Below are 288,358 nucleotides of genomic sequence, written 5' to 3'. Positions count from 1 at the left end.
AGCGGAGAAGGAAAAGCCAAAGAAGCTGTCAGAAGTTGGTAGAAGGAAAATATAAAATTTTGTTTTGATTGCAGTATGAGTTGTGCTCAGAGCAATCCATAGTTCTAATTGTCAAAACATAAAAATCACCACCTAGAGTCACACAGAGTGAAATGCCTCTGAAAGTGAGGCTCTGGCGGACAAAGGAAGGGAGAAAACAAAGGCTCTGAACCGAGTGGCTTCATCTTACTGCATGATCAAATTTAAAGAAAAAAATTCACAGACTTAGGGATTTAAATTCTCACTTCAAAATATGCTCAGTGAATAAGGAGATTTCTGTGACTTCCCTAAAATAACTTCTTATCTCATGCAGGTACAAGGTTAACGAAGCCAAAAATCAGAGACAGAGATGGATGCTGAAGATTGGCAAATAATAAAATAGACACAATTCACTCTCACTAGGTCTTGCAGGGCATTTGTAGGGCAAAAAAAAAAAAAAAAAAGGTTTTTCCCCTGAATACAGGAATGGAGATATTTTGGAGATGTTAACCCCAAGAATCTAAAACCCCAGAACTCAGAGAGCTTCCTTGACCAACAGAAGTAACCCTCCCTCCCTCCCATTTTGATGAGGCTGGCTCTGCCTGTTCAAAGACACTGTAAGGAGTTCACTTGCAAGGGATTTACAAGTGGCCCTCCCCACCTCTGCTCATTGACTCCAGATCACAGTAGGTCCCCAAATCAAAGTCAATCTTAAGAGAAAGCTTACAACCAAAAACATCACAACATTATGAGAAAGAATTCTGAGTGTTATAAAGAGAAGAGCAAATTTTATTTTGGATCAAATTCATCTTGTAGATGTGCACTCCAAAAACGCTAGATGAAATAGCTGGAAGAAATTTAAACTTCTTATTTGATTGTCTGAAATGGTCCCTCAATATTGGCCTGTGCAGTTGAAGTTCAGATGTGATATGGACAAGGAAATCCGAAGACTTAAGGAGACAGGGACATTAGAGTGGATCTGTAATACCTAGTCTACTCACCCAGTTTCAGGAAAATAACATGTCAGCAAGAGGAATAGTAATATTCTTGGAAAGTGGATGCCCTCTGGTAGGTCAAGGACGATGCTAGGAGATACTTCCATGGTAAATGGTGCAAATTTCAACTTTAACCTCCAGGTCCTGGTTCCTGAAAGAAGCAGAAGGTTTGGGTGTGATTCTCATAAGGACTACTTGAGGGTCCCTAATAAACCCTTGAGGATCTAAGGTTAAAATACATGGTCAGTAGCTCATTACTTTACATAATAACAAGGAAAAAACTAAGTCTGGAGACCAAAGGACTGATTTCAGTCTTGATGATGCCTTGTGAATATGAACAGCCACCATGATCCTAAAATTGCTCTGCTGAAAAAACATGACTGGGGGATGTTCAGTAAAATTCATCTGTAGTTTCTAACTAGCTGTGTTACTGGTTACTGATGATAAAGTGCAGAGTTCATAAACATTGTTTAATGTCACTCTGCTGTATTCTTTCCAACACAACCAAGTAATTCTTCAATTCTCAGCAGACACTGACTGGATCTTCCACAAACTGAACTCAATTCTGACATGATCTGCAGATAGTATCATATCCCACAGGTATGGGGTCAGTCCCATAAGAGTGCCCCACCTCAGATACCAAACAAAAGTTTAGGTTGTCATCTATGCTTCTGATTGAGAAGCTATGAATTTGGAGGTTCCCACTCCCCCCTTTTCAAGTTCAGCAAATTTTCTAGAGCAGCTCAGAGAACTCATAGAGACATTTGTTTTACATTTACCAGCTTAATATAAAGGACACAGATGAATAGCCAGATGAAGAGGTACATTGGGTAAAATTCGGGAAGGTTACAGGAACAAATTAAATGCTCAGGAGATTTTGTCTCTGTGACATTGCCCTCCAGGCATGTGATTGCATTCACCAACCCAAAAGCTTATCCAATTGTGTTGTGCATCAGTTTTTATACAGCTTAACCTGCATCTCCCTTTCCATTTTCCTGAGGCTATCTGGGGGCCTACCTTAAGTCACCTCACAAGTGCTCAAAAAGGGCTCCATATGAATAACAAAAGATGTTCCTATCACTCAGGAAATTCCAGCAGTTTTAGGAATGTTGTGCTAGGAACCAGGGATGAAGTCCAAACATAAATTTTTTAATATAAATAACAATGTCACAGTCATCCATTTCACTAGATGGAAGCTCTATGAAGATCCATTTTCTGCCGTGTGCACCATGGTATCCTCTGCGATAGGTCAAAGTTCTGCACATTGGATTCTTTCAATAACTATTGGAACAAATAACCAGTTGTTTTTTAATATGATAATAGTATGAATATGAATAGTATACTGGATAACAAATTTATACAATTAGCAGCTTAGAACAGCAGACATTATCTCATGGTTCCTGTGGATCAGGAGTTGAGACATGGCTTTGTTGGGTCCTCTAGTTCATGACCTATCTGAAAGCTGCAATTAGGTCATGGCCAGAGCTGCAGTCTTAGCTCAAGGTGTAACTGGGGAAGGATCCACTTATAAACTCAAGTGATTGGCACAATTCACTCCGTGTGGGGTGTCACGTGTTGGGGCCTAGTTTCTTGCTGTCAGTTGGAATGTATACTCTATGCCCGCCATGTGGACATCTCCATAGGGCAGCTCACAAAAGTCACTTGCTTCATCAAAACCAGCAAGGAAGAAAGTCTATTAGTGAGATGGACATTATATCCTCATGTAACATACCAATGTACAGGTATTTACATACATCTCATTACCTTTCATTAAAGGCAAGTCACAGGACCCACCCACACTCAAGGGGAAAGAATTACACATGAGTATGGATACCAGGAGGCAGAGATCATGGCAGGCCATCTGTCTGCCTCAATAATTCATCATATACTCTGATCAAATCAGCTCAGCTACAGCCAATCTCCAAAGAAGGCAAGATAGTTAATATCTGTGAAATGCCAGAGAATCCTCATTAGCGCAGTTTTCATTATCTAGTCCCTGCTACTGCCAGTTGCATAGGGAAGCAAAGGTCATCTTAAGAAGAAAATATTCACTAATATTAATTAGGACTCATTCAAACAAACATTTCTCCTCTTAATGTTAGTATTTTTCTTGCGCCTCTCATTTTGCGATACTTGTATGAGTGTGCAATGCAAATACAATTGAACCAATTGTAGAGGACTTCAAAAGAAAATTATTTGAATATCAGAGGTTTTGGAAAGGCTCTTGGGAAGACATATGAAGCCCTCAAATCATTTTGCAAAAATGATTCTTTTTTGATCATGTTGAAAATTTGAGTATGAAAGATTCTGTGTCCTGCTAGCAAACCATTTGTAGAGAAATATTATAAAAGAACATCATCAAATTATATCTTTTTTTCATCCTAATAATGCAAAATAGCCTAAATAACCTAACCTTTAATACAAAAAACAAATAAACAAACAAAAAGCCAACATAGTCCTGGAATTTTATTTTTATTATTTAGAGTTGGTTCTCTTGTGTGTGGTGTCTGGGTTCAAATCCTAGCTATGTTAATTATGAGCTGCTTGATTGGTGCCTCAGTTCACATCTGGGACATGGAAATGTTGGTAATAATAGTACTTACAATGCCCACTATGCCATTATATCACCAACAACCCCATGACATCAGTGTTGGGGCAGGTGCCTTTGGCAGAGTGAGTTTCTTGTGATTAGAGTAAGATGACCAAATGTTCCTTTCTTGCCTCCAAAATGCTGGGCCTCAGTAGCATTAATCAGTAGCCAAGTAATTAAGGTCAAGGTTTTCTACAAGCTTAGGATAACTTCTTCAACTGCATCTAACTGGAAAAGTCCATCTAACAGGAACCCACCTAAAACACAGACTAAATAATATAATGTACCTCACAGGTTATAAGAACATTTAAGTTACTTTGTGAAGGCCAACAGATGGGAAATGGTGTATTCAAAGCCAGGGATAACTAATTCCAAAACCCGATTGGATGCTTGTTTCATATTCTTCTCTTTGCATAGCCCAATGGAGTGAGGGGTAAGCGCAGGGAAGAGAGACCTCATTTGGGAGAAATGCAAAACCCTCAGGAAAATAAGGGCTCAGGTGAATAGCCAACCCCAGAAAAGCATTAGCCTTGCTTTCCTCTCTTATTCCTTCTCCTTCAACTAACCATTTCATTTTTTAGCTCGCTCTGCTTCCAACTCCAGTTCTCATGATCCTCCAGTGTGCTGCCTAGGATAGTTTTTTAAATAGTACACTTGAGATCTTAGGGACAGAGAAGCAACCTGAATCAAAAAAGCAAATAAATCAATATTAAGCTTATCTTCAACTGTTCTGTTTGAACAGAGAGAAGTACCTGAAGCAAGTCCCAGGAATGTTAAAGTTCATTTTAAAAACATGGAGTGTACAGTGTTCATTCTTAATAAGTCAATGGATTAGATGGAATTTAAAGGAAAGACCCTTGCTGGACAGATCAATGACACAAACATAAGTGGCTGAATCCACACACATGCAAACACAGGAGACTGAGGTGCTTGGGGCTAGGAAGAATCAACAGTCCCCTGGAATTTGAGATTCTGAGCATCAAACTTGACCCTCCCACTCCAAGTAAGACCCAGCATCTCTGCTCCCCCTCAGCACATCATCTGAAGGCAGAGAGAGCAGCAGGAGTTCTAGGGGGTCATGGGCTCAGAGAGTATGGTCATCCTCCGGCCAAGGATGCTGGTGTGTGCCAAGTCCAAGAGGCTGTGAAGATGACAGTGAATCTCCTGCAGTGCACAGGATATTGATTGTCCTTGAGAGTTCAACTCTGAGCCATCATAGGCAGAGCCCAGGGCATGCTTGGTCACAACAGTCAAGTTCTAGACCCTAGAAGTGGACATTATTGTGCAGTATGAGTGGTAAACAATGGACACTATGGAGAACAAAAGATTCCCAATAAAATGGAATCTAATGAGAAGAACACTTTCATAGGATGAGAACAGAAATGTTTCTTTTAACCACTGTGGTTTCTACCACTCTAGAGAGTGAGAATGAATTGAAGGCCAGTGTCAGGACCCACTGAATGACACAGAACATCATCTGACTAAGTCTTATTGATATTGGGACTAGTCAACGCTGCCCATGGTTCCACTGCACTTTGTTGACATTCATACTTTTGCATGAAATCACTTGTTAGGGAAATAAGCAAGCGAATGACTTCCCAAGCCAGAAGAAAAGTGGTCCAAATGAATAAATTTTGTAGGAGAAAGAGATAGTGATTGGGAAGAAGCAAAGGGTAGGGCCAAAGTGGACAGAATTGGAGAAAAGCCCAAGAATCTTGGATGCTAGGGAAAGAGAAGACCTGAAATAAAAGGAATCTGAAAGAAAGCTCAGAGGTATAAAAGATTAGATCTCAATTCTTTCCGACTTAAATGCTGTTCATGAAATTCAGTTGTTCCAACTCCATGGAGCAGAGTCTGCCCATTCCTACCTAAACCAGGGGCCTTTAGAATGGGCCTGGAGCCATTGGTCCATGTGGTAAATATCCCTCTCATTTTTAAGTCTCACAAATATATACAGGTAGCATATGTGATGGTTAGAGAAGGACATTGAGTCTTGGGGGTCAGTCTTGGAGACAGGTACTGCCTAAGTAACTTACTGGCTTAGTAGTTCCTTAACTTCCTAAGAGTCAATTTATTCATCCATAGACTAGGTTCATATCAACTTATAAGGGTAGCACTATATGTCTTGCAAAACCTATTGGGTAAGCAGGCAATACCCATTATATCAGTATGAGGCATTATTAAGGCAATACCTCTTACTACACCCAGTACATAGCTACATGTTCCATAGGTGTTTATTCCTTGTCTCATTCATCACTCCAGCCCTGTACTCTGCCTAATTTGAAGAGAGCAGAAATTGTGGTATTTCATTCCAGACCTCAGAGGTCAGCACCTCTCTTTTCTTTTGCTAGCACAGTAACAAGTTATATCCTCTATTTTCATACTGTTCCTCCTCTGAGGATCTCTAAAGTCTTGGCAGACTCCTGGGGAAACATAAATCATTTTTATTTTACTGAGAGGGAAGTTGAGACACAATGCAACATCAGTGGTGTTTTGGAGAAAAATTACAGTGAAATCCTAGATTTTCTTCCTTTTTCACAATTCATCCCACTGTTTGAATTCCCCTGGAAATCAAACACAGGCAGCTGGCAATCAGGGATCATAGTCCCCAAGGAATGTTTAGGTGGGGCTTGCTGGGGCAGATTTTCAGTCTTCACATCTTCTGCCTCTTTTGAATGAGGGTAGATTTGGCTCAAGAGTCGTGAAATTTCTACCTGAAACAATTGCCAAGCATGAGGCGTACCTGCCTTTGTGGCTTTGGAGCACAGTGAGTGATGTGCTTCCTCTGATTTATGGCCATTCCTTTGAGAAAACGCTCATTGCTAGGTGATGTTAACCTCCTGTATCACCCTCTATTCTTAGCCTCTGAGTGAGTGATGAATCAGGTTATAATCTGACAGTGTGCTTAAAGACATATTAGAGACAAATTAAGTTACAGTGCCTCAGACATCACACACATTTCTAAAGAACAGAGCCAGAAAGCATTATCCCTGCCCAGTTTCAATCCACACCCATTATAACCTAATTTCCTTTCAAAAGAAAAAAGGACCCATTATATATCATAAGGTTGAATATGACTTTAAGATTAACTAGTTTCCCCCAATTTTAATCAAGCCTTATATATCCAAGCAGCTCATTTCTAAGGCCAGAGATAGATGTGATTTCTCTTGAATAGTATCATTATACTGTGAGCTCAGACACTGTTGGCAGAAACATTCACTCACGGCTCAATCATTCAGATCTCTAGGAGCACCTATTACATGACAGGCACTGCCTTGGGCACTGGGAGAAACAGTGGTGAGCAAAAGCAGGACATAATTCGTACCCACATGGAGCTAGTTTAGTGAGGTGATAGGTGTTAACCAAATAATCAAATAAATAAATTAATGGTTAGGTTTGAATGCTGAAATTATTTATTTGGGTTTCTGATTCTCTCTCCATCGCTTAGTTCTTCTGCCTTCTATTTGGCTTCGTTTTCCAACATCCTCTATGAGACTAAGACTGTCATTTGCAGCTTCTCACTATTGTGAAATAAATGAATGATGATCCCAGTGAAACAACTGCCCCTAGAGCTCAGCAAAGTCCCAGAAATGATGCTGATTGGTCTGGTTCAGATTACATGCTCTTTCCTATACTGGTGTGGGGACCTGGGAAAGGAATATTTTGATTGGCCAACCCAGGTCAGATGGACACTATCAGAATGGGGAAAGGAAGGGTTGTGATTAGTCTTCCTGGCACCATATTGCTAAGCAGGAGCCCTATGACTTGAGAGAGAATAGTTTTCCAAAAGAAAGGATGATGAACCAATGAAATTGTCAGAAGGCTGATGTTTAAAATCAACCAAGTAAAATAAATAGCAACAAAAGTTATGTGTTTTCTGTGTTCCTTTCATTCGTCTAAGGCCTAGGGACTGGGAACACAGCATGGTGGAGAAAGGCTTCAAAACCAGATAGAACTGGGTTCGAATCCTGCCCCCATCACTTCTTAGTGGCTATGTGGCCTTGGCCTTCACTGAACCGTCTTCTCAAAGAGTTTCCTCACTGGGAGCATGAGGATAATTACACCTCCATAGACTTTGGGGAGATGAAATTCTATGATGTAAACAAAGACGTTACAGTGCTGGGAGCACTGGGGATGATTTATGGATGGTGAGTAGAAATGTCCCCACAGTACCATGTTGTGAGACAAACATTAAAGGCAGGCTCCTAACTTGTGGAATAGAGAGAAGGCATGTCTTTGGAGACCAGAGAAGAAACAAAATATAAGTGAATAAATAAACGAGCATAATTCATAGTCTGAAAAGTGATTTCATAGAAAAAACAAGGTGACAAAAAAAACCAAATCTGGTTGAATAATAAAGGTGGTGGCTTCCCTTAGATAGGGCAGGTCAGGAAGACCTCGCTGACAAAGTGACAGGTGAAAGACATAAAAGAGATTGCTGTGCAGAGTTCAGGGACAGGGTTCTAGACAGAAGGAACAGTAAGTACAAATGCCTCAAGTCAGGAAAGGGATGGGTGTGTTGAAGAAACAGAAGGAAAGACAGTGGTTGCAATGATGAGATTAAAGAGAGATAGGAAGGAGGTCATTAAAAGGCCTCCAGGCCATAGTATAAAGTTCCACACTGAAAGATGTATCTGGCTGAAATTCTAACAAGAAAATTATGGTGGTTGGGTGAGGGATGGAATGAATAGGATATGTGTGGGAAGACCAATTAGAAGACCACTGCAATCACCTAAGAAGTAGCCAGTGAGGCTCTAGCCTATGATGGTGTTAGTGGGAAGGGGAGAAATGACTGGATTAGAGATGTGTTTTGGTTGTAGGACCAAGTAAAACCGGAGATGGGTTTATATGTGGAAGAAGAGGAAACTAAAGATAGTTTTTGACTCTGAGGTTTGAGCAACTATTTGGGTGAATGTGGGGTCATTCACTGAGATGGGGGAAGCCTTGGGAAGAAATAGATTTAAGATATTTATTCTGAGGTGCCTATAGGAACCCAGATGGCAAATATGGTTGAGGCAGTTAGATGGGCAAGTCTGGGTCTCAAGGGAGAGACCACAGCTGGGAAGTCATGGGACTGATGAGATCATACAGGAAAGAAGGGAGAAGAACAGAGAAGAAAAAGGAAAGTTACCAGTCTTGAGGCCCTCAACACTTGAGTCGTGAGACTCATAGAGGAAGAGCGAGCCAGGGAGAGAAGCTGTGACCCAGGAGGGAAACCAAAAGAGTCAGAGTGATAGAGATCAACAGAGGAAACTATTTCAAGAAAAAGGAAGTGGTATCTTGAGATGAAAGCCATTTTGAGATTTAAAAAATGAAGATAAGTAAATAAGCTTTACATTTAGAAAAAAAATAAATGTATCCTTTTTAGCAGTGCTCTCAGATTGATCTTTCTAAAAACAAATCTGATAATGTTATTCCCTTCATTACAAAATTCGGTGACTTGCTACCAAAAACTTAGCGGGGCCTACTGACCTGCTTCTTCCCAATTTGGCCTCCATCTGCTTTCATTTTATTCCCTATTCCTTTGCCTTCATACTCACAACAATCACACATGGTCCTGCCAGTTACCACACCCTAATCTCTGGCCCTGTGTACTCAGTTTCTAGGACTTGTGTTGCTTTTCCCTTGCTCCCTGTGGATGCTGCAACCTGACACAGTCCTGATTCCACTTCCAGAGGTGGTGTTTGAACCATTCTCTAGGATCTCACAAATTCCCTATTTGACGCTCCAGTGCTTTCCAGGTGCATTAGAATTGTTTTCCTATTCACATCACCCATTAGACTCTGAACTCCTTTATAGCTGGGACAGCATTTTGTTTGTCTTAAGTGCCCAGCACTATCCCTAATCTACAGTAAATGTCTGCTAGATATTTGTTGAATAAGTTCCCTAGAGACCAAAATTTCAAAAAGAACTTCTAACTATTCTTAAAGGGAAAATGAAGTTAAAATATATCTTTTGAACCTGAATACACAATAAAAGTTCCTCCTCACTCAAAAAATCCCAGTGGGTACAAAAATATTAACACTCCCAGTGATAGGTTGAATTGCATCTCCTGCTGACCCACACCTCCAAAAAGTTATGTCAAACTTCTAACTCTCAGTGCCTAAAAATGGAACCGAATTTGGAAATGGGGTTGTCACAGAGATAACCAAGTTAAAATGGCCAGTTGGGTGGGCTCTAGCACTATATAACTGGTGTCCTCACAGAGAGGGAAATTTGGACACAGAGACAGATGCCTGAGAGGACACACAGCAGATGCATGTGAAGGAGGATTGGAGCGAAGCATCTGCAAGCCCAGGAAAGCCTGAGGCTCCCAAGGCGAGGAGGGAGGCCTGGAGTGGTTCCTTCTCTAGGAGCTGCAGAGGGAGAATGTGCTACTGACACCTTGATTTTGAGCTTCTAGCCTCCAGAACTGAGAAAATCAGGTTCTGTCACTTTATACCACTTAGTTTTTGGTATTTTGTTATGACAGTTCTAGGAAATGAATACATCCCCTGACCTGGAAGAAGTCCAAAATGTAATTTTCTTTTGCTTTGTCACGCTATAAATTTAACTCAACTCATTATGCTGAAGAATGAAAAAACACAGGGAAAAAACCCACAAATAGCACACTTCTCAATTGTGTCTAACAGAAATTAAGAACAATCACCAAAGACCTTACTTCAATCAGGTATAAATTAATCTACATTTTGTTATTTATAATGATATTTAATTAACCAAATGCATTTTTATGATAAAAGTGAATAGTATTCTGAAGGGTGGAAATTGGATTATATTAATTTGAGTGCTCTATTTTTATTTAGTGAAAGAAACTTATGCCTTTTATGCATTCTAAAAACTTGTTTTATTATTATAAAATCAAAAATCCATTAATTAAAGTACTCTATGAAAATTATTATAAAGTTCTGGACTGCAATGGTACAATAATGTGATGGCTAGTTTTATGTGCCAACTGAATTGGACTGAGAGAGGCCCACATAGCTGGTAAAACATTATGTCTGGGTGTACCAGTGAGTATGCTTTAGAAAAGATTAGCATTTGAGTTGGTAGACTGAGTAAGGCAAATGGCCCTCACCAGAGCAGGTGGACATCATTCAATCTGTTGAGAGCATAAATAGGACAAAAAGGCAGGGGAAGGACAAATTTACCCTTTGCCTGAACGGGACATCTATCTTCTCCCGCCCTCTGACATGATGCTCCTGGTTCTTTGGATTCAGATTGAATTACACCACTGACTCTCTTGGTTCTCCAGCTTGCAGACAGAAGATTGGGGAACATCTAGACCTCCGTGAAATAATTCCTATAATAAATCTCCATATGCATACATTTTTCTATTGGTTCTTTTTTCTGGAAAACTCTAACTGATACAGATGAGGAGGTAATTTCCAGAATCCATTGAGAATTTGAGTAGAGAAGGAAAAGAACCTGACATTTTGGTGAGGCATGAGTCAATCTAACTAAGAAAACAGAAGGCACTTCAGGTATTTAAATAGAAGGGATTTACAATAAGGAATTAAATATATAATTTCCTCATAATGGGAGCACCAAGCATGGCAATGAGGCAAGCCTGAGATTAACAACTGAAGGAGTCACAACTACCTTCAGGCTACATCAAGTTTCCCAATGGAGACTATCAATATTTTGGGGCAGATAATCCTTTGTTGCTGGGGGCTACCTGTGCATCTGGCCTTTATTCACTAGATGCCAGTAGCATTCCCCATCCAAGTTGTTACAAACAAATCTGTTTCCAGATATTGATAAACATCCCTTGAAAGGAGAGGAGAGGTAGAAATGTCCCTTGTTGACAAGCACTGAGAAAGCAGAAAGAGGAGGTGGTGTTACGGGAACCTAGGATGAGGGACACCCAAGAAAAGCTGGAACCATAAAGCAAAAAGACCTGTCCAGTGAGGGCTAAAAACATGGAGAAGAGGGCCTCCCCTGGTGGCGCAGTGGTTGAGCACTGGGCTGCGAAGCTGTCCGCAGCCTCTGCAGCGCTGGTTCAATCCCTGGCCACCAGTGAGTGTCCCACATGGCGCAACAGACCTCTTCTGTCACGCCTGCTGCTCCCCTCAGCAGTGCATTTTGTCAGTCTGCCTGTTCTGCTCCCTGCTCTGGCTCTGGTGAATTCTCTCACCCTCCTGGGCTTTTGACTGTATCCAGTGTGTGTATAAATAAATAAATAAATAAACAAATAAATAAATAAATCTTTTTTTTTAAAAAAAAAAAAGGACATGGAGAAGAGGCCTTAAGCAGGCAGGGAAAGGAAGAAATACCCTGGCCTCCCCTAGACTCCATTAATCTCCTGCAGGTTGATGTTGGTCTCCTGATAGAGTGGAGCAGGGGTAGGCAAGGAATGGTTCTGAGAACACAAACCCAGGGTTAGTAAAGGGATCTAATTGCTTAAGATTTTGGTCTTGACTGAGAGTGAAAATTTAAATCTGAGGCCCAATTTTGAGACTGGTGCCCACTAAACATGCCAGGTCACCAGCTATTGCTACACATTACACAAAGGCAACTTTCTGTGAAGCAGAGAAACCCCTCACGTGCACAAGTGCACAAGATAATAAAGATATCTGGAAGGAGATTAGTAATGTGTTCATTACTAGTTCATTCTGCGTATAGTACTAGTTCAGTTATCTCATGGTTTAGTAGAATTTGCATCATCCTTCCCCTTATGTTTGGTGGAACTGGAGCAGGTGTGAGCATTTTGGAGATTGACTAAACAGAAGTTGAGGTGCGTATGAGCTCTGCCTTTGGACCTGAGCAACCGGGGCTCCTTCTCTGGGCCCCATACTTTAGAGGACCTCACTCTGGGTCTCTTCCTGCTGCCCCCCTCTCCCCCTGTTTCCACAAGATGAGAAGTTCACAGGGTCAAAGAGTATGCCCAGAAGTTATACCCTCCCCTTCTTCGCCATACCTTGAGTACCTAGGACCACAGAATTCCCTACTCAAGCCTGGGAGTATGTTTCCAAGATCCACATGGGCCAGGCCTCCCTGGTGGCTCAACAGGTTAAGATGCAACCTATGAAGCTCGCCGCAGCCACTGCAGCACGAGTTCGATCCCCGGCCAGGGAGCTACCCACATGGTACAGCAGACCTCTCCTTACTGACCCGCTGCTCCCCTCAGCAGTGTATTTCAGTAGATCCATGTTCTGCTCCCTGCTCTGTCTCTGGTGAGTCCTCTCATCCCCCACACCTCTGGCCTATACCCCAGCTCTTGTATGCATAAATAAATAAATCTTTAAATAAAAATAGATCCACATGGGCCTTTCCATTGAATTCAATCTTCCAAGAGTGGACCATGCTGGGGGAGGGCACCCATAAGCCCAAGAGGTGGCCAAGACATGGCTGGTTGCTGGAGGTTACAGTTAAAGCATGAATGTGTGGACTAAAGTGTCCACATATGTTGGTGAGAGGCCCCTCGTGGTGTGGAATGGAGCAAGGGATAGGAAGAGATGGGGGATATAAATATCAAATCAATAGAAATTATTCTGACACTCGGAAGTAAATTGTAAGCCAAATTTTTTTTTCACATTATACCCCAAGTAATAATTCATTAAGAGGATGAAACATGATATTAATAGAACAGGCTTTCATATTATATGAGAATCAATTTCTTCTTCTTCTTTTTTTTTTAAAGATTTATTTATCTATACAAGAACCGGGGTACAGTCCAGATGTGCTGGAGGGTGAGAGGATTCACCAGAGACAGAGCGGGGAACAGAACAGGCAGACTGACGAAATACACTGCTGAGGGGAGCAGCAGGAGAGACAGGAGAGTCTGCCGCGCCATGAGGGACCCTAGCCGGCCGGGATTGAACCTGCTCTGCAGAGGCCGCCAACAGCTTCACAGCACGGCGCTCAACGGCCTGCCACCAGGGAGGCCCAGAATCAATTTCTTCTTGATCTAACATAAATATTGATATTAAAATTCACCAGTATAGTGAGGTTACCAGAGACAAACTACTTAATGAAGGTCATCAATTTAGAAAATATTTAAGATCGGTTCCTGTGCCCACCCCCCCAAAAAAAAAATCGAAATGTGCATGAAAGCTTACAGCTTCTATATAAAAATAAATTTGATGTCAGAGCTCCCAAATTGACAACAATTTAAAAGATTTATATGACTTACTAATAACCAGTTCTGGGACTGAAAAACCTCTGTAATTTATTGAAAATAAAAAAAATTGATCATGCTAGAGGAAAGACCGAATTACCCTTCTATAGAACATTACATTACAAAATTCTTATCACGAAGATATGAGTAAAGGCATGTGACCAAACATATATATTGAGGTATCAAAGAAATGTGCCAAGCAACCAAATAAAGATGGCATTTTTCTAGATATATGTAGTATTTGTCAGTTTTCTAAATTCTGTAAATCACTGTGATTTCTTTTTTTTTTTTGTTTAAAGTATCAATTTCAAACTTAATATTATATTAATAACTTTGCATTTTTATTCTTAAGGAAGGAGCTCACCTTCCCCCAAATTGAAAAAGCTTTAGTTCCCCCAAATCCTGTATCTTTCCCTGGCATCATAATTTACTGTGTGAGTTGTATGAGTATGGAGGGGTGAAGTGAGAGAACTTGGGTGTTTTATCTGGCAAAAGCTACTGAACATTATTTGAAAGAATAGAAAAGTAGCTGACAGGGTAGTTCATCCTGACCCACAAGATGTCAAGATTTATTATTTCAAGGTAAACATGTCTGCAACTGTCACCTCCTGAATGACATTTCAGATGACTGAATTATGGCTCATTTTTCCTTATTTCTGTTCTGTAGTCCTGGTGGCAGCTGATAATATGAGCAAGAACTGGGAAAGGGACAGACAACTATGGAACTGTGACTCCCTGGCCTCTCACTTAGTGGAGAGCAAAGAAAGACAATGATTAAAAAGGAAAAAGAAAAAAACAACAAAAACACAAAGCCAGCAGCTCATCAGAACACAACAGGAGGGCCTGCAAAGCCAGGGATCCATTTGGGCGCCCCAAGGGCAATCCCTGAAGCAGGCAGAGCGGAGATCAGGTATAGGGTGAAGAGGAGGTGGAGTGAGCTCCCTTCACTTATGAGACTGCAGCTGTGGCTCCAAAGTTTTGCTTCTCACTGAACAAAACACAAGGATTAATGCTTAAAATGCGATTTATAATTTCTTTTAGAATTAGGCATTAGCTTTCTGAGTGCTTGTATTTCCTCAAAAATAGTTACTGGGGTTCGTAGATGTGATTTCTGTGACAGGGTAGAGTTTGGGGACTGTAAAATGGGCTGCAGGGCAAGGCAGCCTGTCCATTTTCCAGCAAAGCTGCTTTGATTCCTCAGAGAACTTCAGGGTCAACAATGTGGGTAGAGACACTCTTTTAGGAAGTGGCACTTATGAGGACAGAGAGAAATACTTGGTCTCTATCATTTTAGGGAAAATCAGATGGTTTTCACAAAGCAATTTTGAATGTATATAGTATAGGGTTGTTTTCTTTTATAATACGAATCTATGATAATAAAATGAACTTTTATTTCTCTAAGTAGGGGGAGTCAATCGGGAGAAAGTCCATTATTACGTAGATCCATCTCCACCCCTGGCCAAAAAGTTCTCTTTCTATAGAGACTAGCAGTAAAACCCTGGAGGATGACTTGGTTGAGATAATCACACTGTGAGCAGAGGTGGAATCAGCTTTCTCTGAAATACACAGACTGAAGAAAGAGAATAGAGGTATTAACAACAACAGCTCTTCCATAAACCATGCACATCACAGTGTACAAAACGATTTATTCACGTTATTTCAATTAACTGTCACAACAACTGTGTGCTTGAGGTACAATTATCATCCTAGTTTATATCAATATATAAAGTACTCAACTAACTCGTTGAGTTAGTGCAGATTAAAGTGAATTTCCCAAAGCAACATAACGAGTTAGTTGGCAGTGCTGGAAATGAACCCAGACGGTCTACACTGAGAGGGGGACCTGGATCCAGGATGATATAACCCCAAAAGGTTTACCACAGGGAGAACTGTGACTTATGTTCCAAATTTTTCATTAAATTGTGTGGAGCACATGCAGTTTTATCTTGTTTCCAAAAGTTAGAATGTGAGCCCAGCAACGGAAATAATGTTCCTTTGAAGCAGACCCTTTCCGCAGCAGCAGCGCCCTCTGTAGATGCAGGTCCTTAGTGGCCTCCCAAAGATACTGTATTTCCATCCCCAGGACCTGTTACCTCACATGGTCAAATCGATTCTGCAGGTATGATTAGATTAAGGATCTTGCAGCAGGGGAGGAGGGCCTCCCATTTTCCCATCTCGAGGAAGGGACCCCTTGTTCTTTCATGCCTCAGTCATGAAGGGAGGGGCTCACAAACTAGACAACTCCCTGCAAATTCCACACACATGCCTGTTCCAATCCCTGGTAAAAGCCTGGGGACAAAGTTGAGAGAGACCTCAGACAGACCTCTCTCTGAGCTGTAGAGAGTTAATTGAATGCTGGGGCTGATTACATCCTGAATTGAATACCCATATGAGAAATGGTTTATAGTCATAGAACAGAACATTCTTCCATTTGAAAGAGGATAAATGTACCGAGATATTTGTAGGGCTCCAAGGTCAATACAAATGGATTTTGTTCAGGTATTATAAAGTCTGGAGCACTGAAAACTTTGCTGTGGTTTCAAAGAAAGAATCATACATAAAACACGCTTTAGTTATGGCTATAAAAAAGGTGAAACTTATTAGTTATGGGTGGGCCTAGTATGTGAACAGTTGCCTACCTGTGGGCCTCCCTGGTGGCGCAGGGGTTAAGACAGTGCTATCAAGCTACTTAGCCAGTCACTACAGCATGAGTTCGATCCCTGCCAGAAAGGAGCAACCCACATGGTGCAACAGATCTCTCCTGTCTCATCTGCTGCTCCCTTCAGCAGTGAATTTCAGTGGCTCTGCCTGTTCTGCTCCCCACTCTCTCTGTTGAATTCTCTCACCCCCCTCACCTCTGGCTTACACACCAGTTCTTATGTGCATAAATAAATCTTTAGAAAAAATAGCCCACTTGTTTTCTTGATGGAAATCAAGTCTGTTCATGTGTAGGCTATTTTTATATTATAAGCCTATAATCCTAAAAATGATCTTTGTAGCTGGAAGGAGGGAAGATCCACTGGGAGATCTGCATGAACCACCATGGCTTGAGCAGATGAAGAAGCAAATAAGATAAGCTAGGAAAGCCCTCAAGCTAGTCATTCATCTTAGAGTATGTCAGTCATTTCAGGGCAGCAAGGGCACTGTGAGCTCACGGCATGCCTAAGACAAGGAGCATAATTTATTGGGTGTACCCGTAAGAATGATGAACTAGGAAAAGGTTCTTTCATCCAGGAGTTGTAGGCAGGCACCTGGGGGCCTTGTGACTGCTCTAGGAGCAAGGCTCAGACCTTGACTTAGAACAGTGATATCAAAAACATGAAGTACACAGTCACTCTCTATGCCATGCCCATGGCTGACATTCCTAAGTGATCACTGCACACTTTTTGCTCAATCCAAAGGCAACCTCAGAATCTTTCTGGGCACAGACATCAGAGAGTCACAAGATAAAACCTACGTGCTATCTCTAGTTTAGAGTATGAGGTAAAGGAACCAAATGTTAATTAGAACAGAACCTATATGTCTTGAGAAAGCACTAAAAACAAAGATCTAGGTCAGAATAGAAGGGCAAACTTGTAGGGACTGAAACCAACGAGGCATTCAGGAAGTGGCAGTAGAGGACACTAGCCAGGCTGAGTCTCATGAACAACTTAAGCAAATATTTCCTCAAGTCTCTTTGGCCTTAACGGGGCTGTGTGCCCATCCTGAACTAAGCACTGCAGGCAGATGTGTGGGTTGTGCTGATTGGTTTAATGAAATCAGAGCCCAGCTGTGGAACTAAACCACGTGTCTCCCTATGGGCGCTGGGGTACTCTTACCATGGAGAGACGAGCCTTGATGCTGAGAAATAAACAGCAGGTGTTAGTTATACTAGAGTAGAATGTATAAGAATTAGAATCAGAGAGCACTCCTAGAAGGACAGGTGAGGTATCTATAAAGGTGCACAGTGACATCAAGGAAATTATTTTCAAGGAAATTATTTCTGGGGACAAGGCAGGAAGTGCTTTCCTTCTCTAAGGAGACCTAGGAATCCACACCTGCCACAAAAAACGAGGAAGCAAGTTTAGGTTGAAACTCAGCATATCTCCAATCCTTGGAAAGGCACCTGCTGGAGTTTTCCTGGGCTTAGCATTTTAGACTGACTTTCCAACATGATAGCAGTGTGACAACCTGAAAGCAGTTAGGAACTAGGTCCTAGAGCCCAAAGACAGTAATATTATAGTAAGATATATCTGCCATGTGTGCAAACACTCTATGTTCATAATTTTGTTCCTATGAATATTTCCTCAAAGTGCTTAGCAACAAATTCCTGAAGTCAGAAAGGTCCTAAATGCTTGTTTTCTAGGAAAGCAGAGGAGGCAGCTGGGGCATTGATTGCGTCCCATTTCTTGTCACTCCTGGAGAGAGAAAATCTCCAATGGACAGAGAAGGAACAGCAGCTTTGAAAGTCAGGGCATCTGGATGTCTGGTACCTGCAGAAAAGAGGCCAGGTGATGAGAGGACAGGTGATAGAGGCAGCAATGAGAAACAGTGGAGTGGGCTTAAATGGGTTATAGAGGAAGAAGAATTCATTAATAAGAAGGCCTTCAAAGGAAAAAGATGGAAGTCTGTTACAGTTTTTGCAGTTAGGTTCGGTATCTTTTAGCTACAAACTCATGTATTTGAAAGTGACAAACGTAGAATAGACTTTGAGTAAGATTTGATCCAGCAACTCAAAGGATTCAGTTATTTCCCATCCCCACTCTCTTCATCCTAAACTGGCTCTCTTCGTTGTTGCAAGATGTTCATCAGTAGCTACTGGGGGACCTCTGAAAGGACCTCTAATTGGACTGCCTGAAGTCTTGTGACACTACCTTTAAGCCAATTGTTGTATAGGGGGGAGGGCTATCAGGTTCTCACCAGAGGTGGCTGTTTTACGGACACATTTCCATAAAAGGGGGAGATACCCTTTCCCCTGCCCTCACATGTGGCCTCCTTGGACTAGGAACTGGGAACTATATAAAATATATAGCTCAGAAGGCATGTGAGCTAAAGAGAAGAGAGCTCTTGTTCCTGTCGCCCAACTTCCTGCTGTGAAGAAGACATGGAAGGAGACACTTGGAGAGACATGAAGAGATACTCGGAAGAGGCACATGGGTGAGAGATAAGAGGGGAGGCTGACATGGCAGCAGTTATCTTGATGGAGTATCTCTTTTTGTCCCACATTTATAGGACTTACTTCACAACCCCTTTCCCCCGGTTCCCCCGCCAGAAGGTGACTTAGACTTGTGGCAAGTTTTTGAGTCTCAGCTGCCTAGCTGTGGGCTGACCCTGTTTGGCTGGGCATTTGGATATTTCATTGGGAAACTATTATCCTTTCTCCTCCTCTCCCTCTATGCACACTAATTCTTTTAAACTTCTTTTATATCAAGCGTCTACTTTGCCTTTATGCACAAGGATGGCTGGACACCTTTAGACCATGCAAATTTGGGGGTCCCCAGGTCCCCTTTGGTCACATGCTAAGAGCATGTTAGCATACATTTCACATACATCTCAGACTTGCATGATTTAGAATGGTGAGAGTAAATAGGAGAGTAAATAAGAAAATAGGAGACTGCCATTATAAAGGAAGTGGATAGAGACAGGGCAGCCAACATTAGGCCTTCTATTATCAAATACAAGGAAAGGCAGAAGGTGTATAATAGATGTTCTAAATCAAAGACAAATGTATATATAGCAAAATCCTCTCTTCTTCAAAATGACTAATGCTTATTAAATAAAAGAGATGTCTGGGAGAAAACTCTCCCATGGTATGATTGTGGTCATGCCCAACTGGTTAGCAGCTGCTCCACCAAGTGAAATGAGACACAGAATAACAACCCACATGAATAATCTCTCAAGATGGGTCCTGATACATATATTTCACCAATGTTCTGGGCACACCCCAAAGAGCGACTTAATGTTCCATTAAGTTCTTGCTTTATTTATTTAAAAGGGTGTTTTCTCCCACTATATTAACGTTCCGCATGTCACTTTGGTTCAAGCACACTTTGGAAGATGGATCACTACTCGTTCACTGAAGAATTTCCCAAGTTAAAGAAGAGATATAATTAATGATGTGAAAGTAGCCCAGTTAGAAACCCTAACAAGTTATATAAGTGGAAGACAGAGAATAATGAGAACAGTCAGTCCTCTGTGTTTAGAAGAGAACAGTAAAGTAGGCTCAGTAGTATGAAAAGTGTTCAGTAGACACTCACCTCCCCAGGACTCTTTGCCCTTGATTCATGCCAGAGGTCTATGATGCTGAGAAAGCTGATGTATTTATCTGAAACAAATCTCTCCAGCGGTATGTCAAAAGACAGCAGATTTAGCAGATAACAGATTTCAAAAATCTTGCCTGGTAATGAGGTGATTTTTTTAAACAAATTGGGATACATCCTTATAGTAGAATTCTATTTACTGAAAATGATGCTATTGAGGAAAATGTATTATCTTTGCATGATGTTCACAGTAGATTATTGAATAAAAAAAAAGGTTAGGAGCCAACATGCAGGGTGTAAGCACACTTCTATAAAATATTAAAATATTTATATTATTCTATAGAAGAAACGAGAAGATGCAAAACTACCCAGAAAATGGTTTTTTCTAGGTGATAGAAACATAAATATTCTTTTGAATCTTTCTTTCTTGTTATTATTTTCTAAAATTCCAGTGTTTATTGCTTTTATAATAAGAAAATATAGCAGAGGCTTATTTCCTTTTATTGAGGTAACATTGGTTTATAATACTGTACATAGTTTAGGGAAATAGGTTTATACCTTCTCAGATGTATGTCATCACAAGCAGAGCTTTTTTTTTTGATGATTTATTTATTTATTTGTTTGTTTGTTTATTTATTTATTTATGCATACAAGCACTGGGTACAGTCAGAAGTGCGGGAGGGTGAGAGAATTCACCAGAACCAGAGCGGGGAGCAGAGCAAGCAGAAAGACCGAAGTACACTGCTGAGGGGTGCAGTGGGTGGCAAGAGAGGTCTGCGCGCCAAGCAGATATATTTTTAATTAAAAAAATTTTGGTATTGTTCTTGTAAGCAGATACAAGTCCTTTATAGAATGAGGTAAAGGAAGAAATACACACACATTCATGTATAAATATGTGGATGAATAAACACAGCACCAACTACAGCAGTAAAGAAAGCCCTGGGGAATCCCAAGGCAACATAGGTTCTCTTACTTCCATTTTGTTAACATGTAAATGAGATCCGATTCCAGGAGACTAGTCCCCATTCCAGCCACATGGGGAATTTAAGTGCTTCTAGGCTTGGAGATGAGGCTTTCGAGAGTTGCATCTTAGAACCTAGATTCTCTAACTGTAGTAATGAGCCAGTCAACTTCCCCCTGGAAGAAGGGAATTTTTCTTCTCATGCTCTCTAGATCCTTCCAGCCTCCGCATGTGGGTTCATATTTGGTCTTGGAGGGAATGCCATCAGGGATGAACTTCAGGGGCTCCTAGACCTTCACAATCACATCGGGATTTCAGGTGACGTCCACTGCTCCAACCATCAATGCCGCCGCCCCGCCAGTTCTCATTAGCGACCACTTTACTGCTGCCACCATGTTCCAGATATGTCCGACCCCTCCCCTCCCTTCCAGTCTTCAAGAAAGAGACAGAGAGCTCCTCCTCAACAGGTTCCCAAGTCTAAAAATGGAAAGGTCCCATCACAGAGCTGTTCCCAGGTGGGGAAGAAGATGAACCCATCATCCTTCCATCTGAGCAGCCACGTCTCTCGGTACCCTTCTCGTCTGTTCACCAGCCTGATAGATTGGGGGATACAAATTGACAAATGGAGGTGAAAGAAATTCAAAAGCTGCAAGTAACATGAATAAATTATCCACTAGTTGTGGCAAGGATAAGAAAAGTGCAGTATTGATAGATTCATTTTTCAGGAGAAAGCAGAAATCTAGATGATTATGTGTAATCTTCCAACTTTTAAACATTGGCAGCCAGTTCTGTTATTTTAAACCCCAGTATAGGTCTTTCTTGATTAGGAATTCTATTCATTTTCTAGCAACAGAGATAAAATAATACTGCTTAAGGGAGAGACTAGTTCTCTCTCAACCAAAAGAAGTTCAAAGATGAGTAGTCCAGGGCTGTGTGCAGCATTGTGAGGTTATCATATTTGAATTACCTGGCTTGGGTTTCTTTGTAGCAGTTGCTAGAATATACTGGTACTTGAATTCAAGATCAGCTAGCTGAGCGCCTCTGGGTACTTTCATTTATCTTTCAATGCCTCTATTTCACTATTTGCAAAATGAACAATAGCACTTGCTTCACAAGGTGGTTGTGAGAGTTAAATGAGATAATACAAGAAATGTACTTAGCACATAGTCAGGAGTACAGTGAGTCCCATAAATGTTGGTGTAAAACAGAATGAACTTCATCCCCATATTTTGATAACCTGGACACTTATACTCTGTAATGACAAAGCAAAATCCTTAAATATCAAAGAGAGTTGCAAAGAGATATGGAAAAATCCTTAGATATGCAGAAAGAATAGACTGAGCTAAATTATTCTGTATTGAACCATCAGAACTCATTTTTCTATTTTTTTTTCTCTCTCAGAGCAAGAAATAACAGAAAAGGGAAGAGCAGAGAAGCAGGCAACATTTACAAATATCTGATATTAATTTTGAGATTGATAATCTTTTTGAAATGTAAGACCATCTGTTGCCATAAATCTTCAGTTCAAAGTCTGCTAGGCACCAAAATATCTATGGTGAATAGTTTTTTATGGAAATTATGAGAAGGGGCTGTGTTCTACGTGTGTATTGGTAAGGAATAAAAATGGGTGGCATATATAGGACTATATATTCTATTGAATGGACTAATTAAACAGTAATCTGGAGCCAGATGTTAATTTGTAAGAACACAAACTGCACCCTTTCTCAAATCTTGAATAGAACATTAGACTTAAAAGGAGGGGAGGAGAGTGTGGGTCTATTTTATCTAGATCCAAAGGCACAGAAATACCCTAACTGACCTTTGAGTTGAATAGTTGATGCCCACCCTCCCCCAGGCACCCACAACACTCCTATTGACCTTTCACAAAGCTGAATGGGAATCTTCTGACATTGCCTCTGCTTTTGCAGTACTGAGAAGTCAGGAAGAGCTTGAGTTGGCTGTAATTCTAAAGGATGAATGGATGCCCCTAGTATCCTAGCAACCGCTGAAAAGAAATCAACTCCAGTGATACAGCTTCATGAGGCAAAGCTAAAGACCCATTGAAACACGGTCAGAAGTAACACGGCCTGGACCATGGACTGTCAGACCCCAAGTGGCCAGTGTAAGCTGACCTTCTGTTAGGATTCTGCAAAGATGAAGCAAGAGCAAAAAACTGGCTTAGGCTAAAGGAGGTCTCATAAAAATGCCCCCAAATCACTATGCTAAAAGCCCAGGTTTAGAGTGAAAGCTTTAGCCCAAGAAGACCTTTCCATCTCCATAACAATGGAGGTCATAGAAGCCTGTCAAATAAATCCCTTCAATGTAATTACAAATGACATTTATTCCTATAAATAAATTCCAAATACTATTCATATAGTACTACACAAGACACTAATAATCACTTCTCACAAGAACAAAACAAAAGGATTTGGGGCGAAAGAGTAAGTCATAGAATCAAAAGAAACATCCTGGAATCAGGGCAGTTCTGAGGACCTCTAGGACCAGAAAATAGGAATGTAACATGCTGGTGCTCTTTCTTTCTCTGCTTCTCCATGGCTGTTGCCCAATTATTTCCTTAGGTTTTTTTCTCTGAGGCTAAAATCATGGCTACCAATACCCCTGAGGTTGTACATAGTTTTGTGATTTGGGGAGAAAAGAGTACTTTCTCTACTAGTTTCACTCAAAACATCCTAGGGAGGAGTCCTTAGCCTCCTATGGGCCACATGCTCCTCCTGGGTGGCTTACTGGAGCCTGAAAGGTGGTGCTAGGATTGGCTGCGCCTGGTCATATCCTCAATCCCATGTGAGGGCAGGCAGTGGGGCACTCTGGTTGGCAGGGCTGGGATGGGAAGGAAAATTCCTCAAAGGAAGAGGATGTTAATTTTAAAAAGAGAGAGAGAGAGAGAGAGGGAAAAAAAAAACAAAAAAAAACCAAAAACAAAACAAACAGCCCTTAGCAGACAAGTAACAAATATTTACCACATTTATCAAATCAGTGATGAGAGTGATTCTTATAACCTACTACTATCCTTACTTAGTTTGTCTAAGTTATCTTGGCAAAAGCAAAACATGACAGAATCTGCAGCTGTCTAGAATGTACTGTGGATTTGGTTTGATCTTCCTGAATCATTTGCAATTAGCCACCACATGAAGTGGTACTTTAGCTGTATGTCTCTAAAAATATCAAATCTATTTTTTCATAAATAAAGGTATTATAGTGATAAAAGCCAACCATAGTTATAATTTAACTTTTTTCAAATATAAAATTTAAACTTATTAAGGATGTTTTAATTAGTAAAATAATTCAAAATTGAGTTATTAAGACAGAGTAATATTGTATAAAACAACTTTAAAATATCTTTAAGCTAAAGCAGATGTGATATATACACACACTAGAATACCAGTTAGCTCTTAAAAAAAAAAAAAAGATGAGCTCTTGCCATTTGCAACATAGATGGAACTGGAAGGGATTATGCTAAGTGAAATAAGTCAGAGGAGAAAGACAAATACTGGATGACTTTCCTTATATGTGGCATGTAAAGAAACAAAACAATGGAACAAACAAAACTAAATCAAAACAAGCCCTTGAAATAAGACTGCAGAACTGAGGCTACCAGAGGCAGCCTGGAAGGTGGAACCAAAGGAGGGAAGTGTGAGACTATTCCCCTAAATCATATACAGTGCTGTAAACTAATGTTACCCCAATAAAATAAATGTTATAGGGGAAAAAAAGTTCTGAATCATTCTTATTTTTCCTAATCAAAATGTAATTTATGATAAAGGAGCCACACACCTACACAGTGTAGACCACATGTAACACAATGAAGTTGGATCACTATTTTTTTGTTAGGACTTTGGATCTTTTTTCTATGAGTCTACCAAGATAATTAAAGTATGATGATGGTAATAGTAATAATAACAATTATAATAATGGCTACAATATGTCAGATGCTTTACCTAATGACTTGATGAGGAGGGTTTAAATCATCTGTGTGTCACAAACAAGGAAACTGAGTTCCTAGAAGTTGTTAGTGGCTCAAATCTATAAGGCTAGTAAGCTCTAAGCACTAAGGTGGACCTAGTCAATTTAAGGGCCAGTTATCTTTTCAGTCTGCCATATTGTTTCCCTAACTCAGCAATGCTGGCGAGAACAAAATGGTGGGGGGGTGCGTGTGTGGGGGGTATTTGTTAAATAGGAATCTAACAACTGAATGTTCTAAAGTTATTGTAGAATCATAAATTGTATACATTTATCAGAAAGAAGTTAACTTCTTAGACTTCAAAATATTCTCCAAAACCAGAGTAGACACAATAGCAGTGTGAAAACGAAAAAGGTGCTAACCCTAAAAGCAATTTCAAGATCAAACTCAATGAGTAAACACATACGAGCCAGAAAGGAAGGCAAGCAGTCCTTACTCAGTCAACAGTGCCTCAAGACACCCCACGGCAAAATGTGAGGATGAGATCTCAGCTCTTCACCAATTTAAAATGTTAAGGGTTTTAATTTAGGATGTGGGGACAGTGAGGGAACTGGATCAAGAACAACTGTATGACAAATATTAATGGTCAACTCTCTCAAGCTGAAAAAGACAGCTTGTAGAACTGTCTCCAAATGTAACAACCTTTTTTTTGAGATTCTCTGGTAAAGCCTTCTAAGAGAGGGCGCTCGTTTGAGATCAGAGAGTAGTATATATTTTGAAATATTGAGGGATTTGTGAAAAGGTCTCTACCCAGTAGTACAGCATTTTTTTCTGTGGACAAGGCTACTTTTTGCCACTGGAGAGTATTAATCATAATAGCACTAGAGAAGGTTGGGCACCATCAAGCCCAGAGTAGGGTTCTCTAAGATATATATCACTAATGATAAGCAAGAGTGACTCCTCCAGCCTTTGCTAACAGACGATTCATTTTATTCACTGCCTCTCTCCTTGCCCCATGTCTTTCGACAAGGCTGAGTCCTTGTCCAGCCTCTGGAGATGACCAATAAACCAAACAAGGTTTAATGATCATGGCAAACATGACCCTTGTCAAGTGACTGGTTTAAGACATGGGCATGAGATGCAATTCTGGCGAAGGAGATTGCCAAAAGTTTCCATGCAAAAGTTTCTAATGCTCTCTGAGAACTAGAAAGTGAGTGCAAATCCACTGGCCCGTATGAACTGTAAGTAAGGAAAGAATGGTGCCCAAGAGAAGTTAGGATTGTGTGACAGAAGAAGGGAAAGGAATGATGCGGGATCAGCACTAACAGACAACTAGACATATGCTTTCTAGGAACTGAATTCTCTCCTTGACATACCTTGGGGGGTAACCCAGGACTAAAATGTTGACAACTCCAGGGGATACCATTCACATCAGTGAAATTTACGACATAGTGGCCTTATACATCCCCTTTGCTCTAGGACATGAGTGCCCCACCAATACCAGACATGAGGCTGGAAAACTTTTTCAGCATCAGTTCTGTCCCTATGCATTGGTTAAACAATCTACCACAATTTGTAATTCCATTGTTCTCACAAGTCTTTGAACATACACAAATATTACCCTCCTGGAGCCAGAGCTGATAAGCATGGCTTGATTATTGTGTACTTAGGGAACAACTGCATTTCATCTTGTAGCTACTTGGCACCAGCGTATGAACTGACTTATATTTGAGGAGAATGTTATAAATAGAATTTTTCTGCATGTAGGTGCATGATTTAAAGCAGGAAGGCAGGCCGAAAGGCCTTTGCAAGGCGATCATAGAAGTGATTACAAACTCTTGAAATAATCATCGATCTTTCTGGAAACACATAACAACATCACGGCAATTAGTATACTTTTTCTTTCTCCTAGAAAAACTGCTCAACTTAACATTTCAGTGTCCTATTTATAACTATTTTGCCTGATTTAATGTTACTCCCCATCCAGATTTTTACTTTCTGAGATTTCAGAATCTGCTGTTCAGGGCTGCTGCTGTTTAATTTCAGTCATTATCTCTAGCAAAATTATGAATTCTAAATTGTTTTACTTGATTATATCTACATGTAGTACCTTAGTAGGTGCATAGTAGGTGTTCATTTTTTGCTGAACACATGGATTACTTACTGGATTAATTTTGTACCAGGAAGGAATAAGTACTAGGAAGAAAATTAATTTATATAAATAAAAAATTTAAAACTTCCAGGTTTAAAATAAATAAGTCATGGGAATGTCATGTATAAATAATGTGGCGACTATAATTAATGATACTACTGTATTGCATATTTGAAGGTTGCTAAAGAGTAGATCTTAAAAGTTCACAAAAAAAGTTTGTAACTATGAATGGTGATGGATGTTAATGAGACTTATGGTGGTGACAATTTTACAATATATACAAATATTGAATCATTTTGTATATCAGAAACCAGTATGTTATATTTCAATTATACCTCTATTAAAAAAAGTTACTGCCCTTTCCTGGGCCCTGGAAACTGAATGGATTGGGCTAGTAAACCTTCAACGTGTACCTGGCTCTGGCATCTTATGACTATTTTAACACAGGCTAGTGCTAACTCAGGAGGCCATAGGAAATGGTATCTTGTTATCAGTTCCTCAATTTATAAATGATTCAGAGGACACATCTCACATTCCCTGTAGTTGCCTTCCTCCTCCTTTTCTTCCTTAAGATTTGTGTCTTCCATTTAAGATCAAAGAGGTTACAGAGGGCAGCGGCATGCTGTTTGGTTAAGGTTGGATGTGATTACATGTTCCTGTGACTGCAGAGACTCAGTGAGGAATGTGGTGGGAAGAATTCTGGTCTCTGAGAGCACATGCTTAGGTACCTGCCCTGCCCAAAGCACACACACAAAATGATGACTTGAGGGAGCTTCGTCCGATTAGCGGCATACAGAACATCTTGCTGAGGAGGTAATATTGGTAAAGTGATACCAAAGAGGGAACAACACAAGAAATGTCACTCTTCCAGGCAGAAGGAACAGCAAGCGCTAAGGCCCAAGACAAGGAAGAAACTGGCTCTCTAAAAAAATAGGAAGGATCTCTCTAAAAAATGTGACAGATAAGCAGTTGATGACAAAGGGAGAAGTAAGAAAGATGAGGTCTGAAAGGGAGATGGGCATGTCCTGACTCAAGCAAGGACTCTTACAGACACGATTTCATTGTCCAGGCACACTATCCTGTATAGAACAAAGCAGAAAGTAGTCTAAGCCCATCAAGGAAAGCAGATTCAAACTCAGAATAACTGCTATTTATATGGAAACAATCAAGCTTCCTTTAAGATGGAAGTTTAATGAAATGAACTTGCCACCATCAGGCTCTGCTGATCTTAGATGCGTGTTTTATGTTGGGCATTTCCAGAAGCTGACAATGGATTCTAGATCTAATCTTCAAGGTTCATTCCTGAAACTTTGATACCAATTTTTTTTTAATATATATTTTATGATTTATTTATTCATGCATACAAGAACTGGGGAACAGGCCAGATGTGTGGGAGGGTGAGAGGATTAAACAGAGGCAGAGCAGAGAACAGAACAGGCAAACTGACTGAAATACACTGCTGAGGGGAGCAGCGGGCGAGACAGGAGAGGTCTGCCACACCATGTGGGTTTCTCCCCGGCCGGCCGGGATCCAACCCGCGCTGTAGAGGCTGCAGACAGCTTCACAGCGCTAAGCTCAAGCGCCTGTGCCACCAGGGAGGCCCATCAATTTTTTTTTTACATTCTGTCAAAGGGCACTTAGGTTGTGTCCAACTCTTGATTATTGTAAATAGTGTTGCAATGTACATGGTGTTAATGTATTCTGAGTAAATACCAGAAATGGGATAGATGAATCATATGGAATTTCTATTTTCAATTATTTGAGTGGTTTGAATCTTCAAACCACTTTCCACAATGGCTACACCAATTTACATTCCCACCAACAATGTACAAGGTCTCCCTTCTCTCCACACCCTCTCCAACTTGCTGTTTCTTGCGCTTTGGATAATAGACATTCTCGCAGGTGTGAGGTGATACCTCCTTGTTGTTTGATTTGCATTTCTTACATAATAAGAGGGTGAACATCTTTTCATGTGCCTGTTGACCTTCTTTATGTCTCTGGAGAAGTGTCTATTCAGAGTATCTTCTCATTGTTTTTGTTGTTGTAGCTTAATTGTATGAATTCTTTATATTTGGGATATTAACCCCATGTTGGATGTGTGTTTTACAAATATCTTCTCCCACTCATCAGGATGTCTTTTCATTTTGATGAGTTTTTTTTTTCACTGTTTTAGTTTGTTGTAGTACCACTTATCTATTTTTGCATTTATCTTCCTTGAGGTTGGAGTCAAATTCCTAAAGATATCTCTTAGGGCTGATGTCAAATAGTATGTTGCCTGTTTTCTACTGTGTAATTTATGATTTCAGATCTTATATCCAAGTCTTTAATCCATTTTGAATTTTTTATGTATTGTGTTAGTGGTTGTTTCATTCATTTGCACATGGCTGTTCAGTTTTCCCAACACCATTTATTGAAGACTTCCCTTGCTCCACTGTAAGTTCTTTACTCCTTTGTTGTAAATTAGTTGTCCTGTATATGTCAATTCTGCTCCATTGATCACCATGTCTATTTTTATTCCAATACCATACTGTTTTAGTTAATATCATTTTGCAGTGTAGTTTGAAGTTGAAGAGTGTGATACCTACATTTTTGTTCTTTTTCCTCTGGATCATTTTAGCTATTTGGCAGGGGGGGTCTTTCATATAAATTTTGTGATTTTTTTGTTGTTGTTCTATTTCTGCACCACACCAATTATCAAGGTTGTTCTTTTCAAGTCTCTGACCATCTAGCCAGTGACTGGTTATAGAGACTGACACAGATCATGTTTCCTTCAAGTTGAAGTATATGATAAAAGGCATTGCCTGAAATCCTACCTACTGAGATTTGCCCTCTGCTCTCCTTCAAGACAATTGCTCATAGGGGCTGTGGTGTGCAAAAGTACTCATCCAGCTGGTAGTGCATACTTTCGACAGCTACAAGCTAATTGGCCAATAACGCTATGAAGGCAAGGGACAGACTGGTGACAGCAAAGTTCAGAAATAGGGTAGTTAAGAGCACAGAATGGGGAGAAATCTCACACAAATTTAACATGCCTCCTTAGTCTGCACTGGTCCTATCTACTAGGTCTAGGTGACCTACTAGATGAAGTAGTGCTACATAAAGGAGTGCTACTGAAATGCTACTTTATGAGTAGGTAGCTAGCACCTGACATCCCATGGTCTCCTAATGCTAGTAGGAAGTGGAACTGTTTTCTCAAAAGGAAAATAGCAATCTCCTTAAAGGGGGCATGGCCTTACTGCAAAATCCTGTGGGCATCTTTTGTGACTCTCCTGGTGAGACTTGATTCTGATTTTGGTAAGCATCACGATCTTCCAGATACTTTGAGAGGGCTGAGAAGCAGAACTGCTTAGACTGTAGCCTGGGTCACCTAGAGACTGTTTTTGCACTGCCATCTTTTCAGGTCACCTAGAAAGTAAGTGCAAAACACCTACATGTTATATGCTGGGTCTAATATCCTAGACACCACAAGGTACTGTACCCATCTTAGTTGAATAGGCAAGGTGTAGAAGGGCTATTTCAACATGGGGAGACCACTGAATCCCTGGGAATTTTACTAAGGACTCAAGTCCCTATATTCCCATGAGATCCAGACTATCTTTAGCATACAGTATCTTTACCAAGGCACTAGCCAATTTGGTATTTCCTGCTCTGCATCAATAGTGGACTAATGCAGAAAATGTCCTCATGTAGCAAATCACTAGAGTTGATATCCATGGGACATAGTTATAAAACTATTTCTGTCTCTACCAAGTAAAAGAAAACAATCGCTAGTGGGCTCCACAAACAAAATGGGTAAAAATACAGTGCTAGACCAAATATAAATCAATGGCAGAAGCGAAACAAAGTTGCTCCAATAAGGGTATTATTTCATATACAGCAATTATAATTCAGACCACAAGATTTAAGTTTTATTATAGAATTCACTGTCATTCTCCAGAACCATTCATCTTTTTCACTGGTCAAATGGAAGACTATTTGGTGAGATGACAGAAATGACCACATTTGTAGTTTTCGACTCTTTGGTGGTTGCATTAACCTCTGTAATTACTCCAGAGATATGTTACGTTTTCACTAATTATTTTGGTAGGGAGAGAAGGCTCTAATGATCTCCCCTTGGCTCTTCCACCACAGGGAAAATTATTCCTTCGGGCAGGAAACCAATGTTGAGATTCTGTAAAGGATATCTGTCCCACCTACACTTAGGATATGAACTGTGAAATGGGGGTTTTGGGGTGGGGGAATGTTTCAGTGCTCCAGTGGGATTACAGTGTACAGTGAAATGGGGTCCATTCTGGCTCTCAAGCCTCTATTCTAACCAATGGGTCACAGTATACTCAATCCCTCCAAAGCTGGTGCTAACTTGGAGCAAGTATCCAGAGATTCCTAAAAACTCTGGATATTTCTAATTCATATCATTTGAAGAAGCAGCGGGGTAGAAGATGTATAGTACACTTATATTATTATAGCACAGCACTTAATTCAAGACATTTGGTCCTGAGAATTAACTTAGGTCTAAGAATTAAGAAACTGATACTCTAGTTTGAATCAAGTGTCTTTGTTACCTACACCTGTAAAGTTGAGTTTGTTTTTTGTTATTTTTTTTAATCAGGTTAAAACTGAAAACCCATTGCTTTCATTCCTAGAGGCCCTAAGATTACTTAATCACAGTGAGATATTGCTGCGGGTCAGATCATTTCCTCATTACCATCTCTTTCTACCTTCTTCCTCTGGACAATCTAATTCAGGCTAGCTTTTAGTGTTTGGTCCTGTTCCATACTCATCAAACAGCAAACTCCAGACAGCTGCCCCAAATAGCACACTGAATATTGCATTTCCTGAGGGCAACAAATTCAACCTGATCCAGCTAAGGCATACTCAGCAGTTAGGTTATGACAAAACTTAGTTTCTTATGAATGAGAAAGAGTTTCAAAAGAAATAGTTTGGTGCACTGATTTTTTTTTTTAGCTGAATAGTTCACAATTCTCAGCTAAAATGGGATTACCAGTTGAGGGGAGGAGAGGGAGGTTTTTAAAAAAATGCCCTGGATGACTCAAATGTACAGCCAAGGGCATCCTAGTTCCTTCCAGATTATCCTATACTAAGCTACTCTATCCCTTAATTCCCATATAAGAAATCTGAAGAGGTTAACTAAGTTATCTAGCTGCCCTGAGTTTCACTCATTATCTTGTATTAAGATTTGAAATCAAGGTTCATTCTTGCACTTATGTTGTCTAGTAGCCTTGAAAGCAACCATTAGACTCTGTTTCCTAGTTTTTGTTTTGAAATCACTTATTCTGTGGTGACTACTAAACAGTATCCAATAGACTTATTCTCACAGGGCTCATGGATCCTGGTGACCAAGGGCATTATCTAGACGCAGTTTGATCACTGAAGCTGCTAATCTTCCATCCAGAATACAGATGGTTGAACACTGCCTTTTATCTTACCCAGACACAACTGATTTCTAAGATCCCACATTTCTTTGATAGTCTTTTGCCTACAACTCATTCTCTGGAACCAATCTGGATATTAGCTGAAGTTCTTTTGTTTGTGAACAACAACAAATCAATAACCCTAGTCAGCTTAAAGAAATAAAAATATATTGGAATGGATCCTGGGATAGTTCACAGATCCAAATAAACCATCAAAGAACCAAAACTCAGGAAATAATAAATCTCTGATAACCTTCCTAGAGAGCTACCACAAAAGCCATCCAGTTCTGATTACTCTTAGCTTCTGAGTCTCCAAGTTTCATATGCCCATAAGAAAACACCTGTTAAACTCAGAGCAGTTTGAGGTCTTCCTCTATCAATCAGCTGTGATAGTGAGGTAGATGGCAAAGCATAGACACCACGAGGAGCAACTGTGGACCAGGCAGCCTTCTTGGTTTAGAAGGTGACTTCAATTACCATGTTTTTAAGATTCCATTTGTAGCTGATGAATGATAAGGTAAGGGCAAAAAGGCAACGGTCACACTGCATAATCAAACAATTTTAATTGACTTAATAATCAGTAAAAGTGTAGTTACATGAAAAGTCCCATATTTTGCATGTTTATATTGTTTCTGCCATTATTTGTAAGGTGTTGAAGGTGGGACCCACTCATGAATCTTCTTTCTAGTGGTCGAATAAGGTACATATTGTTGTGGAGTGCCACTCACGTTGAATTTATGGTTTGTCCAGATGAATTTACGAGGAGTAGGTGGTTTTGTTGTTGGAGGATCATCAGTCATACAGTGAAGCCAACGGTGCCTTAAAGGGGGGAAAAAAAAGACCATTATGAAGAGGAAGCATAGCACTGTGGGGGAAGGGTGGCAAGGGCAACTCTGGAAGTATTTTGTTGCTTGAACTCTCATCTCAGCTCCATGACTTATTAGCTAAACTTTTCTATGCCTGAGCTTTTTCATTATCTTACTTCCTAAGGATGCTTAAGGATTGAATATAAAGCACCTAGAAAAACTGCCACAAATACTAGGTATTCAACAGATGATAGTTAAGGATATTATTAGTACCATATTTCATCAAATCCAGGGCACCATCAATTTTAAGATATGCCATTGCTTTATGTGTCTCTAGGAAAGAAAAAGTGCCAATCAAATTATGACACTGTTTAGACAATATTCATTCTAATTTTAGATGTAAAAGCAGATTTCAGAATTGATGAATACAGTATTACTATTACATGCTAGAGCCTGATTCTGGATTTTTAGTATGCTCGGCTTGCTCTGGCTGATGAAACTAGTTTGAAACCCAGTCAGGCTCCTGCTGAGAAGAGGGTCTCTGCACGCATCTTACATTCAAGCTTAGGCCTAACACTTTGAAATTTACTTATATGAAAAATACTAAATCACAGCCCAAAGTTTACAGGTGTTTCAGTTTTACATCTTTAATAATTTAATTTCAATGGACACTTGCTGGAAGGTGCCAGAAATCTGGTCTGAAGAAGGAAGCTGGGTGTAGCATAAGAAGGGAAGAGATAGGGATTCTGCTGTGAATGACAGAGAAAGGCAAAATCAAAGTCCAAAAGATAAAAGTGGAACAGAGCAGGAAGCCAAGCTTCCTCAAAATAGCTTAAGACTCAAAGCTCGCAAGACAGAGATGACCCTATGAGGAAGTGGAAGGAGGGGGAAAAAAGCAATTGCCTTGCTACAAGAAAAAGGGCAAGTGGACATACCTGTAAAATAACTAAGACTAAAGTGAATGAGGAAAATGTATTACACTCTTTAAGAATATTTGCTAGCAGTAACTGACAGATACAGCTAGGGAACTGGCTTAAACCTGTAACACAAAATATTATTACTGTTGCTGTATTTGTGCCTAAGAACAGGGCCTCCCCGGTGGCGCAGCGGTTGAACGCTGGGTTGCGAGGCTGCCCGCTGCCTCTGCAGCGCCGGTTTGATCCCCGGCTGCTCCCCGGCCACCAGAGGAGGGTCCCACATGGAGCGCAGACCTCTCCTGCCGCCCGCTGCTCCCCTCAGCAGTGTACTTTGGTCCTTCTGCCTGCTCTGCTCCCCGCTCTGGCTCTGGTGAATTCTCTCACCCTCCCGTGCTTCTGACTGTACCCAGTGCTTGTATAAATAAATAAATAAATAAATAAATAAATAAATAAATAAATAAATAAATAAATAAAAATAAATCTTAAAAAAAAAAAAAAAAAAAACAACTGTATCATGAACAGCTAACACAATGAAGAAGTCTGTATACATTGGGCTGGTGTCTTTCTTACATCCTCCAAAGGAAACCAGGGGTTGGCAATGTGATCTGGAACAATAAACCACAACTATTAACATGAAACAGCTCTGAAACCTGTGAGAGGCTGGTGGCCAGACAGACTCTATTAGCCACACAAAGGAGGGATTTAGCTTTCAAATCTAAGGCTGTTATATAAAGCTTAAGGCACAGCAGAAATATTTAACTTTTATCTATTGAATCAGCTTAAGTAACTAAAGAAAAATTTATTCAAATAAGTGCTGTCAAGGCTACTAAAGGTTAAAATGGTATTTAAGGAACCACACTCTAGAGCTTACATATGCCTGTTCAGATACTTCAGTGAGGAAATGAAGAAATAGTAAATGCTCATGAAAAAAAAAAAAAGGAAACCTGAAAATATTTATCTAGCAAGGTTACCAACAAGAGTCAAGGATACTTTATTCTCATTATGGCAATACAAAGAACAACTAGGAAACAGGAAAATGTTTATACTGATCTAGGCTAATACAACCCTTCTGTTATTAGTATTAAATAAAAGCTAAAGAAACCATACTGTGTAGATTTCTACACTAAAGAGTTGTTGCAAAATTTTCAGCTTGGCTACTTTTATTCTAATCAATTAAAGATGTCAATAAGACAGCAATGCCTAGAAAACTGTAGTTGGCAACAGACCCACTTCAATCAGTTATTATTTTAAACAACAATATATAAATTTTCTTAAACCTGATGGCAAATAAAAGGAGACTGACAGATAAAAAGTTATAAATACATAAGAAAAGAATAATTATAATAAAAATATACTACAGTTTTGGAAAAATACAGCATTCAAATATATTGAAATTGGAAAAAAGATATTAAATCAAAATAATTGGAAAAAAGATATTAAATCAGAATTACAACCCAACTCATGGAAATAAATCTCATAAGAGGTCTCTCCTATTTTCAATTTTTTAAAAGGAAAAAGTGCGTCAAAGAACAGGAAGGAAGACGTGTGGACAAATGCTTACATAAAAGGGACTGACTACAGATTTATTTCTATCAGTAAAAAGCACGAAAGAACAAAACCAAGAATAATAGGGAATATTTAAATAAATCATGGCATATCCAAATGACAGAAGACTAAAGCATCCTTAAAAATTGCACTATGGAGTGTATCTTATGACTTGTGAAAATGTTCATTATTTGTTATTGTAAAAAGCTAGTTAATTTATTCACAAATACTTGGATAGCATTTATAAGTCACTGTTCTGAACATTTCACAAATATTAAACTCATTTAATCTTTATAAGATTATTTTATGAAATAGACGCTGTTTTAATTTAATAAAGGAGGAAAAATAGGGCACCATGAGTTTAAATAATTTGCCCAAGTTGCTGGAGGTAAGATTCAAACCCAGGATGCCCTTTCAAAAAGCCCACTCGCATTAAACAAAAACAGGCTATACATGCATACAGAAAAGGGGTATCAGAAGTCTATCAAATTTGTCTCTGTAGTAGTAATAGATTACTTTTATTTCCTTAAGTTTTTATTATTTTTAAAGATTTATTTATTCATGCATACAAGTGCTGCAGTATATGTGGTGAGAGGATTCACCAGAGACAGACTGGGGAAAAGAACAGGCAGACTGAATGAAATACACTGCTGAGGGGGGCAGCAGGAGAGTCAGAAGAGGTCCGCTGCACCATGTGGGTCAACTCCCTGGCTGGGGACTGAACTCAGGCTAAAGCAATGATAGCACTGAGCTTTAACCCCTGGTCACCAGGGGAACCCTAATTCCTTAAGTTTTTATAATGAACTTGTACTGTTTTATAAAAGAAAGCTAGCAGAGACTTCCTCCTGGGCCTTGCATGTCTGCTCTCTCCTTCCCGGCCCAAGGCCTCTCCTGGAACCATGCTGCCAGCTCCTTAAGTCAGGTCAAGGAGCATCTGAGTTTGACCCTCTGTGTAGATTGGAGCCTGAGGTACAGAGGCCACGCTGTAGGTCAAGTGTTTGGATTAATTCAATTCTGATGCCAGTTGGGACAGAAAGAGTAATCCAGAGCATAGGAACAAACTGCGTCTCATGAGCAACACAAGTTCTAGTCAGTGAACATAGATGACAGCAAACTGAAGAAAGAAGGTCCAGACTCCCAAGGGAAATATTTCACTATAAAGCTGCTTAAAATAATGTCTTCCAAAAGCCATTCAAACAATTTTCAACGTAACCAGGAAATATTTCTCCTCTATATGCATGAAATCAAGTTGGTGTATTGTGTTGGGATTTATACCAATAGATATCTAAAACTTAAAGGGAAAAAAACTGTTGAAAAGAAAAATCTTTCTTCTAACCCAAACCAGTGAGAGATGATTTTTAAATTCTGCCCATCACCTTTCATCTACTTTGAAACTATAAATAGGTTCTCTCTACTTCTAACCCCAGGTTATCATATGTAAGCCACCATTAAAAAAAAAAAATCACTCTCTAAAGTACTCAAATGTTTTAGGGGCATATAGTTTCTTGCAGTCCATCTGAACGATTTTTTTTTTCTATGTCAATTCCAAATGCAATGTCTCTCACTAAAGTTACACAGAAGAGAGTCAAACTGCCATTTTTATCTAAAAACTTCAAAAATTCTACAAATGACTATGTCTACCATGTTCTATGCCCTGACATCTGGGCACAAAAGGATTTATTCTGGAATCAAGAGCAATAGTAAATGAAACACATTAAACAACAGTTTAATTAAAATAATCAAAACAATCTGTTCTGCTTATAATACACATTAACAGAAAAAAGGTTATAATGTAACATTCTGGAACACAGGCAATCTGACTAAACATGTAGTTTTGTAGTATTTTAAAAGTCTTTGGCTATTCTGATTTTCTAGAGCGAAACATAAAGCCAACATTAGTTAGAATCTTTTTTTGTAAAGAATCTTGCAACCTACTGTACCAGGTAGCATTCATTTCAATTCAATTCAAGGATATTTAAATAAAAAACAATACAATTAGAAAAGAAAGAATGCATGGGGGGGAAGGGGTATGGGAACCAAAAGGTGTTTTACAGAACAGCTACCCACTGCCTGCAAAAGCAAACACACCAAAAGAGAGAAGACAATATTCTCTGCCTTTGACAGGTAGCAATTTATTTAGGGGAATATTTTTAAAAACTGCAACAAGTAATTCAGTATGACAAAGTATTAAAAAGGACAGTTTCAAGTAAGAATAGAATTCAGAGATAAATCGCTTTAAATTTATACAAAAACTACAAAAGGAGTGACAAACATAAGATTTTCATATTATAAAGTATTTTATATTGTATCTAAATAAGTAAAATAACAGCTGTTTGAAGTAAAATAATTCATCTACATCCATTCAACAAGTATTTATTGAGTAACTAATATGTCCTAGACTGTTTTAGGCACTTGCAACAGTGAACAAAGTTCTTATCAACAACAATCATGGTAGTTGGGGAAATAATAGATTAAATTATATATAATAAAACACCAGGCAGAGATTAAATGCTAACAAGGGAAAAACTGGAGCAGGGAAAAGGGACAGAGTGAGAGAGAACAGGGCTCTTTTAGGTGGCGGAGTTTGAGGAGCCGCTGTAGCAGGCACTTGAATAAACCAAACGTGAAAGCCAGGCCTCATCTAGGAAAATAGCTACTGCAGAGCGCTGAGGTGTGAGAGTGCTCACAGTCCAAGGAAAAGCAAGGCTAATGTCCCTAATTCAAGAGTCAGAAGTCCTGTGAACAGGGCCTGGCAGGGTTGAGATGATCCCATAAAGCTGTGCAGATTGTATGTTGTTGAGGATGGGATTTTAATTCTTACTATGAGGAGAAACCAATGGATAGCTCTGAGAAGAGATTTTTGAGACCTGCTTCATACTTTAAAAGAATCATTCTAGATTATGGGTGCCTTGGTGGTGTGTGTGTGTGTGGTAACATACATCTAAAGAGGTGTGAACCTATACTCCTGAATCATATGGTGGTGTATACCAACATTACCTAAAAAAAAATATGATGCCCTCCCTGGTGGTGCGAGGGGTTAAGCACCACACTATGAAGCAAACAAAAGCCTTTGCAGCATGAGTTCAATCCCTGGCCGGCCAGGGAGAAACCCACATGGTGAGGCTGACCTCTCCTGTCTTGCCCGCTGCTCCCCTCAGCAGCATATTTCACTCAGTCTGCCTGTTCTGCTCTCCACCCTGTCTCGGTGGATCTTCTTACCCCGCGTCTCTGGCCTGTACCCCAGCTCTTGTATGCATAAATAAAAAAATATATTTTATATATATATATATGATTTAAAAAATAAAGCAGATGTGTCAAAGAATTGTGGCAAAAAAGTAACTAATCACTTAGTATGTGGAGAATACCAGTGTGCTGCTAGTTACTGTAATCAGACAACTGGGAGGCAATTACAGAAATCCAGGTAAGAGATGATTGTGGTTTGGAATAGGGTAACATTATAGAGGTAGTGATCAGATGTGGGATGTTTAGAAAATAAAGCAACAGGGCCTCCCTGGTGGCGCAGGCAGTTGAGCGCTGCACTGTGAAGCTGTCCGCAGCCTCTGCAGCGCGGATTCCATCCTGGCTGGCCTGCGAGAATCCCACATGGCGCAGCAGACCTCTCCTGTCTTGCCCGCTGCTCCTCTCAGCAGTGTATTTCAGTCAGTCTGCCTGTTCTGTTCCCCGCTCTGTCTCTGGTGAATTCTCTCACCCTCCAGCGCATCTGGCCTGTACCCCAGTTCTTGTATAAAAATAAATAATAAATCTTTAAAAAAAAAAAAAGAAGAAAAGAAAGCAAAAAGAACCTTCTGGTGGACAGGATATTAGAGAAAGAATAGTTGTAAAGATTACCCTTACATTTTCTGGCTTGAGCGAGTCTTTAAGCGCTTTGGAACATTTCACTTGATAGGTCTGTTTCTCTACGCACATTGCACATTTAAAGATACTGAGAAGAAATCCAATAATTTACATTTATAAATGTCACCTAAAATGCTTAAAGTGATATAATTAACAAAACTTGCAAATGGAGATAATTGTTTAGGAGAATTTAATCCTTTCCATTAGAGTTTATCAAACATTCATCAAAGAACAAAAGAAAATTATTGTTCTCTATTTCTCTGAAAAAAAAAAAAAATTCAGTTTACTAATATTATTATCCTATTTACAAATGAACCCCAGGGCTTAAGAACACATCCAGTTTTTAAAAATTGCAGCTGCAGACCTCCCAGTGGAATAGGGGTTAAGTCTCAGAGTGATCACCACTATGGACAGAGTTTGAGCCCCAGCCAAGGAGCTGACTCACATGACGCAGCAGACCTCTCCTGTGTTGCCCACTGCTCCCCTTAGCAGTATATTTCAGTAAATCCACCTATTCTGTTCCCCACTCTGTCTCTGGTGAATCCTTTCACCTCTCGCCCGCACCTCTGGACTGTATCCCAGTTCTTTTACACACACACACACACACACACACACACACAAATTGTGGCTGCAATAAATAGAATATTAATTTTAAATCCAAACTGCCATTAAGCTCTTCTACACAAATAAAGCCCTTAAGAAACTGAAAACCTCAAACTGACAAATAGAATTTATTTAGTGCAAATGGAAAATGTTTATGATATACTGAATCAAGGTAATGGGAAAACAAACAAAATATTGTGTATAATCAATATATATATATATCCATAGATGGAAGTATACACACATATATAGCTATATCTGTTGTTATTTATTTTAAATAATGCATGACCAATAAACAATCTCTTTTCACATTGTGATCCCCTAAAAATATTCCTTCTCTACTAGAAAGTATAGCCTCAAATGTTCATTCAGTCAGTGAATGAAATGTTAACAATGCTTGTTTCTGGGCCAAGGAATTAGCTTGTTTCTACTTGGTATTTTTCTGGATTTCCCATGTTTTCTTGTAACAATTGTATAGTTTTATAATCAGTAAAAAAATATAATGGTGACTGCATTGATTATTTTGTAAGTTAGAAAGCTGCTTATAACACAGAAAAAAAGCAAAATAAAACCAAGTATTATGAACAGAATTACATAAAAAACTATTTAAAAGAATTAAAGGAAATATGCCAAATGTTAAGCATGGTTGTGTCTTAAAAGGCTAGATTAGTGATGGTGCATGGGTGCAACTGGTGAAGGAAACTATGGGGACTACACCTGAGGGGGTGGGGGGACGAAAATATTGTTTTAAAATGAACAATGATGTAAAAAAATAAAAATAAATAAAATTCTTGATTCTTAAAAAAAAGGGGGGCTATGTGATTTGTCCCCATCCTTGCTAGATCCTTTTCTGATCTCTCCACATTTTTTTAAAGAACAGATTCTATTTAGATTCAAAGAAGCTCATATTGTCAAATCAACAGGGATACCTCTCTGTCCTAATCTTACTCAATAACAATCAACACTGGGAGTCTTCCCACATTTGTTGAAAAGCTAATTTCTCTTGCTTTTCCTCTTACTTTGCTATTTATTTCTCATTCTTTTTACCTCTGTGTTAAGTTCCAGACTCACATCTACACAATATTGTTTCTCTTGGATTTCTGATCATTACTACATCCAAAGAGATGGTTCTAAATTCCAAGCGCTCTCTCTCTCTCTCTCTCTCTCTCACTCACACACACACACACACACACACACACACACACGTGCGTGCACGTCCCTTCACCCAGTCTTCCCATATCAATGAACAGTGCTACCATCCATCTAATCTTTCAAACCCAAACCTCTATATCACATTGGAGTCTATACTATCACCTTAAGTAATCCCTCCACCACCTGCCATCCTACTCTACAATGTCTTCCCAAAGAGCTGACTATAATGATGTTAATTGTCCTAAAGGAATCAATCTTATAAGGGCAAAGCAATTTGCCATTTTCATCATGACCCTGAAAAAACCTTCAATGATAAAATTATTATTTTTTTTAGAAAAGAAACTTTTCAACATGATATTGTTTTTAAAAGAATGTATTTATGTATTAGTTGAGGGGGAAAAAATCAATACATGAGGAGAGATTAGTGTGCTACACTAAGCGAGAAAAGACATGTTACTTAGAAATGAACAAAAGGTGCCACCAAGTGGGAAAAAAGTATATACACAGTAGAGAAAAATCTAGGCAAGCCATTTTTTTTTTAACACTTGAGTCAAAGGATTTCAGGGTTATATTTCAAACCACAAAAAGTATCTTTGCTTCTTCTGATGTAAGTAAAAACAGTAATTTTATATTATTGTGCATAAAATAGCCCAAACTTTCAACCTTTGACCGCAACAACATTTTGTCTCGTCAAATTTCATGTAGATACGAATTACTTACTTGATTTATCTGCCACTAATTCTATGCAAAAGCTAACTGCCACAAAATTGAAAAAAAAACTTTTGTGTGTTACTGTATATTAATAGATGGTAGCAATTGCTAACTTGAAACAAAGACAAAGGGCAATCAAAAGTGTTGTAAAAACAACCTTTATAGTTTCTTTGGTAACTGACTGATATATTGAGTATAATTCAATCAAGTTAAACTAATGAATTCCTAAAGAAATTAAAATCTTATTTCTGATCCTATAAGAGAATAAACTACAAGAAAATTAAAATATTACAACAAAGAAAGACAACAAACTCTAAGTTATAGTACAGTATAATGACTATACACTTCAAAAGAACAAGGACCATAGTTTTTGTTTACCATGTGAATGTATAAATCCATCAATGTTGTAAATCCATCACACAGAATGTATAAATCCATCACACAGAATGAGCTCAATAACTAGTTGTTGAATGAATGAACTGTCAGTAAGCTGAGTAGAGTGCTAGGTTCTAGGCAGTACGTTTTTTATTTAAGGCATCTGAAGCTCCACTACCTACTCCAAACATTCTCACCAGCACTTCACCTCTTGTTTATCTACTGGTAGACCTAGCAGCCTTATTGGCTGCTGAGAGACTTAAAGAAATGAAGACTTTCAGACAAGACAAAATGAAATAATTTTCCCACAAGAATTCTCATTTTCCCACAAGATGAAAGAACATTTAGCCACAGAAGTCCACCAAAGATATCCCTTGACTCAATTAAAACCACTGATGCTTCTGAAGGGAAACACTTCTCTGGAGGAGATTAAGCAGTTACTGAACAGACCCATAGATTACCAAAAGTCAGACGCAGCACCAGCTGACTCAGAGGTCAGTAGACAGGAAACACCTGCCAACTGGGCATCATGTGTTCCTCTTGCTGGCATCTAGGAGCTATTTTCTCTGACTTCCTAGGTAACAAAGGACAGGTTCAAGGCAGATGAGAGCCACAACAGGCAGGAGTAGGAGCGGCCCTATTTAAAAGCTTCATATGCCACAAAAGCTAACATTTCTAACAACTCCACAAGCATACCTTCAGGATTCCCATTCTCACGAGGAACATGCAGGCCCCTAAAAGCAGCAACACTCAGAGAACCCCAAACACAGCTAGTTAACTTATCAGGTATTTATCCTTCCTCTCAATCCAGATGCAGTTCACCATTCAAGGATCACTTTTACCTAGCAATATAGCTGGTGCAATCTAATCTGGTTTCTAGGGTAACAGTGCTAGGCATTTAACTGAAGATCAGACTCTCTTAACCCTTTCACCCATAATTTATGAAGTTAAATTGTATTCTGTACTAGGTAAAAATCACACTGATGTCCTATTTCTAGCACTAACCTTTATCCTGACCTGAAGGCTAGTGCTTTCAACTGTCTAGCTGCCATACCCACTTGGTTGTCTAACAGGCACCTCAAATTTAACAAGGACAAAGTACAACTCTTTTTTAAAAAAAGATTTATTTATTTATGCATACAAGAACTGGGGTACAGGCCAGATGCAGGGGTTGAGAGGATTCACCAGAGAAAGAGTGGGGAGAAGAACAGGCAGATCTACCGAAATGCACTGTAGTGGGTGAGACAGTCTAGAGGTCTGCTGCGCCAAGTGGGTCAGCAACCCGGCCGGAGATTGAACTTGTGCTTCAGTGACTAAAGATAACTTCATAGTGGGCCTCCCTGGTGGTGCAAGGGGTTAAGCACAGCACAGCACAGCACAGCACTGTGAAGCTATCCGCAGCCTCTGCAGCACGAGTTCGATCCCCGCCGGCACGAGAACTATCCACATGGCGCAGCAGACCTCTCCTGTCTCACCCTCTGCTCCCCTCAGCAGTATATTTCAGTCAGTCTGCCTGTTCTGTTCCTTACTCTGTCTCTGGCGAATTCTCTCACCACCTCTCCCACGCCTCTGGCCTGTACCCCAGTTCTTGTATGCATAAATAAATAAACCTTAAAAAAAAAACAAACAGAAAGCTTCATAGTGCTGCGACTTAACCCCTTGCACCACCAGAGAGGCCCACAACTCTTGATTACCTCTTCCAATTTTGCTTCCCCCTCCTCCCCTGTCTCCCTCATGTCAGTAAAGGTACCACTAGTAGTTTAGACCAAAAATCTTAACATCATCATGTACTCGTTTCTCTCTAAAAATCTAACCCATCAGCAAATCCCGTTGACTCTATATTACTTTAAAATATATCCCTGCGGCAGGCAGCTTCTAAGATGGTCTCCATGACAACATCCTTCTGGTATTCAAGCATCCTTGGTTAAGGCTAGAGTTAATGACTACTGAAGGGGCTACACTTACTGACTTGTTTCTAGTAAAGAGAAGACAGCAGAAATGTGGGATGCCACATCTGAGAATAGGTTTAAAAAGACTGGCATCCACCTCACATATTCTCTTTTGCTCATTCCCAGATCATTTGCTCAGCCATCTCCTGTATCATGAGGTGGTCCTGTGAAGAAGCCCAGAAGAAAGAACTTGGAAATAAAACTTTTGAGGTCTATAGCCACGTGGATGACTTTGACAGCGGGTCCTTCGAAGTCATACCTTGAGATGCCTGCAGCCATAGACAGTATCTGGTAAGTCCCTTGAAAGTCCCTAAACCACACGTATCCAGCTAAGTTGCTCTAAAATTCCTTACCCATCGAAATAATAAGAAAATGTTTGTTGATTTAAACTAAATTTGAGATAATCTCTTACACATGTACACCTAACTGACACAATCCCAAATCTCATAAACTGCATCACTAGCACTCAAGTCCAGTCTTTATCATCTCCTGCCCAAACATCTACATACGATAGTTTCCTGAATGGTGAGCTTGCATCCACACTGTCCCCTTCCGCTATTCTTCACAACAACCATAGTGATACTGAAAAAATGTAAACCAGAATCCAAAAGTAATTAGCTGAGGCTGACCAAAGTAGGCATCTATGCTTGGCATGAAGTGTGGGAAGGAACACTGCAATAGTCCGTTCGGAGTGTCAGAGCCTGCACCAGGAAAGGGTCTCCACACAGGCAGGGGAAGACGGTAGCAACCTGGTGTGTGGTGCTGAAGACAAAGTGAGGTAAGGAGGGAGTCCAATGGGGAAGGGGAGTAGCAGCAATAGAATCTTAATCACATACAGAGGAACTGATCAAGTAAGTAACTATATTCAGAAACAACATAAATATGGAAACGGAGAAAATCAGAACATAAACTGTGGTTTGGAATGGAATCCATAGCACTGCTGAGGATTCGTGGTTTTTCAATATATACAGACAAAATGATAAAGATACAGAAACAAATATGCAGGTGCTCATGCACACACACACAGACACACACACACACACACACACTCTCTCTCTCCATATAGTCTCTACCATGTTTACTAAGAAGGCCTGAGAGCACGGATCCCCCAACAATGAACGTGCCTTGCATTCAGATCTTAGTTTCCAAATATTACTCATCACTGAAAAATAGCAAGCAAGAAAACAAAACAAACACACAGGGCCTCTCAGACAAATGGTTGTTTTCATGGGGAAGACAGGGAAAATATATGATGAACCTGGTACACCTGCTGTCAGCAAGCAAGAATGTGCTTCAAGAATGATGGGGACATTTCGAAAGGGCCCCAAAGGCATCTTGAATAGGTGACTATTAGTCAAATTGAGTTCAATTTGAGCAATACAAGGACCAATTATAGTAATGGATTATATATAACCCACTGACTAAAATAGGAATTGATACTGATATATAAGCATATATACAAGTGAGATGATTGAAAGTCTGTTACAGGGCAGAAGGCACCTCGGGACCCCCAAACCTGCCTGCTCTAAATGGGTTCTGCCATCCACTGCATCAAGACAAAACATATTCTAGTGGGTAAGACTTAATGGAAAATAACTTTAATTCAAGTAGTGTGCAATATAGAGAAGAGAAAGAGAAAAAAATATATAGTTTCCAAATCAAGCACCCAAAGTTACCCATCCCTTCGTGGAAAAATGCCCAGCCAAACAGGGTTGGCCCAAAGCAGTACCACTGAGGCCCAAAGGCTTGCTAGAAGTCTAAGGCACCTTCTGGCGAGAACCTCTAGAAAAGGGGTAAAAGGGACCAGGCAAGTCTGGAAGGAAAGGAGCAAAGTCAAAACCCAAGTCAAGATTAAGGCAGCTATTGTCACCTCGCTACGGGTCTCTCGCCCACGTCTCGGTCACTTTCAAATGTCTCTTTCTATGTCCCCCAAGTTCCTGGTACAAGTCCAAGGCCAGGGAGCAAGCGCTGCTTCTTCACTTGTCTCTCTGTTCCAATTGCGTCCTCCAGGTCTCCTCCTCGATCCCCTTCCCTCCCCTTCACTGTCTTCTCTAATTTCTCCTCCCTGCTCAGCTCTACCCTTCCTTGGGTGGGGCAGGGAACCTGGAACCTCCCCTTTCCCTGGGGATTTACCCTGTTACATGATGAGTGATGGGATAATCTCAAAGTATCTCCCCACAAAATGCAAATTAACTAGCATGTAAAGGCAAAATGAGTATCTTTAGAGTGGAGAAACCTAGCTAATACAGAGACAGAAGTTACCAGTAATGGGCCAAATCAAAACTGTGTGCCACTTAATATAAAGCAAGAAGAGGAGCATGACATTGCTTCTGTTGCATTTCTGCCAAAGAGGCAGAGCCAGAACTTAGTCATGAGGAAACACTGGACAAACCCAAAATGAGAGACCTTCTTCAACATAACCAGCCTGTAATTTTCAAAAGTACTATGGTCATGAAAATAAAAGTTCAGGAACCAGTTCAGCGTGAAAGAGATTAAAGATAGAAGTGAAGCCCGTATGAAATGTGTGTTTAGAACACAAATCATGACACTTGAATAGGATGTGAAAATTAGCTGGTAGAGGTGTATCACTCATTTCCTCACTTTGAAGGTTAATGTAGCACAATACCCTTGTTTGTAAAACTACACCCTGAGGTGCTCGGGAGTGATAGGACATCAATTCGGCAACTTCTTTGAAATCATCCAAATATTTTTAACTTTTCAGAAAGTTTGAGATGTTCCCAATTTTAAAAAATTATGAAGTAGGTCATCTCCCACCTTACCTTCCCATACCTTTCAAAGAAATTTACAAAAGAAGTTAGTGTTTATCAAGGCTTACAAGACCTATATGATCTGGGCCTTAGTTATTTCTCCTACCTCATTTCTTAACATCTTTCCCATACTCACTCCATTCCAGGCAAACTGGCTGAATTGCTATTCTTTGAACACAAGCAGTACATCTCAAATACACAGGGCTGGGGACTTGGGGTTCCCGATGTCTAAAGCTCTTTCCACCTTCCCCTGGCTTGCTGCCTTCCCTCTTCAAAAGTCACTTTCTCAAAGAAGTCTTGGCTAACCCCTATAGAAAAGTCACCGGACCCTTCTATTGCTCCTTTACAAATGCCAGCTTCATATTATCTTTTTTGCATTTATTGTTGTCTAAGATACATCAGACATTTGTTTTTCTGACTCAGCAAGAATTAGCTTTATTCATTGTTGTACAATAGTTCTCGGCACTTGGTAGGTGTGCAGTAGTTATTTGAATAAATAAAGTTGATAAATTGTATGTGTTATTCATTATATGTAAACTAATTAAAGATAAAACAACCCGATTTCAAATTTATTCATGGGTCAAATCAAAGGCAAAAATATGCAGATTCAGAATTCTACAATGAATTATACCCAGTAAGGGGGGTGGGGGAGGTATGGGAGAAACAACAACTGAGCTTGTCCAACACTACTTTCTCCACAAAGACTCATCATACACCTTTGTTTCCCTTAGAAACAAGGGCTATCAAAGATATTTAGCCCTTAGAAGGCTCCACTCCACAGAGAAATTCAGCTTTGTATCCTCACTTGCCCTCAGGCACCTACCAGAGTCATGTTATCCTCTACAGCTTTTAACTTCTTTTTCATGTGATCTTAGATCATATAAAAGGACTTGCTTAGATGACTAATACTTTTATCTTTTCAGATTTTTTTCACCATTTTATTATTTAAATGTGTTTCATTTCACATAATTTAAATCAGTTTCCTAATCAAGTGATAGAGGTGATCTACGCTCTCATCCCATGCCATCTCCCAAAATATAGATCCAAGGCATAACGCTGGATGAATGCTTTGAAGAAGACAGTCATCAATCCCAAGAAGCCAGTCCACAGCCTCCCACATCGCCCACCAACCCCACCCAAAAAACAACCAAGCAAACAAAACTAGAAGGGCATCTCACCTTCTAAAGTCAACAGTCCACTTTAAGACAATGGTTTCAAATAGTGCTCCTGACACACAGAATGTCCTTTTGGAAAAGGGACACCTCAGTCATACCTCTTCAGAATTTAACCGCCATAGGTTACTATTCCCCATTAAAAAGAGGGCAAAATCCAGCCACAAATGTAGCATCAGTGCTGCTTTCTCATGTTAAGAGCAAAAGTAGACCAGAGGTTGAAAACTGGTTGTAGATGAAATCTTACAAACATGTTTTGTTTACCTCATGAAAAGTTTAAAAAAAAAAATTCTGTCCAATCAAGTGGTGTATTTAAATAAAATAAAAAGAATGCCTCCTTAGTCACATTCAAAGTGCTCTGCACCTCATATGGTTGGTAGATGCACCACCAGCAGAGATAAGGATTTCCATCATTGCAGAAAGTTCCACTGGATAGTGCTACATTTAAAGTCACAAATATTTAAAAAATTTTACACTTAAAAAACAAGAGATTTCGCAAGAAGATACAAATTTCCACTTTCTTTCGAAAAATCCTATCTAGAGAAAGCCTTGGTTGAGTTCTCACCTAATGGAATTGGTAACAGATGAATAAGGCTGTTGCCCTCTTTGAAGCAAGATGTGTTTTTCAGTTTATTACAGGTTCCACTACTCATTTTCTCACATCTGCATTTCACTCATTTGTGTTCCATGCCTGGGTTTTTAATTGAATCCTTAGAAGGGAAGTGAGGGCCTCCCCAGTGGCGCAGTGGTTGAGCGCTGGGTTGCGAAGCTGCCCGCAGCCTCTGCGGCGCCGGTTTGATCCCCGGCTGCTCCCCGGCCACCGGAGGAGGGTCCCACATGGTGCGCAGACCTCTCCTGCCGCCCGCTGCTCCCCTCAGCAGTGTACTTCGGTCCTTCTGCCTGCTCTGCTCCCCGCTCTGGCTCTGGTGAATTCTCTCACCCTCCTGTGCTTCTGACTGTACCCAGTGCATGTATAAACAAACAAACAAATAAATAAATAAAGCATGCCTCTATTTAAAAAAAAAAAAAAAAAAGAAGGGAAGTGAATATTCAGATTATTCCAGTTTCTATTAATAGGGCCCAAAACTTGTGATGACCAAGTTCAACCAAAATAAAATGTCAGTTAACTTATTTTTAGGTTTTTGGTGAAATTTTCTACACTAGACCAACCAAAAAGGAGCTACAGAGTTAACTCTGTATCAAGTACAGAGTTTTAGTTCAGCAATTTATGAAATAGATATAATAAATTTATTTTGAAACATTTTATACAAAATTTGGTCATTCAAGAGCACTTAGAATTTCACTACAATATAGGTATGTTACAAAATCATAGTTTTATACATCTAAGGAATTTTGCAGTTCTCATCTTTCAAGAGGCAGTCCCAGACAGTTTGAGTAAAACTCTCCACACCATTACATATCCAACATAAAATATGATGTTGATACATGTCTATGAAGACACAGGGTCTATGTTCTCTCCTGTTGAACTTGGGCAGTTTTCTAATTGCCTTAATCAATGGAATGAGGAACTGATGTTGGATGATTTCCAAGAATAAGTCAAATAAAGCAATATGGCTTCTGTCTGGTGCCTTCTCAGAGTACAAGTACTTGCCTCAGGAATCTCAAACTGTGTGAAAATAATCCAGCCCAAAGTCCCAGCTGACAGCCAGGACTAAATACCATGCACTGACTGAACCAATCTTCAGATAATTCCAGTATCTTGCTTTTGACCCTTCTATCTGAGGCTTCAGGTATCCTGAAACAGAGATAAGCCATTTTGGCAACCTTGTCTGAACTCCTAGCCCACAAAAATGATGAGAGATACTTTTTATTGTTTTCAGGTTCTAAGTTTTAGGATAACTTATCGCATAGCTATTGAAGCTGGGACAAGAGATGTTTCCAGAACACCAAGGACAGCTTTATAAATAAATATTCAATAAGTATTTGTTTAATGAAACATATTGCCAAATAAAATAAAATGTTGGCTTGGCTTACCATTCAGGGGGCACCATGCTTCCATCCACATCCCAGAATGTGTTTTTGCCATTCATTTCAGTAGTATATATAACCCATCGGTGACGGCCTGGGTAGAAAGATAAACATTTAGAAAGATGTAAGGAAATACAGAAAACCTTAAGTTAAAAAAAAGCATAAATGCATAACATTAAAGAAGACGATCTTAATAAGACTTTTATATGCTCTTACATCAGAGAAATTTAATAGTTCCATCTGCATATTAGTGAAGGTGAGCTCCAGGAAGTCTGTGACAAGCCATCAACAACCTGATGGCTGCCATAACAAAGTCCCTGTGCACAGACTGAGACTCACTCTTTGGGAGTTAGCAGGCTTTTCCCAGAGTGGTGAACCCTTGCTTCTCCCCTAGCTACCCCACCAAAAGAGTAACAGAGAAGGCAGGTAACGTGTTCCTGGCAATTCAAGCTATTCATTAGAGAAAGTGCGCCTCCTGTGACTCAGACAAGAAAAATGTATCCACAGCAATCATACTTGAATTATGTTTCCATATAAATATTATAAAATGACCATTAGAGATGCTTTCAGAAATGATGAATATATAAAATATAAATGAATATATGATGATTATAAGAGACAGCTCATGTCATCAAAATAGTATAGCCACACTAATTATTTAACAAATTTACATGGAAGAATTAGGGGCCTAATACAACACTGTTTCTATTTGGTCCTTAACTTGGGCAGAATAGATTAAAATAAGACTTTGTCGCTTATTATCAGTTGATTAAAGCAAATTATTTAAGTCTCTTTTTTAAAAAATCTATTTAAATAGATGTTTATACTGACATTTTTAGATTGGCATGAAAATTAAATATCATACGCATATACCTAATTCAATATTGGGTATATAAGTACACAATAAAAATAAATTCCTTCTACCCCTCTTCACTGCCCCTGACCACCAAAAAGAGAATATTAAATTCACCCTTATAATAAATTTTAAACCAAAAAGCAAAAGGTAATCTGAATTTACAATTTTCCTACATAAACGTACAGTCAATGTTTAACAACTAATGGTATTTAAACATGATCTTACTAAAGAAAAAAAATATTCCAGTCAGGATTTGTTTCTTCTGTTAGAGAAATCAATAGTGAAAATAATCAACAGAAGGAAAACATAATCCAATGAGGCAGGGGAATGTGAAGGTAAATGAAAGAAACTATGGGAAAGGTTTCATAGGTCACAAAGTTATAAAGTGTGAGAATGTTGAATACTGTACGTGACCTAATTGTACTTGTTTATTGTGTTACCTTCCAAAATTAAATGTGCATACAAAAAGTATATATTTGCTCCCTTTGAGGGTATCAAACATTACTCTGCAACTGGAGTTTTTCACGTTACACACATCTATGACATCCATCTATATAGAATTTAAAGGTTGATGCCATTCTTAATAGCAACAAACTAACCCAAAAAAACTCCCATGTAGGGCCTCCCCGGTGGCACAGTGGTTGGGCCCTGGGTTGCGAGGCTGCCCGCGGCCTCAGTGGTGCCGGTTTGATCCCCGGCTGCTCCCTGGCCACCAGAGGAGGGTCCCACATGGCGCGCAGACCTCTCCTGCCGCCCGCTGCTCCCCTCAGCAGTGTGCTTCCGTCCTTCTGCCTGCTCTGCTCCCCGCTCTGGCGAGTTCTCTCGCCCTCCCGCGCTTCTGACTGTACCCGGTGCATGTGTAAGCAGGACAAGCAAACAAACAAATAAATGAATAAAAGCATGCCTCTGTGGGAGAAAAGAAAAGGAAGGAAAAAAAAAAAAAACTCCCATGTAATTCATTAGTATAAAATTGATAAACATTAATGGTGATTTTATTTGTGTATTTTTTTAACTGAGATAACATTAAATTAGAATATTATGAGTTTCAGGTGTGCATTCTTGAATATACTACTAAAACAACACTGCAATAGATGTCTGTGTTTTGCAAGATTATTTGCAGAATAAATTCTCAGTAGAAATACTAGGACAAAGGACATGTGCAGTGTAAATTTTGACAAATATTAACAATTGTCTTCTAAAAAGACTGCATTATCTTATAAAGTCCCATAGCCCTTCTCTACATCAGGATTTATTAGATTGGTAAGAACTTCAAAATTGTATAGATGAAAAAAGGCCAAGTTTTTTTGTCTTTGTTTTTTAAAAGATTTATTTATTTATTTATACAAGCACTGGGTACAGTCAGAAGCACGGGAGGGTGAGAGAATTCATCAGAGCCAGAGGGGAAAGCAGAGCAGGCAGACCAAGGAAGTACACTGCTGAGGGGAGCAGTGGGCGCGGCAGGAGAGGTCTGTGCGCCATATGGGACCCTCGCCTGGTGGCCGGGGATCGAACCTGCACTGCAGAGGATGCTGGCAGCTTTGCAACCCAGTGCTCAACCACTGCGCCACCAGGGAGGCCCAAAGGCCAAGTTTTTTAACTGCAATTCTGTAATTACAAATGAGGGTAAGTGTCTTTTCATGCCTTTGTCAAGTAATTTTGTTTTCCAGGGAATTATCTTTTTCCTTTTTTCTACTGAGTTTCTCATTTTTTTTTTTTTTAATAGAGGCATGTTTTATTTATTTGCTTGTTTTGTTTTATACATGCACTGGGTACAGTCAGAAGCGCGGGAGGGTGAGAGAATTCACCAGAGCCAGAGCGGGGAGCAGAGGGCGGCAGGAGAGGTCTGCAGGCCATGTGGGACCCTCCTCTGGTGGCCGGGGAGCAGCCGGGGATCGAACCGGCGCCGCAGAGGCCGCGGGCAGCTTTGCAACCCAGCGCTCAACCGCTGCGCCACCGGGGAGGCCCAAGTTTCTCATTTTTTTACAAGTGCTCTGTAAAAGCTCCTTGTATGTTATGGAAAACAGAGTCAAATCAAATCCCAATCTCAATATTCATACCAAAAAAAAAAAGGTACTCACCAAAGAATTGCTTGTTGTCTTCATAGTACTTGTTTCCATATTTATCTTCACCCACTAGTGTGCCGACCCTCACATCATTTGCCCTGTGAATGCCGAAAAGAGATTTAAAAAATGGCTTTTTGTTCAAAACACAAGTGTAAATAAAGTATGAGGGCAACCTTCCAAAACAAAAGCTGAATTGACCCAAATCACGCTCAAAATATATAAGCAATGTCGTCAAATAACAAGACTCTTGTCTACTATCCCAGGCCATGAGACACTAAGTTAGCAAAAAACTTCAGGCTATCAGGGAGTCAAGGTTTTCATCTTAAGATGGTTTAAATGTCCCCTGGCTCTTGCATGCGACTCTGATTTGCTTATCCTAGTCAACGAAAGTCAGAACTAATAGGGACAATTTTATGACTTGGTTCAAAGCTTTACTGTACAGAAAAGGAAACCGAGGGCGAGTGAAGGGGAAATAAAACTTTCCCAAGGTCACACAACGCTTCGCAATCTTGACTATTCTCCAAGAAACAAGGCAAGGATGTAGCCCAGGTCCCCTGTCTCCAGGTCACGGCTGTGTCTTCAGAGCGGGTTTTGGGGCTGCCCCCGGGACCCCCCCCCTCCCGGCCGGGGCCGGGTCAGGCACAGCCAAGGCCGGCTGCCCTTGACGAGAGCTGTGGGCTCTCAGGGTGACCCAGGCCGGCTCCTTTCCAAGAAACTAGCCGGCGCAAGGCCAGCTCCGACGCGAGAGCAAGGACGCTTACCTGAAGAAAATGCGAAGATAGCCGCTGAGACCGCCGTGGCCGGAAACCTGCTGCAGCCCGCGCTTTAGGACCTGCACTAACTCCATCTTGCCCGCAGGCCCAGCCTCGCAGGTGCGCCGCAAAAAATGCTCCGGCGGGAAGCGAACGCTCGAGCCGCAGGGAGCCGACCGCGGAAGGGTCTCACGCACGCGCTTCCGGGGGGGGGGGGGGGGGGCTCTGCGCATGCGCGGAGGTGGCGCTCCGCAGAGCTGGCTACTTCACATTGTCTGAAAATGTGCGGTAGGTTTCTATGGGAAGCATAGACCTGATAAATTACGAATGTTGAGGAGGTTGCATTTAGAAAGCTGGGAATGTGGTGGGCAATTCACCTGAACTAGGCTTCCCCAAGTAGAGATTTCTTTGGGGTTTTCTGTTAATTCATCTAAAATGATCGATTCCGAAAATCCTTTCCAGCGCCAAGATTCTTTAGAAACAAGACACCACTTAAGAACTCAATATTGGGCATATGATGATTTTGCGTATTCTAAGTACGTGTAAGTAAGCGAACCGTATAGGTAGGTGAGCAAGGAGGAGGAATAGCAAAGTGTAAGATTATCTGCTCTCAAGAATTTACTGAATTAGCGCCAAAGCTAAAATTCAAAAATTAAGTATTTAAAATTAGAAAAGTAATCCGTGCGTGATACTAAAAAAATAATAAAGGATATTAGTGTGTGCTATTATTTCTAATTTCCTATGGCCACTTTATAATTTTAAATATACTTCATATTCCTTGTCCCCGTGATTTGGAACAGTCTATGTTCTCAACTAAAGATGATAAAACTTTTAGCTCACAAAATTTCTAATGTTATCAATTTATAAACCCCGTTAAATAAGACACTCCAGCAAATCTTGTCACATGAAGCTGCCGATAGGTCATTTCCGCCAAATGGGGCAACATTTCTGGTTCCACACGCCCTTCCAGAAGCTTGCCACTTCTGCACAGGCCTTTGTGATTTCTTATGATCAAGTCAAACGCAGGGAATATGTAAAGATACATATTCGGCCTCATCTTAAGTCCATATTCTAACATTCAGCTGAGACCCAGCAGTGATTGCATGGGCGACAAATGTCCTCATTGTAGCTTCATTAACTCAGTAACTTGTTTTAAATCACTAAGTTTTAGGGTTGCTTATTAGAAAGAGAATCGTAATACTATTAGTACTTTGGAAGTAACTTGCATATCCCTGTTTACATCCTACCCCAGAAGTTAACTAGTGTTCTAAATTTATTAAGATTTCCCTTGTTTTTTAATAGTTTTACCACATATAGAAATACTTCTCAAAATTATATCGAATTTGCCTGTAACCGCCAGCATTCTGGGAACACCGCTAGCCTACATTCAGAAAGCAGATTTCATTTATCATTACATCCAATCCTGTATCTAAAATCATGTTATCCCTGGTTTCCTTAAGTGCTGTGATTGTCAAGTTTCTCAAAAGAATTAACTTATTAACTCTGGCCTTCTGTTTGAAGAATGGGAGGTGGCCACTTGACCTGAGTGAATCAGTATAGATTTGTAACTATTTCTTTACTATACAAATATGAGCACCTAGTTCCTAAGCCTCTTTCCTGGATGCTTCAAAGAGTACTGGCTTCTTTCTTCAATTGCCTTTTGTAGGTATTCAGATGAGAACTTGCTTGGGTCTGGCTCTGCTAAGTCACTCTCCACCTGCACATTGTTTTCTAAAAAATTATTAAACTCTTATCCTGGTATTTTCAGTCCTATTTTATTTGTCATTGTGTGGTTACACTTTATGTCATGTTACTGAGGTTTCCGTTAAGAAAATAGTCATTCCCCAATATTTAGCTGGAATTCTTCAAACTGAATTGTAAAAAATTCTAAAATACTGCATATGGAAATGTCTGCCATGTTTTCCCCCTCCTGGAAGTACTTTAATCTTTAACTAGAGTTTTCTTAATAACAGACCAGACAGAAAAAAGGATGACCAAACACTGGACAAATATGACTCTGAATCAAATATACTGGCAGGAAACAGAAATTTGTAGTGCAGGTCATATTTTAATATAGTTTAAAAAAACACTTCCAAATAGAACTACAAATTTAATCAGGAAAAATACCTGAAGGAAACATGTATCTTAATTAACCATTAGTACATTATTTTAAAGTTATTTTTCTGAATCTTTGGCTTATTTCATTGGATTTATACAGGTATAAACCTACTGATTTTTCCATTTGAGTATTCTGTATTAAATGTAGTTTTTCCCTGCTGATAATTATAAATAAACTTGTTGGCAAAATGTTTTAAAAGGAAAAAAAATTCCCTTAATAAGTTGGTAAAGATTGATAAATTGTTAAACTTTTGATTTACTATAAAGTAGCAAGTAGTAAAAATCCACATCCTCCCCCTCGAAATTCAGCTTCTCTTCTGTTGCAAAAAATCTTTATAAAAACTGTACTGAGTGTAGTATCTCTACATTTGCTTTAAAAAAAAAAAAATGCCATACCAAAATAACTCATCATGAAATCAAAGAAATGTTTTAAAGTATCAGGTTTGCTAAGGAAAACATTACTGTGGAAGACATCCAAGGAGTCTAAAATGTTTTTGTAGCAATAATAAAGCTTCAGGCTGATACTTACATAGTTGTTAAAGCAGTCCTCCCCCCTTTAAAAATTCAGTGCATATTCCTGCATATATTAAAAAGTTAAATTTAAAAAAATTATCAATTTGCTTTAAAATAACTGTTAAACTCACCTTGAAAACAGATCACCTGTGATAAATCCATTATTTAACAAATAGAGTTTTTCTAATGACCTAAAAAGAAATTGGCTAAAAACCCAGGAAGGGTCAGGAACCATATAATATAGGCAGGTGAGAAAAGAGGAAGATGCTTTTTGTGGAATGGAAGAGCAACAATTTTAATGTCTATTTTGAAATACTGAAACATATTGGGTTCAATTAATCTCTACTACTTTTAAAACACAGTAGTAAACCAAAAATATTGAAACATGACTCCTTATTCTCAAAAACAATTTTTAGCTACATACATAAATAAAAAGTGCTTATAACTAATAATACAACACTAAAAAAGTCAATTCTAAGATCATGAATGGCCAATGTCTCATTGCCAGCAATGAGAGTGGTATAAGCTAAAGGATGACATGATATTTACAAAAGACAAAAAATATATATATTTGATTATTTGCTATAGTTCTAATATTATCATTATACCATTGAGCATAAAATAATCTTTTTTTTTGACATGGTAATTAAAACAAACAGTTTATCTTATGGAACAGTAAAATACAAGGAAATCCCCCTTAGAGATTTCTAACGAGTGTTTGAACTAGTTCATAATGAAGTTAAACATGAATAGAACACAATTCTGGGAGGGAAAAAAAAGACTAATTTATTTTTTTATAAAATAAAATATAATGAGAGATCTTAGTTTAGATAGTGGAGTGATGGCTTTAGATGTCATCTTAACCAAGAATAAGTTCATAGTATTTCTTATTCACTTAAATAAGACAGGAAGGGAAATTCTAATTCCTGCCACCTGCCTAGTCACTTAGAAAATTCTTCATAAGGAAGTTAAAACACACACACACACAAAACCCTTAGATTTTGGTTATTCTTTAAAGTTAAAATTTCCAGATTCCCTGGAAGTAACAAGTTCAATTTGGTGTCTTCTTGTATTCTGGGAAAGAACACTAAGTTTACACTGAGATCTCTGGTTTTCAAATGCTATGACCAATTATTTGTGAGTTATAGTCTGCAGGTTCCATTTTTAAGATATGTGGGATTACACTGTCAATTCGTACATTGCCAATGAGACCTTTGAAAAATAATTCTTCAGTGATGGTAGCATTCATCAGTCTCAAAGCTGGCAATCTGAGTAGTAGCCTAGACAACCTAAAAAGAAAAAAAAGGAGGGAGAAAACAAGGCTGTAATTAAAAATAAATTTAGTAGAAAAATGAGTAATTTCTGCATGCATATTGTTTGTGGGATAATATAATGAAGACTTTATTTCTAAAAGTTAAAATAAAAACTTCAGCATTCTCAAGCCACAGAATGCGCGACAATCACCAGGATACAAAATGCAGCTGAACAGATTTTATGGGAAAGTCTTGCTCTTAACTGTTATACTGTGCTGACTCCACCTGGCTATAAGAACTATGAATCGAAGTTATTAAATGGATCAGGTGATAAATTTAAGACTCGCTTAGAATCTCAATAGAGGCTTTAAGAATAGCAATGTTTTGTGCTACTAGAACACATGAGGCACAATTCTTGGTTTTACTTTGCAAAAATCTACTGAAAATGATTTCAAGAGGCAATAGTTGTTATCACTGGGAAAAGATTCTAGAATCAAGTCCCTTGGGTGCAAATCTTGAGTCAGTTGTTCCCTAGCTATGTGAATGTGTGTAAAAGTCACTCTCTGCCTCTCTCACATAGTTGTTGGGGAGATTAACAAAATGATCACTGACAGTTGCTGTGTAGGTACTTAAAGGTAGGATCATACCTTCTATGAAAGTATATTGTAAAACTGCTATCCAAAGGCAATTTATTAAATAACTACGATTATTAGAAACAATTTTTAAAAAGCTTGTGTTAATTTATACATCATCAATTCTAAAGTCTTGCACTCTTAACACCTCAAACACGAAACCTGCAGTCCCGGGATTAAGGGACCTTCCTCATAAATCACTCAATTCCTGTCTATTCCCACCACCTGAACTGCATCGATGTATACGGAACTGGTATCAAACAGGGTAGGAAAACTGGTTAAAGTCGATTTCATTATGAAATTGACATGTCTTAATATATGTAAAGAATTAATACATGCAAAATGTTCTTATATTAGTTTGAAGAATATTAAAGTAATAATATTGGTATATATGGCCATTAGACTGCTTTAATTTTGATATTTGGTTTATTATATTTCTACCCAGGTATTCCTTATGAAGATCCTTTTCAAGGGCTTTTTTTTTTTTTTAATAAGATCAACTTAACTTTTGAAGAGGGGCAGTATTACAGAGTAGTTAATTATATGTCTACCAAAGAGAATACCTGGGTTTGACTACTGACTCTGCTACATAATAATTATATGACCATGGGCAAGTTGTTTAACTTACCTGATTCAGTTTCTTTATCTGTAAAATGGAAATAGTAAGAGTACCCATGTTTCACAATTAGTCTAAGAAGTAAATTATTTAATATATGTAAAGACCTTAGGACAGTGCCTGTTACATTATAAAGGCTATATAAGTGGTTACTAATATTATTAATTTAATATTCTTCAAACTAACATAAGAACATTTTGCATTAATTTTTTTCCATTAATTTTTAATACATGCAAAATGTTCTTATGTTAGTTTGAAGAATATTAAATTAATAATATTAGTAACCACTTATATAGCCTTTATAATGTAACAGGCACTGTCCTAAGGTCTTTACATATATTAAATAATTTACTTCTTAGACTAATTGTGAAACATGGGTACTCTTACTATTTCCATTTTACAGATAAAGAAACTGAATCAGGTAAGTTAAACAACTTGCCCATGGTCATATAATTATTATGTAGCAGAGTCAGTAGTCAAACCCAGGTATTCTCTTTGGTAGACATATAGTTAACTACTCTGTAATACTGCCCCTCTTCAAAAGTTAAGTTGATCTTATTAAAAAAAAAAAAAAAGCCCTTGAAAAGGATCTTCATAAGGAATACCTGGGTAGAAATATAATAAACCAAATATCAAAATTATTTATAAAGCAGTCTAATGGTATTTTAAAAAATAATCACTCTCCCCCCTCCACTTTACTAATAAAAATTCAGGGTTTCATCTTAAGAAAATAGTTTAGATACTAGAGTGACCCCACCTGGGGTGACAGGATCTGCCGCATGCTGTGTACCTTTGAGCATGTGATTCAACCTGTCTGTGGTGAAGCCTCCTCTTACATAAAATGTAAGGCCTCGATGAAATATTACATTAAAGCACTTACAACAATACATAGCTGCCTTTATCAGCACTAGCTATTTCGAAGGTAAAAGCTAGCCACATATTTATTCACACTTGAAATGGAAAATAGTGAGAAATAATAGATTCATAAAAAAGTTTTAAGATAAATCTAATTATCTAATTAAATAGTACTGAAGTTCTAGATACCTGTAGGTGTCGTCTGGATATGTTTTGGTTATATAATCTTGGAATTCCACATAAGCCTTTTCCTGAAATTTCTCAATCTGTTCCATGTTTTCTAGTCCTGGATGATCTAAAACATTGAAGAATGTATTATTACCGTAATTCTGAATGCTCATTTAATAAGGTACCAAGAGTGGAGACTGAAAGGGGGAAGAATAGTTGAGTGAAAAACAAAACAAGAAAAGCCCATCTTATATGTGGCACTTAGTCCCCGAATTTTATATTTAGTAGCCCCCCTACTAAATCCTAGGCACTGTACTTGAACCCCCAAAATAATTTGGTCTCATGTATATATTCTAGTATCTAATAAAATAAGACCAGAGCTCTACTGCCCACCTCTGACTCTGCAGGTGCTTCTCTTTTTTCTTAATAAACCTGTACTTTTAAAATGTTAAAAAAAAAAAAAAAAAAAAAAAGGAGAGAGAAGGAACTATTTCAAAAGTGGTAGAAAGGAGTTGGTCATTTTGATTTCTACAGGAACAAAAACTAAAATGATTCCATTTACTTAAAAAAAAAAACACTTTTTAATGTAATATTTTATTAGCATCGCCCCCACCATTGTTAGGTAGAAAGGTATTTATGAAATCATGTAACTGTGAACATCATTTCTAATGCCTAGTTTAAGAAATACTGAAAATATGGAAAGTACTGTCCAGATGAAAGAAAATAAAAAATGAACAGAAAATATGGGAAGTATTTAATAAAATTACATTATAATTCTAATTTCAAATCTATGTTTCTTCAATTTTCAGGAAAATGAATGTGGCAAATTGGCTGTGATAAAAATGAAGATACATGTTATTAACTGAAGCTATTAGAAAACCTTTAGTTATCTTATTGTTATCATTGAGGGTAAGAACCAAGTTTCCTTAGATCCTTCTCTTATGATACACAGGAACAGAAATACACACCAAAATGAATAAAACAGAAACTATGAGACAACGTATTCTTCTTATTCTGAAATTAACTGTTGAGTCTACTATACTTTTTACTGTATGTGAAAACTAAAAGAAAGTTGTAGAAAATTAAGAGATTTATTTTTTGATTTGGTGGTAACTCCAAGAGGTTACTTAAAATTTAATCCATTAGGGCCTCCCTGGTGGCGCAGCGGTTGAGCGCTGGGTTGCGAAGCTGCCCGCAGCCTCCGCGGCGCCGGTTCGATCCCCGGCTGCTCCCCGGCCACCGGAGGAGGGTCCCACATGGCGCAGACCTCTCCTGCCGCCCACTGCTCCCCTCAGCAGTGTACTTCGGTCCTCCTGCCTGCTCTGCTCCCCGCTCTGGCTCTGGTGAATTCTCTCACCCTCCCACGCTTCTGACTGTACCCAGTGCATGTATAAACAAAAACAAACAAACAATCAAACAAATAAATAAAACATGCCACTATTTAAAAAAAAAAAATTTAATCCATTAAAACAAACATACACTAAAGTGGGCCTCCCTTGGTGGCGCAGAGGTTGAGCGCTGGGCTGTGAAGCTGCTCGCAGCCTCTGCAGAGCCGGTTCAATCCCGGGCCACTGGTGAGGGTCCCACATGGCGTGCAGACCTCTCCTGCCACACCTGCTGCTCCCCTCAGCAGTGTATTTCGTCAGTCTGCCTGTTCTTTTCCCTGATCTGGCTCTGGTGAATTCTCTCACCCTCCCACGCTTCTGACTGTACCCAGTGCTTGTATAAATGAATAAATAAATCTTTTAAAAAAAATACACTAAAGAATTCAAATGTTAATGTTATCACAAAACTAGAGGCCCATGATGTCATTTCACTAACTTTAACTTTCCTTTTCATAGCCATAAGAAGTTTAACGTTCATAATATTTCACTGATTAAAATGCGGAATTCAATAGATTTAAACACTAATATCTTCAGAGTTGTGCAACCATCACCATATTCTAATTTTAGAACATTTTTGTCACCCCACCAAAAAAATCTGTACCTATTAACCAGTAGTCTCTCTTCTCCCTTTTCCTAGTTCCTGGTAACCACTAACCTACTTTAAGTCTACAGAGTTGCCTGTTCTAGACCTTTAATAAAATGAAATCATGTAACATATTATCTTTAATGTCTAGCTTCTTTCACTTAGCATACTGTTTTCAAGGGTCATTCATATTGTAACATGCATCAGAATTTCATTCCGTTTTATGGCTGAATGATATGTGGAGTAATCATGAATCGTGAATTTTTAAAAATCCATTCATTTGTTGGGCCTCCCCAGTGGCGCAACAGTTGAGCGCTGGGTTGCAAAGCTGCCCGCAGCTCTGCAGCACCAGTTCGATTCCCGGCCACTGGGTGAGGGTCCCACATGGCGCCAGGCCTCTCCGGCCACCCGCTGCTCCCCTCAGCAGTATACTTCCTCAGTCTGCCTGCTCTGCTCCCCGCTCTGACTCTTGTGAATTCTCTCACCCTCCCGCGCTTCTGATTGTTCCCAGTGCTTGTGTAAATAAATAAATCTTTAAAAAAAAAAATCCATTCATTTGTTAATAGACACTTAGGTTATTTCTATTTTATTCCATTTAACATTCATACCAGCAATGTACGAAGGTTCCAATTTCTCCCTACCTTCAAACATTGTATTTTAGATAACAAGTAAATGTTTATATACCTGGACTGAAGAGTACTATTGCCTTCAGATAGGCATATTCATATCCATCAATGCAGAGTTTAACCATGCTGTTACAAAACTCCTGTAGTTTGAAGATGTGTTCCATCAATAATTTTCTTCTTTCTGTTGACATTTTATCTTTAATTAAAAACAAAAGAAACAAAAGTTTCTAGCTTTCTGTGAAAATGCATGACCTTTTAACCAGTATATTTCCTTCTCACTAGTTTTTGGGCTTAAATATAATCAATCATTAAATACTTAAAATTCTTATCTCTGAAAGTATAGATGAAACTAATGAATTTTCTTCAGATACTATTTATTCAAGAAAAAAAGAAACCAAGATGTTATCATATAAATTCCTAAGTATAATGTTTTCTTTCAAACACACCTCTGAGAAGATATGCTGTAAAGATAACCTCCTGGAAAAACTGGCAAACCAAAGTACAAAAGACTCAAATTTTGGTAACAAAATTTTATTTAATCCTATATTACATTGGTTGAAAAATCTGAGCAAAATCAACTAGATTTTTAAACTTATCAGCACTAAGTTAAAAACAAGTATTTAGCAAAAACACTACCAACACCAAAGAAAAGTTGAGCAAAACAAAGTTTAATGATAAATATTTGTATTTATTGTGTAGTGATATATTTAATGCACATCTTACTGATCACACATAATTTGTTGTATACAACACATTACAAATTTATGAGAAATAAATCAAGACTGGGAGTCCCTAATACGAAATGTAGTGCTGACTTCTAACAGATCTGTTGATAAGACTTAAAGGTGACTTCTCTATCCATAAACAGGAGGAGGAAGCAGATTATTTAAAAATAACACAATGAGAAATGAAATGTACCAAGATAACAAAACATAATTCCCAATTTATATAAATTATTTCTGAATTTAAAGGGCAATTCTTCCCATTTGAGGATGGGTGCCCTATATGTAGTCATTGTAAAGTCAAATATTTACAAATCAATGATTGTCTCCTCAAATCAGAATTGTAAGCACCTTCACATCACAAAAAGGAAAAAGGATAAGGATTGCTCTGTGACTCTTTAGTACTATTTAAGGGAGAGAATATATCCTGATGGTAAAAAGAAAATCAACCTATCTTGACAGTCAAAGCAGCTTAAAAATTCATGGGAAACATGCATTTATAAATATATTTGATCACCTTTGTGTAAATTAATCCTGGATTATTTGGTACCTATAATGAAGTATGAAAATGTACAAGGTCTAGTCAGAAATAGCCAACCAGAATTAAATACACTGTTTCAATTTTGTTGTGCTCTCATTTAAAAATATATCAGGATGCTTAATGAGCAAATCATTCAAAATTTTAAAATTATCTAAAATAAAAAGGGTATTGGCATCTAGAACAATCACCAAGTAACACATGTCAATCACAATACTTATAAAACTGATGGACCCTCTACTGGAAAAGGAAAGTGTTTTGTTAGGTTTTTTTTTTTACCTTGTTGAAGACTACTGTGAAGACAATTGACAAATGTTGCTAATATAGTGGCCACATTCATCACTTGCCAGCACTGTGCAAGACCAAGAGTAAAAAGTTCATTCCAATAAGCTTTCACCAATGATATGCTGTTCTCTTGCCTATTAAAAAAAATACATAAAAATCAGGTATTATTAAAACATGTTATAAACTTTATAACTGATTTATAAAATACTCCTGAACTGAAATTACTTTATATTAACTGGGCTTGAACTTGATCAATTCTGCATCCCATAGAGCTAATAGCAATTAATAAGTAAGGCTTAGAAATGAAAATATGAGTTGGCTCAGTAATCAGTCAGTTGATACAAACAATTGTAGGTAATATTTCAAACTACAAACTAAAAATATTGAGGCTTTAACCTGTTTCAAGAAAACAGGGAACAAAGAATTGTTCTAAAAAAAAAAAAAAAGGTATACATTTTAAAAATCTTTCCCAAGTATTCCTTTGTTCTAAATGCAGGCACTGCTTTTTTAAGGTGGGAAATTAGAATTATTTGATGGTAGGGGAAGCAACCAGTTTCCTGGGAGAAATGGTCTATGCCTTTAGCATGTTTCAGATGAGCTATCAGTTTGACACACCAAGGATTTTATGAGTGACCCATTGATAAGAATGGTCAAAATTCCTTTCCTGAATTTTTTTGAGTTATTTATTTGTTTGTTTGTTTGTTTGTTTATACAAGCACTGGGTACAGTCAGAAACGCGGGAGGGTGAGAGAATTCACCAGAGCCAGAGCGGGGAGCAGAGCAGGCAGAAGGACCGAAGTACACTGCTGAAGGGAGCAGTGGGCGGCAGAAGAGGTCTGCGCGCCATGCGGGAGCCTCCTCCGGTGGCCGGGGAGCAGCCGGGGATCGAAACGGCCCTGTAGAGGCTGCCGGAAGCTTCGCAACCCAGCGCTCAACCGCTGCGCCACCGGGGAGGCCCTCCTGAATTTCTTGAATAAAACATCTCAGTAGCATGAGAGAATAGAAAAAATATTAAGATTCAAGACACCAAGGTTTTTAAACATAGATTAGGTAAACCACAGGGCTCATGCTGCTTAGCTATAAAAAATGCAGAGACAATTTAAGTCTTATATCTTGCTTGGAGTTACTATGAGATGCAAACATAGTAACTATGTAAACAGGCTATGCACTGGAGAAACAGCAACAAACAAGATGGATCAAGTCTGTCTTCATGAAACAGAAGGGAAATCTAATAAACATTTATTTCAAATATTTTAATTAAACACTGCATACATATATGCATTTGGCTACATGTACATTAAATTGGTTTCACGTAATAAAAATTGTGCAATACTATAAAGCATGATAATGCACTGGAAATTGGGGCTGGTGTGGTTCAGTTAAGGTGGAAGAGAAAGTCTTCCTTAAAGACTAATAACTTAATAGACAAAGACAAGGAAGAACTTAAAAAAAAAAAAAAAGAAAGAAATCTAGGAGCATAATATTCCAGAAAGAATAAGAGCAAATCTTCCATTAAATACTTAGGTCTAAAAATTGATCTTTTAAAATTCCACTAAAACAAGGTAATGTTTATTATATGTGTGTTCTGGAAACCAGCTCTGTTGCTTTATCACTGACACTTGTCCTAAGGACTGTGCCTTCATTTGAAATAGTTGCTACAGGTGAAATAAAGTATTTTGTTGTTTTTTTTAACGTGGAAGCTAAATGGTTCGGTTATCCCCTAGTATGGATGACTTCAAAAGTTGTATTCCTTTATCAAAATAGTATAAACAAAGATCTGATTGTTAATTATGAGTACTATGCACATGCATTAGTGAATATTAACAATATAGTAGAGAAAAAATACATATACCTATTTCTAAGAAAACTGACATATTTAGTGTTACACAATTAATGCTTTGTTTTTTTAAAGATTTATTTATTTATACAAGGTCAGAGGTGTGGGAGAGTAAGAGAATTCACCAGACACAGCGGGGAGCAGAAGAGGCAGATGGACTAAGACACTGCTGAGGGGAGCAGCGGGCAAGGCAGAAGAGGTCTGCCATGCCATGTGGGTATGTCCCTGGCCAGCGGGAATAGAACCTGCACTGCAGAGACTGTGGACAGCTTCACAGCACAGGCGCTCAACCTGCTGCACCATGGGGGAGGCCCAACTTAATGTCTTTTTAAGTTACTGTTTGTGTTACAACTACCTCCTCTATCCCGTTCTTGTTGCCTCTCAAATTGTTTTGAAAATAGATAGCATAAAGTGACTACAATATTTGTTCCATCATTTTCCTTCACAAGAAAAAAGCTGTTAGCAAGCATTCCCTTACCATCACAAAATATTATTCTTCAAAAGGAAATCTCTATTGAGAAATTTGACTTTAGCATTTTACTTGCTAAAATTTATAATTATTTATAAAAGAGCACAGAACAACAGGGTTCAACTCTTGATTTATTTGTTATTTAACTCAGGCTCCATTTCTACATTAGGAGCAGAAATGCTTTCTTGTGAGCTGTGTAATTTAGGTGAGATGATGAATGTAAATTTACTAATCCAATGCTGCTAAAAAATAGATTATTAATGCCCATTTTCCTTCATTCTTTTAGGAACTTTCTTTACATTGTGAATTTACCGGGTTTTTTCCTATTGAACTTAAAAAAATTACTTGAACAAGGTAGCTACCTAAATTGCAAGAATCTTCCTATAATTGATCTCTATATTTAGCACTTTCATTTTTCTTTTGGAAACAAAATCGTCTGGTTGTTTATTTTTCAATTGCTACTTTTTTCCCCATAGGGGTTCTCATAACAATTTTGATATTTTTCATCCTCTGCACTGATACTCCTTAACTTTTGCTCTGAGTCTCTTCCTGAACTGTCAGGAAGAGACAAAGTACTTTCTTACTACAAGATATTGCACAGCTCAATAAGTGCTCTGTTTTTTGTTTTTTTTTGGGTCAACTCACTGTTTTTTTTCCTATTCTGTGTTTCACTAATTACCTTGTTTAGCCAGTTTTTAGAGTCAGAATAGTTTTTATTACCACAAAATAATCTTCCATCATTAGCACTTAGTTCTCATCTATCCCATTACTTCAAGCTATAAAATATTTAGAAAGGGATAATAATGTAGTTAATTTTAATTGCAAAGAATTTTTTGGCTATTACATTGAAACTGATTTTCATACAGAGCACAGGGAAATGTGGTTGCCATTATAAAATTATTTTTGGTTTGTTCGATACATGGATTATTTCCATAGGATAATCACACTAAATTTAGCAGAAGAACTTTAGATTAATAATGTTATAAATAATTCAAGGAGTTCAAATCACTCCCCTAAAATCTTTCCTTTTGCCATTTCACTGTAACAGCCTACTATTATTAAAAGTAACAGTAGGTTACTTTTCAAGGCAGAATTGTGTGGGACACTTAGGCAACTACACTTAATGTTTTAAAATAAATAAAGTATTAATATGGAAACTTACATTGTATTTTATTTTATTTTTTTCTAAAAAAAAAAAACAAAACAGACCAGTGACATTCTGGAAGTTGTCAGATAGACATATATGTATTTTAAAGATTTATTTATTTATATAAGCACTGGGTGCAGTCACAAGCATGGGAGGGTGAGAGAATTCACCAGAGCCAGAGCGGGGAACAGAACAGGAAGATTGACAGAGTACACTGCTGAGGAGCAGCGGGTGTGGCAAGAGAGGTCTGCATGCCATGTGGGACCCTCGCCAGCGGCCGGGGATCGAACCGAACCGGTGCTGCAGAGGCTGCGGGCAGCTTCGCAGCCCAACACTTAACAGCTGCACCACCAGGGGAGGCCTGTCAGATATTATTTTTAAGAGAAAGGGCTAACAGTCATTTTAAATATTAACAATCTGAATCAGGCTTCTGGTCAATGCAATTGTATAATTTAAATACATGATTTAATGCATGATATAGTCAATAATGATTAATAAACAAAATTATAATGGGGTTTTATGCATGCCTTTTAGTTTCTTAGTTATATCCAAAATATTCTCTAAGGATAGTGTAGCAAATTATTAATCCTATTTAACAAAAATGAAAAGAGATGCATAGTACATGAAAGAGAACTATTCATAAAATCATACTGGTGAACAGGGTCCTGTAACCAGAATAATTTTCTAGCTACTGGCTTAACTTTTTCTACAGGCTCATTACTTCTTCATAAACCAGTTACTTTAAAGCAATCTCAGTAAACCTGGCAAACTTTAGGTAAAGCATGGGTTTCCCATAACAGACGATTACCTTAGAGCAGAACAGAGATGTGCTCTATAGGGTAGGACCAAATTTCTAAATTATTGTGGTGATACTATGGGTTTTACATCCATACCTTTTTGTAACTACACAATGGAAAAACAATTATTTGTATTTTTAATCGTGTTTACTCTATGCAAGCTTATTTTCAGCTCATATTACTAACATGCCTTAGATGACACTGAAACGGTAGTGGAAGAGAACCAACAACCCCAAGATATTCCTCTCTCTCTTCCATCAAAGATAATCTATGACAAATACTGGCCATGATTTATTAGCTCCACTTCACGTATTTCATGTGAATTATGTTATATTATAAAATAAGAATATTCTTTTATAAAATAAATACAAAATACCAGCTGTCATGATTTGTCATGTAAATAACAAAACTTTAGCTATCATGTTATACTAATTTTTTCCTTTAATGCGAATTCTTCCAAAATAAAAGCTCTTGTTTAAAATGCGTATGTGCTACAAAATCACATTTATCTTTAAGGACTTCAGAATACTTACCCTAGAGCCTGGAAGGAAGGAATTGAAAGTGCCCAATGCATTGATAAGAACAGCAGTCTGGATGCAGACTCCCCAATGTAGTGCACATTCAGGTACTCAGGCATAGGAGAAGGCATGGTGAGCTAGTGCGAACAGGATTGGGGTAAATTATCTTCTGACATAAAGTTCTAAATTATTGTCTTTGAAAAAGGTAACATAAACATAACACATCAAATATGAATAACATATACACCATAAAAGGCAAATCTTGAAGCAATCTAAGTCACTGGATTTTACAGCTAATAAAAGGATTTACAATAATTGACAGACTACCTAGTTTCCAACAAAACAACACTCAAACAATTCCATTAATAGGTACCAACCATAATATTATCTGGTTGTGTTTTTTTATATTAATTTTTTTTATTTTTTACATCATTGTTCATTTTTAAGTAATATTTGCTTCCCCCACCCCCTCAGGTGTAGTCCCCAGTTTCCTTCACCAATGCACCTGTGCACCATCACCTTAGTCCCGTGCTCCTCCCTCCCTCTAATCCCTCTCCCTCCTACTCCCCTGCAGGATGTCTCTGACTTATAATTGTCCATTTTTGCTTTGTTGTGTTTTGTACTTTTTTTTTTTAATACTGATGTCTTATTTGGTTCCCCTATATTCCTGCTATAAGTGAAACCATCCGATATTTTTCTTTTTCCTCCTGGCTTATTTCACTGAGCCTAATTCCTTCTAATTCCATCCACGCTGCTGTGAATGGCATGAGTTTATCTTTTTTGATTGCTGAATAACATTCCATTGTGTATATATGCCACATCTTCTTGATCCAGTCATCTATTTTTGAGCATTTGGGTTGTTTCCAGGTAGTGTTTTTACGTTGCTTTCTATTTTGGTCTAAGGGGTTTTTTCTTCCCTCCTTTCCTCTATTAACAAGAGTATAGGGCCTCCCTGGTGGCACAGGTGGTTAAGCGCAGTGCTGTGAAGCTGTCTACACCCTCTGCAGTGTCGGTTCAATCCCCGCCAGCCACAGAGCAACCCATATGGTGTGGCAAACCTCTCCTGTCTCGCCCGCTGCTAATCTCAGCAGTGTATTTCGGTCAGTTTCCTGTTCTGTTCCCTTCTCTGTCTCTGGTGAATCCTCTTGCCCTCCCGCACATCTGGCCTGTACCCCGGTTCTTGTATAAATAAATAAATCTTTAAAAAAAAAAAAGTATACAAGAAATTTAGTTTAAGAAGCAACCCTGATGTTAAATGCTCCTTTCATACAAATTGGGGTAACAATTTCAGATGCTGCGTAGGGTCAGGAGAATAAAGAGTGAAGCTGCCAGTGAAGCTGTCATTCGGGGAGAACAAATTCCCAGATAAAGGGCACTGCTGTGTTTTTAATTCAATGTATTGAAAATGTGGGAATTCAGATGCAGTACTGTCAGCTTGTTCAATTTTTCAAAGAGCATATTCTGCATGAACTCTCCTTATTTAATATGCAGGTAAAACAAAATATTTCTGTGGCCATACTACTCATAGAATGTTTGAGCACTGTTGAAAATTAACATTCCACATCAAACACTACGAAAAGAATTTTGAGGCTCTTGCTAAACAGAACTTCTATTACTTTAAGTAAAAATGTAATTTCACCCATTAGAATTTTGTTTTCTATTTTAAAATTATTGAAGTAATACTAAGAGTAGGTAGGTGATGATGAAGGAAAACAAGTACTCACATACTACGAAAGGTAGGTTAAGTAGGGGGGCAATTTAGCTATATCTATCAAAATTTTAAAAACAAGTACATCCTGTGACCTATTAATGCTACCTCTAAATACCTAGTCCATAATAAACAAATGAACAAACAATCTGTATTCCAGGAAAAGATTCACATACATGCACAAAAATACATGTATGATGGTGTATTCTTAATGAAATTAAATGCTGATAATAACCTACATATCTATCACTATGGAAAAGAATAATCTATGCTATAGAGTACTTAGAGGTATTAAAATAAGTAAGATAAACTGAAATGACGTAAGGAAAACAGACATCTAAATGGGAGAAACTGCAAAACAAACAGATATGTTTAAGAGTGAAAGAATGAATTCGCCAGGGAGTGTGTGCATGCGTGCGTGTTTTATGACTAGGACAGGAGATATATTACATAGCTAACAGTGGCTATCTCTGGGGCATAACTGAGAAATGAAGGGCAAGTAGATCCGAACATGGAGAGTCCCAAGTGGTCATGTTATAGACTGGGCATTATCTCATAAGGCAATACATATGGAAATACAGCTTTCACCAGATCTCACAGGTGTCTATCAAAAAATCATCATCAAAATGATATATAAGTTCTCTAAATATGTAAGAAATATCAACTGGGGCCTCCCCGGTGGTGCAGCGGTTGAATGCTGGGTTGCGAAGCTGCCTGCAGCCTCTGCAGTGCTGGTTTGATCCCTGGTCGCCAGGTGAGGGTCCCACATGGTGCGCAGACCTCTCCTGCCGCCCGCTGCTCCCCTCAGCAGTGTATCATCACTCTGCCTGTTCTGTTCCCCACTCTGGCTCTGGTGAATTCTCTCACCCTCCTGCACTTCTGACTGTACCCAGTGCTTGTATAAATAAATAAATAAATCTTTAAAAAAAGAAAAAAAAGAAATATCAACTGCCTTTGTTCAATGTTAGTCACAAATGGCTTACCTATTTATAATAGTGCCAAGTAATAAAATAAAGCAATTAACAGTTAAAGTTCCATGTATGAAAAAGGAATTTCTTAAATGTCTTGAGAAGTATTTATTGGAGCAACAAATTAAGATACCATCACCTAAGACACTTCTTAAGGGAATTGTAGGCAAATAGATATCAAACATTTTAAATTTTATTATTAGGATGCAACTCTTTTATAAGGGAATAAAAAAATAAACTGGGAACTATTATACCTTTTCAGAATTGCCCAAGATGAGTAGAGAAAAAAGCTTGAAAAATTAGGGGAATTACTAACAACAAAGAATACCTTTTGCTAACCAGTTTAAAATCATTTTTAAATAAAATACTGTGGTGTGTCAAAATTGGATATAAGAGCTAAAAGACACAAATGCACCTTGATTTATACAATAGTGATGGAAATGTTGAAAACTGCTGCTTTAACCATAAGGCTGAAATAAATGCTCGAGGAACTCATTACTTAATGTATAATTTTATAAAGAGACAAATGACTCAATCTGTCTTACATACTTAATTTTTTAAAAGACAGATCTCTAATATCATGAATGAGAAAGCTAATGCTGGCTGAAAATATGGTAATTCACAAACAAGTCCTTAAGATTGACAAAGACTTCTTGCTCTAAAAAAAATTTAACTATAAAGATGTTCAAAGGCTTCTAGAACGAAACTTGGCTACCTGTTTTAGAAGTTAGTACTCTGCAAGTGCCTTTCTAACAGTTTCTGTATATAATTCTGTTCACAGCTTCAATGATACATAGCTTTGAAAAAAATCATTTAATTTGAGTTAGGGGATCTGGATTTTACCACCCATTTGTCTTTAATTAGTTGTGTGACCTTAATTCAGCAAGTATTTACTGAAACTTCACTGTGAGTCGCTAAACTAAGTACTGCAGTCTCAACAGAGGAATAAAAAAGAAAACTGAATCAGTTATAGGAAGAACTAAGGAAGGTAAAAGGCATAGCAGAACAATGAAGGGCAACTGGATCTGAATGTGGAGAGTCCTAAAAGGTCATGTTATAGACCGGATTTTATCTCATAGGGCAATGGGATAATATTGAAGGCTTTTAAGTAGTAGGGTAATATAAACGGATTATTTTTAACAAATATAACTTGTTATCAGCACAGAGGACAAGATGGAGTCAACAGGTATTACTTTATCAGTTAAAGTAAGAAATTTCAGAAAGTCTCAAACATGGGGATGAAAATGACGAGAAAAGGAAGAATTCAAACATAGTATGGTTAGGATTCAGTGATGTGACAAAAGGGAGTGAAGTGAGGAGAAAATGACAATGACTGCCAAGTTGCAAATACAGGTGACTACAAAGACTGTGATTCTAAAACTGAGATACTACACATCAAAGAAACTGCAAAATCAATCTATATCATGTACCAAACTAATTTAAAACAAATCTACATATTTATTGAAACAGGAAAACAAAAACCAAAATAAAATCCAGTGCATTCAACAGACCACGAATATTAATCCTTAGAAACTAATTTTTTAGAGACCTAAACACATCAATTAGTATTATAACTATGATTTATAAAGAGGATGCTTTAGGGAGTCATTTTATTTAGGTGGTGTTTTGAAATTCTGTCGGGATATATAGGGGTATTTCCAACTTTAAGAGCACACAAATATACTTTGAGTTTTGCAAAAAAAGATTAAAATCAAAATGGAGAACACAAGAATTTAAAAAAAAAAAAGGGAAATACCCTGAAAGCTACATGTGAATCGCTGAGAAGCGGCCCCTCCTTTTCGATGTAATTTATGCTTGAATCACCAGCAATTAGGTTTACGCTTCCCTCTATGCTCTCTACTGAGCTCTGACAGGCTGTGCTCTCTCCAGGATTCAACGCTTTTGCAAGAGTGTCAAATGCCCTACAAGAGACATCAGAAATTTTTAACTTGACCATCTCCACAATAAAATAAAGTCTATATAAAATTCTAGAATTAAGATTGTAATATATTTAGGGAAAAAAACAAACATGGTGTATTAGAGTGGTATCTTTGTTTCTCTTCAAAAGCAACAAATTAAACTTCATATGTATAGCTTGAAAAACTATTATTAATATATTATCAGAGAATTAGTCTTTTAAAATAATCTGAGAGAAAAATCCTTGTACTTTGGCATGAAAACGTATTTTTAAAAGTTATACATTTGATGCAAGATAGCAGTTCATACATTTCACATGTAGAAGTTATTTAGAAAGAACAAGGCAGGAATTTATGTTGCCTTTACTATATTCTACACAATAAAAAGCTAGCTATAAGTTTTATATAAATATGCAAGAATAAAAATCCAAGAATATTTAAAACCCATGGTCACAGAGCTTATACTTAAACTGATAGAATATGATATTAGGAAGGCATATAATTAACTAATGTGAGAGCAAATATTATTTAAAACAGCTCCCCATATTTTTTAATAAGATGCCCTCTAGAGTTCCTTAAACTCTAATGTTCAACAAAGCACTTAAGATTCTTAAATGTTTTAGGACAATGAACAAAGTATGAAAAAAGTACAAGGAAATCGAGTTTCTATATCCTAAGTATTACTACTGAGAGAAGGAAAACTAGAAATCTGATATGAGTTTCCTCAAGTGTAATTTCAAAATGTAGTTGATTCAACAAAATCTCTTAAACTTATTTTCATCATTGGAATTTGGTGACTGCCTAGTAATACATATTTCACTTAAAATACACAGACGATAAAATATGGCAACTAAAATATTTCAAAGGTCAGACCCAAATTATCTTCTTCAGAGGGGAAAAAATTCCTAAATTTTATGACATTTGAAATTTCATAAAATTCACTTTTTATATGATGCACTCATTTAGAATGTAACCTGCACACACATTTTATTGAATGTAGTTTTTCAGTTAACGCTTAATATCTTAAATTTTCTAAGTCTAATAGAAATATCTGCTTCTAAAACTTGTTAGTATTCAATATAGAAATATTTTAAGAAACACTAAATACACTTATGTAAAAGGACATTTTAGCTCAAAATAGATCTTACCTTGAAACATCACCGTTGGTCTGCATTTCTTGATGAAATTCACACAAAGAAGTATCACCATTGCTTAAGTTTTCAACCACAGCCATCTCACTACTACTTTGAGAAAGGTCTTTAGTTTTTCCAAGATTTGCTAATGATGTAACCACACTGGCCAATGTACTTAAATCTCCCTGACATGACTCAGCCTTAAAAAAAAAAAAAGTATTAAAATTCTGCAAGTTGGTATCCATAAAATTTAAATCTGAAATATTCAATACTATATTATGAAATGTCATAAGAAAAAGCAATCTGATCAAGATAAATGAAACAGAGAAAGTAAAACACAAAAGGCCCTAAATTTTTTAGATATTTCTGGAGGAAATACAAGTTGAAAAACATCAAGTACATTTCCTAAGAAATGTTTATGCAAAAGTGACTTAAACTCCAAACTTCACTTAAGGGCTATTCTATCCACATCACAATTGCTTCCTCTGTAAAGGATATTAAATTAGATGATCTTTTAAGTTCTTTTTTAGCACTGAAATTCTCTCAGTGTTAATGACAATTTCCAAAACAGATTATAAAAACTAGGAGGTTGCACACAACGCACTAAAATTTGTATTAATGAAAAGAGGGGGGAAATGTATTATTCAACAGAGTCCCTAGGGTAACAATTTTTACCAGTCACTTACTGTCAATGTGTTAAATACCAGGCACTGTGCAGCCGAAAAACCACTTTACAAATTGAAGATTCTGAGCTTTTGTTATATATTGTATATTTTTTCATTTGTCTTCAGTGTTTTTTAAAAGATGTATATATTCTTTTCAATTAGCTACAATTCCTTTAAATAGAAATTTCTTGGGCATGATGTGGTAACATACATTTGAAGAGGTGTTAACCTATACCCACAACTATATACAGTGTTGTAAACCAATGTTAACTCAAAAAATATTTTAATTAAAAAATAAACAACTTTCCTTAACTCTTTGACTATCTAGAAATATAATTTGCCCTTATCGGCAGCCACTGCAGCAGGAGTTCGATCCCCTGCCAGGGAGCTAACCCACATGGTGCAGCAGACCTCTCCTGTCTCGCCACCCACTGCTCCCCTCAGCAGTGTATTTCAGTACATCTGCCTGCTCTGCTCCCCACTTTGTTTCTGGTGAATCCTCTCACCTCTCTGCACCTCTGGCTTACACCCCAGCTCTTGTATGCATAAATAAATAAACCTCAAAATATATATATATATGTATATATAATTTACAGAGTAAAGGCAGGTCAGTGCTTGATTTTTTTCTTCCTTTTATCAACTTTCAGAGCAATGAGTCAAAGCCCTAGTAAATTTTAATGGTGACAGGTGAGTTCTGATCTTTTTAAATTCATAGATTTTATATAATTGATGTTTCAAACCATTAGTCAAATTATCCCATCCTAATCTAATGAGAGGTTCTTCAGTTGCCTTCTGTGACTTATTGTCAAGTTCTCTTGACAGCATTTTTAATTTTTCCTGTATTGCTTTTAATATCATAGTTCTTTTTATTTTTTAAAAAAGATTTATTTATTTTTATACGAGAACCAGGGTACAGGACAGATGTGCGGGAGAGTGAGAGGATTCACTGGAGACAGAATGGGGAACAGAACAGGCAGTCTGATGAAATACACTGCTGAGGGGAGCAGCGGGTGAGACAGGAGAGGTCTGCTGCACCATGTGGGATTCTCGCCGGCCGCCAGGATCAAACCCATGCTCCAGAGGCTGCGGACAGCCTCACGGTGTGGCGCTCAACCAGGGAGGCCCAGTATCATAATTCTGAAAAGAATTGTTCCTTGATACTTCATTTGTTTTATCAATTCTTCAGTTTATTTGAAATTGATTTTGCAAATAAGTAGAATATTTTTGTTCCCTCCCTAATTAAATATTTCAGAATCATTTGTTAAGTAACTCAGATAACTCAATTCTTATGTAATTACTACTGTGGGGTCAGTCCTACCAAAAAAAGACAGAGAGGCTATTTTCAGTAGGCTCAGAATAGGCCTCTAGTCACCATGACATAGAGACTAAGGGTCAGTCATGGCCCTGCGAGCTACAGGAATTCTATTACCACTCTCCAAAGAATGCAAATTGTTTTGGGCTGAGAACACTGAGAGACTACAAGGCTAGAAGCAAAGCGTCCATCCTTGCCTAAGTCTTTTGCCCATCCTTAATTGAAGGAAAGATTTTAAGGTCTTGCCTTTTTCCTAAATGAAGAAACCATCACTACTCCTCCTTTTAAATGACCTAGAGGGATGTCATCTAGTTCTAGGTTATCAGTTAACACTTCTATCTAAGAGAGTAAGGATTAGGTCACTCCCCTTATCTGTCACGTGATGTCTCCCCTAGACACTCTAAGTCCCAAAATGGTGGATAATTACTCCTGATCTGCTCCACTGTTTTTCAGAATATACAACCATGCAAATTCTCCACATTATTAAACTGATTGTTTTGCCTTTGCTGCTTTGATTATTTGTCCAGACCAAGAGAACCCAGAGGGATACAGGATAAAATCTGATTCTAGCACACAAATATTAGGAGTTTCTTAAAGTATCAAGCAAGAAACAGATAACAAATCTGGCCCTAACAAATCTTATAGGTGATGTAAAACGAGATCACATTATAGAGTGAGGGAAACACTAGTCAAAGGCAAACTGAAAACTGCTTTTAGTTAAATCTTTTGGAGATTTTTTTGCTTTTCTCATAAGGGGCTTCTGAAAACTACATATATCCTCAACATACACTTAAAAATTTGCCCATAAGCAAATAATTCCTCTTTTTTTTTTTTTTTAAAGATTTATTTATTTATTTATACAAGCACTGGGTACAGCCAGAAGTGCGGGAGGGTGAGAGAATCCACCAGAGCCAGAGCAGGGAGCAGAGCAGGCAGAAGGACCGAAGTACACTGCCGAGGGGAGCCACAGGCGGCAGGAGAGGTCTGCGCGCCATGTGGGACCCTCCTCCGGTGGCCGGGGAGCAGCCGGGGATCGAACGGTGGCCGGGGAGCAGCCAGGGATCGAACCGGCGCTGCAGAGGCCGCGGGCAGCCTCGCAACCCAGCGCCCAACCGCTGCGCCACCGGGGAGGCCCGCAAATAATTCCTCTTTAGACCAAAAGTCTAAGAGAACTCTGATTAATTAGATACTTAACTGGGATACTTATTAGCTTTTACAATGCTAGTCCTACTTGATTCAAGTCAACGTCTGAGTGAAGCGTGCTAGGAATTTCTCTTCACTTGAAATGTGACACATTATAAAATTTGCAGGGGAACATAATGGAAAACTATATTTGTTATAAATTCTCTGAGAATTTTTAATTCAAGATGAGAGAAACCTGGAAGACTTTTATAAACATTTGCCACTTTCACACTGAATTGTCCTACTAGAAAAACGTATCTACCAAAGAGCTGACAATTTTTTTTTTAAAAGAAACCTTGTAATGAGGAATATTTAAGACCAAATCCATTGACCAAATTGATGGAAAATATACAGGAAAATAATTTTTTTTTTTAACTTTCAATTAATTGCACTAAACATACCTTATCTGGTGTCATCAGTACAGTTGACTCAGTTTTCATTCCAGACTGATGAATATTCACAAACATTCCTGAGTCTAGCAATCCTGCAGACCTGTTACAAAAAGTACAAATTTTACCCATAGTTTCTCTGGGAAGGGAAACAAATAATCAGCTACATGATGTATTTTGTTGGCTGTTTTTACTATACCTTGCAGTTTCACTATCTGTTACAAAAGTGGGAGTTGCAGCTAATGGACTTCGAAGATCTTTTCTGATATAGATTTTTTCTGTTGAAGCGGCACAGTTGGAAGATTTTTCTCTTGATACTTCAATGGGTTTTCTTTCACACTGAACAGCTACAAAATGTGTTAAACTAATTACAACACAATGCAGAACTTATAGGTAATGATAAATATTATGTTGCTTATGGAAGACAGGGTTACCGAACTCCAAAGACAACCGTCAATTTTTAGAAATTCTTATTTGCAAGTGCAATAAAGTTGCTTTAGAATAGTAAAACTGGCCACTGCATTTCCTTCTCTTTTCTCTCCCTGCTCCAGATGTGGCAGAAATTTTATTTTTTAAAAGTTTACTGATGAAAATGAAAAACTGAAGTTAGGAGTCCCTTTATCTAAATAAATTTTTTTTTTAAAAAAATGAAGTATTTAACCAATTGAAAATGATACTAATAAAGAGTCACAAAAAGACCAAAGTTATATCTCTTTTTAAGCCAAGGACAAGTCAATTTTTTGAGAAGTAATTCAACTGCTTAGTCTTAATTTATAAAATGTAGTTAACATATTTCACTTTTTAAAATAGACTGATTTATTTATACATACAAGAGCTGGGGTAGAGACCAGAGGTGTGGGGGGTGAGAAGAGTCACCAGAGACAGAGTGGGGAGCAAAACAGGCAAATTGACTGGAATATATTGCTGAGGGGAATAGCAGGCGAGACAGAAGAGGTCTGCTGTGCCATGTGAGTCACCTCCCTGGCTGGGGATGGAACTTGTGCTGCGTTAGCTGTGGACTGCTTCATAGTGCTGATGCTTAACCCCTTGCGCCAGCAGGGAGGCCCCTATTTTATAGGAATTTTATTTTCTGATACTTAGGATATTATTATACAGTAATTATTAAAGGTACATTTTCTGAGAAGAAAAAAAAAACCCCAAGTTTCAAATCCAAATTCTGCCAATTATTGTGTGACCTGTGTTGGGCAAGTTACTCAATTTATTCAAATATAAATGACCGAACAGTAGTAAACTAATGAACAGAATTTTGCTTTAGGGTAAATAAATTCATACACATAGTTAGGCACAGTGAGTGCTCAATCAATATTAGCTATTCTCATTATCTTACTAGTTGCTTTTGCAGTTTAATCAGAAGATAAACTGGTATATGGTTAGCTGTTTTTTTTTTTTTCTTTTACCATATTCAAACTACAAATACATGTGTGGCACACAGGCAATAATAAATACTATATGAATAAAACATAGTATATGCATACTTATTTCTATATTTTTAGTTAGAAAGCTGTAAATTAAAAAGTATATATACTTAAGATGTGTTAATGTGTTAACTTTAATATGCTTCTAGAGTTTGCCTGAATCCTTAAAAGTACTTTCTCCTTTAAGGTTAATACATACAGTCTTGTTTCATTCCAAACGCAATACATCTCTGTAACCTGCAGTATTGACAGCGGTTTCGATGGTGTTTATTGATAATACAGTCCTTTGATCCGCGGCATGAATAAACTAAGTTTTTTCGGATGCTTCTTTTAAAAAATCCTTTGCAGCCTTCACAAGTTACTGCTCCATAATGACGCCCTAGAGACAAAATTTTTAAGAAAACATAAAAGTCACATATTTTAGAACAAAAGTGAAACAAGCCCATTAAACAATATGTGAGATGAAACAGATTTGTGAGTATATCACATAATAAAAATTGGGGGGAGTTATTAGAGAGAGACTGTAATAACCATATTCTTTGACAAACTAAACAATGAGTTTCTTAAATTTTACAAAGTAACCTTAGCAGTGCTATGGGAAATTAAGAGAAGAAACAAAACCACCCATAGTCCAATTATTTACTATAAAAACCACTTATACTTCTGAGATCACCTACAAATTGTAATTGTTACATATTGTATAAATCTGTCTCATTCTGAAAACTATGCCTCAGAAAAAAGAATATTAATGTTGAATTACTTCTCAGTATTAACTTAAATAGTATCTCTGCATTGTGGGTTCATCTTTGATTAATCATTTCACAAACCATTTCTTTGGTACACATCTATTAACAATGAACATATTCTGGGAAAAGCTCTAGTGAAGGTTTCTGTACTGAAGCTATTGGGAAGATAGGCCCCTCCAAGATGTTCAGAACAGGGCTCCCTAAAACATGTCACTTTGGAATGTGAATTATTTTGAGCTAAGGTCATTTGAGGCCCTGCAGCTTCACGAGAAACAATTTCCCACTCCCCTAGCTACCTATAAGATGAAAATTGGGGATATTATCCAGACTTAGGATTTTTACCAGAAATAAACTTTTGTCAGAGAAACCTATCAATATAGCAGGAAGACATCTAAATAGAGAGCACCTAAATAGAGAGCATATTATCTTTGTCATACAGCCATGTGTCTCTTTGTCACAGCAGTCCCCCTGCTATACCCTTAAGTCCCAGGCTCGTATTCTATCTCTTAGCTCTGGATGTAAACAACCTCATTTTGCCTCACTAACTTTAGAATCTGTATCTATGTAGATTCTCCATTAATATGTAATTGCATTTGTTCTTTTCTCCCACTTATCTGACTGAAGTTAATTTGTTTTTTTTTTTAAAGACTTATTTTATTTATGCATACAAGAATTGGGGTGTAGGCCTTGTGCCACCAGGGAGGTCTGTCAGAAGTTAATTTGACTGCTTGATCAGTCTGAGAATAACCCTGAGTGGTAGTGAGAAATTTCCTTTTCACCCCTACACTAGGGAAAAGATAAACTGAATTTCATTGGCACTTGTGAATATATATGAATGAATATGGCTGTGTATTTCTGACAGGAAATAATGGTCCCAACTAAAATGATTCAACCCTGAGTACTACTTGTAATAAGCTTGGAGACAAGCCTGCTCATCTATGCAGAGTATTAAATTAAACAGGGCTTTTTCTACTTCAGTAACTTGTATTACTCTGTATTCCTGGAATGACAACAGGTCTCAATAGGTTAACAAGTTACTGTTATATATTAAGGATCACAACTAATTTTTAAACAATTTCTTTGACAAAGCTGGTTTCTCATTCAAGTGTTCCACATGTTCAGTTTACTTTCGTAATTTTTTGAAGTATACATTTTATGTCATTGCAATATCAAATTAAACGGTACCAATGAGAAAAATGTTTATTTTTAAATAAAAAGCTTTAAAGGAAAAATCACTTAAATTCCATAGACTATAAATAAGAAACACAAAAATGACAAGCTCCATTGCTTTTATTTTTACTTCTAGTTGAAGAAACATGGTAGTATGGTAGTTATTTGAACAACACAACACAACACACAGGTAGGGTTTTTTTTTTTTTAATGTTACCTGATGCTTTGTCTCCACATACTACGCAAAGATCAAAAACCTTATTTGGTCCTTGGTCCGGGGAAGAATTATCTGTTAAGAGCTAAAGAAAATCCCCCAAAACAAACAAACAGAAACAATTTATTGTTACTCAATAATGCTCGTATTCCATAAAAAGCTAAAAGAACATTCAGTCTTGCTTTTTTTTAATAACTTACTCTAAAACACTGAAATCAATTACTATGCATATATTAAACTAGTCTCAATTTTCTACCTATGTAGGTTAAAATTTCAATGTTACAACCAAGAATAGTATCTAAAATTTTTCCATAAAAATTTAATTAATATAAACACACAAATATGGAGTTTTAAAAAGGCATATCATTCATTAAACAATTATTCATATGAAACATGTCAAATTGTGGTAGCAGTTATCAGTCTTATCATGGCATTTTCTTTGAAGAGCTCAGAACCTTTCCAGACAGAATAACATGACTAAAATAAGCTATCATAAAATAAAAAGATATGAATTTTTCAAATGGTGAAGGAATTATAAAGAAAAAGCCATATTGGTAAATTTAATTATAATCATGGATATATGATTGATATACAAAGGTATAAACTTTTCATTACGGAGTTGTTCAAGATTTGGGTTAGATGTAGTGGTTAAGAGCATGAACTCTGGAGTTTGATAAATGGCAGCAAGTCAGAGAAACTTGGTGGAATGGCCTTGGTCAAATTACTAACCCTCCATAATGAAGTCATCACTAAAGTAATATAATACTGGTAAATACTGGTTTCTTCTTTTAAGGTTATCCTTCAACCATAACATCATTTTTTCAAAATTTTAAAACAAATTAATTTAATCCCAAAAATGTGATACGGCATTTAATAAACATGTACATGCCTACCCTCTTGCCCTCAGTTTTAAAACAACCCACATAGTAATCCTCTACTTTGATTCTTTTTCTTAGACGTGTAAATGCTTCCAGAAGTAATTCTGACTTAAAAAACTGTAAACATTTCTTAGAACAACTGCCTCTTACTACATGATAGTGGCACTCCTTCTTACCACAAAAATCAGTCTTTAATACAAATGTAAAAACAACTTCTAATATTAGATGTCCTCTGAAAGCATCTATAACAAATATCACTCTTTTCCTTAATAGCGTTTCTATGGAAAGTGGTGTCAATCTTTTATCTACTATTATTCCTGAGAGTAGGAGAGATATTGAGAGGTTAAAGGACTTGCCCACACTATCACAGATCACTAGTATGGAAATCAAATCTTGGACCAGGGGAATTCCCTTTCATTAAAAATGATCCATAAGATAGAAAAAGTATCAAAATAATCTTTACCTCAAAAATTGAGAAATTGAAAAAAAAGTAACTTTACAGTACAGAAATGTGACACACATTACTTTAGCCAAGTGATCCAGGTCAACATCACCAGTCATAAAACATGATGGCAAGTACCTCTGACACAATGTGCTGAAAGAGTCACTTAACCTCTGCAGTTCTCAAACCCACAACCCCAGTCTAACCATGAGGAAAATGTCAGCCAAAGTCCCACAGTGAGGCAACCTCTATCTGTCAAAGCTAAGAAAAGCTAAGGAAATTAAGTGTTTAAGGAGATATGACAATTAAACATAATATGGTATCATGGAAGAATAAAAGATCAGGTTAAAAGTATCAAATTAGGTTAAAATGTATCAAAATTAATGATAACAAATGTATTATATTAATGTAAAATGTTAATAGCAAAAACTGTGTTGGGAAGCTGTATGGAACTTTCTGTACTAACTGCTCAATATTTCTGTAAATGCAAAACTATTATTAAAAAATCAATTCTAACTGGTAATTAGGTATGCATAATATTATAAAATTTTTAGTGACTTCTATTTGGTGTAAAATAACATTGATAAATCCTATCAATTTTCTAGCTTAACAGTTTCTAAACATAATACAAAAAATACAAATGGAAGAATAACGGGATCTATCAAATAGGTAATTTTGTATTCTATTAGTTTTTCAATTCTGAAAGAACTTTCTTTGATTCATTGTTCATCATAAAATATGGAATTCAATTTCAAGTGGACACTCCTTAAAAAAGTCTCTGAAGGCAAACTTAAGGACTCATTGTATTTGTATTCGAACATAGTAACCAGCAGTAAAGATGTCTACATAACCATAGGCATTTAGTGTGTAAAGCCTTCACCAGCACTTCAAAAAACGATGTATAATTAGCAAAAATTAAAATGATATAAATTTACACTGCCGAGTTCCAGAGTAAAGAGTCTACCATGGGGTAGACTGCATGTCACACCAGTGAAGATGATACACCAAAGAAGAAGCTATAGCAAGAATTGCTAAGATTTGGCAATTTCTTGGGCCTCCCTGGTGGCGCAGCGGTTGAGCGCTGGGTTGCGAAGCTGCCTGCAGCCTCTGCAGCATGGGTTCGATCCCTGACCACTGGGTGAGGGTACCACATGGCTCGCAGACCTGCCACCCACTGCTCCTGCCGCCCGCTGCTCCCCTCAGCAGTGTACTTTGTCAATCTGCCTGCTCTGCTCTCCCCTCTGGCTCTGGTGAATTCTCTCACCCTCCCGCACTTCTGACTGTACCCAGTGCTTGCATAAATAAATAAATCTTTAAAAAAAAAAAGATTTGGCAATTTCTTGTTTGAGGCACAAGCAGCCTGTTCCCAGGAAACCCCCAAGATACTTATGTGTGAAGAAAAGTACAGTGCCCATAGAAGAGGGCAGTCACCAGATACTCTGCACAGCACCTAACTTTATGCAAGACTTTTTCCCCTACTAAAAAAATGCATATATGTAAAGTCATAAACAGCAGGTCTTAAGTGTTATGACATGCTTTTTTATTTTTTCAAGTGTAAGATGAAAAGACACTTCCACAGTTACATACCTGAAGGTGTTGTGCAGACAGATCAGGAGTTGCAAAAAATAATTGGTTCACACCTGCTGCATCTGGAGTTGTGAGGTAAACTTTCCCTGGAGTAGAATCTTGTCTCGCCAGAATGACTTTGCTTGGAGTAGAGCCATCATGATTTGTCAAAATGAACTGCTTGCCTGGTGTATTGTGATCAAGTGCTGTCACTATCTGGATTTTTTGGCCAGTCTGTTGTTCTGTAACAATCTAGCACAATTGTGTCAAATCAGTAATCAATTTTCCCCCAACACACAAATTTCTCATATCTTCAGAAAAAGTACACCTTACTCATTACATATATATTCAATATACACACATATACCTTTTAAATTAGCAATTCTACTTACACAATATGCTATCCTACAGAAATAAACAAATATGCAAATACATAAAAGCACAATAGTAAGAATATCTGGACCTCACTATTTTGTTTCCTTCCTTCCCCTTCCCTTCGACCTTCTGTATAGAGAAACATACTGGGTGCATTCTATCTGCTAAGAACAATTTATCCTGGGCCCCAGGATAGAGCAAAAAACAAGACAAAATTTTTATTCTTATAAAGCTTTTATTTTATTTTTAAGATTCATTTTTCTATGCATACAAGAACTGGGTGTCCATGCCAGGGGTGCGGGGGGTGAAAGGATTCACTGGGGAACAGAACAGGCAGACTGACTGAAACACACTGCTGAGGGGAGCAGTGGGTGAGACAGGGGAGGTCTGCGCCATGTGGGTTGCTCCCTGGCCGGTCCGGGGATCGAACTAGCACTGCAGAGGCTGTGAATAGCCTCATAGTGCTGTGCTTAACCTCTTGCTCCACCGGGGAGGCCCTAAAACTTTTAGTTTAGTGATGACAGATTGAAAAACAAAAAAGCAAATGATACAGCTTCATGGTATTAAGTACCAAGAAGAAAAACAAAGCAGGGTAAGCTGAGAGTCACTGATGGAATGAATCAAGAGTGATGATGTTCTCTGGGTTGAGAACATTTTTGCACATACCTGAGTGAAGTAACAGGTCAAGGTTTGGCAGTGGGTAAGGGAAGTGCATCCCAAGGTAGAGGAAATAGAATATAAAGAAGGCCATAGGGCAGGAAGGATGTGCTCAACACCTTGCAGACACGAGGCACACCTTGCAGATATGAGGGGAACAGAGTGGCAGAAAGGGCCTATAGTAAAGATGGGATCTAAGTGACAATTGAAGCCAGATTATATAGGGCTTGATAGGCCATACAAAAGCCTGGACTTTCTACTATGTGAAATGGAGATCAACTGAAAGATTTACACAACAGAGGAGTGGTAGGAGCTTCTTCAAAAACCATCAGTCTAGAATTTACTGTAAAGACAAGACTGTGAATGTTCATGAGTAAAATTATGGGAGACTAGGACTATCTGGGCATTATTTATAGGCAAAGATTACAGATATCTCGGATACCTGATAGGGTAGTGGCTATGCTGGAGATGAAAAAAGTCAAGGATTACTACAGAATTTTGGCCTAAGCAGCCAGGAAGACAAAAATGCTTTCTGCTGAGATGAAATGGTCTGGGGAAGAGGAAGTTCATAAATAAAGAGAAACAGCCCAGCTTTGAGAGGTTTTATTGTTACAGAGCAAATATTTTACAGCATAAACTCATTAAACCAACTTAATTCCTTGGTTTAAGGGCTTGTTTCCATTTTCCTTAAGTTATTTTCACCAAAATTCTTTTCTATGCAAAATTTACAACAAAGTTCATTAGTTTTTGGCTACAGCAAACTGTATCAATTATAGCTGCTGTCAATTTCAGTTCTTTGTGGACCATTATTTTTACTATGTCCTAGTAGAGTGAATTTTTAACTATTGACAATTTAATTTTTATACAATTTTTATTTTTATACAATTTTATTTTTATTGACAATTTTATTTTTATACAAGTTATTTCTACCAAGTCTCACCTTCATCCTTTCTAATGATTTTCTGCAATTTCCAATAATAAACGTAAGCTGTGACATCAAATCAATTGATCTGTAGCAAATTTACCAAGTAAAGATTGAGCTGTCAGTTTTACTGTGGATTAATTCTATCAGTAATATTCAAAGTGAAATGAATAAAATATGGGCCTTACATCTTACAGAAAAGAGCATTAGGAACATGTGGGGTGCAACTGCCATGGACTGAAGTATTTTGCTTAAGTGATTAAAAGAATGTTTACTACAGCATAATAATTACAACTGGAAATGTAATACAATCCAAATGACCTTCAATAAAAAAGAGAAAATAGATTATGGGAACAGTTCTGAGGTATCAGGATCCCTTTACACTCTAAAAAAATTACTGAGAGTTCCAAACGGCTTTTGGTTATACCTACTGATATTTACCACACTAAAGATACAAACAGAAATTTTTAAATCTTAAAATAACTCATTAAATGTTAACATAAGTAACATATTTTATATGAAAAATTAATATATTTTCCAGACAAAAATCTAGTGGGAATAGTGCCATTGTTTTACATTTTTTGCAAATGGCTCTAATGTTTGGTTAGTATAATAATTAGCTGTACCCTGTCTGCCTCTGCATTCAATCTATTGCAATCTATGTTGTTTTGGTTAAAATATACAAAGAAAATACAGCCTTACATTTATCGGATGAAAGTGGGAAGCTTATCTTAATAGCCCCTTTGAACTGTGGAAACTGTTCTTTTATACTACACCAAAACTCAAAAACTAGTAGTTTTTTTAAAGATTAGTTGCAATGTGAAGTCAGAAACTCTATTAAAATCTATAGCTCTATCCTGTAATTTGAGGGGACCCATTACTCATGGTGATTTGTAACATCAAGCATTGGTCATTTGGAAAACACTGGTTCACTGAGTTGCATTCATCTTATGTTAACACATTTCATCATACAATATCATGTCATGTAATCTTTGCAAAATTCTACTATGTACATATGAATGATAATTATAAGGCAAATAATGTTTCAAGTATTATGATGAAAATGGCTTTGACCTTGCTGTGAGTCTTTCAGAGGCCCTAAATGATACTTTCAAAACCTCTGGACGCCGGTACCTTTTACTAAGGAATAGCACATAACTATTTTAAAAGTGAAACTCTACTGTTTATTGACATGCTCTCCTTCCACTGTTCCACTGACCAAGACTCAGATTTTGCACTCTCCAAAAAACATTCTTTAACTAGGTTTCTATAACCCTCTACAACTTGTCATTAGCTGTTTTTCTTCTGTGTTCCCATAGCACCCATGCAATTATCCACAAAGTTCGGGGTATCTTTTATTCTGTACCTCCAAAACCTAGTTGGTGAATCACTGAATTAACACTAAACATACCTCTCCCATCTGTTGTTCAATAATTTGGTGTGCAATTTCTTCTATAGTAGCCATGATCTAACTGCCAAAATGTCCTGCCAAAAATAAAGAGATGTTTTTTACACAATTATACCCATAAAATGAGATTCATTGAAGATTTACACATGAAGTTATATGCTAGTATTTGCTTTAAAATAATACAGCTGGGGTGAGGGAATAAGCAAAACAAGATTGGCCTTGGGATGACAATTACTGAAGACTGATGAAGCATATACAAGGGATCATAAAACTATTCTATTGCTATATATTTTGAAAATGTCTACTAGGAAAAAACTATTGACCATCAAACATTTTCACTTTTCAGAGTTACAGAAGCCTAAACAGAAGTCCAGTATAAGTCAAGAGTATCCATTTGTTAATTTAAATAAGAGCAACTAGGGCCTCCCCGGTGGCGCAGCAGTTGAGCGCTGGGTTGGGAAGCTGCCCGCGGCCTCTGCAGTGCCGGTTCGATTCCCGGCTGCTCCCCGGCCACCGGAGGAGGGTCCCACATGGCGCGCAGACCTCTCCTGCCGCCCGCTGCTCCCCTCAGCAGTGTACTTCGGTCCTTCTGCCTGCTCTGCCCCTCGCTCTGGCTCTGGTGAATTCTCTCACCCTCCTGTGCTTCTGACTGTACCCAGTGCATGTATAAAAACAAAACAAACAAACTAACTAAATAAATAAAACATGCTTCTATTAAAAAAAAAATAAGGGCAACTCTTATCTGTAAATAAATACATCACTACAGCTATTAAACACACTCCCACCAAGACACCATAAAATTGACAATTGTGTTCCTTCAGGACAGATTTCTCTAAAATTTTGTGATTAGTCTGCATTAGGGGCAATTTCTGACATATTAAAGTCAATCTGAATTTAATGTAAAACTGTTACCAAGTAAATTTTAGAGCTGTAAGATTAATGGCATGACTTTGACTTTTGCTTTATCTCTATATCAAGTTGTCAAGAGCATACAAATTATGTTGTTCTATCATATTGCATTAATGTCTGTCATAAATTCGCTAATATTCTGTGATTAATTATAATATTGTAATATTAATTATAATTAATCCTAACTGTAAAGTTGGATTTACTTTTCTTTCAATTACTTTTAAAATGTTTCCGTGAGTTGTGCTAAAAACAATATTCAATATTTAGCTTGATTATTTAACTCTCTCTCTCTCCTGGAAAAGCAATGGATTTAACCTCACTGAAACCAACAGAACAGAGAGTATTGCTTCCTGGGCCTGTGGTAGCAGGGATAACCCTTTAAACCTCTGACACATCTTCAGTTCGTTTTTCTTTTCTTGAAGGATAACATGTTTGAACCTTAACAGTTGTACTGGGTGATTCCACAGAATCCCAGAAGTCCAAAAGTCTTCCTTCATTTCTCCCCATCTCTCTTCTTTTCAGTACAAGCCAGCAGCATTTTTGCTAGTATAAAATTCTCAAAAATCTAGTTGTCAGCCATGTAGATCACGGGCGTGGGGGGGAGGGGGCGCGCGCGCAGGCTGTTGGGGGGGGGTGTTGGGGGGGGGTGTCCCTCCTAAGCCATCAGGTTAAGAGTTCTGTACAGATCTTTCCTGGATAACCCACCTCTATTTCTAACCTCCGTTGAGATGGTTGATTGGATCCATAAACAACATGCCAGTAATCTCTTTAGCAAATGGTTGTCCAGTCACTGGATTGTCAGAACACAGTTTTCTTTCTTTTGCAATATGGATTATGAATTTTCCAAATCTTCTAGTTCTGGTTCCATTTTTCTTATCAATTCCTTCTTCAAATACCTCTATTCTCACATTTTACTATATGGACTAAGGAAAACCCAGGCCATGTCTCCAATAATTTACTTAGAAATCCTAATCTAAGGGCCTCCCCTGGTGGTGCAGCAGTTGAGCACTGGGCTGTGAAGCTGCCCGCAGCATCTGCAGCGCCGGTTTGATGCCTGGTTCGATCCCTGGCCACCAGCGAGGGTCCCATTTGGCGCACAGACCTCTCCTGCTGTGCCCGCTGCTCCCCTCAGCAGTGTCGTCGGTCTGCCTGTTCTGTTCCCTGCTCTGGTGAATTCTCTCACTCTCCCGCGCTTCTGACTGTACCCAGTACTTGCATAAATAAATAAATCTTTAAAAAAAAAAAAGCCTAATCTAAGATGGCAGGGGCATAGGCAATATAAAGTCCAATCTATAATTTTATTTTCATCATTCTTATTTCCCTCATTAGCTATCCAAGAATATAATAAATATTTCTATGTAAGTAGTTAAAATACATCATATAATTGAGCTTATTTCAAAAGACTTCCACCATTTAAAAAAAAAGGCAGGCTACCTAAATTATAAATGCTATCCAAATATATTAAGTTCTACTAAAATCAAGAAATTCATAGCATAGTATTATTCACTTTGATTAAAAAAATTAGCACGGGGCAAATGATAAAAATTGATGAGAAGGGACACAGGATTTTAGCAGGAAACATTTGGATATTCATTGAGTGTGCATTAATTACTTTGTGATAAAAGCTCAATTTCTGCTAGTTTTAGCAAAAAGTAACAACAAAGTGGTCGGGAGGGGGATTAAAGCCCACTAGTAGAGCACACCTTGGGAAACACTGGAGTTGTTGGTTGAGCAGCCTTCCTGTCTCTGTTCTCAGACATCCCCTATGTGACTTCTTATTTTTGACAGTGGGAAGCACCAGGGAAGGAAAAGTAATCTCTAATTCCAATTTGAAGATCTTGATAATGGATTCTGAGCTGCCCAGCTGAGGGCCTCATATTATCCTATTCAACAAATTCTTGCTGAGTGCTGATTATGGGTCAAGAAGTTTTCTGTGTGTTAAGGATGAAGTAGGCAATATTAAAACAAATAAACCTCTTCTGCTTTTGTGAAGTTTGTATTTGATGGAATGAAACAAACAAATACACAATATTGACAAATGATGAAAGAGCAGAACAGAGAAAAACAGAGCAAGGACTACTGACAGAAAATGCCTGGGAGTTGGGGAGCAAGTCGCGATTTTTAATAAGTGGTCAGAGATAGCCTTACAGAGACGATGACATTTTAGTAAAGACAAAGATTTCTGCAGAAGCACATTCTTGTTAGCATCATGTATAATGAAAATGTTTGATGATGAAAATGCTCATGAGAAACTAAGTTCAAAGATCAAGAAACCAAAATTTACACTTGATTTTAACTATCCAGAACAGGCAAGGATGAAAAATAGACATTCTCAAGTAGTAACAGTTATTTTTCTAGGTGGAGTTTCATGGCCATTTATTCTCTCCGGTAGGCTTTCTGAATGTGTATCTGAGAAAAGCAAGCAGTCCCTCAGTGGTAACATACTCTATCTTCTGTCCATGTATCTTCTGAAGCATCCTGCACTCATTTGCATAAATGACCATCTCCAATAAAAAGAACTGTGTGATTTTTCAACAAATGCTTTTGCTTTTTTATTTTCCCAACAAACTTGTTTCATAGCACCTAGCATTCACATCTTAACTCAGCACACACTTACTGAAACTAATCAGGCACTATTAGTTTAGTGAACAAGACAGAAGAGATCTCTGCCCTATGATGAGAAAAGGGATTTTCAATTACTACTATGCTATGATGCAAACTAGGAAGGAGTGATAAGGAGCGAAATAGAGAGAGACAGGGAATTTATACAGGTAGATGTGTCCTAGACCTTAAGCCAAAAAACTAGACTTCCAACCCCATTTTTACAACTTACTAAAATGAATGACTACTCGCTAGTCACTTAACCTAAGCCTCAGTTTTCTCATAAAGAGGGATTAAATAAAGTTGCTGTAAAGATTCGAGAGAAGTGAAAATATCAACTATACCAATGATTAACAGCTCCTGATAAGTAAAAGATCCTGAAAGATGAATGAATAAAAAACTCAGTAAATTAACAAGAACTCAGAAGAACTACCACATGGAGTATCTGAGAAACCTTTTTATAAGCCTAAGAGACAAAGCAAAAAACACCAAGATTCTGCCATCATCACTCTAAAACTAAGTAATAAACACAGGACACACAATCCTATATTTTTTACCTTGTTTCCCTATTTGCTCCAATTTCACTTCCACATGTTCCCTACTGGAAAAGAAAAAACAGGCAGTGCAAAAAAGGGCTATTCTAAAATTTTAAGTCTGTGCTCTTTGACTCATTCTCTATCTCAAATACAGTTCATTTTCTTTTCACAGCATCCACTCTCCCCATATTCTTTTCCCATCACACTCACTCTCATCAACTGAATGTAGGCTGTCTGTTATCATCCAAAGTAATATTTTGCAAACATTGTTTTGTGAGTCAATTATAGAGGTGGAAATTTAGTAGGCCAGAATCTTTTTTTAAAGGAAAACAGTATAGAAATTAGTGCACTGGGTGTAATGAGGTTATGAATAGCCTAAGAAAGCTTTAACTGTGTAAGTGTGCTTAAAGGGCAAAACATTTCTTTCCATGGCATGTACTAAAAAAAAGGTTGAAAATACAGACAATGCTTCTCCTTTTTTCTTTTCCATTGGAATGGGTCAAATGTCTCTTTGAAAAATCTGATGGAAAGTAAGGTTTCCCTCACCAGAAAACACAAGCTCATGTTCATTCACACTACAGTGCATATGCTGAAGGTCAGGAGGCTCATAGACTCTTCTGTTGCCAGTCCAAGGTCTTCAAGTTAAGAACCCTGAGGGTAAAATTTCAGCTACTACCAGAATTGTTCCCCGAACTATATTTAATATATGCAACTTTATATATATGAAAAACCCATAGACGGCAAGAACCATTTTTTGTAATTTTAAACTCCCAAAAAGGCAAAAATTATCTATGTGTCAGCACCTTTGATAAAGAGCAAGTTCTCAGAATGCTTACACAATTGAAACATATCTTTATTATCTTGCTTCAGAATTACCAGCGTCCCTTTAAAGGTTGAAGAATACAGATTCCGCCTTCTGGTAATTTTTCAGTATTTATCCCTACAATATGCCTGGCACTATGGCCACAAAGGTGAGTTCCTTTATAATGCGACTTTCTTGTCTTATTTTCTGTTCTATCACTCCCTAAAGGGGCAACTGTCAGGTCAAACCCTCAATAAACTATTCCTCAATAAACTATTCCAAGTTCCTCCTTCCTCATTTAAATTCCACCTGACCTTTAGGACTCTGTTCAAAAAAATTTTTATTCAATTTTTTTGGATTAGTCCAGCATATATCACGTATGCTGAGAATGTTAAGGAGGACTTACAGATACCCGTTTACTTCTAGTATTGCATGCAAAATTTTATGCAAAGGTTCGTTTTTTTTTTTCTGGAGAGGCAGTCCATGCTTTCACAAAAGATTTTAAGAGGTTGCAGATGGTCTGATGACTCAAAAAAAAAAGCAAACAATTGCATTTACAGTACACTATTAATTATTTATGGTGTGTTTTGTCTTTTCTACTCCCCAAGGGTAGGAATTACGCGGTTATGTGGCAGACACACAGACAGCAGTAGGTATTCTGGGAATGTTTGCTGCCTGACTTATGTCTCCCTCAAAACTCTTCCTAAAAGACGACGTAAATGCCCCTACCAAAAAAAAAAACAAATGATAGTTGTATCTCAAAGAGCCACATTTCTTATGGAAATACAATTATCACTCTTAAACCTACCAACTGTACAAATGAAAATTTAAAAACAATCATCGGGCGCGAACTAACCCAACATGGCTCAAAGACCTCCAAATCGAAGGCCTATTTACAACTTCCAGAGGCACAAAAAACCACCCCTAAAAGCCTGAATTTTAGCGCTCTGCTTTCCCCTTGCAGCTCTTTATTCAAACCACCAGCCACCAAGCTGATGGACTCAGTGACGGTTCTGAAGTGACCTGACAATCTTTGCAATTCATAAAACGGTGTCTGCGGGAGCTGGCGGCGGGGTGTGCTAACAAAAGAGCTTCTGGAAGCTGAGCCCTGCCTAATGCAGCGAGCACCCCGGGCCGCCCCCCGCCTCAAAAAGACACGCGTCCTACTGCAGCGGCGGCTCAGGCCCCACTGGAAGAGAAAGTTAAAGGAGGTGCCAGCAGTTCCCGTGTTAGCACGAGAACGAGCAAGAGGCCCGGGGGTGGGGGGCGGGATTCCGGCCTCGGCTCGCGGCCCCTCGCGGCGGGAGCCGGCCTCGCCCGCAGCCCACGGGGCGCCCCAGCCCACGGGCCCGGCGGCGGCGCGCGGCTCCCTGGGGCGGGGGAAGCGGCGGCGGAGCCAAGACGGAAGCTTTTCCTGCAGGTGAAAGGTCAGAGGCGCCGCGGGAGGCGCCGCAGGAGAGGCTGCTGCGCGCGCCCCGAGCGCCCCGCGAAGACCCTCCCGCGCCCCGGCCGGTCTCCAAACGCCGGGCCCGCGCCCCGACGACGGCCTCGGTCTCTCCGACCCCCCTCGGCGCCCCCCACCCGTTCGGGCAGCCGGTCGTGGCACAGCCCGACGGGCGGGCCCGCCGGGCCGCAGACCGCAAGTTGTGGGGGTGGGTCGAGGGGCGCGCCCGTTGGCCCCCGCGAAGAAGGGACACCTCCCACCCCGCCCCCGACGGGCCGCTTTCCTGCCCGCCCGGCGCTGCTTACCGGCGCGTCTCTGCCGCGCAAGGTCCTGCGCCGGGCGGAGACCGGACAGTCCGGTGGCGGCGGCGGCTGCTGTGTGGGAGTGGGGGGGCCTGGGAGGAGACAGGCCCCAGAAAACGGAGGGAGGGGGAAGGGTAAAGGAAAGTGGGGGGGAAGGGAGCGCTCCGGGTTTGTGTATTTGGGGGGGGGTCAGAGTTCGTGACCCCTCCCTCAGATCCGCGGTGCGTGTTCCCGGCCGCGCCTGCGCAGTAGTGGTGAGGAGCAGCGGCGCGGGCGTGACGTTCCCTCGGTGGAGGGATCCGGGAACTGAGGCGCTGGCAGCAGACTGCCCCCTGTCGGTGTGGAGGAGACGCGCCAGCGGCCCGAGGCCGTGCTTGCAGGAGCCAGGTGCGTTTGTTTAGCATCCTGTTTGCCCAATGCCGTCGTTAGAGGAAGTTTTGGGACAAGAGTTTCAGATTTGAGGGATAATAGGTATTATTTCTGACTTGTGGAAAACTGACTTCGTACAGGCTGTCTTGCCTTATTAAAGGTTTATTAGAGGACAGATGGATAGAGCCCAGTTCTTGTGAGCAAATAGGTATAATGGCTAAATGGAACAAGAATAAAATCACTGTAGAATTTAAGCTTCCCCTGGGCCTCCCCGGTGGTGCAGCGGTTGAGCGCTGGGCTGCGAAGCTGCCCGTCAGCCTCTGCAGCGCCGGTTCGATCCCCGGCCGACCCCGAGAGGGTCCCACATGGCGCGCAGACCTCTCCTGACACCCACTGCTCCCCTCAGCAGTGTACTTCGGTCCTTCTGCCTGTTCTGTTCCCCACTCTGGCTGTGGTGAATTCTCTCATCCTCACGCGCTTCTGACTGTACCCAGTGCTTGTATAAAAAAATAATTAAATCCTTAAAAAAAAAATTTAAGCAGCCGTAAGGTCGCTTTTTGTCTGTTTTGCTCAGCGGTGTGTTCCCAAACAACATAGGATGCCTGATGGTCAGTAAGGATGTGTAGAGAATTGCAGGAACACATTCCAGCGGTAGCCACCTGTAGTGCAAGGTGTGGCAGTAAGAGCTGCCCTGTGGACATAGTACTGTGTGGTGTGGTTTTCGAGAAGGGCCCTTTTACTTTTTTTAGTATTGATTAGCACCTGAAAATTAGTCACAAATTCAAGCCAGAAATCCAAGTCCGGAAAAACAAATGTGCACCAGGAATGGAACCATTTTTCTGTCCTTTCCCACTGGATCTAGGCAGCTGGACGCTGAAAAGGGAATGCAGCAGTCCCTAACAAGTAGAAATATGCTTTAGGTTTCATTCTCTAAAATTTGCCCTTTTCCTGTTAGTATTATTTGCTGTGTATTAGATGATTTTCAGGTCGTCTCTTTCCTCCCCGTCCCCAAATGGCCCCAGTGGTGAAAGCTAAGAAAGTACACTGAAGGTGCAATGGGAAAAGGCAGTCTAAGACCTTTTCTTTGTTCCTAATCTTAATATACATGTCTACAGTGGTGCTTGTAACCACATTAATTGCTTATGCAATGAATTCATTTAAGTCATGAACAATTCACTTATTAAAACTTGGAAGTAGATGTTATTTTAGGAATATGATTTTGTGCGTGAATAAGCTTTTCCTAATTATGCTTAGGAAACCATATCAGTGAAGTTCATCCTGAAATGTGAGACTCTAAAGAAAATAATGGCTTAAAAGACATCATCACACCAAAAATGGATATAAGTACATTTATTCTTTATGAATATCATACATATTAACATTATTTACAAAGCTAATATTTTATTTATAAAGGACCTCTATTTCTATATGAACAACAAGATACAAACTAGTATCACTTGAAGTAAGAAGTGCTTCTAGAAATATATTTTAAGTCATTTAAAAAACAGTATTTCAAGATTGGCTTTTTAACATACTATGACCAACTTACATAAAAGAGAAAGTTGCTTCTTTTCATCTATTCCCTCTCATGCCCCCCCAAAGGGACTTTGACACTGAGGCTTTTTGAAAATTTCCTACACCTTTATTAAACAACAACAAAAAATACCCCTACAAGTAGTTATTTCTTTTCTTAGAGGAGTAAGTCACAGGTAAGATTTTCCTTGAGAAACTAACATGAAAAGTGGCACAGGCTCCAGAATGATATTAGAGGCACTTAAAGGGACCAACAGGAAGAAATTTAATTAATAAAAAAATACTGAGTGTCTACTGCCTGCAAGGCACTCTTCCAGATGCTGAGGGGCAGTCTCACTAGAGTAAGATAGAGTTGTTGTTCTCAAGGTTAGAATGTGTTAAGTACATAAGAAAGATTGTTTATGAGCTAAAGGCTCTAGAAATATAGTGGAAGAATAGACTAGATTTAGAGTGGAGGAATAGCGGAGAGGACTGGGATGGACTGTCACAGAGAACTTTCACATACATAGAGTCTGAAAAGAAAGATTGGACTGGGATTAGCTGAAGTGCATGATCCCTGAGGAAAAGTGTTCCATGTCAAGCTACTGAGCAAAGAGCAGGGTTGAAACTGGATGAAAGCAGTGCTTTAAAAGAGGACTCTGGCAGGGTTTACAATGAGACCATGCACAGAAGGCATTGGACTGAGAGGGAAAGTTATCCCAATCATTGGGGAGAGGTAAGGAGGACTTGAGCCAGGCCTATGTAATAACAGTAGGACAATGAAGATGGAAAGGAAACAGTAACTGCAAGTCGTGTTGCCATTTAGAGGTAGATTCTGGAGCCCATTATGGTGTTTCTCCATTACTAAAGAAAATAAACAGTTTTGAATGAAAAGAAAGTTAGCTGTGTTTTAGTCACCTAAAGTTTAAAATGCTTAAGCAGGTCTTGTGTAGATATCCAACAGGTAGTTATAACTGTGACCTTGCAGAATGATGAAAAGAATGTCTCTAAGTTATTTATAACAAGGGCCTTTGGGGGACAAGGATATGTCCTCACTTAATTCAACTGAACACATATTGTCTCTTAAAAATAATGTAAATATTTTGTGAGAAACTGCTACTCAGTAAGTGTTTGTTTACCATTGTTACAGATTCTTGGAAACTGAGACTATAAGCCAAGTGACCTGTAAGGAAACCAGGTTGTTAGGATTGTTTTTTTTCTTCAAAAGTGATGTTGTTTCAATGTTATTTGAAGATGTGCTGCATTAAGTGTAGTACCTGCCTTCAAGGAGGGGACAGTATAGTAAGAGATATAGGATTTACTGCTGGAAATCCAGGTGACTACAGATGAATACAATGGATTTCATACTTAAACACAGTACAACTGTTGTACTCATCCCCAAGACCTAAAAAAGTACATTTACATCTTAATGAAGTTACTAAATAGCAGGCTTTCCCTATTTCTAGATATATTCTACCATATAAATATAAAACAAAGACTACACTTTAAATTTGTCCTCTTCATTTGGTTGTTTCATTACAGTATTATATTAAACAAGGGTTGCTCTGATAATTTTATTTTTAAAAATGCTCCTGTACTCTCAAAGATGGAAGCTTTTATTTGAAGAAGAGATAAGTGTTACTAGTAAAGGATAATAGGAGGATGCCATCTACATCAGGGAACAAAAAGAGGCTGTAGAGAGAGATGTAGGTGACACCAAAGATAACCCTTTTCATTTTCCTTAGACCTTGGTGGATCCTCTACATTTACAGGTGCCACAGATAAAGGAGAAACACAGGTTGGAGAACTCACTAAAAATACCAGTCTTTCCAGTTTAACCCGGCCTCTTTTGTTTCGGTTACTTTCATCATTCTTTTTATTAGCTTAGCTTTATGACTGCTCTTCTTGCTCCTTAAAATGAAAAGGATTAGATGGAAGCACATGGATCAGTGAAATAAACATAGTACCCTTGGAATTTAAGTGACATTTATACTTTCTCCTCATTTATAGAATGCACCAAATACTATTTTTTTCTTCAAAAAGGTTAGCTTTCAAGATACACACACACACACACACACACACACACACACACTAAAGAATCTATACAACTACATGGATGTTAGTATAGGTTTCTTGGTTGACACTGAATAAGTCAGGTTAAATAAATGACAATTGATCGGCTTTAATAAGTTATGAAGGACTGATAAAGAGGAAAGAGATTATAATACTATTCCACATTTAAAACTTCTTTATGGGGGAGTATAATTGATACCCTCCTCAAACAGCTGTATTTTACATTTTTTGTTAGGGGGAAAAGGATGTCCTAAAGCTAATTCCTTACAGGCTTTGTGGACTCCACCCCCACCCCAGGCCAAAGCCAAAAGACACTGGGAACTCCAAATCCCATCACCACCAAAGGGAAGGTGGCTGGGACCTGAGGGTGGGGTTAAGCAGCCAGGTTGGTATAAAGCCAGACACGTGGGCTTTGGAGGGGTTCCCCCCATTTTGGCTCTCCGCCAGCTCGCAGCCAGCTCTGAGAGTGCTTTTTGGGTTTCCAGGTCGTCGGATCGGGTAGGACACATTAAAGACTTTATTTCCCTATTTTCTCCCTGAGTTGTACATTTTCCTAATTCCTTTTCCCTTGTAAATAAACCTTTTATTAACCTTTTGTGTGTGCCTGTAGTGGAGTATTAATAAGTCCCTTTTAAGCGTGCGGGTGAGGCCCCACAGCCAGGCAACCCGTTCAATATCGGGGCTGCTCTATAACATTTTCAGTAACTTCCACAGGGTCAAGTCAATAGCTAATATGATCATACAGGTGTTTTGCATAGAAGAATTACTAGCAGTTTGTGTTTCTTTAAGATTTAAAACTGGTTCTTGATTCAGTCAGCTGTTGGAATATAGATTATCCTGGCTGATATTTTTTAGATTCTGATGTTTAATCCAAATCTTGTGGTTAAGAAGAGCTCAAGAAGAGCGAGGAAGAACTCCAAAAAACTTGTCTTGTGAATAATGCTGGATCCAGTGAAGCAGACTGAAACACTAAAAGGTATAACCTTGGTCTCCAGAAAGGATACAATAAAAAACGTGGGTATTGTAACATGTAAGTTAGAAATTATTTATGCCATCTTAATTAAAATCAGTGAGCAGTAAAGATGTATTAGTTTCTCTACTGTGGCATAAAGACTTCGGAGATAATGTGAGGATTGTGGATGAGAGTGAAACAGGGTCTAATAGAAATATATAGTCGAAAAACCTGCAGCAGCCAACTCTAGATTTGGTAGGTACCTGTGCTGAACAAAGCGCATTTAAAAGGCTTTAGAAAGACACTCAGTAATTCTCATGGCAATCACAAGTATCACGCTGAATTAGAAATCTTTTATGTAAAAGGAGAAAGGAAAATTCTCTCCACTACTGATATGTGCTAAGAACAACCTTGCCTTTTAAGATACTTTATACTTAGTTTAAGCTCAGTCCATAAATATATATTATGAACATTAGGAATAATGTTAATCATAGTTTTAACTTCATTGTTCTTCTGCTAATCAATAATTTTATATACAAAATAGCTCATGGTAAAATAAATGCACCAAATTTATGAATATAAATCTTTCCTGATGAGATGCACTGACAATTGGCCAAAGAAATAATTTTTTTAAACAAAACTCTTTAAAAAATTAACACAAAATGGTATTTGAAACCTTTAAGAGAGAGTATATAATTTCAGTTAATAACTGGCTTAGAATTTGTGCTTCTCTGATATGGTAGTTCCAGTTTATTTTTGAAAGCACAATGTTGTAGGAAATGTAACATTCATTTTAGATACAAATACAATATTGACTTGGACTCAGAACTTTTACAATAGCAACAGACATTATGTAATATAATGCTTAGCCATATTTAGCTTTTTAAAAAAGTACATTTATGCTGTGTTGCATTGCTAACAAGAAGACTGAATTTAATGTACAGTCCCTAAAATTGATTATCTATGTTCCTTTGCAAGTGAAAATATCCTCTATCATATTCATAGTTCGTTAAGTAAAAATTCAGATTCTGTCCCTTTGCTGTGATTCCTTGATGATGTCACATTATCCCATGCCAAAGGGTATGTAACAGTAGAAATACTTATATAAGTTCACTGGAATTTCACTCATAGTTACTGAGGTAGAAGTTATGTGTTTTTTTCATTAAAAGATATAAAAATTCAGTTAAGTTTGATTCAAAAACTTAAATTTCTTTCATCATCAGTTGTATAATAAACAATTTCTAAACCAAACACTGCATGGAAATTTGTTCCTTGATGTTATGTGTGTTTTTATTTACCAAACTTACCACTAGTGAGAATGTCACAATATAACACTGTAAAACACATTGAGAAAACAGTGTAGACCTTGTGGCAAACAACTATAGTATAAAGTAATAAGTTTTGTGGACTCTAAAAAAAAGTACTTTAGAATTCAGTGTGAGTCTCAGAAATAATTCTGACCATTAAGTAAACATCAAAATTTTAATAAATAACATACATGAAAAAAATAACATTAAAAAATTACCTTATACTTAACAAAATAATTTCCTATAATTGATGAAGATTTGGGTTGGATATATCTTGGCAGTGTCCATTTTTTAAAGTTTTGTATTGCATTTACTCCATTCTGATGAAATTCCATCCTTCTTTAGAATCACAGAAGAGATGAAACCAATATTGCTACAATATTGTGCCTTCCTGAAACGCTTCTATCCACCTAATGATAAGGGAAATTCATTAGATTTGTAAAATGCAGTCTTCCAATATATATAACAGTGTACCTGTGGATAAAATTAATTTAACACTGTATTTAAGATCTTTTCTATAACAAACTAGAATTCTGAAAATATGGAAAGTATCTTTATTTGGTATTTTGGCCCAAATTTTGGCCTAAAAATTGCATTTCGGTTCTATGAGACATGACGAAGGAGCTATCTCATGCAAAAGCTCTAAGTCCTAATGATACCATTCAATTGTTTTGGAAGTGTCTATGTCTGCAAAGGCCTTTATTTCAACTCCCTTTCTGTTTTTAGGAGCACTAGCTATGCTCCTGCCTCCTTTAACTGTACTAATGAGAGTTTCTTGGGGCAACCAAAGTCTAGATCTATTCCATTATTTTCAATAGAAGGGAATCTAATATATAGTCTATTCCCAGTTGGTCAAAATTTTGCATGCAATATAAAAATGTCTTACAGTTTCATAGAAGTATTTGCAAAATTCTTTTGTTTCAAAATTTATCTAACAATGCACACAGCTGCAATTATTCAGGAGACATTCTGGTAGTCTCTTTGTACATCCCTAGTAATGTAATTGCTTTTGAACTTACTATGAATGTTTGAAATCATTCAATTTAATTAGTAAATGCAGCCTATGACAAATTCTGCTCAAACTTGAAGGATATAATTTTTAATTTAAATATTTTAAATGTAAAGGCATACAATTATAGCATAAAAGGCTTTTCAAAGGCCCCAACATTTCCATTAAAATCAATAAATACATCTTAATATTCTATTATATGCAAAAAAGCAACCCATATGATATTAATGACCTCAAAGAGAAATTTATTACTTCTTTGTTATCCTAAAGTACAAGTAAGCTGATTTCATTACCCAAATAAATTCAGTCTTGGAGGGATTTCTACCTTGTCAACAATATCAGCAAAAGATGTATATTCAAAAGCAGTAACTTTATCAACACAATGATAAAATCCAGGTGAAAATTACAAGAAATAATACCTACCAGAAACTGAGGCCAATTATTTTATCTAAGTACTTTTTACAGAAAAAATAGTGACCTTTTTTTCAGTAACATAATTTAAAAATATACCTAAAAGGAATTATGTGGAGGAACAGCTTTACACAGCTGGATAAAACATAAATTGAGTGTGTGTGTGTGGGTGGGATCTTGTAGACTATTAGTAACATTGTACCTGATTAATACTCAGAAATATGTAATCCTGGTACATTGATTTTGTTTTAAGAAATTGCAAGCCTTCCTTAAAGCATTCTTTTCATTCTGCATGTGTTTTTGAAAACTATTGACAAAATAATGAGGACATCTTAGTGCAAATAAAAGTGTGAGGCCTAAATAAAAATTAAATGAAAGGTGAACTGTTTTGTTCAGAAAGGGTCCAGATTTCCAGATTTCTCTGTGTTAAGCAATCTCATGACATCTAAATAAATATTCTTCATGGAATTTTGAAGAGACTGTTTCAGCCTGTTCCATCTACAGTGATAACCATTTCCTTCTACTCAGTCATTCGTAACAGCATGGGAGCTGTTTAATGTGTTTGACCTTTTTCCCAAAGAAGTAAGTTAGCAGGCAGCTGTTTAAACTCCTGCTGTTCCATGGGACAATTGAATCATTGGATTGCCAAAGTCCTGGAATGTTTGAAGGAAAGATTTTTACTCTCACTGAAGCAGGTCAAATGCCTCAGCTTCCTTTTCCCTCCCTTTCAGCTGAGCAGCAGTATGCTGCCTCCTCAGAGGTCATGCCTGGACAAAATATTTTGGACAAAACTACCTATGTTCTTTGCTCCTCTGTCACCTAAAAATATTTCATATACTCATGCCTTGTTTTTAAAATACTTCTGAAGAATTTGCATAATGTTAAATCTTTCTAATTTGAATCTCTGATTGAAATTCTGAGTTTCCTCATGCATGAAAATAAGTCATTTTAAAACCAATCATTTAAAGTAACAACTTGACTTCTCATTTGTAAAAGAAAAATAAGTCTAAATTACTTACTTCTGAGCTGAGTGAGCATCATCTGCTTTGAATACATAAAATAACATGCTTTTGTGCAATAACTGAAATACTCTAGACTCTGAATTCGCATCTTTGACTTGAGTGACAGTGAATCCTAATAAAGGTTGACTCTCCAAAGCTGCCACGTCCTAATTTTAAAAAATACAAATGGTGATGCATTTTCTAATTGATGTCAACTTCAGATTTGCAAATTCTTGATCTATATAGTGCTAGTTTTATACACACATACATAAAACAATAACTATTACTTTTTCATTTTTCATTTATCCAACAATATTTACTGAGCCCCCACCCCACCTACCTTATGAATCAGATACTATGCTAGACAGTGTTTTTAACATGTTCACATTATACTATATTCCACGACCACCATGGGATGTAGATAATTATATTACTTTCATTTTATGGATGGAGAAAACAGCTCAGAAAGGTAAGTAATTTACCCCATCCCACTAAGAAAAAGCTCAAACACTAGAGCAGCGGTTTCCATAGGATGCTGGCACAAAGGGTGATCAGATAGAAGATAGCATTACAAAGAACAAACAAATAATTTATAACCCAAACAAAGCCTATGTTATTTAGGCTGATGGCCTGATCAACACAATCTGGGAACAGTCTAGGGAGTGTCACCCAAGACAACTTTGCAGAAAGGTTAAGGACCTCTGCCTTTAGTGAAGCGGTATAGTCACATACATCAAATATAACTGCATTTTAATTCTATGGAAAATTCCTCACACTTTTGTGTATGTACTTTCTATGTACAATGCAAGAACACACTTCACAAACACAGTAGCACCATCCACTCTCCAAAAGCAAACAAAACAAAAAGCATACCTAAAACAAATGGAATAATTAAATACTTTAAATATTTCCATTTGGCATTACAAAATAAGACCCAAAACTACTCTTACCTCACTCGCAGCATATGTATATAGCACTTTATTTTTTATGACAAACCAGAAGTGTTTCCAAGGTTTTTTATTGCCCTTTGATCTGTACAAGTAGCCACTCATAGAAGAATCTTCTGTGTTTGCTGATACCTAGGTAAACAAAGCCCATACACGACTTAATGATTTTTATACAAATGTTTAAAGTAAAAAAAATCACTTTTAATCATTAGGTGCTAAAAGCAATAATCATAATAATACATTTCACAATAAAATTGTATACTTTCAAAATCTGCTGCTATACAAATTGAATATTACTATTAACAAGCATTCTAAAATTTTACCTGGTTTAACTGTGCTTGCATGTGTTTATGTATGTATTTCTTTGTGGTTTTACCTACATGCTGTGTTGTCAGGAGATGAAAAATAATTCCGAGGGTCAACAATACTTTTTTAAGCTGCACTTCTGGAACTGTGTATGTTGTTGATTGTTCCTCTTTTTTTGGCTGTTAGGGAAAATTACTTAAACCTTTTAACTCCATCTTAAAATAATGTCTCAGACTTCTAAAATAGCATCAACAGAAAGGTAAAGAGAAAATGGAGATGATTTACAGATCATTCTTTGGTCCAAAAGAAGCCTATTTTTGCTTTAAAAAAGGCTGATTTTTTAAAGCAGGTAAAAAATAGTGTTCTTTTTTTTTTTTAAAGATTTATTTTTTTACTTATACAAGCACTGGGTACAGTCAGAAGCACAGGAGGGTGAGAGAATTCACCAGAGCCAGAGCAGGGAACAGAACAGGCAGACTGAGGAAATACACTGCTGAGGGGAGCAGCGGGCATGGTAGGAGAGGTCTGTCAAGCCATGTGGGACCCTTGCCGGTGGCAGGGATCAAAACTGCGAAGCAGAGGCTGCGGGCAGCTTCGCAGCCCAGCACTCAACCACTGCGCCACCAGGGGAGCCCCAAGATAGTACTCTTTTAATGATTATAATCTGGCAATTGAAATGTATCCCTGCCTTGGACAATCATACTGCTGTACAATCACCTCCCCTTTGAGTGTGGGCAGCTTGTGACTTGTGCCCTGTGACTTGCTCCTAATCAATAAAATGTAATGGAGGCGATGCCATGGCATCCCCATGATTTTGTTATATCAAGTAAGACTCCATATCTTGCTAGCAGTGTAGCTCTAGAGACCTTCTCCCATGCTGACTTTAAAGAAGTTAGCAGTCATAGTGGTAGGTCCACGTGGCAAGGAGCTGAGGTGATCTCCAGCCAAAAGTCAGTTAAGAAACTGGGCCCTCAAGTCTTACAACTACAAAGACATGAATTCTGCCAGCAACTTGAATGAACTTGGACCCTTCTGTAGCCAGCTTCTAGATAAGAACTTTACACTGGTCAACACCTTGATTGCAGTACTGCAGTGGCCCCTGCTAAGTGGTGCTTAGACTCCTGAGAGAAAAAATATGGAGTTTTAAGTCAATATGTTAAGTTCTAATTAGCCTTTTTTTTTTTAATTTGTGCTAATTTGTTACATAGCAGTAGAAAACAAATACAGGTGGGGTCTATTTATATTTTTATTCATGTATTATTTGATGAATTCTATGAATTTCTTACACATTTCTTGAAAGGGATTATATATTTTTATTGGAAAATTTAATACATAATGTTATGTTAGGAATATGTACAAGTAAATTTGTATATAAAGAAATACATCTGTATAAAACTACCAACTAATCAGAAAAAAAACTATAATGTTAATATTTCAGTGACATTTTGCTTAAAATGTAGTTATGCTGGGATACTACTATGTACATATGTTGGTATATGCATGTATATGCATGCATGTACACATATACATACATAGGTACTTATATAAAGTGTTACTATTCTTGCTCAGTATAGTACTGTCCTTGTACTATTCATACAAGTAGATCAATTAAAATACTGAACAGTCATCCAGAGTCCTCTACTATCTTTTTTAAAAATATAAATTGGTGCTAACAGCTTAATCACCTGACTCAAAACTTTCTTCCAGTGATTGGATCGTTTAAAAAAGTCAAGGGGTCTCCCTAGTGGCACAAGGGGTTTAAGTCTCAGCACTATCAAGCCATCAGCAGCCACTGCAACACAAGTTCAATTCCTGGCCAGGAAGCTAACCCACATGGCATAGCAGACCTCTCCTGTCTTGCCCACTGCTTCCCTCAGCAGTGTATTTCAGTCAATCTGCCTCTTCTGCTCCCCACTGTCTCTAGTGAATCTTTTCATACCACCCCCCCCCACACCTCTGGCCTACACCCCAGCTCTTGTAATGCATTAATGAATAAAATAAAAATAAATCTTTAAAAATAAAAAAGTCAAACCCAACTCAAGCAATATAGTCTGCCATTACTGAGGGTAATGAATATAAGTCTCTGAATATAATTCTAAAAATGAAGAATTTCTAAAAGTACTGAACATTACTGGAATAAACATATAATGCCCATTTCTCAAAAAGTTAAACAATAGAAATATTTTATGACCAAGTAATTTTATTCCTAAGTATATACCCAAACCTATGTCCATGTAGAAATTTGTGTACAGTGTATATAGTAGCACTTTTTCATAATAACCTAACATGAAAATAACTCAAATGTCCATCAAGAGATGAATGGGCAAATTGTGGTATATACATATAATGGAATATTATTCAAGACAAAAAGAAACAACATATCATGAGCCTTGAAAACACTGTGTGCGATGAAAGAAGCCAGACACAGAAGGTCACATATTGCATGATTCTTTTTCTATGCTCTATTCAGACAGACAAAAACTTAAAGATTAATGGCTTTTAGGGAGTGAGGGGAAAAAGAAATAGAACTGATTACTTCATGGTCCAGGGTGATTTTATGAAGTAATGAATATTTTGAAATTAGAGTAATGTGGCAATTGTACAATATTGAGTACACTAAATACCACTGAATTATATATATTAAAGTGGTTAACTGTACCTCATTTAAATTTCACCTCAACTGAAATTCAACAACAACAAAAAGAACACAGCTTTCCAAAGAACATGTTGACTTTTTAACTAGATACATTAACTGCCCCAGACTGAAGGCAAAGGGTATAGCAGTGATTCTCAAATGTCAACATACACTTAAATCACCCAGAGTGCTGGTTAATGTTTCTGATTCTGTGGACCTCAGGAAGGCCCAAGAAATTGCATTCTTCGTAAGATAATGCCAATGCTGCTAGTCTAGAGGATGCTTTGAGAACCAGCGGAGTAATGGAAGGAATGGCCACAGTCAAAGGAAATAGAAGCTGGAAAGCCTGATTATCTGGCTTGGTGAAAACTGCAATTAGAATCTAGGCTGAGTCTAGTCTAGTCTATAAAGAGTTTTGTAATCAATGTTGTGGAGCTTACAGGGGAGTAAGTATAAGAATTGTCTTCATAAACTGTAGCATCAGCCTGGAGAGACAAAAATCACAGGGACTACTTCAACTCATTAAGAACTTTAACTTTCTGCATGTAGATTTAGATTCAGAAAATGAGTGATAGAAGAGGTAGTTCAGTGGTACTCACTGAACTGGCTTAACTAGTTTCATATGAAACTTGGAAAATAGAAATTTAAGTCTAATAAGAGCTATTTCATGACATTGGCTATAAATCACTTCCTATAATTTCAATTGCTATGTTGGAATACACTCAACTTTACATAAGAAATGTAGTCTTGTTCAAATTGTTAGAGTGTCTGTTTCTACTCTCTGTGATAGAACACCACCATAGTACCAAGAGAACAAAAATTAAAACTACTCTGCTGGCCCCAAACTAGCAGAGGTGGAATTGACTTGTAAATTAATCAGAATGGGACTGGCCAGAAAAACCACAAAAGGTCAGTTGCATGATTCCGCTTAGATGATATATCCAGAATAGGCAAAGACATGGAATGCTCTCAGATCTCTGACACTGGTTGATGAAACACCTTAATTTGAGGAATGGGGATATCAGTGAGGTCTGTGGATTATGCCACTGGCATATCTTAGTGTGCAAGCTATTACCACTTTTTAAATTTTTCCTTTAAATTTAAAGGGAAGAAAACCTATTATCAGTGACACCAGCTATATATAACCAACAAATGTCTGCAAATAAGGAATTGTGCAGACCAGTAAATGCTAATAAAGTACCCAAAATATTCTATTAACTTCTTCCCTTTGGTAAGGAGGGTTCCTCAAATAATTAAAAAAAAATTCACATGTGTCCAAGTTATCTTTCTATCATTGTGAGAAAATGGTCTCCAAACATTTCATCAACACCCATTTCTAAATGACTCAGGTCATAAGGGAGATCAAGCAATATTGTAAGGCATCAGCCACATCTATCACTACCATGTCTTAATAGCAGTGGGAAATAACATCTTGCTCTATGAAAGAAAAATAATGTATTATATGCATATAAATAATTTAGTTTCTATCAGGTTGCAAGTTTAATAGAATCAGTTACCTCTTTGAGAGCTGCTGGAATTTTTTTCTGTTTCCTCCCTGATGGAATACTATGTAAGACTGATGATAAGGCACTTGAAGGAGATTTGTGATTTCCGGGAGAGCCAATCTTAGGAGATTTGTGATTTCTGGGAGATCCAATCTTAGGGGAGTGCTGGTGATCTAAAAAAAAATAAAGTACACTTATAGAGCCAATGATAAGCATTCTGCAATTCAATTCAATTCAAATCAATGAAGATTGTTGCATAAAATATCTATGGGAGGATACTGAAGAAACTGATGGCACTGGGGCCTCTGGGAAAGGAAGATGGATGACCAAAAATGAAAGGGAGCAAGACTTTCTATGACCTATATTTTATACTTTTTATATGTAAAACATATGAAAGAGTTATGCTTTTATGCCTTCAGAATTGTGAAAAATGCTAACATCATGCCAATTAAAAAAAATTTCCCTCCTGGGACTCCCTGGTGGCGCAAGGGGTTAAGCACCACACTATGAAGCTATCTGCAGCCTCTGCAGCACGAGTTCCATGCCTGCTCGGCCAGGGAGCAACCCACATGGTGAAGCAGACCTCTCCTGTCTTACCCGCTGCTCCCCTCAGCAGTGTATTTCAGTCAGTCTGCCTATTCTGCTCCTGGCTTTGTCCCTAGTGAATCCTCTCAACCCCCGCATCTCTGACCTGTACCCCTGCTCTTGTATGCATAAATATTTTTTAAAAAAATAAATAGTTTAAAAGAAAAACTTCCCTCCTGACTTAAAAAACAATCTAATAACATTGTTTATTTTGAAGATACCAGACCAAGTAATAACAAGCGCTAGAAAGGGGGTTATGGGACAAAATGAGGAAGCAATTGTTGGGACTGCAAAGTTCAGAGAAAGTTGGGAAGATGATGAGATGTTTGAGTTCACCAATAAGATAAAGTAGGAGTGTCCAGGCAAAAAGAGAGGAAAAACACCCCACAGAGAGATGTCAACTTAAGCAAAAGCAAAAACAAATCATTTACTAGGAGAATAACAAGGCTGGGAGAAGAAAAGACTGGCTCCAAGGGCTTTTGTTTAGAGATGGAAATCGAAGACTTTTTGGGCTAGGAATGAAATGAGCAGAATGAATTTAGAAAAATAAATGTGGCAGTAGCAAGAAGGAAAGACTTGTGCAGAAAATAAAGTTAGGAAATTATAAAATGTTAGGCTATGAAGGACTGAATAAGTCAGAGATAAAGAAATCAGGAAAAGGACAGACTTTCAAAGATAAATTTGACAAGATTTAAAGAGCAAGTGGTGTGGATGAAGAGTAAGGAGGCCAGAAAGATGAATTGTGAGTGTTGCAGCTACATTATATAACCTTAGAACAGAGGGAGCAACATAAAGGCTGGCAAAGGATGTATTTTCCTGGGAAATGTATAGCCAATAACAAACGGCTAATCTTTTAAAAATTTATATCCGGATGGCCTTCAGAAATTTAATTAATCTTATCCCAAAATACAGACCTGAGCAGCCCAGCTAGCTGCATTCCTCTAAACTATAAGGATGAATATCTTTGAGTGATAAGTAGGCAGATACATTATTTTCTATTTTCTTGTACATAAATTAGTTTAGTTGTATAATAAAACCTCACTTAATAAGTCCAACTGGGGCCTCCCTGGTAGCACAGGGGTTAGAGACACGGTGCTATCAAGCCATCACCAGCCACGGCAACATTAGTTCAATCCCCAGCCAGGGAGCTAACCCATATGGCGCAGCAGACCTCTCCTGTCTCGCCCGCTGCTCCCCTCAGCAGTGTATGTCAGTGGATCCGCCTGTTCTGCTCCCCACTCTGTTGCTGGTGAATCCTCTCACCCCCCGCCCCTCACTGCTGGCCTATATCCCAGTTCTTATATGCATAAATAAATAAATAAATAAATAAATAAATAAATAAATAAATAAATATTTAAAAAAAAAGTCCAACTGACCAAAATTATAATTATAAACCACCACCTAGATTTTCAAAGAGAATAATTTTTCAGATACATAAAAATAATTTGTTGTGAGCACACTGCTGTGAAAATAGAAAACTTTAAATCATTGAAAATTAAAATTCCCTTGTAACTGTTTTAAGCACTTCACCCTGTGATTACAGTTCTACATTTAGCATGTAGAGAATAAAGGGATTTTCAGTTAAATATTTACTGATATATTACCTAATTTCTGCAGTTCTTGGTAACAATGTTCACACACTCTTGCTGGTTGATTTTTCAGGTAATCTAAGCCATACTTATTTGATGAACAAGCTTGACATACAATCTGAAAACACATTGGGATTATTTCATTTAGAATAACCTTGGTATCCAAAACATAAGCTATATTACAAGTATAGAGCTGTCTCTATTTCAAACCTTTTTTCAGTCACTGAATTTCAGTAAAAGCCATGGAGTTTAGGCAGGAAGTGAATTCACAAAACTACACTTGAAGATGAAAAGGTCACAGATTATTACTGAGTGCTTATTACATAAAATAATATATAAAAGGAGTTAAAATGTGCAAATGTTTGGAACAGTGTCTGGCATGCAGTAAGTCCTCTATATTTATCATCAAGGTCATCGCTGGTATCCTCACAACTGAGGCGACCAGGCAGCTGGTCTAGATGAGGTGTGTGGCCCTGTGCTGACCACTCTCTACATGCACTAGTTTAATCTTTACCATAACTCTCATGTCATTGTCACGATGCTCACTTTACTAATGAGGTGATTAGACTTAGAAACATCACTAGGGAGAACTTCCACTCTGAATGTCCTGCTTATGAAATACTCAGCATTTAGATAGAGTTTAAATAATTAGCTATGAATGTGGGGGTCTGGTTATTGTGAATTTCTTGGGTATTTTAAAAATGAAAAGTGTCTATTACTGGCATTCTAAAGTAGCCCAGAGGTAGGAGAGGGTAACTTCCCTAACAAGATTGCTGCCTCATATTAAAAAAACTAGCAACAACAAATGTTGATGAGGGTGTGGAGAAAAAGGAACTCTTCTGCATGTTGGTGGGAGTGCAAACTGGTCCAACCACTATGGAGAGCTGTGTGGAGATTTCTGGACCTACTAAACATAGAGCTTCCATAGGATCCAGCAATTCCACTCCTAGGTATTTACCCAAAGGACACAGAAACATCAATTCCAAAGAGCACCTGCACCCCTATGTTTATAGCAGCACTATTTACAATAGCTAAGCTTTGGAAACAACCCAGATGCCCAAAAATAGATGACTGGATCAAGAAGATATGGTACCTATATACCATGGAATATAACTCAGCATTCAAAAAAGATAAACACATGCAATTTGCAGCAACATGGATGGCGCTGGAAGGGATCATGCTCAGCGAAATAAGCCAGAAAGAAAAAGAAAAATACCGGATGGTCTCACTCATAGCAGGAATCTAGAAAACTTAAGTGAGGGACCAGGAAAATGAATAACTATAAGAAAGTGAAAATCAAAATCAACGGAAAACTATGAACCAGAGACACTTTTTTGGGGGGTGGGGGGCGGGAGGGGAGGGATTGGGGTCAGAATGGGGGGGTTGCAATTATATGGGGAATATAAAAATAAAATTTATTATTAAAAAAAAAAAGATTGCTGCCTAAATATTTAGAGAAAACACCACTAAGCCTCAGTATCTTGGTTTGTTTTCCTACAATGGTTTAAGAGATGCTACAAAAGGTGCAGCCGGGTATTTTTAATATCGCAATGGAGATGGGTGTTATCTCCTCCAACCTTTCCACAGGCCCGGCAGTGATGTCGCCTCCAGGTCAGAGTAAATTCACTTGTGCAGATCATACACATTGTGGCTCTGGTATCAGGAATCCAGATGGGAGCCTTTGATCCAAGAGGACTAACTTCCTCTTTATTTTCTGAGTCTGCCTGTGGAAGAAGAAGGGCTTCTGATTATCTCCATGCACACTGACACACTCCATGCACACATCCTCATTAGTTTCTTCGTTAAGCTATATTGTATTTTCTAATTTCTAAATTTTCTACAATGAGGTTTTTATGACTAGAAAAAATATGATACACTCTATGCTACCCTAGAATTATAGTTAGACCTTAATAAGATATTTAGTTCTGAAATTATGTACTTACCTTCAGTCCTTTGTGAAACATATATTGCTTTCCTAAACCCCTGGGAAAAGTCTCCTAAAGGTAAAAACTGAAGCACTCTGAAAATGAAATCAGGAAAAGACAATACCTCCTCAAGACTCCGAGTAGGACAGAATGTGATTCTTTTCTTGGCATACTCTTCTATTGATCTGGAGATTGCTTCCAGCCATTCATCCCTCTCTGTGGCAGAACTGTTGGGGGCAAAAGAAGGTTCCATCAACCAGATGTCAGCTTTTATTCCATATCTTTTCTTTTCTTTCTTCCATGGCAACAGAGTCCCCCACCCTCCAAGAAGGCTGGCCACAGGCAGCCAGTCTGAGGTTTATGTGCGCAAACAATCAGAGGGACATTAGAGAACACATGTCATTGTATCACTAGCAACCACAGTGCTTTTTTCCTTTCCTGAAGTGCTGCTTTACATCGGATGGCTTTCAGAGTCTCCTATATATGAAAGTATTTTGGTTTGGTTGAAATGCTATACACTCAATTAATTATGATTATTTATGTAACCAAGGAGATTCCAGGGACATAACCCCAGAGTTTAAAAATATTCCAAGGAATGAAGTTTCAAATACACATTAATATTACTGAAATGTAATTATTTTCAGATGACTAAAAGGGTAAAGGAATATATTTTTGGTGTCATAACAGATGTATAAGGAGTGGTTGATAAGAGAAATAGTCTGCAATTATCACCACAACTCTTCCACCTATTTATTTACCACATTCTGTTTCTACCCTCAGTTCATTAAGAGCTATCTGATTCAAACCTAGATGGAAAAGGGCCAAACAGGTGAACAGCCTGTATAGAAAAAGGCATTCTCGTTCTGCTTTGTTGAAACACACCTCCCCCCAAATCCCAACATCACCACTAACCATCAGCGCTTACAGATAAGGAAACTAAGGATTTGAAATGTTAGATAATTTGCAGTAGATACTAAATGATGAATTGGTATCAAACCAAAGTGGGGAGAAAGACTGAACCCTTCACCACCCTGTCATCTCTGACCTCTATTCATGTTCTCTGAAGAAGTATACTATAAGAACATATGTTCAGGCACCCACTAAACACTCATAAAGCACAACACTCTCCTCTCCCCACTTTTCACAAGAAGAGGTAACAGAAAGCATAGAGGCAGATGGCTAATTTGAGAATTACTGATTTTTCTGGAGCCCTGGGAGCACATGGAATGTGATTTGACTGTGCAAATCATGTCACATAAGCTGTTCTTCCATTTAATCATTCCTGGCTCTCTTATGTGGGATTCTGCCAAACAATGTTTGCCAGCTCTTGATAAAGCATTTCTCCCAGACCACACACATCTGCCTGCAGCATTGAGTGGAGACTTCCTAGATCTCCTTTTCTAACATGGTTAGCAGAAAAATTAGCAGCTACCTCAGATCAAAAAAACAGTTAAACCAAGTATTTCTTTTTCCTTTATGGAAAATAACTTGTAGACTAACTTTATGAAAAGCAAGCTTGTATAAAATAAGCACCACTTTCCCATTGAGTGGGACACATCTTGAAGGGGAAAGGCCTTCCAATAGAAGGTATTTCTGGTGTGTCACCATTGGCACACCACTTGCTATTTGTGTTTGCTGTCAGATGCTGCTCCCTTTCACAGGTCACTTTAATTCAAATGATTTAAGTAACATTTACTGGGAGCCCTCTAAAGCCCATTCAGCTATGAGCACAATAAAATCTCACTTGTAAGAGCTCACAGCTAATTGAGGTAAAGCACAAAAACAAGTAATTGCACATGATATAATAAAGGCTAGTAAATAACATTAGGTAGCAGAGATGGCTTTGCACAGATTATGACTAAGAATCTAAAGAACAATAGGAGTTTGAAAGGTGACTCTGCAGGCTATCTGTGCACACTCATTCAGTCCCCTGGCTTTTGTTACATCTAGGCTGGTGACTCCCAAATATATGTTCTAGTCCAAGATTGCTTCTGATATCCAGATCCTTACACAAGCTACCTCTTTGATGGCTCCATTTTGATGATTCATAGATATCTCACATTCAGTATTGTGGCATTCAGAAACTAAATTCTTGTTTTTTCTGCCAAAGCTGCTCCTTACCTAGTGTTCCTGAACATGGTGGTGCTATTCATCATGTGTTAGGTGGTATTAGGTAAGCTGCTCCTTTCCTAGTGAACCACCATGATCAGGAACACTAGGTAAGGAGCAGCTTACCTAATAGCACCACCACCTAACACATTGCATAAGAAGAGGGCTTTTTCTTAATGCCCCCTCTCTCATCCCCTATTTTCAATGAGTCAACTCCTTTACTTCCCCTTGCAAATCATTCTTCACACAGCAACCAGATGTTCTTTGAAAAGTGCCAATCTGGGCCTCCCTGGTGGCACAAGGGTTTAAGCACAGCAGTGATATCAGACCTCAGCATAACAAGGGAAGACAAATCCCCATGTTCAGGACTTGTCAGGAGATTTACTTGCTGGAAAGTATCTGACAAGTCCTGAACATGGGGATTTGTCTTCCCCTGTTATGCTGAGATCTGGTATCAGGTAACAGTGGCTATTTCATTTCAGAGACCATTCCAGCTAGCTGCTCTTGTGGTCCCCTAATCTTGGGAAGCCAGACATTTATCCATGAACAAATACAACATTATAATGGTTAAAAACAAGAATTCCAGTGCCAGATGTGCTACTAATAGTCATGTAACCTTGGACATAGTGTTATACTACTCGGTGTCTCCATTTTTCTTACCTGGAAGGTCAAGATAATACTTATCCCACAAGTCAGGATGGGAATTAAAAGAGTACAGAAGCATAAGTATTTAGTGCTGTACCTTACACAGAGGTCTGTTATGAATCCAGAATTACTAAGATCCTAGTTGATTTTAGTGATTATGGACACAGCTGGAAGTAGCCTGGGTTCAAATCCCAACTCTGCTACTTAATAGCTGGGTGGCTTTACTTACCATAAAATGGTAGCTTAACTTAAAAGGTTGCTGGGAGCATTTACTGGGACAAGCATGGCAATGAAAAGTATTTGCTACTATCTTTGTTACAACAAAGGTTAGATGTGAAAGCTCCCCAGACTCACAGTCCAGATCCAGAAGGGGCACATACTATGGCTGTTGGTGTCTCCCTTCACCAGTCAATTCTGATCAGATATCTATTTCTGTCACTGGGCCAAGATCTCACTAATGTGTGTCTATGAGCCCTCCACAACCAGCTTTCCTTAACACTTAATTTACATGATACAATATACTTTGTGTTTTATTTTATTTTATTTTTATTTATTTATACAAGAACTGGGGTAGAGGCAAGAGGTGTGGTTGGGGGCGGGGGGGTGGGGGAGAGGAGTCATCAGGGATAGAAGTGAGGAAAAGAAGAGGCAGATTGACTGAAATACATTGCTGAGGGGGGCAGCGAGTGAGACAGGAGAGGTCTGCTGTGCCATGTGGGTTAGGTCCCTGGATGGGGATCGAACTCGTGCTGCAGTGGCTGTGGATAGCTTCACAGTGCTGAGATTTAACACCTTGGGCCACCAGGGAGGCCCTACGTAACATGCTTTTATTTATTTATTTACTTGTTTGTTTGTTTTTGAAGATTTATTTATTTATTTATACAAGCACTGGGTACAGTCAGAAGCGTGCGAGGGTGAGAGAATTCACCAGAGCCAGAGTGGGGAACAGAACAGGCAGACTGATGAAATACACTGCTGAGGGGAGCAGCGGGTGGCAGGAGAGGTCTGCGCACCATGTGGGACCCTCGCCGGCAGCCGGGGATTGAACCAGCACTGCAGAGGCTGTGGGCAGCTTTGCAGCCCAGCGCCCAACCAGTGCGCCACCAGGGGAGGCCCAACCTGCTTTGATTTAAACATAAGTCACTGCAGGTTCTAGTTTGAGGCAACACGGTATCATAATAGATACCATAATAGATACCATTTAACAGCAAAAAATTCTATTAATTTCCTGGCTTTGCCAGTTATGTATCCTTATGATGGCAACTCAATTTTTCTGCAACTTAATTAACTTCTTCAATATTAATATCATGTGACACCTACCTTGCAGATTGTTATGACCTTTCAAAGTTATGTATAAACTTCCCAATAAACTATAAGGCACTGGGTCTTTTTAAAAATATTATGTGCCAGTATAAAAATATTTGAAACATTCACTTAAAAAATGATCAGTAAAGAGGGGGCTTCCCTAGTGGCACGGGGTTAAGACGCAACCTATGAAGCTATCCACAGCCACCACAGCATGAGTTCGATCTCTGGCCAAGGAGCAACCCACATGGCGCAGCAGACCTCTCCTGTCTCACCCGCTGCTCCCCTCAGCAGTGTATTTCAGTCTGCCTGTTCTGCTCCCCGCTGTCTCTGGTGAATCCTCACCTCTGGCCTGTACACCCGTTCTTGTATGCATAAATAAATAAATCTTTTAAAAAAAAAAGATCAGTAAAGTACTTTTCAGCATTATTATTCAAAGGAACATCTTTATCTTTGTGCTTCTAACATGCTATTATATTAGCTCTCAGCTATTCTCCCTGCATGGTAAAGCAAAAGTAAACTGAATGGTCTTGGGAAGAAAATAAGTGTGTGTGCGTGGGGAGAGAGGGGTGTGGTAGGGAGGAGAGAGTGAGGAAATCTAGTAATTAACCAAATATGAAAAATACTAGTGACGTCTGCCTTGGTACTTTTAGTAAACATTCATTCATATATATTTTTAACGATTACCTAGCAGAGAGGATGAAGGATCGTTCTACACTTTCAATCTTTAGTTCATTCTGATATGCTTCTTGGGTGGGTTTTCTGACCTGAAAGAAAGCAAAACAATTTGAGCAAATTCATCCTTTTGAAAATCTCATCTCTGAAGCATAGTTGAAAGTGCTCTATGACCCCAGTTAACATTCACAACCAACCTCTCTATCCAGCTTTATCTACCTCTAGTCTCCCTGATCTCCTCTGAGCTCCTAAGGAATTTAAATACCCAAATACAGGTCCAATTTTCCTACCTTTGCTTAAGTTCTCTAACTTAAGTGCCTTGCCGCCTGTGACCATGGCCAGATGTGGCCCACCTATGACCATGGCCAGATGTGGCCCGCCTATGAAAGCTCTTGGTTCTTCCTCCAAAAAGACTTTCACAATTCTCTTTCCCAGCTGCCAGCAATCCCTCTACCATGTCCCATGAAAGTTACACATTCTTTATTTTACAAACTCTCCCAAACTTATTCCTTTATAGTGATACAGCTGTCTAATTTTTTTAAGATTTATTTATTTATTTATACAAGAACTGGGGTACAAGCCAGATGTGCGGGAGAGTGAGAGGATTCACCAGAGACAGAGTGGGGAACAGAACAGGCAGACTGACGAAATACACTCTGAGGGGGAGCAGCGGGCGTGACAGGAGAGGTCTGCTGTGCCATGTGGGACCCTCGCCAGCCAGCTGGGATCGAACCGGCACTGCAGAGGCTGCGGACAGCTTCACAGCGCAGCGCTCAACTGCCTGCGCCACCAGGGGAGGCCCCACTACTGTCTATTTTATAGGTATTCATAGTATAGGTATTTATAGTATATTATAGGTATAGGTATTTATAGTATATAGTATATTTATAGTATGTTATCTTATAGGTATTTATAGTATATTATCTTTCATAGTATAGGTATTTATAGTATATAGTATATTTATAGTATATTATCTTATAGGTATTTATAGTATATTATCTTTCAAACTAATTGCTAAGTTCCTAGGGGGATTGGGAAAGAGTAGGCACACAAAAAAATCATACTTTAATGCATCAGTGTATTTTTCAAGCCTACTAATATGCTTTGTTTATAGTAGTTCTCAATAAATATCCTATGAATAAATTATGAATCTGTGAGCAAATGACTACATGAATGAATAAACTATCACATCAACAGTAACATACGGGAGAGAGAAAAGTTAAGAATGTGAGAAAGATAATTATCATGGAGATTTTTCTCTAAATATAGTTGGGCTAAAAAAATCTTCTGACAGATGCACAGACCTTCATTCCAGCCAATGAGAGCATGTTGTTCAGTTTATACATCCCAGACTGCACCGGTGTTGTATATAATAGGGCATCATTAAACTGAAAGTAGAAACATTTCCCAATAAAGAAACAAAGATCAGCTACAGAGACATTGATGAGATACAAGAATAAAAGAAACATTACCTCTTTGTTAATAACTGTCTGAATAAAATATTTATGTTGTTTATATAAACTAGAACCACCTAGAATATTTTATTAGATTATTAAAACGGCAATTTCTAGAAAATGTGCTTCCTTTCACGTTCTGTAAACAGAACTTAAGTTTTCTGAAATCTAAGTCTCACACACAACACACCACAATCTGCCTGTTTGATTGAATTAATTCTTGCAATTAATTTTTCATCTAGAAGTGAAATAAATTAAACTCAAAAAGGAAATAATTTTCTGATTAAGTATCAGAGAAGGCTTTTTCCTATACTAGCAATGCAAATAGGCGATACAGCCAGTCAAAAATCCCACTAAAACTGCTATTTGAACGTGCTAAGCTTGTGTTATTAACAAATGTCTTCTTCTATTAAGCAATTACCCCTGCCTTGGGTACATCACAATCTTACATCACCACTTACCAGGAAAAACATTCCAGGCTGCATGACTTTCCGAGAAAGCTTCATCAGAGTTCCTTCTTTGATAAAAACCTGATTAACCCAAGCAAATGCCCATTTAGTCCTACTATCATAACACAATTGCAATATGCATTTTCATATAATTTCCTTTCCCCAGAATATTTTTATGGGGGGCTGGGTGGTGGATTTGTGACCTTTTTTATAATCATGGTTTCTTTTTAAAGCCTGTAAGTCATTTCAGAATTGGACAAGCCAGAGAGTTTCATAAATCCAATACTGGCCCCAGGGGTGCAATGTGGTCTGAAATGTAATTAACCAAGCGTGTACTTGATCCTGAAGCACAGCCAACATCCTGACAACTGCGTTTTATAATTTTCCTGAAGTCATTCCATAGGCCACTATAGTGCTCTCTGAGGAGCACCGAAATACCAATTTTCTCCTTCCCTTCACAATTCCCTATTACATTAAAGATTTTAAATGAAACTGTCTTTAAAGCTGTGCGAGGTCAGCTAGTATGACACAATAAAATGATCCTATTTAATCAGATACTTTGTGGAATCCCTTGCAATTCTCCTAATTGAGCTGGACTTCTTGTCAGAGTAACTTAAATCATGAATGATTTGAATGGATAGAATCAACTTCTTTGAGCTAAACTGGGTAAGTGAAGAGTAACAATAACAAATAAGCCTATTTTCATAAATGAGATGAAAAATAGTTACAAATGGTGCTTAAACACATAGTATTAAATTTGCAAAAGACAGTCTAAAGCACTTACCCTTCCAGGCTGCACTATTTCATGGTGTCCATTTAAGCTATACTGGATTTGCATAAGCTTCTGGAAGTTGTCCTACAAAAAGAGATGTAGAGCACATGAAATCTCACACTCCCAGGTCCAACAGTACACCATCCACCAAAATCAAGACACTCACCCCTTGCTTCATGGTGTCATTGGCGTGGTTGGCCACCTCTATAACAACTGCAAGAGCATCTAAAACATACAGGAACAGAAGGAGCAGTTGGTCTATATCACTGAAGCAAAGGTTTGTAACATTTACAACACCTTATTCATAAAAAGCAATCTTTGGAGGATCCTGGTTAACTGTGAATATGTAGCTCTGAGGCTCGATGATATAGATGAAGAGGTTGGATGAGGTCAAACTCATAGAAAAAAAGGCAAAAACAGTACTTTCGTAAAAGAAAGACTCTAAAGAGACTCTGTGTTTTAACAATATAAATATCAGGGTAGTTTTGTGCTAAGATTTAATACAAGAATAATGACTGATTTAACCTGGCAGCTAAGGCTTCCTGGGGTACAGTTGCCTTGGGAGAGAGAGATCCTGGGTTAGGAAACCAGAACTATAACAAGCTATTATTTAAGAGTCAAGACTTACCTGCCTTCACTTAGTCTGCTCCCAACAGGGAAGAAATGCCATGTGGAAGCATACTAGACCATAGGAAATTACAAGCATTCTTTTTTAAGTTGGGATATTTAGCCTCATCTATGTTTTACTCTTTTTATTTACCCCTTGCTTTTTTATTACCAAGGTGTTTTCTGAATGGCCCAGTCTGGATAAATCTGTTCTGATCCCAAAAAAAAAAAAAAAAAAAAAAAAAAACAATGCTCCCCGAGTGACATTTAGACACACCTAGGGACAAATTTTGGTTGACACAATGACTAGAAAGGTCCACTGGCCTTCAGTGGGTATGAGTCAGAGATGCAGGGAAGCAGTGACAATAATCCTCAATGAAAAGACAATTAAAAGAAAAGAAAAAGAGATCAATTTCTGGAAAGGGATTTAGGTTTTTTGGACCAGCTACTATAACCTACCAAGAAATTCTCTTTCTGGTACCAACCCTGATGGTTTCTATATTCTTTTAACATGTATGATTGTCCCTAGTATTAAAGGAAAGTAGTATTTCATCACAGACTCCAACCAAAGATGAGAATTTGCTGCACCTGGTACTTTCCTCATGGCAGATATTCAAGAATTTACTCTGGACACAAGTCCTGCTTTCTGCCGGCTTGAGGTCCCAGTAGGCAGGGGGAATAGCTTTAGGATTTCAATGAATATATTGCACTGGTAAGGTGCTATTTGGTCACAGGGCTTCCAAGTTCTCCTAGTTCTATCCACTCTGCAATTCTACTTTCCCATGCCATCCCTTTAAAAGGCTCTGCTGACTGTTCCTTTAACCCTTCTGCCTCCCTTTTAAAGGTATATTTGTCTCATTTTTCCTCCCTCTTGGGCAATTTCATCAACTGCTCACCACCTTATGCTATGCCTCTTGCCAGACAATGCGCCTCACTGTTCACCATTTACTCGAATCCATGTCTTTGCAGAGTTGTGTAATTTCAATGAGCCTTTTAATCTCTTACATTATATTTGTTTTATCTGTAAACAGAGCTAACAACTCACTTTTCTTGAAGGGAAAACCTTGGGACAGATACTTCTTGAGATCCCATTTGCTAAGATCTGTCTACAATTTTTATCCTCAAGAGACAGACTCGGGCTAGCAATGCCTACTCTCTTTCTTGCCACTCTTAGCTCATCTCCAGTTCCTTTGCTCTGAACAAAACTCTGCCTCTTCAACCTCTACACTTTTCTCCCTTTTTGAAGTGACTTTGTATTGCTCAGTGTGTCCTTACTTCAAAGCCATCTGCTTTAGAAAAGACTCTCTAGAAAATGAATTAAAAACCTTCTTAGTGTTGTAACCTGAAAATGTAAAGAATCATAAGAACATGATCAAACTGATAAAATTCATGGGAGTGGCCATGGACTTGCTTAATGTGTTTTTGCAGGAATACAATGTGTTTTTGCAGGAATATACAAGAATATACAAGACATTTGAAAGAAGTGGTTTGGATGTAAATATGGAAAGAAATACTAGTAGCCTGACTACAGAACTTTTTCTCTCTCTCTGGATTATCCCATGAACATCAATGACAGCTTTGCACTGTAATGGACTATAAACAAACAGTGTCAGAATAATGTGCTATTTTAGATGTTATCCTTGATTTGTATGGTTTGGTCACTTCAAGGATTCATGATTATAAAGCCTAAAATAAGCTTGCTAGTCAACTTGTTCAAGCCTTGCTTTAGAAAACACTGGACATCTAGAGAAGGTGAATTTACATGGGCACAAAGTGACCAAGCATGGGGAAATAAAGCTTCCTAACCCCAGGACATATTGGATCCACTCTCTTAGGAGAATGGCACTCATGGTAGGCTGGCCATGTGCCTCCCATGTCCCTATAAACTCACCTGAATCCACCAACATATGCCACTTTAGTACTATTTAAATCCACCCAAAATAGAATTTTAAAAAAGTTTCTAATGAAAGGGTTTTGTATATGGGTTTAGTTATTGGTTTACATTCATATTCAGGGTGCACAGAAACAAAATATAAAAACTTCTATAACATATGAGACCACAAAAGTCATTTACCTTGAGTGTCTCTATAATCTCCAGAATCTTCTAAGAGATTTTTCAAATAATCTGAAAAAGGAGAAAAATGATAGCATTTAGTATAATTAAAGCACTAAGGAAAAATATTTATCATTGAATACTTCAATAATTTTTGCTGGTTAATATACACACTGGTCGAATTTTGTGTTAACTTCTTAAAAATTTGAAATAAGCCCTGGTCAATTTGAAATCAGGACATTGGAAAAAGCATTAGCAACCACACTGGTCATTTCACTGATAAGGAATCAGGTTAATAAGTACAAATTCTTGCTCAAGTCACAAAACTGCTTTGTGGCAGACAGGACTAGAATCAGCTCTCCTGGTGCCCAGTCTAGCTGTCTTACTCCAAAACACACAAAATACTGTAAGCCTATTTGATAGGTAATGGGAAGCCATTTCTCAACAGAGAAGGAAGTGTTACCTTGAAATCCTATGACATTCCTCGGTGTTAAAGATTTACTAAATATAATAATCAATTGAACCTGCCTTTTTTCAACATTATAAGAACCACGGTACCACACTTCTCTTATAGAGTATCTTCATATAGACCTTGGCCCTATTGACATTTTGGGTCAAATAATTCTATGTTGTAGGATTTTCCTGTGTATTATAGGATGTTTAGCAGCACCCCTGGTTAGAACCATTAGATTCTGTAAGCCTGTAAGCCTAAGGGATGCTTAGACTTGTTGCTCTAAGTATTTAATAATGCTCAGAACATCAAGGAGTTTAAGACATGTGTCTAGTCCATTGGTTCTCAAATGGGGATGAATTTGTCCCTCAGGGGACATTTGGATATGTCTAGAGACAATTCTGATGGTCATGCTGGAGGAAAGGAGGCATCATTAGGGAAGAATCTAATGGTTCTAACCAGGGGTGCTGACAAGAAATAATGAATAAAAATGTTTTATTTTTGGCAAGATTGTGTCTTAGTTTAGATAAAAGACAATAAAAAACTGAAAAAAATCCCAATGCCAGTGGGAGTTGAGAAAATAGAAGGAGGAAAGGCATATTAAGAGAAGAATTCATTTTTATTAAATTCACCCTCTATTTGCCAATATTATAGACAGATACAATCTCATCCCATGGATTTATGAAGTCATACTCACCGGGAAACTTGGATGCTAGTGCTAGCTTTCCAATCTTTTTTTTTTTAAAATATCTTAAGCAGGTTTTTTTTTTTTTTTTAGATTTATTTATTTATACAAGCGCTGGGTATATAGTCAGAAGCGCGGGAGGGTGAGAGAGTTCACCAGAGAGAGAGAGAGAGTGGAGAGCAGAACAGGCAGAAGGACCAAAGTACACTGCTGAGGGGAGCAGCGGGTGCAGCAGGAGAGGTCTGCGGGCCATGTGGGACCCTCACCAGCGGCAGGGGATCGAACCAGCATTACAGATGCTGCTGGCAGCCTCGCAGCCCAGCGCTCAACCGCTGCACCACCAGGGGAGGCCCGATACTGCCTTTTTTTAAAACTAATTGAAAGCTTGTGGCAAAAAGATTATGATTTGCTAAAGACTAAGATGATCTCATCACTTTTCAGCAACAAAGTATTTTTAAATTATGTGCATTTATTTTAGACAAAATGCTTTTATATGCTTTACAAAGTATAGTATAGTATAAACATAACTTTCTATGCACTGTGAAACCAGCAGTCTGGAATTGAATCCACAGTATCTCCAAGGTTAGCCTGCAATTTTTTTTTTTAAGATTTATTTATATATGCATACAAGAGCTGGGGTACAGGCCAGAGATGTGGTGGGTGAGAGGATTCACCAGAGACAGAGTGGGGAACAGAACAGGCAGACTGCCTGAAGTACACTGCTGAGGGGAGCGGCGGGCGAGTCAGGGGAGGTCTATTGCACATGTGGGTAGCTCCCTGGCTGGCCGGGGATCGAACTCATGCTGTAGAGGCTGTGGATATCTTCATAGGTTGTGTCTTAACCCCTTGCGCCACCAGGGAGGCCCAGCCTGCAATTTTTAATTCCCAAGTTGGAGAACATGCTTCTCACCAAATAGATAATAAACTACAAAAACTGGGCCTCCCTGGTGGTGCAAAGGGTTAAGACCCAGCACTATCAAGCTATCCACAGCCACTGCAGCACGTGTTCAATCCCCGGCCAGGGAGGTGACCCACATAGTACACCTCTCCTGTCTCACCTGCTGCTCCCCTCAGCAGTGTATTTCAGTCTATCCACCTGTTTTGCTCCCCACTCCCTCTGGTGAATCCTCTCATCCTCTGCATCTCTGGCCTGCACCCCAGTTCTTGTATGCATAAATAAATACATCTTTTAAAAACTACAAAAATTAATAAAATATATTAGTTACATATTACATTTAGCCTCATCTAGAGATAAAAAATTAATCTCACTGACCCTACCCAGAATGTAGTCTATATATATATATATATATATATACATACACACACATATATGTTATATAATATATTATTACATTATATTATATATTATATTATATGTAATATATTATATATATTATATATATATAATATATATAATGTTTGATGAGTCCAAATAATTTAACTTTTCTTTGAGAGTGATAAGGTTCGGTAGAAAAACATACTATATGTTCTCAATGCCTAGGATAACCTTACTAATCAAAAGTGATGTTCATAAAAGCCCCTAGTTACTAAGAGTGTGGAAAGGAAAGCAGGTTAACCTAAGCATCAGATTCATGGCAATTTGCTATTTTGTCCTCAATTCTTGGCCTTTAAAATAGATGTCTACAAAAGCAAACCAAGATAGTCCTCTAAACCAACAGAGATCATTAGAAAATGCCTGTAGGAAGTTCTGACCTCACAATCACCATGCTAATCCTGATAAGCTTCTGAGTTAACTTTTCTTGGCTTGTACTCAAGTTCAGCTGCTCTGACTATCTGAATTTTGAGGAAGGGGGGGCTGGAGATGGGGCTGGGGAGAGAAGTATACAAATTGGCTGGACAGAAAACGTACCATTAAGATGTTACAAAATAGGGCCTCCCCAGTGGCGCAGTGGTTGAGCACTGGGTTGCGAAGCTGTCCGCGGCCTCTGCGCCGCCAGTTTGATCCCTGGCTGCTCCCCGGCCACCAGAGGAGGGTCCCACATGGCGCAGACCTCTCCTGCCGCCCGCTGCTCCCCTCAGCAGTGTACTTCCGTCCTTCTGCCTGCTCTGTTCCCTGCTCTGGCTCTGGTGAATTCTCTCACCCTCCCGTGCTTCTGACTGTACCCAGTGCATGTATAAACAAACCATCAAACAAACAAATAAATAAATAAATAAAACATGCCTCTATTTAAAAAAAAGTTACAAAATAATGCTATTAATCAAGGGGGCAATGATTTATTCTCCATACAAATTATAAAAAATATCTTGACTTCAACATTCCAAAACTGAATTTTTTAAATGCAATTTTGCAATATTTCAATGTGTCCATCCATCCTCCCATGTTCTCAGGACATCTGTTGCAGTACATTCTTTGAGAACTTTCACTTTTTCAAAGAAAACAAGATCACCATGTCTTCAGTTATGACTCACCCAGTTCCTTAACTACAGAAGGAGATTACAGGTGACTGATCAGACTATGAGTCAGATGGGAGGAACACTAACATCACCAGATACCCCAGTGACTGTTATGACGCAGGTGAAACCCAGGAAAAGACACCAGACAGACACACCTGTGTTGGTCACAGGAAATTGTTCGCAATGTACTATTTAATATCCTGCAGAAGTTTTCATTACAATAAGAGCAGTCATTTCAACCTGCCATGTTAGACTTATAGTATTCTGTGACTTCCCTGCTTTTGCAAAACCAAAATGTCTGAAATGCTGCTGAAGGTATTGATCCAAATTTTTTTAAAACCCAAACAAAAAGACCCACAATGGTCAGTACAGCTTACGTGGGCACCATAAAGTGCACTTTCTGGCCACCAGGTGGCATCATTGGTTAAGAGACTTTAATTAACCCCATCATGACCATTATCCAAAAAGCAGCAAAAAATTAACAGTTTATGTAGCCTTTAGGGATATACAAGGTAACCTTTTTCTCATATATAAGACTTAAAGTAAAAGTCTGAAGAACCAACAAATATGTATCTTGATAGAGGTCTAAGTTTTCTGTTACCCTTTGATTACATAAGTAACAAATAATCAACTTATAGTAGAAACTATTCAGAAGTGCACCTGACCTTTTCTAAAATGAGTCATCTGTGGGAATCTGAGACCATGTACACTTAATAACACCCAGTCAGATTCCTGGACTGTGTGCTGAAAAGCAGTTAATGACAGAGTACAAAGGAAAAGATAATATAAGACAGTATCATTCCAAAGTCAAGTGTTCCAAGCCTGAGGACATGCTTGTTTTGTATTTTCCAGGTTACTTCCTTCTTCTCTAAAATAAATAATGAGACCACCAGTACATTTAGAATTATCTAATGCAGAGAAAAGTAAGATTAGCCAAAAACCTGTTATCCAAAGTTTCAAATTTTGAAAGTAGCAACCTAAAATTATCCTGACTTAAGAAACAAAGTACAGGTTATTTTAAATACCAAAAATAAAGATCATGTGTCAAATTAAAAGATGTATCATCAGTTATAAGGCAGCCTGGTGAAGAGGTCAAGAGTCCTACTGGAAGGGAGAAGATTAATTCTTACTCTCCTCATCCAGCCATGTCTATCAGAGGACATGCAGCATTTCTATGTGTCAGTGTCCCCATACATACAATAAGAGGGTTGGAACACGTTGAAATGATGATTTCAGTGCAATGATTCTCCTTCTAAATATTATATTTTTTAATTCTAAAATGCTCTATAGACAATATGGAAGATTAAATAATAGAAAGCAAATCATGAATTCTCTTAAAATAACTATTAAGATTACTTTCTGTTGGGGCATAACTGGTGTTGCAAGGGCTTAAGTCTCAGTGCTATGAAGCTATCTGTAGCCACTGCAGCATGAGTTCCATCCTGGCCAGGGAGCTAACTGACATGGCACAGTAGACCTCTCCTTCCTCTCCCGCTGCTCCCCTCAGCAGTATACTTCAGTCAATCCGTCTGTTCTGTTCCTCACTCTGCCTCTGGTCAATCTTCTTACCCTGCACACCTCTGGCCTATACCCCAGTTCTTGAATGCATAAATAAATCTTTTTTTAAAAAAGTAAACATGCGCTATTTTGACTTGGCTGAGACTCCTTTTCTTTATGGCTACATTTTCCAATCATTAAGGCTGTCAGTTTATCAAATGAGAATCTCTAAGGTACAGAAACAGTGTTGGTATAGTCATGCCCCACTTAAAAGCTAAGTGAAGATTGAAGCAATATAAACACCAAAGCAAATTCAAGTTCTTTAGCTGGAAAAATATCTGATATAAGAAACTCTTAGCAACAAAGTCAGCTTTCTAGATATTTAGTTAGGCAAGTCTTAGCAACAGAGGCATCTGGCTACTTGCAGAGAATCTGGGTCAAATCTATACTTAGAATTGGAAAAGGGATGGCATTGTAGTAATGTCTATGGGTAGAATTGGGTGTGATCTGCAACCTTGGATGAACAAAACAAATGAACAAACTGTATTTTTACTAATTTCTAAGCAACTTCCTTCCATTATAAATGTAGGCACCAAACTACAGTCTCATTAATGAGACCAGTGACTTTATCACCACAGGAATCATGTATTTTTTAATATCACAGTGTGGTTACTGAAAACATCTCAAATTATTGTTTAATTCTCATCACCACTTCAAAAAAAAAAGGGATTTACTAGATCTGCAAGATCTTCTTATTAAATGTATTTCTAAAGAAGTACATAGAATACTAAGTCACTCTTTAAAAATATTTTAGTAACTATTTCAGTCCCAGTGGTTTCCTTTTAATCACCTATATTTTATTATAGCCCAAAAAAAAAAAAAATTCTAAGAAGGAGCCATAAGCACAAAAAAGGTTAAGATCTTCTTTTCTATTAAAAAAAGTTATGACTGGATCATAAAATAAAAAAATAGATGACTGGATCAAGAAGATGTGGTACATATATACCATGGAATATTACTCAGCATTCAAAAAAGATAAACACATGCAATTTGCAGCAACATGGATGGCGCTGGAAGGGATCATGCTCAGCGAAATAAGCCAAAAAGAAAAAGAAAAATACCGGATGGTCTCACTCATAGCAGGAATCTAGGAAACTTAAATAAGGGATCAGGAAAAAGAATAACTATAAGAAAGTGAAAATCAAAATCAACAAAAAACTATGAACCAGAGACACTTTTTGGGGGGTGGGGGCCGGGAGGGGAGGGAGTGGGGTCAGAATGGGGCATGTGCAGTTGTATGGGGGAATATAAAAATAAAATTTATTATTTAATTAAAAAAATTAAAAATAAATAAAAATAAAAAATAAATTAAAAAGCTTCAAGCTAGGGTCTCCCCAGTGGCGCAGAGGTTGAGCGCTGGGTTGCAAAGCTGCCCACAGCCTCTGCAGGGCCGGTTTGATCCCCGGCTGCTCCCCAGCCACTGGAGGAGGGTCCTGCATGGTGCGCAGACCTCTCCTGCCGCCCACTGCTCCCCTCAGCAGTGTACTTCGGTCCTTCTGCCTGCTCTGCTCCCCGGCTCTGGTGAATTCTCTCACCCTCCCGTGCTTCTGACTGTACCCAGTGCTTGTATAAATAAATAAATAAATAAATAAATCTTTAAAAAAAAAAAAAAAGCTTCAAGCTAATAGGACAGGTAAAATGAGCAGATCCCTCTTATATCCTAAAATCTTATTAGAATATTGATATGTTTCATGGATAATCATTTATTCAATACTATCTCCCAAAATATGATGTTCATATCTATAATTAAAAACAAATTGCAACAGAAAAAGAGCTGAGTTAATTACAATAAGATAATATAAGAATATTATCATCTTCCCGTGGAAGACGCCTTATACCAGGGACTTTGGTTCCTCAGAAACTAAAACTTGGCTACTATCCAAGGACAGCCCCATCCTTCATCAAGTTCTGCCCTAGACAAAGTGTCAGAGTGACTTTTGATGCAGACAATAAGCTCTGGATTCTGAAACAAATACTTACTGAGCCAAGTTTCATTTTTCACCAAGGTTTATAAGAGTCATGCATTAATTCTATTTTCAGCATAAGATTATGCTGAAATCTGCTGAATCTGCTTATTAACTTATTAACTTATGCTGCTTATGCTGAATCTGCTTATTAACTTATTCATAGCTCAAATTTATAGCTTCAGGGTCTCCCTGGTGGCCTAGGGGTTAATTCTCAGTGCTATCACAACTATGGCCTAAATTCAATCTCCTCTCCCCTGGGCGCCCTCCCCTCCCCTGCCCCAGCCACAGGGAGCTAACCCACATATGGTGCAGCAGACCTCTCCTGTCTCACCTGCTGCTCCCCTCAGCAATGTATTTCAGTCAATCTGCCTGTTCTGCTACTCTGTGTCTCTGGTGAATCCTCTCACCACCACCCCCCAACACATACACCTCTGTTTTACACCCCTATTCTTCTAAGTAAAAATAAATAAAAATTTAAAAAAAATTATGGCTTCAAAACACCATAGCAGATGTTTTTAATACCCATAGTCCATTTTTACCCAGCATGGGAAATCCTGGATTTCTAAAACCTAGAGGGAGTTAATACTATTGCAGACTAAAGGCAAAAACTACAGGAAAAAATAATGTAATATGTTGTTAAAGTAACTTTTAATGTACCATAAATATTTTGAACAAGATCAAAGAGAATACCTGATGCAAATTTAATCAAAGTTCAAAGGACCGATTTTCCCCCTCTAAATATAAAAGTGGAAAAGATACTTCAGATGGATTTTTAAATTATATTTTTCATTATATTTTTCTCCACCATGATCCTCACTGAATCAACTTGGTTCAACATTAGTAACTTTCCATAAATAAAAGATTTTTTATTGAAAAAAAACTAAACATATAAACACAGATAGAAACAAAAAATGTCAAAAGAAACAAGCTAGCCATCCCTGAATGGTATATAACATATAGACTGACACTTTATATTACTTACATATATTATTATATGCAAAAAAGATTAGTCAAAGAAAAAAAGGAACTCTTACAAATACAATAAATCTTCAGAATATACTCTCAAAATGAATGAATATTTGTTGTGACTACAACTTGCATTAAATTCAGCCTCTGTCTTTAAAGGGTTTACAGTCTAGTTGAGAAGATCTGACAGAGACTGGTAGAATAATTAAACAACTAAAAAGATTTAAGTCAGAAAACAAATGGTAAGATCAACACAATTCTTAGGAATTAAGAGGAAGCGCTTACTGGGATGCTGAGTGGATGCTCATGGCCCCAAAGAGGATATATGTGAGTTCCATCAGGACAGGGACCACCAAGGCACTATCTGCCAGCATGTACAGGTGTCCAGCTCAGGATCAGGCCATACAAAACTTCCTTGAGTAAGCTGGTGAATGATTAATGGAGGAGATTCTGCCTTAAAGGCCAGGTATCAGGAGACACTAAGAAACCTATTGCAGCTAGAGCAAAGGAACATAAGGTTTCGGCGAGTCTGAGTTATATATTGTAGTCTTTATACTGTAGATAAATTGGTTATTTTCTAAAAAATAAGACATAATTTTTAGAGCAATTTTAGATAGTAGCAAAATTGAGAGGAAGGTACACAGATTTTCCACATGTCCCCTGCCTCCTTAGAAGCATAGTCTTCTCCATCATTAACATCCCTCACCAGAGTAACACATCCCACAGAACAGACAAACCCAAACTGATACATCATTGTCACCTGGTTTCTGGCACAGGGCACCTAAAATCCTTGTCATTTTCTAAATAGGAGCAGTAGGGGTGGCTTTTGTTCTCAAATATTGTCTTTGACCTTAGTATGTACACAGTCCCTAAATCACTTGGAATTTCCTGGGTGATAGAGGTGTCTTTTGATCTAATGAGGTGACTCTGGGTGGGTTCCTGAATAGCTCCTGAATAGCACCAGGAAAACCCAGTCATGGTTAGAAGTTTAGAATTTTCAACTCCAGTGTCCACCCTTTAGGAAGGGGAAAGGAGCTAGCAGTTGAATTAAGTGATTGATCCTACTTACCTATGAAGCTGCCTTGAAAATTCCATGAGTGTGAGGTCTGGAGAATGTCTGGTTGTTAAACACATGGAGATTCTGGGAGAGCCGTGTGCTTGGAGCCAGCACAGACATCCTGCACCCCTTCCCATGTGCCCTAGCCAACACACCCCTTCCATCTGGATGGTCCTCTATGTCACTTATTATAGATACCCTTTTACCATACAGTGGTTTAAGTAGTAAGTAAACTGATTTCCTGAGTTCTTCAGGTGGCTCTAGCAAATGAATTGAATGAAAGAAAGGGGTTGTGGAACTTTGATTTATTGGTGATTTGTCAGGATAGGTGCCAAACTGAAACTCACAATTGGCAAATGACAGTGGAGGGCAGTGGGCCAGTTTTGCGGGATTGAACTCTGTGGGATGTGGCACTATCTCCAGGTGGATAGTATCAGGTTTGGACTGAATTACAGGACACCTTATATGTTGTATATAATTGCTGATGTTGCAGAGAGCCTGGCGTTGGGAGCGGAGCCCACATATCTGGTATCAGAAGTGTTGTAAATGTTATGGTAATGTGAGAATAGAGAGGACACACCGGAGAAGTGTATTTAGCTGTGTGTTTTTCCTTTAGGGTGTTCTTAGAAGAGAAATCAAGCAATGATGGGCCACCTACACAAGGGAGCAGTAAGACAAAGCATGGAGCAGGAAGATATTCCACAATTTGGCCAGAGTTTAGAAAGGCCTGGAGTACAAGGGAAATGGAAAGAGCAGGTAGCAGAGGAAAATGGGTCAACAGATCCTATGAGGAGGAAAGGGAAGTATTTCAGAGTCCTTTCCATAACTTTGTGCTTGGGTGACAAGAGTGTTTTTACTCTTAAAGGTAATTTATTGATCCATTTATCTATCGGACATTATAAGCATCACGACGTATGGATTCTTAACCTCATAAAAAGGAGCAATGCTCCCTTTGCTTAAGCCTTTCAGTTTACTGAGCTCTGTTTTGTGCCCGAATCAATGGCAGACATTGAGTTAGAATAATAAAAATTGTCTCTACCTGGAAGAGATGAGGAGGAAGGAACTATGCAGTGGTAAAAAGTTAATGTTGTTCCTATAGCAGTGTTTCTGTTTTCTCTTACTGTTTCCTCACTGCAGCCTTAAGATTTCCATTTCTCCTAACTCCAAATAGGTTCTGGGTCCCTTATGGATTTATTTATTTATTTTTAAAGACTTATTTATTTATTTAGACAAGCACTAGGTACAGTCAGAAGCGCAGGAGGGTGAGAGAATTCACCAGAGCCAGAACGGGGAACAGAACAGGCAGAAGGACAAAGTACACTGCTGAGGGGAGCAGCGGGCATGGCAGGAGAGGTCTGTGTGCCATGTGGGACCCTCGCCCGTGGCTGGGGATCGAACCGGCATTGCGGAGGCTACGGGCAGCTTTGCAGCCCAGCACTCAACTGCTGCGCCACCAGGGAGGCCCCCCTTATGGATTTAAACATCTAGCTAGATCTATTGATGGTGACTAGTTAAAACAAAGGGAAAATCTGTAAGTTTTCCTCCTTAAGTATATTACTCACTTTGTTTAATAATTTTAATGTCATGATTCTAATTGTAAAATCATAAACATTTCATTATTTTATAACAGATACTTTCTTTGAGCAGAATTTAAGAAAATACTACCAAAAATTTAACTTAAATTTTTTTTACTACAATGAAGGAAGAGATAGACTAAGCAGTAAACCCATTAGAAATCCTAATTCTGACCTGAATAATACACTGCCAGTCAGGAAGATGGTTGTTTGAATAGTAGGGGCAGGACTGCTGTATCTGGGAATTTCTACTCACCTTTCTTTAAAGGAATTCCAAAATAAACTATAAACTATGCTATCTTATCTTTACTTCATCTCTGCATTTCTCAATCTTCTCCTCCAAGAAACCTCCTCCTAGGCGTGTGCAGATCTACTTATACTGAGTCAGACAAGAATCCATCCCCCTCTCTGTCTGAAATACATTAATAAATCAAAGTTGTCAAGAGTTGCTTCATAGAGTCGCTCTGCTCCTGTATTTTCTGTGCATTAGGAATTACCCCAAATTCTAAAATGAAAATAAAAGTATTTATCTCACAAGGTTATGGAGAGGATTAAACTATTGAGCTTCTCTAGTCCAAAGATTGGGACCCAGCTAATCAACATAAGTTTGAAAAAATGCAATTTAAGACAAAGTCTAACTTCAAAAAATCTAAGTGCATGGACAGGAGTAACTTGATAGCAACAACAGAAATACCTTGCAAAGTAGGGAGTAATCTAAATGTCACAAAAATGTTTACTGAGAAATAAGGCTTTAAAATAAAAATATAAAACCTCTTGGTATCAACCCCCATTTGTCCTTAGCATATAACCATGTGTGCTTCAACTAATATGACCATGTAGCCTCAGGCAAGACATTTCATCTCTCTGGGTGTGTCCTCTACTTTAGGGAAGACTTCATCTCTAAAATTCTCTTTCAATGATGTCTTTAGGCTAAAGATATTTTGGCTGAGGGAGTATTTTAAGCCTCACTAAAAGACAACCATAAATATTTCCTGAACAGGCTTCACGGTACCCAAAACCGACCAGAAATTTTAGGCACACATGGGGTTTGTAAAAAAATTAAGGAATCAATATTGAAATTGCATAAGTACTAGCATATTCAGATGGCATCAAATAAATATTACTTGGTAACTGAGTCACATGCCACTGATAATAAGTGTTCAAGAATTAGAGTGTTCTGGGGAAATGGAGGACTTCTGGTCAGGTTTGAAGGGAAGAAAAAATTTAAATCAATGGAAGAAATGCCAAAGGATGAAGAATATAAATTACTGTTTACTATGTGGATGGTCTTGTATATCACTTAACGATGGTGAAGATTTTCCAATTCAGAAAAGGGGTAAATGGCTTTAGATTAAATAAGAAGCAGTTCAAAACTGAAAATAACCACAGGATCACATTATGTTGATATTATAAAACAAATCAAAGCTATCCTCTTAAAGAAAATTGTTGTAATTTGCATTTATTATTTCACCATTTCTAAATGAAAAACTGAATTTAACTTTTCAATTAAAATTAAACACACGTAAAAACTATGAACCAGAGACACTTTTAGGGGGGCGGGGGCGGGAGGGGAGGGATTGGGGTCAGAATGGGGGGCTGCAATTGTATGGGGAATATAACAATAAAATTTATTAAAAAAAATAAAAATAAAAATTAAAAAAAAAAAATTAAACACACGTAACTTTTTAAATAGTTCACCCATAGTGTGGGTAAAAAATATTTTGTGCCTTCTTTCTTGCAATTAAAGCCACAGTTGTCTTTTGCCACTAAAAACAGTACCTCATTTGACAGCTGTGGAAATAGCCAAAGCCATGCAATAGTTCATTTCTGATACAGCATTGAATTTATCTTGCAAAAACACAACACATACATGGTACTTCCTTTTGTCCTGTGTATTCTAAATCTCTGCCAAAAGCAGAGGAAAGAAAGTACAGATGGACAGGATATCCTCGAATTATTTAGTTTACCTTATATCATTCCAGACAGAAATCGAGTGCCTGATTCACAGTTAGAAATTCAAATTAAGTCTTGAAACTCCTAGGGTAACCGGCTCTTGGGACTGAAAGGAAGACCTTTCCCATCAGCAGTCTATCTTCAGTAGGCAAGCTTGGAAAGCCTGAAGTCTCTGTCTAAAGGAAATTTGGAAATCCTAGCCTCTTAGAGTTTACCTACTATACTCTATATAGTTCTTGGCTTAAGAGAAAATGATTAAGGATAAAAGTATACAAGCATTCTTTTAAGAGGAAACAAATACCGCAAAATCAATTTAAATGAAATAATAACAGACTTAATTTAGAGTTGTGGTAGCACTGACATTCTTGTCCATTCTCACACAATTCCTAGTGCATGTAATATGTGTGTATATTTAGCCACTGCACATCCAATGCATTTCAGCAAATACTCCAGAGAACGCAGTAGTATGTGTTGGATAGTACTCTTTGTGCTAAAACTGTATTAGCTTAATGCCAAACCACTTAATCTCTATAAGCCTGTTATCCCAGCTGTTAAATAATATTATGATACATATATGCATGGCTATGATAAAAATTTAGAGTCAATGAATATATAGCCCTGAGTATAGGTTATAGCTTCGCTCAAATAATAGCTGGTTTCTGTTTCCCTTTCTTTTCTCTTCCTGTCCCCTTTTTTTTAAACTTTAATGGTGGTAAACTAGACAGCCTTGTGATCTTGAAGCTTACAGTCTAGTAGAAAATAAAGACAATGGCCATGACAACATGACAGTGATGAGGATACTGCTGCTACTACTACTAGTAGCAAATAATACATATTTATAACCGACTACGACCAAAGCACTACTCTAAGCACATAGTCCGTTAATCAATCCTGATAACAACTCTCTGAAATAACTGGCTGGTCCCATGATAGCTGCTATACAAAAATGTGGGAGTGATCCTCTCCACCTCATGCCTGAGTGGCTGGGAAAGAATCTTCTTGGGATGAAGAATATTATCCAGAAAAAACAATTGGGGTTGGGATAGTTAAAGATGTTCTGAGCAAAAGGATTTACATGCATGAATGCCCAGAATCACTACTGCACACAGGGCTAATCAAAGAACTGAGTGAAGTTCAGTTTAGACAATAGATGTTAATGTGAACTTATAAGCAACCTATAAATCCATGGATTAGGGGTGGTCACAGGCATGTTGTAAAGAGAAAGGTATTCTTAGGAAAGGTAGAATTTCACTGAAGCAACATGAGTCAGTTGGGAGGTAAACCAAGTGGTTGGTTGGTTGGTTAAAGCCTGGAGAAGCCCACCTGTTAACAGCAGCCTGTATTGGGGGATCCTCTGAACCGGCTTGAGCAGGTAGTGCTTGAGGGCCAGATTAGCACAGCGTGGGCTCATCTGAAAGGAAAAGGCATCCTATATAAACACAGGATTTTCTAAGGAGCAAGTGCTCAGGAAGCCAAACTTCAAATAATCAGCTACTCTGGAAAGATTCAGTGACAGGCTTCCTTTATTTTAAGGGGCAATTGCCATGCTGTGAATGAAACCACCTAGTGCCCTCTCTCCTGTAGGTGGGTCTCTGAAATTACTGACTCATTGGGAAAACTTGGTCACAGCCCTTCCACAGACAGCAGTGGGTGGGTGCCATCCAGTTCAATTAGAGCCCACCCCACTTAGTAAACCACAGTGTAAATGGCAACACTTCATTTGGGAACAATTTTGACTTGACCACAATGACATTTCACTGTCTTTAAAGTTTTTTTCCCTATAAGTACAAAAGACACTTTTGCCCAGTCCTGATCCTCACCCCCATTCTCCAACATAGGAATTTACTGTGAGGTGGCACTAAACACCTAGTGAAAATGTCCTTGTATCCTAAGATGTCCTGTGCTTCTTACATGCCTCAGGTGGGAGGGGATGATTTCTCATCTTTGCTCAAACTGCTTTATATTTTTCTAAAGATATACCTCCAGGGTCAGGGAAATAGAATAATTACAAAATTATAATAATAATGCATATTAAGAAGATATCTGACATCAAGCATCCTTTAACCAAGACAACTAGCTTTCCTGTTTTATTATCTTTTGCTGCTAAGGCAACAGAACAACTCACTGAACACATGAAAACCAGGGTCAATTATCAGCTGCCATAGCTATTTATATTACACTTCCTTTCTTAATAACATGAAGATATGAGAGAAAAGGGGGAAAAAGATTACAAATGATCTTCAGTTTGTCGACTATACAAATTAGAAATCAGCATTAGCTTAATATGCCTAAAATTTTTCTAACACCACGTGACAGAAATTCACTTACATTTTTAGTTTCGAAGCTAACATTTTATCCGCAATTAAATCGGGTTTTATCTTTGAATCAAAACCCAAAGCTATGGCTGTATACATGTTAGTAATTTTTCTTAACTTGGACACTAAAACTGCTACTTATTTATCTAAAGGGAAAACATCATATTTCTCACGCATTGTTGTAGTTTAGTTGTTGACAGAATAAAGAAAGTTGAGTTAAAAAAAGTAAGATGTATTCCTTAGTGACATCAAATTTATAGAAACAGAAAATAGAAAGGCTACTGCCAGTGACATGGGAAGAATAGGGAGTTAGGATTTAAGGGGGAGTTTCAGTTTTTCAAGATAAGAGTTACGGAGATTGATTACACAACAATGTGAATGTACGTTAACACTACTGAACTATGCACTTAAAAATGTCTAAGGCAATTTTTATCTTATGAGTATTTTGCTACAATAAAAATATTCCAATGTGCAATAATACATTTCAAAATTAAATCTTGTTCACACTATTTGAGTTCTCACCATTTAATCTGTTCAATTCCCTCTTTAATTTTGCAGGGATTACATTGTAAATAACTTTTTGTCCTCAAACTCTGTTTTCAATGACTAAAAATTATTAAAGCTTTAAAAATAAAAGAAAAATGTTCAACATTAGATGGTGGCAAAAATACCTCAAATTCTCTGACTACAGCAGCAAAACCTGGGTTTTTCTTGCATTGTTCATCCAGCAAAGCGATATTCTTATCAAATTCTTTGATATATGTGGAATACATCTTTAGATATGGTCCCTTCTTTACAAAGATATCAGCAATTCTTTGCTGTTCAGTCCTAGGGATAGAGAAACACAAAAACATCGAGAGTCATGGATATATTAAACATACCCATAATCAGCCGGGTCTTACATTCAAGGAATCAGCTTATCTTTTTTTTCCTTCTTGTAAGAAAGATCCCCAAATCTCAGCAACTTCATGGCCACCGTCAGGACTTGCCTGGACTCTGCCAAACCTGTGACTGGTCTTCCTGCTTCCACTCTGTCCCCTAGTCTCATTCTTATGTGCAGCCAGAGCCTAAGAATGTATATCATATCATATGACTTTCTCCTTACTGGGGCTTACAAAGTCGTAGAGGTCCTGCTACTGCCAATCTTTCTGACCCTTCTCATACTTCTTTCTCTTGTTACTTGCCAACAACAATGGTCTTCTTTATAGTCTTTGACATACAGAGTTCATTTCTACTTTGCAAACTTTTACTCCACATGCCTGAAGATATGGAACCCTGGCTAGCTCTTGTTTTTCGTTCAGATGTCATTTTTTTTAAAAATAAAAGACTTCATATATTATTCTAGAGTCTGTTATAGACAAATTATAATCTTGCTATAATTCCAGAATGATAGTTTAAAATCTCTACCTTATTAGAGGGCCTTTTTTTGGCCATTCTTGCTAGCACATCATTCTGTTTATGTCAGATCAGACACTACTTCTATATAACATGTTTCTTGCCTAATAGTTTCATTCTCCCCCCCCCACCTCCCACTTTAAAATGAGGCCCAGGGCCTCCCTGGTGGCGCAAGAGGTTAAGACGCAGCACTATGAAGCTATCTGCAGCCACTGCGGCATGTGTTCGATCCCCAGCCAGGGAGCTACCCACAGCATACCTCTCCTGTCTCTCCCACTGCTCCCTCAGCAGTATATTTCAGTCAGTCTGCCTGTTCTATTCCCCACTCTGTGTCTGGTGAATCCTCTCACCCCCCATAACTCTGGCCTATACCTCAGTTCTTGTATGCATATATCAATCAATCAATCTTTATAAATAAATAAATAAAATGCGGCTCCAGGAGAGCAAGAACACTGCATGTTTTATGCAATGATATTCTCAGAATGCTTAGAGCATGGACTAGCACACAGTTGATATTCAAAACCTTGGTGAGTTTGGAAATGAAGTATTTCATCAGTTTTTATTAAAAGTTGATGTAAAGCTCAATGTTAGTTCAGAAAGCCTACTAAAACCAAAAAATATGTCTTGACACAAAGACCCCTGAGAGAAAATTATTTTCCTAAGTAGAAAATATCTTATCCAAAGATTAGAAGAATTTTATACCAGTAACAAATGGAGGTCTTTTCATCATTGTGGCTTTTAGTTATTCCTTTCATCAACTTAGTCTGTCTAGGAACATGAACATCTATAGAGCTAAACTAAGAAAATGTTTAGCACAAAATACATTTAAGCCTCTTCATAACACTTGCATAAATATGCACATCTAAAAGTGAGTCAGATTAATGTTTAAGAAAACTTATAAAAATGTACAGGAAGATAATTTGTAATTATATTTTTTTCTATCATGATTTTTAAAAATAGCTTTTTGTTTTCCCTCAGTCCTTAACTCTATGAGATTTTATACTTAATCTGTAGCTAAGTATTAAACACTTATCTAGTATATTTTCCCAAGCAAGCTGAGGCACGCTATTTCCAAAACTGGCAGTGGTATTTTGGGGATTATATATAAAGAAAGCTTAGAGGCAAATTTTAATGATGAAAGTAGGTGAAACTACTTGTTATTCTATTCATTTTGGCTCCCCATGAACTTCAACAATAAATTCAATCCATCAGATTAAACTTTCTACAAATTACAAAGATATCATCAAAGTTTCTACTTATTTTCAACAGTCCAGTGGAAGTACAGTAGTGGTCCCTTATTCATGGGGGATGCATTGCAAGTGAATGCCTGATGCCATGGATACAAACAAACCCTACTATAATGTGCTTTTCCTATATATACAAACTGTGATATTTTAATTTATAAATTTGGCACATTAAGAGATAAACAACAATAACTAATAATAAAATAGAAAAATTATAGCAATTGTTATGCTGCAATTAGAGTTATAAGAATATGGGCTCTCTCTCCTGCTCTCATTCTTTCAAAAAAGTCTTAATGCATTTAATATTTTCAGATCCAGTTAACCCAGGGGAAATGAAACCAAAGAAAGTGAAACTTGGATAAGGTGAGACTAGTTAATCTTTTAGTATTCTTTTCCTGTTCTGAAATTTATAGTATCTGCAATGATGTCATATGTACATAAATTTTCAAAACCAAGTAAATGATCCTATTTTATCAGTGAATGGATTTAAAAAAAACAAGATTAAAAAACCAAAAATGCAAAGGGAGTTTCACAACTTAAAGCTCCAGAAAAGATACACAAAACATTTAACATTCCCCCCCATGTGATCAATCAATTAAATTCCTTCAATTTCAAAAATATTGATTATCTTTGACAAAAGTTAATCATAAAATTTAAATTGACTGAATGTGAGCCCTTCTTACTTCTGTGGTAACATTTAAAAGAGTATCAGATTAATGTTTAAGATAATTTTTATAAAAATGTACAGGAAGATGATTTGTAATTACATTTAAAAAAATGTATAGCACTGAGTTCAATGCACCTAAGTTATAAATTTTGTAGATAATCAATCTACAAGCAACTGCCAAGGAAATTCAATGTACTGAAACAACACAATGTAAGGAATAACCCTCTCTGTAAATGCAGAATTCTCATGACTTCATCTAAAATTGGAAACTGTGGAGAAGTTCACTTTTACCAGCTCAACATTCTTTCCTCCAGTTCCTTTAGGAGATCCCGGTTGAGCTCATATAGCTGAGGCAAGTAGTACAGAATCTGATTTAAAATCCGTTCTTCAATCACTGGTTTCCCAAACTGCCTGGAAGCATGGGCTACTGCATCCCGGAAATCCTATTACAGAAGAGAAGGACAAACAAAATACATTCACAAATAATTTGATAAAAAGTTTTCTTTTGGGGGCATCCCTGGTGGCGCAAGGGGTTACATCTAAGCACTATCGAGCTATTGCCAGCCACTGCAACACGAGTTTAATTTCCGATCCCCGGCCAGAGAGCTAATACACATGGAGAAGCAGACCTCTCCTGTCTCACCTGCTGCTCCCCTCAGTAGTGTATTTCAATCAATCCACCTGTTCTGCTCCCCACTCTGTCTTGGTGAATCCTCTCATACCCCCATCCCCCTACACCTCTGGCCTACACTCCAGTTCTTGTATGCATAAATAAATAAAATAAATCTTAAAAAAACCCAAAAACCTTAAAGCAAAGGTTGGGTAAAACAAATTCTACAAGGCTTTCTGTTCTTTTATCTTTATTTTCAACTTCTTTCCCTTCAAGAATTCACTAGGCAAAAGGAGATACAGTTTTCTTCCCTGACCCCTTCAATATCTGCTTCCAACATGCATATATTAACCATTAGTATTTATTATGCTTTTTGTGAAGGACAAAAATCAATAAATAATTTAAAAGTATATGAAAGAATTCCTTTTCTCAGGTACTCTATCTTAAATAAGTCAAAACCCTTTATATTCAACAAATGCTAATAAACTCTTCACTTTGGTCTCAGTTTCTGGACTAAGTTTATTGGTATAATAGTCACATTAGCCCAAAGGAACCAACCAATTATAAAAGTGGCTAAAGAATTACTTTCATAACTAATTGTTGTCCTATAAAATAAGAGTTAATAACTTGTATAAACTCCAATCCACAAACTGACACAAAACATCTTTAGAAACCAAGTGAATACTGGCCAAATTCCACCTCCCAACAGCTTGTTTCTATCAACACTCACATTCACAAAGAAAATAGAGCTACTTAACACTTTGGAAAGTCATTAGATTTTTCTATATAGCAGAGCTATAGAATACATTTACATTCCCTGAATAACTTTCTCAATTGTTAATATATTCAAAGTACAACAGCTAAACATCATCTGTATTTTCTTCATTCACGAGTTAAATGATTAATATAATTGAGATCCAAAAGCCACTTGCTTAGCAAAGCAATTAAGCACTGCCTTTTCTTAGGGGAGACTAAGTGATGATGTTTGTCCCTTGGCAGGAGGGTAATTTTTATTTTCCAATTGGAAGGTATTTCCTAAGTCATGACAATGAAACTAGACATTAACTGTTGTTTAAGGACCCTGTCTGACACAGCTTTTGCCAGATTCTGCATTCCATATGCCTGCCACCAATGCCAAAAAGAAAACTTGTTTATTTGAAACACTTTCAACAGAGACCAGTCAAATCTACTCTGGGCTGACCAGTGAGATGTCGGTTCTAATTGGAGTCTCCCCTAAATAACAAAGCTTTGCTTTTTCTACTGCTACTGATGGTATAGCAGCTGTAGATGAACAAATAGTCCATGATGTCTTTTTAAAATAATGAGTAGCATGTCACAGTACAATAGAAATTTAATAACTTTTAAAAAAGAACATTAATAAATATTATAGGAATTTTAGAAGTTCATATCCAATTATCAATAGATTATTACTAAAACCCTGAAAGTGACATATTCTAAATAGGCATTATCAGTGCCATTGCTGGTGTTCATGGTGCCTTTTTCAAAATAGAAAAGGGCACACATTTTTCCAGACATGCAATCCACACTGTTACAAATACACCTCTGTAAAGAGGAGGTGCCATTTTCCTCACCCACCTTAGAAGAAGCCACCTTGCACGACAAGTCTCAGTATGCCATGAATTGGAATTCAAGAGTATGGAAGCTACTAGAAATTAGGGGCAGAGCTGAGTGGTCAGGTGGGCCCATATAATATGGAAAGTAGGTTGTACCCTTTCTTGCTTCTGTGGCCTGATCTGCACCCTGGTACTGCTGGAAAGAAGACTTGAAGGACACAAGTGAAGGGGAGACATGTAAAAAACTGGAAGAGGTATCTGGAAAAGACAACTGGGTGAGAGAGATGTGGGGAAGCAGTTTCTGGCCCTTCACAGAAACAGTGGCAGACCTTATCTTGACTTCATGTTGGATTATGTGGCATATTTTGAATTTCGAGTCTCTCCTTTCTCAACTCTCTGAGAATTGCCTAATCCCATTCCTGTGGTTCCCCAACAGCAAGCACCTTAGATATGTCATAAGCCTGCAGACCTCAGTTGTCCTGCTTCAGGCTGAGCCTGTCTGACTGGGTATTTGCCCACAAGGGGATTGGTAATTTTCAGTTTTGGGGGAATATCCTTTCTTTTCTTCCCTCTCTGTGCATGCTAATTCTATTAAAAATCTTTTACTCTAACAGTCTGTGTCCTTTGTCTGTTTGCATGTGGATAGCTGAATCCCTTTCTGAGGGTTTCTTATCAGTCTGGGGTGCCTGGGTTCTTCTTGGTCATGTGCCAACAACACCCAGTGGTCCTACCAGCACTTCAAGGTTTTCATAATCACACATGGCAGCCCTTGTGCTGATCTCACTCCCTTACCTCTTGGTTCATCATCCCCTAAAGCAATGTGCATTGGCCCCAGTAGCACATGTAACCAATTCACACAGGAACTCTACACAGAATCTTTAACTTCTCAGTTATTCATGAACTCCAACCATTTCTAGAAGTAATGCCACTGCAAAGAAGAACCATCTTTTTCCCCTTTTTAATGAACAGGATGATTACCATACATGTCCTTTCATTTTTCAAAATAACACACAAGATAATTTAGGAAAGTATGATGACACTTAGGACCCAGAGATAAAGCTATTTTAGGGCAGAATAATATAAATTCACCAACACCTCCTTGATTAAATGACTGAGGATGAAAGACCACAAGACTGGCACTTCAAACATTAGAGCAAGAGTGTACATACTTCAACTGGAAAAGCTGGGTAATTAAAAAGGGTGAGGGGGATCTAGAGTGTAAAAATGTAGTCTATTCTTACAAAACCCACCAAAGATTCTGTGTATGCAAAACCTGAACCGCCTACAATCAAGCTTCTGCTAATAATAACCAAATATTTGTTCAAATTGGAAATTTCAGAAAAAAAGGGGGGCTTCTGAATTATAAAGCCTATCATAATACTATTCTTAATAATTCCCAGAAAACTGACAAAACTAGATCAAAACTTTGAAAAAACTTCAGTTTGAGTATTAAGACACTAGCCTTACCAGCTATATTACTAGGGCACAACCTAACCAAAAATCAATGCAATACAATCAAGCATGAACATCTAAGGCAATGAAGCATGAAACAGATGGCCTTGTTGTTTGAGTTGGGCTTTATATTTCCAGTGCCAAAGAGAAGTAAGTTGACTTAATTACCAGCTGTCCTGACCTGGCTTCCTGACCTCACAGCATTACTTAACCACTGCTATGACACAGTGAATTGCAAGGATCATATGGACAGAAAAGGAGCTCTCTGCTGGGCTCCCTGCCTTCATAAAGGGCACTTAGAATCACTTCATATTAAGCAAAAGGAAAGCAACTGTTAAGGTCAAAGAGCTTTAATATGTAAAGATAAGTGTAAAACTACAAAGTAAAGGAGAGGGGGAAATCCTTGTATTGACGATTTGACTTTTTAAACAAAAATAACCAATTAAATTATTCTCCTCTATATGCTCAAACCTGGTGTTATCATGTATAATTATCAAAGTAAAACTTTAGGAAACATGGCTGAAACCAATCCTTTATCTCAAGTATCCAACCCCCCTTAATAAAATTAACAAGTAATCATAAGAATATATCCTAAGTGGCCAAAATGTAGCCTCACTCTCATCTTTGAAGATGAAAAATTAGAATTTCTCTGATTTCCTGAGCCAAATAAAATATTCTGAAAACAATCTAATAAGCCCAAAAATTAATAAAGCATCAATTTTTAATCAATTTCTGAATAATCACTAATTGCTAGAGTTCAGCCACACCAGAGTTCAAAGTTTGGCTTTGCTATTTAATAGTGGATTACTTATGGTAGTGAGCTTACTTTCTTCATTAAAAAAATAAATAATAACTTCTAACTGGTAAGTTTGTTATGAGGCTTAAAATGGATAATTTAAATAACAGCATGCTGCTAGTCACACCGAAAACACTTAATAGAAGATCATTTATTTCATTGAAGATTTCATTAATTTGAATGATTACATAAACGTCATTTAAGATCCACAAGTTCCTGGAAGCTTGGAAAGAGAATTCTGAAACAGAGGCTATGTCCAAGTGGGGAAAACAAACACCCAGCAGCAAGAAAAAGGATCTCTTAAGAATGAATTTCATTTAGTGAAGGACAATCCTCAGTCAAGCAAAACCCCGGTTCTTGTATAAAAATGAATAAATCTTTGAAAAAAAAAAAGTGAAGGTTTGGTAGCTATCACAATAGATACTAAATGAGGATTATTTATGACTACAGAATAAATGATGACTAATTGTCTACAAGACTAAAAAGACAGGGTGCACTCAGTTGAACTGGAACAAATGATTTTAAGGTGGTAAAATCTAGAGGACTCTATGAAGAAGCCGTTTGCTCTTTTTATAACAAATTTCTCAAAAATAAAACATATTCTATTTACTAATAGATACCTGGATATCCAGGCAAGTTTTCCTCTAGTTAAATGGCTTTTATTGAGAGTTTCTTAAATTTTCAAGGAAATGTACTTTCAAGGAAATATGTCCCAACCTAAAGAAATTAATGGAGTGAAGATACTTTATTACTAATAATACTGAACTACTACTTAACTACCCCCTTTGTCCAAAAGATCCCAAAGTCTCCGACCATTCCCTTTCAAAATACTTTTTAAAGTCATGCTAGTTGGACATTTATAAACTACAGTTACAGAAATATCTCTTAAACTGGCCTCCCATCAGAGAGCAAGTAACAACAACAAAAAATTATATTAGTTGTATGTAAGTATATTTTAAGTTTATTTTATCTTTAAAATGTACACTTACGTAATTTCATGAACAAACTGCTTTGATCAAAAGCTTACTTGATAATATCAAAACTAAGTAGTATGGATTTTATATTTATATAAATAAATTCTGATTAACAGAGTACTTTATATTGAAGGCCCCCCATAGCCTACAGCTAAAGCTAATTAAGTGTTCACCATTTATTTTGCATGATCTCATTTAATCATCATACCAACTTTATATAATTATTGATAATCTATCTTCTAGAAGAAGAAATCAAGACTTAACCGATTTATCCAGAGCACATAGTGGCAGAAATAGAATTCTTAAACACTGATCAATTAGTCATATTTATTCAATCATTCACTCATTCATTCAATAAGTAATTATTGAGGGCCTTCTGGTGAAGAGGAATGATGGTAGGTTCTGAAGATCTAAGATGCCTGTGTTCATTTAGCTTTCATCTTAGTAGAGGAGATGAAAAATAAGCAAGTAAACAAATGTACAAATTACATTTAGTGCCAAGAGAAAAAGAAATAAGGGGAAGTTAAAGAAAGAAGATCCCTCAGAGGAAGTCACATTTAGACTCAGAATGAAAGAATAAAGAAATAACTATGAGCAAAATGAAAAATGCACATTCCAGGAACATGTGTCGGCAAATGTCTGAGCAGGTACAACTTTTGCATTGAACTAAGAACTAAAAGGAAACCAACATGGCCAGAACATGATAAATGAGTGACAAATGCCTCTTTCTTTCTGATGTCTCATTTCATTACCAAAGGACAATAACATCATACTTTATAGTTAGAGGAAACTACATTGTACTACCCAAACTGGATACCTTTTGATAATGAAAGGAAATTCTAATATGCCAGGACAGTATAAGACAAGACAATACAACAATATTATGCCAAAATAAGAAAAGACAATATTAGTATGCCAGGACATGACCAAGACTGTCAAAAGCATACCAGAACATGGGGCCATTCTATTTAAAACCCATGGTAAGTAGCTTGGATATTATTCTAAATGCAGTAAGAATAATTTAAAGGGCTTTACATAGGGGAGTGACATAATCTAATAAACATTTTAAGAAAATTACTCTAGATCATAAAAGGAACAGATTGAAAGGTGGAGCAAAAACGGAAATAGGAAGCCCAATTAGAAGGCTGGTATGATTGTCTGAGTTAGAGATGATATTATAGATCAAGCTGGTGGCAGTAAGAGGAAAACAGCATCAGCAATTAGTTAATGCCTCGGCTGGCAATGTATGTGAAAGGGAGAGGTGAAGCCATCCTAGCTTTCTGACTTTGATAGCTATATAAATGGTTCTACCATTTTGAAAAAGGAGTGACTTTTAGGAATCTCCTTTCTCTTAGGACTCAACAAAGTACTGACTTAGAGAAGATATACACATTGAGACCTTCTTTTCAATCCATCTCAAAGTCCACGAGCTCACGGTGCATATTACCGAGTACAGACTACATAAACATTAACTGTAAAGGCTTGTCACCGACTCTACAGGCTCAATCTTTTCTCACAAACATCATCCAAATGAATCAAAGCCCTCAACTCAATGTATTGGTTCTTAGAAACTTAAGTACATTTTAAACTGCCCACCCTATACCCAAGTTTATTATTTTTTTTAAAGCTTTATTTATGCGTACAAGAACAGGGGTACAGGCCAGATGCGCACAAGAGGGTGAGAGGATTCACCAGAGATAGAGCAGGCAGACTGACTGAAACACACTGCTGAGGGGAGCAGCGGGAGAGACAAGAGAGGTCTGTTGCGCCATGTGGGATTCTCGCTGGCTGGCTGGGATCGAACCCATGCTGCAGAGGCTGCAGCACACAGTGCTGAACCACAGCTTCACAGTGCTGCACTCAACTGCCTGTGTCACCAGGGGAGGCCCATCTCTACCCAAGTTTAATTCCTCTCAATGTAATAACAGCTTGAATGATAAAATTCGTTAGATTCAAGATTATTTCTGTGAACTATCTCCCCTAGTCCAGCAAATTCGAAACAGAGAAGTGTTAGTAAGCTACAGGAATGTATTAAAGTGATGTATAATGTGTTACTGATCTACAGTGATATATTTAAAAATTTAAAATATTGCTACTGTATTGTACAGTGCAAATACTAATAGTTTCTGTCATCACTGAAAGACTTACTAAAGCTATTGTAGTCTCCAATATGGAAAACTATTCATGGGAATTCACGCATAACAAAAACAATGGACACCTGGTTGATTTGCAAAAAAAAATACCCACTAGATTATCTAGAGACTGCTTTTCAGTTATTTTAAAGCAGTCATTTTCTATCACCTAACACAAAAATTAATTCACTTAGATGAAGTCAGATAGTAGCAGTGCTCAGGATTAAAATCATTCATGTGTTACCTTTCTTGTGTTCTTTTAGTAGAAGGATAAATGTGAGCTTTAATAGTGTGGTGGAGGTATTAGACTGAAACAAGAGACTCTTGCCTTCACCCATATTATCCAGGTAACCAGGTTCTTCTAATGGTTCACAATCTGTTCAACGCCCTGTTTCTAAGACACCATTAGAGTTGAGATTTGCTGAGTTAACATTTACACACACCAGACAGGATGCTAACATGAAGTTGGCAAGATGATCTATTCTTACTCCTACATTAAAGATTTAGGAGGTTTTGAAATGTACAAGTCCAAGTGAGTTAAGGATGATTCACACTGATAAATACCAGCTGGGAGGAGGCCACAGCCACTATCAGATTTGAGATAATATGGAAAGTACTTTGTTCTGATTGTCTTTTCTCATAGTGCTTAGGATTTGTTCCAAACTATAGCACTAAGAGCACGACATATACTTTTAATAATCAAAAAAACTGGGAAAGCTTTCAGTTGCTCCCCAACCTAACAGAATCAGAACTTTCTTCAATAAAGCAGAATTTCAGTACGGGTGGCAGGGGGGAAATACATTTGACATTGTAAAAAGTATTCTAACTGGTGATAGTAGAATGAATTCTTCCCATTTATTACATGTTACAGGGGAAGATAAAGAAGAGGGAAATAGGCAATTTGACAACTGACTATGTGCCATTCACAACGCTAGTCTCCTTCACAGACTTTATTCTACTAATTTCTCTCAATCTGAGCGGTGGAAGTTTTAAAACCCATTTACAACTGAGGAAAGATAGACCCAAAAGGTTAAATAATTTTCTAAAAGTCACATAGCTGGTAAGAAACAGAATCTACTAAGCCGATATTCTCAAAGTGTGGTCCTCAGATTTTGTTGGTTTAGATAAATGTTAGTGAGAATAAGCAAGCAGAAATTTTTCTATCAAATTGATACAGATGTGACATTTTTATTGTATTTTGTAAAACTTTTGCTTCGCCATAGATTGGAAATGTAAAAATCCAATGTCTCACCACAACATTGTGAGAAGCATTACACTAGACTATTAAAGCCTATGAGAACCTGGGCTCTGTTCACAGTAAAAACCCTAACATGTGTTCCACGTAAGATTTGCTGACAAAGAACTTTGAAGCGCAAACTCAAGTTTTTCGGGCTCCATAGCATTTTTTTTTTAACCTATATGAGTTCACCAATTAAGTTACACATACTTAAAATTTCTTTGAAGAGGTCCTACTTCTATTTAAAAAACGTCTATCAGAAAATATGTCAGGAATATGTGCTCATCATACGGCTATGTTCTGAATTTCCCAGAAAACAGCAGTTTAACTTGAACTTCCCTCTACAATTTCTTATACAAAAGGGATTCAGGGCAAGCATACATGGAGTTTGACTTACTATGCCTGTTGAAATGGCAGTATGCTTGAAACTCAACCAATTTGTTTGCAAGTAACAATACTGGGCTATAATTATTTTATTTTATTTTATTTTATTAAAGATTTATTTATTTATTTATACAAGCACTGGGTACAGTCAGAAGCGCGGGAGGGTGAGAGATTTCACCAGAGCCAGAACAGGCAGAAGGACTGAGGTACACTGCTGAGGGGAGCAGCGGGCGGCAGGAGGGGTCTGCGCGCTATGTGGGACCCTCACCCGGCGGCCGGGGATTGAACCGTCGCTGTAGAGGCTGCGGGCAGCTTCGCAACCCAGCACTCAACTGCTGTGCCACTGGGGAGGCCCGGCTATAATTATTTTAAATGAATTATGTAAGAGAACTTATTAATATAGTCAAGAGATATGTCAGAAGCTATTCACAGAGAAATAGTCTTGAAACAATTTAGTAATGTTAAAAATTATTTTAGAAAATGTTTCCAAAAGTAGAGGTATTTCACACAGGAATTAGACCTCCATGCTACCATTGTACCAAGTATAGAGCCCAAGGGAATCATTTGGTAAAGGTGAATTACCCTTAAGTAACCCACTTTTCATGTTCACATGTATCTGTTAAAAGGAAAAATGAAAATAATGATACTCTTTGTAGAGATATAAATGGGTGTGTATTTTGTGAAACTATCATTGCTCCAGCAATTAAGATGATATTAATAATTATACCACCTAAGCAAATTTTCACTTCAATTTCTTTTTTCATTGTTTCCTCTATCTTATCCTTTTTCTTTTATTAAGTTTTAATGTCTTACCAAAATATAATTTGAATAAAGTAACACTAAATGCACTTTAACTGCAATGAGTAACGAAACTTGTAAAAACTTGCAGGTATAAAGGAGTTCATGAGAAAAAATGAGTATGTAGTCAGACACATATCATAATTGTTTTCCAACAGGTTCATTCAGATTGGCATTTATAAAAATGGAAAATGAAGCTTTAAAAAGTTATTGTAAAATGTCTATTTTAAATATTTCTAGGAGCTGATTCAGATAGATGGAGAAGAATTTTAAACACTGATCATGACATTCTTTATACATTGTTAGTGCAAAATTCTGATAGCAAACATCTGTAAATGTCCATAAAATACTATCATTTTAAAAACTTCATTATAAAGATAAAATTTGAAGACTTTGGAGATATAAAGGCTCTATTTTTTTTCCCAGAAATCACCTAGATACACCACATATACATGAGACACAAAGATTTTTAGGAAATGTCTAAACATACACGTGTGGATTTTAAATTATAACTATGTATTAGAAACCACACACACGTAATCCATATGCAATTAACTTAAGTTGATTATGCTGAGAGCTTTGGGAGCAGGGAAAGATGAAGATAGTCTTAGACTTCAAGAAAATATTAGCAAGTACTTACGATATGCAGAAGTTTTAACACATCCACAAACCTGTAAAAAACAACAATGAAAGAAATGTTTTAAATGAGTGAGCCAATGGGGGAAACAGTCATCTGAATTATAAACTAGATACCTACACTTTCTCTGAGCTCATGATCTCCTTGGCAATGTGATGAACTTTATTTTTCATTCCAGGATCTTCATCCTGTAGATAAGAGTACATTGAGAAAGCATGAACTCTTTGCTCAAAAAAGCAATATGGAGCAGGAGCTGCAGATACACCATGATATGGGCAGAACTAAGAGCGACTGGTAATCACCATCATAAGCACTGGAGTGATGAACTGCCTTGAGTAGTTCCAGAGCCTTGGAGCATAGTCATCAATGGTTACAAACCAAAAAGTCACATTCTGCAGGGCAAATGAGTCCTACAGATATCACGTGAACCATGAGTTCTTGGAGTGCACACAAGTAATTTAAGATAAGTGAATATTTAACAGGAATGTGTGAGGCGACTTCATCATAAGTAAAGTCATTCTCAAGTAAGACAAGCACAGTATGAAAGGACTCCTCTCACAGTCTATACCAAACACATGCCAACATTACAGCCACAGGCTCTCTCAACTTCCTTACAATCCCTTCTAGAAATATACTCCTAGAGTAAGGAAGTTTTATTCTAAAAGAGCTGAAATGAAATTCTTTTAACATGTAATTTTGTGTGAAAATTAAATGTCCCAGCAGGGACAGAAAATGTACATATTTGAAGAAAAAAAAAAAGGTGACTTAGAATGAGGTCATACTTTGGAATTTGTTGTGGTTGTTTTCATTTAAATACTGATAGAACTAGATTTGACTTCAGGGCATTAGAAAACAGGAGGAATTTCTCCTCATTTCTATTCTGGTGAAAGATTTGAACACAGTGAAAGGCAAGAAATTAAACAAGGAACAAGCAATTATAACTTTTTAGATATTAAACCTAAGGTGAAAATTATTTCTACTGCCATTAAAATGAAAGTGTGCTGAAAAGTCAGATCTGGTTTTAGAAAGAAGTCTCTCTGCACTTGTGCCAGCACTGGCCTTACCTTACCAGAACCTAGTCAATTTGTGTTGTGCAGAGTGTAGTTGGAAATTATTAATAAATGTCCTAGCAGAGACAAAAACTGTCACAATAAGGATAAAAAGTGACTATGACAGGCCAGTAGTCAATCACTAATGACACAAGAGAAAAACAATGGTAGTGACTTAATCTGAAGTAGCTTTCGTCTCTAAACTGAAATTCAGGGTCAACATAGCAGGTCTGGTTTGACCTGCAATGGGTCAAAGGACTATTTTAGTTCCTCATATGGAAAAAAATTTGCTTTTACCATCTCCAGATTTTCAGAATCAGAACCAAGGTACAACAGATACAGTTTACCAATGGATGAAACTCTTTTAAAAATTGCATTTTAATAAATTTTTAAAAAGTATGTCTGCTGGGCCTCCCCTGGTGGCGCAGGCGCTTGAGCGCAGTGCCGTGAAGCTGTCCACAGCCTCTGCAGCGCAGGTTCAATCCCGGCCGGCGGGCGAGGGTCCCACATGGTGCGGCAGACCTCTCCTGTCTCGCCCACTGCTCCCCTCAGCAGTGTATTTCATCTGTCTGCCTGTTCTGTTCCCCACTCTGTCTCTAGTGAATCCTCTCACCCTCCCACGCATCTGACCTGTACCCGGTTCTTGTATAAATAAATAAATAAATCTTAAAAATAAAAGTATGTCTGCTTATAATCTGTACACACATTAAAATCTTTTGATTCACTTAAAGCACTGGTGATGTTCAAGTGAGTAGACTAGGTGAGGTATCCTCAAGATTTTATGGCATATTAAAATTTAGATTTTTTTATTACAATCATTTCTATTCTCATAAGAAATTAGAGAGGGCCTCCCCGGTGGCGCAGCGGTTGAGCACTGGGTTGTGAAGCTGTCTGCAACCTCTGCAGTGCCAGTTCGATCCCCGGCTGCCGGGCGAGGGTCCCACATGGCGCGCAGACCTCTCCTGCCGCCCGCTGCTCCCCTCAGCAGTGTACTTCGTCAGTCTGTCTGTTCTGCTCCCTGCTCTGGCTCTGGTGAATTCTCTCACCCTCCCGCGCTTCTGACTGTACCCAGTGCTTGTATAAATAAATAAATAATCTTTTTTAAAAAAAGAAATTAGAGAGATATAGTGATAAAAAGGATAATTTTTTTTTTTTGGTAAAATATCTTTTTTTTTTAAAGATTTATTTATTTATTTATACAAGCACTGGGTACAGTAAGAAGCACGGGAGGGTGAGAGAATTCACCAGAGCCAGAGCAGGGAGCAGAGCAGGCAGAAGGACCGAAGTACACTGCTGAGGGGAGCAGTGGGCGGCAGGAGAGGTCTGCGCGCCATGTGGGACCCTCCTCTGGTGGCCGGGGAGCAGCCGGGGATCGAACTGGCGCTGCAGAGGCCGGGGGCAGCTTCACAACCCAGCGCTCAACCACTGCGCCACTGGGGAGGCCCCAAAAAAAAAAGGATAATTTTTTTAAATTCATTTTGTACTATACTAAAAATTGGTGGATCACAGATGGTAGTTAAACACATGAGAGAATGAGATCCAGGTCAGATTTCCAAAGAAAACCCACTCAAAATGGATTCACCAAAATTCAAAGTTGATTATTAGCAGAGTTGGAAAGAGAATGCAAATTTCCCAATATTTAACCTAAAATTCTTCATTCTCTCTTCCATATCTCTTCAGTAGCTACTGGTAATCATGGCATATCTTAACAAAATTCACTGCTCACCATATACCTATATATCTCTCTCTCTCCTCCATCAAGATTTAATAAATGCAAATATTTTACAGTATTTGGTTTAAATCTTTTTATGAGACAAATTGCTATGTGTAACATTCAAGTCTCCTTCTTCCTCCAGGAATAAACACTAATCTTGGAGTTTATGTGTTTTTGTCCTTTCTTGTTTTCATTCCCCACAGAAGAATTTATATAGTACCATGAAACCACAGCCCTTCCATCAGAATATACATATTATTATGCAAAATATTCAAAGTAGGCTATGAAACCAACTACTTTTGAAAATAATCTTTAAAGGTAATTATTAATTCAGAGTGTGTAATAATGGTCCAGTCTAATTAGACCAGGATCTTTTGACTTGCTACTTGACCTTAGCTCCAAGCTCCCATCTTTAAAGAGACAATTAGATTAATTTGAACTCTATCCCCATTATTAGTGCACTTTTGTAAGACTGGTTATTGAATGATTGTGACTAACTGGCTGGATAAGTTTTGCTCAACTGAACAAAATGAGACATTAAGAAACTCAACTCATTCACCCACCTTTAAACTGCACATGGCTAACATTAATCAGGGAGCATCTTAAGCACAGTCTGACCTTGCAGACCAAGTATCAGTCATAGACTAAAAACCACGACTTTGTACACACACGCGCACGCGCACCTGGATAGTTATTTTGGGAGTTATTTTAAAAAGTAATGTTTTTCTATTATAATGGATTACAATATATCACCTATAGCTAGAAAGTTTAATGTTCACAAAACAGTGTATCTTTTTAAAAATAAAGTTCAGGAGAAATACAATAAAAATTTAAAAAAAGTTAAACTAAAACATTGAAAGAAATGAAGTCTTGATTTTGTAGTCTCCATTTTTTTTTTAAGATTCATTTTTATTTATTTATGCATACAAGAATTGTGTGTAGGCCAGCAGTGTAGGTCAGGGGAAATGAGAGGATTCACCAGCAACAGAGTGGGGATCAGAACAGGCAGATCTACTGAAATACACTGCTGAGGGGAGCAGCGGGCAAGATAGGAGGGGTCTGTTGTGCCATGCAGGTTAGCTCCCTGGCCGAGAATCAAAATAATGCTGCAGTGGCTGGCAATAGCTTGATAGCGCTGTCTTTAATCCCAGAACCACCAGGGAAGCCCTGTACTCTCCATTTTTAAAAAATGTGAGGTCTCTTAAATGCCAAGAGGTAGCCTTAGTAGCAGCTTTAAAGAAAACTCAGTACACTACACATGCTAAAGTATTTGATTAGTACAGCCAGTTAAAATGTGTCCCAGCTCTATACAAAAATGTCAAGTAGAAAAAAGAAAAACCAAAAATGTCAAGTAGGTGTACTTTATTTTTGACATTACACAGTTTCTTTTCCTCTTTTGAACACTCTTCTTTTTAAAAGTTTCTACTCTGCGCCTTTTTTATTTTCTCTTCTTCAGGATCTTGCTATACAGAGCCTTAGTCAGAGAAGACTGTACAGAGTGATACCACGATAATGTGTTATCCTGGGCAAGTAACATGCCTCCATTACAGCAGAGGATAAAATACTTTAACGTAGAATAATAATTACGGTTAACCTGACATTTCTCATCTGTAAAATATTGAACTCTCAGCTTTAAAATCCTAACTTTTAAACATTGATATCTGAATTCCCAGGTGTGTTATGCAAGTCAATGAGAGACAGGATGGCAGTAATTCAGTGGCAGCAGCGGGGCTGGTGACTATGAAGTATGTGGTTTATTTTTTTTCCCTAGAAAATGAGACTATAGACTTTGGGGGCAAAGTGGTGGCCACTGTGATAAAGACAGATACAAAGATCAATGTAAAAAAATTGGGATTCAGAAATAAATCTTTAAATTTATGGTATCAAGTTGTCATGGCAATTTAATGAGAAAGGATCACTTTTCTTGAACAAAGGGCTGCAAATTGCTAAAACAAATGGATAGCCACAAGCAAAAAAGATGTATTTACACTCTGTCTGATAGCATGTAGAAAATTAACTAAAAGTGTATTATACACTTATATATACGAGCTAAAATGCCAAAGCTTCTAGAAGAAAATCTTTGTGACTGTGGAATAGGCTAACCATTTTTATTTTATTTTTTTGTGTAGAACTGTGTTGTAGACTGGAGTTTCTGGGGTGGGCAGAGAGAAGATTCACCAGAAACAGAGTGGGGAGCAGAACAGGCAGATTTACTGAAATACACTGCTAAGGGAAGCAGTGGGTGAGACAGGAGAGGTCTGCTCCACCACGTGGGTAGCTCTCTGGCTAGCTAGGGATTGAATTCATGCTGCAGAGGCTGCGGATAGCTTCACAGTGCTGTGCTTTACCCCCTGTGCCACCAGGGAGGCCCTGTCCTATTTTTATTAAAGATAAAATTTATATTTATTATCCACCTTGTAATTCTGAGATCATTTCCAAGAGGAAGAAATCAATACCATCTTTACCCCATTTTAAAATATGAGGTTAGTAACTGACTATGGGTCATTTGACAGCAAAGTTAACAGGATAAAACAGTTCTACAGCCAGCTGATTCAAAGGTGTACAGTTAAGTCGAAAACAAACTGACCATTAGAATCACCAGACAGCTCTTAAATTTCACATTCCCAAGTAACTGTCTTGGAAATTCTGAAAGTCAGAGATGGCATATGAAAGTGGGTGTTAGAAAAGGGAATTAAAGATAAATCAGAAAAAGCCCTAGCCTTTAAGAAGGGAATAATGGGAGCAAATGAAATACACAAATAACTATATACAAAGAAAACTATGAGCTATCTTAAAGGAGAGAGACCGTACTCAGAAAGCACTGTGTAATTCAGAAAACGATTCACAGAACAGCTGTTGACCTTTAAACAAGCTCTTAAGTACCTGCATGCTAGCTACATACAGCAAATACCTACTCGGGAAAGCCAGAAACCTGGATTCCTTTCTTTTTCACCTTCTATGATCAAGCCAAGTCCTCGGTCCTGTCAAATTGTCCATTCTTTACACTGTCACCAGAGCAATTATTCTAAAATGCAAATACAATCATGACCATTCTCAGACTGAATCATATTAGCAGCTCTATATACCCTATGGATAACAAAGACCAAATTTCCCTTTGCTCTACATATAAGACACTCCACAGTGTGTCTAGTTACCATCAGTAGTTTCATCCTATTCCTCCACAGTATGTACTCTCTACTCCAGCCAAACTGGAGTAGAACCACCTTGCAAATCAAAGTGCACTCTGCCCTTACACGTCCATATCGTTACAAATAAACTGAACCTTTGATCATTATACAGACATTTTATGTAAAAAGGCAGAGGGTTGAATTAAATGACTAGGTCTTTTTGCAATTGTAAATTTCCAGGAGTTTATGTGTTCTATTGTCTATTCTACAGAGGGACAGTAAATATAAAAAATTGGGTTACAATGGATTATAATCACTTTCAAAGTAGTCAAAAAGTCAAAGAAAACTAAAATGAATGAATGAATTTCCCTATAATATCTTCAACTTGTAAGAACAATGACTGATTCTGGCCTAAAACAAATAATGATGGAAAAATACATTCCACTGAAAAATCTCAAGAGAGGCCATATTTGGCATCTCAGTGGAATAAAGTCCTCATTTAAGTTACATAGCATTTCAAAGCAGATTGCTAGTTAAATAGTTGCTTCTCCCCAAAGTACACTGCTGTGGAAGTTGAAATATGAGCCACAAATGAAATTACCTTGTCAAGGTCATAAAATAAGTCAAGCAAAATTCCAAAACAGAACCTTTGATCTTAAGTCCAGTTTTATGTTCTGATCTTTTGATAATAGCCCAGCTCTGTAAACTCTGAATTGTATACGCCTCTTGTTGTGTTAGTTCAGTGAAATTTATCTGCTACTTTTTAATAGAATTTTGAAAAGGCCAGTACTTTGCTACTCAAGAGTTTTACTACAAAGGAAAAAAAAAAAAAAAAGATAACCAGATCTACTTGAGAAACATCTCTGCATCATTGTCTTAAAAATGAGATGACAGGGCCTCCCGGGTGGCGCAGCAGTTGAGCACTGGGTTGCGAAGCTGCACGCAGCCTCTGCAGCACCAGTTCAATCCCTGGCTGCTCCCTGGCCACCTGAGGAGGGTCCCACATGGTGCACAGACCTCTCCTGCCGCCCACTGCTCCCCTCAGCAGTGTACCTCAGTCCTTCTGTCTGCTCTGCTCCCCGCTCTGGCTCTGGTGAATTCTCTCACCCTCCCGCGCTTCTGACTGTACCCAGTGCTTGCATGTATAAATAAATAAATAAATAAATAAATAAATCTTTTTTAAAAAAAATGAGATGACACCCTGACTAACCTCTGAGAGACAACGCTCTCTAGGATTTTCACCCCTCTGCATGAGTATATATATATATATCAATCACAGGAAAATTTGGAAAGGAAGTGACAGGAAAGTGGTAAATATTCTGATGATGAAGCAAAATGAATAAATCTCATTTTTGGACAATCATTTATTAAGTACTGAAATACACAAAAGTAAAAACTCAGGAAAAAAACAGGGTTAGCATGGTTAGTGACCTTCACTTCAAACATGTTCTATCAACATTAAACACAAAACTATCAGTGCTAAACTATTAGCAGAGACATGATTTTGGCTAAAAACCCCATTTTAGGGATTTCAAGGCAAGTTATTGACCTGCATAAAGCTCTTTTACTTCTGTGAAAAGAAGGAAAAACAATATATATGTCAGATCTAAATGGTAAGGTGCTTTTTAAAATTAAGTGTAATAAACATGCATCACAGCAGATAGACAAGCATAGGTACATGGAATGGTGCAATGGCAAGGCCTCAGGAAGTCTTGCTCCAAAGACTGTGTTTTTCTTAACCAGCAAAAGCAAATTACTTAAAAGAATTCACCAGGCTATGGCTAGATGGATTAGCAGCTCCTATAAAAGGGAAAATTAGTTCATTTTAGTAATGCCATTGACTCAGAGGAAGAGAAAGTCAGCCCATCAGAGTGGCTGAGAATTCTAAAAGAGGGGGAATGATTAATACCCTGGTATCAATACAAAAATACTAAATGTCGGACCCTCCGTGATGGCACAGGCGGTTGAGTGCTGCACTGTGAAGCTGTCCACAGCCTCTGCAGTGCGGGTTCAATCCCAGCAGGCTGGCAAGAATCCCATATAGTGAGGCAGACCTCTTCTGTCTCGCCAGCTGCTCCCCTCAGCAGTATATTTCGTCAGTCTGCCTGTTCTGTTCCCCACTCTGTCGCTGGTGAATCCTCTTACCCTCCCGCGCCTCTGGCCTGTACCCTGGTTCTTGTATAAATAAATAAATCTTAAAAAAAATACTAAATGTCTGTGACTAACAGAAGAAATAATCTCATTTTAAAATGAGATTTTATCTGTTTAAAAGACAGATAAAAATTTAATACATATATTGCAACATGGCATAACTAAAAATAAAAAATAATATAAATACCAGAAGGAAAATGAAAGGCAGGAACAAATAAATATAAAGGAACCCTGGAAGCCTCTAATGACCACAAGATGAATGAGTCGACAGGCAGCATTATGCCAGGATATGTGGGGAGATGCCGAGCACAGGGGGGTTAAAGGTTACTCTTTTCTTTTAATACAATGGGTCATGAGATCCCTAGTAAAGTGTGGAAACCAATTTTGGCCACCATTCTTGAAGAAATATGAGGAGAGGGCCTCCCTGGTGGTGCAAGGGGTTAAGCACCGCACCATGAAGCAATCCGCAGCTTCTACAGCATGAGTTCAATCCCTGGCCAGCCAGGCAGCAACCCACATGGTGCAGCAGACCTCTCCTGTCTCACCCGCTGCTCCCCTCAGCAGTGTACTGCGGTCAATCTGCCTGTTCTGTTCCCCACTCTGTCTCTGGTGAATCCTCTCACCCCCCGCATCTCTGGCCTGTATCCCAGCTCTTGTATGCATAAATAAATAAATCTTTACAACAAAAAAAAATGAGGAGAAATTGGAAAGGGTTTGAGCAAGAGGGAAAACAAAACAAAACAATAGAAAAGAGTACCTGTTAGGAAAAGAAAAAAAAAAAAACTTGCAGCTTATCAAATAGAATAAAGATTTAATTATAGTCCTTAGGAGGGACCGTAAACTTCAGCTTCTCCTGGTTCCTTATGTCTCAGTCAAATATCACTTTGTTACTGGCCTCAGCTTCTGACACACAGTTCTGTCTTATTCCTTTCACAAGCATGCTCCATTCCAAAGTTCTTACATTCATGCATTTATGGTCCCTTCTGCCCCTTAAAGATGTTAGATCTTCAAAAGTCAAGACCCTGAGCTCTGCTTCATGCCTATGTCCCAGGCATGGGTCATAGTAGGTGTCCTATAAATATTTGTGAATCTATATCCAGGAAGAATGAACATGAAAAATGAATGTTCAAATCAGAGCAAAACAGACACTAATAAAATATAGGAGGAATTATTCCTTTTTTATCTGCCAAAAGCTTTACTGTTTTCATTTGGTCCATGGCTTGGTCAAGAGCTCCAGGGAGAGGCTCAGGCAAAAGTCCTTTACACCAGGGGGGTGCCATCTGGAAGGAGGAATTACTTGATAGTCAAGATAAAACATGCACACTGCTGGGAGCCTTTAAGAATAGATACTCATCTAACTTAGGAGTCTACCAAACTCACCTGCCCTAAGCTAAATAATTTTGAATGGCTACTCCATGATTTAATAATTTGCAGCACAGAAATGAAATTTTACAATTAATAAATAAAAAACAAAATAATCAGTCATATCAAATCATTTAGCCCTTATGGTTCTGTAAGTACTTATTCTATATGAAATGGGTCTGTTAACCCAAATAAAATAAATAATTTGCCCAAAATTACCCAGATCATAATGGGTGGAGCTGAAATTTAAATCCAGACAATTACATAATATGTATCATAAGGCCTAATATAAAGTTGAAAATAAAAATTAAACAAGGCAAAATATATTAAACAGTAAGCATAATGGATTGATAGTTCATGGCATAAGAGGCGACATGCTTCTCTTCATGACTTGATATGGATGGACTTTTCACATCCTAACACATTGTAGGAATACTGCTAATATACTTTTTTCCCCTTATAATTATGTCTTTATTCAAATAAATGTGATTTAAAATGAAATAAATATTCATGTCAAACTAGAGACAACAAAATGAAACCCCAAGTACCTGTGTCATAATTATCAACACATGACCAACTTTACTTCATGTTTATTAAATATATACACATACTGAGTTATTTCAAAACAAACTTTGATGTATTAATATCAGCAATCTTCATTCCACGCCTTAAAAGACTTGATTGAATCTGAAATAAAGTTCCTTTCTTTCAAGTAGAATCAATAGAAGTATAAAGAATACTACAAAGAGGTTTTTGTTATTTAAAAAAAACACTACCAACAATAATTTCTCAAAAGTTACTAAATACTCTCTAGGCTACAAATGCTTGGATGGATGATAACATCTCAGGCATCATACTATAGCAGGAATATTTTAAATTAGAAAAATGTACAAATTAAAAAAAAACCTAGGATTTTTGTGCCTATCATGCTGATAAATATTATTTCCAAAAGCAGTGAAGGTCAGCAAATGCAACTATAGGACCAATTAAATACCAACATACCTGTTTGTCTTCCAGCAGATCAGGCTCCCCCTTACTAGAACTAGAGCTGACATCATCTTCATCAGAACTGTTAAGGACTTCCTCCTCATCTGAAGGAAGGTCAGCAAGACCAAGATCCAGATCATTGTGCCCTTCCAGGGATGCCCCAGAAGCGCTTCAAAAGAAAGTATTGCATTAGTCACCTTTACAACAAAGAATACCACAAACATACACACACAAACAAAATCATCTTATTTTTGTGATATAAGCAAGGTACGTCTAAGGACTGTAGAGGGATGGGAAGAACCAGCTCAAACAAACTTTTCCTTCCATTTCCCCATCTCAACTGGCAAAAAACCAAATTCACTTTGTTTTTAAAATGAATTCTCTTGAAAAACATATTTCTGTAATAGGAAAGAGGATGACAAGCAAATTTCCCTGCTGCCCCCTTCCTAAGCTTCCATATATCTTTACCCTAGAAGATCAGATCTCTACTCCTAGTATAAACCAAAAAGCCTAATAGGATGTGGGCTGTGTTGACACAAAAGGGCACTGTCCGTACAGGAACATTAGAAGAGCCACTGCTTCCTCAGTAATTTTTTGTTTTGTTTTGTTTTAAACCAATGAACAAATCTATGAGGATCTGGAGGTAATGATGGTGATCCCAATCAACAACGCTTGTGCTATTGTGAACTTTTGTGCCCACCTCCTTGGTTATCACTGATTGTCTTTTATGTAACCACATCATAAATATGTAAAGGAATGAGGTCGTTACCAATTCTTAGGCCCTGTTCCAGACCCACTGAATCAGAAAGTCTAGGTGCAAGGCCCTTAGGGAATACTGAAGTTTGAAAATCACTTTACCAGGGCATTTACCAACTCCTCTTTGTCAGCCTGACATCATCAACATTTCCTATTTGGTGCTGAGACAGATCTCTAGAATCTAAAAGCCATTGCTGCAATCCAGTCTGTGTGGGGAATTCCACAGGAAAGTTCCCTAAGAAGGCGATGGAAAGAATTCTTTCTAACTTTGGCTGTAAAGACTCAGGAACAAACTGCCTGTAGCAATTGTTTTCCTATCTGCAGTCTACAAGAATATCTGCAGAACACAGGAGTCAGTAAAAAACATCCATAGAAAATCATTCAGGGGAAATAGTGGCAAAATAAAGAGACAGTTGCATTTCACTTTGGCAGTCCCCTATAGCAGGTTATGGGTAGGTTAGTCATCTGCCAAGTCTCCTACAAGTTATGAGAATTTCTGATAGGAATCTTAAAACTTAAAGATAAATTTTCTGCCAGTTCCTGATTACACTCTATAGGATACAGACTTGTCTCAAAAGCCATTCCTGGAGCTCAAATGTGACTAGTTGGATGGAGGCAGGATGCCAAAATGCCAAAATGAATACCTCCTGCTGCCAAAGACAGGGTTTCCTATTACTCAGTGGCCGGGGGCTTCTGGGAATCATCACAGTCTCAATCAGGTGGGTACACACCTGGTCATAACTGCCTATGACATGGAGGACACGCACTCCCTGGATGGGGGTGAGAGGTATGGAGAGGAAGCCTTCTAGTCAAATCACTGGCAAGAGTCACTGTCTCTGGGAGCAAGAAAATGAGCCCAAACCCGCAAGATAATTACTTGATTTAGATTAGCAAGAACAAATGGCTAACAAGTAGTACAGACTGCAGGATCCAGCCAAATAAAAAGAAGATACCTTCGCCAGTTTTTATCTTAATTCTTTATCTCTACATCCTCTAAGACCCTCTTACTCAAAACATTTCAATCTATGAGTAGCTTCAGCATCACTAGGCAATTTCTTATTAATACAAAGCCTCAGGCCCTATACCTACCTACTGAATCACAGTCTGCTTGTAACAAAATCTCAGTAATTTTGGGTTTTTGGATCAGCCCATCTATGCACTCTTTTGGACTCCTCAGTATAAACATCTTTGAATAATCAGTAATAAAACCATGGCACCCGTCATGAAATTGAGTTTATTTCATCTAAAGAGAAAGCTGAGAGATGGTTTGGTCCAATATTTGGAAATCTATTAAGAAGATAGTAACCAGTTAGTTGCCATATCCATTAGGGATGCAAATGTTTATAAAAGTTAACATTTAAGAAGCAGGGAGAAAAGTTTTCAATATTAAAATGATATAGATCAAAATAAAGTCATAAAATATGGGAGATTTTAGTTCTGAAAATTGCTTTCCTGCAGAAAACCTCTTATGACCACTCCCTACCTACCCCAAATCAGTTTTTGTCTATTCTGAATTCCATAAGAGCTCAGTTGGTGGTATATTTCTTTACCTCATTAGAATGTAAGCTCCTAAGGATAAGGAAATTGTCTTATTTCAGTTGACTTCAAAGCAGGCCTTCGAAAAGTTTTTACTGAATAAAGAAAAATGAGATTAGAAAGCCATGGGCGTTAAATTTCAGAAGATAGTACTTATGGAAGTGGGATCACTTGGCCACATGGCGTGGCGGACCTCTCCTGGCTCACTCACTGTCCGCTGCTCCCCTCTGCAGTGTATTTTAGTAGATCTGCCCATTCATCTCCCCACTCTGTCTCTGGTGAATACTTTCACACACACACACACACACACAAGCACACCCTTCTGACCTATACCCCAGTTCTTGTATGCATAAATAAATAAAATAAATCTTTAAAAAAAAAGTTTGCTTTCAGGAAAGAATGAAGGAAGTTAGCTATAGTATAGAATATATACAAGAGTTTTACTCTCTGATTCATGATACTTAGAGGTGTTAACAACCCTGAAACTACCAAGTTGGATTCTATGGTTTCAGAAAAAACACACAAAAATACTCAGTTTCTCTGAAATATAAATTGAAGGATTGTTTAAAACTGGCATTGAATGACTCTGTTAGGAAGGAATACCAGGCTCAGTGTGGAATTTTGAAAAAAAAAAAGGCTTGTTTTATTTTCCAGGGGCAACATCTACCCTAATAAATACCATTACCATCACCCTCCCCCAAAATGGCATTTATAACTAGAATTCTTTTTTTTTTAAAGATTTATTTATTTATTTATTTATACAAGCACTGGGTACAGTCAAAAGCACGGGAGGGTGAGAGAATTCACCAGAGCCAGAGAGGGGAACAGAACAGGCAGACAGATGAAATATACTGCTGAGGGGAGCATCGGGCACGGCAGGAGAGGTCTGCGCGCCATGTGAGACCCTCGCCAGCGGCGGGTATCAAACTGGCACTGCAGAGGTTGCGGGCAGCTTCCCTGCGCTGCGCCACCAGGGGAGGCCCTATAACTAGAATTCTTAAAATTTTACCCTAATTAGGGCCTCCCCGGTGGCGCAGCGGTTGAGCGCTGGGTTGCGAAGCTGCACACGGCCTCTGCGGCGCCGGTTCGATCCCCGGCTGCTCCCCGGCCACCGGAGGAGGGTCCCACATGGCGTGCAGACCTCTCCTGCCGCCCGCTGCTCCCCTCAGCAGTGTACTTCAGTCCTTCTGCCTGCTCTGCTCCCCGCTCTGGCTCTGGTGAATTCTCTCACCCTCCCGCGCTTCTGACTGTACCCAGTGCATGTATAAACAAAAACAAACAAACAAACCAGCAAACAAATAAATAAAGCATGCCTCTATTAAAAAAAAAAAAAATTTTACCCTAATTATTAAAAACAAAATAAAGACCAGTACATTGCAGCTACTATTCAAAACCCAGGACAATTCTGAAAATGGCTTAAAGAAAAAAATGGAATTCAAAATTCCGGAAAGTATAAGAGCACCTACCCACCCTTTTAATGTAATTAGCTTTGGAGTCATTATTGTTTAAGCCAAAGGAAGCAGTTTTAAAAGGCGTTTTCATCTCAGGCCATTAATAGCAGACATTAAATAAACTGAGGGTATAGCCATACAATGAAATACTCAATAGCCATTTAAAAAATGAGGTAGAGCTATACACAAAGATACAGATTGTTCTCCAGGAAATATTGTTAAATTAAAAAAGAAACTAAGGCAAATTTCTGCATAGCAAAGGAAATCATCAACAACATGAAAAGACAACCTACTGAGTGGGAGAAAATATTTGCAAATCATTTATCTCATAAGGGGTTCATATCCAAAATATGTAAAGAACTCATCTATATATGTACACACACACACATACACACAAATATCCTGGTCTATATTGCTGGAAAGATTAAAAAGAAACAAAACAACTGTTGCCTATGGGACTCAGGGCTGAGGTAAGAAAGAGACTTCACAATTTACCCCTTGCTGCCTTTTAAAAGCCTTTTTATTATGCATATTACCATTTTTTCAAAGATGTCATGTATACACACCATAAACCCAAACTTCAAATATTTTTATTTGGAGATACCTATAAATTTTTAATTCTCATCATTTAAAAATTCTCCCTTCTTGCACCCGCTTCTCTAATTTTAGAACTGTACATTTTCAGGGTTGCCTTTATTTTATCCTTTTCTACTCTTTTAGGTCCGAAAGTTATATAAACTATGCCTTTCCCTTACAGCCTGTAGAGGCTTATTTGGGAAAACCATTCACATGAGTCTTAGATAATAAGTAGGAGTGATCATCTGGTCATCCAGCTGATGGCTTTGAAAAGAAAAAGAGGTCAGTACAGGGATTGTTTAACAGTCTGCATGGTCCACATAGTCACCACACAACTTGTTGACTACCCCACAGTGAACACCACCCTACCATTAGGCATCACCCACAGCACTCTCTCTGGTTTTAGGACAACTCTGAGCCCTGTAAGTAAGGTTGATGATGCCCTGCAGTGTTCCTGGTCTTAAAGACACAGCTGGAGTCCAAGACTTATCACAGTGCAATTGAGGATTCTTGCTCCTCCAGTTAAGGAGGTAGCTAATATAAGCCTAGCTCTGCATAGCCAGAGAGGAATAAATTGTTATAACAATGTCTCTAGAAACAAGCACTAACTGAAATAAATATCAAATAATTACTAGCATTGTTTTTTTAGAATTTAAAGGATGATTCTTTAAAATGATCTTCAAGAAATACGGGCAGAAATCTTTGAGCTTAGAATTGCCTCCAAATACATATAACAGGTTCCAAATCCAATTCTGACATTGCAGCAAAGATGCTGTTTATTTTATTTAAAAATAAAACAGCCTACCAAGTTGACTTAACATCATTTCTCCCCTTTACCTTTTCATTATGCAATATGCAGAATGTAATTATGTAATATGTAGCTCATTAGTAACAGGCCAAATAAAGGTCACTAAGAAGTAATAATGCAGCTAGGATGACTACATCAGCCCACTTCACATTTAAACACACACATTTATACTTATGTATGCATGTATTTTCACACATATATTCTATAATAGCTAAAATGTATAAATCTGCTGACCATTTATTTCCAAAAGTCTTTATTGAGGAATCTGTGTATGTCAAATATTATTTTAGGGGCTAGATGAAAATAATCTAACAGAATTAATTAGTTAAGGCAATGTTCAAATGATAAGTTCTATTGGGTGCTTCTCTTTTTATCTGTTGAATGAAGCTTTCCGAAACAGACAAAGGCCAAAAGAATTGCAGTAACAAAGCAATTTAGATAAAGGCAGGGACTATTTTTCTAAAAAGAGAACAAAAGTTAGTGCATGCTCAGTGTTAAAGGCAATGCATGGATAATAAGGGCCATCAAGCCAGAGAAATGAGTGCTCTGTGCAGAATGGAGCAGCCAAACAGATTTGAGGTGTAGGCACTTCAGAGAATAGACTCCAGCAAATGAAAAGAGGAGCAAAGGCATCATAACTGAGTGGGAGAGGACTGGAAGGGAAATGACATGAGCAAAGGCTTGGAGATAGTAAAGGAAGTGACACGGAGGATGATCTGCGTGGGGAGCATTTCACTGTGATGACAAGTTAGAGCCTGCCAAGTAAGCTAAGTGCTAACAAAACTAGCAAGCAGCCAAAGCAGAAGAACAATGATCCATCCATGATGGAAACTGGGGATCCAGCCCAAGCCCTCTTATTTGCTTTACTAAGTTCTAACACTAAAGGAGGGAATCTAGCCGGAGAGACAAGTCAGGAAAGTGAGGTTGGTTGGTGAGCAGGTAAAGATAAACAGCTCACCATTTGTCTACCTTCTCTATCAGGGTGACTGTGTTTTTGTGTGAATTGTACATGCCACATTGCTTCCATTAATATTTTTTCATCATAGTCCTAACAGCCACTGGAAAGGGGGTGAGACTTTTGGAAAATATGACCACTCTCTTCCCATGCTATACTCTTGATTGTGACTCAGTATGAAACCACTGTGTAGTAAAGCCTCATATTTTGTTCTGCGTTGACATCTGGGGAAAACCAAGAGGGCCCTAAATGGCCTAAAAGTTGCCCCTCTCACTTTGCTCCCTAGGATAAGGTCCTCCAGCCAAACCTTATTGCAGGGATCAGACCCAGTTCTGGCTTATTCCTACCAGACTTTAGCTCCCTGCCAACACACCAAATTATTCAAACAAGTCAATCACATCCTCCTGCAGGAAGGGCTCCCACCCCTTAACATTATAAACCCTGCCTCCCACAACCCCAGTGTGTTCCTGTGTGCCCATCCACGTCTTCTCCCCTGGGCTGTGAGTACATATGACTGGTAAACTGCTGTCAATCTCATCTGTCCAGGGCTATGTCTTTGACCATCCCACAAACTTGGGGTGAGACTCCTTTCCTCAGCAAAAAGGTAATTGGGAGGTAATTTAGCTATCAAAGACAGCGCCATCCCAACAGATCCTTAAGTACAGAACAGGTACAATGGTGGTAATAATCTAATAGGATTAACCTGATAAATCATATTAAAGGGTAAAGTTAACTTCATTTATATCTAACTATAGTTCACATATAAATGCAAACAGACTATCATAATAGACAAGTTATATTCAAGTGAGAGGTACTGCAGTTAAGTGTTGCAGAAATGTGACATATTCTATGATATGGAATATTAAATGTTACAGTAGATACAGACCCCACTATAATAAAATAGTGGGGAATTTATAAGGAAACTAGTATTTAAACCAAAGGACATCATTGCATTCAACTCAGGTCTCATTTTATCCAAGTCTGTTCTCATTTTCTAACAGGAACCACATCTGTAATTGGGATTTCCCACACATGATAGGAGAAAAGGACAGCAGACTGCTAGGGAAGCCAAGAAGCCTCCTATCATTTTCCTCAAATTTGGATAAGATCAAAAGCTAGAGTAAGGAAAAATGGAAGGGAAGTGAAAATAAACATTCAACAAGTGAGATAAAAAATTTACTTTTGAGGGCCTCCCCAGAGGTGCAGGGGTTGAGCGCTGGGCTGCGAAGCTGCCCACAGCCTCTGCAGCGCCGGTTTGATCCCCGGCCACCGGCGAGGGTCCCACACTGCTCCCCTCAGCAGTGTATTTCGTCAGTCTGCCTGTTCTGTTCCCTGCTCTGGGTCTGGTGAATTCTCTCACCCTCCCACACTTCTGACTGTACCCAGTGCTTGTATAAATAAATAAATAAATCTTTAAAAAAAATTTTTTTAAATTTACTTTTGACAAGATCATAAACATTTTATCACAGTTTCATGAAAGGGGCAGAAAGAAGGCAAGGAGAGAAGACACTGGTTTCATCCTAAAACAAATCTGCATTTGAATTGAGGTTTTACCACTCACTAGGCTATGAATATTTAGGTTCTTTGAATTTACACTTCTCTAAATTATAAAGTTGAGATAACACTACTGGTTCTGCTGATTAAAGGAGAAGGAACATGTCTAATACATGCAATGGACAAGAAATAAAGACAGATTTCCAAAAAGCAGGCATAAGAAAGTGAGAATATTATAGTTGATTAAGTAAGCAATATGTCAAGAGGAACTAGAAGCTTTTACTCTTGTTTGCCCCTGGTAACCCCCAAATTTCATATGCTAACTGATCTATTAATTGCATTTATTAATAAGTGAATGGCTTTATCCTGATACCTCACATATATTCATTTATTGAGTATCTCATAGTGTGCGTACACAAACCCAGTCTGCTATCTCTTCTGGCAAGGCCCATGAGCTAAGAATGGGTTTTGCCTTTATAAAAAGTCAAGAGTAATCTTTTGTAACATGTGAAAATTACATAAAATTCAAATTTCAGTGCCCACAAATAAGGTTTTACTGGAACACAGGCTACATCTACCTTGAACATTTTATAAAATTTTCTGGGACCTCTCCCTCCCTGTTCTAGCAGGCAAGAGAGCAAAGTCATCTTCACTGATTTAAAGCATGAAGAGGCTCCACCCTCTAAGCTGTACAAGAATCTGCTGCCTGAAAGGACAGCCAGTCTTTTCACACCCACTAAAGAAGAAGCAGATAGAGGCTAAGTACCCAGCCTGTGCAGCCCTGCAGGGTATTCTTCAGAAAGGAAGAGATTAAATCTTGCATTGCCTTCCTTTAGCATCAGCATAGCTTTAGGTTTGGACAACTTAGAACCAGAAGCCCCTCCTTAGTGTCAATAGCCCACCGCCCACCGATATAAGCCAGATTCAAATTTGTATTTACTAAAACAGTTCTTCCAGAATATCGGAGGGTCTGCTTTCTCTATCTAATAAACTTTATCATGGAAACTTTATTTCCAGTTAACAGTACAAGTGGAGATAGCATGGCCTGAAAAGTCTAAAATATTTACCATCTGATGTTTTATGAAATAATCTGCCAACTCTTAGTTTAGAAGATTACCCCAAAGAAGTAGTATATCTATTTTGGAGCAAAACTGCCTGTTTTGAACTGAGCTCTGCCACTTACTAGCTAAGTGAAATTGAGTAAGCTTTTAACCTCACTCAGCCTCAGTTTCCTCATCCATAAATCAGGGGTAATAATCCCATCTAGCTGACAAGTCTTTATGAGGATTAAATGAATTAATACACAGAAGGCACTAACAATAAGGAAACATTTCATTGAACACTGAACATGAAAAGTTCACTAGCTAGCCTACTCTTTCTTCAGATATATACAAAACTATCAAAGAGGGTTTTTTAAAGATCACTCTAGACACTTAAAAGTCTAAAATTGTACAAAGAATGACTGCAAAAGAGAAGCTTCTGCATTATCAGTCATGTGAAACAGCTCATCACCAGCTTGCCCGTCTGAGTAAAGAACTCCTGCAATGAGGTCATGTGAGTCACCGTTTTATAGCAGGCTATTACTGGGCTTGCTTTCCATATATCATTTCACTGTTTCATTTTGGTAGCTTGCTACCTGTGCAGTAATATCTCAAAGCTCAGAATAATCACAGTTACAAATACATCACAACATTGTCTCCTGTTTCTAAAAGAATTTCAGTCACCAGCATAAATAACTGCTTTGGAGGCATCCCACTGCATCTCAAAATACCTTTTCAAAGCTCTTTTTTTTTAAGATTTATTTATTGTATGCATATAAGAACTGGGGTATAGGCCAGAGGTGTGGGGAATGAGAGGATTCACCAGAGACAGAGTAGGGAACAGAACAGGCAGATCAACAGAAATATATTGCTGAGAGGTGCAGTGGGTAAGTCAGGAGAGGTCTGCTGTGCCATGTGGGTCAGCTCCCTGACCGGGGATCGAACTCATACTGTAGGGGCTTCAGGTAGCTTCCTAGTGCTGTGTCTTAACCCCTGCACCACCAGGAAGGCCCCTAAAGCTCTTTTTAAATAGCTAGATTCATCCATTTTTGGTAACTAGTGATCACAACAGTGACAAACACCCATGAGCAACACAGGCTAAAAAGGTCTACAATGACATTAGAAGCATGTGTCAATTATGCAATAAAGTGACTGATTCCTTTGGGAATATTAACTTCATTTTGCAATGTGGAGCAGATCACTCTTTTGAATGTAACTATTTTTTCCATGTAACTATTTTCATACTGGACTAAAGTGGAGTCTAGTATATAGCACATCAAAACATGAATTGTGTGCTCTGAGTCCTAGCTAGTAGCACTCACAAAAAGAGGACAGTAGGGCAGTGAAGAAAAAGGAAGATACCAGAAAGCTGGAGGAAAAGAGAAGAGCCAAGAGGGAGCAGGTAGAAAGATAGGGCCTTGAGCATATGCCACCAAATCCCTTTACTGAGCTTCTGGTGGGACAGGTTTAACTTGAGGCACCAAAGTGACACAGCAGAAGATTCTGTTCCTGACCTTGAGGAAGGAATGTTGACACTCTCTCACTTTTAAGATAATAATGGTTTTCTAGGGACAGAGATTAAGTACCCCTAAACTTTCCATTTACTCCGAAACTTTCCATGATAAAAAAACTAAACAAAACAAAACCTCTCCTTTCCCAAAAAACCTTTTTTCCCCCTCAAGTGGACTGGTGCAGGGAAATGTGGACATTCAAAATAAACAAAGGGATTCTATAAAACTTTCATAATTGAAAACATGAAGAAATTGCCATCTCCAAATCTTTCTTATCTCAATTATCTCAAGCGTTCTTCATAATCACTATTTTATTTTTAATACTTGAGAAGGAAAGGTCAAAGGCAGGGAGAGGATGGGTGAGAGACAGCAAATTCCCACTGGGAGCTCCCCAAAATGTAAAAAATCAAACAATGTTGACACGTGGAATACATGGCAGTGGTTTTCAGCATACTTCCTGTACCCAGCCTCTAAAGGAGCACACTTCTAACCCCTCTACTGCCTACCCAGTGAAGGAAAATGATAAATTTCTTACATTTTACAAGGTAAACCCAGGGAAGAAACAGTGTTTTCCCTTTAGCATCAAGTAAGTATAATGAAATGGAGGCTTCTGTAAGCTCTGACACCTTCATTCAACATCACAGATTTCAATGACAGAATCTACCCATGGGGGATTAGCAAAAGACAAGCAGAAATATTTATTGGGGCCAAGATTTTAATGAGCAGGCAGAGAAGATATAAATTTTAGAGTACAGAAGAGTATACAGAAATAATTTGGCTCTTAATAGTGGGAGAACCGCTAAGAATTTAAAATGCTTAGAATTTCTAACATCAAAGTCAATCTAATGAGACCACATTTAAGAAAATGGCTGAAATCTCATTTTAACCTAAGATATGAAAGCATCAACAATTTATAAAGCAACCACCAGGTATAAAAATATACCAAACTCATTTTCCCAACAAAAAATTCAAAAAACTCACTCAAGGGCTTACTTTTATAGCATTTAAAGTTTGACCTACAAAAAGATTTCATGTATTTTAATGAGACCAAACCCCATTTCTTTAATAGTCATAAATTCACTTTTAAATCCTTATTTTATATTCTTTTAAATTTTCATTTACAAGCTTCCTTATACTTCCCCAAATATGGTGCTGAGCATATAATATGCAGTTAAGTACCTGTTAAGATAGCACTTAATACATTAAAAGGGGGAAAGATATAATCTAGCAAATAGTTTTCAAAAGCTATCTTTGCAAGTCCACAAGCTTATTTTCCTTCATGGCATCTACTGCATAGAGAAAAGAAGTTATTTTTAGTAAACATTTTTCTAAAATATTTTATAACTTTTTTAGGTAAGACTCTCATTTTCCCAGTTTAGATATCCAGCTAGTACATGAGTCCATATCAAGTCTCATAAAATACTTTATTTCAAAACAAGGCAAATATTTTGGCAAAACAGGTTCAATCCTGAAATAATTATATGAGCAATTCATCTTTTAAGGGATTTCCTATAGCTAAATCATTTGGAGCAATTCCCTATAAATAAAAATTATACCTGGCACTACACCAGGTTCTTGACTACAAGAACCTGCACATTTTTGCCAACTGCAAAGGCACCCATAGACTCTAGATTTTTTAGTTTTCAGTCTCTCTATATGTAAGACACAGCGAGAATTCTTTTTTATTTCTTTTTATTTTTTTTTAAGATTTATTTATTTATTGATACAAGCACTGGGTTCAGTCAGAAGCGCTCGAGGGTGAGAGAATTCACCAGAGACAAAGCGGGGAACAGAGCAGACAGACTGACGAAGTCAACTGCCAAGGGGAGCAGTGGGCGTGGTAGGAGAGGTCTGTGTGCCATGTAGGACCCTTGCCTGCGGCTGGGGATCGAACCGATGCTGCAGAGGCTGCGGGCAGCTTCGCAGCCCAGCACTCAACTGCTGCGCTACGAGGGGAGGCCCGAGAATTCTTTCTTTTAAAAAAGTTTCTTAAAATTTTAATTTTTTTAGTGATTCAACTGACTATTGTCTAAAGAGCACAAAAAGCTATCTTAACATCTCTACTACTTAAGAAATTGTTAAAAATTGCTTTTGATTGGTGTTGAATTTAGACCCTATGGCTTCTACAGGTTAGTGAAGAGGACCAGCAAGTGAAAGGAACAGAGTGTTTCTTGCTTAATCATTCTACAATAGGAAAGGATGCTCACTATGTATTTAATAAAGACATTCAACTTCTCTTCTCCAAAGGAGTTTTGTTTTTAGTGAATTGCAGTAATTCTCCAATAAATGTAATTGCTTTCCAAAATTAACAGATGTTTCCTGTGCATTCTGAAAGTTTGATCAGTGGGACACTAGCTTACCCAAAATGCAGTTGGATTTTGACCTCATACAAGTTAGAAGCACTATTGAACTTGACAATTATTTACTCAGATGTGACCACCTATTTTGTGCCAGGTTTTCTGCTAGGTCCAAGAGTACAAAAGTGCTTAATCTCTTGTAATATTTTTTGCTATGTTTTACATGGTGAATGTTTTGTTTTCCAGGGTGGAGGGGGAGTGTGCGCAGGGAGAGATTAACAAAGTGCTATGATAGAATATGTTAGTGCTGTGCAATAATAGACCATCAAGAAAAGGGGTGCCTCGTACTGCTTGATATACAATCAATATAGTAAAGTAAGTATTACTTTTATTATACTATAAGCAGGATATGCCCAGCAAAATGCTATGGTAGGGAGTGGCAACATAAGATCCACAAATGCACTTCTTTGTTTAGTCTTTCAATAAATATTTACTATGAGCCTATTTGTCAGGCACAGTTCTAGGCACTGGTGATATAGCGATGTAGTGAAATTTAATGCCTCCCATTCATACAGGCTCTAGTCACATAAGGGAGACAGAAGAGCAAATAGGTAAACAGATAATATATACTGACATGACAGGAAGTGTTAGAAAGGAAAATAAAACTGGGTAAATGAATAAGAGGAGCTAATGGTATTTTTTTTAACTTATCCAGTTTTATTTTCCTTTCTAACTTTTCCCATTGATTCATTGATTCTTCCCTATTGATTTTATTATCGATTATTGAATTCTATAAAAGCAAAATCTAGGGCCTCCCTGGTGGCGCAGAGGTTGAGCGCTGGGTTGCGAAGCTGCCCGCAGCCTCTGCTGCGCCGTTTCGAGCCCTGGCCGGTTCGATCCCTGGCTGCTCCCCGGCCACCGGAGGAGGGTCCCACCTGGTGCACAGACCTCTCCTGCTGCCCGCTGCTCCCCTCAGCAGTGTACTTCAGTCCTTCTGCCTGCTCTGCTCCCCGCTCTTGCTCTGGTGAATTCTCTCACCCTCCCGCGCTTCTGACTGTACCCAGTGCTTGTATAAATAAATAAATAATTAAATAAACAAACAAATAAATAAATAAATCTTTAAAAAAAAAGCAAAATCTATATGTAACTAAAATTCTCTCTATAAATCAGTAAGATAAAAATCTAAACTCCAACATTCTCTGAAGGAAATCATTTGCTCCTAGGGAATAAAATTACTGAAAATATCCCCTTGAAGAGTTAAAATGTTACTATGTTTAAATGAGAAACAGAGACAAGGTAAACTGGCAAATTGAGGGCACAGGATTTTAGCAGCCTCCAGTAACAAAAGCCTTCAAAGCAGTATCACTCCTTTATTCCTTTTCTATACTCTGTTTTAGCATAAAACATAAAGAGGAGAGGCAGGATATAAGTGTTGTAGGGCAGTGAAACATGTATGTACCTGTAGAATAAAACCTCTAAGCATTTCCTTCCTTGCTCTTTGATAATAAAATATTCAGACAAGTGAGACCAATAGTGTAGCTGTTTTGAGTGAAACTTAATTTGGATTAAATTGAGGAAAAATTATAAATTTATTAGATACGTGAGCTGTAGGATATTCTATATGGAAATCAATTACTTTCATATACATGTATCTACCTTTAATAGCCTAGTAGGAAAACTTTAGGACTTTAAGTGAAGTCTGCTGTAATTAATACAGACACAGTGTTAAAATGTGCATCAGAGTATATGTAGAAGAAATGTAAATGTTTTCTATAATATGATTTACAACATTTATTTGCTTAAAAAAATGAGACAAGCCAAGTTTACTTGAACCTAGGCAGGATGAATACAGATGTCAAAGTAAAAAGTCAAAAGGAGGCCTCTCAATCAGTTTCTCAATCAGCTTGGAGGTAGTTTCTGCAAGTCTCTTGATAGATAGGGGGTCAGTGATTGTGACACATATCAGTGGCCACAATAATAATACCAGCAGTGCTTTACCTAATCATTTTCACCAGTGAATGTGCTCCCTTGTCCAGTTTTCAATTCTTGCTTTCTCATAATTCAAAAGTCTCCAGAAGTCCCTCCCGCCCTAAGAAATCTTAGAGTTCATTAGAGTGAGTATATCACCTACCTCTTAGGGGAAAAGCCCTACCATTCATTAAAATCTGTTTTTCCATTAAGATAATAAGGACCTGGGGCCTTCCTGGTGGCGCAAAGGTTGAGCGCTGGGTTGCGAAGCTGCACGCAGCCTCTGCGACGCTGGTTCGATCCCCGGCTGCTCCCCGGCCACCGGGGGAGGGTCCCACATGGCGCGCAGACCTCTCCTGCAGCCTGCTGCTCCCCTCAGCAGTGTACTTCAGTCCTTCTGCCTGCTCTGCTCCCTACTCTGGCTCTGGTGAATTCTCTCACCCTCCTGACTGTACCCAGTGCATATGTATAAACAAAACAAACAAACAAACAAACAAATAAATAAGTAAAACATGCCTCTATTTAAAAAAAAAGATAATAAGGACCTTATCTTAATATAAAAGGCATTTCAACTTACAAAGTTATTTACTTTGGGGATCCATAAATAGTAATTAACTATTAAACTAAAGTACTTCACAGGTCACAAAAGTACTTGACAGAGAATTAAATGAGAGACAGGGATACCAGATAAAAAACACAACTCTTGGGCCTCCCCAGTGGCACAGCAGTTGAGTGCTGGGCTGCGAAGCTGCCCACAGCCTCTGCAGCGCCGGTTCGATCTCTGGCCACCGGCCAAGAGTCCCACATGGCATGTAGACCTCTCCTGCTGCGCCCACTGTTCCCCACGGCAGTGCACTTTGTCAGTCTGTCTGTTCTGCTCCCTGCTCTGTCTCTGGTGAATTCTCTCACCCTCCTGCACTTCTGACTGAATCCAGTGCTTGTATAAATAAATAAATAAATAAATCTTTAAAAAAAAAAAAAAAAAACAACTCGCGTCAATACGTGGAGGAAATATGTGTCATTAATGTCTGCATGGAACTGATAAATGGCAGTAACCATTTTAACTTGCTTTGAATAATGGTCACCACTACCTTGAGCAAATGCAAAAATGGCGTGAGTAATTCAGTTTCCAACCACTGAAACATCCCTTATGTAGCCATAAAAGCTTTCTAATCCATGGGTTCTTTTTGCATAAAAACTGTGGGGTCTATACATGCCACTGCAGGTATCTCTGTTTTTCCTCTAGAGAGTTAGCAAATGGAGACAACAATATTTTGTTCATTGTGGTCCCCTGGATAAAAGATTCACTGAAATCTATCAATATTAAATATTAAAAAATAAAATAATAATAAAGCCAATGACATCAAGACAGAACAATATGAGCATATTCTAATATGCCTCAGTATCAGAAAGCTTGGTTCCTTACTCATTTTATCAATGTATTCCCAATGTGCCCCGGGGCAAGTTATTTAACCTCAGTAAGTCTTTGTTTTCGCATTTTTTTTAATTTTTTTTAAAGACTTATTTATTTATACAAGAACTGGGGTACAGGCCATATGCGTGGGAGGGTGAGAGGATTCGCCAGAGACAGAGCGGGGAACAGAACAGGCAGACTGACGGAATACACCACTGAGGGGAGAAGCGGGTGAAACAGGAGAGGTCTGCTGTGCCATGTAGGTAGCTCCCTGGCCAGGGATCAAACTCATGCTGCAGTGGCTGCAGATAGCTTCAGAGGTTGCATCTTAACCCCTTGAGCCACCAGGGAGGCCCTAAAATTATCATTTTAAAAAATAGGAGCCATAAAATTCTATGTTCATATGTAGCTGTGTGCAGTCCTCTTTCCTGATGAGGTCAAAATATAACATGAGAAATTGGGCCTCCCCGGTGGCGCAGCGGTTGAGCGCAGGGTTGCGAAGCTGCCCGCGGCCTCTGCGGCGCCGGTTCGATCCCCGGCTGCTTCCCGGCCACCGGAGGAGGGTCCCGCATGGCGCGCAGACCTCTCCTGCCGCCCGCTGCTCCCCTCAGCAGTGTACTTCGGTCCTTCTGCCTGTTCTGCTCCCCGCTCTGGCTCTGGTGAATTCTCTCACCCTCCTGCACTTCTGACTATACCCAGTGCATGTATAAACAAACAAATAAAGAAAGAAAGAAAAAACATGCCTCTATTAAAAAAAAAAAAAAGACAACTTAAAAAAAATATATATAACATGAGAAAAATGGCAAGGGTACAAGGAAATCTGAATCTTTTGATAACAAGTAAGATCAATTGAAATTGAATTTTCTAAATCTTGCTCATTCTAGAATGCTCCCACACAGCATTACAAGGAGCGATAGGAATATTTTGAAGCACCAGGTTGGAGCCTTAGCTTTGCAATTTCCCATCTTTGTGGTCTGGGGAAAGTCAACAAGTCTTGCTGGACTTGTTTTCATCAGTGAGCAAGGAGGCTGGATTTCATGTTTGTAATTATTCCTTTACCTCTATGATTTAATGATTCTGTGACTATATTTTACATAAAACCATTAAAAGGCATACCTGAATCTCTAAAATTTTTTTTAAAGATTTATTTATCTATGTATACAAGAGCAGGGATACAGGCCAGAGATGCGGGGGGTGGGGGGTGAGAAGATTCACTAGAGACAGAGCGGGGAACAGAACAGGCAGACTGACTGAAATACACTGCTGAGGGGAACAGTGGGCAAGACAGAAGAGGTGTGCTGCACCATGTGGGTTGCTCCCTGGATGGCCAGGGATCAAACTTGTGCTGCAGAGGCTGTGGATTGCTTCAGAGTACTGTGCTTAACCCCTTGAGCCACCAGGGAGGCCCCTGAATCTCTAAATTTTTTCAAACTACCCAAAAGACCTCCATTTATGTTTCTCTACACAAACTTCTACTACCAAATAAATCATACCTGACCCATGAATGATACCATTATCTCTTGGTCCTCCTTCCTTTCCTCCTCTGACAACCTAACAGGGGTTAGGTTCTCATGTTCTCATGTTTCTAATAGTCAAGATATGGAAAGTAAAATTAAGTAGTGAAAAAGCTACTGGTTTAAATTGAAACCAGTCTACTTGTAGCTGCAGATACATCTAAAGCCCAATGGAAAGAAAGGAAGAAAACAGTTACCAATTAGTCTTTTATATATTGTCTCTACTTTCCTGGACTTGAAATTACATTCGCTCAACAATTTAAATTCAAAACTTCTCTTCAGATTATGGGGAACCAGCCAGATTATTCTAAGTTTATTAAAAACCAAATCGATCCTTTAATTCCTAATGTTTCAAATGATATCAACATATGCCAAAGTATATCAACTATTATAAATTTGTTACCAAGAAGCTGAGTTAAAAAAAATATATATATATGATCTCAGCAAAACAAAGCTTTCAACTAAACCAAAAGAAGATAAAAGAACAAGCAGTTATACCATTCATTTCAAACATAAAAAGACTAAGTGTGTTTGTTTCCCTTCCAAACATTCAGGGGAAACTCACTTTCTTTGTTCAATGTTTATTATTAAATCTTTCCTGACACAGAAACCAAAATACTTTGATAAACCCAGAGAGTCTGGTAAATAGACCCTTGAAGGCTTAGAACCACTAACCCAGTTGCATTTCCACCTATGTCTATTTTTCCTGAAGTCACTGACCATGACTCAATTACTTTGTGTATAGAAGTATGTATAATAATGCCAAATACAACCTTACTCCAATTCACACTTACATGCAGCCAAAATGGATCTTTAATACAAACAAGAAGGGCTAGGAAATCTGAAAGAAAACTGCAGAAAATAGCTGTTCTTACTGGAAGTACTATCATATAACTTTATTCCATTGATAGTCTATTTGGCCAACCCAATTTTTATAGCTCTAATGAGAGATTTTCTCTGCCTGATGTCAAAACTACTTGCAAATGCTTTTATTTCCCCTCCAGAGATCCACAAATCACAAACAATTACCAGATCCAGACTAAACCACCAAAGTAGTTTTTTCCATACCACCCAGAAGAAACCAGGCAGTTCCATTCTTCAACTTAACTTTTAAACTCAATATTCAATAAAAAGGTCAGTACATCTCTGTAGCTTTCCACACCCAAATGTGCTACAACTAAACAGTGCTTTGTACATAATACAATTTTAAGAAAGTAATAAAATGGGCTCATATAAATGCAACTTTTGTTTATGTAAATTTTTTTAGCATTTAAAAAAATGAAGTAACACTGTATTATTACATTATATAAGTTTCAGATGTTCAGTGAAAAAAACATGCCTAGTTTTTTAATAAAGGGATTCTCCTAAACACTAATCTATCCAATTCCAAGAAAAGATAATGCATTTAAAAGAAATGTCTGAAATAACACAGAAAGCTTACAAAAGTAATGAATAAGCACAGACATTATTTATGAAGACCTGAAATATGAACATAATCATCCCCTTACATATGAACCTGAGCCTCAACCTGGAAATTCCCCTGAACTACCTGGAGGGTTGGTGAGCCAAAGTTTATCTCTCCTTTCATCCACTAATACTTTCCTCCTCAACACACTAAGCTATTCCTCGTTGACTCCACTAGCATTTAGGAGTTATAACAACTCATTTAATTTTATTGTTCTGTTTTAGCATTGCCACAGTCTCATTTTCTTATATTTTCCATTGCATTTTTCATATACTAGAAGATAAGTATATTCTTTTGGTCTAGCTGGGAGCCTAACTCCTATTCACAGTTATGTCTATTGCAAAAATGCATTCTGCATTCCCAACATCCTACTACTATGTTTAACCTATTCACAGACTGATGGACTACCTAATTATCTTTACCTTTCAGATACCCATAGAAATCACAAATGCAAAAAAAAAAAAAAAAAAAAAATCAGGGCCTCCCCTGGTGGCGTAGGTGGTTGAGCGCCGCACTGTGAAGCTGTCCACAGCCTCTGCAGCGCCAGTTCAAACCCAGCCAGCCAGCGAGAATCCCACATGGCGCAACACACCTCTCCTGTGTCGCCAGCTGCTCCCCTCAGCAGTGTATTTCATCAGTCTGCCTGTTCTGTTCCCCACTCTGTCTCTGGTGAATCCTCTCCCCCTCCTGCGCCTCTGGCCTATACCCCAGTTCTTGTATGCATGAATAAATATATCTTTAAAAAAAATCACAAATGCTTTGGAAGAGAATGAGGGGGTGCCTTGTGATCCCACATCTGTCTTTCCCAAAAAGTTTACATTGGGAACATCTCTCCAGGAAATAGGTCAGAAGCTCATTTTGCAAAGCAATTTCTGTTTCACTGATGTAATTCATCACAATTTTATGAGAAAGAAAATCAGCATCTCCATGGCTAAATTATAAAATTTTTAAATTTTTAATATTTGAAAATTCAATGAAAGCATCACTGTAGAAAACCAATCAATTATCTCTAGAAATAATAATGCCACTTCTCTTCCCCCAAAACGTGCACAATTCATTTGTCTCAAAACAATATATTTTTTACCCAGCAGGACAGGATGTGTGTGTGTGTATACATACATACACACTATCACAATGTAGGGTATTTGTTCTTCCATGTTTGATGAAAAACACGCCTCTTGAAAATATTAAGTGACATCCTATCACATAAAAGCACATATATTTGGTATCTGTATTGGTAGTAAAAGAGACAAAACACTGCCATTTAACTAGCTGCTAATATTGGCTTAATAGAAAAAAGGAAAATTTTATTGCCAAGGAATAAAATCCAATGCTTTTAGTTGCAGATTCAAATGTAGGGTAAGTATGTAAACAAACAGATTTGCCAAAACTGTGTGGCTATGATTCCAGCACAAGAAACACAAGTTAAAGAGCCACACAAATTTTTGATATTTCCTGAACAGATGCTGAAAATAACTCACAGGAAAGGGCTGTCTAAGATATTTGAGTCCCAACCCCCACCTCCTAACTGTGCATAATCTTATCAGTGCTATGACAACACAGACATATCATTAGGACTATTAACATATACTTTAATCATTATTTTAAAATCCAACAATACCACCAGGTGGTAAATGCAACTCAAGGGAGTTATCTTCTAGACCAGGTCTGATGACTTATAACACAAATGCTGTCATGGGTTATGGTATGCCTGGTAATGCCATTCAGCAACTCTTTAAAGCCCAGCTTTGTGTTTAAAAGGGGAGAAAACAAACTGAGTACTTTCTTCATCCGAAATGAGAGTACACTGATTAATTTAAAATAAATGATTTCTAAGTTACTTTATCTTGAATCCTAATTCTTAAGGAAAACCAAAAGATAAGTCAAAACCTGACTTCTGGGCAAAGTTTCAAGGAACAGCAAAACATATTTGCTGACTCCACTTCCTCTTTTCTCAGTGCCCCTCAGGCTGCAAGTTCACTTTTGCCTCCAGGGCACAAATGAAACTGCTCAAATCAGGGTTAGAAAATGACAAATTCTGGCCTCCCTGATGGCACATGGGTCAAGCCACTGCAGCACAAGTTTGATCCCTGGCCAGCCAGGGAGCAACCCACATGGTGCAGCAGACCTCTCCTGCCTTGCCCGCTGCTCCTGTAACAGGGTGGTCCCCAGGAAAGGGGGCGGTTCCCTGCCCCACCCAAGAGAGGGTGGAGCTGAGCAGGGAGAGAAGAAGCTGCAGAGGAGACTGAGGAAGGAAGCAGGATGGAGCCAGGAGACCTGGAGGAGGCGCATGGAGCCTAGAGACACGTGAAGAAATTGCGCTTGTCTATTGGTCGTGGACTAGGTGACCCAGATGTGGGTGAGACCTGTGGGGAGGTGACAATGGCAGCTTTTATCTTGATGTTGATTTTGCTCTTTTCCTTCGGGGCTTGTCTGGTTGTTTCTGGCCCTTTTCTGTGGGTCCCCACTGGAAGATGCTTTAGACTTGTGGCAGGCTTTGGAGCCTTGCTCTGGGCCAATCCCATTTGGATGGACTTTTACCCACGAGGGGACGGGTAACTTTGGGTACTTCATTTAGAAACTAGACTCTTTGCCTTACCTGTATTGTTTCCTAGTTTTATTAAAGTTCCTTCCCATTAAAGTCTCATATGTTTTGTGTTGATGTGGCGGATGGCAGAACCCATTTAGAATAGGCAGGTTTGTGGGGTTTGGGCTGCCCCTCTCCCTGTCCTATAACACTCCCCTCAGCAGTGTATTTCAGTAGATCTGCCTGTTCTGCTCTCCACTCTCTCTGGTGAATCCTCTCACCCCACCCCTCACCACTGGCTTACACCCCAGTTCTTGTTTGCATAAATAAATAAATCTTAAAAAAGAAAAAAAAGAAAATGACAAATGACAAATCCAGTCATGTCCATTTTTTGTAAGTCTTGGTTCAAGGGTCACCATCTCTTTTTAATAACCTCACTCAAGGTGCAATTCAGACAAAACTTGGATTAATAAAACCATGTTGTCCTACAATTGTCTGCTACCTCACTAGATAGACGCTCCTTGGGAGTCGGCATCCCTTTGCCTTTGAGTGCATAGTTCTTGACACAAGGTCAACAATGTGGAATAAATAAACTGAGCGCTTGCTAGATCACCTAGGTAAACCCACTGGTCACACTTTTTTTTTTTAAGTGCTTATAAGAACAAACCAAAACACTAGAGGAGTAAACTGGAATACTTCCAGGGAAAGTTTTTCTTGGTTATAGAATCAAGAAATCTGTTACAATTTCAAGAGGAAAAATCCCAACATTTGGATACTACTATTTAGCTGATTTGTTCATAACTCTAATATCAAAGACCCAAATTTTAGAAACTTACTTATGGAAATCAAACTTCTTAATGAGCACTCATCATCGGCAAGACAGGGAGAAGGTTCAATGACTGCCAGTTGTAGGTTCATTAATGTCTGAAACATCGGGGGAAGGGAGCTGATTATGGTACCCAGAAAGCAAGATAATAGTCTAGAGTGTTTCACAATCTTACTTCCAACAAAACTGCTTTCGAGAACTCAGGTGATCAAATGATGAATCACCAGGGAACACCTACGGCTACTGTTCACAAGGCCCTGGGAGCAACCTTTACCTCCCTTCACTCTCAGAGGGCTGCTTATCCTTCCCCACTGCGCTGCTCAGAGCCACTTCTTCCACATCCAGCCATTTCACCAATTTCTTCCAGTCACTCTTGCCTGAGGTCAGAAAATCAATTAGCAGAATCACACAAAGGATAACTGGGAGGGAAAGAGGTAAAATAATGAGGAAAAATGGTAGCAAAGAAAATAAATTGCATCCTAACTCCTAACCACCCATCACCTCCAATGTCTCAGTTTTTCTCACAACAAGCCCAACGCAGTTTCCTCATTCTTCTTTAGTCACCTCACCCTTTCCACAAACTCTGAAGCCTCAGAACCACTGGTGATTAGCTACTCTGATGTCCCAGTACTCAATCCCACTCTGGCCAATCCTCTTGCCTCCAACCAAAGATACAAAGAGAGAGAATGCACCTGGTAAGGGAAAACAGGAGGCCAATTAAGTTCTGGCCAATATCAATTGGAGGGTAAACTGGGACCTGACCACCACTTCCACAACTGTTTCTTTAGGAAACACACTCTGAGCTCCAAATGGCCATGAACCTTTAGGACACAACCCTATTTGGAATTGGAGACAATTTGCAATTATTTCCTGAGAAGTTATAAACATGTTGTTATGAGTTTGTAAATGTTAAATTGTTAGATTTATGAAACATCTCTACTGTAAAGAAGGTGACCATGTGGGTTACCCCCAAACTTGCCAAATGTCTGTTTACTAATCTAGAATCTGGTTTGTAATATGTATAGACTGCACAATTAGTGAGTCTCTGTGAATCAGTCCCCAAGGTAAGTGCAGACACTCTTCTCTGAGGCTTTAGAGACTGCTAAAGACACTATTTTGATTCACTACTACAGCAGAAGAATCTTCTTTTTTTCTTTTTTTATAATAAATTTTATTTTTATATTTCCCATACAATTGCAACCCCCTTATTTTGACCCCAATCCCTCCCCTCCAGCCCCCCACTCCTCATAGAGTATCTCTGGTTCATAGTTTTTTGTTGATTTTGATTTTCACTATCTTATAGTTATTCATTTTCCTGGTCCCTTATTTAAGTTTTCTAGATTCCTACAGCAAAAGAATCTTAAACAAGGTTCATTTGTGTTTTTTTCTTATCATGTTACAACCCTAAGGTGTTAGATTTTGAATTAGTTACTCTGGGGCACAAGGCTATATTTTCAATAGCCAGATTACCAAACAAGATTTCAACTTAGATCCTCTCAGCTCACCTGAAATGTAGGTCTCACTTCTCATTTACCTTATTTTAGGATGTCTGGGTGTCCTCCTGACCAAAGCCTAGATTTTACTTTCTGTCTAACTCAGTGTTGTTTATAAAAGGAATAACCTCCCAAGTTATAGTTAGTATGAGGCTAGGTCTGAAGGGTTTTGATTCAACCGGCACATTTTAGGAGTCTCAAGCCTGTTCAGGGCTTTCTGGCTCCAGGCCTAAACAAAAATCTCTGTGGAAAGCTAAATTCAAAATCAAAGCTCAGCCATTCTTCACCAGGCTGCCCTAGTTGACATCCTGCAACCTGTCCAAAGCTGCCCCCGGTTTCCTGTGGCCTACAGAAAGAACCCTCCTTATGAATGCCATCCAGCCCAGCCGCACTGGCTGGCTATGTACATTAACCCCTTCCTTCCTGGTTACCCTCACCTGAGCAGAAGTGCCCTAGTAAGAAATATACTAGATACAGGACACTTTCCAGAAACTTAGAGCTTATATTAGAGATAATGACAAACTCTCATTTTAGCCTGAAATCTAATAGGGCCAAATTCCCAATTTTAAGAAAAAAATTTTCACCCTGGCTAAGGATTATAGCATATCATGAATAAGACAAATTTATCCCTTCTTTCTCAGTCTCTGCCTGTCTCTCCTCCTTCCTTCCTTCCCTCCTTCCTTCCTTCTCTCTCTCTCCCTTTCTCTTTTCTTTCTTTCTCTCTCTCTCTTTTCTTTCTTTCTTTCGTTCTTTCTCTCTTTCTCGCTCTCGCTCTCTCTCTTTCACATACACACACACACAGAGATGCATGGAACAAAAAAGCATATTAAAAGGACAGTACCGGGCCACCCCGGTGGCACAGTGGTTGAGCGCTGAGCTACGAAGCTGCCCGCAGCCTCTGCAACGCCAGTTTGATCCCTGGCCACTGGCGAGAGTCCCACATGGCGTGCAGACCTCTCCTGCCGTCCGCTGCTCCCCTCAGCAGTGTACTTCGGTCCTTCTGCCTGTTCTGCTCCCCGCTCTGGCTCTGGTGAATTCTCTCACCCTCCCGCGCTTCTGACTGTACCCAGTGCTTGTATAAATAAGTAAATAAATCTTCTTTAAAAAAAAAAAAAAAAAGGACAGTACCTACCAACAAAATTGTTCCATGGAGAGAAAGAAGCACAGGTATAAAAAGAGGTAATTGTTTAAAGTTGAATTTTATTTTCAATTTTTGAATAAATTTTATTTATTCAACTCACCTAATAAACCCTTTGTTGGAGCCTCTACTATATGCCATCTATGTTAGTATTTCTACAAAAGACCCATTTTCAGACCTGAGTACTCAAAGTTTTGAGTTAATGACCTAAGAAAAACGAAGATTTAAAAAGGGCCTATGTGGTTTGTGTTATGCACAAAACAAACACTTAAAATACAACGCAATTCTCCCATTGTGACTAGAGAAAGAAAGAAGCAGCCAAGGCGGTTGCTTCCTTTGCCTCTTTTCCATTCATTCTCTCATATACCCAAATAATAGCTACTGATTCCCAAATAAGTCCTTTGTATGGCCAGAGCAGGAGAAAAAGACACATTAGAACTGTTCATGAACTTTAAAAGTGAATCTAGAACATCAGACATACCAACAAACAATTGTACTATAAGACAGATTAAGATAATGGCTATAAGGATACCACAGCTGAATTGGGAGGAGAGAACAGGAAATAAATACTTCCATACAAGACAATGTAGAAGCTTAATGAAGCCGAAAATTGCTGAGCTGGATTATCAAGGATGGACAAGGTTTCAATAAGACAAATGGAGTAGATATACCATGGGTAGGAAATACATATACAAAAGTGAGAAAGAGGAAAGGTTACGTGTTTTTCTGAATTTTCTCCTATATCAATCTGAACTCAGAAATTAGTCCTCAACAATAATTACTCCTCAAAGAGTAGTAACTTTGGCAAATTTAGAAATTTCATCTAACAAGAGCACCACAGATAAATGCAAATAATTCAATAACTTTAGCCATTTCTTACACCTTGCAAATAAACCTTATTAAATTGGTAATTTCCTCCCATAGGTTCCTGCTATGACTTCCAAATTGGTGCCTATGAATTCCTGAGACCTTTCTGTTCCATTCAGCTCTTCTTATACTGATTCAACTACTAAAATAAGTGAACAACTTCAAGTTTACATTCCAAAGACCCATTTGGCTATATGATTAAAAAGAGATGGCACTTTGGAATAAATATATTAATTTAATATATTTAATTAAACCACTCCCTTACCAAGTGATTATTCTCCCTGCATACCCATCTCACAGGGTTGCTGAGTTAGTATCAGTGATGCATGTAAAAGTGCAATGTCTGTTTGGTATCTATGCATTACCTGGAATGCTGATGTCTGGGTCCAAGTCGCAGTTGGCCATCTGGAGCTTCATATGGCTCTTCTATCTCGTACACATTTGCATCAGTGTCCTCAATGCTGCTGGAATTCTGCCATTCCAACTCTGGAGTTTTGTCTACAGCCATAATAAAAGGTAAGTTTTCATACTCCGGTATTTCTTCATAATGACGAATATTTTCATACTCAGGAGCACAGTAGCTTATAACAGATTTGTAAGGCACTTGAGATGATGACTCCCTGGAGAGCATCTGGTCATCCAAAGACTCAGCTCTTGCTCCATTACCTGTGCTGGTCTGGCCCCAAGATTTCTTCTTCTTTAGGAATTCCAGGCTGTGACTATCTGCAGAATATGCTTTGGTGGGCTTACTTCTCTTTTCTTCTCCTACCAACAAGCCATGCCAATCACTTTTAACCCCTTTTTGCTCACCACCCAATAGATTGCCTGTAGTTGTACCCCCAAGTTGGCTACTCTTGGACCAAAATTTCTGGAAGTCACTCTTCATGAAACAGATGGATAGTTTCATGTTGAGCAACTTCTTAAAAGAGTTTTTCTTTTGAGAGTCTTTGCAAGGCTTGGTACACCTTTCCACATCCACAGCAGATAATGATTTTGCTCTAGGCTTGGTCAGGGTACTTGAAGGCTCACTATTTGAGGATATGGTGATAGACTTTAAGGATTCTGGGTTCCCTGAAAAGGGTAAAATAGGATGAGGTAATTTCCACACTGGCTTTTCTAAAGCCCCTTTAGGCATATCAGATGAAGATGACATACCATGACTTTGGGCATACAAATGCTGAAATTGATTTCTTTCCAGACCCATTTCTGATTTTTTCCCTTCATTTAAGGGATAAGAACTTTTCTCCACAAGCTCTTCGGAAGCGGCCTTTTTAAGCACCCCTGCAGCAGGCAAGCTTTGTCTTTGAGGTTTTTTGGGAACAATTCTCAAGGAACTTTCATCTTTTATTATAGATTCCTTTTGCATTTGAGGGGTAAATACTCCCAGATTGCAGGCAGTAGGTAAATGTTCTCTGCAACTTAATTTGAGCTGCTTGGGAAGGCTCATAGATAAAGCACTGCATCTTATAAAATTAGTGCCTTTATCCACAGCAAGTGACATACTAGAACCATCTACTGCCTTGCTGCCAGAACTAAAATTAGAGTCTGTGTTTAAAGGAGGTGCCATTTTTTCAAAGGAAGAGCTTTCATCACACAGGGCTTTCTGTGAATGGCCTAGGTTTTGACTGTCACTGTTGGAGTTCACATTCAATTCACTTTTATCTCCTGGTTTCATTTTGTCTACCTGTTCCTGGTTACATAAAACATTCTGATGAAGAACACTGATTTTGTTGTTTCTCAAAGCATCTTTGAAAAGACATGAAGAGCTACTATTTAAGTTCTCTGATTCTTCAGCACTTTCACTAGGAGTATCTATAAACTTTTGGCGTAATAGGCGAGCAGCACGTGTTTTTCTAGGCTTGGGAGTTGGAAATTTGGGGGTATATGGTACCAAATGAATTTCTAAGGGACCAAGGTCTTTGATTTCTGATTTCTTACTAACTCCATCTGAAGAAACAGAAGTACTCCTTTTACCATTTTCCAGTGCTTGTTCAGATGAGTGAAAGTAAAAATTGCCTTTTTCACTGCCATTCTGACAAGTTTCCAAATTTTGAAATTCATCACTAGGAATTTGTAGGTGGCAATGTGGATGATCAGGAACATTTGCAAAGCTGGACAGGGAAGGTGAAAAATCTGCATTTTCATTTCTGAATTGTCTGTTGGAATTACAGTCATTATTCATTTCTGGGTTGTCTGTACATCTGTGCTTCTGTGGGAAAATAAAGGGTGACGATCTTTGTGTTAAAACATCTTTAAGCTTCTCCTCTAGGACACTTGCCTTTGAAATTACTCCACTCTGGCTCCTGACCTTTTCACCATTACAGTGACATTTTCTCTTATTTTTAATAGCTAATGAGAATTCATCAATTTTACTGTTTTCTAAATTTTCATGCATTCCCAGGGGCTCTAAGACAAGCTGCTTCACACACACATTCTCTCTATTTCCAAGTTTATGGATACACTCTGAGCTGCAGGAACACATGGGTAAAATATAATCACTGCTCTGATGCCCTGCATTTTTGCAATTAGAGTTGTCAGGTCTTTCAAGTACTTCCTGTTTATGTTCTTCCAGGTTTGAGAGGATTTTCCTTGATGGTGACTGCCTGATGTCCCGAACAGGTGAGCCATTCAGAACTTTTGGTTTTGGAGCTATTGCTGGTTTGGCCTTCTTAGTTGACTGTGAAACACTAGAAACCACAACATCAGGTTTAGGTGCAACAGGAGGTGGGGTTGGTTTATTATTTGCCACCACAAACTTTGGCTTGGGGGCCACTGGTGGCTTTTTATTCTCTAGAAAGGAAAAAAAAAAAAAGATAGTTTGATTGATGACAAAAAAAAGCAAGAGATAATAAATGATTAAATTTAATTCCATTTTTACTTTTGACAATATGGTGAACTTGTATTTTACCAGTTGGATTATATGTTACATTTTATAGTCAATATATTACTCTTGAAGATTTCTTAAAGTGCCCTTCAATACCAGTATAAATAGCTTTGGGCATATTGTACAATTCTTAGTGAGTTCAACACAGTTTTTCTTCTTTCACACAGATTACCACATCTTAGCTGACACCAAATGAGATAATTGGCTTCTGCTTGCCACCTGTATATATGGAGGAAAATGCACTTCAGTATATTTCCTGAGTGCTGAGTTGAATTTGCCAAAATTATATGTAGATGCAACCCTTTAAGCTTATTAATAATATTCTTCTACCTCATTGATATAGAGTTGTATAAATGCCTTTTATCAAATCTATCTCCCTAGAATCCCAAAATAATCTTTAAAAAGGAATACAGAAATCAGAAATTCTCTAACCTTAAACAGAAAAGTAAACTTAAAAAAACCTGAAAAGTAATTCTTCTGTGTTGTTTGAGGATCATAATAAACTTGGTATGTCTCTGTGCATGGGATTATCAATTGGGAATTTTTATTGTAATCCCTCATGGAGTTTCATTTTTTAAAAAGCTACATGTCCAGGCTCTACCCCAGATCTATTCAGTCTTGGGGGAAAAGCCTAGGTATCCGCATTTCTTTTAAGACCCACTAATGATTTTGTTGTATGCCCTTTATTAATACCCACTGTTGTAGTGCATTTAAAAAATAATACATGATTTGTAATGCAGCAATTCTTCCTATTCATTTTATTAAAAGTACATATTATATTATGCTAAATTTGTACAGAGATGCTCCTGGTCTATAGGAACCAAATAAAATCTTGACTCAAAATATATTTAAAAATGTAAAGATACATGGAGCCAGAACATATGTATTTTCTAAAGTTCTTTTCAATTTTTTCCTTCACTTATTATATTTCCCCAAGGACAGGTGAATAAAAAATATTTTATCTTATATTTTTATACAAATGTTAATTTGCTCAACAACATCTAATACTTAACAAAAACTTAATTTGCTCAAAAAATAAATATAAACCTTTTAAAATATCTGTTGGACATTGTTTGAATATTTGAATATACAGAGGTTTTGATACTTCATTTGGTGATGATTTTCTTTTCAGCAAAGGAAATTAGTCACAACCTTGGAAAGATATTATATGGAATTGAGTTTAAAAAAATGTAGAGAGCTCTACTTCCCTTTACCAAGCAGGGAAGAATTTCCCCAACCTCTAATACTATGTGTTCGACCAAGATCAACTAACAGAGACCTTCTCATTCAATTCCTCAGTACAATGTTATCATAAATGAAGATAACAAAATATTTTCAAAACAATAAATTCCCAAAGCTATACAATTTTAGTTAGCTATTCAGTAAGCATACTATAAGTTGCGTTCATTTTTTAAAGGTAGAAAAATGATAAAATCCTTCAAAACCTAATGATAAAGCTTGGTATAATGGTCTATTAAACTCTTAAGTATTAAGTCAAATCCCGAGAGAAAGTATGAATGCCCCAGGCCTCTTCCAACCTCCCTTGTTACTCAAAAATAATGAAAACTGACAGTCATGTTGATTTCATTTCTATAACCATTCTTTTTTTTTTTAATATTTTTATTTTTTTATTTATTTATTTTTTTTTATAAATTTTATTGTTATATTCCCCATACAATTGCAGCCCCCCCATTCTGACCCCAATCCCTCCCCTCCCACCCCCGCCCCCCTAAAAGTGTCTCTGGTTCATAGTTTTTTGTTGATTTTGATTTTCACTTTCTTATAGTTATTCATTTTCCTGGTCCCTTATTTAAGTTTTCTAGATTCCTGCTATGAGTGAGACCATCCGGTATTTTTCTTTTTCTTTTTGGCTTATTTCGCTGAGCATGATCCCTTCCAGCGCCATCCATGTTGCTGCAAATTGCATGTGTTTATCTTTTTTGAATGCTGAGTAATATTCCATGGTATATATGTACCACATCTTCTTGATCCAGTCATCTATTTTTGGGCATTTGGGTTGTTTCCAAAGCTTAGCTATTGTAAACAGTGCTGCTATAAACATAGGGGTGCAGGTGTTCTTTGGAATTGATGTTTCTGTGTCCTTTGGGTAAATACCTAGGAGTGGAATTGCTGGATCATATGGAAGCTCTATGTTTAGTAGGTCCAGAAATCTCCATACAGCTTTCCACAGTGGTTGGACCAGTTTGCACTCCCACCAACAGTGCAGAAGAGTTCCTTTTTCTCCACACCCTCGCCAACATTTGTTGTTGCTAGCTTTTTTAATATGTGCCATTCTCACTGGTGTAAGATGGTATCTCATGGTAGTTTTGATTTGCATTTCCCTGATTACAAGTGATGTTGAACATTTTTTCATATGCCTGTTGGCCATTTGTATTTCCTCTTCAGAGAAGTTTCTTTTAAGCTCTTCTGCCCATTTTTTGACTGGATTATTTTCTTTGTTGTTGTTGAGTCTCATCAGCTCTTTGCAGATTTTTGTGATCAGTCCTTTATCATTAGTGTTGGGTGCAAAAATGTTCTCCCAGTTGGTGGGGTTTCTCTTTGTTTTTGTTATTGTCTCTTTTGCTGTGCAGAAGCTCTTTAATTTGATGTAGTCCCAGCTGTTTATCTTTGCCTTCACTTTTCTATAACCATTCTTAAAACATCCTACCTCTGAGATTTTTGAATGAATAAAAAAGTCAATTTGGCAAGATGAAAGAGTTCCAGAAATTGACTGCACTAAAATGTGTATATACTTAACATTACTGACTGAGCACTTAAAAATGATGGTAAAGGGCCTCCCCGGTGGTGCAGCAGTTGAGCGCTGGGCTGCGAAGCTACTCCCCAGCCACCGGAAGAGGGTCCCACATGGTGCGCAGACCTCTCCTGACACCCACTGCTCCCCTCAGCAGTGTACTTCGGTCCTTCTGCCTGCTCTGCTCCCCGCTCTGGCTCTGGTGAATTCTCTCACCCTCCCGCGCTTCTGACTGTACCCAGTGCTTGTATAAATAGATAGATAGATAAATAAATAAATAAATAAATCTTTTTAAAAAAAATGATGGTAAAGATGTTAAATTTTATGGTGTATTTTACCACAACTAAAAAAAAAAAAAAAAACTGTCTCATCAAATTAATATTTTTCTTTCTAAATATGATGGCTTTGGAAGCTTCAGGGTAATTTACCAATTAATTTTTGCTTTTTAGTTAAACTGATTTTTAATTTATGACACCATTTCTACTCTTTACTTTAAATGTATTTTGTACATAAGTCTTCTATGTAGATGGGCCATCACAGAGTCCTTATTTGTAAATGAGACGTTGAACAGACTGCTAAGATCTATATGATCCAGAGATTATAACTTCTGAGACACTTCCTGCAGGAAAGCACATATATTATTTAGTCCCTTTGCTCTGTGTCATTTTTCTTCAGTTCACCTTTGTCTGTCCTTATTAATTGAAGGTGTAAGCTCCAAGAGGGTAGGTATGTTGTCTCATTCTGTATCCTCAATGCTGAAAATAGGACCTGGGAATAGTCAGAACTGCCACATACACATTCTCTTTAACATGTCTTAGTAACAGGAAATTTCTTTTAAAAACCATCAACATCCATTTTAAAATATAGTAATATGTTGATAAGTTAGCAGGAATCAACTTCAATAGGATAACCAAGTAAGTCCTTCATTATTACTGGGAACAACATTCCTAATCACTAGTACAGCAATATCTGAAATTCTTCATTTTTATTTTTTTTTGGGGGGAGGGGGCTCTATTTTGAAAGAAACCCACTGAAAAACTAACAAGTTATTATATTATGGCCTGCTCCAATGTCAAACTCTTGAAATAAGTGCATGGTGTTTGGAAATGAATCCAGCGCCTTTGGATCTTAATACTGTATCAACAGTGAGATCCAGTGCTTTTTAGAGTAAAGCAGCACATCTCTTATTTATACAGCTGTTTGGCTCCAGGAAAAAATAAGGTAAGAAAGTAAAGCACCAGTACCATTTTACTATTACAAACATACTCTTCATCTGTTACACACAGATGTCTGTGGTTCATGTGCAAAGACTTTCTTAGATGTAACAATGGCTATTGAACTAGTCAAAAAGCAAATGTGTTCAAAATGACACAAAATATGTTTAAAAAGATACATGTACAAGTTCAAAAAGATACAGAATATACATGTATAATTATCTCTTCTTTTTAAATACTGATCAGAACAATTCTAAAAATCTCTATTATGGGCCTAATCTTTAATACACAGAAAAACAAAAATCCTTTTCAGTATACATAGAACTTACATGATCTATATATACCTGCTCTCTTATTTTCTTAAATTAACCCTACCATCCCAAATACCACAGACTACATTCAATGTAAACAACCCCCCCCCTCCAATTGCAAATAACTTTTCTAAAGTTTTATCAAATTTTATTATTGTTGCAAAAGGCATCATGAGGAGCCTCCCCCTGGTGGCACAGCCGTTGAGTGCTGGGTTGCAAAGCTGCCCGCAGCCTCTGCAGCATGGGTTCGATCCCCGGCCACTGCAGGAGGGTCCCACATGGCGTGCAGACCTCTCCTGCCGCCCGCTGCTCCCCTCAGCAGTGTACTTCGTCAGTCTGCCTGTTCTGCTCTCTGCTCTGGCTCTGGTGAATTCTCTCACCCTCCCTCACTTCTGACTGTACCCAGTGCTTGTATAAATAAATAAATCTTTAAAAAAAAAAAAAAGGCATCAGTATGTGAGAATGATGAACACATACTTTTATAAGAATGGGATGGAAATAAAGCCCAAGTTCTCCATTCAGACACATGAGGGAATTATAATAAAACTCAACAGATGGGTGAACAAAGTAGTTAATGCTTCTCAGCAAGCTATGCTAAAAACCAACTAACTCAGCTAAACACAGGAAGTGTCTCTCTTTTAAACACCACAAAAATGTCTGCGGATTTCTTTAATTGCAAAGTTGATAAAATGTAAAAATAGCTGCATTATTCCAGGGTAATTCAAACGAAAGAATCAAGCAGTTCTAGACGGAATCTTAAATCATGTTTACATAATTAAATGCTAAATGCTTCCCTAGCTATTTATTGTAAAAGTTGAAAACTGGAATTGAAAACTGATATACATAAAGCATGAATATTTTAAATGTGGTTGACACTCCAGAGGGAGAAAGTGGTTGCTAGAATTTGAAAAATTCCAACCACTTTAAATTTAAATCAGATTGGGTCACTAACAAAGAAAACTTGAGCAAAGGTGAGGTAGAGACATCAACTATGAAAATAATTCACCTCAAGTAGGTAGAAAGCCTTCTATATATACATATGACATAAAAAAGGAATAATCCACAGCATTTTCAGAAATACTACTACAGTAATATTTCACCCCTTGCTTTTCTAATTCCTATTGGGCAACTTCTTGCCTCGTTAGTCATTTAGTCGTAAATCTGATTACACCTAGTAATACAACACCCCAATATATCTAAGCTTTAGAAATGATACAAATTAGAGCATTTGGAGTGCTGTTTGGCAATTTCAAGTTGACAGTTTCAAGTTGCAGGAATTTAAAACAAATGCCAAGAAAAGCAAAGAAATTTTAATCTGCCACTTGAAAACGCTGATTCTAGAAGTAACCAAGAGGAACATTTATACTATTTTACCATTAAGTTTCTAATGGAAGTTCGTCTTTCAAAGTGGACAAAACCGTTAAAAAAGATCCAAAAACCGAATACATTATTAAGCTCTGCTTTAAAGAGTACCTTATGTTCTCATAAAGCAAATTTAACACCACCTTAGCAATTATTTTGGAAAATAAGAACTGTTTTTCGTTTAGAAATACAATGTCCAGAATTGCTCCAAACCCACACCCAGGTAAAGACAGGCTTTGTCATTTGGTGGAAGGGAAAGGACTCTGGGAGGCGGACAGAAAACAAGCCTTTGTTTCCACTAAGCAGGTAGAAATAGAAAAAAAAACTCCATTAAAAAAAAAAAAAAAAAAAACTGGGTGAGTGTGAGCAGAGAATCTGCTATGGGCAAATCTCCCCCTCTACTTCCAGGTACAGGGAAAACCCTCCAAGACAGGAGCCCCAATATCTCAGTCTCCTTATCTGGCCAGGGGCAGGGTGGAAGCAACTCAGCTCCAGGAGTTCAAGTCCAACTCCGGGAACACGGCCGTTCCGGCATAACAACCTGGGCATCTCCACTAACTGCCCATGTAAAGGCAAAGGTGCTCAGATTTTAGGAGAAAGCCCTCAACGACCTGTTCGGGGCTCGCGTTCCACCTGGCGCAGGAGCCCCCCAACACGGGGCTCCCCCTAAAGGGAGGTCCCCCAAGAGAAAGGATCCCCCAACTGCCCCTCTGGGTTTGAAGGGAAGCAACCCGGCCGGCGTCCCGGGGCAGGCAGGGGGAGCCCCACGCCCCCGCCCCGAGGAGAAAGTCGCTCGCGAGCCCCGGGACGCGCTGCGCTCCCCACAAACTTCCCAGCGGCGGGGCGCGCGCCGCCACTCACCGGCGGCAGAAGTCATGGTTCTCCCCGCAGCTCGCTCCCCTCACTCCATGTTCCCTTTCAGTCCATTGTTTCCAGAGTTTGGGCAGAGGAGAGCCGCGGCCCCGGCCACATTCCGTCTCGCTGCCCCGCGGCGCTGCCTGAGCGCGGCACAAAGGATGCGGCGGGCTCCAGGGACCCGGCGGCGCTCGCGGGCGCGAGCCGCAGACAGCGGGCGGCCGGGCGGGCACGCGCACCGCTCGCGGAACTCCGGGCGGACGGCCCAGCGCGCGCACGAGCCGCGCTCCCGCGCCCCCGCCGGCGCGCGCCCTGGCGAGCTGCAAAAAAAAAAAAAAAAAAAAAAAATCAACAAACCGTGCTTCAGGCGTCCCCTGCTAGCCGCAGCCGTAAAAGGCGGACAACGCCATCCAATCAGAGGTCTCGAAATTTATCCTTTGCCCGCCCCTCCCGCCTACACGCTAATCCCCTGCTCCAATAAACGTCTCAGAGGAGGGGGCGTGTCCTGCGAGGCATGCTGGGAATTGTAGTTTTCTGCACACCCGGGGCTGGGCAGAAGCGGACCGGTCGGTGCTGCGTGTTCTCCCGCCTTCATTTCCCATCGTGCTGAGGCGGGTGGCATGGCGGAGAAGGATGACACCCGAGTTTGACGAAGAGGTGGTTTTTGAGGTAAGGGGAAGATGGCGGTGGGTGTGGACTGCCTTTGTCTGAGAAGGCCGAAGGGAAAGGCGAAGAGGCTCAGGCGAGGGGCCGATCGCAGGGCGAGGAAGCGAGGGGCGCCTCGGGGTCGGCGGCGAACCCCGGGGGTTTCTGGGCCTAGTTGGCCGCAGCCTGACAGGTGTGTCTCGGGGCGACCTGGCTGCACCCGCTTCCGCCTCAGGCCTGCCCGGGACTCCGGTCCGCGCGCGGCTGCCAGGCCTCGGGGCCGGCGCGAGCCCTGCGTGTTTCCCCCGGGGATGGGGGTCCCCGGGCGGGAGGACCAGGGCTGCGCTGGCTGGGGAGGGGCCGGGTCACGCATTTTGGAGACTCCCCAATAAAACTTAACCGCCCCCTTTTTAGTCCTCGGGTCTTTGCAGAAGTCTGTATCCAGAAGTGCCTCAGGTCGCTGTTCACGGTCGAGGCGTGGCGCCCGGGGGAAGGTGGCAGGTGCCAGTTTTCTGACACGGTTTAAGATCTCAGTGCGGGACCTGCTGTTGGTTATTAGACCCGGGGTGGCTCAGCATCCAGGTTTAATTCTTTTGTCCTTTGCGTGTTTTGCGCTCGATGGAGTCCTTAGGATGTGAGACTCCGGGTGTGAGTGCTTTGTGTGGGACTATTTTAAGACGTTCTCTGCCATCTTGAATGAAAAAAGAAAATCAAGGCTGGTGTTTTTGTTGCCGTTTAGCTTCTCAGATACAGGTTAAAATTCATGCCCCAGGTATGCTTTATGTTCAGTTATGCAGCTAGGTTTTAAGAAAACGCTTTTAAATGGTGCATTTCGTGCACTAGAGCTCAGCACAAAATAGGTGCAGAATGATACATGTGTGCAAAGATATGGACAGCCTGTACGTTAGAGAATGCAATTGGATACATCCATCTTTTCTTGCGGCCTCCTAGGAGCTACACGCAGTAAATGATATTGGAGGTAAATCTTGAACTGTGAATTGATTAATAAGATCAGACATCACCGGGAAGGAGAACAGAACACGCCCAAGATTGGGAGGTGTCAAAGTACCTGGTGTGGATTTTTCAGGGACTTGAGTGGCTACATAGAGTGCTTTGATGTGGCTAGAATGTGGAAATAGTGGAAGATGGGGCCATTTTACCACAATGAAGTCTGGTTTGGAGAAGCTCACTAGGAGTTACAAGAATCTTGAAAATGAGAGAAAAAAATAATGAAATAATGACTTGGGCAGATATCTCTAAGGTAAAATCCAGGAAACAGTTACAGATTGAATGTGAGAGCTGAAGAGGAGACAAAAATCTAGGCTGCTTAAATAAATGAATTAAATAAAATTATCTTAAAAAATCTTGTCTGCTTAAATTTCTAGGGAATCTTAGATTTCTTTAGATTGTGGATAAATAGTAATGCATGTTCAAAGAACATTTCATTGTAGAAAATCAGTCACAAATTTAAAGTCATTCATAATCCTACCACTTCAAAATGGCCACGTTTAATATTATAGCATGTGTTCTTACAGGTTTTTTTCCTATGCAAATTTATGTTTATGTGTGTGAATTCTTTTAACGCAAGAGATATACCTCATGGAATTTTGTATACATCTTCACTTCAATTTATCATAAACCTTTTCTATTTATTACTCCTTGAAAACATTATTCATAGCATAATATTTCATCATATGCATGTTCCATAACCATTTTTCCATTATTGAATAAGTATATTGATTCAAAATACCATTATTATGAATTCAGACACAAGTCCATCTTTAACTGCAACTCTGATTTTTCCATAGAATAATTTCTTAAAGGAAAACTGTGGATCAAAGAATATTAACCTTTTTTTAAAAGACTTATGCAGAAAGTTTATACCAATCATGTTTCCATTAGGAATTTTTTTTTTAAAGAAACAATAGTCCCAAAATAGAGTTTATGCCAGGCCTCACCAAGACTTCATACCTAACCTAATTGCAGTTTCAGCCACTTCCAAAAGTAGAATTTTAAAACAATCCATCTGGAGTTTTCTGGTCTGTACCAGTGAGATAATCTGCAAGATAAGACCCTACTGCTAAGGGAAGATGGCTTTGCCTGAAATAATCTTTTTTTTTTATTTCACCCCCTTTTCTAACTATATAAACCTTTCAATTTGTATAGCTCTTTACATTGCCTTTCTACTTGCTAGATGGGATGCTGTTCATTCCTGAGTGATTTAATAAAGACAATTAGATCTTTAAAATTAACTCTGTTGGGTTTTTGTTACTTAACAGGAATAAAAGTTAGTTTCACCAAATCTCAGCAAGTCTTATTAGTTTCCTTTAATCATTGTTAATTTGATAGAAAAAATTGTATTTTTGGTCGGATACTAGCTTTTAAAAAATTGATTTGGGGCCTCCCCAGTGGTGCAGCGGTTGAGCGCTGGGTTTCGAGGCTGCCCGCGGCCTCTGCAGTGCCAGTTCGATCCCGGGCTGCTCCCCGGCCACCGGAGGAGGGTCCCACATGGCGCGCAGACCTCTCCTGCCGCCCGCTGCTCCCCTCAGCAGTGTCCTTCGGTCCTTCTGCCTGCTCTGCTCCCCGCTCTGGCTCTGGTGAATTCTCTCACCCTCCTGCACTTCTGACTACCCAGTGCAGGTATAAACAAAACAAAACAAACAAACAAGCAAATAAATAAAATCATAAATAAATAAAAAAAAATACATGCCTCTTTAAAATTAAAAAAAAATAAATAATTGATTTGTATGTTTTTATAACTTATACACTTCAATTCCATGTATATATTTTTTGTCCTTTTTTTTTTTGCTCTTTGCATTTATTTGTTAAATTTATCCTAATCATCATGTAAGAATTTTTTACTTCTCCATAGTATATCCATGTGATTTTGTGACATTTAAAGAACCCATTCTACTACTGACTGTCTTTGGGTAATTTTCATTTTGAGACTATACATGAATACTGTTAACTGTGAATGTGAATGTTACTGTGAATGTTTTGTTGAACATGTTTCTGCTGCTTTATGGTTTTTCAGCTTTATGATGGTGTGAAAGATGCATTTAATAGAAAGTGGGATACAATATGCACTCCTGCTGGTGCACAGTCCCAGTCAGCGTTTCTGGCTTAATGATATTTTGAGTTCACCATAGGTTATCAGGACATAGCCCCATCATAAATCAAGGAAGATCTGTACTAGATTTAAGTTCTTTGTTGGTTATATGTACCTCACGCGGCACACACTCTTTCAGTTATCAGAAGCTCTTTTACAGCTTTCTGATTTTGCCACAAATGAATTGCAGAAAATTTGAGTCATTCATCCTATTCTGAATCCTGCTCGCCTGGGAGGAATACCCCAAAATGAGAACTTTTTATCTGAAGGACTGCTACTTTTATCTCTTTGCATTATGTGTGCATCTAAACCCTTTTTTTGTAACTTCCTTCTTAAAAGGATAACTTTTACACACTCATATCTGTCCTTGGTCACTTTATCTTTGTAGTTCAACTCTGATATCTACTTGAATTCATTGCTTTTTCTTTTTTCAGGTCTGAAACCCTAAGCCCCCCTCCCTGCTTTATACTGATCTCTCCTTTCCGTACTTTTCAGAAAATTACTAAATGTTTTCTCTTTATTGGCAGTATGTTCAGGTTTAGCTTTTCACCCCAACACTAAAGCAATCAAATGCAAGGAGCCCACTCTCACACAACCTCCCACACTTAAAAAAAAAAAAGTTAAAATGTCTCTTGCTTGAGATTGTCCTTTATACTTTTAAGTTTGTAATGTAGCTCTAAAGAACATTAAGGCAGTCTTTAGAAGTATCATTTGTAGTTTCTTCCCTACTTGCATTATTAATTTGACTAATGGAAGGAAATTGTTTTTGTCTGTGAATGTATACATTGATAGTTTTTGCTATTATGATAATGGAGCCTACTGTCTGGAAAAATACATATAAATTTAAGATATTATTATATCATCTTATTTTTCCTTAAAATCTATGTACAATTTCCTATAGTTCTTAAAACTTTGCAGATGTATTATGTAAAATAATCTACTTCTTTGTAGTAGCTGAGATTGGAAGCATAGTGAAATTCATGCTTTTATTAGTATCTGTAACAGAAGGAATATTAAGAGCTAATTGACATTATAAATTGACCATTAATACTAAAGCTAGTTTGTCATTAGATATGTAAGAATAAATTTGTTTAACCTGAATTATAACAGTTATTCTTGGGAAATAAGCCCTTGCTTTTTTTCTGTCTGGGTCTTGTGCTTTTTTTGTTTGTTTGTTTTATCTTTTTCACATGTCCTCAGGGCCCCAAATTAGATTTTAACACTTAAAAAAAAAAAGTGTATATATAAACATTCTAAAAAGTGTATGTCTTATGTATTTTTATTGCATTTATTAAAGTGCAAGTTCCTTTGTCTCAAACTGTGATATACACACTAATTAAATTATTTTTTGTGGTTGTTATGATATTTTTTATAGTTGTATTACAATCTTTTTTTTTAAAGCATTGTGGAAAAGGGACTAGACGTGGTAAAAAGACTCACATTAATTAGCAATGAGATCTTGAGTGAATTACTTAATTTCTGTAAAGTTTTGCTTCTTGTTTATTATATAAGGGAATTATACCAGATCATCCTTTAGCATTATAGTTTTCTTGACTCCGTTGGGTCGAGTAAATGAGAAAAAACCCTTAGAGGGTTTCATTAATTAGGGAATACAGTAGAGGAAGAGATTCTGCTTATTTCTAGTCTATTTTTAGCTCAGAAACCCTGGCTCAATTTTAGTTTGCCTGTACCAGCTGTTCCCTGAGTTCCCAGAAGCGAATCATGCCTTACGGATTTAGGAGAAAAGGCCCAAAGCTCAATGTACTCCAAAGGAGCACAGTGTCAGGGGGTGTACTGATTTCATTACATCGGGATTTTTAGAATACTGCATATATGTCTACTGAGACTTGCTGTTGTTCCCAGGACAGGAGACCAACATACTTGTTAGTTATTTGAAATAATATACTTGCAGCTGTACATTTAAATACATTAAATCCACACTGTAATTTATCTGGCAGAATTGGTCCATCTATATCTTACTGTTGAGATTTTGCTGATTACTCCTCACCTATTTATCTCATATCTCTTTAACACCTTTTATAAATGGATTTTCTATTTCATCCTGCCCTGTCCTTTTTGTTTCACTTTTCTTTATAGATACTCCATTTCTGATGAAAGGGAATAGTGAATTATTTTAAGGTTTCCCTTTATCTCTTAACAGAACTACAATTCTGTCTCCCCTTTTGTTATCATCATTATATTTGGAAGGGAAAAAAACATGACTGCATTCTTATAATGTCTTCACCTTATTTTAATGTTTATTGTATGCGCTTCTCAAACTCAGCATGTTGCCAATGTGTTTTATACCTGGCTCTAATTTTTCATATAAAGCAGTTGAAAATGAGTTTTATTTCCTTACTTTGCTTCTACTTTACATCCAGTAAGTGGGCAATACATACCAATAGATTAACCACATATCAAATGATATTAAGGGTAACATCAGAACCAGGGACAGCTCAGATCCACCACTACTACCTTTTGTTCCTTAAGACCATGTTACTGTGACTCTATCTTCTCACTTTGGATCTCTCATTCTCCTTTTGATGGGCATATTTCATTTTGTTTTGGACTTAGATACTATTGTACTAAGTCGTTATATAGAAAAAACTTAAAACTCAACTCTTTTGAAACTTTGCTGTTTATATATTTCACATCATTAATTGGATAGGATGCTTTTTAGTGAAAAATATTAGAAGCTAACAACCAGGAACTTTTATGAATGTATGTCGTACCTGCTTCTGGTTTAAAATATTTTTAAGTAAACAAATATTAAGTAATATTCTTTGAAAGCATTTTTAAAATCTCAGTCTTGCTATTACTACTGCAGTTACGATATAATACTGAGTGGCACTGAAGAAATTTATGTTCAGATTTTTTCAAAGAGCTGCTTCTGATAGGAAAATGCTTAGTAATGATGAAGACACGCCCTCCACTTCAGTGGCCATTTTGTAGTGTAGTTCTTCTGGAGAAACAAGTGGGAACCATCAACGAAAGAAATGTACAGATCAAAAGAATATGGGCAAGATGCAGTAAATGTTTCATCTAGGTCATTTGGAGAAATTAGAACTATGCTATCTGTGAGTAATTTATTTACTTATACAATTTTTTTTTGGATCCTTTAGCTTATTTATTCTTTTGAATGCTATATTGCAAAGCAATATCTAATTAGATATTGAGGAACAATTAAATTAACACTTCAATCTGGAGCTTTGATTTAGTAATTTAGATGTTGAAATGTGTGAACACAAAAAGTATTTTCTGTTATTTTATAATGCCTTTAATTTTGCAAGGTATTGTTCTGTGATATTATCCAAGGTTTGTGTATGGGGGGAGGATAAGTTTTCTTTAAATTATACTTTTTGATTGTTACTGAGTTAAAAGTAAGTAGTCTATAGAAATTAATATATTAGCAATGTAATTTATAGTAATGGAGAAATTTGCTTTCCTTTGTATGGTTTTGTTAATTATGACAGAATTTTACTCTTTGTATACCAAAAGCATCATTAAAAATAGAGAAAATAAGCTACCTTGTGTAATTTACTAATGACCTTCTTCCTCATAGCTTATTTTGTGGTGGTCTGCAGTTTACCTGGAAAGAAATAAGTAAATAATGGCAGTTGACAATAGCAGTTCATCTGTCTTGTTCATCATTTATTTGTTGAAGAAACTGGGTATTTTGATCTGTAGAATTTCCATGTTCTATTTTTTGTTAATTTCCTAGCATAAGATGGTATTTGGTTTAGCACAAATTTCTCTGTTTTAATATATTTCTTTTTAAATCTTGTTTCCCAGAGACTATCATGAGTTTGTTTTACTAGCTGAACAAGTTTTAGAATCCCATAGCTTTCTTATTTTGTACTTAAGAAAACTGAGACAAAAAGAGAATTTTCTTGAAACATAGCAACCTACCTGAAAAATATCAGACCACTCAGTAATCTTTCTGGGTACTGTTGAAAGCCGGGTAAATCAGCATCTTATCAGGAGTGTCACAGAATGAAACTTTTTACTAAGGAATCTGTGTTGTTCGGTTTTCTCCTCTGTGCCTAGATATTGTCTGACACATAAAAGATTTCAGTTAGTATTTATTATTGTATGAGTTGCCAAGTTTTGCGATGTTTGGCTTGTTCTTCCCTCTAAGCCTAGAACCTGAAAACATACAGCTCCTTCTAGTTAAGGGTTTAAAGAATTTTAGAAGAGAAAAGCTAACAATAAAAGCATTTTATCCAATTACCTCCATTTCTGCAATAGTTAATCGATCGTCCTTTTCAAAAGTAAACCGGCAATAATGGTTCTGGTACTTCAATAGGACGCCCTGTGAATCATGTAGAATAAATAATATATTAAATGAGTGGCTCATACTTTATATATCCATCATTGTGGGACCTGATACCTTTATTGTGATTGGGACCATGAAGTACAGGTAGTCTAGGATTTGACTCATTTTCTTGAAGTGTCTTTTCAGCCAAAATGTTGGGGTTTTCTGATTTTTTTTTTTTTTTTCAAAAAAAAATATGTTTCAACCATCAGAACAGTCACAGTACAACTTAAGACTTTTGGGTATCTTTCCTTTAGCAAAATTCTTTCTTGATTCTGTGATGTGTGTTTTTTGTCAGCTAAAATTTACAGGAATAGTGAACCACAAGGATTTCCTGAGGAGAAGCTCCCACATGCTGTGTCTGAAGTTTCTCATATTTCTTTTGGCGGCAGAAACATTCTCCAATACTACAAAATTACAGTTTGAGTCCAGTGCTAATAATTTTTCTTCAAAAAACAACTTAACTAAAACATTTGTGGTTTTATTTTGCTTGAACCAACGAAAAAAATAACAGAAAATCGCCTATTACCACCTATTCTGCCTTGTGCTCACAAAAACTCCCTTTTTAAAGCTGCCATCAACCTGTAATAGTACTCAGTAAATGAAAATTAGAGGGGCCTCCCTGGTGGCACAAGGGTTTAAGCACAGTACTATGAAGCAATCCGCAGCCTCTGCAGCACGAGTTCGATCCCTGGCCGGCCAGGAAGCAACCTACATGGCGAGGCAGACCTCTCCTGTCTCGCCTGCTGCTCCCCTCAACAGTGTACTTCAATCAATCCGCCTGTTCTGTTCCCCGCTGTCTCTGGTGAATCCTCTTACCCCCTGCATCTCTGGGCCATACCCCAGCTCTTGTATGCATAAATAAATAAATCTTTTAAAAAATAAAAAATAAAGGAAAATTAGAAATATCTGTGTATTAGTTCTTAAACCTAATAGCCCTAAACTTCCAAATGTAGTAGTTGTAGTTAGGACTATTATAATAGGAAGCTTTACCTTGCTGTAAAAAAAAAATATATAAATTATTTTATGTTGACTGATCAGGTTCAATATTAAGACATCTTTTGCCTTTTCCCCTCTCATTCTTTCATGCATGTACAGACTACAAACAGCTCGTCAATCTGGTTTTATATTCCACATTGAAATTAACCTTTTCAGAACTGTAACTTCTCCAATTTTGTTATGGCTATTCTTTGTTAATACAATTATCCACAAAAAAGACTATTTTAAAAAATGTTCCTCCCATTCCAAGAATATATCTGTTTAAGGTATGATTTTCTTCATCTACTTCATCTAAAAACAATGAACTGCCAGTTTGTATGCAGAAGCAGATATAAGAATCTAGCTATCTCATTGCCTAAGATAATAAAGAGATTTGCAAATGTGTAAACCAATCCACTTTTCTCAATATACTTTTTCATTAAAACATGTATTTGCATTAATATTATAATGGGTTTATTATATTTTTAGGTAAACTGATATTTAATTTTTTTTCAGTTTTGATTCCTAGTATGAAAAATATTGTTAACTATCTACATAAGCAAAAGCTCTTTGAGACTCAATTTTTAAGACCATAAGGGGATCTTTTTTCTATTTTTAAAGATTTATTTATGCATACAAGAACTGGGGTACAGGCCAGAGGTGCAGAGGATGAGAGGATTCACCAGAGACAGTGGGGAACAGGCAAATTGACTGAAATGCACTGCTGAGGGGAGCAGCAGGCAAGACAGGAGAGGTCTACTGTGTCATGTGGGTTAGCTCCCTAGCCGTCATGTGGGTTAGCTCCCTAGCCCTCATGTTGCAATTGCTTTGGTAACTTCATAGTGCTACAACTTAACCTGTGCTACAACTTAACCCCTTGTGCCACCAGGGAGGCCCCATAAAGGGATCTTGAGACCAAAAAATTTCATCTCAATATGTTTGGTTTTTTTTTTTTTTTTTAAGATCAAATAGTACACAGTTAGCAATTTCAGAGAAAATATGATAGTAATTTTATCCCCACCTTTTTTTATTAATATAAAATAATTTTACTAAAACCTCCTTTGGAGTCTTAAAAATTATTCATTGTGTTACAAGGTCTATCTTGGTCAATTTCAATTGGCTAATGTTCAGTTTCTTAACAAAGGGATGCTTGTTTTCATTTGTATGTTTTCATTGGTTCCATATTAAGCTTTATCTTGGCTCTAGAGATCAACGCATAGAAGTAGAAGTAATACAAATATACTATCATAAACACAAATGAATAGAGCTTTAGTGTTCTTACAATCTAAGTTTATATATTAGAAAGTGATTTGATTTGCACTAAGTTAAAATAGAAAGGTGCAGATATGACATATAATAATGACTGGGATTATGTTTTATCGGACCAGCAGTATCTTTTTAACTACTCTCCAAAGCTTGTCTACTCTGAAATTTTGTCAGATACTGGGACAAAAAGCCATTGAAACAAAGCACAAGCCATAATTTTCCAGAACTGTAAAACAGTGTGTCTGGGATGACAATGATGAATTCTGTCACTAAACATGAAGGAGAAACTAGAACTTCCAAGGCATCGTTCATAACTGCACAGCATAAGCGGATATGTCACACCTTTGACAAGGAGCTTTGTGGAATTAGCCAAAAAGTTCCTGAGATGTTTTATTTTTGGAGAAAAAGCTAAATAAGCTACTTTATCAAATGACACTGTTGGCATTATCACTAGTAAACAAGGTAAATGATTAATGCTGCAATTTTTGAAATATGAAATAACAAGTATTCCAGATTATGATGATACAAACTGTTTATGGAAACTCTTAGTTTATCTATAGAATATATATGGGGAAAAAAGTATTGTTTCTCTGCTGTTTAAGAAAGTCTGTGCTTGCAGATAATCCATTTTGTTACTTTGTGAGCTGTGACATAAACCGGTAAATGAGAGGACCTTGGGTTAGTGCTAAGATATTGCCAAGTGTGCACACATTACAATTGAATGAAGTTTTGAATAAAATGAAGTTTTCATCCCATGCAGTTTTGTAAGCCAGTGTTACCTTAATAAAATAATTCAAAAAAGTTTCCCACATCCCAAGCCTCTTTCCAGAAAACAGCAATCAAGAATGTGCCTATGATCTTGAATGACTGATTAGTTAGAACTAAAGTTAGCAAACTAAGGTGGTTGGGCTAGACTTGTCCCTTCTTCCTCTGCCTATATTTATATGGCAAAGAATGATTTGCATTTTTTAAGATTTATTTTATTTGTTTATGTATACACAAGCTGGAGTGTAGGCCAGAGGTGCGGGGTGGGGTGTATGTGAGAGGGTTGACTGGAGACAGACTGGGGAGCAGAACAGGCGGTTTGACTGAAATACACTGCTAAGGGGAGCAGTGGGCAAGACAGGAGAGGTCTGCTGCACCATGTGGGTTAGCTCCCTGGCCAGGGATCGAACTGCTGCTGATAGTTTCATAGTGCTGAGACTTAACCTCTTGCACCAACAGGGAGGTCCTGGTTTTTGCATTTTTTAATGGTTGGGAATAAATGCTACTTAGTGACACATGAAAATCATATGAAGTTCAAATTTCAGGGTCCATAAAGTTTTGTTATAACATAGCCATACTCAGGTTTATGTAATTATATATACACTGCTGCCTTCACACTACTATACAGTTGATCAATTGGGACCACAATTGTAGGGCCTGCAAAGTCTAAAATACTTACCATCTGGTTTTTACAGAAAAAGTTTGATGACCCTTGAATTGTAGTAACTTACTTTGATCCATCTTATTTATTGTTTTTCCCCATGGGAGTTCATTTGAAGAAAGGATCTTAACTGCCTTGAAAACAAAAAAATTTTTTTAAGTATGTAAACTTTTCAAAAGGTCAGCTGAGTGAACTAGCATTTTTGTTCTTTTGCCACTCTCTGGGAAGAGCAGGGTGGGGTTCACAGTTTAGTTTGAAAATTCAGATTTAAGTAATTCAAGACAGTGGAAGGAGTATGTCTTTTAAAATAGTACTTTATAGGTGATACAAAGATTAACCTATTTATGCCACCAGAGAGTTTAAATCTGGTAAAGGGATGTGAAGCATTTTCTTCTTCATAGTATAATTTTTTCTTAAAAGATAGATTACACATAGTTTAAAATGGAGGCATTTGACTCATCTTCCTGTTCTTTCAAATTGATACCCAGCAAATTGCTATCAGTCCAGCAAATTCCACTCTTCCTCATTTTTCCAAACTCAAGGTTCTCTTTCCAAAATATGTTGTTCTGATTTAACTGTTTCTCCTATGTTTTTGTAGCATATACTGAATCCTGTAATTATTAATTGCTTAGTGTCTCTGTACTGAACTATAAGTAAGCTTCTATAATAGCTCCCTCTCTAGCTATTGGAGGGACTGTTTGTTGTAGGTAGTATGTTTTATTTCAGATAATTGGCTTTGAAGTCAGACTTACCCTGATTTCTCTAACCAAATCTGGTTTCTCATCTATGAAATGGGGATAACAAGGTGATGATGATAATTATAATAGCAACAATTATAATACCTTTTAGAGTTTGTTGTGATCCCTTAAGTGAGGGAATACAAATAAAATCTTAGTTAAGTTTTAGACGTACACTACTGTGCTCGCTTTGTTGCTATATTTTTTTGTCAATGTGTATTATAAGGTAAGGACCCTTTTTAATAAATATTTTGTTGAATCGAATCAAGGTTTATTTTTATCACCAACTTTGTGCTTCAGAGAAGAAGCTAAAATTAAAGCTTCTCTCTATCCAGAAAGACTTGTCCCATAGATTTCTATCCAAAGGTGATGATGATGTTTCTGTTTGATGGGGTTAGGGTGATTTTTTTCTTTGTTTAGTTTTTTTGATCTATTTTAAAATCCATACTCTTTCTACATAGCTTATATAAAGTTGAATTATAAATCAAGTGTTTCTATGTGCCAGGGACTATTGTAAGTGCTTTATATTTATTTAGTTCTCATGATAACCCTTTGCACTAAGAGTTACTACTGTTTCTATTTTCAGATGAAATAACGAAGTACAGACACATTAGAAATGTTCATAGGTTACTCAGCTAGTAAGAGGCAGAGTTGGGATTTGACCAAAAGTCTGGCTCCAGAGTTTGTGTGTTATTTTATTATTTTTTTAAAAGATTTATTTATTTATTTATTTATTTATTTATTTATTTATTTATGCATACAAGAACTGGGGTATAAGCCAGAGGTGCTGGAGGTTAGAGGATTCACCAGAGAGAGTGAGGTGAGAGGATTCACAGGCAGACTGACTGAAATACACTGCTGAGGGGAGCAGTGGGCTAGGCAGGAGAGGTCTGCTGCGCCATGTGGGTTGCTCCCTGGCTGGTGGGATCCAACTAGTGCTGTAGTGGCTGGCAGAAGCTTAATAGCTTGTCTTTAACCCCTGCGCCACCAGCAAAGCCCAGAGTTTGTGTTCTTTACCACTTGTAATGCTTTTGCTAGCCACAATATCTCTCATTTGCCATATGCTTATATATGAGATGTGGCTTATCTTGAGTAACTTTCTCGAAGTTTTAAGTTTGTTGACATTGCCAGACATGTGGTAGAAAATAAATATTTGTGTTTGAATGAATGAATTAATATAATGGTATAACATTATAATTACTGTTGTACACTCATTGTGTAATAATTCTTGACTTCAAGTAATAACTTTTCTATGGAAATCTAGCTGCTGTCTAGAGCCAGGATTGGCTATTCTTAAGCAACCTATTATAAAACTGCAAAAATTTGAGCAAAGAAATTATTTAACAAGTCTATTTATATTCCTAAATTCATTTTTACTTGCTGGTAAAAAATCTCTTTACTGCTCAAAAAAGTCTTTGTGTTTTATTTAGAGTTTTGTCCTTTTTTGGATCCTTCTGTTAATTTTTTTTAAAAAAGGTTTAGTTATGTATAAAAGAGCTGGGGTGTAGATCAGAGGTTGGGGGGAGCAGTGAGAGGATTCACCAGACATGGAGTGGGGAGTAGAACAGGCAGATTGACTGAAATACACTGCTATGGGAAGGAGCGGGTGATGCAGGAGAGGTCTGCTGAGCCATGTGGGTTAGCTCTTTGTGCTGCAGTGGCTGTGGATACCTTGATAGTGCTGAGACTTGAACCCCTTGCGCCACCAGAGAGGTCCTAAATTTTTTTTTAATGTTAAAAAAATTGTGACAGAGAATTCAGTTCTTTATAGAAAAAGCCTTAAAAACTTGGGCTATACTGGCCATCCTAGTGAAGTTGTATTGAATTTGGCCTCTAAAACTTTTAAAATAGTAATGATCTTGAAGTTTGCTTTATTTTATATGTCACTTTCAGAATTCTCCACTTTACCAGTACTTACAGGATCTTGGACACACAGATTTTGAAATATGTTCTTCTCTGTCACAAAAACAAGAAAACAGCACAGCAACAGATGGAGAACAAAAGCTTCCTACAAGTGCCCTGCCCAAAGTAAGAAAGCATGCCCATTCTTTATAATTTATTCTTTCATTCTTTACTGATTATTTATTTATTTATTTTGTATTTTAAATAGCTTTTTTTAAATATTTTATTTTATATAATTCTTACATCATTTTTCATCTTTGCACAATGTATGCATTTTCATTATGGTTCTTTACTGATTATTTAAACTGCCATTTCCAAGCTTTTGCAAAATTGAAAACAAAACCAAAAAACTTGTAAGCAACTTCATGCCCTCCCCCAAACTGGTTAGACTTTCTTTTTTATTTAGTAATACAAAACTGTCTATTGAGATAAAGGTGAATCCTTGCTGTTGTGGTCTATTACATGGATAATTTTTGGAAGGTGAGGAGATAAATGTAGTGGAAAGTTAAAATATGTTATTTATTTAAATAGTGACGCTATCTATAGGAACCCAGAAAAAATATACTTATGCTTTAATGAGAACCCAACTGCTTAGGACTCCTGAACAGGATTTTTTTTTTAATATTTTTTAAAAAGAGAGCACAAGTTATATTATAGCAAATTGATATTTTATAAATGGTTTTAGGGATATATGATGTGTGGATATTTCTGTCTCAATTTCTGGTGCCCTTATTGCAGCAATTTTATATACTTTCATATAGTTAATATCTCATAGTTGATGCACAGCCTTGTGAGGCTGAAATAGTAGAAACTCTCCATTATGTATTTTCAAATGCATTTACTAGATTCATATGTATTCTATTAGCCATACTCGCTAAAATAAGAAAATATTCCAGTACATTTTAGTTTTAATAAAAGGAATTTTAATAGGAAAAAAATAACCAAATTACCTATTCCTTGAGCATTCTAGTTTAATCAAATCTAGTTTATTACAAAACTCAATTACTATTGGGAAGAAGTATTTAAATATTCAATTGGTCATTTACTCCATGATGACAGAAAGAGAAGGTTCTTTTATTTTCTTCTTTTTAGAAAAACCCCTAAAATGTTAGGTGACTAAGAAGAGCCAATTTAAAATGCACCTAAAATGTAGAATTAGGAAAGTTTACACTCATATATCAGAACAACTTTTACTAGTTCTCTGTACTTAAATCCTTTCTTCTTCTTGCACCTTTCAACCATGAATGTTCTCGGGAAGAGTTTTTAAAGGAGAGTCTAAAGGTAAATCTTATAGGCTAATTATACATTAAAACTTGGATTTGAGATTATTTTTTAACTAGAAAACAGTAGTTATTTGTCTTGTTTTCCATGATACTTTTTCAGTCCCCAGGATATAATACTTAGTGAATGTAAACCCTACTTATTGGCATGTTCAGAATGAATTGTTAAGGTAATTTGAATTTTTGGTTGATTCAATAATAGGAGTTTTATTTCAGTGTGAGACAATTTTTCTAAAAATGGATTAAAATACCTTTTTACCTTAGTATTGTGAAATGATTTGTTCTTTATGTTTGAAAATGGACTATTCAGCAATCAAAAAAGATAAACTCATGCAATTCGCAACATGGACAGAACTTGAAAGGTTCATGCTCAGTGAAATAAGCCAGAAGGAAAAAGAAAAATATCACATGGTTTCACTTATGGGAGAAATATAGAGGCACCAAATAAGGAATCTGGAAAAAAAAATAATAAAAATAAAACAACAAAGGTAGAAGGCAACCATAAATAAGAGACATTCTACTAGGGAAGGGGAGGAAAAAGGATCAAAACGGGCGAGAAAAGCACAAGGGATGATGGTGGCGGTTCACAGGTGAAATTGTGGTGGGAATTTTACAGGGAATACACAGTGATATAAAAGATAAAAATTAAAAAAAATTAAAAAAAAATTTGGAGTACCCTGTAGTATTCATTTTGAAGTAACTATCAGGTTGACTTAGATAATAAATAGTGTATCAAAGATCAGTGGACTACATTTGGGTAATATCTGTCTGACTGCTCTTTAAAAGTCAGGTCTTATTCCAAACTAAATGAATTAGAGCCTTTAGTTTGGGGGAAAGAACAAGTTTCAAACTGAAATCTCCAGGTGGTTGTGATATGCAGGTTAATTTGGGAACTAATAAGGAGGTTGTGACAGGACAAAACAAATTAATCTGAATGATTTTTTTTTCCCTTCCCTTTTCTGATAAAAATTCTTATTTGTAGTTTTTTTGCTATGTGGTATGGTTTATTAATCCTATATAATGTCATTCATCTTCAGCAAGGTATCCTGTTAAAAGTGGCTGAAACCATCAAAAGTTGGATTTTTTCTCGATGCAATAAGAAGGATGACTTACTTCACAAGTTGGTAAGTATTCATTTCTTTTTGTGAATTCAGGCTCTAGTTTATTAGTGAGAGAACCAAAGAATCAGAATTTGTTTGCTACTGATTTGGGCAGAGGTTGATTTTGACTAGAAATTCTATAATAACTGTGGGCCTTTGAATTTGGACTCATTAATATTATTCATAGCTCTTCTAAGAGGATTTTTGCTACATAAACTAGAATATCTGGTAGTTAGTGGAACCTGATTTGTTAATTACTAATTTTCTGTTGCTATTTTCCTCCATAGCTCGCAGTAGGGAAGGAAATACATTTATTGGTGGAATCTTCTTTTTGTTAGGAATTTGACTATCACTAGGCCTTGGCCTACAGTGTATGATTACTAAGTTTGGGCAAAATCAAATGTAATTTCTCTCTAATTTATTAATCTGCCTTTTTCTAATAACTTCAAATGTAAAATTTAGTTTTCTGGGACTGATAGATCACAGAATTATCTAGAAACTTGAAATAGTCCACATTGAAAATCGTTGTATAAAAGTAGGCATTAAGAAATTCCTGTGAGGGAAATGCAAATCAAAACTACCATGAGATACCATCTCACACCAGTGAGAATGGCACATATTAAAAAAACTAGCAACAACAAATGTTGGCGAGGGTGCGGAGAAAAAGGAACTCTTCTGCACTGTTGGTGGGAGTGCAAACTGGTCCAACCACTATGGAGAGCTGTGTGGAGATTTCTTGACCTACTAAACATAGAGCTTCCATAGGATCCAGCAAACCCAAAGGACACAGAAACATCAATTCCAAAGAGCACCTGCACCCCTATGTTTATAGCAGCACTGTTTACAATAGCTAAGCTTTGGAAACAACCCAAATGCCCAAAAATAGATGACTGGATCAAGAAGATGTGGTACATATACACCATGGAATATTACTCAGCATTCAAAAAAGATAAACACATGCAATTTGCAGCAACATGGATGGCGCTGGAAGGGATCATGCTCAGCGAAATAAGCCAAAAAGAAAAAGAAAAATACCGGATGGTCTCACTCATAGCAGGAATCTAGAAAACTTAAATAAGGGACCAGGAAAATGAATATAAGAAAGTGAAAATCAAAATCAACAAAAAACTATGAACCAGAGACACTTTTTGGGGGGTGGGGGGCGGGAGGGGAAGGATTGGGGTCAGAATGGGGCGTCTGCAATTGTATGGGGGAATATAAAAATAAAATTTAATATTAAAAAAAAGAAATTCCTGTGATGCTTCCTTTTTCTTTCCTACTCCCTGCTGTAATTTATCTGTTGCTTAACCTCTAACTCCCAAAAGGAAGTACTTCAGCTTTTTACATCCAGGTAAATAATAGGAAAATCCAGGTAGTAGAGTTTAAAAAATTGAAATTATGAGGTACTCTTGATTCTCAGAAGGAATAGTCAAGTTATAAGTAAGTAGCTGTCAGGATCCTCTGCTGGCCTATGACTTTAAGATGATAAGTATCTTTCTTGTAAGTTATCATTTATAAAAAGATCGTTTACAAAGTGCTTTCAAATTTGGCGTGGTAATCCAAACACCATAAGGCTTACCACATTTTACTAATTGGTAAGCTTAAAGTTCAGACAGTTCAGTTTAGTTTAAGAATACCTATTAAGTGAATTGTTCAAAAATGTTTAGTTAGAAAATGATAGAACCAGAATTTGGATGCAGGTTCAAAGCCTGCAGTTCAAAGCCCAGGTTCTTTCTGTTATAGCTCATCTTCTCCTAGCTTGTGTATTATGCTTTGACTGACTGAAATAACACTTTTTAGTAATCCAAATGGGCAAGTTCTCTGTTTAGGGTTTCATCTTTGTAGGTATATTGAAGAAGGTCAATGAAGTATCTTGTCATCTTCATAGAATAAAATCTCTAACCAGGTGGCGCCATCTTCATTCTCAATGATACTAGAACTGTGGTAAGGTGTATGGCCCATATATATTATTATATGGTTTAATCATAGTCTGCATAATCCTGATCTTTTCATTCTTGATTATCTGTCACTGGCCATGTTTCACATTATGTTTCATTATATATGTGGCAGCTTATATGTACATCCCATTTGTGCTTGTTTGTAGGAAGAAATAGTACTCATGAAGAAACAAGGAATTGCTCTTTGGCTTCTGGAATGAGATTGCTTGACTTCTTTCCCTTGATTGTGACATACTTAAATTTTTGGTTAGCTGTACAAATTTAGAATCTGTTCCTTTTTGCTTTTTTAAAAATACTGACAATTGGTCATGATAACTAATCATTTTACCATGTCTGTTTTTATTAAGGTAGTACTTTTTCTTAATGATTTTGAAAAATTTCTTTAGTAACTATTATGGTAATGCTATTAGCACTTTTTAGCTTAAGTGCTTTCTCACATATACCTCATTTGATCTTCATCAGTTTTATGAAATAGCCCTGTATATTGAAAAATATATGATTTTATTGAAGTATATTGACACATGAAAATGTTCTCCTTTCTCCCTGGGGAGAAAAACAAATATTTTTATTCTTTACCTGTGTTTCTCATAGCCTTTTTATTATATCTAGGCAGAAATCTTCCCAAGACACAGTTTATCTATTTAGGCCCTAAAAAGATTTCTGTTATCTATTGAATAAAGTCCAGTTCATCACTGTGGCATATTCAGCATTAAAATTTGACTTCTGTGTTTGGAGTTATCGCTCTCCTACTGGTGTTGCACTGCTCTTTATCCTTGGTTGTGAATGTTGTATTTGGCTTTCAAGTCTTTTTCCATGTCAGTTATTTCATATGAAGTGGTAGTTTTTTAAAGATTTATTTATTTATGCATACAAGAACCTGGAGTACAGGCCAGAGGTGTGGGGGGTGAGAGGATTCACCAGAGATAGAGTGGGGAACAGAACAGGCACATTGGCTGAAACACATGCTGAGAGGAGCAGCGGGTAAGCCAGGAGAGGTCTGCTGCACCATGTGGGTTGCTCCCTGGCTGGGGACTGAACTCATGCTGCAGTGGCTGCAGATGGCTTTGTAGGTTGCAGCTTAACCCCTTGCGCCACCAGGGAGGCCAGTTTGTTTGTTGTTGTTGTTTAAGGTTAATTTTATTTATTCATGCATACAAGAACTGGAGTATAGGCCAGAGGTGCAGGGGGTGAGAAGATTCACCAGAGACAGAGTGGGGAGCAGAACAGGAGGATCTACTGAAATACTTTCCTTTGAGGAGAGCAGCAGGCGAGACAGGAGAGGTCTGCCGCACCATATGGGATAGCTGTCTGGCCATGGATCGAACTCATATGCAGTGGCTGGTGATAGCTTGATAGTGCTGAGACTGTAACCCCTGTGCCACCAGGGAGGCCCTGTAAAATTTTTTTTAAAGATTTATTTATTTACTTATGAGTAGAAGAACTGGGGTATAAGCCAGAGATGCGGAATGAGAGGATTCACCAGAGACAGTAGGAGCAGAATAGGTAGCTTGACTGAAATACACTGCTAAGGGGAACAGCAGGCGAGACAGGAAAGGTTTGCTGCGCCTTATCTGGATTAGCTCCCTGGCTGGGGATCGAACTCAGGTATACACTAACATGTAACCCCTAGGCCATCAGGGAGCCCCTGTAAAGTTGTGTGTGTGTGTGTGTGTGTGTGTGTGTGTGTGTTCTCAGGCGGAACTGAATTTAGGTTCTTCCTATTCTTTACCATTTTCTCACTATCATTAGAATCTTTTCAATAAGCAGTCCTAGTTCTTCCTTGAGGCTTTCCTGGTTATTGGATCTCTTTTTTTTCCTACAACAACCTAGTAATAACCATATTTGCTATGTTCTATAAGTTTTTATATTATGTATGTGTGCAGAATTATCTACTTTAGGATTTGAAATCAGAATTCTGAAAAGTTGCTTAATCTCTTTGGGCTTCAGTTTTCTATGGCATGAAGAAGATGATAACATTCATCACTATGTTAACTAAGAATTAACCTATTTGCTTTAACATTATTACCTCATCTTTCACCTCTCTACAATGTGCACTCTGCACAAAACTAATATTGATGACTTGAAATTCCCCAAACTAGAGGGGCTTTTATTCTTTCCCTTCCAACTCTTCCATGTAGTCAATTCTTGTTCATGCCATTAAGACTCAGCTCAAGCATCACCTTTTTTACTTTCTCTGATTTATTTGTAAGTTTTGGTCCCTCTGTGCCATATGCATAATACTGTGTGTATATTTCTTATTATTTCTTTATACATTATATTGTAACTGTAGTTTCAATCCTTTCCATTAAACTATGAGCTCTTTAAGAATAGACAGTTGTTTGTGTTGTTTATTTTTGTGTGTTCTTTCTGTCAAACATGGTACCTAATATGTATAAGATATACCCTTGATAGATGGATAAAAGGAGAAGAAGAAGGAATAAATGTACTGGTATAAATGAAAGCATTTTGTAAACTCTAAAGTGAAGTGTACATATCTGTGGTTTTTCAGTGCATTCCTTAATGATGTATTTTTAATCTGAATGTCCATTTTTAGAAGATTAATTCTGCTGATTTAATTCTTAGATATTTGCTATATTGTTACAGAACTTAAGGGAAAACATCTTATGTTACAGAATTATAGTTTCCATATTGTATTTCAGTAAATTAATTAGGCTTAATTAGGCAGGTTTATTAATCTATACTAAATATAGCTCCTAAAAAATGTGTATTTCATATTTGATGACTCAATAATATCTACCTCAATCTTAAATGTTTCACATTTATAGTGAAAATAAAATCCCACACATTATACTTAAGATAGATTGGATTGTTTTCCCTTCTTGGAGTCTGTACTGAAAGAAAACTTGTCTAAATTTTATTAGCATATTAGGAGCTTAGCATGTAATACAAAATTGTGTGTGTATTAATACCTATCTTCCGCTCTTTATGGCAAGGATCTTGGATTCCGACTCGAGACACTAAATACCATCCTACAACAGGAAGTCCTGTTACAGGAGGATGTGGAGCTGGTTGAGTTACTTGACCCTAGTATCCTGTCTTCAGGGCAACCTCAACAACAGGAAAATGGACATCTTCCAACACTTCGCTCCCTGGCAACCCCTAATGTTTGGTATGGTCAGAAAATTTCTGTCCTTTGCTTATATATTTTGTATTAGCAGAGGAAATCTGTTGTCATGCTCTCCATTGTAAAGGCATTATAAATATTCCATATACACTGTAATTACATTGTAATTCTTATCCACTTTATTTTTAAAGATATGTTTTTTTTTAATGCACACAAGAACTGGGGTACAGGCCAGAGGTGTGGGGGTTGAGAGGATTCACCAGAGACAGAGTGGGGAACAGAACAGTCAGACTGACTGAAATAAACTGCTGAGGGGAGCAGCGGGTGAGTCAGGAGAAGTCTGCTGCGCCATGTGGGTAGCTCCCTGGCCGGGGATTGACTCGTACTGCAGTGGCTGTGGATACCTTCATAGGTTGCGTCTTAACCCCTTGTGCCACCAGGAAGGCCCTTTTTGTTTTGTTTTAAGTGCCTTCTAAAGTAAATACTATATAAATTGAAGCTGGAGGTAAAAATCCAATTTGACTTTTCTATACTCTAAACTCAGTATAATTAGTTCTGTTTTTAACAAGTCAATAAACAAATAACTTGGCCCCCCCACCCCAGAGTCTTTCTTACCCTTATACTCGCATATATGTGTGCATACAGTCCTAGCCAGTTCTTTATGTTTCTTTCCAATTAATAGATTTATCATAATCACATTGTAAAGACACCGTGGATAGATTGGGACATGGTGGTAAACTCATCTCTTCTCTATTGGCTGAGAAGAGATCATTACAGAACCTAGTCTGATGATTCAAATTATCCTGAAAATTCTTGACCACTTGAAGTTTTTGGGTCTTATGTAGAAATCCCACGTTCTTAATCTGTTGTTTTGTTTTGCTTTTTAAGTAGGAAGGTATTAGGGATGTATTTACAAAACTGTTACATATACAGAACTTTTCCTATGAACTGAATCATTGCTTGAATTTTTCAAGTTTATAGGTGATTGCATTCATTAGCTTAAATGTTCTGATTTTATGTCTTACCTGTCACACCAACAAATGCTTCATATAACAGATAGCAAAGTATGATGTTTTCCAAATCTGTAGGCATTCAGATACCATCATGATGAAGTAAAGCATCTTTAAAAACATAAGAATATTTTTCTCATAAGCTGCTAGAAGGAACCATAGGTTCTAAAAATTACAACTTTACTTGCATGTTTCTTTTAGACAGAAATCTCATAACGCAACCATGAGCCCTATAAATACTTTTGCTGTTAATACATGAAACTAAATGATGAGATTTTGCTTTTTATTATCAGTATTATCTAAAAGTAAAAGACTCCCCCCAAGGAAATTAGGGTAGGCAAATATTTATGAGAAAGTATTATAGCATGTGATTTCTTTTATAGTTTGACTATAGCTATCTTAAAGTATTGTTGATGTTATATTTCAGATATAACATTCTCTGCTACATTCATCTCTTTCTTATATACACATTTTCATCAAAACTTTCAAGCTTGAAAAATGTCTTTCCTGGCCTCCCTGGTGGCGCAAGGGGTTAAGCACTGCATTATGAAGCAAAACGAAGCCTCTGCAGCATGAGTTCGATCCCCGGCCCGCCAGGGAGAAACCCACACGGCGAAGCAGATCTCACCTGTGTTGCCCAATGCTCCCCTCAGCAGTGTATTTCAATTAGTCTGCCTGTTCTGTTCCCCACTCTCTCTGGTGAATACACACACACACACACACACACCACACACACACACCACACACACACACACACACATCTCTGGCCTGTGCCCCGGCTCTTGTATGCATAAATAAATAAATCTTTTAAAAGAAAAGAGAAGTGTCTTTCCATCTCTTGCATTTGTAATTGGCCTAAAGTAAAAACTTTAGTGCATATTTTTAGTTTAATTACAGCACTATAAAAGTATAAATTTTATCCAAACAATGGTCTGTGATATGTATGTATATTACAGATTAGTGATGATTAATTAGATGACTTTATTTAAAATAACTACTCATCAAGTAAATATTTATCTTCAATTGGAAAAATGTTTATATTATCTTCAAATGTTAAAAATTACTATTTTTTAAAAATACTTTTTAATATTTAAAAGATTAGTTAGGTTAAAGAGTCCATATTTTATCAAAAAAAAGTCATCATATTATGTCCATTCCCTAAGCATAGCAGCTCAAAGTTTTAATACCTAAGCACCATTGTTTAGTTGCCAGATATTTAAAATTATTTTACATTACCCATTTAAGTAACGTAGCTTTAAATCATACTTTATAAAGAAGCTAGCATTTTATTTATATCAGTAAACCTAAGTATACAATTGTTTTTACTGAATAAGGTAACTTTATCAGGTCTGATGGATATTATTTTCTTGGTTTCTCTGTTTTAGGGATGTCTCAATACTATTTGCCTTCATCAGTTTGTTCATTATGCTTCCTACTTGGTGGATTTTATCTTCCTGGCTGGTATGGGGAACGATTCTCTTAGTTTATCTGATCATAAAAGCTTTGAGATTATGGAGGACTGCCAAACTACAAGTAACCCTAAAAAAATACAATGCTCAGCTAGAAGATACAGCAGCAAATAGCCGAGCTTTTACTAACCTGGTGAGAAAAGCTTTACGTCTCATTCAAGAAACTGAAGTGATTTCCAGAGGATTTACACTGTGAGTTCATTTTTCATTTTATTTTTTAATAATTCTTTTCTACTGCATAGTTAAATTAGACTATTTATTACCTACCCCTACATTGCATTTAAAGAAAACAGTTTCTCTTTAGCACTTAGTGAATTTTATTAACTGCTAGATGAAGGTGTAAATACATTACATGGTAGATTTGATATGTGCTGTTTCTGCCTATTTTGAGAAACCAAAGTACTTTGAGAATCTTGATTATTTCTGTGTTTACAACGTGATTATGAGAAAATAGAGAGTGCCTAACACTGAAATGGTTTGCAACGGTTACCTAATAAATGTTTGTTCCTTTTATTTCCTGTCAGATGCTCTCTTTCCTCAGTTTAAATCACTGGTGAATCCAACATGAATTCATTCTGAAAAATCTTGCCATGTATTAATATTTTTTAGGTAAACATAAGCAGAATATATGGCACTGATACTTTCAGAATGGCATACAAATATGATAATTCACATCACCATGAGAATTAAATAATCATCAGTCAAGCTATAAATGCATTGAACTATGTCATATACAGGCAATTTGTTTTATTATTAAAGGGAAAATCACATTTGTTGAACACCAGCTATGTTCCATATTTTATGATAGGCAATTTTGTGCATACAACTAATGTAGTAGAGCAAAGGTTCAAGTCCATTCCCTCTGACTCTAAAGTTTATTTCCAGTATACTAGGCTGCTTGCTAAACATTAGTAGATGACAGCTATACTATGGAATATTTAATAATTTATATATCTTATATAACCTTTGCAATCTCTAGCTGGAAGAAAGTAAGTACATAGAGAAGAAAAAATGTTGCTTTTAATGAGTAGTATGTGGAAAATCATTAAAGGAAGGGTAAAAGAACCTTCTGTAGTCATTGCATCCTTTATTCTGTTCTGCCCTAGAATAATACTTAAATATTTTTGGCATGAAACCTGTATCAGGAAAATCATGAAACAGGAAAGTAGAAAATCTCTAGTTGTCATTTCATTCGTTACTCTGTTGTGTTCTAGAACATTGTTTAAATAACCCAAGACATAACAGTGATTTTATGACTACTTTTTCTGTTCAATTCAAAATGTTTTCAGTGTCTATTAATTTTTGCACTTCAGGGCCTCTCCGGTGGCGCAGCGGTTGAGCGCTGGGTTGCAGGGCTGCCCGCAGCCTCTGCAGCTCCGGTTCAATCCCCGGCTGCAAACTGGCCACCGGAGGAGGGTCCCACATGGCGCGCAGACTTCTCCTGCCGCCCGCTGCTCCCCTCAGCAGTGTACTTCGGTCCTTCTGCCTGCTCTGCTCCCTGCTCTGCCTCTGGTGAATTCTCTCACCCTTCCGCGCTTTCTGACTGTACCCATTGATTGTATGTATGTATAAATAAATAAATAAATAAATAAATAAATAAATAAATAAATAAATAAATCTTTTTTTAAAAAATTTTTTTGCTCTTCCATTGTCGTTGAAGTCCATTTCTTTTTGATAGACCTAATAGATATTAAGTTGTTTAAGTGTCAGGTTTTAAAAGTTACAGAGCATGTAAGAACAAGAACTCCTTTTCCTTCTTCATTTGCACAGCATGTTATTGAGAGGACTGTTTAAGTGAAGTGGCTGTTTGTCCAATCAGTGCTTAGGCATGTGGAGAGAATTATGTGTCTGTCATTGCCCAGCTTTTACTCAAATTTATAAGATTGTCATGAAGAGCTAAAACAGGCCTGTCAGACATGACTTAACTTTGGATTATGACTTCTATTTGTTCAAATGCAAACAAGCAGAAGAAATGTTAGGAAAAAATTTGTTTCTCTTGTCTTCATCAAATAATAATGGACTCTTTAAATTATGAGGAATATTAAATTAAAAAAATAGTTTTAAACTGAAATATTTTAGTTTAAAATATTTTTAATTTTTTTGAAAATTTTCAGAATATACTTTTAGAAATATTTTAGTTTTTTAGAAATATTTTTAGTTTTTAAAACAGATCTAGAAAGGGCCTCCCCAGTGGCGCAGCGGTTGAGCACTGGGTTGCGAGGCTGCCCGCAGCCTCTGCAGCACCAGTTCGATCCCCGGCTGCTCCCCGGCCACCAGAGGACAGTCCCGCATGGCGCGCAGACCTCTCCTGCCGTGCCCTCTGCAGTGTGCTTCGGTCCTTCTGCCTGCTCTGCTCCCCGCTCTGGCTCTGGTGAATTCTCTCACTCTCCCGTACTTCTGACTCTACCCAGTGCTTGTATAAATTTAAATAAATAAAGCACAAATGTTTATTTAAAAAAAAAAACAGATCTAGAAAAATAGAGCACAAACAATAGTAGCACATATTGAAAACATGAGTGTTATTTTGTTCTGACTCAGTTTCTCCTATTTAGCAAAATAACCCTCCTTTGCCTTATTTCCTTATTTTAAAATAAACCTATCTGTCATTGTCTTCTGTTTTTTTAGATTTTAATGCCTGTATATATTTTAGTTTGCTTTAACATTCACACAGCTTTGAGTTAGATGTTTTGTTTTACTAATGTGGTTGTAAGAAATTTTTTTTTTAATATTTGTTTATTTATGCATACAAGAGCTGGGGTACATGCCAGAGATGTGGGGGGTGAGTGGATTCACAGAGACAGAGTGGGGAACAGAAGAGGCAGACTGACTGAAATACACTGCTGCGGGGAGCAGCGGGCGAGACAGAAGAGGTCTGCCTCGCCATGTGGGTTTCTCCCTGGCGGCCGGGGATTGAACTCATGTTGCAGAGGCTGTGGATTGCTTCATAGTGCAGTGTTTAACCCCTTGCGCCACCAGGAGGCCCAGTAAGAAATTTATAAATTACATCATTGGGAGAGGTTAGGTTAAAAAATATCCTATTATCCCATAACTATGTAATATGTAATCATTCATGGTTTCATTTATAAAAATATAATACATTACCTATCACTGTTCAGAGTAGGCACTCCCACTTAGCTGTGAAATGTGCTTCCACTTGAGAGTAGCCATGCTATTACATAGTAACCCTTACTTTGCCTTTCTACTTGCATTCCCCTGTTGGCCACTGGTCCTGTTATCTTTCTGCGTCCCCTACTTCATTTTGAGTAGGTAAGTGCCAGTGGCAGCAGGTGGGTAAGTCATTCTACCCTACTTTTGTAAATGTACAGAATGTATTTCTATACAATATTTGTTCTGTACACGTGACAAAAAATATAGTTGATAAACATATATAAAATGCATATTAAGAATGTGAAAGTGTTTTTGATTAAGACTTTCATACTTATTGTAGAAACAGATTTGATACCTGAATAATAAAGTAATAACACTTTACTATATTTTCATAGTATATTTAGTACATTTAACAGGTCTTCATAAAAGTGATGCAATTTCTTCTGTAAGTATTCCTGCATTTCTGCTGTATTTCAACTCAGATTTATTATTTTCCCATATCAAAAGAAGTCTTTGCTCTTTGAGATTTAAATTTTTCATTTGTCTTTTTTCTGGGTGCCAATATATGTATCAGAGAAGTAGCTGTTTATGAGACCTTAGTTGGGATCTTTATAATCATTTTAAAAAGAAAATCATGAGAAAGAACCTTTTTTTCTAAGTTAAATATAATTGTGGATTTAGGAAACAAAAACTTTAGGACACCTGTACAGTTGTATCACACTTTACTTTTCAAGTTTGCTTGACAGGGTCAGTGCCGCTTGCCCATTTAATAAAGCTGGACAGCATCCCAGTCAGCATCTCATCGGTCTTCGGAAAGCTGTTTACAGAACTGTAAGAGCCAACTTTCAAGCAGCAAGGCTAGCTACCCTATATATGCTGAAAAAATATCCTTTTCTGTCTATCTGTGAGAATAAGCAATATTCCAGAGTTCTGGATATAGATAGTATTGTAGCACCTTGTAGAAATTAATTGTAAACTCAGATTGTTTGTTTGAAGCTAATTTCCATCATCACTTCTATTTTAAAACTGGAAATGCATTCCATAGGGATTGATAATAAGAAACAGGAAGAAAGTTCTTCTGCTTTTATGTGGCTCACTTTTAAGAAGGAAAATTCCTGAAGCCCCTTTCTTTACTGGTCTAAATATAAAATCCAGAGAACCTGGCTTTGCTATGTTAACACTTTTTAAATTTCTGAACATGGTAAATTTGCATTATGACATGGCAATGAGCAGCAGGAAATCCTCCCTTTCAAAAAACAGAGGCTCCTGACACTCAAGCAAGTGTCTTAATTCTCTGTACCTTAAGCAAACTTAATCTTAACTCTTTGTACCTTACTTTCTTCATTTTAAAAAATGGCAATAATAAAATAATCTTGTGTTTCTATTGCTTTCAAATAATTTAGTGCATATAAAGTGCTTAGACAATGTCTGGTGTGTAGTAAGCACTCAAAGGCAGAATGACAATAAGTCTGTCGTTTAAATTTACTAAATCAGGAAATTAGTTATGTTGGCCAGGAAATAAAGGTGTATAAGATCCTTATTTTACTTAAGATTGATAAATAAATTATGAGTAAATTGAATGTAAAATGGTTCTACTTTGCACCTTCAGTGTACTGGGTACCACAGCACTAATACATGTAATGCTTGCAATTTACAGAATACTTTAAGTTCTGTCGTCATATGCTCATATATCTTTCCAGTTAAATTATCTTCACTTTAGAAAACTAAAAACCTCTACTTTGTGTGTGATTTCCTTAATGTCACACAACTAGTAAAAGGTGAAGTTGTGTCTTGACTACAGTACTTATGACTTAAAACCTTTATATATACACTTGATCCTTGAACAGCATGGGTTTGAACTGTGCAGGTCCATTTATACATGCAGGTGGCAGTTGGTTGGATTCAAGGAAGTGGAACCAGTATATTCAGAGGGCTGACTCTTAAGTTATGTGTGGTTTTTTTACTGCAGACTAGTAACAAGAACCAAGCCACCTTTGATATAGAGTAAATTAAAATAGTTACAGGGGGATAGTATTTGCTTGGCAGCTATTTGAAAATGCAGAAGGAAATGGATCAAAATAGAAACCTCTGAAACTGGACTAGGAAGAATTCAAAATCTTTAAGAGGTTACACATGTGATTAAAAAAAATTGCATTTATAAAAAATACCTGGTTGTAAAACAGAAATGAATATATGCATCTATAACATGATAAAGTTCTTAATGCACTGCTATAGAGAGACCTCCAAATTATATGTACTACCATGGAATAATTTCCAAGTTACTTTGATAAGTGAAAAGTAAAAAAGGCAAAGCACGTAGAGCAATATTTATATTACCCTTTCATTTGTGTGCAAAAGGAATTTTTTATATTTGTATATGAGGGAATAAATATGTGTATGTGTATGCATATGTATATGTATATATACATATTCCCACAGACATACATTTCTGTTTGGATTTGCTTGTATGTATGTATGCATAGTGTCTTTAATGATACACACAATACTGGTAATACTGATTGCCTCTGCCTTTGGGTAGGGGAACTAGGTAGCTAAGAGATAGGAATAGGAAGCAGTTTTTACTGTCCTCTTAATATCTTATGAATTTTGAATCCTGTGACTATATTACCTATACAGAAGTAATACATTTTTAAAGATTTAACTAGCAGATCCAGATGGTTTATAGTTTTAAAAAAAAAAGTTTATTTCAGACCATAGAAAGTGTTAGAAAGCTTTATATCACCATGCTATTTATGAAGATAATATCATCTCAGCACTAAAACATGATATAAGGAATTAAAATTATAGATCAATCTCACAAATGGTGATACAAAATATTTAGAATACAGATTGAGAAAGGGACTATATCAAAAGATGATTATAATATGATCAAATAGGAATATGCTTGAAATGTGAGAATAGTTCAGTAAAAGAAGTGTATGAATATAATTCCTTACAAAAGCAATTAAATGGGGAGGAAAATAACGCATTAAAATTGATAGATGCCCATGGGAAAGAGGAATACAGATGCAGAACAGTAGCCTGTGTCAAACAACTAGACAGAACAGGCTTAGTGCTACCTAGTCTGTGTATTTCAGTAAGTAGTCAGCCAAAGGAGGGAAAGAGAAGTATTTACTGTAGCACAGTGAGGGCCTGAGCCATAGCACAATGAGTAGACAATATAGTTTCAAAAGGAGTATGTAAAAAATATCTACATTTGTATGTTAGCACTTGTGAAGAATAGATCTTTTAATTCTTTTTGCTAGAAATATTTTTTCATAAATTCCCTGTAAGATATGGGAGGTGTTACGTTAATATTCAGTTTTAAGATGAGTTGCTTTTTTTTTTTTTTTTAAGAAATTTATATAAATCTCCAGTCACAGTTCAAAATAAAGATTAGTAAAGGTGACTTTGGACAGTTTTACTGTACATTTATGTTTTAATGAAAAGACATTGTTGATTGCCTTAACCTAATTTAACTTACCCCCTGAACTCTGAGAGTGACAATGTAACCAACTACATCTGTGTGGTACCTTTTAAAGAACTGGGCCTTGGACTTAGTGAAGAACAGATTTCTGAGGAAGAGGCACATAACCTTACAGATGGCTTCAGCCTGCCCGCATTGAAGGTAATCCATTTGTGGAAGGGAAGGGCTGAAAAAAAGAGAGATGCACTTGGGTTGTACCTATGCTTTCTGAACATTCCTAGATACTGTGTCTTCAGCAGTTTGGAATTTTGGCCTTGCTCATTGAAAAAAAATAATAAGTCAGTGGTAAACTGGGTTCATATTAAATTATTTTGCATTCTTTTATAATTCCTTTAATAAAACTTTAAAGAATGTCCATTTTCATGATTGTAAAAAATTTGTATCTAAACTCACCAAAATGGTTCTATCCTTTTTTGTTGTCTGCTACGTCTTGTTCAGACTAGTTTGTTTCCTGGTGGTTTGTTTGGGGAATATTTTCCTCATCTCGAACAGGACTATATCTGGAGAGATCCTTCATTGTCTGGAGTCAGGGTGTGTCTCTCAGTAATAGGTTTTGCAGTTTCTCATGCCAGACATTCCTGGGGATGATCACACTGTGACTGATTTTTATGTTAATTCCCTTAACCAAAATAATGGAATCATTCTGAACCCCATATTCTGTCTCCATCAATAACTCATGTATTTGGACTCACTTAGGTACATCAGTCATACTGTCTTTCCTCCTGTGTTTAAGGATTTTTAAAAAGTCATCAAGGAACATTCTCCTCTATTAAATGTGTCTCGCTCTATCAACACTTCCCTTCTGGGGTAGAACTGCACTAAATCACATACTGGTATTAATCTGCTATTTTGGGATCAGAGGTTCCCAAGTACCATAACTACATAATTTGATTAACATTCTTGGCTTAATTTTAAGAGCTAATTCAATCAAAGCAAGCTATATTCATTTCCTAGAATAAAATGAAAAATTTAAACCAAACAAATTTGTAGTTTATTTTAAATGTTGACCATTTCTTATTCATTTAGTACTTTTTTTTTTTTTTTTTTAGGTTTTGTTCCAACTCTGGGTGGCACAGAGTTCAGAATTCTTCAGACGATTAGCCCTATTACTTTCTATAGCTAATTCACCTCCTGAGCCCTTACTTACTCCAGCACTTTTGCCTCATCATATTTTATCTGACGTGACTCAAGGTCTACCTCATGCTCATTCTGCCTGCTTGGAAGAGCTTAAGCGCAGCTATGAGTTCTATCGGTACTTTGAAACTCAGCACCAATCAGTACCCCAGCGTTCATCCAAAACTCAGCAGAAATCAAGAGAACTGAATAATGTTCACACCGCAGTACGCAGCTTGCAGCTTCATCTGAAAGCACTACTGAATGAGTAAGTTTAGAAGCCATATAAGGAAATATCCCCATGGTAGCAGACTTCACTCTTGTCCCATTGTGGTTATTGGCTTGTGTCCTAGACTAGAAAGAAGATGCAAAATTGAGACCTGCAGTATGAAGGATAGTTTATAGTTACGAATGCTGCAGGAAATAACGATATGTAAGTACTATAATTTGTGGGAGTTGTTATAATTTTTATTTTTCCTGATAAAACAGGAAACCTAGAAAGAGAGAAAAAGCTAATGTTCATTGTGTAGAAGAACTGAAATGGAGAAAGTTATAAAGAATGAGCTTCATTTAACTCTCTTAAACTGGAACCTGTAAGAAATATCTGTCAGCATAGAATAGGAAGTTATAAGAGGTACTGTACTTGAAAATTGACATATTGCCTTTTTTCTAAATAAATTACAGCAGATTTGGGCATTTTTCTGTAGGAGAGGACAAGCTTTTTAGCTCCAATTGAAGATTAAAATGTAGAATCCATATTTTGTATTTATTGCTTTTTTACTTTTCCTAGTGTTATTGGTTCTCTGCCTTTACCTCCAATCTTTTATGTCCCATTTTGGCGGACCTTAATCATTTGAAAATACTGTTTTCTATATGAAGATTTCCAAGTTTAAAAGTTGTATCAAGACATAATATTTGAGTTAATTTATTTCTAATGAAATTCTTGTCCAACAAATTTTCATAGTATAGGACTAGGTCAAATAAATAATTGGTTCATGTTCTGTTAGTAATCCAAATTTAACTCACTGATAAGATTGTAGTTGATGTATCTGACCCCAGATAAAAGGCATAAAGTGAAAGGGGGAGAGCAGCAATCAATTTTGAAGATAAGAAAATAAGGATTTGGTGTCTCAGAAAATCAAAAGTCTAGTTTACCAGAGTGAAGAAGAATGTAATGTACAAATATAGGAAATTAAAGTCAGAAAGGCATTTTAAGAAGTATATTTTCTTACCAGTGTCATTAGTTTTATTACACAATCTTCAGTATATCAGAAAGACAAAGTCATCAATAGCAGGAGGACTAGATCTTGGCTTTTTTTAAGAGTTGGGTGCTTTTGGTCCTTATACTCTCAAGAAATAAATCTAAAAATTTTATTATTGAGTATAAACAAAACAAAAATGGATAGAAAAGAATTATTAAAATAGCTTTTCTAATATTCTATATTTTTCACTCTAAACTGTCACTTTATTTGACTTTCTCTACATTTTGAAAAGATACCCGGAGTCATTCTTGAGAATAAGCCACATCACTTAATACTTGGCCTGGTGGGGTGGGTACTGGCAAATGTTGGGGGAAACCACAAATCTGTAACCTCAGTCCAAAGAGCATGTCTCTCTCCAGCTTTAGGGGGAGCTCCCTCTGACTGACTGAGGGCTATGTCAGAAATGTGTGAGGGAAAAGGATTCAGTCCAACTCAATCTCTTCCCTCTGAACCAGAAGGCTCTCCAGTGACCCTCCATCTCACACACAAGTCTTATCTTATACTCCATGTCTCTTCTCTTGTTAAATATCATGTGCCACGGAGATGCATGTAGAAGTAGCATCACCCAGTGAGTACTGCAGGACCTTGTTGCTGTGTCCTTCAGTAGCAACTGCACCACAAATTGGATGTCATGGAAAAGGCAGTTCCATTTGCCTATTTGGAAGATAACCCCCAGAGTGGTGTCCTTAGAATTGCTCAGCTCATTCATGTCAGGGTCCACCTCTGTCTTGCTCCTTATTAGAGAAAAGAAGAACCTAGGGAAGCTGTTAAGTCGTAGTCAAAAAGTAAGACACCAAATTTCTCAGCTTACCTGCCTACTTGTACCAGGTTCTCCCACAATAAGTAAAAGTGTGTACCTGACAGATGCAATCCAGTGCTTACATCAAACCTGACCAGAAAGCCTATGGAGGGCCTCCCCTGGTGGCGCACTGGTTGAGCACTGGGCTGCGAAGCTGCCCGCAGCCTCTGCAGCACTGGTTTGATCCCCGGCCACAGGTGAGGGTGCCCACATGGCACGACAGACGTCTCCTGCTGCGCCCGCTGCTCCCCTCAGCAGTGTATTTCGTCAGTCTGCCTGTTCTGTTCCCCGCTCTGGCTCTGGTGAATTCTCTCACCCTCCCGTGCTTCTGACTGTACCCAGTGCTTGTATAAATAAATAAATAAATCTTTTAAAAAAAAAAAAGCCTATGGAAGTAGCCATGTTCTGCCCAATTTGCTTCCTTTCCCACTCCTTTTGGTACTTCACAGGGTTCTTCACTACTGAGGTCCAAGGTCTCCCTGTCCTAATGGGAGTACCTTCCTTTACAACACGGAAGCAACCTTCTTCAGAAGGACTTCATGTGTGAAATGGAAAAGCTTCAGGGAAAGGGAACACCTAGCAACCAAGCACTAAGTAGCAGGTGGTGATAATTAGCTGAGGTGTTTTTAATCCATCAGATCTAGCTCTGAGTTTGGCTGACAAAAATTAAGAAACTATGTTCCAGTGGTCTGTAACTGCTGTTTAAAAAGGCAGGTGAATACTAACCCAACTCTTAACTCTGTCTCCCACAGGAAATCGGGAGATAAGGCAATCTCCACTGGAGTGGGTGGCAAAGGTTGGTTCATCATCAGAGGAAAACAAGATTTCAGTGGAAAAGTTATGGGAGACAAAGCCAGTTTCTAAAGAATTAATGATTAGCAGTAGAATCAGAAATAGGGAAATTGGACCTCCATGGTGGCGCAAGGGGTTAAGCACCGCACTATGAAGCAATCCACAGCCTCTGAAGCATGAGTTCGATCCCCGGCCAGCCAGGGACCTCTCCTCGCTCACCCGCTGCGCCCCTCAGCAGTGTATTTCAGTCCATCTGCCTGTTCTCTTTCGCAACTCTGTCTCTGGTGAATCCTCTCACCCCCCACACCTCTGGCCTGTACCCCAGCTCTTGTATAGAAAAATAAATAAATCTTAAAATAAAACAAAAAACAGAAATAGGGCACATTGGAGTGCATTAGAACAAGGGAAAATGACTCAGAAGGAAGAGCGCTGCACTCCTTGGATATGAGAATGAAAAGAGGTGCTTTGTACTTTGAGTAGAGATCTTGGTTTATACATAGGAAGTGTATTTCCGCTTTAAAAAAATACCTATATGTAGAGGGGACAAAATGTATATCTATGCTGTAACATGTCACCTTTCTAGAGAGTATACAGTCACAAACTATCATATCTTAATTGCTTTACAGCATTACTAACACACAACTTATGAAAGTGTTACCTAAAAAGTGTTTTGTATCCCACATTTCAGAAGCATTTTGTGTTTCATTCCTCCCTTTGGCTAGTCTCCTTCCTGTTCCCACTCTCACTTGCTGTCACTATAAATTTGCTTTCTCTCTTACCTGAAAATCTTCACTGGTTTCAGAGTATAGCCCCTTAAAGACTGTATAAAATATTGTATAGAAAGGGTTTTCAGTAACCCAACTACAGTCTACTTTTCTATCTTTCTCATACTTTTCCTTCAACCATGCCAAACTATATACTCTTTCACCTGTTCCATCTGGAATTGACCTTATCTTTTATACTTCTTCAAATTTTATCCATTTATCAATAGTACTTCAACCACCTCTTCTTAGTTATTTACTCTGTGTATCCATAGTTGACAGTAACTTCTCTTCTGAATTCTTATTACATTATCTGTGTCTCTCTGTGATATATACTGCTGTGCCTGGATTCAGGCCAGCTTTACAGTTTACCAGCTATATAATTCTGGGCAAGTTTCTTCAATTCTATGGACCTAATTCCTCATCTATGAAACAGAAATGTTAATTACAGTAACTTTATGATACTGTATTTGTTTTTTGTTTGCTTGTTTGTTTCTTTATGGTACTTTATTATATGTGCTATAAGTTTTTTTTAGATAGAAGAGGGGTTGAATGTATCCTTTTCATTCATAAAATGCCTAGTATGTATGCAAGAAATATTTGTTGAATAAATATGATACTCTTTATAAGCTTTTTAAAAATGGTAAAATACACATACATACAATTTAATGTTTAACCATTTTTAAGTGTGTAATTCAATGGTAGTAATCACATAAATACTGCTATGCAGCCATCACCACTTTTAGTCCTCAGAACTTTTTTTCATCTTACAAACTTATTTCTTAAATAGGCTTTGTAAATGATAAATTTTCCATTTTTAGAAGTCTGTTTCTGTTTTTCTTTATTACTCAGGGTAATAATTCTTGAAGATGAACTTGAAAAGCTTGTTTGTACTAAAGAAACACAAGAACTAGTATCAGAGACTTATCAAATCCTAGAACAGAAATTAAAGTTGATTCAGCCCCACGTTCAAGCAAGCAACAGTTGCTGGGAAGAGGCCATTTCTCAAGTGGACAAACTGCTACGAAGAAATTCAGATAAAAAAGGTACCTAATGAAAGATTTCTCACACATTTATCAGACAGTCTTATTCCATTCAATGGAGTTTTAATTTGTAGGGTTTTATTAAGTGAGTTTCTGCATCTCTATGATGAAATTAATCTCACCAAATTACTTAGTTTACCAAAAAAAAAAAAAAAAAGGTTGAATTTATATTTACAAATTGATACAATATAGTCTTGGCTCTTATTTTGTAATTTAAAAAATGACTATGATTTGAAAGTTCAGAGAATCATAAATCTTTGTAGAACTTAAATGAAGAGCAGGATTTTTAAATATTCCATTATTAGAACTTTCAGAAATTCTTTTCTAGTTAGGGTCAATAATAATGACTTTGGTGTACAGGGACTAGAAACTAAGTTTTGCTTTCAACATAAAATACTTACTATTTCAATCATACAGAAATAATATGCAAATGATATAGTAGGTAGTATTGTATATGTGTTATTTAGGGTCTTAAATGGGGCCTACCTGGTAGCCTAGGGGTTAAGTCAGCACTATGACTGCTAGGGCCTGAGTTCGATCTCCAGCCAGCGAACTAACAGACCTCTTCTGTCTCGCCCATTGCTCCCTTTAGCAGTGTATTTCAGTAAAATCTGCCTGTTCTGCTCTCCCTCTGTCTCTGATGAATCCTCTCAACCCCTGCACCTCTAGCCTATACTATAGCTCTTCTATGCAAAAATAAATAAAAATTAAAAAAATAAAAGGGTCTCAAATGTATTGTCATTATTTAATAGTAACATCAGACTACCTTGTATTGATTGCTAAGTAAAGTTTTCCACTAAACTACTTTCATTTGATCAGGTTTTATACTTCTTTTATATCACTAAATTTATTTTATTTTATTTTCAAAGTATTTATTTATTTATTTATGCAAGAACTGGGGTACAGGCCAGATGTGTGGGAGGGTGAGAGTATTCACCAGAGACAGAGCAGGGAACAGAACAGGCAGACTGACGAAACACACTGCTGAGGGGAGCAGCGGGCGTGACAGGAGAGGTCTGCTGCGCCATGTGGGACTCTTGCCAGCCGGCTGGCGGGGATCAAACCAGTGCTGCCGAGGCTGCGGACAGCTTCACAGTGCGGTGCTTAACTGCCTGCACCACCAGGGGAAGCCCTACATCACTAAATTTAATTGTAAATGCTCAGCATATGGTTTTGTGCTAGAAACAAACTCCATTACCATGTTTATCCCTTGGACCATTATTATGAAGTTAGTCAGACTTATGCATAAAAATTATTAATTATACTATTTTAATTACTTGTATGATGTAATATTGCTTAATAGTTTATTGGGCTGCTCCTACTGGATTTTGTCCAGACCTCTTGTTAAGTAGAGACAATGGTGAAAGGTTGATGCCTAGATATGAGCCTTAAATAACCCTGTGATTAGTTGCCAACACCAATTTTAAATTATCGATGTTAAACCCACCTGGATGATCTTTGCAAGCTATTCACTTGTGAAAGTCACTTCCAATTCTATTTTCTAAGAGTAAAAATAGTTCAAGTTCAAGATACACATTTGGTTCTTTTTTTATGAAGAACAAGTGCTCTATCATGAGATGCGAGGAACAAGTTAATTTCTTCATTAATTATTTCAGAATGTCTACTGTGTGCCAGATACTATGGAGGGGTAAAGAAGGGAGAGAAAATTAGATCATTGCCTCCAAGAGTTTAAATTTTAAATCTACTGATGTTAGTTATTAACTTTCATATCCATAATTTTTTAATAAATCGAAAAGAGTCAAAGCAACTTAGACTATGAACTTGGCAAAATATTAGTACTGAGAATATTTTTTTCAGTTATTTCTCTGTGGCCTGTTTCTTTTTAAGGTAAGACTGAAGTGGCATGTGAAAACCCACGGTGTACTATAGTACCTTCGATGCAGCCTACTCTCCATATTGCAGACAAAGATCCAATCCCTGAGGAACAGGTAAAATGAAATCGGCCCACCCCACCCCCAAAACCTACCTATTTTTCTGTGACATGGATAATTGTTGAATAAATTGTTGACTTTATGTTTTTAAGCTTCAAAATTACAATATATAATATATTGAATTTATACCAATTACTAGTTCTCATATCTCTCAGAAGATTTTCTTGTTATTTATCTCTAATTCTCTGTTTCTTAAATACTTTTGAAAGTAAACACATTTAAAAATAATACATTGGCAAAGGTACATTTGGAGTGCTGGAGATATTTTATATTGATCTGAGTAGTGATTACCAGTATATATACATATATATAAAAAGCTTGTATGCTTAAGATTTTTCACTGCATGTATTTTACACCTCATTTTAAGAAATAATTTGTAATGATTGCACTAGATATTGACAAAGATTTATTTGGCTCATCCTAAGGAAAACTGCTTTTCCTTAAGTCATATTATCTATTTAGAATTCTTTTTTTTTTTTTTTTTTTTTTTAAAGATTTATTTATTTATTTATTTATCCATGCACTGGGTACAGTCAGAAGCGCGGGAGGGTGAGAGAATTCACCAGAGCCAGAGCGGGGAGCAGAGCAGGCAGAAGGAGCGAAGTACAGCGGGCGGCAGGAGAGGTCTGCGCGCCATGTGGGACCCTCCTCCGGTGGCTGGGGAGCAGCCAGGGATCGAACCGGCGCTGCAGAGGCTGCGGGTAGCTTCGCAACCCAGCGCTCAACCGCTGCGCCACCGGGGAGGCCCATATTTAGAATTCTTAATTGCAAATAGAAGCCTACCCTACTTAATTTAACAAGAAGGAATTTATTTAAAAATATTAGATAACCAACATATTTCAGAGGGCCATATAACCAGGCTTGAACCAGGTTCAGATAAGCAGCCAGAATCACTCAAAAGAACTGCTCCAGTGGGGACATCACTACTACATCACTGGGCACAGACATTGCCACTTGCTACATCAATGCTGAATAGTAAGAACTACTTTCAAAGCTTCTATCTTTGGAAACTTGATTTGCTACCATCCTTGCCAGAATAGATATCTAAAGGTGTCTGCTTCTTTTATAACAAATTTCTGAATCCGATCTGATGCATGCACACCTAGATTAGAGGATCTCAAGTCATTTGCCTGATCCATAAAAGTAAGAGAGGCTCACTAAGCAAGGGTCCTGTCCTCTGTACACCAGATGGAGATCCATAGATGAGGTATTGCCCAATCCTAGGAATAGGTTCAAATTTCCAGAAGTGAGAAGAAAAAACCCTCAAATCTCTACCACAAGAAGAGAAATAATTCAGCACCTCCCTGAATCACCAGTCCTTATAATTTTGATTGTTAGCAACAGAACTAATGACTCTAATTTTGACTAGATCTTAGGATGGTATCATGGTAGAAAAATAACCGTTGAAGGTGTGCTTCAATGTTTAGCTCCTATTTATTTATCTCTAGATAGATGTTGGCTTTGTTTCCCCGGCTATACTTTAATAACCTGTGCAAGAAGCCTCATTTATTTAATCTCACAGATGGCTAGGTGGTTCATTACATGAATTCTAATAGAAAATTGTCTGCTTGAAGTAAAGTGCTTTTTCTTTTATTCATTTTCAGGAATTAGAGGCTTATGTAGATGATTTAGACATGGATAATGATTTCAGAAGGGATGACTTTTATTACTTGTCACAAGAAGATAGAGACAGACAGAAACGTGAGCATGAGGAATCTAAGAGAGTACTCCAAGAATTAAAATCTGTGCTGGGATTTAAAGCATCTGAGGCAGAAAGGCAAAAGTGGAAGCAACTTCTATTTAGTGATCATGGTAAGCGCTGACTTAAGAGTAAAACATTTTTTCAATGTAGGGGTTTCTTTCTCTTCATCTATGAGTCTTATTTTAGCTATAAATTTCTTATAGCTTTAATTTTAGGATTCTATCACTAAACAATAGTACTCTTCCAAACCCAAAATCAGTTTGATCAATAAGAGTAGTATATAATCAAATTGTAAATATAAAGTCCCACTTTTTCATCAGTTATTTGATTTTTTTTTTTTTAAACATTTTATTTATTCATACAAGCACTGGGTACAGTCAGAAGCACGGGAGGGTGAGAGAATTCACCATAGCCAGAGCGGGGAGCAGAGCAGGCAGAAGGACCAAAGTACACTGCGGAGGGGAGCAGCGGGCGGCAGGAGAGGTCTGCGCGCTATGTGGGACCCTCGCAGGCAGTGGGGGATTGAACCGGCGCTGCAGAGGCTGCGGGCAGCCTCGCAACCCAGCGCTCAACCGCTGCGCCACCGGGGAGGCCCAGTTATTTGATTTTTTTTATTTAATTTGCCATGGATTGGCAGTGAGTTGAATATTTGAGTATTTTAATTAAAATGTTATTTTTACCTACCCCTTTCCACCAGACCATTGCTATTGATGTGTGTTATAGTTGTCTGTTTATCTTTTAGGGATTTTTGGCTTTGTTCTGCTACAAATTAGTTGTGAGTATTTAGAGGAGAGGTAAATCAAGCACTGTCACTATCTTGCCACTCTTAAAAAATGTTTTTAAACTTAGTGAATTTGATATTCTAAACTGTTCTTCTTATACTGATATTATAAAATACATCAATGAAAACAAAATTAATAACTTCACTATGGAAACAAATGAATTAAGACCACTTAGCTACATCAATAAGGTAGCTTAATTGATTTGAGTACTTTAGTAGATGGGAGAAGAGAAGATGCTTCTCTGCACGTTGTCTCCACACTTAGGTTTGGACAAAGTTGGATGACTGGCAAAATTCTTTTATGTTTTATGTTTCCCAGTCTTTTCTTTAGCTGAACTTTATAGGAGGCAGGGCAGAGAAGGCAATGTCAAACCAACTAATCCTCGTTGAACAATTAATTCTTATGGATTTCTGAGAAAACAGAATGGAATTTCCCTTCCATTTTAGAGTATGTGGAGCCTCAAAAGTAGTAACTCCCTTCTCTTTTTCACTAGAAGTATATAGGTTACCTACACTTCTAGAAAGTTCCTCAGGGTTCTCTTTTCTTCTCTTAAGAGCCCTACCATTCTGTTTTGTCCAGATCTACATCCTTGATTTTATTCTCCTTCTTTCTTCCCAGGTCCTTAAATTTGATTATGCTCATATATTAATATGGCCACTCAGGAGATTTCCATTTTTAGTATCTTTTTCTTCTAAGCTATCCTTAGATAGCTTCTAAGATAGCTTCTAGTCTTGAAAGCTTCTTCCAGATTTGACATTGCTTTGATAATAGCTCTATCTTTACAACCTACATGGCTTATCCTTTCTTATTATGTTAAAATAAACTCCTTTTCCTGGTTTCAGCCCTTTCTGTCATATGTGTCCATTGTATCCAAATGTATTTCCCATTATTTCTAATATCGTCTAGTTATTTTCATCGAACTAGACGTTGATTCCACAAACTTGCTGTTTTTATTCATAGGTTGCTGATCCCTTTACTAAGCATTCTGTCTCCTCCATCAAATTTTTTTCCCTACCAGTCTCTCCTCCAGGAGTCCTCCTCTGACTGCCAGAGTGGTGCCACCTCTCCTGCCACTTCCGAGTCTCACACAAGAGGGTCAGTGTAGTGAAATGAAAAGCAGTCTTCAGAAACAAAGCATATAGGTGATTAAGAACTTCTGAGAAGTTGTAGTAGTTCCTACAACCTCCACATTTGTATATTGAGCCTGCAAAAACCAGAGACTAAGAATATGATGTTTTAGGCACTGTTGCTTTCTCTTTGTTCAATTTTTTTAATCTCTGTCATTAAATGAAAAATCTCATAAATAAGGGTTTTATTATCCCACATAGTATTCATTCAGCAAACTGTTTCTTCAACAAGTAGTTATTTGAAGCACTATTTAGTGGTATATTCTTTTTTTTTTTTTTTAAGATTTATTTATTTATGCGTACAAGAGCTGGGGTGTCAGCCAGAGGTGCAGGGAAGGTAGCATGAGAGGATTCACCAGAGACAGAGTGGGGAGCAGATCAGATGGACTGACTGAAATAGACTGCTGAAGGAAGCAGCGGGCAAGACAGGAGAGCTCTGCTTCGCCATGTGGGTAGCTCCCTGGCCTGGGATGGAACTTGTGCTGCACTGGCTGCGGATAGCTTCATAGTGCTGAGACTTAACCCCTTGTGCCACCAGGGAGGCCCTATTTAGTGGTATATTATTAGTACGTAGATCAATAGACAAAAATCCCTACATTGCTACAGTCTTAACACGCCCTCAATGGACCCATTTTACAGATTATATCACCCTATTTAATTAGCAATAATCAGAATATCAACTTCTAGCATACATTGTATTCTTTAAGAACTAGTACATTTGTAAACTAAAAATGTGCAGGAGTACTGAAAGTAGCATTGTATATAAATATTTCTTTATATTTTACTTTAAAATTATCCTTTGACAGTATGGGCAAAGATATAATGATAAGAGAAATATGTATCTTTTTCAGGTATGTGCTTTTCTAGTTTACATATGAAAGGGCAGTAATGCTGTCATTTTATGGAAATAAGTAAAAAGCTGCTGATATCATAAAATGCTTTTCCTATGACAAATACCAGTACATCTTCCAGAGTTGTTTTCATCTCTGCCTACAGGGGTAAAGTCCGAATGGAATTAGAGAGGGAAATTCTACACTGGAACCTGCTGTGGCCATATTTTTCTGCTTCTCTAGTGGAGTTACGGCAGCTTAGGGATCTGTTTCTTGGAAATGGACACATTTTACAAAATTATTTTTTAAGTAAACGCCAGATCTTCAAGAAGCACTTTTTTCCTTCCGTCATGCTTCATAATATATTGCATTGTACTAACCCCTCATGCTGGGAGGAGAGACTGCCTAGCAAGCAACCCACTGCCTACTAACATCAAGAGGGGCTAAATAAAACTTCATTTTCCTTGAAAGGACAACTTCTGTCGTATGCATATATATATATATATATATTATATTTACATATTATGCTTTGTATTGTAGTTGATCTTGAATGCAGATTTTATTTCATTTGATATTTTTCTGTGGCATTACAAAGTATGTACAAAAGTAGGCTTTACTCTCATCAGCATCTTGTTAGGTAGTTGGCAAGTAAGTTGAATTTGTATATTGTGCTATTTTTCCCATGCTGTTTTACCTTGTAAACATACATGTTAAAGATACGATTATGATCTGGATTACTTTAGGCCTTTTATATGACACTTTATCATGCTGCTGCTTACTCTTGAATATAATAGTTATTATACTAATAACTGTTTATTCCTTATGCTGCTGCTTATTCTTTAATATAATGATTCTCAAACTTTAGTGTGCATCAGAATCAAGTGGAGGACTTATAGAACATAGCTGATCCCCACTCCCAGTTTCCAACTTAGTAGATCAGGGGTGGGTCCTGAAATTTATATTTCTTCCAATTCCTGGGTGATGCTGACTGATTCTGTTGGTTAGTGGGCCACACTTTGAGAACCACTGCTGTAATTTTTGAAATTACAAAACCTCATTTAAATCATCATCAAAACCTCATTTCATTTCTTAGGCATTTTATCTCAAAGTTTTCTGAGTTGATAAATCCACACTGACTTTACTAGGAAATTTTATTTAGCTTTTCCTTATTTATTGTTCCTTATAAGAAAATAACTACTGGAGGTTTAAAGTTTAAATCATTTCTGGGTCCTTAGTTATTATTTTTCTTTCTTTTTTTTTTTTCCTTTTCTTTTGAAGCTGTGTTGAAATCCTTGTCTCCTGTAGACCCAGTGGAACCAATAAGTAATTCAGAACCATCAGTGGATTCAGATTTGGGGAGAGTTGGTAAAAATGATACTGAAGAGGAAAATAGTAAACCCTCCACAACTGACAATGAAATAAATAATAGGACTGAGTGTTTATGTGAAACCCCTCTAGAAGGTAAAAATAAAGACCATTCTGCAAATAAAGTCTTCCTCCAAGAAACTGAAGAAAGATTGTGTTACCATGGTGAGAGTGAAGATGAATCTCAGCAGGCAGATGTAGGTGGCCTGGCCATTGCCTGTCCAACTCCCAGGGACTCGTTACAGCCCTCCATTAAGCAGAGGCTGGCACGGCTACAACTGTCACCGGATTTTACCTTCACTGCTGGCCTGGCTGCAGAAGTGGCTGCTAGATCTCTCTCCTTTACCACCATGCAGGAACAGACTTTTGGTGATGAGGAGGAAGAACAAATAATACAAGAAAATAAAAATGAGGTAGAGGAAAAGTAAAAACCAAGATTCACATGAGTATTTTAAATTTAAAATTTCTTTTATGAATGTGTTTTAGCTTCAAGGCTAGATATTCCACTGGAAAGGGAAATGAGTTTACATTTACAACATATAAGGCTAAGATGTGAATTTACGTCAGTTTGAGCAACAGGTCTGAAAATAGTAGTTACCTATGTGTGGCAGATCTTTTAGGAAATAACAGAAAGGTAAGGGCTCTTTTGAATAAACTGCTCTTTTATTTGCAGCACAACTGATCGATCTCGGAAATTCTTTAAGTACTTTTAATAAGAAATGAATTCATCATTTCTTGCCAGAATTTACTACCGGGAAATGTCTGGGATAATTCCGTTGCAAGAACATTTAATATGACTCCTTTGTACTGTATTCTTGCAGTTAATAACTGCAGCTATTCTGTCAATAACAAGTTGTTTGTATTTATTTTTGTTTATACCAATCTTAAAACAAAGATACAGGTTCTAAATAAAAAAAAATTGAGTTCATACAATTCATGTGTGATGAGGTTTGGAACAAAAAAGTAGTTTCAAAAGTACTTGGGTAATGACATGTTTCTTATGTTTCCTTGTGGATGTGTACATTCAGCAGGTTTTTTAGATGTCTTTTTAGATGATCTTTAAAAGAAAAAATTGTACCATTTTAAGAATTACCCTTTCAATTTTTTTGGTTTCATCTTTTTCTGTTCTTGTTGTAATTGAAAGAGATGTCCTCGAAGTTGGATCCTGGTGTCCAGTGCCCTATCCCCAACTTTGTAGAAAGCGCTTTTATTCAGTTTGGCTACAGATAATTGGGTACCATTAACACAAACAGGTCTATTTGCTTTTTATTTCTAGCCTGAAGCTATACCATCTCCACCTTAATGAGATTCTGGAAGCATCTTGTCAGCTTCCCGAAGAACATCTTTAGCTCCTTAGTACTTAATTTACAAACTGCCTCTTTAAAAGGTTGCTTTCCAGTTATACAGTGTCATCTGTTTTGTGTTGTGATTGCATTTTCAAAGAATGATATTTTCAGGAGTATAATGTTTTTTTTGAAGCCTATAGCTCTTCTACACTGACATAGTTTATAGACATTATTTGGGGAACCTGTAGAAATAAGTTAATTTATGCTGCTGTCCTGAAAACTACATGATAAATCCAGATTATCTTTAGAGTTAAGACACACTTTCAAATTCCTGTAATTTAGCACTTTGAGTAAGTAAATTTACATATATTTACAGGAATATTTTTAATAATCTAAGGAAATTTATTTTTTATCCTTAGGAAAGACTTGGTTCTGCTTTGTATGAATAGTACAGATCCTCTTATACGCTAGTTAATTCTGCCTATTGCCAAAATTTCTGGAACTTGTCCATAATTAAAATCTTAGGATCAATATCTTAAGGTAAATCTGGTTTACCGCTTACGAGAAAAAGTTAACTAAATTTCAAGAAAAAATCTTGTATTATAACTGGCTAACATATTCTTAAATGATAATACTTAAAGTTTACTTTCTTTTTAATTGGTTTGCCAGCTCCTTATTTTACTTGGATTTAGAAGTAGCACATATGGAAACTCTCAGTAACCATTCTTTTAGTCTATAACCATAGGAAGAATAATTGGCAAATAATTTCTAATTATTTAATTTTATTTTTATTATACCAGTTTGGGAAAAATATCTTCATAATATTGTATCAGCTTTATTCAAGCCATCTAAGATGATAATTTTTTTTATTTTGAAAGACTAATTTTAATCAGGAATTTTTAATCATCTGTCTGATCTACTTTATTCATTAATTGTTACCTATTTCCACAAAATTCTATTTGTTGAAACCATGATATAAGGATCTTAGAACTTTAATTGAATGTTTTTTGTGTTTTCATCTTTTAAAGTATTTCTAAGATATTATCATCCCTTTGAAAATTGCTGGTTTTCTCTTATAATAACCTAAAAGTCAGTGTTTCTCAGGTTTTATTTGGGATATCCGTATTAGAGTAAATTAGAGGTGTTTATTTTTTAAAGGTAGATTTTGGATCATATTCCAAATCAGTTTTAGTCGATCATTTTGGAATGAAATCTAGGTTATGTTTATACACAGTAAAATCTAAGAACTTTTATGTAGAACTTTGCTCTTGCCATTAGTACCTTGGGAAATAAAAACAAAGAGTAATATAAGTAGAAGCTTTTGTTGTTACTTTTCTAAAAATATTTCACTTTGTCCTGTCAGTCTTTCGAGTAGTTTTTATTAGCTGCCATCCTATCTTCTAAAGAAACCCTCTGGGAAAAAATATTTTGTGGGGAAAATTGCTAATTTTGCTTTCCAAATTTACAGTTGTATTTTGACACAGTAATTCTTGCTAGGAGTAATATCCAGATAACTTTTAATATAAACATTTCCATAGTTTGTTTAACATGTACAAACCTAGTACTTGGAATGTAGGATAGAGGCAACTTATTTAGGTCCCTCTTGAAGGAGTTTTACCCTTTGTTAGGAAAGTCATGTCAATAAATCATCTGGTGATGGTTATCATATCTTAAATCCCTTTTTCCCCCCAGCTTTCACTAAAACTCTAAATAGCTGGTATATCTTGGGCCAGATTCTTGCTAGCCTTTTATATATGATCCTCTGCTTATTTTCACAAGTTGTATTATCTGACTTTGTAAGTTAAGTCCTCATTGCACCATCTGAATATACTTCATTAGTAACTGATGCATGATGCCAAGTTTCATTTCTGAAGTTATTAGACAAGAAAGTGGGTGAAAACTTATTTAATGCATTACTATGGAAATTTAAGAATATGGGTCTAAGGCTTTAATACAGAAGAATACATCAGAGTTTAAATCCCAGATCCCTCATCTAAAAGCTAAGGTGCAGCTGATATTATAATTTCTGACTTCACAGAAGTAACTTAAAAGGAGAAAAGCTTTTGAACTGTAAAACAAGGTGATTATAAATATGCCAGTAAAATAGGTTAAAAAAATTTGAAACTCAATTTTCTTAAAAAATATTTTGTTCACATAATATTGAATAAATGTGTTATAACTTCCAATGTTAAGCCACAAAAAAAAAATCAAGTTCTGATGCACTTTACAGAGTTGTAAGTCAAGGAATTATTAATCAGAAGGTATCCTAGAAATCAATCTAGTAACTTTTCACATACCAAATATTTTGATAAATTATTAGAAGGCATAAGTGGAGAAGAGTTTAGCTGATTTAATTTAATCATAGCATATTGTTTCTATACCCAAACAAAACAAGAAAACAGTAACTGAATACAAAACTGTGGTGTAGCTCAGCTTATTATCTGAACTGAAGTAGATATCATGCCATGAATGACAAACAGACACCATAGCGATTGATTTATTCTTCTAGTTCAATTTATAAGGATATAGCTATGTACTGAACACATATATTAGAAAATAAAGCTCACAAATACTTTGGAAGAGAAAATAGGCCAAAAATGCCCAAGTACAATAATAGTTCATTAATCTGTCATCACAGTTAAATGCTAACTTGCATTAAGTTAATTCTTCAGGTAACTGAGGCAGATCCACTTAATCATTATATCTTATAATGGTTTAATAGGAAATATTTGGAAATGTACTTTCTAACTACCCACTTTCTCTAGAATACTTAGAATATGATTTAATATATTGTCATCTTTAGGATCATTGTTTCTATTGTGGGGGTAATGAACAGAAATTTACTCTATGACCCTTCGTTGCTATGCTTTGTGAGTTATGTCTGTTTTTTACAGTTTCTATCTTCCCTTATAATCAGCTGTCACTTTTTGCTGCTATCTTGTGTGCCTGCCTCCTGCACTAGGCCCCTAAATTTGCTGCTTCTAATCTGCTGTGGACTGAGAAACCAGATTGCCAAGCTTGCTAGAATTGTGTCTAAAATAAGAGTAAGTAGACTGAAAGAATGCTAAGGGGCTTCTCTGTCAGTTAAAGTGCATGGACTTTATGGTACCTTTTTGGCTGCTTAGCGTACTTTTGTTAGTCTCTTAATTCTTTACTGAGAAGTTGCTAAAAACACAGATGCTAAAAATCACTGTGATTGCTATATAATTGAAGCATTAGAGTTCAGTTCTTCTACATTAATGTTTCCAGGACTGTTAATAAATTTAGCTATAAAAGAAAATTTAACTATCTTTTTGTAAATCATTGTGTATATTTTAGGAAAATTTAAATATTTTGTTCTTACTCATTGTTCCTAGTACAGTATACATACTTAAACGTATAAATGTGACTTCAATTCTGTTCACCAAGATATTCTAGAAATATTGGTTTGAGTCTGAACATGCCTGACCAATTTAGTAAGACCTGGCTAACTGAATATTTGGGGAATGAGTCATTCAAGATATCCATGTTTTTAATGCTTAAACCTCTTTAAGCATTAAATTTTGGAATTATTTCTGAAGAAAGTCTTTGTGAAACAATATGGTTGACATCTTAAACAATATATAAAGTATATTTTAATCTTTCTTGATGTCAAAATGATCATTATTAACATTAGTTATACTTTGATAGACTAGTCAGGCACTCAGAGCTACTTGCCTGAAATGGCTCCATTCTGCTAACATTTTAGATTATTGTCTTTGTTTGCTAATAGTAGTTTTAAATCCTCCATTTATATTACTGCTTGCTTAAGTATGCCCATAGCAGTTGCCTTTCTCCACCTTCATAATGCTCCTCCTGATCCACTTTGGTTTTGGAGACCAGGTGACTAAGACAAAATGATGTATAATGTAAAAAGTAAATTGACCCAGAATGAAGATTGAACTGAATTATACTTAAGTGCATGGATTTTGTGACCTCTATTACTCATTTCATTGCTGTCTTTAAAGTGAAGTTACTAGATTAAATACCTCCTATCCAAATAGAAGAGATGCTATTGTACAAAAACTGCCACTTATTTCCATACTTTACGGTCTCTGTATTTCTAGTCCTCTAATTTTTGACTCTGATTTAAGCCAGTCCACTGAATTTAGCATTCAGTAGTACTTTCTGTTTGAATTGGATGCCACATACTACTAAGAATCTCTTTGGCTGGGTTGCTTTCTCTTGTTTGATTTTGTCTTTATAGAAATGTATTTTCACTTCCAAAACATGCAGTAGGTTGAGCCCTGGAAAATAAAACATTCATTGTTGCTATCTCAGACAGAATTGAGAAATAATTAGGTTTTTAGACTATAGGCAATTGTTACCACAAAGAATTTATTCTTTGATTATGTTAATTTTTAAGATAATATCTTGATAGTTGCATTTTCAATGTCTATTTTATCAATTCAACATCAGTTGAATTTTGATTCCATTAAATGTATGTTAAAAGCTTGCCAAAAGTGATCAGTGGTAGATACTCGTTCTATATTTTGCACGTTCAGATTAATCAAGCATGGTGATTTTTCTCTTGCATGAAAAATAAACATGAAATATATATATGTAATGTAACATGTATGTTACAATGTTTGCAAGTAAATAGCAAATCTGCCAAGGAAGGATATAGCCTAGCATTGAAGAAAGTAGTTTTACTAGTAGCCTTTAGTAATTGTATGTTGATTCATCATTCCATCATATACAGGGTAATTGAAAAATTATAGCCATACCTCAGTCAGCTTTCAGTTTTTTTATGCTACTGAAAAGAAACTATGGTATAATATTTACTTTAAAAAAATTATCCAAACCAATTTCTTGAAATGAGACTGCCATTACAGAACAGATAGTCATTATGCCAAACCTGGGTTGGTGATATAAGGAGAAAAGTTCTCTTTGAGTATAGTTGTGAGGGGAAAGTAATTCTACTCAGTGCAATTGCTATATACCAAAAAGAGGGCAAATTAATTCCAGGATTCACACATACCAAAGTTTTAACGTGAATGAGGAGTTGAATTTGTGGATGTTCATGTACTAAATTAAAATGCACACTTTTTTAAAGTGTTATATACATTTTAACCGGTTAGCAATTAGTTTGTTTCATCTCTGTTACTGAATTTCAATGGGTTGTAGAAATACATAATTCTATAAGTTATGGTTATAGAAATACATATTTTCTCTCATTTATATCTTAAGAGTTTCTCAAAGGATAATTTTATTATATTTGACTTTATATTTTTCACTTTTGTAGCATTTCCTAAAGGTTGTTTATCTATAAGTGATTTATCATTGAACATTTTTTCTAAAGCTAAAATATTTATTATAAGCTTATTTATTCTTTTATAATATCTGAAGAGATTACAAGACCCTTTTTCACATTTCCAAATAAATTCCTAAATTAACTCCATTTCTAATTCTAGTATTTTCTGCACCTTTATTGTACCAGCTTGTACCTTTTTTTCATACTATGACTAAAATTATGCTTACTAAGTACTAGCATTTGGCAACATAAAGCTCAGAAATGTTACTCCCATCCCTTAAAGACTGGTGTACGGTCCTGGTAAAGCCCTGGAGTTCCATGTGACCGAAGAGCCCAGAAGTCTACCTGAGATGAAAGCACTCCCAAGGAGTTTGGTATTGTTTGGGTTTGTTCTAGGTATGGTCCCAGGGATCCCAGATCAAACCAGGCCCCTGGGCCTATCCTAGAACCAACCTAAACTCGCGCATCATTCCTGGAACATCAAGAGTATATGAAGACTGAAGATAATCTGAGGCTGACTAGACATCCTATGTTCACCAAGATTCACATTTTTGTAAAATGTGCCTACATTTTAATAAGAATTGGTTGGTTAATCCTTATGAAAGAAAAGTTTTACCGCACTTTAACGTAATTGTCACAATAGAAATGTGACAATGTAATGTGGCTATTAATTGCCAGTGAGAATAGTTCTTGTACCATTTACCAGATACCTATTTTTAGATAAATGACTAGGCCACTCAAAAAAAAAAATTCTTCCAATTAATGGTTTTTTTTTTAAGACTCTCTACTCAACAATATTTTATCAGTCTCATTTAACAAATTGCTCACAGTTTCCAAAAAGCATTTGGTCTTTGCCCTCTGGTTCCAATGCTAAGTAAGTGATTTTAAACTTTTGTTTCTGAAGACTGATACCTTTTCCATTTAATTGAATCCACCACATTGCTTTTAGCTCACTTTTTGGGGTTCAGATCTGAGAAGAACCTGTGCATCATTTACAGACACAATGTCTCCTGTTAAACTTACTCTAGGCTAATTTCAGAATTTGATGTAGTTGAAGACAAATTAAGATGATAGAGTGAAAATGGGTTTTTATCTCACATTTTATAATGGCATTTTGCAGACTTCAGGTGATCTAGTTGGTTTGTCACCTGGTTTCATATCATAACCATTACAATGCTATAGTTACATACATGTTTTTCTGTTTAAAGACATGCAAGGACCCCAAATCCAAGGGCTCTGGTATACAATAAAAATGTATACATTTGGTAATAATGGCATTTAAATAGGTTTAGCCCATGTTTGAAATATTTGCCAACTCATCAGGTATTCCACATGTGAAAGGCACCTGAAGCTGTGCTGTTCCTCCAACCTTGGTAACACCAGAAAAACTGGGTCAGTGTATGATTCTTTATAATAGGACCGTGAGCTCATTCAGAACTCAACCCTAGGCATAGTTCTGTACTGCATTCTTCACATAGATGTTTCATCCCGAGGATTCTTATTATTTTTGCCTTATTATGTCCACCCTTTCAATGTTTTTCTTTTTGTACAGTGTTCTCCTGTTTGCGTAAACCAAAACACTGTACATGTTACTATGTTTCTGTAGCATTTTTTGATAAAACAATCAACTGATTCTAGTGACCTTTAAATTTTTATTTCTTTTAAAGCCAAATGACTTCAATGTTTTTATTGTCTCATAAATTCACTCTCATTTTTCTCTAATGAGCTATATAGATTTAATTAGGTAAACCTTACATTCAGGTTCTTGCAGAATTTATGGCATTTTTTCCTCACCCAAGCACGGAAATGTTCTAACATCAGTAATGTTGTGTCAGTGCACTAATCTGTAAATGTGACATTGCCTGAAATGTGGAACCCATCTTATGTTTATGTAAAGTAAGTATTCTCAGTATCTGTGTGGGGCCTTTTCACTCTCAGCATTGTTAAGTATCAACACTGAAAATATAAATTTGTGTACTGTTGTAGGGTTGGGACTTATTAAGATAGTGTTTCTAAATCTGCCTTCAGATACTTTTCTCAAGTTATCTTTTTTTAATATTTGAAAATATTCTTTCAAAGATTTTAATTTTTACTTTTATACTAGTTGTGTTTTATATAAAAGAACTATACATCTCCCAACCCTACTTGAAGGCTTGATATTATAACCTTTCTGAAACAGTATTTTCTTTCATCACTGTGTATTTTATCATACTGAATATTTGTCACTGTTTTAAAGGACTTTACAGTAACCAATAGTTGGTTTGTATATGTCTGTAGTATTGTTCTTCCTAAGCTTAAAAAATCCAATAAAAAAAATTGTACTACTTTGTTATCTTTTTTGAGTTTGTCTTTTTTCTTCTGGTGTTTGCAACCTGAATTAGCCAAAAGGTAAAAATCCTTTTTCTCTTCCTTGTGTCCCTTTTTTACTTCTATTATGGATTTTTCAGAATTTGTTAATACAGTCACAAAAAACAGCCATTGTTTAGGAAAGTCTGGGATTCATTATTCTAAATTATGTTTGGTCTTGTAAGTGCCTCACATGATAGTTTATCAGAGTGAAAACTATAGTTTAAGAGTTTCAAAGTATTAAATCTTCATTTTTTTCCATTGTTAGTTACTATCAATCATTGGATACATTCTAATTATGTTATATTTGTTGGCTTATATACTCTTCCTCTCAGAAAAGACATACTAAACCAGGAAGAATGTTAGCATTGAATGGATCATACTTTGACCTATGTAATTGAATGAATTACTGGTTTGAACCTCTCTAAGCTTAGCTACACTTTTGAGAACATTCATGGTAACTCCAAATTGACTCTGTAGACTAAAAGCTAGTTAAAGAGAAAGTGCCCCTTCTTGAATTGAACTTTTAACAAAATAATAAACGATCTTTTTCTAGAAATGATTTGAGGCAAAGAATAATAGTCATAAAAGTAAGTCTTGAATTAAAAGAAAGAAGGCAAAATGTATGGTGTTACTCTACCGGATTCTGAAGTCTTTGGGTAGGAAATATCCCATATGATAATCATTTCTTGTCTTCACAATTTGCTTTTGAAGGTCTTTAGCAGATGTGCTATAACCATTGAAAATAAAGTTGGCAAATAGTAATTTTCCTCGAATGTACATCTGTAAAAAATAATAGAAAATTTTCAGAATCATATTAAGTAGTCTTATTTATTTGAAGGATGATCTTATAATTGTTGCTATGAGAAAATATATACCTAAAGGAGTATTAGACATAAAACATATTTCTAGAGTCTGAATATATTAAGATAAGGAAACAATCTCAAACAATTCTCATTTGAAGTTATATACATGAATAGCAGAACCAGTAGCTTAACTAGGTCTAAAAGACACATCTGTTCATCATTATGATAAGCCATCGGGTAGATAAATTTCTTTTTCCAGTTAACATCAGAACAGAGAATTTAAAGTCCATAAACTTGGATTCTGGACATAACTTTAAAATGCAAGCAAACCATTTAACTGTATTGAGCCAAAATTTCCTCTAAGAAAAAAAGGCTAACATTAGGATTTATGAATTGGGCTAGACCTCTACCCTCAGATTCTCTATTTCTTAATAAAGAGATAAAATTGCACTCCATAAAACCAAGCTTGTCATTCAGCTCTAGGGCACAGGAGAGTTTATAAATAAGCACAGGTGAGCAGCTTAAGAAATTTTTTTGGACAGACATTTTTATTTGATGGGGAAAAGTATATTTTATAAAATACTGTAGAAACATCTACCAAACAGATGTACAAAGTGAGTTCAACGTTTTAAAAAATGCGATGAAAGCTCTGCTTAATAATAGTTACATTTTTATTTAACAATACTTAATACAGAAAGCCAGCTATTTTGAAATACTGCCCAAAGCATGATGGTGCCTCAATCAAGCACATTATGTTGGTAAAACATCTCTGTATCGTGGGAAATGACTGGAATGACATTTTCTTGCCGAGACAAAACAAAATGCTTGTAAAAACTGAATGTTGTAATTACCTCAATCTTCTGCCACAATTTAATGGGAGCATAGTTTCAACACTTCAAATATGAAGCTTTATCAATGTAAAGTGCTCCTTTTCAGCAAGCACCAATAATAAACAAGTTGAATCTGGTTTCTTCTCTGTAAGGAGCTCTAAAAATGGGTCCAAAAATACCTGTAAACTTTTAAATGCTGATTATTTTGCATAACATCAGCAATCCAGGATTGAACATGGGTCTTGGCTGAATCTGGTTAAGAATTAACAATCACTCTCTAGTAATGCCCTAGTATAATGTAAAGACTGACATTGCATATTTTCCTCTAAGAATTCTCTAAAGCTTAGCTAAGAAGCATCTCATCTGATGTTCACATAAAGTTAAATAAATCAACAGGTCGTAAGATGTGCAAACTTAGGAGCACTCGGTAAGTATTAGTTATCCAGGTTAAGCTTGTAATATAATAACCAGTGATCAGAGGGATAGAATTAGGATATGTCACATGTAAACCAGAGTAGACAGTTTCAAAGAAAACATAATGAACAGTACAAAATGATAGATGTCAAGAAAGATCAAACAAACTTGGACTTGACAACTACAAGGTCGAATAATGGTTGACAGACTGATGCCAAATTATCCTGGATTGAGAACGTTTTGTTAAGCTCTTTTTGGGTTTTCAGGATCAGGTCTCCTGCTGTTTCAGCTTTTATGGTGCTCCAAAACAGGATTGAACCTGAGAGGATATGCTGAAGTACAGCAGAGAGAGAACACTTAGTGTGGAATCAGAACAACTGGCTTTGTATCGCTGGTCTTCCATCACTTAATGTCTGTGAATACCTCCCAAAGTTCTAGTTCCCTTACTCTTTGAGAATGATTATTCCTATTTTACAAAGTCAATGACAGATTTATGTGAAGAGTAAGCATAATAGTCATTAATTATTATCACCATAATAAATGGTTCTATTCTGACTCTTCATCTTGTTCTAACTTTCAACTCAATAGAGCTTCTGTATACCAGGTCTTGTGAAATGGAGTGTTCTCATTTAAGACACTTAGCTTACGGGTTTGCAGTGATTATAAGGTGAGAGTAACACATGTGGAATGCGTATGACAGTTTTGGCTGCCGTTGTATTCTAATGGACAGGTTTTGCCTGACTTCCAGGTGGTACCTCTGTCTTCATCAATTCTGCTTTCTGAGCCACTGCATTCTTTTTTTTTTTTTTTTTTTTTTTTTGAGGTAGAAATGACTTTAATTTTTTTTTTTTGTTATAAACTAAAGGTAAAATCTTTATTTTTTTTTTTTATAAAATTTTATTGTTATATTCCCCATACAATTGCAGCCCCCCATTCTGACCCCAATCCCTCCCCTCCCGCCCCCGCCCCCCTAAAAGTGTCTCTGGTTCATAGTTTTTTGTTGATTTTGATTTTCACTTTCTTATAGTTATTCATTTTCCTGGTCCCTTATTTAAGTTTTCTAGATTCCTGCTATGAGTGAGACCATCCGGTATTTTTCTTTTTCTTTTTGGCTTATTTCGCTGAGCATGATCCCTTCCAGCGCCATCCATGTTGCAGCAAATTGCATGTGTTTATCTTTTTTGAATGCTGAGTAATATTCCATGGTATATATGTACCACATCTTCTTGATCCAGTCATCTATTTTTGGGCATTTGGGTTGTTTCCAAAGCTTAGCTATTGTAAACAGTGCTGCTATAAACATAGGGGTGCAGGTGTTCTTTGGAATTGATGTTTCTGTGTCCTTTGGGTAAATACCTAGGAGTGGAATTGCTGGGTCATATGGAAGCTCTATGTTTAGTAGGTCCAGAAATCTCCACACAGCTTTCCACAGTGGTTGGACCAGTTTGCACTCCCACCAACAGTGCAGAAGAGTTCCTTTTTCTCCACACCCTCGCCAACATTTGTTGTTGCTAGTTTTTTTAATATGTGCCATTCTCACTGGTGTAAGATGGTATCTCATGGTAGTTTTGATTTGCATTTCCCTGATGACAAGTGATGTTGAACATTTTTTCATATGCCTGTTGGCCATTTGCATTTCCTCTTCAGAGAAGTTTCTTTTAAGCTCTTCTGCCCATTTGTTGACTGGATTATTTTCTTTGTTGTTGTTGAGACTCATCAGCTCTTTGCAGATTTTTGTGATCAGTCCTTTATCATTAGTGTTGGGTGCAAAAATGTTCTCCCAGTTGGTGGGGTTTCTCTTTGTTTTTGTTATTGTCTCTTTTGCTGTGCAAAAGCTCTTTAATTTGATATAGTCCCAGCTGTTTATCTTTGCCTTCACTATCACTGCTTTGGGTGATGTGTCTGTAAAGATGTCTTTGATGTGCAAATCACGTAGTGTTTCGCCTATATTTCCTTCTATATATTTTATGGTTTCAGGTCTTATGTCTAGTTCTTTAATCCATTTTGAGTTGATTTTTGTGTATGGTGTGAGGTGGTGGTCAAGCTTCATTCTTTTGCATGTAGCGACCCAGTTTTCCCAGCACCATTTATTGAACAAACTTTCTTTGCTCCAATGCATAGTCTTTGCTCCTTTGTCAAAGATTAGTTGACCATAAACCTGTGGGTTTATTTCTGGATTTTCTATTCGATTCCATTGGTCTGTATGTCTGTTCTTGTTCCAATACCATGCGGTTTTGATGATTATGGCTTTGTAGTATAGTTTGAAGTCTGGGAGTCTGATGCCTCCATTCCCTTCTTTTTTTTTCAGGAGAGCTTTGGCTATTCGGGGTTTTTTGTGATTCCATATGAATTTCATCAATAATTGTTCTATTTCTTTGAAGAATGACATTGAAATTTTGATTGGAATAGCATTGAATCTGTATATTGCTTTTGGAAGGATGGCCATTTTAATAATGTTTATTCTTCCAATCCATGAGCAGGGGATGTCTCTCCATTTCTTTGTGTCTTCTTCTATTTCTTTTAACAGTGTTTTATAGTTTTCTTTGTATAGGTCCTTTACCTCTTTTGTTAGATTTATTCCCAAATATTTGATTTTTTTTGTTTCAATAACAAAAGGGATGGTCTTTTTGATTTCTTCTTCTTCAGATTTATTGTTTGTGTATAGGAAGGCTACTGACTTTTGCGTGTTGATTTTGTATCCTGCCACTTTACTGAACTGATTGATGAGTTGAATTAGCTTTTCTGTGGAGTTTTTGGGGTTCTCTATGTATAATATCATATCGTCTGCAAATAGTGATAGTTTGACTTCTTCTTTTCCTATTTGGATTCCTTGGATGTCTTTCTCTTGTCTTATTGCCCTGGCTAGGACTTCCAGTATTATATTGAAAAGCAATGGTGAGAGTGGACATCCTTGTCTTGTTCCAGATCTTAATGGAATTGCTTTCAGCTTTTCACCATTGAGAATGATACTGGCTGTTGGCTTGTCATAGATGGCCTTTATGATGTTGAGGTATGTTCCTTGTATCCCAAGAATTTCAAGGGCTTTTATCATGAATGGGTGTTGCACTTTGTCGAAAGCTTTCTCAGCATCTATTGATATTATCATATGGTTTTTATATTTCTTTTTGTTGATGTGTTGGATAACGTTGATTGATTTTCGGATGTTAAACCATCCTTGTGCCCCTGGAATGAATCCAACTTGGTCGTGGTGAATTATCTTATGGATACATTGTTGGATTCTGATAGCTAAAATTTTATTGAGGATTTTTGCATCAGTGTTCATTAGGGAGATTGGCCTGTAGTTTTCCTTTTTTGTGTTGTCCTTGTTCGGTTTTGGTATTAGTGTAATGTTGGCTTCATAGAACGTGTTTGGTATTGTCCCTTCCTTCTCAATTTTTTGGAAGAGTTTGTGAAGGATAGGCACTAATTCGTCTCTGAATGTTTGGTAGAATTCATTTGTAAATCCATCAGGTCCTGGGCTTTTGTTTTTGGGGAGGTTTTTGATTACCATTTCAATTTCGCTAATTGTAATTGGTCTGTTTAGGTGTTCTATTTCTTCTTTATCTAGCTTTGGGTGATTGTAGAGTTGTAGGAATTTGTCCATCTCCTCTAGATTGTTAAACTTGTTTCCATATAACTGTTCATAGTAGTTACTGATTATTCTTTTGATTTCTGCTGTGTCCGTTGTGATTTCTCCTCTTTCATTGATGATCCTGTTTATTTGTGCTTTCTCCCTTTTTTCCTTTGTGAGCCTGGCTAGGGGTTTGTCTATTTTATTGATTTTTTCAAAGAACCAGCTCTTGGTTTCATTGATCTTTTGGATTGTTTTTTTAGTTTCAATTTCATTTATTTCTGCTTTGGTTTTTATTATTTCTTTTCTTCTACTGGTTTTGGGGTTTTTTTGTTGTTCTTTTTCTAGATCTTTGAGCTTCGAGATTAGGTTGTTTCTTTGCGTTCTTTCTTGTTTCTTGATGTGAGCTTCTATTGCTATATATTTTCCTCTTATTACTGCTTTTGCTGCATCCCATACATTTAGGATATTGGTGTCCTCCTTGTCGTTCAATTCAAAAAATTTTTTAATTTCTTCTTTGATCTCCTCCTTAGTCCAATGGTCTTCCAGTAGTGTGGTTTTTAATCTCCATGAGGTAGGAAAGTTCCTTGCCTTCTTTTTATGGTTTATTTCTAGTTTGATGCCTTCATGGTCAGAAAAGATGGTTGATATGATTTCAATCTTGGTGTATCTGTTGATGTTTGTCTTGTGCCCCAGTATGTGATCGATCCTGGAGAATGATCAGTGTGCGCTTGAGAAAAATGTGTACTCCGTTTTTTTGGGGTTTAGTGTTCTATAGATGTCTGTTAAGCCCAATTGCTCTAGGTCTTTATTTAGAGCTTTGGTTTCTTTACTTATTTTTTGTCTTGTTGATCTATCCATTGTTGATAGTGGTGTGTTGAAGTCTCCCACTACGTATGTGTTTTCTCTGATGTCTGTTTTCAGAGAGGACAACAGTTGTCTGATATATTTTGGTGCTCCTTCGTTTGGTGAGTATATGTTAATGAGTGTTATTTCTTCTTGAAGTATTGTCCCCTTGATCATAATGTAGTGACCATTGGGGTCTCTTTTTATCTTTTTGAGTTTGAAATCTGTTTTATCTGATATAAGTATAGCTGTTCCTGCTTTCTTTTTTGGTCCATTTGCTTGTAGGATTGTTTTCCATCCTTTAACTTTGAGCCTATTTTTATCTTTTGTAGCTAAATGTGTTTCCTGGAGACAACAAAAGGTTGGGTTTTGTTTCTTAATCCAGGCTGCAACTCTGTGTCTTTTTATTGAAGAGTTTAGTCCATTTACATTTAGAGTTAATATTGATATGTTAACATCTGTATTTGCCATTGTGTTTGTCTTTCCTTTGATTTTATTTATTTATTCTTTCAATAACTTTTTTTTTTTTTTTTTGGCCTTCTTTCATTGTTATTCGTCGGTCTGAGGTTCTGGCTTTAGGACTCCTTGTAGTATTTTTTGGAGTGGGGGTTTAGTTGCAATGAAATTCCGGAGTTTCTGTTTGTCTGGGAAGGTCCATATTCTTTCTTCAAAGAGGAAGGAGAGCTTTGCGGGATAGAGTATTCTTGGTTGGCATCTGTTTTCTTGGAGTCTGTTGACTATGTCCCTCCACTCTCTCCTTGCCCGTAGTGTTTCTTCGGAGAAGTCTGATGTCAGCCTGATTGGTTTTCCTTTGAATGTTATCTGTTTCTTCCCTCTTGCCAGCTTCATTATTTTTTCCTTGTCCTGGATTCTTGGGAGCTTTACTATTATGTGTCTTGCTGTATTTTTCCTTTCGTCGTGGAAGTTTGGTGTTCTTCTTGCTTCTTGTATATCAATTTTCAGCTCCTTCTTCACATTTGGGAAGTTCTCTTCAATTATCTCTTTGAATATTTTCTCTGTTCCTACATCTCTCTCCTCTCCTTCTGGTATTCCTATAACTCTTATATTTCCTTTCCTCATGGAGTCAGATAGTTCCCGAAGTCTTTCTTCGTTCTTTTTCCTTCGTACTTCTCTTTCCTTTTCTGTTTTGGTTCTTTTTATTTCTGTGTCTTCAAGATTACTTATTCGTTCTTCCATTTCATCTATTCTGCTTTCATTGCTTTTCCCAGAATTCTTTAGTTCTTCCATTAATTCTTTGATCTCCTGCATTTCTTTTACTTCCCTCTTTAGGGACTCAATTTCTTTCTTCTGACCATTGTTTTCCCTCTCTAGGGACTCAATTGCATTCTTCTGATCGTTGATTATTTTTCCCTTATCATTGTTTTCCTTTATGACTTCTGTCAGTTTTTTAATCACGGCAATTTTAAATTCTCTTTCTGGAAGGCTCAGAAATTCTTCCAAGTTATTGTCGTTGCAATCTGGGGGCTGGCTTTCTTTTTGTGGTGTGCTTTTTCTCTGGAGAGTTGCTAGGTTGCGTGTGGTTCTTCTCCTCCCTACTGTCTGTTTTCTAATTTGCCGTATGCGTTGGGACACTGTGTTGTTGGGACTTGCCGGCATCTTGGGTGGGCTTCTCTGTTCCCCTCTGGTTCTTCCAGGAGTCATCTGTCAGTTTCAAGCCGCCTTTACTGGAGAAAGGTCCCTGTTCTAAAATGCCGATGTGGGGACACACTCCCCTGTGCGCCTGGTCTGCCCCGGCGGTGGGTTCCTGCTCCCCTCTGGGCTTGGACTGCAGGCCAGAGGGGGTCTGGCGTGGGCGAACTTCCCCCGCTCACCTCTGGCTCCTGAGGAAGCCTTCTGCAGGTAGTTTTTACTGAAGAAATGTCCCTGTTCTAAAATGGTGATGTGGGACACACTCCCTGCGCTTCTGGTCTCAGGCACACTCTTCTGCGCGCCTGGTCTGCCCCGGCTGTGGGTGCTCGCTCTCCCTGTGGGCTCAGACTACTTGTTCAGAAGGGGCCCGGTGTGGGCTAACTCCCCAGCTGGCCACTAGCTCCTTCAGTAGCCTGTGCTGGGGTCAAGTCGCTAGGTGGCACCAGAGATCTCTCCTAGAGCCCTTGGGGAGCTGATTTTCCACCCCGTGGGATAGGGAGCAGAGCGGGGATGGTAGGGTACACCTCAACGGCTTTGGGGTGCTGTGTCTGCCTTGTGCCCCACCGTCGTGGGGAACCCACGCCCCTAATTTCGTGCCCCGGGTCTCAGTTCCAAAGCCCTCAGTTCCAGGACGCGGGCTGTAGCCCAGATCAGTGGCGCGGGAATGGCGCCTTTTGAATCCCGCTCCCCTGCCTGGGCGCCTTGTTCCTGCTCACTCAGGGAGGGCCTCCGCCCGGGTCTCAGTTCCAAAGCCCTCAGTTCCAGGACGCGGGCTGTAGCCCAGATCAGTGGCGCGGGAATGGCGCCTTTTGAATCCCGCTCCCCTGCCTGGGCACCTTGTTCCTGCTCACTCAGGGAGGGCCTCCGCCGTCTCCCCGCAAGCCTAGGTCGCAGGCGCAGGGGCCTGGGCAGCTGCAATCCGAGCGCCGCTTTCGCGCAAGCTTACCGGGCGGCCGGGGCTGTGTGCTGGTGCTGGTCTCCTCCTGGGGGGCGGGGCTCTCTTTAATGGCGCCTGGAGCTCACCTCCGCGGCGGATCCTGCAGGGTTCGCCTCAGCTCCCGTTCACGGGGTGTGGTGGCTGAAATAGTTCCTTTCCACTCACAGTCCCGCTTGCTGCATCCGTTTTTCTTGTTGGGCGTTTTGGTTTGTTGTTTCCCTCGTCTCTGCCGGTCGGAGAGTGCCGCCTCTGTGGGCGGGGGAGGGGAGCAGGGTTCTGCGCTTCCCTCCCTTCTCGTCCTCTTTTATGGCAACTTTCTTCTTCGGGCAGTTTGCTGGAGTTGTCCGTTTATCTTCCGTGTCCCAGTTCTCACTGGGACCTGCCGCTTTTCCTCCCTATTAACTTTTTTTAATGGGAGATCTTACTCGCAGCGTCTCCTCGCCGCCATGTTGCTCCGCCCCCTCCTTGCATTCTTCATAGTATGTAATTGCCAGCTTCCCCATCCTCAGCTGTTGCTATAAGAAGCAAATGCTTAATATTCTCATTGACAATATTAGTGAATCTTTTTGGTTCACAGATAAGAGAATCCACTTAAATGAGTTGTTCTTCAGTAAGATTCTTCTGTAAGATTTCTTCTGTAAGATTTCTTTTGCTGTTCAATAAACAGAACGTGGGGCTCCCACTGAGTTCCTACAAAGATGCTTTCAGTAGGCTAACTGTCCAGTCCTGATCACTTTCACCCTTCAAAGTCACATTGCAGGACAGATGAAAGTCATGTTTATTTAATCTGGTTGGTGTCCTCTTCTATGACTCCTGGGTTATTCTTTTTTTGTAATATTATGCATCCCAAGATACCATATGAATGAATACATTTTGAAAATACAATAAAGTCTATAAAGAATACCTGAATGGCTCAAAAAATCCAATGAGCTATGATTTTACAGGATTTTATTTGTTAATGATGATGGTAACAAAGAATTTTAAACTCAATGCACATTTATTGAGTGGCCTGCTTTATACAGGATATAACAGTCACCCTGTTAGAAGTATTCTCATTTCAGAGATAAGAGAAGTGGCTCTCAAGTAAGTTAAATATCTAGCCCAAGAATCCAAGCCTCTTACCGAGAAAAAATAATCGAGTGTGTTCTCCAACAAGACTCTGACTTCAAATTAGATATTTGTTCTATGGATTATATTAGCTGTATCTTATTTTCTTGTATAGTCGCCCACACAGGGACATATATTTCCATGTATACACTCATGCATGCACACAGGAAGTCTAATTACCACTTCAAGTAGCATAATCCCCTCAACCCACCTTCAGTTTAATCACAGAATTCCTAAAGAACTCAATTAAATGGGCAATTAGTTCCTCCATACATTTTTCACTCCCATATTGAAGCCTATCTTTATTTGTTTAGATATTCTCCCCTACTTACTTATAAGGTTGGTGCGAGGTCTTTATGCAAAAGCACTTTGTAAGCGGAAAGCATATGATTGTTATTTAGTTGTAGATTACAGTCTATGTCCCATTTTACTGGTTGAACCCTTTTGGTGGTGAGAGATTAAATGTTTAAATTATACTGATTATAACATTATTCCAGGAATTGAATTGAGTGGAATTGAAAGACTTTTCTAAACAACTCAAACCAAGCAAACAGTCCCTGATTTGCTCTCTCAAACTAAATATATTAGCCTTGTGGTGGCCAAATATTGACTTAATGACTAAATGAAAGAGAAGAGATTCTATTACCCTCTAAAGCTCTTACAGTTAACCTAAATTAATGTCCCCAAATGCTTCCAGACAGCAACTTTCAGTTAACTGGAAAAATGGTAAAGGGGTATGTGTTAATAAAGTAAGTAGAGATTTTATAACACTCTTTCCTAGGAATCCTAGGATTTACAAAAAACAAAGAGGCCGTCATCTTCCATTGCCTGCCTATGCACTATATCCCAGTGCTGCCAGCAGACACTGCATGTTCCCCATTTGGACTGTGAGTCAGGACACCTGGGTTCAAATCTCAACTCCACTTCTCAGCTGTGTGATCTTGTAGCCTCAGTTTTCTTGTGTGTGAAATGCAAAGAGTCATAGCATTGTTGTCATGATCCAGGGAATTATTTACATGAAAAGGCCTGATTCTCGGCAGATAGTCTCTTTGGGTCTCAAATGTCTTTTTTGCTGGAAAATTCCTCTAAGTCTTGCCCCTTGCATAATCAAAACCCTTCTGCTGGATGTTGATTCACTGACTTGTTCCAGCCGCTGCCTGGGGGGTTCTGCGTTTGCCTGCTAAGGTGGCATAGGAAGGTAAGGGAACAGAGAAGCAGGGGAGGATTGGGAAAGTGAGAGGGCCACTGCAATCATCTCTACTTCTTGTTTACAGCACTTTCCTATCAATGAGCCAGAAGGTAAGTTGCTTGGAACACTTGTCTGTGGAATGTCAAGTTACACCTTCCCTTGCCTCCCCAGAAAAGGGTTCTTTAGTTAATGATAGGGAATTTGGACAAAATTAATTTGAACAAAATGGAATGTATCTCTTTAAAGAAGAGAGAAAGACAAAACATTATGAATATTTACTTATAAGCTACCATAACATTTACAGTAGTTCTATAGCTTGTCATAATGTAGTTGAGTTTCTCAGGCTGTTTACTAAGAAGGTCAAAGAACTTTCTGGTAATATAGGTTTGTAATGGTTCCAAGGACTGTTGTCTTGTATCCATGAAATCATAAATATTTGTATTTGGAGAGTGCATTTGGTAAAATGATATTTGTTTACTTAATGTTTAAACTTTATTTGTTTAAGAGATTGATTTTTACCGAACAAATGAGATAATTTAGCTTCACCAACTTTATTTTGTAGCTTCTCTAGACTCTAACTGGTTGCCTGAATTTTTTCTAAAGATTTATTTTCTTTATCTATGCTTACAAGAACTGGGGTACAGGCCAGAGGTGCGGAGTGGTGAGCAAATTCACCAGAGAGTGGGGAGCAGAACAGGAAGATCTACTGAAATACACTGCTGAGGGGAGCAGTGGGCAAAACAGGAGAGGTCTGCTGTGCCATATGAGTCAGCTCCCTTGCCAGAGATCTATCTCATGCTGCAGTGGCTGGCGATAGCTTCATAGCACTGAGACTTAACCCCTTGCGCCACCAGGGAGGCCCAATTTTTATTTTCTTCTCTTGCCCTTCCACATTTCAAAAAACTGAGTAAAACCTTCCCCCCAAAGAATCTGTGGTGCTGGCTTCTCACACAGCAACTATAAACTTTCAAGAGCATTCTTGATTGGAAATTTAGGATGGTAAAAGTGATGGGAACATAAATGCATCTTGTACACATCTCTAAAGAGGTAAACAGATGAGAGTGTTCCTGGACCCCTCCTTACCCCATTCCCTTTTTAACTTTGCTCTCATTGTGGCCTCATGGCGAAGAAAGCAGACACACTGGGAGATGTCCACATTGGATTTGCTTCCTGGGATAATCCACTCTGTTCTGGTGAGTCCCAGAAATTTCTCTACGCCCCTGCTAAGGCATCCCCTCTTAAATTCTTTTACTCTCTCTGCTGATTAAGTGATTGGCCCCTGTAGGGTAGAGAATACCAAAACTCTGATAAAATAATACACACTGAAGGGAATATCAAGATGCTGTGGTTACAGTTTGACCTAAGAAGACTCAGGTCTTCTGCTTGTGATAGAAAAGGCCAGCAAAGGCCTGAAAGTGTCCAAATAACTTCAGGAGTTTCACATTCTGGCTGCTATGGCACTTTGTTGTGTGTGGAGCAATGTCTGTGTGAGTCTCAGGGAGTGAAAACTAAATCTGTATTGCCAGACAATCTGTTAGCATTTCTAACCCTCCCTCACGGTTCTCAGAACTCGAGTAGAATTTCCTGAGAAAATGCCACTTCAGTGTTAGTGTAATTTTAAATACAAAAAATTTTAGTTGTTAAGATAATCCAAAACCTTTATTAAGTGTAATGAAAACATGAATATGCTAATATATTCATGAAAACATAAATATGCTAATATATACAAATCGGTTGGACCAGATAATATCAACCAAATTAGAAAGAATTTTGTGCAGTCCCATATTAACATGTTTTTATTGTTCACTATATAATGAGGGCTCCCAATATTCTGAATCGTTTGTCTTCTCATTTGGGGGAGGGACAGTGAAGGCAAACTAAAGATTGCTCAAACTAACATCTTAAAGCCTCCTTATACCACTCAACTTATTTTCTCTCTTATCCTTCCAAAAGGGGAAATGGACTGTTCCATCATTCTCTCTTTTCTACTGCATTATCATTATACACCTCCGACATTTCCACTGATCCCATCAAATATTTCTACATTCTTTGTTCTTGTTTATCTGTCTCTTCTCTTGAAGACATGATTGTGTCAGAATGGATAGAATACAGTAAAGCCAAGACCTGGCCATTTGGAAATAGCATTCCAGATTGTCTTGTCCCTCTACAGTGCCCTGGGCAATGCATTATAAACTAGCCTGTTTGTGTAAGAATGAATGCCTCCGGGGAGGAATCAGTCCACCCCACGGCATCTCTGGAAACAGCTGAAGTTAATTTCCAGTTGAGTTTTCCCAAGTCTCTTTGCAAGTGTTTTGCCTTCAATGATGAGGAAAATGCAGTTTAATTTATTATGGATAATCGCATACACTATTTTCTGTACCACTTTGCCCAAAGAAACCCAGCCCAACATAGTAACACCAGAACAATTCTTTACCTCCTATATTCCCTTGACAGATAAAGAAAACAAAACCATCTGCCAGAAAGAAAGCAGAGCTGATCTCTGCTGCCCTTAGACGCCATCTGGCCCAAGGACAAAGCCCATTTATTTCAGACGGGTCAACACTGTCACCCAGTGGACAGACAGCTAGGAGGCTGAGGCCTCACCTTGCTCCTGCCTGGACAGCGAGTATTTGAATAGGAACATGTTTGTTTTAGATGACCACAATAATTGTTACTATTCTTTTACAGGGAACGGAGTAGAAGGAACACTGCTGACAAGCCTTTGATTTGAGTGTCACGAATAGGCACAATTGAGGGATGACATATATTTTTATTGTGCTGGTGCTATTTTTGTTGTTGTTTTAACTACCAGGTAGGGCATTTAACTACCAATTTAACTTCCTAAATGCATGGGAAGCACAGATTATAAACCAACCAAGCATGTCTGCTGAGACTCACAGGATCAAGTGGCCAGGTGGGAGCAGGGATGGTATTTGATGGCTTGCCAGTTCTGTGGGAAGACTTTCCTAGGGCAGAGTAAGACAAATTTTTCATTGTTCACAGTGACAGCGTATTTTGAAAACTGAGCATAGATGTTTTTGTGCCCATGTGGATTGAAACCTGAGGAAGTGATTCACTTTACTGTAATGAAATCAATGAATGAACTACTCTTGCTTTCTCTATATGTTTCTTGAAAGGCATGAACAGAGGCAGCCTCTACCTCATCTATTTGTCCTGAGTCCCTTTCTCTTAACTAAACTGTCCTCTGACACTTGTAACAAACCGATTTATTTTCACATTAAGGCAAGAGGTTCTTGGTCTAAGCCTTTCTTGCTAATGTACCTTTACATTTGTTGCTTCCTCCCGGTTACAATTCCTAAACATGTTGAAGGTATTTATCTGGCATCACTTTACACTTCTAAAAAAATGATTTGAAATGTTACTTATTTTATATACCATGTCTAATAAATGAATGATTCATGGTAACCCAATAAGATGCATAACTTCTTTTGATGTAGATAAAATTTTTCTACGTTCAGGCCAGCTGACCTTGACTAGTCTTTCTATTTGAAAATCCAAATGAGTTTATAAGGAATATAATATCTTAGGGTGTTTTGATCTCTATAGAGGAAATAATATTAAACAAACCACAAGAACTTGTTCTTTGTTGCCACAGAATTAAGTATAAGGCAACTTCCCATATTTATAGATCAATGTTTGATGGTTCTTAGGAAAAATACTCTCATTGATATTTGTGGTTCTAATCCTACAAGTTAATGTGGTTTTTGAAAATATTTCATTGAAATGCCAAGTTGCTTTATTGAAGTAGTTCATACTGGATTGCCTAAACTCTACTTTGAAGTATATGGCAAAGAAAGGCCTGGACTAAAAAAAAGATCATGTTTATGAGAATGACTGAGGTTCTAAGCAATGCAAGAATATTCTGTAGGCCAAAGTAGGGGAGGGATATAGGGAGCTAGCTATTCTTTATCTTGATTAAGAGAATTCTTTTTTTTTTTAAAAAAAATATTTATTTATTTATTTATACATGCACTGGGTACAGTCAGAAGCGCGGGAGGGTGAGAGAATTCACCAGAGTGGGGAGCAGAGCAGGCAGAAGGACCGAAGTACACTGCTGAGGGGAGCAGCGAGCGGCAGGAGAGGTCTGCACGCCATGTGGGACCCTCCTCCGGTGGCCCGGGAGCAGCCGGGGATCGAACCAGCGCCGCAGAGGTTGCAGGCACCTTCGCAACCCAGCGCTCAACCGCTGCGCCACCGGGGAGGCCTTGATTAAGAGAATTCTTAATAGAGAACATGAGCTACACACATCTTCACCTCAAACTCTTCCCTTGTACATTATATATAAAAAGTTACATAATTACACAGAAATGGAATTTCTTCAACAGCCAGTTTCACCAAAATAATGACTAATTTTCAGAGAATATATGTTTAAGTTCAAAAATACAGAAGGCAAAGTAAAAGTCACAGTTAGGAGTTAAATGGTTTTCTAACTAACAGTCTCATCATCATATCCAATAATTTAGCCATAGAGTTCACTTCCTGGGAAAGTTACCAAGATCATCATAATCTCTCTAAAAAAAAAGTCTTGATTCTTAGCTTTCTTTCTAGCATGATTGATACACAGGGGAATCAAAGACCAAAACAGACATCACTGAAATGCCCAATTTCTATATCACAAGAGAACTCTACATATTGGCTTTATTCTCTGTTGGAATATTCAATACTAAAGAATATTCTTACCGCTATCCTCAAATTGTACAGTGCAATACTAAGTTTCATAACTAGACAATAACTGAAACACTAAGTAAGACAAATCAGTGATTGAATATTCATAATAAACAGGTATCTTTAAGTAGCCTTTTGACCTACTGGGAGTGAAACTTCACCTTGTGGGAACTCTTGGAAAGTTTTGGTTAAAAGCAAAGTTTCCATTCATTGTGAGAAAATCTGGCTTTGAGTTCTACCCCCACCATTTGCTAACTCCTGGACTTTGAACAAGTTACTTACTCTAAATTTCATTTTCTACTGCTATTTTCAGGGGTAATACTAACACCTAACCCCTGGATTGCTGTGGGATTTAAGTAAGGAAATACACATGAATAATTTAACACAAACCTCAACAAATATTAGTGTTGGCATTATCATACAATGACAGCAGTCATACTTATTCCTCAATGCAATTTTTACAAAAGACCTCTAGACTAGCAGATGAAATCATGGAATTTTTTTTTTTTAGCTAAAAGTGTCCTGAGAAATCATCCAGCCCATTGCTTCTCATTAAAATTATCCAGGGAAATGTAAAAAAAAAAAGTTATACCCTAACATAGCCAGACAAAAGAAAATTTATTGTATGAATCTTTTTAGATGAAATTCTAGAAAAGGCAAACCCAATAGGTAGTAACAAAGCATATCAGTTGTTGCCTGGGGATAACAGTGGAAGGACTGACAGCTAAAGGACTGAAGGAAACTTTTGGGGGTTTTGGCAATGATTTCTTTCTTGATGGTGGAAGTGGTTACACAAGTACATATACATAATTGTCAAAAATCATGGGCACGGGGGCCTCCCCTGGTGGTGCAGCGGTTGCTGGGCTGTGAAGCTGCCCGCAGCCTCTGCAGTGCCGGTTCGATCCCCGGCCACTGGGTGATGGTCCCACATGGCGCACAGACCTCTCCTGCCGTGCCCGCTGCTCCCCTCAGCAGTGTACTTCGGTCCTTCTGCCTGTTCTGCTCCCCGCTCTGGCTCTGGTGAATCCTCTCACCCTCCCACGCTTCTGACTGTACACAGCGCTTGTATAAATAAAAAAATAAATCTTTAAAAAAAAAAAAATCATGGGCACTGTACACTTAAAGTCAGTGCATTATTATATTACACATGAAAGATACCATAACAAAGTTGAAGTAAAGAGAATATTGATGCTGGGTCTCACCCACAGAAATTCTAACTTAATTTTGGGGAAGGCCCAGGAATCAATATTTTTTCATGCACCAAAGGAATAAGCCAGGATTGAGAGGCCTAATCTGATCCAATTCTCTCCTCTTCCAGATGGAGTGGATCTTCTCCAGGCCCTAGGAGGGGCTGCAGCACACGTGTGTGTGTGTGTTTGTGTGTGTGTGTGTCCTCAGCACTGGATACTGTACTGGCTCAGAGCAGACATTCAATAAACATTTGTTGAATTGAAAAATGGGTGGGAGTAAAAATTTATTAAGTGTCCCTGATGTGCCAGGAATGAAGATAAACATTTTACGTGTATTAGCTCACTGAATTTTTACAGTTTTGAGGAGGTTATGAAGGTGCCCAAATCAGACCATTCCAAGATTTTCAGAACTGGTCTCAAGACACCCCACTCTGGCATGCAGAGTATTTTGAGCTAAGAGTAATGAAATCCTGTGAGGCTGAGGAGACATTTCTACCCTAAGGCCTTACCTAAGCGCTTCGCCATTCCCTAGCTGAGGAAGAGATTTTTATGTCCTAAGCTTCTGCCCTTTAACTAATGGGAGTAATTACTGCTCCCCCTTTATGTCCTGGAAGAAAGACTGTAGATTGGATAGTCTTATCTAATTACAGGTTTATCAGTGAATATGTCCTCCTAAGAATCTCTTTACTCTCAGAGTGGAGATGAGGTAGCACCCTCATGTCTGCTATGTGAAGACATGAAGGTGCCCTCTTTCTCCTTGATGCCCCTGGACTCTAAATGCAGGATAAATGTTCCTAGTCCACTTCACTATTCTTTAAGAATTTACATTGTTTTTTTGTTCGTTTGTTTGTTTGTTTTTTTAAAGATTTATTTATTTATTTATACAAGGACTGGGTACAGTCAGAAGCGCAGGAGGGTGAGAGAATTCACCAGAGGCAGAGCAGGGAGCAGAGCAGGCAGAAGGACCGAAGTACACTGCTGAGGGGAGCAGTGGACAGCAGGAGAGGTCTGCGCGCCATGTGGGACCCTCCTCCGGTGGCCGGGGAGCAGCCGGGGATCGAACCGGCACTGCAGAGGCTGCGGGCAGCTTCTCAACCCAGCGCTCAACCGCTGTGCCACCGGGGAGGCCCAAGAATTTACATTGTTGTAAATTCTGTGTGTTATTAAATTGATTTTTCCCTTGCTAACCCATCTGATGCTGTTTTGATTACTCGTCCAGTCTAAGAAGAACCCAGAGAATTATAGGATCATTTATATTGCTCCCTGAGAGTTATCTTTTCCCCTTGGTAAGGGAGAATACAGACTGAGAGAGGCTTAGTAACTGCCCAAGGTCACACAGCAAGCAAGCAGTAGAACAAAATTTGGACTCAGGTCTACTTTCAAAGATCATGCTTTCTTTGCCATACTAGATTATCTCGTGACGGTTATTCTCTTTGGTGGTAAATTATGAATATTTTGTATCCCTCCCTCAATTAGGTTTTAAATTTTTTTAAAATAATTATTTATTCATTTATACAAGAACTGGGGTAGAAGCCAGATTAGCGGGAGGGTGAGAGAATTCACCAGAGACAGAGAGGGGAACAGAACAGGCAGACTGACTGAAATAAACTGCTGAGGGGAGCAGTGGGTGATACAGGAGAGGTCTGCCGCGCCATGTGGGACTCTCCCTGGCCGCCCGGGATCGAACTGGTGCTGCAGAGGCTGTGGGCAGCTTCACAGTGCTGCACTCAACCACCTGTGCCACCAGGGGAGGCCCAGGTTTTAAGTTTCTTAATGGCAAGAATTACATATTAGCATTTATAATCTCATATGATGAGATTTGGATGATTTGACCACTTTGGTGTTAGCAGAGAATGCAATTTTTAACTTTTCTAGACTAATCATAAGGATAACCCAATAGTTATAAGATCTATTATAACCTGCAATTCTAGGAAGACCTGGAGTCAGCGGGTACTGCAGAAGGTTGTGATGGACGTGTTTCCGTATTCTTTCTAGCTTTGTGCACTCTGAATGATATTCATATCATGCAAGGATCATACCCAGCAGTCGGTTAAGAGTCCTATATCTCAAAGCACATACCAAAAATATCCCTGGAATGACATTGTGCCTTTGAACCAGAAGTGAACATTTGTTGCCAGTAAATCTAGATGCATGGATGGTGCTGTATTTGAGCAAGCGAAAGGAATCCGAACGACTCTTTAAAAGAAAGAAAATAATTGAATGACATGAAATCCCAGGTAATGAATCTTTTCCTCCATTCAATAGTATTTATAACTTTGAACCAAAAAATTCTAGACTCTATCCCTATCATCCCATTAGAAATGTTGCTGTAAGCTCACCAAAGACCTCATTGCCAAAGCCGGTGGACAGTTTGAAGTTTATCACTTGACTGTTTTATGACATTTGAAAACTATTCAAAAGTTCCTCCTTTTCAAACTCTCTCTGGCTTCTGTGGGCTCATTCTCTTACTTTTTCTTCCCATTTCTCTTTCTAGAGTCTGTCATGCACAACGATCCCTCTATATCTATTGTTCTAAAATCTCCCATCTTCCTGCCTGCCAGTGATTCTCTTCACACTTGAGTAACCCCCACTTTCCACTACTCTTTCCATCTGCCAAATCTCTTCCAAAGTTGGTGCTCTCCTCTGAGACCTCGACCTATAGGTTGCATCACCTGCTTCTTCATTGTCTTCACTCCAAGGTCTTACAGGTATCTCCAACTCAACCTGTCCAATCTGAATGTTTCATCTTTGTCCGCAAACATTCTTAGAGTGGATTAAGGGTGGCTATAAGTTCTTTACTACTCTACCACCAAGGGTTAGGGGTCTATTTCCATTCCCCTTGAATCTGAGCTGGCCCTGTGACTGCCTTTGACTGATAACATATTGGGTAACATTTTAAAAAAAGATTTATTTTATTAATTTATGCATACAAGAGCTGGGGTGTAGGTCAGAGGTACAGGGAGTGGGAGGATTTACTAGAGACAGAGTGGGGAGCAGAACAGGCAGATTGACTGAAATACATTGCTGAGGGGAGCAGCGGGCCAATAGCCATAATGTAGCACCTCAACTATACACTCCCCTCAGCAGTGTATTTCAGTCAATCTGCCTGTTCTGTTCCCCACTCTGTCTCTGGTGGATCCTCTTACCCCTTCCCCCATACCCCAGCTCTTGTATGCAAAAATAATTAAATCTTTTTAAAAAATGGTGCTGCCATTGTTCTAATTGTGTAAAGGAGAATCTGGGAGACAACCTTCTCATTCAGACAAGAGGCTGGGAGACTTTTCTCCTTATTAAATGTATCAAGTATTATAGAGTTTTGTTTCTAAATCACATTCAGCATTCTATTTCATTCCCACTGTCACTACCAGACTGAGAAGGGGCAGAAGGGAGCTCGTTCAGGCTTGGAAATATTTTAGATCTTGACCAGGTTGGTGGTTATGCAACGGCATACATAGGAGGAAATTCATTAAGCTATATACTCCTAAGATTTGTGACCTTCATATATGACAGTCAGAGCTTAAAAAAATGTGTCTGTGTGGGAGTTCTTTCTGAGGCCGAGGAAATGTATTAAGATACAACGTACATGTAAATGTTATTCTACCATTTATTTTTATATACAGGACACTCACCTGAGTGCAAGGCATGCTTCTAGCTCTGTTCAGTTCCCTGTACACTTTGGTCACTTCCTTTACATTTTTGCCCTTATCCTTCACCGAGAACACACAGACTATAATGATCTGATCCACCGAGGACAGCAGGTTGCTTATAAGGTAGTCATACTCCAGGTCTGTCACTTCAGGGATGCTGTAAGCGCTACAACGGCACGTGTCCCCTTCTTTCCCGCATAATGCCCTCCTTAGCACCACAGGACAAACCAAGTGGGATGTATCCTTGCTCTCAATGGGAAGAAGGCACCTAGAAATGCGATGGTTAGAAATCACATTTAAAGAACTGAAAAGACAGAAAGAACATCACTTTAAAAAATATCAAAGTTTTGGGCCTCCCCGGTGGTGCAGCGGTTGAGCGCTGGGTTATGAGGCTGCCCACAGCCTCTGTAGCGCCTGTTCAATCCCGGGCTGCTCCCCGGCCACTGGAGGAGGGTCCCGCATGGCGCGCAGACCCCTCCTGCCGCCCGCTGCTCCCCTCAGCAGTGTACTTCGGTCCTTCTGCCTGCTCTGCTCCCCGCTCTGGCTCTGGTGAATTCTCTCACCCTCCCGCGCTTCTGACTGTACCCAGTGCTTGTATAAACAAACAAACAAACAAACAATACATGCCTCTTTAAAAAAAAAAATCAAAGTTTTAACTGAAGCTTTGTAACCTTTCTCGATACTCTTAAATATGACAATTAAACTGAGGCAATGGTGGGTGGGAGAGAGTAGGATGGCAGAGTGGGGAAGAAGGGACCCAATGGAACATGGTGGGGAATTATTTGGGCACTGGTGATGGGCAGGGTGTGAAAATATACATTTCTAGAGGTTTAAACCTATAACTCCCGGTTCTCCATGGTGGCGCAACGGGTCAAGAAGCAGCCTATGAAGCTGTCCGCAGCCTCTGCAGCAGGAGTTCGATCCCTTGGCTGGCCAGGGAGCAACCCACATGGCGCAGCAGGCCTCTCCTGACTTGCCCGCTGCTCCCCTCAGCAGTGTATTTCATCAGTCTGCCTGTTCTGTTCCCCGCTCTGTCTCTGGTGAATCCTCTCACAACCCCCCATGCCACATCTCTCGCCTGTACCCCAGCTCTTGTATGCATAAATAAATGAATCTTTAAAATAAAATAAAATAAAACCTGGCCTAATTAAAAAAAAAAAACTATAACTCCCAAAGCAGATACAATGACATAAACATACTTTACCTTAATAAACAAAATGTAAAAAAAAAATAAACATTTGAAAAGCATGCTCACAGACATGCATTCATAGATAAATAAAAAGTATCTAGAAGAGTATCTTTTATTATGATTAAAATATTCAATGTTGGCTTCCTTATGTTTGTTAAAGTCATGCTTTTCAAAATGTCTTGATGCCTTTGCTATGAAGAAAAACATTTCTACAAAATGATATTATATAATATATATTTACTTGTCAAAAGAAACTGGATATATGCAAATATAATACATTATATTTGCTTTAATGTCCCACTGGAACCATTTTCAATGTCTTGTTTTCCAGTATAATGTTATTTTCTCAGTATAATGCTTGTTAGTGAATTTATATATAGGTCTACTTAGAAATGGATCTTCTTTTATGGAAAGAGAGGCAAATAACTCTCAAAAAAATATTGTTGCTCTGAGGTTTCACAGAAAAAAAAATTCCCAGAAGAAACTAAAGAAACAAAAGTTATGGTTTGGGAATAAATTCAGCATAAATAAATGCAAATAAAAGTGAAGAAGAAAAATTCAAAGTGGCTTCTAATAGCTAGAAGTGTTATTGAGAAGACTTGGTATTCCCCTAACTTTTAAAAACTATTTCTATTCAGGGCCTCCCTGGTGGTGCAAGGGGTTAAGCACCGCACTATGAAGCAATCTACAGCCTCTCAGAACGAGTTCGATCCCTGGCCAGGGAGAAACCCACATGGCGCAGCAGACCTCTCCTGTCTCACCCGCTGCTCCCCTCAGCAGTGTATTTCAGTCAGTCTGCCAGTTCTGTTCCTCACTCTGTCTCTGGTGAATCCTCTCACCACCCGCATCTCTGGCCTGTACCCCAGTTCTTGTATGCATAAATAAATAAATCTTTAAAAAAATATTTCTATTTCAAATAGCTCACAGACCAATTGTTAGGAGGCTGAACTGGTTTCGTTCCTGACTCTCCTCCCCACCAACTTTGCCTTTCTATTCTCTCCAGATAAGTCAGCACCTTCTATCATGATGTACATTTGAAGTTAACATTACCAATGCAACCTTTAAAATTAAGTTTATTGAATAAAGGTGAGAAGAGCAGTAAACAGACAAAAAAAAAAAAGGATCTACCTAAACTCTAAAATTCATGTATTCATAAACTTCAGTAACTGTTTAGTTTTCACATACAGAGATTAGTGCACAAAAAAATACTGGTAGCATAGTAATGTTTGGATATCTGGAAATGCTGAAAAAAATGAACAGCTGCATAAAGACATTATCTTTTTACCTATAGGTTCATTAACAAACCAATGCTGTTTCCACAGGAGACACATTCTATTTTTTCAACAGATTTGTTTATTTACTTATGCATAGAAGAATGGGGTGTAAGCCAGAGGTGAGCAGGGTGAGAGGATTCACCAGAGACAGAGTGGGGAGCAGAACAGGTAGATTTACTGAAATACACTGCTAAGGGGAGCAGCAGGGGCAACAGGAGAGATCAGCTGTGCTATATGTAAGTTAGCCCCTGGCCAGGGTCTAACTCAGGTGATAGCACTGAGACTTAACCCCTATGCCACCAGAGAGGCCTTAGGACACATTCTAGTTCCAGTGTTTCCTTTTAGGCAAAAAGCAAGTTGCCACCTTCTTAGTGATGGTTCAAAGTCACTACTGATGGGGTTGAACAACAGTTACAAATTTAAATATTACTTCATTTATAGAACTGTTCATTCTATTAGGTAATATGCAACATGCTTCAAAGAATAAGAATGGAATTTTAAAAGCCCTGATTCTAATGAAATGTGATTGGAGAAAAATAGCAGCTTCTGTGCAAGATGATGTAATATTTTGTATAGAATACTGTTGAGGTTTAGCAGCCTATGAATTAAAGCACGTATTCACTTCAGGAACTCACTTTGAGTGCTGTCTACATACGTGCTATATGAACAAAAGAAATAAAATCGGCCACAATGTGAGGCAACACCTTCAGTTTTACCTACTACCTTGGTCTCTGAATAACAACTGACAGGCAGGCCAGTATTCATATGTCCTCGCCCTCATTTTATGCTTTGTTTCTAATTTTTAGGAAATGCACCTTTTAAATCATGACATTTGCAGTAGACACTGGTGAACCTTTTTGGCTGAATACCAGGATTCGTTTCCACCTTTACTATTCTTAATGGGATCCCAGTTCCATCTGGTATCTGCCAGACCCATTTCTCTCAGGAGAGCTGCACAAGCAGGCAGGGCAACCAATAACTTCTGGCCTTCATTTACCACCAGTGAACACAGAGTCATGGGATTAGGTTTTAAACAGGTCTACTGAAGGGGTGAAAACAAATGGAATCAACTCTTGGCTGATTCAAATTCCTCCGTATCCTTTTAGTCATAAATGCTTGGAGATTAGGCTTGAATCTAAGCATATGAAACTTTCCCAGTTTTAGAATTTTTTTATTTTTTACAGATTGCATATAAGTGGCAACACCTTAGCCCAGCCTGCTTGGAAAGAACTCATGTTAACAACAATGTAAGGCCTTGCTCAGCATTGGTAGGTAGATGGCCTGAGACACCTACCTAAAACTCTTTAAACATATGCTGAGCTGTGAGTTATTTAGACAAACGATGAGGTGCTTACCTGAAGGACGACTTGCCGGCTGAGCTCTTCTGCTTGCGATGGCGAGGTGAAGGCTTAGAGGCACCCTTCAATTTTAGGAAGGTACTTCGATATCGCTGATACTCCTTAGCCTCATCTTTTTCCTTTGCACTTTGTTTCACTTTTTGTTTCCTGACCACTTTCTGTAGAAACTTGGGCATTTTGCAAATATGCATTAACTCTATTCCTGAAATGTAAACACAGTATATTTCACTGAAAACCCTAGTAGCCAAGGTATCTGTAGGCTGAGCTGTGTGGGTTAAATTGGTTGCAATAATCTGGATATTCCTTCACTCATTCACAGAAATGGCTTTCTGTCAGTTCTTTATTTTAAATGCACTCTTGATCTGCTCAGAGGATATACAATATCTGTGTATAAACAAGAGAAAATTCTAGGTTGTTAACAAATTGAATCCATATGAGTTTGTGTCATCTATGGCAGGTAGTGTGACAAGGACATTAAATACATTGTCCTATTGATGTAAGTGAACTTGTGAGGTGACTGCTCTTATTTCTTTGATATCACAGTTCTCCCAAATAGAAAGAAGTGGAACCAGGCTTTGAACAGGGCTTTTTGTTGCCGAATACTATGCTTTGGCCATGCTATCGACCAATGCATCCTAATCTTTTTTCATCAAATAAAAAACTGTAAACTGTAAAGCCCTACACATGTAATAGGCAACATGATATACATGCGTATTAAAAAAAAAAGATGATGTATTTGCATGGCATATTATGGTAGTTATTAGAATGCTTGCAGGTGTAATTAATTATCCCAGGGATTCAATCTCCCCGCTATAGCTAGGTTGCCCTGAGGGCTAAGGATTTCCATCTTTCAGTTCCTGTATAAATTTTTGTGGTCCGTCCTTTGGGAAGTGTGTTACATACCATGGTGGGTAGCAAATTACTTCCTCAAATGGATAAGCTTGCCTTTTGGATTTAGCATAAAGTCAATCTTCGTCATTCACAGATTCCGTATTTATGCATTTGCCTGCCCCCTAAAATTTGTTTGTAACCTAAATCAGCACTTTCTGCAGCACTTTCATAGTCATTTGCAGATGCATGTGGAGCAGTAAAAATTTATGTTGCGTCACACATGTTCCCAGTTGAGCTTGATCAAGGCAATGCTTCTCTTTCTTGTTCCAGCTCTATAAAAAATTGTCTGCTTTTTGCACTCTATTTAGTGTTTTGCATACCTCTGTCCTTTCTGTTGGTGATTTGCTGTTTAAGATGGCCTACAAGTGTAGTACTGAGTGCTGTCTAGTGTTTCATAGAACAAGAAGGTTTGCTATGCCTTGTGGAAAAAAAACACATGGGTTTAGCATGTAGTACCTGTGTTTAAACAGGTGTTTTATAACATGAGTTTAGGCATGAATTATAGTGCTGTTGGCCATGGTTTCAATGTCTTTAAAGACAGGGGATGGTGGTGATGGTACATGGGTGAATTGGTGCAGGAAATTCAATGGCACCTGAGGGGAAAAAAGCAAACATTGTTCAAAAATGAACAATGATGTAAAGTATTTATAAATAAATTAATTTAAAAAATAAACACACAAAAATAAATATTGATTGGTTGACAAAAATAAAGTGACCAGAGGCTTGTAAGAAACTCATCCTATATTTCTCCAATGAGCAAAGGTTAAATATTTATTAATTCAGTGTTTGCAGAGACTTTATAGAGCTATTACCATGAATAATGAAAATCAACTATGTTATGTCACCAGTCAAGAACTGAAACAGTGATAAGCTCTGTATTTAAACACCAACTATGAGTTGATGTACTAGTAGCATATTCTAATCTGAGGACACAGACTCCCTTCTCAAAACAGCAAATGAACAAAAGATATTAATAAGGATTGAGGGTTTTTGGTGGGGAGGTGAAGGGTGGATGGTTGAGAGGTAGGAGTATTTTCTGATCCAAAAAATGAATAGGAAAGCAATTCCCTTTATGAAGACATAAAAATGGTTAACTAGATTCTCCTAAGAGAAAGGAAATAAAATTGAAGTTAACTTGCTTGCTTTTCCTGCTGTTCAGTCAATCACCTAAATCCTAGTAACTATATCTAAAGGGCTTTACAGTTTACAAATGTACCCCATTGGGAAACTTAGAAGGAAGAGGCATTTAAATGTTGGGCCTCTGGAACTCTGAACAATGGGAACAGGTTATGTTCAACACAATGGATTCCATAACTGACCCATTGCACATCTGTAATGATCCAGCCAGTGAAGTAGGATGTGCTTGACCTTTCTCTGAAGTTTTCTTAATTTGATAAGTGATGCAATGTCATGCATAGGACTTATATCCACTACTGTATCAAATGAACCGGTAGCTTCTGGGTCTGTTAAAGTTAAAGGCTGAAAAACAGGAAAAGTTATGCAGTGAGCAATAAATAAATATTAGTTACTTAAGTTGAAGTTGATTTTACACTTGTGATGATTAAGTTTGGAGCACAAATTTTTTTTATTTTAAGTCCAATTGGTCTATTTTTTTCTTTCTTCATTTGTACTTTTGGGATTGTTTCTAAGAAACAACTTCCTAATCCAAGGTCATAAAGATTTATAACTATATTTTAGTCTAAGAATTTTATAGGTTTTCTCTAACAGTTAGGTCTATAACAGGAGGATGAGATCCAACCCCTTTCTTTAGCATATGGATATCCAGTTTTCCCAGCATCGTTGGTTGAAAAGATTATCTATCCTTTAATTGAATTGGAAGCTCATGCTATTTTATTTACTAGGAGAAAATATTATCTCTATCTCATAATTCCATAGAAGGGTCCTTCATCTTGCTCTTCAAGAAGTCATGAAGGTGGACATGTCTGGCTTCTTCTTCCATCTCCTCACTTTTCACATGGGAGGATAGAATTCAGAATAATGGAAGAGCAGACAATGGTTACTTAAAATGACCACAGTCTCCAAATGGCACCTTTTGAAAAAATTTTAAGGTACCATATTGTTTAGGCAATTTTATGATAAAAATGAAAACAATTTTGGTAAAGCAGTATGACAGAGAGACTGACACAGAAAGGGAAGGCTATTTCATGTTTCATAGCTTTTCATAAACACCCAAGGGATTTGGTGATACTACTTTCCTTTGAAATTTAAGAATCATGAATATGAAAAAGAGGGAAATTTCATATTGTGAAACTATGATTGTAAACATAGTCAATTTCTAAATATAATAGTGTTCTTTCTAAGTACTATTTTATACTAAATATGTAAAGAATGATCACTAGCTTAACAAAGCCATGACAATGTAAGAGTCAAAGATTATACAACTTTAGTTGAAAGGAGCTGTAGAGGTCTGAACCAGAAAGTGGGGTTTGCTTTCCTCCATCTGAAATAGAAACCAGCACAGGGTTTCTGTTGGGGCATTGAGTGAGAGAGGCATGGAACATATTAGGTCCTCTAAAAGGATCTAGCAGAACAAATGGGGGAAATAAGACTCAGGTCCACACACAAGAAATCCTATCACCTCAGTGGAAGCTTGAGCCAGATTTTACCCACTCAGACCAACCACAAAACCAAACCACAGAGTTGCTGTTAAGTCAACCACAATGAGGAAGAAGCAAGAAACCAATGTCAATGCACTATGGGGATCAGGAAGCGGCCTCGGTGCAGACTGAGAAGTTTAGTGGTTTGACCAAAGTCTAGGAAACTTTGAGAACTAAGATCTAAAACACAGGTTTGGTACATGCAGGCCCAATCCTCTTCTCTCACACAGTGTAAATCTAAAGCATGTGCAAACACCAATAGCACAAGAATCTCTATATTCTCAGGTATCTGTTTCTCAACTTACTACAACCAGATTTCCACTTCAACCTGACCCCTGAAGTGGCTCATATTGAAGTCATTGTTGATCCCCACTGAGACAAACCAAAAGCCTCCTTTTTATTTTGCATTTGCTTGATCTCACTGAAAGGCTCATCGTGTTACCACTTGAAACTCTTTCTCTTTAGCATGTGTGTTATCATTCATGTAGGAAATAGAACCTCTCTGCTGTGGTCTAAGAAACCTAATTACGAACCTACTGAAAGAGCAGAAGTGACAGTCTCCAACTGCTCACATAACACCAAATTGGCCAACCAGGGTTGCTGTTGTATCTGGAATGTCAGGAAGATTGTGGTCAAGGAATGGCCTCTGGAGCTGCTGGAAAGAATCCACTGAAGCTATGATTTTGGAATCAGGAAGTTGCTACAATTGCATCTCTGTATCCATGATGTCAGTGACTGGAAATGGGGCTGTGGCAAGCCCAACTTACCAATAAGCTTGTTTGCTAAAGTAAATTTCATATTAATGCATCTGCTTGGTAGGGCTTAATATGCATCCAGTAATCCATCTTCAGAGGAATCTAGAAATAGTTTTAGCCTTCTACCCTGGCACTAAGGAAAAGCATGCTAGAGGGAGGGGGAAGGGACATAGAGCCCTCTTTGATCCCCATGGTGACTTCCTCTTATCTCAACCGCTGAGCCACCAGGAGAGGCCCAAGTATTATTTCTCTTGACCGTCTTTTCTTACTCTATCTATGCTTACGTTAGGCCTCTGTGATTCTCCATTTCAACATATAGATCAGAAGACTGTCCTATGGACTCTGCTATTAACTTGTGGCTTTCTTCTACCTTCCATTCTTACTATCTTAGTATAGTTCATAATATTTTGACTCTGTAAGTTCAATAATCTTATGATTGATTTCCTCACACTATACACAAACTATTTCCCCAAGAATAATTGAAAATGGACATTTCTCAACTGAGGTGAATACATCTTTTGAGGGGGGCATTCAGAATTGTGAGTGAATCTTTTGATGGCATAACAGGTGTTTGGACAGGAATACATTCTGTTACATGCTAGATGGTCCTATATAACTAAAAATTATCCTCTCTAAATGCCATTAGATTCAGAATTTCATGATCCACTAAACCTTTTTTAAAAATATTGGGAGCCAAAAAAAAAATGGTTACCTTTTAATTTCACAAAGTCAGTATATCAATTAAAATTATAAACATATTCTGCCACTATTGTTTTACAAAAGAAGATACATAATTCCCCCAAAACCAGAATCCTTGTACACAAACATTCTTAGCATCTTAATTCATAATAACTAAAGATAACCAAATGTCAACAACTAGTGAATATATATAAACAAGTGTGGTAAATCCATCCAAGAGAACACTACTCACTCATAGAAAGGAACAAATTACAGACAGAGACAATAACATGGATGAATTTCTAATACATTATGATGAACAGGTATACTTGTATGTAATTATGCTGACCCAGGCAGAAAACAGTGCATATTGGTGCTGCTTATGTGAATGATTCTACTTACGTGAACATTAGAAATACAAATCTACCAATAGTGAGAGAACGTGACGTTTGTTTGGGACAAACAGGGGATATTTACTTTTCAGTGGCATAGAAATTATCTTTATATTGATTGTGATAGTGGTTATATACACATTTGTTGAGATTCATCAAGGTTTACACTTAAAATGGGTACATGTTTAGTACAGAAATAACTTATAATTTAACAAATTTGATCTTTTAAAATTTAAATATAGGGGCCTCCCTGGTGACAAGGGGTTAAGACACAAGCTATCTACAGCCACTGCAGCACGAGTTTGATCCCGGCTGGCCAGGGAGCTACCCACATGGTACAGAAGACCTCTCCTGGCTTGCCCCCTGCTCCCCTCAGCAGTGGATTTCAGTCAATCTGCTTGTTCTGTTCCCCACTCTGTCTGTGGTGTATCCTCTCACCTCCCACATCTCTGGCCTGTACCCCCATTCTTGTATGCATAAATAAATAAATCTTTAAAAAAAAGTTAATATAAACAAATGTTTCTAATAATTATAATAAAAGGGCACATGTTCAATAGCTTGACTCTGACTCTCTACAATAATTCCTGTCTTTGTGAGAAGAGGAAAGGAATTCTAGAATAACATGGAAATTAAAACATACTTTGGCCTGCAATAACAAAGCAGCCACAATGTCACACTTACATCTTTGTCCTGTATTGTGGATTTCACTTGCTTGTACTTTATTTTGTAGTTATCACATAACTCTTTGACTTCTTTGGTGATGGAATTGACATCAGGGAATAACTGAGAGAGATTGTAAGCTCTTTTCAGATAACATGGTTCAGAAAAATGCAAGGAAGCAAGATAGTTTGGCATAAAAGCACTATTTGTGGCAAAAAAAATACATAACTTCAGCATCTGTGACAGAACCATGGTAATTCTAAAGGTTAACAGTTTTGTCCCTAAAACTAAAGAGCTTTTATATGTATTCATAAACATTCTGTAGTATATGTACCACTCATTCAATTTTTAAAGTTTCAAATGTTTGATCAAAATCAATCAAGCCAGCTCACTACTATATTATCACTACTATATTAGAGATACTAATATTTCACTAATATCTTGCCTCTTGACAAACAAAAGGTTTAGCCTCAAATTTCTCAAGAGATTTAGCGCAAGTGTTAAGTAATTATTAAGAGAAGTTATTCTGAGTTATAGTTTAAACAATGCTCTAACAACTTCAAGTTTCTTAGGAATGTTACTTAGGCTTTAATAAAAAAGTAACTTTAAATTGATTTAATTTCATTTTAGTTGAAAAGCAACATAGTGAACACCACACCATTTTTAAGAATTATAGATAATATAAATGCAAACAATCCAATCAATTAGTACAATGAAAATTAACTCTCCAAAGCCTAGGAACCATGGCCTTAGAAGAAAGTAGGTGTTCATTTTTTCTCCCAACTCTCTTTATATTCTAAACTCTCCTCATTTCAAACTTTTAGCTATTTCTCAGTTAAGGTCCATCAACAGCCGTGGTAGGATTTTTAACTAGTCAAGATTCCAGCAATTGTAGCAATTCCTGGGAAATACTAAAAGATGAGAATCTAAAGTCAACATGGGGGCCTCCCTGGTGGCGCAAGGGGTTAAGTCTCAGCACTATGAAGCAATTGGCAGCCACTGTAGCATAAGTTTGATCCTCAGCCAGGGAGCTGACCCACATGGCTCAGCAGACCTCTCCTGTCTCGCCCGCTGCTCCCCTTAGCATTGTACTTCGGTCAATCTGCCTGTTCTGCTCCCCACTCTGTCTCTGGTGAATCCTCTCACCCCCCGCACCTCTGGCCTACACCCCAGTTCTTGTGTGCAAAAATAAATAAAACTTAAAAAATAAATAAATAAAGTCAACATGGCTTCTGCTGTAGTCTGCCCTGAGGAAGTGGTGTGCAGAAGATTAAAGAAATTTCTGTTACCGGCTCAGGGAGGCGGGGAGGAAAGGACTTGCATTTTACAGGTGCCAGAGATAGCTTGAGGCTTTGGAGATGCCATTTGTAGACCAAGGTGATGGCAAGGAGCCCAGAAATCTTCACGATAATAAACTTATTCACCTGGGGGCAACAGAAAGGACTGTCATGTCCTACACAGAATTCTCATGCTCATAATTCAGATGGAAATCACACACATGTCTATGATGCGTGATGGGAAATTTGGGAGCGACATTCACAGACAGCTTCTGTCTAATTCCATTAAGTCAGGAATGGATTTTAGGTTTTGTGCTGCAAACCCGGGGGCTGCTAGAACTTACTGGGGGAACGAAGGCGTGGAGAGAAAGTATTTCTATTAATATAGTCATGTCTCATCAAGGAAGTCAGATCATTTTAAATTGAGAAAATGCTGGGTTGACCCACAAATATCGCTGAACCCTAATTCTAGCACCGAAACAGTCTTTCCTATAAAATATGCTGATAACATCTTATCCTCTTGACGCTGACAAAAGTCATTCGCGGCTGCTAAGTGCTTAGAAGTTTTACCAGTCTCAACGTTACTATGAAACTTATTAAAACTGGAGAGATTTTATAAAGGACAAGAATTTTATAAATGAGCAAGTTCTTCAAGCTCTAATATATACATATTTGTAACACATATCTAAACGCCTTGCTGTAGATAGTGAGTCCTAATTACACCAGCTGCTCTAAGCATGGGAAGGATTTTTGTTTTGGTTACAAGTTACACTCCCTTGTTTCCGGAAAGCTACCAGCAGAGGGAACCTGAGCTGAATAATCTATCCTATTAGTGACCCTGTTTTTCCAGATGAAGGGAGAGGGCACCCTGATTTCTGAGTACCAAGAAATTTGCCCTGCTTAGTTCCGTTTCTTTAGCTCCTCTTACTTTCCTGGCCCACCAGAGCTAAGCTGTACTTCTTTAAAAATGACCATCTTAATTGTCTGTGTGGAACATAAGACCATCACGGACACTTTGTGAATGGCATAGAACAGAGATATGAAGGTACTCTCTACACAACAACCTGTCTAGTGGGAATACATGGTGAGTCATAAATGCAAGGCACATAAATAATTTAAAATTTTCTAGCAACCCTGTTAAAAAAAAAAGAAGGTGCAATTAATTTAAAAACATTTTATAGAAGGGAATTCTATGGGGACTACACCTGAGGGGGTGGGGGGAAGCAAATATTGTTTAAATATAAACAACAATATAAAAATTTTAAAAATTAAAAAAAATAAAAAACATTTTATAATTAAGTCTATCCAAATATTAACATTTCAACCTGTAACCAATGTAAAAATAAGCAATAAGCTATTTTATATTTTCTTATTTTGGACTAAGTCTTTGAAATCTTGTGTGTATTTTACATATATAGTATATTTCAAGGGTTCCATAACCACAGTGACTAAGTGGCTGCCATACTGGACCCTGCAGTACTGTATAAATGTACCCTTGAGGATGGTTATGCAGTGTCCCACCTACACAACAATGTGCAGTGGACATAAGCTGTGTGCACACAATGAATCGAGAAAATCTACTACAGACATTACGGACTGGAAGCTCAGAAGTGTTGGGTTTATTCTTCAGAGTTTGAAATTAGCTGCTGACTTTTAAAAATCAGGATACTTCACACAAAATCTGAATTTACTTAAAAAAATTCATAAACTAAAGCAAGCCCAGGATCAGATTCCCATGTGGCAGCAATCTTCTAACCCTGAGTAAAGGCTGCCCCCTTCAGGGGGGACACACTTCTCGGTTCACTCCAGTTTCCACCTGGCAGCCACACGCTTACAAATTATCTGAATTCCTGATCCTTGACCCTACAAAGATACAAACCGACCTATTAAATGACAAATTTTCTGCAGAATGAGAATGAGAGGAGACTTTCTCTTTGGACGTGGTATACTTTCTTATTTAAAAAATATATCTTGGTAAGCATAAAGTGCTTTCCTAATGATAATTTTTAAACGTACTTTAAATAGTAACTTGCTGCTTAACAAAGACACAGTCATCAAAAGCAACCAAGTTTATATCGATGAAGAACTGAAGTAATTCAATCCTCTCAATATTTTTTCCCTTGATAATCCATTTTAGAAACTGAAAGTAAATTTGTTATAAGAAATGATCGTAAGAATAATAGATTATAAAATAATACCCAAATTTCAACTGGATCATTAAGCTTTCCCTTTGAAGGCCACATCCATTCCTTTACGACGTCTCCTTTTTTGCTGAACACAATGCCTCCATCCCGATTAAACATCATTGATATTTGGCTACAAAAAAAAAAAACAAAAAACAAACCCAGAAACATGACTTAATTATTTTTTTTAAAGATTTATTTATTTACGCATACAAGAGCTAGGGCATAGGCCACAGATGCAGGGGGTGAGAGGATTCACCAGAGACAGAGTAGGGAACAGAACAGGCAAAGTGACTGAAATACACTGCTGAGGGGAGCAGTGGGCGAGTCAGGAGAGGTCTGTTTTGCCATATGGGTTTCTCCCTGGCTGGGGACTGAATTCGTGCTGCAGAGGTTGCGGATTGCTTCATAGTGCGGTGCTTAACCCCTTGCACCACCAGGGAGGTCAAACATGACTTAATTAGAACAAGAAAATTTCTTGAATTCATTGATTTGGCTGAGGGCATGGAAATCACTAGGTCAGTCCTTAAAATTCAGGACTTCTTCCTCTCACATTCCTAGCTGACCGTTCTCAAAGGGTTGGCAAAATCTGCTCAGCTGATCAAGATGTCCTTTTTCTGGGATATATCCCCTCTCACTACACCATATACAGAGTCACAGCCATGTGCCCTGTCTTGGCCATGGCTCACTCAGGGCTGAACATTTAAGCCAGGAATGTGTTCCAAATGGATGCAGTAATATGTATAAAAGGCCATGGAGGAAAGAGATGGGCATAGTTCATTCAGGGTCTGAGAGGAAGCCAACAGGGCTAAGTGTTGCAATAATTCATCATACATCATGAATTTTAAGAATGAAAAGTCACAGAAAGCTTTAATAACCAGACAAGGAAGTAACATGATCAAGTGAATTGTAGGGAACCAAAGTGAACGCTAGCGACCAGCTAAGGGGGCCAGTAGTGGTCCAGGAGAGAAGATGGCATGTAGGACCAGGGCAGGGATGAGAAAGATGAAGACACGTGTAGATTCAAGAACCATGTAGATTTAGACAGATGGAATTTGAGTGGTGAAGAACAGGAAGGCATCCATTTAATCTTCCCTATACTTTATATGTCTATTAATGCAGCATAACATTTTATTAGCTTTTCTGAATCAGTAGCATCACTATGTGTTCATGCTAAAATACCTTTGTGTTTTCTCTCAGCACAGCACCTGGCACAGAGAAGGGGCTTAATGAAAGTCTGAATTGAATTGACAAAATGGATTCAATTACAGATAAATAATTATTACAGTCAAGTCATTGTTAGAGTACCATCAGGGATGGTACTAGGGGTGCTTCTAGGGATGCCCAAAGTGAGATGGATTCTATACACCTAGGACATTTTTGGTATTGTGATAATAATTATTTTGATAATGTTTATTAGAAGTGTACTATGTGCTAAGCCTTAAATACATGCTTTTAACAGACAGGGTGGCTCAATGGTGCAAACACTGCTTTGCCAATTAATTGTATTGACCCAAGCCCTTCCACTTTCTCATTGTGTGAAGTTGGACACATTTTTTACCCTTCCAGTGGCTCAGTTTCCTGACAACAGTGTCTACCTCACAGAGCTTGCGAGGACTAAGTGAGTTCACACATACAGCCCACATTGAGCAGAGTCGGGCAACTTGTAAGTTCTCTGAAAGTGTTGGCTTTTACTATTAAGCCCCTTTATTGCTCTTTTTTACCTAACAATTTTATTGAAATATAACTCACATCATGCTACTCACTATTTAAAATGTATAATTCAGGGATCTCCAGTATATTTACAAAATTGTGCAGTGATCAACCACAGTCAATTTTAGAACATTTTTATCACCTCACAAAGAAACCACATGCCTCTAAGCAGTGACTCCCCTAAGCTGCCAGGCAACAACTTGTCCACTTTTTGTCTATATAGAATTGCCTATTTTCGACATTTCATGTAAGTGGAATTTTACATTATGTGGTCTTTTAAGACTGGATTTTTCACTTAGCATAATGTAGTCAAGGTTAATCTATATTGTAATATGTATCAGTATTTCATTTAGATTTATGACTGAATAATGTTGCGTTATATGGCATACCAAATTGTATTTGTTGGTTATCAATTATCTGTCCACTGAGCTCTCTTTTTGAGGATATGTTGATGGTATTGCGGTGGAATGATCCAAGAGCTTCACAAATAGGGACTCTTTAGTTCAGGTTTCAGGACAAGAAGTACTTTTTTTCACTAGGAATTTAAAATATTTGTCATAAAGAGAAAAGAGATAAAAGTAAGCAAACACATATGGATGTGAATGTAAACGCCATGGTATCTTAAAGAACAAACAAAATATTTTTTGCTCTAGCTACTTGTGCAGAAAAGAGGTGAAAGGAAGCGAAAATTTAAATTTCCATGCAATGCAATTGTAATTATACTTGTAAAAGATGAAATTTCTTTCAATACAAAAATTTTGCCATGTGTATAAAATTGCTTAAAAAAATCATCACCCCTACATTATCATTATTATTATTACTACTACTGTAATTGTTATTACTCATGTAATGTGTACTCAGCTCTAGACCTCCCTCAGCATGTTAAAGTTTGGAAAAAGTGGGGGAAGAAGCATTAGAATTAGTTCTGAAAACTGACTTCAGTATTTTTCTCTACCATGGAAAAGGTATCCATCTTCTTTAGAGCTTTGTTTGCCCCAGCTGGGAAACCCACCTAATAATAGGGTTCCTAAGAAAATGAAATAACAGGGCCTCCCTGGTGGCGCAAGAGGTTAAGCACAGCACTGTGAGGCTGTCCACAGCCTCTGCAGCACAAGTTCAATCTCCAGCGGCCAAGGAGCTGCCCCACATGGCGCAGCAGACCTCTCCTGGCTCCCCACTGCTCCCCTCAGCAGTGTATTTCGGTCAGTCTGCCTGTTCTGCTCCCCACTCTGTCTCTGGTGAATCCTCTTACCTCTGGCTTGTACCCCAGTTCTTGCATGCATAATAAATAAATAAATCTTTAAAAAAAAAAGAAAAGAACATGAAAAAGTGATATCTCTACTTAAAATGATACATCTTAGCAACTAATAAAGGTGAGATGTTTTAATCAAGCTCACTAGAAAAACAGTCTCCCAAGAACCTAACTTGGACAATCCCTGGAAAATCAAGTAGCAATACATTTGTTCTTCATGAAAGCAATTATTTTCCACCTTGTCTGTCCTGTCACAAAATAAGACGTTCAATTAAAATGCCATAAAATTATATAGTGTTTCCTAATCTTTCTCTCGAAACTGTTGAGCTACAGTTGGGTTGGGAGAGGAAGACTTTTTTAAAGTATGTGCTTTCTCAACCTTTCAAATGCTTCCCGATTCTGTCATCTTCTTTTCATCTCAACATCAAAGTTGGGAAAGGTTCTTCCCCACGGAGAGAGGGCAAGTGTCCACATGCCCTTCACCAGGCACTCTGCAGCCCCATTAATCTCGCTCTCTCTTTGCATCTTGAGACGCAAGCATTAGTCTTTTATTTCTTTTAGTTTTTTGCTGACCTTACTCTCTTTGCTGGTAGGCTGCTGACACATTTCAACAGGTGATCTGGCTCATAAAAGCAGCCAGGGGAGGGAAACAGTGAGAAGGGGGTTTACCAAATGCTGAATGTAGTAAAAACACACAAACACCTATTTAATACCTAGTTTTAAAAAAAGGTGGGGATGTCCTCTTGCTCTCTGGATGATCTAACTTTCAACTCTCATTACCTTGAAATCAAGAAAAGTCAAAATATAGGGGTGAGCAAGT

General features: G+C 37.8%; 4 protein-coding genes across 5 annotated transcripts; 1 reads left to right on the top strand and 3 right to left on the bottom strand.

Moving 5' to 3' along the window:
* Positions 1 to 33,044: 33,044 nt before the first annotated feature.
* On the bottom strand, positions 33,045 to 54,031 carry NDUFA12 (NADH:ubiquinone oxidoreductase subunit A12; the record flags this gene model as incomplete). The annotated part of the gene is made up of 4 exons (XM_084254644.1): positions 33,045 to 33,242; positions 50,272 to 50,359; positions 53,200 to 53,282; positions 53,946 to 54,031. The coding sequence occupies 4 exons, from the start codon at positions 54,029 to 54,031 to the stop codon at positions 33,062 to 33,064; spliced, it is 438 nt and encodes a 145-aa protein (XP_084110770.1). The 3' UTR covers positions 33,045 to 33,061.
* Positions 54,032 to 57,681: 3,650 nt separating this feature from the next.
* Positions 57,682 to 88,156, bottom strand: NR2C1 (nuclear receptor subfamily 2 group C member 1; the record flags this gene model as incomplete). 2 transcript variants are annotated; one of them, XM_084255789.1, is made up of 13 exons in its annotated part: positions 57,682 to 57,856; positions 60,113 to 60,218; positions 62,744 to 62,881; positions 64,225 to 64,364; positions 69,014 to 69,135; positions 73,431 to 73,596; positions 74,739 to 74,923; positions 78,284 to 78,374; positions 78,471 to 78,618; positions 79,907 to 80,086; positions 81,841 to 81,922; positions 84,745 to 84,975; positions 88,089 to 88,156. In XM_084255789.1, 13 exons carry the CDS (start codon positions 88,140 to 88,142, stop codon positions 57,682 to 57,684), a joined length of 1,818 nt encoding a protein of 605 aa, XP_084111915.1. The 2 variants fall into 2 exon arrangements, with proteins under 2 accessions (XP_084111915.1, XP_084111914.1); XM_084255788.1 differs by having other exon boundaries at positions 62,744 to 62,866; positions 88,089 to 88,142.
* A 13,109-nt stretch (positions 88,157 to 101,265) lies between these two features.
* FGD6 (FYVE, RhoGEF and PH domain containing 6) lies at positions 101,266 to 197,140 on the bottom strand (the record flags this gene model as incomplete). The annotated part of the gene is made up of 21 exons (XM_084254927.1): positions 101,266 to 101,302; positions 103,332 to 103,480; positions 104,264 to 104,392; positions 108,719 to 108,879; positions 110,896 to 110,998; positions 112,458 to 112,604; positions 112,930 to 113,032; positions 117,552 to 117,631; positions 118,844 to 118,927; positions 119,455 to 119,523; positions 120,227 to 120,298; positions 120,381 to 120,439; positions 122,895 to 122,945; positions 136,822 to 136,909; positions 138,485 to 138,641; positions 141,411 to 141,562; positions 151,717 to 151,747; positions 151,834 to 151,901; positions 162,120 to 162,273; positions 188,106 to 190,530; positions 197,125 to 197,140. The coding sequence occupies 21 exons, from the start codon at positions 197,138 to 197,140 to the stop codon at positions 101,266 to 101,268; spliced, it is 4,335 nt and encodes a 1,444-aa protein (XP_084111053.1).
* A 611-nt stretch (positions 197,141 to 197,751) lies between these two features.
* Positions 197,752 to 241,949, top strand: VEZT (vezatin, adherens junctions transmembrane protein; the record flags this gene model as incomplete). Its single annotated transcript, XM_084255094.1, is given in 14 exon segments — positions 197,752 to 197,787; positions 211,488 to 211,622; positions 213,814 to 213,900; positions 215,783 to 215,795; positions 215,798 to 215,820; positions 218,789 to 218,964; positions 221,315 to 221,590; positions 225,253 to 225,390; positions 227,987 to 228,134; positions 229,043 to 229,374; positions 233,573 to 233,766; positions 235,612 to 235,712; positions 237,320 to 237,527; positions 241,435 to 241,949. Coding segments are annotated over 14 exon segments (2,382 nt in total).
* Positions 241,950 to 288,358: the final 46,409 nt, after the last annotated feature.

This window comes from Talpa europaea (genome assembly GCF_964194135.1).
Source record: "Talpa europaea genome assembly, chromosome: 15".
Lineage (NCBI taxonomy): Eukaryota > Metazoa > Chordata > Mammalia > Eulipotyphla > Talpidae > Talpa > Talpa europaea.
Note: the sequence above shows the minus strand (reverse complement) of the source record. Positions and strands in the feature narration are given on the sequence as shown.